The 262,244-nt window shown below is 42.0% G+C and overlaps 1 protein-coding gene across 1 annotated transcript; it reads left to right on the plus strand.

The window, feature by feature from the left end:
• Positions 1 to 31,862: 31,862 nt before the first annotated feature.
• ATP10A (ATPase phospholipid transporting 10A (putative)) lies at positions 31,863 to 148,623 on the plus strand. Its single transcript, XM_074815015.1, has 21 exons — positions 31,863 to 32,441; positions 76,631 to 76,835; positions 96,496 to 96,581; positions 103,172 to 103,278; positions 103,384 to 103,515; positions 106,446 to 106,579; positions 108,148 to 108,400; positions 119,468 to 119,685; positions 121,191 to 121,385; positions 122,794 to 123,355; positions 128,860 to 128,963; positions 129,135 to 129,261; positions 131,420 to 131,604; positions 132,963 to 133,284; positions 135,197 to 135,273; positions 139,070 to 139,195; positions 143,437 to 143,637; positions 145,824 to 145,904; positions 145,995 to 146,099; positions 146,433 to 146,620; positions 147,318 to 148,623. The coding sequence occupies exons 1-21, from the start codon at positions 31,999 to 32,001 to the stop codon at positions 148,021 to 148,023; spliced, it is 4,557 nt and encodes a 1,518-aa protein (XP_074671116.1). The 5' UTR covers positions 31,863 to 31,998; the 3' UTR covers positions 148,024 to 148,623.
• Positions 148,624 to 262,244: the final 113,621 nt, after the last annotated feature.

Here is a 262,244-nt window from a genome sequence, read left to right on the forward strand (position 1 = left end):
GGAGAACACTTACCTTAGCTGATCTTTATGAATCAAGGAATGGCATCACCCACACACTCACACAGAGTTCAATGTGTAGAAGTTTTTCTGCCACAAATACTGGTGAAACAATCAGTTTAATGTATTTCTTAAGCACATGAGAACTGACAGGGTGTGGGGAATTGAGTTGTCCTGGGAGACCTAAGCATTTTACATAACATGTTCGGAGATGGATACTTAATCTGGGCTATGCTAAACCATTAAATTAGAGTTTAAGAATTAATTTCAGGTTTTTTCCACTTCTACCTGAGATAAGGCATTAAAATATCACTTTTCTATTACATTTCTGGATGCATTAAAAGTCTGAAAAGTAAAAATTTGCACTACTTGGCCTGTAAGTGCCTGATCAATAGAACAGACAGATATCACAGGAGCAGCCATCTAAATGCAGCTGCTGGCAGAGAAGGAAAAAGAGGCTGTATCAGAAACTCCCTCTGTCATCCTCCTACTGGAAGGATGTTTCAAAGCAGTTTTTCTTCTTTCACCTCAGACAAAAATGAAGGTCCAGATGCTTTATCCTTTACCACAGGCAGAACACTGTGTTTCTCCCAGTCCCAGAACTCTATGCTTGCTTGTCCATCCCCGGATGTTCAGGTCACACTACCACCCAGCCAACAGGTTTCCTGGTAAATCTATCCCTTACAATAACTTGCTGAAATACACAAACACAGAGATCAGCCTGGAAGAAATCCTGAATATTCTGCCCTGTAATAGCCACAGGGAACAGAAATTTTATTACATTGGCATGGAAATAACATAACTGCTTTTAGGAACTCTAAACTTGCTGTAAAAGTATTACAAGATAAAGATGCGCATTACTGCATCCTTACTAACCTTACTAACCTTACTCGTTACTGTAAGAATTTAGCACTCCGATTAAATTATCCACTAATTTAATCCAACCACCTGGAGCAAATGCTAAAACCCGTTCTGAACATCTGTGGTGGACCCAGCTATGGGACCTGACTTGCATCCAGACTTGAATGGCCTGGGTTAGCACCCTGGGAGTGCCTAGCTCTGCCCACAGCAACAAAATGCATGGCTTCCAGTTGTCTGCAACAGGAGGTGAATGAAAGAGTCCTTTTGAAAAGTAAATAAAAAAATCCAGCCACAAAGTGAGCATCAAGAGGTGTGAACAACTAGAGAGCACCAACAAGGTCCCTCCCTGCGGCACGCCTCTGCCCCTCCAGGAAGTCAAGCCAGGAGCAAGATTCCCTGCAGTCCCTGTCCCCAGGCTGGGCTGGGTCCCATCTAACACGCTGCTTTGGTGGATGCCTATGGCCAGGCGGGACCCATCCCAGCTCCAGGGCTGGGAACAGGGTCTGAGTAGTGCCCCTTGTGCCCAGTCACCACAGGCTCATTTTACAGGCAATGGACACTTGATGTTATGGATTATCAGGCTCTACAGGCTGCTGAATCATGCTTCAAAGGCATTTTCTATCACTATGAGCCTTATAGGGCACCTGCAATGTCTATGTTTGTTCACATAAAAACCACAGTGGAACCCAGCCCTGCCCTGGTTGTGGACTTCTTGTTTTGTACTTCACACTAGTCTCACCAATAAAATCTTGCCAATGCACTGAGTACTTCTCTCCCCATCCCCATTACCCCTGTTTTGCTGTGGACACCTCCTAAGTCTGCCACCAAGCTGTGCTTATGTGTCCACAGACCTCCCAGAAAGGCAAGCGAATTTGTGCTGCAGGGACAGCTGAGGACAGCAGGGATGGAGAGTTTCAGCAAGAGTGAGAGACAGGCTTCAGTCCAGAGGGTGTCCGGCAGGGAATGAAGGGCACAGCTGCCTGTCCGGAAAGAGGGGAGAGCTCTCCAGCTTTCCCCTGCCACAGAGGGCCGGTACCTGTGCCATGCAAGGTCTGCAGGCTCATTTTAACCCACACATGGAATATGATGAAGAGTAACTTTACCCCTTGGCCTCTGTCACGATCCCCCATAGTACATTAGCACATGAAAGTAGAGTGAAGAAGAGCTGTGGGAAAGCCAGCAGAGATTGCTTGAGTGGCTATGTAGCCTCTTCTGAGAGAACAGGGAGAAACTAATGCAAGAAGATTTCCCATCAGGTAGCAAAGGCAATCTGTCTATAAAAAGGTCCAGTTCCTACACATTAAAGGCATTTTACAATTGTAGGTGATTTCACCAGCATTCCACAGATGCAAGTTGCTCACATACATGAACATGTGCAGAATCAGAGCCCTCCTCCTTTTCACAAACTGAACCATATGCAGGTTGGCATATGCTTATTTTGTCAGGGTTTGCAAGAACTTGGCCAGTACCAAGAAATGTTTGGCAGCAGATTTGCTTATCTTCTGTACTCTGCATTGGGTCCCAGTTCCTCTATGAGATTCCTTTTTTCTTGCTTTTTTCCTGCAGCACTGTCCTTAATTTAGGCAAAGAGGTTTTATAAGGAAAGAGAGGCTTTATCTGGAAATCTCAATAAAATCACTGCCCTTTGAGCAGGGCATATGAAGAGAGGAAAGCAGTGGGGCAGGAAGGCAGGGAACCACCCTGCAGAGGCACAGCAGTGAGGGGCAGGGAGGATTGTGGGGGTGCTACTTAAAAGCCCTGTTGCTTCATCCATGTGGGAAACTGCTCAGCCACCACATTCACTCCATAGAACTTTCTGCTTCCTGCTCATGATAAATGGAGATCTCAGGCTGTTTCCCTGAACTTATGTGCACCACAGCAAAGCACTGGGCACAGGCAAGCTGGGGTCTGCCAAAAAAACTGAAGGCACCAGTCAGTGCTGGGACTGCACCAGACCACTGTAAAAAAGAACAAGAGCATCCCTGAGCAATGCTCCTAGATCCAGATTCCCCAAAACACAATCCCCTGCTTGGCCAAGCCCTCCCTTAGGCAGGCACCTTCTAGCTTCAATTCAAATTCTATTTTAATACATGGAGGCTTTTAACACATGCTTTTAAATAAAACATCCATTGCTGTATATAACAGTCCACATCACGTGCCTGGTAGACAGGAAAACTCCTTTGCTGCTTTTTAAAAAAATATTAAAAGCAGCAGCTCTAATGGAGCTGATTATCATAAATGATCAAGCTCTAAACTCCTAACTAAAACACTTGGCAATTAAGCAGCTCACACTGTGTCACTCCATGGTCTGATTATTTTATTGGGGTTTTGTTTCATTTCTAGAGAAACTGTTCTTTGAACTGTAGATAATTTTATCCAATCTGTTATTTACTTCAAGTGCAGTCTCTAGACCCAGATAAAGTCCATCTGATACTTATTACTGGTTTCATTTGCATTTGTATACTAATACCTTGGGGACTCACTTGAAATTTTTCTTAGTATGATATTTGCATTGATATTGTTCAGCTTAAAATTTAAAAAGTATTTGTGATTAAACTGACTGCCTTTTGAACCGGTTCCCCTGGAATAAAGTTCAAAGATCCTTAACGAGACTGTAACACAGTAAAAGGTCGTAAAATACTCCATTTGAGGGTTATGGAGACTGCTACCAAATCAGTGTCTCCATAATTAAATGCAACAGCTGTGCCTTGTGTTTGCATACCTATTTAGGATAAATAAATATTTCTGTGGAGAATGACTCTTGTTCTGCTTTCCTGTGTCACTCTCCTGGGGTCCAGCTCCTTCCCTCTCCTTTCAGCCAGCCTTGCACCTCCCTTTCTTGCCCTCAGCTAGATGATTTTTCAAGCAGCTGCCCAGCGTGAGGAAAATCTTTGAGCAACCACTGAGAAAGAGTAGGTGAGCTACGTGCTCTTTAGACAGAGAAGGGAGAAGGACATTACTAAAGCATAAGGACCAGACAACAGCTATGCGAGCTTATGCTCTCAGGAGGGGATTGGCTTCATCAAAATTTATCCTCCTAGAAGTTGCTGCCTTCTCTAAAGCAGTCGTCTGGCGTCCCTCTGCAGCCCGCAGGGAGAGAAAACACACAGCCAGAGAAGGATTTCTCTGCAATTGATGTCTAAGATGGTTGGGAAGATTCCCCACTCCCAAAGGTGTTTATGTCTCCCCACTGACTTAGAAGAAGCCTTGTTTTAGGTGGCCCAGGGTATGACTGTGGACACAAAGCTGGGAGCATCCCTGTCATCACACTGGGTAAGGTTCCCTTCCAATGCCTTTGATGTATGAAGCTGTGGGACAGGTCCAACCATCCTCCTAAGAGGGTAGTAAAAGAATGGAGGGAGCAGGAAGGGTGGACATTAAAACAGCATGCAGGAGCACTATGCTTTGTACCCATGCACATCACAAAAGTCCCTTTGCCTGTAGAGCTAAGGAAGCCAATGGGCATGTGACCATACTGCTGTAGTCTTCTCATGCACCCATGAGTTCAGCCCAGGCTGTGAATTACCTTACAGTCGCTGCTGTAAAGGCCAAAGAGAAAGCAAATTGCCCATTGTTTCTGCACCAGTTTGCATTTCCCTTGCGTTCCCGCAGCCAAAAGAAAGGAAACAGAGCAAGTGTCCAGACAGCAGTGCTTGCTTTGCTCTTGCAAAGCACTGCCCACTCTTCCCCTAGCTGCCAGAGCAATTTATTACCTCTCTTGTGCTGTGGCCATCAGACTGCATAATTCAGGGTGAACTTTAGCAGCCCCCTGCGAAACAGGTGGAAACCACCTGTCAGAGGTGGCCATCTCCACCCCGCTCACCAGAGCACAGGCCTAGCAATGGTCTGTCAACTCTACATTTTCTGACCGTGATTTGAAGAACTGCCCAGCCACAGCTGAGGCCCAAAACGTTCATTTAGCAAGGAACAAGCTTCCTCTGCCAGCTGAGCAACAAGATGCAGTGCGCCCGCCAAATCCACCCCTACCAAACCCCACCAGTTAGACACCTGACAACCTAAGGAGTGGACTAGCATGCTCAGCGAGGTCTCCCCTGTCTCTGTCAGCCTAGCAGGGGTCCAAAGTTCAGCCCAAACCAGGTTTAAACAAACAGGGGCTGGGCCAAGCTTGTGGGGGGAAGGCTGAGGCTGCTGACAGAATTTCAGCAAAAGTTGAAGCACCTTGAACATGCCAGCAACCCTGGCAGCACCCCATGGCTGCACATGTCCAGGGAGTATCTCAGGAGCTTCCCTGGTGGAGTGGGAAGCCCTTGTCTTAGTGTACTGCTAAGAGCCAGCAACGTGCACAGACATGACCCAGGGTGCAGGCCATTTAAAGCCACCCTGGGTCATCCTATCCATACTGCCCATTTGCTTTTGCAGGTCCTTCTCCAGAAGGATACTGCTTGTTGTGCAACCCTTTACATTCAGTATGGGCAGAATGAAAATTTCTGAAATTTCTCTTCCAAACCGCTGAAAGGCTGAGAAGGAGTCACACTTGCCATCTAACCATCTGGGAGCTGGAGGACTGGTGGGCAGAGCTATCTCCTCCTACCCAGTTGCTGTCATGGGACTGCAGAGGAAGAGTGTTGTGTGACATCCTGACCTATTGTCCCATAAAAGCAAAGTTCTCCTCAGATTAACTCACTGTCCCTCCATGAAAAGTCAGTGCCATCAGCGTAAACAAAAAAGAAATACAGTCTGATTTTCTCAGCATCAAGTTTTCTCAGAGAACAACTTGAGAAAACATTGAGGTTTTTATTCAGTAGTCCTGATAGGCATGTGCTGATGAAAATAAGAGCGTAAACCATGCTTCTCCATTGAAACTCTTCTGTGAAGGAGCTATTTATTCTTAAGGGGTTTCAGCTAATAATTTGAAGGAAAAAAGTATTTGGTGCTTTACAATCAAACTGTTGTAATCATTAGGGGAACTCAGAGCCCCAGGGACACCAACGATTTGAAAGTGAGGGTGAGTGCAGAAATAATCCAAGTTTACTGAGCAACCTACAGCCTTCCTGCACCATTTACGGCAACGTCACTGGTCCTTCCTTTGCCCAGGGAATTACTAAGACTCAAGGAGTTGCATTCCTCTTTTCTGCATCAGCTGAGATGCTTTTTCCCAGTGAATTGCAGGGTGAATTTCCTCTTCTCCTGGAAAAGACTAGACGTGCTCCAAGGGCTGCCTTTGTCCTCACTACAGAGCAAACCACCCAAGCATAAGCAGTGCTTGGACTTATGCCTGCACTCCCAGAACAAGCCATATAGTTTGGCTATGATGAATGATGATACTTAGGTATACGCAGGTAAGCGTGTGTGTGTGTGTACGGGCACTCCAGGTGTACCAGGGGCAGCTGGTATCTCTGCACACACTTATGTTACACAGTGAAGTTCAGCACAGAGATCCTTAGGCACAACACAGCCAGCATGAAGTGAGTAAGTTTTTCGCATGGTGCTGTGCTATGTCAGAGAGACATCATTTGGGGTAATCTTGGCTGCTCTTCTCCGTGTGGCACTATACAGTGTACACTTACTGTCAGGCATGCCTTCACATTTCTGCCTAGCCCAGATGCTCTCACCACAGGCTTGAACAGATATTTTTATACAGTTCTGGGATGTGTAAAGTTCCTTCTCTCAGCTCCTTCACCACCCAGAATCCAAAGAGGAGGCTGAAGAAACACAGAGGGTCATGGAGTCAAAATGCATGTAGTATCAGCATTATCCTACAGAGCTTATCCTACAGAGATGTTTTAGGAGGCCACTGTGGATCCTGTGTGCTGTTACTTTTTTCAAGGAGCAGAAATGTCCGAAAAATGCAGATATTTTCCAGTATAACTAGCTCTTCAGTGCCCAGAGCGGACCATAACTTCATGAAGAGAGTGGGGTCTTCAGTGGGTGAAGCACAGGTTTGGATCTTGAAGGGAGGGGCTTGGGTTCTGTCCTTGGCTTTATCAGTGTGCCAAGTAGGTCAAGTCAAGTCCTAGCTTCTGTCTGACTCAGTACCTTCTGTCAGTGAAGCATGGGTGATGACGATTTTTAACAAAACTCTTTCAAACATACTTGTGAAAAGCCTTGTACAAGACCATGTTAATGTGCTAGCTCTGTTCTGGGAGAGAGATCATTCCAGTGATCCCTTTAGAAAGTATCTTACTGGTTTAGGGCAAAGACTGCTCAGTTTAGATTTTGTGTGGCCTATCCGAGGCAGTACACAGCGAAGAGCAAGGCAAGGGCCCCAGTGCTTGTTCTGAGATAGCTCACCCAGCAGTACCACTTCCTCTTAGGGGCATCAGTTCCTTTTTTTTCCCTCCTTTCCCCTCATTCTGCCATTAGTCTGTGTCTGGACACCGAGGTTCTCGATCTGCTGGGATTTTTTTTTTTTTTTAAAGAAATCTGGGGTTTGGATTCCTGCCCCTTTGTTGGCAGGTGAAGGTGGATGCAGAAGTATGGGATTCTTTGTGGCACGTCAGACAGTGCTGCAAGCCTTTGCTTGGACAGCTGTCACTTGAGGTTGACAATCTGGCAAGGACAGACTTGCACAAACTTCCATATTGTGGTTAGGGCTGTGATGTATTAGAAAAGCTAGATGTTCTCATCTAGCTGGCTTCAGCTTTGCTTACATCTCTGAGATTACACAGATGGCACTGACTTGCAATCTGCTCCAGGCTATATCTGTGAATGAGCTCCCAAAGTGGTATCTGTAGAGCTCCCTGATGACTTTGTCATCTTTGTTCACCAGGTGCCATCACCTGTCTGCCTTCCCCTGAGCAGGGATGCCTTGCAAGGACAGTTGGGTTTGTTCCTTGGAGATCCCAAAAGGCCATCAGGGATACATTCACATTTAAAATTTTCAAAGCTGACTAAGATGCTCAGCCAAGCAAACACCATTCATTTCAGCTGGGAGCTGCTATTAAATCCCCAATTCACAGTGAACAGTCAGGGCTGCTTAAGTGACAAATTAATCAGAAATATACTTTAACCTACTAGGCTCCTAAAATGTTATGTGGCTGCTTTTTTACTATAACAGGTCTCTGCATCTTCAGATAATTGTGTTGGAAGAAATACACTGAATCCACACTTGCAGTGCTCAGTTTATATTTCCACTCTTGGGAACTGACAACTCTTTTAAATACACACATGCATGCACACACACACATATAAATAATATATTTTTAATATATATATATACCTTGTCTAAAATGGGTTCATCCTGAATTGTAACAGAACTGTCTCTAAAATGCTGCACCATAAAAAAGCAATCTCTAAGCAGACAGCTATAGAAATAAACCATAACAGACACTTTGGAAATCAGGTGGCACCAATGTGCACAAGTTAAAAATTTATGTAATAAGCAGCATTAGGAGAAGAGTGGGAATAAAAACATGAGTGACATCTGTAGTTTAAAGATAATGGTGTGTGATTCTCTGATTTTTAACAAAGTATAACAAACTTTAACAAACCCATGCCCACACAGGCAGGATGGAAAATTGATGCACCAACTTTTGGGTTCAGAAATAATTGTTTTCTCAAACAGTGCTGCAGACTTATATAGTTAAGTACTGGGAATACATGTATATATGTATATGCATTGGGAAGAATTAGTGGGCATTGTTTTTACCATATGCACAATTAAAATCTATATGGCGAGTCTAGCCAAAACTAAAAAAAATTAAAACATTAATTTGGAGTGGGCTTGCTGTTTTGGTAATTTTTAAGGTAAGGAAAAGATTGTGAACTGAAAGCTGGGGCTCAACACAATTTAAAATGCTCTGACCCTTTTCTCCAGAGCCATGTTGGGCAGATCCAATCTCCCTCAAGGCCCCAGTCAAATGGCATTGGCTATTTTACCCAGCAGCTGACACGTGAATCCTTGTGGGGATTGGAGAGAACTGCCAAATCCCCAGTGAAGGTGCCCCTTTTTGTCTGGCTTTAAGAGACACCTCTTTTCGTGTGGTAGTTGTTTCGATCCCAAGATTCATCCTGCACACTTCTTCAGGGACCACAGCTACCCAACACAGGGAAACAGACCACATCGCTTTGTCACTTTTCTGGATTTCCCCTTTTCCCATGCAGTCATGGTAAACAATTATCAGAGAGCCATACGTACCCAGTTTGCAGGAGCAGTGATGCTATATGCCATAAGTAACATTCATCCTTTCCACTATGTGTTCAAAGATGCTTCTGTCTGCCACTGGAAGGATCTCACCTGGATCCCAGACACTATGCTGTTGCCTTCAGTTACATGTTTTCTTATTCAACTCTGCATGTGGGACACATCTCAGTGCTGTGATGATGTTCCTGAACTTCCCCACTAGCAGAGAACTCAGAATTATTTATCGATCATTAAAAAAATATGACAGAAACAGTAACAAAGTATTTTCTACAGTTTGACTTCCCACTGTGGACCCACTCAGCAGCAACATTTGTTTCTCACTAAGTTTCTGTGGTTTATTTTATGTTTTTTAGCTTAATGCATAACCAGGCAGAGGAGGGTACAGAACAGAGCTATGATCTCTGAATGAATCACAGTCTCAGATACCAAATTGTTATCCCGTACTAAGTTTCCCTTCTACCCAGACCTCTGCTGCAACAAACCGAAGCCATCACTTTCAATCTGCGATCCTCCACACTCACTCCTGTGAAGGTGTAATCCCATTTAGAAAATTCCCAGATGGACTTCTGTAGAGCTGATCTATTAATTTATTTTTCTTTGTAACCAGACCCCTCAAAAAGGTAAAATAAGTAAATCCACAGACAACAAGGACTGTGGTTTCCAAGCCATGAACCAGAGCCAGGTGGCAGCCAGAGTAAGAGGGGAGTCAGTAATCTTATCACCGAAGAAGGTGACAAGGCAGGAACCGTTTTTAGTGTTCATAAAAGACAGCTCCTGAACTTGATAAGCACACAGGGCAAGCAGGCTGAATGCCAGAAAATTTTCTCTTAGATGGTGTTTATTTTCAGCACAATTATTCCTTCACTACAGTAGCCATGGAAAGCATCTTATACCAATGGGTATTTCCACTCACCCTATTTCCGGAGTTTTTCTACATACAATCTCCATACACTTACCTGGACATTAAAAGTTACCTTTTTTTTATCACCCAGTATGGCCAACTGCATAGATCTGCAGATCTTGTCATTGACAGTTCATTGCCAAATGTATCTGAGCGTGTTTGACCCCAGATAGTTTGACCTAGAGTTTACTTCCAATCTACTTCAGTGCTAGCTTGGTTATCAATATCAGAAACTGCTCTAAGTCATGGATACATGTCTTAAAGGAAGGCAGAAACACAGTATTATATCACCCAGCTGAAACGCTATTGAACTTGGTTAAGCTCAGAGAGCTGAAGATCAGAGTTGAAAATTATATTCTTTATTTCAGGCCCTGTTCTCGCTAAAATGACATTGTATTAAAGCACTTAACATTCCCTTCCATGCTGAAGGGAACCACCCTGTTCACTGCCTCCCTGTGTGGCTTCACTTCAAGCTACACAAATTTACTCTTCCTTGTTTGCTTTGGAAACTTGTTGGCAGGAAGCCATCTCCAACTGTACATGGCATCTGGAGCTTGGGCTTTGATTCAGTGCGCTTGTCTCACACTACTCCGGATGAAAAGGGCAGCTCAGTCAGGCAGGTATTTTCTTCTTTAGTTCCTAGTACCATGATGGCAGCCTCCTTCTCCTTTTGTTCAAAACATATCTTTAAAAGATGCATCTTCAGACTTCTGTGAGGATCCCAAAGGGAGAGGCAATTAAACCCAGCTTCTTTACCAAACTCCAGAACAAACAACTTAATGCAAAACGCTCAAATTTGATGACACGCAGCAGCTGCACTTTTTTTAGGCGGTACTCTTAATGTTTCATTCAACCTCTAGTAACTGAACTAAAATGAAAGAGAAAAATGCCAAGAATCTAGCAATAATGTTCTTTCAGAGCTTGTTCCTATCTATCTTTTTTTCACTCTGGTTTTTAAAGGACACAGGACTTCTGCAATGTTGTTGTATCTAAGTGTTTGGTCCTGTGTATCTGTGAGAGTTCATTACCACCACCTCCCCACTAATTCTTGAACCACTTAGCTAATTTCAATCAAATTTGATATGAAGATCAAAGATGCAGTGATACTAGGACCCAACCAGTTTTACAGGAATAGGCTACCAAGTAAAGGGGGAGATCATTAAAAACACACCCATCAAGAGGAGGGCCTTGGCATTAGATCAACCCATCAATCATCAGAAATTGCATGTGATAAAGAGACATTATGAATAACAGAGTAAAAAACTCAGATCACCACTTCTACTCTATTAGACAACTGAGAATCCAGCCATGAGACACAAGTCCCTAGGCAAAGCACGCTTCGCTGCCTGTTCTGCTGCTGAAGCTGCTCATTTGAAAACAAGAGTTAAGAAAATTTCTCATTCCTTTCATCTGTGTGACTCCTTTGACCTCACTGGATTCCAGCATCTGCATCTATCCTTCACTCTTTCAGGCTCATTTCTTTACCTGATGCCAGCTGATAATGGTTAGGCGGGTAGCAAATCAGATAAGGCTCATTTTTTTCCCCAGTGCCTACCACTTAATGAGGGGCAAAACAGATGAAAAATGTACAACATAATCTATGTTCACAAATTCTGCATTCAGATATCCTATGTAAAGAAAAGGTGCTATATGTTTATTAAGGGTAGGTGGAGCCTTTCCCATTTAATTTCTTTGTGGAGGATTTTTCCAACACAGTATCTTTTTTGGAGGAAAAAAATATTAAATGTTCAGGAAAATATTTCCTTTGCATTTAGCTTTCCCTCCCACATTTTTAATTATTTCTGAATAACTTACCCCTTTTCAGCTAAGACTTGTTTTGTTATCGTCTTCTGTTCTCTTGCACATTCTTTGGCTGCTTTTCGTGCCTGTTACTTACATCTTGACTTCAAACCAATGCATCTGTCCTGTTCTTAATTCCTGGGAAAGTCCAGTGCCATAGCTAGTCTTCCCATGTAAAGATTTAACTTCTGGGCAACACCTTGTGCACTGGGCCTCAGAGGTACACCTACGTTAGCACTTCAGATCCAAAGTGTGCTTTTGGAGCTAATCTCCTGGCCATCCCCACCAACCATGTCTTTCTTGTCATACTGTTATGGCCTCTAATGGGGATTCAGACTGTGGGACAAAGCTAGAACTAGTCCAAAGTAAAAATTACCTACAATGTGCCCTGTGTGGGTGTCATTTCCTCAGGACCAACTGTTTTGCTCTACAAATGCATTTTAACACCACCTTTTCCAGTGATCACTGAACACAAGAGGAGAAATTGCCCCAGAATCTCTGAGGAGCATTTCCATAATTTCAATGCATCAGTGTTTATAACTAACCCAAGTGTACCCTCAGCATTTTTTCTCTGCTCATTTGACTTGTTTGCTGTACATGAGGGTGAGTTTGCTGCTGTCTGAACCCATTTTGTGACTAAACTGCTTTCCAAGTTCAAGTTCATTAATAACAGTCAGATTTGAGATTAATCCAGCTGAATGGGATCCAGTCTGTCTGGGAGGGTTAAAGTTGCATTGCCTCCAGGGGAATAAAATACAGAAAGCAAAATACCAGAGAAAATTTTCAAAACTGAGGTTAGCTCTGCAGTTCGGGAATGTAAAAATGGCACCCTTGTTGCATATATCAAATTGACTCACTGCATAAATAGTTGGGCTGGATTCTGTTGTCTGCTTGATCTTGTGGCAACTTGGATGATCACACATGCGGCGAGTTACAAAAAATAATTTAAAATGGACTCTCAGAAGGCCAAGCTATGATACCGGTACACTATTTTTCTGTTACACTTGTGATACATTGAGACCGAAAGTCTCCTGACTTCACTGTTACTGATTCTGACACTCTTTGGACTACAGTGATACCTAAGTGAACAAAACCAATCTCAGTAACCTCTCTGGGTATTCTTGGTTTTGTTTTGTTTTTCATTTGTCAGCGCTGTGATATTTCTGTGTAATGATGTTAATGAAGTTACAAGGCTGAAGACAAGATACGAAGAGACGTCAGTATTCTTCAGTGCTGCTGCACCAAAAAACAACTCCTAAAAGCAGTGCTGTGGTTCCTTCTCTGAGGTTTATTCTTTTTTACATGGAATTAGAGTCTGTAAATAACAATTCAGCAAATCAAATTAATGACATTGAAAGGAATTTCAGAGGCATCTGGGTTGCACATTCATCTAACCATATGTGAGTTCCCCTTAAATGGCACTTTATGTTTTTGCAAATTGAGTTAGACACAATCTCATAGTGTACATTAGTAGGAATTAAATACTGAACTAGTTCCAGAGAATCTACATCCCCAACATGCCCCCAAAACCATTTTATTGATGAGTATGAAGCAGTTTATGTAGGCTCAACAATAGCCCATGCATCTTTATCAAGGTGAGTGAATTTTACATGGGAAATAAATCATAATTATAGCAAACATGAATGCTCATCATTCTCTGGCCTTGTCAGCCTGACCTCCCCAGGGGCCCATGAGGTTAGTTCTGGGTTGCCACTGAGATTCACATAATGCAAAAAACAGACAGGAAAGAGATTTTTTTTCCTGGCTTCAATCACAACAGCATACAGTTATGGACTGTAAGCCAGGGAAATAGCTGTGAGACAGAAACACTCACCACAGGTCCTTCTCCCCGCAGCCATGCCTGCTCACTGTGGAGCTTATGACAGTTTGGCACAGACTTGCTATAATTAGCTCGCACTGACTTGGAGAAGTTATTTTCTGTTGTGGCTTTTTTTTTGTTTGGCTGTTTTGGGGGTGGTGTTCTGGGTTTTTTTCAGAAACCATCCATGTAGTCTATGTTTACAACCCTTAATATCCACAAGCCAAGGAGCATGAAAGGGCAAGAACACAGCAGCTGGCCTCCCCTCCTGCTTTCCAGCAGGTGTTATTCTCGCTATCACCGCACTCTAAAGTTTAAAAAAATACAACTCAGTTTGATAAAACTGTGAACAAACTGAAGCAAGCGCCTGCCTCCCAGCAGATGATGGCCACCAAGAGAAGGGAAGTGACCTTTTCTGTTTGGAAAGCCCCCTGTATTTAACTAAGATCCCCTTATGTTGAAGCCCACTGTGCTTCCATTCTGGTTTATTCATTTTGCATTGGTCTGGATAACAGACGACCACTGCAAGGAAATACTTAAGTTGGGAAAAAGGTGCTTCAGTCAAGATGTGCTAGTCAAGGCATTAACTGAAGTGAACTGGAACTGGAAGGTAACAAGAAGCATCTGGCATTTAATGTAGCCATAGTGATTTTGTAATTAAAGGAAAATAGCTACAGTGCTGAGGCTGTAAATATCAAGGCACTCTGGCCTACTTATCGTTTTAAATCGCAGACTATTGCCAAGCTGGCAAAGCTATATGGACTTCAGTGATAACAAAATAGCTTGTGTCAGCATCCACTGACTTTGGTAGAGGTATCTGACGGAAGCAGAGGTTTGTTGCAGCACAAGTCTCCGTACCTTGGGCAGGAGGAATTACAGGCACAGTAGAAGAAACGACAAACACTGATTTGTTTGCCCTAGCCATGCCCTGCAAAAATATGAGAGCTTGAGGGCTCCCTAAGTGCAATGGTTTGTTCCTTGAATGGTACTTCTTCCTTCTGGTGGTTCAGGTGCAGACGTAAAATATTTGAATGAAGGGGGAATTCTAATAATGTCCTGTCAGACCTATTTTAAAACCAATGTGGTTAACATTCTGCTGTTTATACCAATCTACAGGAATTCAAATCAACACAAGGTTATAAGTAGTTATTAGCTGACAGCTTTTCCTCCTAAACCTCATTATGGGAATCTGCTCCAAATGAGGCCATTCATGCTACACTGCCTGTTACATTGACAGCCTTGAATTGTAAATGTTTCATTCTCCTTTGTATGCCTCCACATCGCAGCCAACATCTTGCACAAAACCAGCTATATTCCTGCATTATCAAAGCAGATCCTGGGTGATGTATCAGAGGAATTGTTAGCTCTGTCCACTCTTGTCAGTGGATTAGATTCATACGTACATGTCTCCTGGTGGCATTCCTCTACAAAAGTAGCTTTCTGAATGTTTTTTTCCCTATCTCTGTTTGGACCACCACTGCTGTACATTTCTCTGTTCTCACTGTTGTTCGCTAAATCGCCATGTCCATTACATTATTACTAGTACTACTTTGAAGCCAGTGGTCCTTGTGCACGCAAGAGGTGCAAAAGGGGAAAAAAAGCAGAACCTTTTTTCCTGAAGTATTTGTGGAGGTTTCTCTGGACCACTGTGTGTGTTGTGATTCTCTCTGGACTTCTGCTGGGTGCTCAGCTGGCTTCTGTGCTCTCCTGTCTGTTTTCTCCTTACATTTACAGGTGACAAACCACTAGTTTGCATGCACCAGAAACTGATTTGCTGTTGTACCTGCCTGAAGCTCTGAAGCTCTGCTGATCCACATGCTGCCTCCAGACTAGATGTGGTACAAACACAGCTGAAAACTATTTCACAGGGCTTAGGTACCAGCTGATGTAGCAGCCAGACATAGCTACCCGGGGTGTTCCCACCCCACCTTGTCCCCAATGCTTGTCACCACTCCTCTGCTGAGTCTTGTTAGCAGAATAAAGCATCAAGGGTTCCTCTAACATGTCAAGACAAAGGCAGGTGCTGAGTGGGGGGATGGTACACATGACCAGGCTTCACACTGAAGCTCACGCACACTGCTCAGCCATCTCTGCTTTGGGGCAGGTGACCTACAGCAAAGGAACGGGGACAAGAGGCTGGGGAGGAAGGAGCAACACAAATGTCACAGATGAGTGCCATGTATGAGCATGAGTGCCTATGTTCTCTAGCAGTAAACTGTTTTTATATTAATCTCTCAGGTTGGTGTAATGTGGTACTGAAATACAAACTAGAGGTACTAAAGACGATTAAGGGCCCTTTGTGCAACATGCTGTTACACTCACGCACAGCGAGAGGTGGTCCCCGTGCCAAACAATACCTAAGGAGCTAATCAGGAAACCAAATGAAGTGGAGAACTGGATGGAGCCAGGAGATGACCCAGCCCTGGGTAGACCCTGTCACTAGCGACAGAGCAAGGACATACATCCTCGGAGTGATCCATGGTGAAAACAAGGAACAAAACTCTAATAGATTGTTCTACAAAACCTCATCCACTGCAGTGTGTGGATGAGGTTAGGCTCAGAGCCTGAAAGGCAGAGTCCCTGTCTGACCTACAGAGAAGGCACAGGTTAGAAGCAGACTTATTGGAAACTTCCTTGACCAGAATTATTCAACCATGACCCAGAAGACTTCCTTTCTTGGTGAAGGCCATGCTATATCCTGCCATCCTTGAGACTGGCAGGTAGCTTGCAAAGTTTGTTCTTGAAAATGAGGCAGCCTATAAACTGAGCAAGGATTTCATTTTTTTAATTCTGCCTGTATATAACTCACCTGGTCACTAAATTGATTTTTAAAAATCACCTGCACTTTTTCAACAGAAGGAAATGTGGGAAAAGAAGTCTCAGAAAATGGGCCATTTTTTGTTATGAGATCTGTCACACTGGATGCTAGAAAGATAAGGAAACTGCATTTTTACTTCTTAGTCTAATGTCATTTGCTAATTCTATTCCAAATGCCATTTATGTTTACTTTTAGCCTTTGAAAGAAAACAAGAATGGAACATTAAATATTCACTATAAATTATTATTCGCTACATTATTGGCTTTCAAAATAATGTGTATTTGTAGGGGTTTATTTCTAACAGAAAATTCAAGTATAACAACATATATGTGTAAGCAGTCTCTCTTGTACTAAAATAAGCATGCAGTATGCAAGAGCTAATCCTCAAAAACCTATCAAAAGCATGCTGAATTGTCCAAACTTGCAAACAACGGTGTATTAGTAGAAATGGAAACATTTTTTACTATTGAGATTTTTAAAAAGAACAGCCTGCCACAACAGACACAGGCAATGAGGATGAACGAACTGTGTGGCAGGACAGAATGCACATCTTCTATTCTGGTTAGTTATTTTAAATGGAAATCAGACAATTTAGACTAATTTTGTCCCTGGTATAAATCTATTAGCATTAATGGTGTTGTGACTATTTGTACCAAACTCAAATTTGCCCATGTCTCCTAAAGACAGAACCATTTAACTGTGTTTTCTAAGGCTGTTAGCTGAACTAGCTGCTTTAGGAAGAAGAGGTGTATAGGTAGAAGCTCTTGGGGGCTTTTTCTTCAGGAGAGGGAGGACAAAGTGAACTCTGTGAGTTCAAGAGAAACAAGGATCATGAGAAAAAAAGAGGCCAGATCCTTGCAGCCTTCAGGGAGAAGCAAGCTGCCTCATAGCTTGGGTTGTATTGCTGAGGATGAGCAAAGTGATTGTGGTAAATGGTAAAACAAGGGAGCTGGAAGAAAAGGAAGAGAAAAAAAGACTGTTTGGAGAAGGCTGAATACATTTAGAGCTAGTGGCCATGCCTGCAGCCCTTGGGGGCCAGAACACTAGTGCAGTGGAGCTGGATATCTAGGGAACAAGGAAAGGCCCTTCCATTTTGGATCAAGGCCAAGCAGTTCTTTGACCAGGCTGTGCTGGCTGAAATACAAAAATGGGTCAGCGCCTGGGCATACCCAAGGAAAGTTCTCTATTGAAAACAGTAAGGAGGAAAAAGAAATTTAATACAAGCTCTTCCTTCTCCAAGAAGAGAAAAAAAATCAACCCAAAGCCTGATAACCAGTTTCTGAATCTGAAACTTGCTAGGGCTGCAGAATTTGTGCTGGTTTTGGGGTCTGCGTCCAGTTCCCTAAGAGCATAGGAGAGTGAGGAGGGAGGACTCTCAGAAAGAGGAATGACAGTTTTGAACAAGTACCTTTCAGCTTGACTACAGGTCCTTCAAATTGTCATATTGTGGCTGGCTGGTTTGGATATTAATGATTCAGACATTTCTAGGACTTTCTCCTAAGGTCTCAGGAGCTTTGTCCAGCCTGTCACAAAATCAAGAATTTGGGTATGTAGCAAAAGTATATGTTAGTGTGGATGAATGTTTCATTTTTATTAATGGTAACGGAAGACCCTCGGTTAATGAACCCTTCTGAAATAGCTCTGTAACAGTCCCCTCAGCCACACGGTTGTTAGTGGGCAGTATTTGCTCCTTAGCAAAAGACTACAGGCTCTGCAGCAGTTCACTGGAGGTAGCTATAAACTCCAAAGTTTCTCATCAATATTATGTGCCAATAATTCTGACAGATTTTCGCAATTAACCAAAACCATTTCAGGGAACCGAGTGTTAAACTCCCATTTAGATAGCAGCAATACCAGATGCAATTCTTGCATCTGCACATTTTTCCAGTCTTCTGAGGAAATGATGTCTGGAATATGATAAGTACATTATGCATCATGCTGCTTACACATTTTTCATATGCCTTTTCCTATGTATGGTTTCTGTCATAGGTAGCATGACCAGCGATAAAAGACATCTATAGAACAGTGCTTTTCCAAGGTAGCTTTTAGCTGCAGTTTTGCTTCCAACCATACCATCTGCATTTGGACACCTTGCACTGTGTTGAAGCAGACGAAGTGGTTTGAGATTATGGGACTAGCAAATGGCAGTAGACAGGTCTAAAGTGTATTGTTTTTAAGCAGCTCACTGCTCAGAATGAAAAATGACACTGGGTATTCAAGTGTGAGCCAAAATAAATTCATTTTTAAGTGCTGATGTCTCTCACTGAATAAAAATTGAAGGACCATACTCTGACAACGGAGTACAGCCACCTACTTATGGCATGTCAGGATACCAATCAGTGACTCATCCGCCCACCTACACTCCAAGGACACCAGGGCCTGATGTCTCTATCACGAAGTTGTCACAACACTGAATTTAGAAAAACAGTTTTTCCTACTGCCCACAGTCTGTACAGTACTCACTGCTTGTTCACTTTTCCAGGTCATCAACCCCTAAAATATCTCAAGGTGAAAGGAGTGGGAGTGATATTACACAAACACTTGCCTTTATTAGTAAGCTTGTACTAATATTTGCTTTTAAATCTGTTTGTTGATAAATTCTAATTAAATACCAACTCAAAGCTTTATTTTGACCCTCTCTTGGGGTCTTTTGGACTCCTTAATTTGCAGGGCAATCAACAAATCCCACCTAATGTTTTCTGTAAAGTGATTAAAACCACCACTAGGGGAAAAAAGAAGAGTTTCTATAGTGGGAAGAAAGTGGAGAGAAACATCTGGAGCAGAGAGATTATGAGAGTTCCCAGCTGTGCCATCAGTTTGTTGATGATGTGAAAATGAAGCACAGCAGTGGGTTTTTCATGTGATGGGCAATGAGCTGCAGAGAATATTCCATCTGCAAAGAGATTCAAGAACTGGTTTGTCCAACGAGACATCAGCCAGTGCTTCCTGAGCTTTCTTTAGCCTTGGAGGAGCAGGTATCTTCCAGGGGCTAGCACACCACCTAATTTTGCTGTGTGTTGCACAAACATGGGAATTAGGGTGAATGTTGTCTGCAGGTAAGAAAAATTACTTTTTTGGTTCACTGTGGTGACAAAGCAAGCTAGTCAGGTAGAGAAGAGAATATAAAAGGAGGAGATAAAAATCATGGATTAAATGGAAGTGTGAAAGGACAAAATTTCAGTCTCAGGAGGCTGCTTGCATAAAAATAAATCAAATGGGCCAGGGCCCAATCTCTGCAGGCTGTCCTATGCTCCAGACCACTGGCCAGACATTGCCTGAAAGACTGGTAGGTGGCACAGGCCAAAACAATATTTGGGACCAAAAATTGAAATAAAAATTAGGCATTCCACATGATTATATGGTGGTGTTTGTGCCCAAGATTTGTTTCTGCTGTGCTTTTAAGCATGGAGGAATCAAAGAAGACAAGAGTTCTGCCCCAAAGATTGCATCTGGGGCCGTTACCCACAGAGAAGCTTGAGGTGGGGGGAAACAATTTGAGTGAACTCTGTACTATATCCGCACAGTTGAACCATTTGTTTTATTAACCAAACTGAGTCACTTGATATTTAAATAACACATTCTCATGTAAATTCCCAGTGTTCCAGAAGAACTTCAAGGATTCAAGCACACTTGCTAAAAGTAGGATCTCAGCCCCTGCAATCAGCGACCACTACGTCATGGCAATAGCTGAACCCCCTTCATGAAGCATCCTTTACTTTCTGGGTTCTTTGATATTTACTCAGGAGTGATGTTAATTCCTCAGTACACCAGCACAAGTGTAACCCCCCAGGGTCACTCTGCATGCACAGCAGAACCAGAAGCTCCTCCGTTCCTTTGACAGGGCGAGAGAAATTAACTGCCCTGTGGTGAATAGAGTCTTAGCACTGAAGCTGAAGGGTGGCTCTTCAGGTCTGATGGCATTGGCCTAAGTTGTTGATAATTTCAGTATAAACAGCCACCGTGGTGGAACTGCAGCTCAGGTCTGGGTGCTTCCTCTTGCCACCCTCTTCTCTCATATAGAGAGGAAGTTCATATAAAGTTCATAGCCTGAACTTTGGGACCTGAAGATGGGTTAGGGGTTTTCACTGATTTTAGGCAGAGAACAAAGGAGTATTGTAGGATCTGAACTAGTTTGTTCAGCAAAAGGCAGGTGATAAAAAATAATAATCCTTAAACCCCCAGCTACTCAGACTATGTTACTATTTGAGAATCTCAGTTTTCATATAAAAACTAAAGCAGGAATTTAGTCCCGATTGCCTGAAAATGAGTCACAATGCTCCAAATACCAGATGGCAAATAAAAAAGACCCAAATGTACTATTTTTCTTCTGTACATTTGAGGGGCTTAGGGAACAAAAAGATTCATTTTTATATGCCTTACATTAGCAGTCTAATACAAAAATGCTCATATCTAGGTAATAGGAGGATAATTTTCTGAGGGCAGCCATGAGGTAGTAAAAAGTATGTGGGGAATGTTACAGTAAAGATCCGACTACACAGAATAAACAGTGGTGAGGTGAAATACATCATCTTGGATATGTTTGAGAGGAATGATACAGGACAAAGCAAGACAATGAGTGAAGTGAGTGAAATGAGGAAGTGAGCAGAGAAAGAGCCAAGGCCACGGTGTGAGTTTAGGAGATATTCTCGTTAACATTGAGGTCTGGAGTGCAGAAAGCCAAATTTATGCTATGAGTGCTGTAGGAGGTAGCTTGGTGTTGATAGGCTACACTCTGGCAAAGTGTTCATACTCCAGTTGTATGTTAGACTGGTAAAACTCCACTTCTGCTGATAGAGCGTGTTGCAGCTCTCTTGAGGAAAAAAAAAAAAAAAAAAAAGAGTCATCCTGTAAAAGAGCACTTTTGCTGATATGTCTTAATCCATACTAGGGGCTTCTGCTGGCACAGCTATGCTGGTTGCAGATCACACTTCAGCACTCCCCTGATTGATGTATATACCTTGCAACAGTTTGTCATGCTGATCTGGCCAAGGTCTGTGCTAGGAGAGAGGGAGTCAGAGGACCAGGCAAGGAGACTCAGAGAGCAGAAAAGAAGAGATTTTTACGTTGCAACCAAGCAGAGAGTGAGTAATAATGGAAAGAAAATCAACATATTAAGAATAAACAGTACTCACCACGGTTTACTGGCTGGGCTTCTAATTCCAGCCATATAAACTTGGAGATTTTTTTGTTTAAAGAAGAAGTCTCTGTTTTTCATTGCTGTGTTAGCTGTCTGGTGTTTTGTTGACAGAGAATTATAAGATATATCCTTTCTTAATATGAAGATATATTAGCTTGTAAACTTGAAAGGCTGCCTGTGGTTATTGAATGCATGGGTCTTTAAAAATCATGGGCTAGTGCTTCATTACATGTAAAAATTGCTTTATTTTGATCAAAACATTGTGTTGCCATTGCAGTTCTCCACCCTTTAAATTTATTATGCTGGCTGCTCTTCAGATTTCTTCTAACTACTGTTGATACACCACCCTTTCACTGGCATTCCTTCCATTTTCCCATGTAGTATTTATTTAAAACATTAGTTATCTCAGGTCCAGTGCTTTTCTTGCAAGGCGTACACGAGTTTGAGTTGCAGTGTGAAATTAATGCTGTGGCTTAATGAATGTAATTGATTTAATAGAGGCAAGCAATGCCCTACTGAAATCTCTCAGATTACAATATCATTACTACACACTGTACTATATATACTACACAGAGATAGATTCAGTGTGTGTATGCACACACTATGTGTATACATACAATGGGTGCATGTATGTGTGTTTATATTGTGTACATATGGTGGGTGCTGTGTAGTATATATAGCCTATTTATGGTAACTTTCAGTCATGCAGGGATTAGTAGTGTTATCTGATAATTTAAAAACACTGACAATAAAAACCTGTTAAAATTAAGGCCAGCAGGGAAGACTGGAGTAAGGAAAGAAACATGGATCACTGACACTGCTGATGAAACAGAACCAGCAATTTCCCAAGCCAATAAACCAGCACAGCACCATGGAAGTACTGTTCACGGGGAACTGGTTGGAAGTTTCAGCTTCTGGACAACAGGGGGGGAAGAAATACCCATTTTTTCCACCACTGAGAGTTACTTCCAGATCAGAAGAATGCCAGCACTCATTTTCTGTTTTTTCAAACACAGGAAAAGCTACTCAATTATAAAAAGCCTCCCCTCTCATTTTAATAACAGTCTTTGATGTACAAGCTTCTATTTATTATATTAGTGAATGCTGAATTAGAAACCATCTTTCAGTTGTTTCTGTGACATACATTCCCCACTGGCACATAGCCCTATCTGATGCTTATATATACTCCACTGCCATACAACCTTCCCTAGCTATTGCTTGCTACATAATAGACAGGTCTACAGAACAGTAAGATGAATTAATATACCTAGAGAATACTAATTTCATTATTACACCAGAAAAAAAAAAAAAAAAAAAAAAAAAAACAAACCAACAAATAATGAGTGTCTCTGAATCTTTATAGGTTTTTAAACTGTTGGAAAATTCTAGGGATCTCTTGAACCAACTTCAGTAGAAGCCAGATTAGGTCTATTTAGCATTGCAGAAACACATGATGAGATACTGCTATTAAAAGCAGGTCTCCACTGAAGTTCATTAGCTTTAGCAGGCCAAAAGTATGACTTATTTCTTATGGTCAGTGGCATATAATATAAACACAGACAATAAGTTTGACATATATCACAGTGGTCTTAAAGTATGTGGTCTTTTAGCGATCTGTGCTTGGAATTTTTAAGGGAGTAGCAAACAACTGTATGGTTGATTCTTGACATTCAGCACTGAATTTGGGCATAGTTATTAAAAGCAGAAGCAGTCAGGAGCTTGTGTTGCTCTATTAAAACGAATTTGCTACTTCTTGTTATATTATTTTGTAGATAGTCTGAATTGGTCCCAAACCACTCCTTTACTTGAAGTATTTTTCAGGATGCAAGTTACTAAGATACTGAATTTGGCAGTTTCTCTGCTAATATGACCAGACACTTTAAGAAGCTTGCAAGCTGCCTGGGCAGCTATCAGAGATGAGAGCTGTGGAGTCAGGGAACCCAGACCTTAGGGCATCCCTTGCCACCGGGGCAAGTGGAAGAACAGTTTTGGCAAACCTCCCCGTAAGCAGTATCACGAGTCTCCTGACAAACCCAGCAGGTACCACTGAGAATGCTGCCTTAATTTCAGCAAAAGCTCTTCAGGCTATTAGGTTTCAGACAAAGCAGTCAGGCTCAATGAACCAGAATTTTTTCTGATCAGTTCTACTTACAGATGAGTTCCCCAAAGGCAGGAAAGTCACCCTTTCACTCTCCTGCTGTTGAGGTTTTTTCTTTCTTTTCTTTTCAAATCTTGTTGTTTACAGCCCATTTACACCATTTTGTACTAAGCTTGGCCATTCTGAGTCAGCACTAGACAGGAGACAATCAATCAGCAGTGCCCTAGACCTGCAGCAGACTGAAAGCGGCACACCCCCTCCCAGAAGGAGAAAGAATCTGCAACTACCTCTTTTCTCTGTGGATCTGTCATCGGAGCTGAACGGGAGTCTTGTTTTCAGCCTTCAGAGTCACAAAATCCAAAGGCAAATCTGACCATAGGGACTAGCCAGCAAACAAACCATGTGGTAATATTGGTTTGCACGATTTTCTCTTCAAGGAATCCCGACTAACAACTAAATAGCAGAAGAGCCCCAACTTGCCTTTGTTAATTCTCCAGTGAAGGCATAGGTCGCCTCAGACAAATCCTTATAAGAAGTCATTCAAGCAGCTCTAATTAGCCTTTCCAGGATAAGTTTTAAGAAACCTAGATATAGCAAAATGTAAGCATAATGGGTTATTAAATATCTCTTAATTTAAAAAGACACCCAATTTGGCATTCAGGAACAATATCCTGAGACAGTATTTTCTTTTCAGAGAGAGGTGAAACTGAGGTTTTGACTCCATGTGTACAGGAAATCCTACAGCAGCTTCTATATGAGTAGAATCACTGCCATACGCTTGGTGTTAAAAATTACCAGGATTAAAAAAACTCACAGAATTGCTTTAAGAATCACAGTGTTTTCAAAAGCATAAACTTATGTCTTTTTATATTCTCCTATTTATTTTCTGCTTCTGAGTGCTTCCCACTTTCAAGCTTTTTCCAACCATGGTTTCTTGCCTTAGTGAGCTAAGACTGTTGCAAGATCCCATTATACAAGGATATGCAGTTTTAAGAACAGCAACAAATATTGTGAGACTCGCCATAAAATAGCAAGACTTGGCAGTGCCGCAGTAAGGATATTAACTTTCTTGTCCTCCCAAACTGCAGTTTCTATAAATAGCATCTGTCTGCTTTTACTCCTGCAGTTAATTACATAGATTTTCCTGCATTTCCTCTTCTGCAATGTCCCTGTGAATTGGTATGTTAGCTGATGCGCTGAAGCAATGTTTATGGATGTTCCCCAGTAAATACCTTCAACATTAAGCATTAACATAAAAAAATGTATTTCTGCAAGTGGGGAGACTAAGTGGGTAAGGAGCTGTCTCTGCTTTCCCACTGCAGAAGGGGGCAACTTGTCCCTGTGTATTATATTTTTTGGCAGGTGTGCCAGGCACAGCTCAGTGGCCACAGGATCATGACATGGCTGGGGTTTCTCCTGCATGCATATCCTACTGCGCATGCCCCATCCAGTTTAACATTATCTTTCACAGTGGAGAGCTGGTTGTTCTCTGCTCTGAACTGGCTTGGGCAAGACATTAAGGAGGAAATTTATCTCACCCAGCTTTGGATACCACCAGGGACACACCTTCCTCTGCACTAGTCACTTAATAACTTCTTCTACAGTCAGTGGAAAGTGGTGAGTGCTTTTGAGCACGGGATTCACCTGACCTACTGACATGCCTTAGGATGTTCTTCGTGCCCTAGAAGTGCTGGTCTCTCTCCACCAACAGTGATGGTCCTTTTTCTGTTATTTGAGATCATTAGAGCAAAGTTCCAGATTTGAAAGCTCTAAATGCTGATCAGTGGCTCTATATGGTTAGTCCTTACAACTCAAATATTACTGATCATTAATTATCTGCAGAGTGGTATTTTCCACAAGTGGCATGCCTATAAACTAACTACAGCTACCTGAATGCTTTATTTCTTTACTTTCCAGCCTGTCCTATGCCTTCACTAGTTTCCTACCTAGTTTATTATACAGTAGTACAGATTTTCAAATCCTTTGTCACCACTCCCTGTGGCTCCAGAGGGGTGAGCCAGCACATTTGTCAGGGGTCTGCATGCAGACAGGGCCATAGAGCGGACATGGCTATTCAGGTGGTGGAGGAAAGGACGTGGCACCTCTCTGCTTTCTGGGCAGGCTTCCTTCCACACAAGACACTGATCAAAGGTACATATTCCACAGTGCTGTGGCCTCCTTCCCACTCCAGTATCCCACATGCCAGACACAGCCTCTTTGTGAAATCGCAGATCACGCTGAACAGCTGGGTCGGGCTCATGGTGTGGTGCAGCAGGAGATCCTCCAACACGTAGCTGGCAGGATGAGATGCAGGTATCCTCGGGACACACTAGATGGGAAAAACATTTCAGTGAAATGCATGCAGAATGTGAGAGACTTGCTAGATCCCTGTAACATTGCTCTCACTTCCAAAGGGCAGAAGCCATTCCTCAATAATGTCTTAAGATTGCACTGAAAAGGTCTAGCAGGGCTGTTCAGGCCCTGCACAAGATCCACTTCCCTTAATGCTGCAGCATGGAACATCCCTCTCTGTCTTTCACACATGGCTGTGTGTTGAGAAACTAAGGAAGGGGATTTGGAGGCTGCTTGTGGTACATATGTATATATGCCTCTGTGCGTGCATGCCCATGCCTGTGTGTATCTACGTATCTCCTGCAGAATGGAAGGAAATAAGGAATGATGCCATTTTGGCTGTTGTCTCTCCTCATCCAATTCTGGCATTTTTAGCAGGCTGTTCACACTGAGAGCCTCTTGCCTTCTTTCTGCTAGTTCGAAACATGTATGGCTGTCCCTGTTACAGAGAGCCAGATGGGATATGTCTCATCTGCAAAGGGCAGAACAGATTTTGTCTGATGTGTGGTACCATGTCTTTACAGCTATTTTTATAATTCTTAAAGTCTCAGATTCTGACTGAGGCCTCTGGGTGGTTCCATAATATTAAGCATATTAATACTAAAATAAATCCTTTGGAACAAAGGGGATTCTTTATGAGAATCAGGGGCAATTTGATAGATGCTTCTGGCAATATTCAACATGAGAAATCTTTATTTTAGGATCACATAAACATTACAAAAGTGGCCTAGTAAAATAGACAAAATTAAAATCAAATTTGCTTCACCTTCTGATGATAGGAAGAAGTTAATTGTTAAAATTGAATAATGATAATTCCAAGCATTCAAATATCATGACAAGTCAAATTATGAGTTATTATATCAGTAATATATTTGCGTTCCTTTCTCCTTGCCTATGGGGTTTTTATCCTTAGGGTTCATGTGGATGCCATTTTCAAACTGTTCCACATGACCATCAGGCCAAAAGCATTTTTTGGTCAATATTATGATTCTTACATACCCAGAAAACCCCAAACTATAGAAAATACTTCAAATATAATCAGAGTTGGTGACTCTGAGAAGAGGAAAAAAAATTGATATCTCATCTCTAAGCAACCAGCCTGCTCACATAAGAATTCAATAATGATTTCAAGCTGTAGGGTGTGTGGCATCTAAAAGGCCAAGTTAATACAGTATCTTGGGATGGACAATCCCATAGTTCCCTCTAGTCTTAAGAGTCATACGTAAAGACTCAGCTTTTAATGGCCTAGGCTATCAAAGATTAGCTCATTAGGCATCTTATCAGCATAACTGATGCTTAGAACCTCTCTCTTTTTCAACATTAGTCCTTGATCTGAAGAAAATCTGTACAGTTGAAGAAAAGGCTCTGGGGAGAGCTTGAAATTCAAGAGGTATTGGGCATCAGAGGCTGGATTCAGGTTAATGGCAGGAGAAATCAGAGAGAGCAGATACCCAGCAAAATGCAGAGTGGTTTGGCCAGTGAGATGGAGGATGGTCAGAAGCAGCCATGTGACAATGAAGGAAGAGGTCTGCACAGGACAGAGACACCAATGGATGGCAGAGATTGTTCAATCAGAGCACAGAGTAATCCTCAGACATTCCCCAGTTTTAGTGCTTTGCTCCAATGACCCTGAAAAATAGTAAAGGGCCCACATTTTAGTTCAGGTTATTCAGTAAATCTAGTCCTTGGCTCTTGGCTCCTCAGGCTTTTCCAGTTAGCTCTCATGTCTAGAAGGTGATATCTTGTAGGGACCATGCATCACCTGGACTGATTTAAATCTCCATCTACCTCCTTTCCTCCAGAAGACCCCATAAAAAGGAGATGCAGGTGTACTGCAGTTAACAACAAAAGAAACGTACTTGTCATTTCGCAATCCCAAAGCTAGGGCCAGACTTGTGCATGTGTATTTTGTACTGGTTGAAAGTTGAATTTGCTGACTGCCTCTTATTTGCAGCCTCACATACTTGGACTGTGTGGGCAGGGAGAGCTCAGGTACGAGTTCAGATACAAACATTTATGCTTTCTCAAACCTTATGCGCACAGTTTACTTAGAAAGGAAAAGGAAAGACTAAATTCTTGGGAGTGTCTACATTGCCAAAATCCTTGGCTAGCAAAGCCTGGCAAACACTAGATTTTATAGGCTTTTTAAGATAAGGCTAAGACTTGTTTTTATTTATCATGGATTGCATGTCCTCAGGTTTTAATATAAATATCCAAGACTTTGGATTCCTCATGTGACTGAGAGGTTGTTATAGTCAATGGAAAAATTTTCACTGCCTTATGATACTCTAGCTTGCCTAAATTAACAAAAAAGCAGTTTACTAGCAACAGAGAAAGTCCCAGTCGATACGAGAACAAGAGTTTTTCAGCTCTTGATCAGTGGGGTGTTGCATACTTTCTAATCTTTTTTTATAGTGAAGACGTTGCAAGGGTGGCCCTTGACTCTGGCATGCTCAAATACAAAGGCTTTAAACTGTTTTGAAATTAAGGATTTACCAAACACAGGAGTCTTCAGAGACTCCCACCCAACTGTTTGTTATCTTTCTGCTGCTGTATCTATTTGTGAAACTCAGCTATGTGAGTTGGGGATTACATGAGAACTTTCAGTTTTTGTTTAGTATCTTTAAACTAAAGTTTCTCTCCTGTTACTCCTTTGTGGAAGAAAGCTTGTTCATGTGAACCCTGAGAACTCCAAAAGAGAATGCAAGTAAAACAGGTTTTAAAATATAGCCCACTGACTTACAGACCATTTCTCACAGTTGTGGGGTTGTAACTGACAATTTTGGGATATCTGGTGTCACAGGTTCAGCCAATATCACTAAGTGTATGCACAATTCATCCCAGGTTAGGCTCTCCAAACTTGTCAATACACAGGTGTTTTCCTTAAACAAGTAGCTTAAGGGTTATGTGATCATTTGTCTTTTACCTTGCCTTCAACACTGTGACTGAAAGTTTAACGTTACTATAGATTCCATCCTTAATTCACTTTCAGTTACTGTCTGCTGAATATGCAGTGCAAAACCTGATCTACACACCATTTCTTACACAGCATCAAAGTGTGGTGGATTCACCTGTTTCTCAGTGGCTCAGCAAGTGGCTCACTTTCCCTCCCTGCACAGGCTCACACTACCCCACAGTACTGCTGTCTGCACCACCTTGCTGCTCAGACATGCCACACTGGAGCTGCTCCTGAGTCACCTGGCACTGATAAAGACGTGAACAGTTTGCTCTCAGAGGTGATGTGCTCAGAAAAGAGCAAAGACTACTGTTCCTTCTCTTCTAACCACCAGTCATTGCATAAACAAGCTAGAGGCCCACCCAGAGAAAAGATGAAGCCTGAATAGCTCTTGAGCTCCTGGGGACCAGGGGTGAGCCACAGAATCACAGAATCATCTAGGTTGGAAAAGACCTTGAAGATCATCCAGTCCAACCATCAACCTAACATTAACAGTTCCCAACTACACCATATCCCTCAGCGCTAAGTCGACCCGACTCTTAAACACCTCCAGGGATGGGGACTCCACCACCTCCCTGGGCAGCCCATTCCAACGCTTAACAACCCGTTCTGTAAAGAAATGCTTCCTAATATCCAGTCTAAACCTTCCCTGGTGCAACTTAAGGCCATTCCCTCTTGTCCTATCGCCTGTTACTTCATTAAAGAGACTCATCCCCAGCTCTCTGCAACCTCCTTTCAGGTAGTTGTAGAGGGCAATGAGGTCTCCCCTCAGCCTCCTCTTCTCCAGATTAAACACCCCCAGTTCCCTCAGCCGCTCCTCCTACGACATGTGCTCCAGACCCTTCACCAGCTTCGTTGCCCTTCTCTGGACGCGCTCGAATAATTCAACATGCTTTTTGTAGTGAGGGGCCCAAAACTGATCCAGAGCCCCACAAAACAATGGGTTGCAGAGGCCAGCAGGCAAGTAGCAAAAAGTCCAGCAACCTGCTTTTTAGAGCATCCACAGCTGCCTGCAAGGAGCCCTTGGGTGGGTGAAGCTTGGTTTCTGGAAACATTGCAGTGATACTGTGTCTTCCTTATCCCATTTCAGCATTTCTGAAGCACAGGAAAAGGATTTTTGGTCATTCCAACTTACCCTTGAAGTTAACCCCAAGGGTAAGCAAGTGAAGAACTGGTTAACCAAGGCAAAAAACGAACAGAGAAAATTAAAATTTGGAGGGTTTTTTCCATTGTTCTCCTTTTTCTGTATGGGATAACTTTTTTGTACTTTTTCCCTTATCAACAAAGGAGCAGACTTAGCAAAGAAACCCAGGCAAATTCTCCCTTTTCCCCTTGCACAAAGTAAAACCTTGTTGTTTCTATATTCCAAGAGCTGGGAAACACAGGAAATCCCTGCTAAGTTTGCAGTAGCATCAGAAGAGTTGACAGTAGGATCGGTAAAGTGTTTGTGGCTTCACACAGTACCAGTATCAGGCCATGTGCTGATCTCTCACTCACCTAATGCCTCAGGGCCTGAAAGGTGTTCATAATTATCCACACACTTTTAAAAGCAACTACAAACATATTGCAAATGGGGGAAGGAAGGATGAAGACACATCACTGTGTTATAACTACAGGCTGTTAGGATCAGAGGTAATGGCTTTCACGTCTTGGTTTTCAGGGATTTTGTCAGGGCAGTATCTGAACTGTGGGACCCAGGTCTCCCCAGAAGATGCCCCAGTCCTGTCCTGACCTCATATCAAAACTAGATGTGTATATGTCTATTTTCCATGACAACACGAAACCCGCTGACAAGTATCAGGGGCTTCCTAATGTACTCAATATGGGCAACCTTGGGATATCACAGGATAAGGACCAAGGGTCACACCACAAAATGCATCTGTGCTACAGTTTAGGCACAGCCTGGAGTGACCTGTGACAGGCTTTTATGCTGCCTGAGGAATCCCATATTCAAAGGGTCTGCTCTTAAACCCCAACCTAAAGTGATGCTGCAAAGTCTCATGTCATGTCCGGTACCAATAATCTTCATTATTCTCCTATAATACTTGTTCTTTGAGCATCTGAATACATTTACTTGCTTGTGACTTTACACTAAACCTATCGATCTGGATTATTCTCTCTTCTGTATTTCAAGTCTACCAATCTATCATGTTTTCTGTCTTCACCCACAACTGCATCTCTCTCCACAAAGTGCGGCACACAAACCTCAGAGTGAGAGGCAGGCATTTTCCATCCCTTGCTGGAAAGACCTACCACAAGGGAATAGAAAAATCCACATACAACCGAACACGTTACAGCACACCGCTGCCTGGACGTGCGCAGAGCTGGCGGCATCCATCACTTTCCATCAGAAGCCTCATTTTTGGTTGCCACCTTTGTGGTTGTCCCAAGCACCACATCCGCCACTGACTGAACTGGGGCACCAAAGAGAAGCTGGGAGTTTGGAAACGTCGTGCTCTATCACCGGCGCTAAGTGAAGAGGCGGCTACAATCGTGGCACACGGTTTCAGTCAGAAAGTGGAGTTATTTTGACATGAGCCTGCTGCTAAAAATTCCCGCCGGCCACTGCTTGGGGACCCTGGATACAGGCCGGTGCGGAGCTTTGAACACTTCGGTGGAAATTTTTTCTTTCTGCACCTAAATCTCCCCCCCACGTGTAACGGAAAGTCAAAAGCAGCTGATAAAACGTCCCTCGCGGGTCCGTAGCCCGGGGGGGGGCCGCGGGGGGAGCGGGGCGGCGGCGCGGCCCTTGGGGCAGGCAGCGCGCGGAAGCGCCGCTCCCCGTTTCCCGCCCGCCGCCCCCTCCCGCCCCGGCCCGCGCCCCCGCCATGGCGTACGGGCCGGCGGCCGCCGCAGCCCCGGGCCCTGGGCCGGCCACGGGCCCGGCCCGCCAGCGGGACGGGGCGAGGCCCGCGGGAGGAGGGCTCGGCTCGCCGCCTGCCCACGTCCCCTCCCCGGCCGAGGAGGAGGAGAAAGCGAGCGAGGTCCCGGCAGAGCGGTTAGGAGAGGGTTTGAGAGAGCCCTCCTCCCCCCCCGGAGGGGAAGAGGAAAGGAGAGCCGTGGCGGGCGGCGGAGGATGATAACTTAGGGCCGTGCCTGGCGGTGGGAGCTGCCCGCGCTGCCCGGGCGAGGGCGGCTTTGGGAGGGCGGCAGCGATGTCCCAGGGCACGGCAGGGGGAGAGGGAGCACCCCAGGTGCTGCCGGAGGGGAAGGAGAGGCAGAGGAAGAGGAGGCGGAGGAAGAAGAAGGAGAGTAAGACGAGGGTGGTGCGCTCCAACTTGCTGTTACCTGAGGCCGAGGTGGAGAAGTCCAGGAGGACGGTCCTGGCCAGCAACCGCCTCAAGACCACCAAGTACACAGCGCTCTCCTTCCTGCCCAAGAACCTCTTCGAGCAGTTCCACCGCCTGGCCAACGTCTACTTTGTGTTCATTGCGCTCCTCAACTTCGTGCCAGCCGTCAACGCCTTCCAGCCGGAGCTGGCCTTGGCGCCCGTGCTCTTCATCTTGGCGGTCACTGCCATCAAGGACCTGTGGGAGGATTACAGCCGCTACCGCTCCGACAAGGAGATCAACCACATGGAGTGCCTGGTGTACAGCAGGTGAGGCAGGGCGGGTGAGGGACAGGGAGCACTGTGGTGGCAGCCGGTGGTGGGGCCCCGCCGGGTGCGAGGACTTGGGTGAGCGGTGGCGTGGAAGCAGGTCGGTTGTGGAGGGCTTTCGTTTCTACTCCAAGCACAAAGAAACTTCCAGTTGCCTCTGGAGCTGGTGTCTCCCATCTCTTTACTCAGAACTACGGGAGTTCCTACAGTCCTGAACATTCAGGTGAAAGTGAATCTGCTCTGATCAGTGGGGTCCCACAGTAAATCACTGATTGATAAGTAAGCAACATTTTTCATAGGTCTGTGCATATGCTCCGGGCTTGTTAGATGTCCAAGTGAGTGTAAGCATCACAAGCAGAGTTTGATTTGCAAGCCTTTATGCAAACACTTCCCAGTGTGAGTGGTGAATTTCACCAGTGTATAGTTTCAGCATTAATTTGGTTATAGCAATATGAGACCTCACTCAAGTAATCTGCTATTAAGTCTTCACTGAGTGAAGGAAAGACAGGGGCTGGAGGCTACTGCATTTGAGTTAGGTCTGTGAGGTTTCAAGACATGCAAATTAGTGAGCCTAAATTATGTTTGCTTTTCTAAAGAATGAGACACTCTTTCCATTGAACATTTTCTTTTAAGTGAATGCTTTTTATTTGATGTTTCAAGTGTCATCATTCCCTGTGACTTTGCTACTTCCCAGTACTCTTGGATGGAGTGTTAGGTCATTTATCTCCTTCAGAATTTAACTTTTTTTTAAAATGATCTGGGCTATACATTTAGAGCACAGCTTTGGTATCCATAAATCAGACTGAAATGACTTCTGCATCAACATTTATGTACTCAGAATCCAGCTGTACAGAATTTTTATTTTGCTTTTCTCTCAGTGACAAATAGTCATCTCATAATAGCTAAGGCTAAGGTCGTCTGGAGACCGAGAGAAGAATATATTTTCCGAGAGAGCAGGTTTCTGTTTCTGATGCTTCTAAAGTCTAACAGAAATGAAACACGTGCCAAGAAGCTTACACTCTGATTCCACAGGCTGTCTGGGAGGGGTCCTCTGGGCTGACGTAAGCACCACGGCAGAGAGCAACTCTCCTATTGCAAGAAAGGCATGTGGAAAAAAAATAAAAAAAATGCTAAAAAGAACTCAGAATAGGCTGCGTTTTCAACATCAGCAGACTCAGCTTGGTATTTCACAAACTCATATCGCACAAGAAATCTCACCCTGGGATATTCCCCCACCAGTAGATATGCATGCATGGGAACACAAGTAAAATGGCCTTATTTCTGTAAACTAAACCAAAAATAACCTAGCCAAATCACACACGTAGGCATCGCTAACCTAAGGCTGTGCCTAGCACCTTGCTTGCCTATAGCTGTCCTTAATTCTGAACACATATGGCATTGAGGGAGATGTCAGGAGGGCTAATAAGGGACTATTTTTGCAGTAAAGTAAAATAGTGATAATGAGGATGGTTTAATCTAGCCTTTACCGAACAAAATCAGTTTAGAAATAAGTTCTCGTGTCTCCTAGGTTGAAAAGAAAGAAGTAAGCTGTTCAAAATATTAACAAATACTGGTACTGGGATATTAATTCTGGAATGTTTCTCCCCCCTGCAATTTTCCATATGCTTCTCTGCTGCCAAAAATTATACATGACTATGAGAAAAGGTGTACCTTTGTGCTCTTTTGGGAGTCCCAGCTAAGTGCATTGTCCTTTGTAATGCTTGTGCCGTTCCAGAGTAAAAGTCAGAATTGTTCCTTTTACTGCAGAGTTTAGGTTACTGTTGAGTGACACACACGCAGATTAATTTGGGAGTACTTTGCATTTGCATCAAAGGCACGTGTCAGCCTAATCCCTGCAGGGCAGTGACTGTGGAAGTTTAGGACCTCTGTCACCTATTCAGGCAGAGCTTTCTGGCTGGGAGCAGAGCTGAACGATGCCTAGTCCCTGGTAGCAGCTCACCTATTTCCACCTTCCAGCAGTCCCTAGGAAAAGCTTCCCTCCCACAATTAAAAAAATAAAAACAAAACAGGAGGTTAAAATAATTTGCTTATGTTTTTAATGTGCCTACTTCTTCTTTTTTAGCCTTTTTTAAACTTCACCAAGTCACCTTTTTGAACATCCTCCAGCCCCAGTGAGCGAGATGGGACTAGAAACTTGCTATTTTTGGAGATTAAAACTAAGATTCTCACTAACTCGAGTGACGGAACCAAGATTGAGAGATTTGTATCAAGGTCATGAAAGTTGCTGGGTGTGAGTTTAGAAAAGCTGTTTTCTCAGAAAGGTGTCATGGAGGGAGAAACGCAAGCGATTGGACATAACTTTTACTTTGTTTCCTTAGTCTCTTTGGTTCTGGAAAATTTGTTGAAGTATATAAATGTCACTTTAGGAAGTGATAAACAACAGCTTTTCTCCCCACATCCGGTTTATGCTGATCACTTTATCAGTTTTACCACCTCTGGACCAAGCCAGACTCTCTCTCTCTCTCTCTCTCTCTCCCTCCCTCCCCTGCTCTGCCACTTCCTTGTGGTGCGGTGGAGGCAGACTTTGATGCAAATGCTGTCCTTGATAAGAGATGCTTCTGTAGGTAGGGCAGGTTAATGAACATTGCTGCAGTTGTGTGCTCCCCTACAGCTGCCAGAGAGCAGCAACTCTTCTCTGGCTGGTCAGTACTTTGCAGCTCTGAAAGAGGCCTTCTGCGAGATGTGTATCCAAGCGCCAGGGTGGTCCTCTGCGCCATGATGGGCTCCCTCCCTTTCCTGACAGCCTCCCACAGAGCTTCAAGAGAGCCACCTCAAACATCGACCACAGTGTTAAAACACAGACTACAACAAATGACAGTGAATTATAATAGTCAGCAACTTGAGATGGGGACTTTGCTTCACAGTAGCAGAGAAAAGCCCTCTATCTCATGTTATGTACTGTTTAGTGTCCAAGTAAACATTCAAATGGGATCCTGTGTGTTCTGTCATATATCCCCCATGTGCTGCTTTCCTGGCTGCTGAAGTACCCATCCCCTGTTAGACATGAGCAGCAATTAATGATACAAGATCTACATGACAGAGAGAAAGCAGGGGTAGGCACAGCCTACTGCTGCTCAGGCCAGCTCATCAGGAGGAGGTTCAACAGCATGCAAGCAGTGTCTACTGTGAGGTCCTCTGGAACAGCCTACACAGGCTGATCATGTCAGTAATTTGATCTGGGGGAAAATACTGTTCTCCTGCTACACTGACTGCCTGACAGCTGGTGTGCAGACTAGGCCTTCTTCCTCCCTCCTGCCCAGTGGTGTGGACTCAGATGACCCATTCTCATACAGCCACCGCTGAATCAATGACTCAGTGGCTCATAGTTGGCAACACCTTTCAGACGATAGAACAGCAAAGAATGATGCAACCTAAAGTAAAAAGCTGAAGAGAGATGCAGCTTGTTTTCGCAGAAAGACAGCTTTCATGTAGAAATTCTGAATGTTTTGGAGAGTCCCTCAAAAGATACTGCTTTCTAGAGTCAGATGGTGGAAAGAGAAGAGACCTGATTCTTTGAATAAATTGAAGGAAGCTGTTGAGTTTGAATTGGCAGCATGTGTTGAGGAATGAAACCCGCTGGCAAATTGCAGACTTGTGTTGCTCTGTGATGGAGTTTGCAGGTCAGCCTGTAAGAGCAGTCAGGGTCTTGACAGGCAAAGAGGGAAGGTTTCTTAGCCAAGAGAAGTTAATAGGGCCTGTCTCTGGAGGCCTGTAAGGGCACCTCTCCCGTTTGGCAATACAGAGGATGTTAGCCACTTACTTTAGGAGGACAGTTTTACAGGTCATCTAGAATTTAGATTCTGTGCAGGTGATTGAGTTAGGAATGCTGGATCACAGCCAAAACTCTTTCTTAGTTGGTTTAAATGTAGGGAAGTTACAAAGGCATTAGAGCCCAGCCTGCAGAAGATTGTTTTGTGTGCATAACCTTTGCAAACCTGTGATCATCTTCATTTCCTCTCTTTGTTCCTCTTCCTTGTTTCCATCAGCCAGGAATGGAGGTTGAAGACTGGAGATTACAAATTCACAATCTTAATGGTGAAATCTTGTTTGGCTGGTTACTTTTCTGCATTATTATCTTGGACTTGGAGGATGGGAAAGTGATTTTTTTCTTTGCAGTTACCGTCCTCGAGTGCTCACCAGATCTGGCTGGAGTTGTGGATCACACATGTAAATGTTTGCTCCAAATAATTCCAGGATGCACACATTGCTGCCACTGTTAAATGTTTGATAGAACTAAATTTGTCAGTGGAACAGAAGTGTTAAAACTCCTCTAAGCAGGGGCTTTGTTTTCTGTGTGCTGTTACCATGTAAATATATACCATACTTTGTATGTAAGTAGAAGATGAATAGTGATAACTACAATCACAACAAATAATGGCACTCATCCAACAGGGAATTACATTTTGTTACTGACTCAGTGCTGTGTTGGTGAAATAATCTCTTCTAACTTTTTCTAGGAGCCTTATGTTCAAAACCAAAGGTCTTTGCTTTTTAAATGTACTCTCCGATGTGTCTATTGAAGAGTATTGCTAAAGAGTGTAATGGTCTCTGCATACTGATAAGAGACTGATAACTTCTGCTTCTGTCAACCTGTGCCTTAAAAAATCCATGACAAATTGGAATTTACGGCTGGATATTTGTCTCCCCTGAAGTGTGGAAAATGTTTAATGGGGCACTTAGGCCGCTATCAAAGCAGGCTGTTTTACATTAAATGTTAATTTCTTTCTGCAAAACTCAAGAGGAGGAGAGAAGAGAGTTTGATGTGGGCAATGTGTTTCATAGAGTTTCCAAAATACGCTCCCTTCTTCCTCCCTTCTGTTAACCTGCCAGTGAAACCAATTTCAGCCCTGGAGAAAAAAGACACATCAGTGTTACCAAATCCTCACAAGGGCACAGCAGATCCTGCTCATGGCCTCTAAAATAGCCACATGATGACCCTCCGTGCAACCACTTCTTAGGTGCCTTATTTTGCTGGCAACACCAGTCTCTGGGGAGTTGGGTTGTGATTATCTCCCACTACTACCCAAATAGACCAGAGTAGCTTCTTGTCCCAAAATGTGCTGGCAGGTTGAGATATTTCTCACCAGATGAAATAAGCCTGTCTCAGTCCCTTCCAGAACACAAATGTCACTAAATGTGATTCAAAAGGAAACTACCTGGGATTACTCAGTTTCCTCTGTGAGTGAGCTTGGTGCACAGAAAGCTGAAAGCAGAAAGTAGTGGTCTGAATCTGTTGGTGAAGTCAGTGTTCCCTCCTTGAGTTTCAGAGGGGTGCGGCTCTGTTCATCTTGCTGTGTCTTTGTCCTTCACTTCAGTTTGGGCTTGGCTGGAAGTGAGTAAACTCACTGGGAGATGTAATAGAGGCTTTTCTGTTAGACTGATAGGGAGCAACTTCATTCTGCGGTAGGGTTTATCCTAGTAGCAAGGGCTGTCTGTGCTAATCTTCTGAGATTTAGCCAGCTGCATTGCGCAGGAGAACCTATCTGTCTGTCCAACTATATGTATGCAGGTTTATTTGCTATTCAGTGTAGGGCAAATTTTCTAAGTGCCTGAGCTTCACTACCAGAAAAGAAAAATGCTTGCCTCTTTTTACTAAGCTCTTTCATTTGTATAGGATGTCATGAAAGCAGTTGTAGGCTGTTTCACATGCCTCTGGCTAACTGCCAAAGAAGATGCTGTTAATCTCCACTGAAAGACCTAGTGATGTCCCCAGATTAATTTTTGCAGATATGTGCTGCACTCTGCAGAGACACCATAGCTTGTGCTAAGCAGACCACAACCCAGAAGTAGAGGTGGACACCTTGTGCACAGATCTGCTTGCTCTCGTGTGTCAGTATTATCTTGAGGTCATGATTATTGCTAGAGGTGGCCGAAAGAATAACAGATGTACTTGGTTCTGTCAGAGTATAGTTGCAAAGAAGCTATACAAGAGGAAAGAATTGCGTGTATTGTTCAACTCTGCCTGATACAGTGATTCCAGATTCTACCTTCCACGTGTCATCTAGTCAGCAGAACTGAAAACCAGAATTGAAAACCCTGACAGCCATGCTATAGATCAGCATTTTATGGAACTGCTTATTAGCTATCATGGCATAACTTAGCCAGGGCATTCCTCCCGCTAGCAGACCGGTGGTCCAAAAGTACTTATTAGAGTAGTGCTCTCTAGCTCTGCTTGGGAGGCCTTAATTTTACTATGGGAGTGTTGGAGGACTCCAGGGAATGAAGGAGACTTAAATGGATTCTTGTGGTTTTCCTTCCTCCTTCTGACTAATGTTGGCTGATAAGGAAGATGAAAATAGAGAAAGGAGGAGGGGTCGCTGCCACTGGGCAGGACTTACTCAGACGCCTCATCCAGGCTTACACAACCCTTACGGATGGACAGGCTGCCTACCTTGACACAGCAGCAGCAGAAGTCCGAGTGCCAGATCTCCCCTTGCTGTGTAATCCAGCATGCTCCCCATTTGCAGGGTAGTCATTCTGCCCAAGAGCAGTCTTAAGAGGTGCCTCTCCACTCCCCCTGCAACACCAAGCCTTTTGGGTATGTGGTGCTTTTGTGTATATACACAGTAAGGGCAATGCAGCTGGCAAGCCAAATGGATGGCTTCAGGGTTATGCCCAATTTGCAGGATTTACGCTGTGTGGGCTTGGTTTTAGCAACCACATGTATTGCGAGCAATTAAGTTCATGAAAAGCAGAACAATTTGTTTCACTTCACATAGCTGCGGATGCAAACCAGTTTCCACAGCTTACCTTCAGCCTCAGTGTTTTCATTTGGGAGTTGGCGCTAATGCAGCTGTGTTAGTGGCCAGTCATGTTTGTAGCCAGAAGAGATCCGCAGCAGAAACACGATCTGAACCCTGCTGCTACCCTGCGGCGATACACTCTGCCTCACCTTGTCTCACCAGGATGTGGAAGCAAAACAGTGGGAGTCACCATGGACTGGGCCAGGGAGAGTGCATTTCAGTGAATAGCATAATCGTAAAGTGAGGAGCTGACTTGATGCTAAAAGCCAGGACACTGACCTCGTACTGATAAGTTTGGGTAGGTATGGGCAGCAGCTTCCTCTGATGTATGTCAAGCACAAAAGTTGACCCACATCCAAAATGCAGCCACAACACTAATGTGTGAAAGATGCTAGCATATAGCTTTTCCTAGGTAGGTGCATGTGGTCGTGTGGAGGGGAGAGGAGGTGCAAAGGGCATGATGGTGACATCCTGTCCCAGGAGTTTGAGTGGCCCTAATACTGAGCTCAACTGAGGAAATGGACATATACAAATATATCTTTGCTTCTGAAAGATTTGATAAAGCAAGCCTCAGATTTAGTTTGAGAAAGATGATCTGCATTTCTGAATGAGCTGGTTTGATCTTTGCTGGGGGGGGGGGGGGGGGAGGGTTCAAACTAAATGCTTACAGTGCCTGCAAGACATGAGCTCAGAGCAACAACTTTCTCTCTTACTATTTCTAGGCTATAATGACACAGCCTGTTCATAGAGAGCTGCTAGCCACCCAGTTAATTGGGTGTTCTGTCCTGTGGACTGCTGAGGATATCTAACCCTTGTGAGCTGGCAAACTACCACCTAGTTCTTTGGTCCAACAGGAGCAATGTTTTATTCTCTTTCAAGACTGTTGCAGGTGAAGACCTCTGCCATGGTCAGCCTACATCCTTAAGGCCATGTTGGTCAAAGCACAGTCTTGAACTGGCATGGGTGGTATTTTCAGGGGCAAGGCTTGCAATTCAGGGGTGGGGAACATCTCTGCTATTTTACTACAATTTTATTCTTGTCTGATCACAGTTTCTCTAGAGTGACAAACAGGGCAGTCTCTCCAGTGCAAGTGGCCAACATTTGTATCATGCCCTGTCATTTCATAAACCCAGACTCTGCTGGAGATTTGTTATAATAGGCATGGAGGTCACTTGTTTTGTTTTTATGTTCTGGTTGCCTGGAAATACTGACCTACTTCAAGGAAGAGTTGAAATGTTTGACTGACAACTGTGCTCCAGTTCTTATATATCTGTGCTGCTATTGTATTAACACTGAGGGTGTGAACACTATTGCAGAATATTTGGTATTTCTGTAGTTTCGATGCAGGTTTTAGTTTTGACCTTTTGGAGAGAAAGTCTGTTATGAAGTGGCAGCATTTGTAACCATAGTTCTTTTACCTTTATATGTTTCTTATGCCTGCTAGGCTTTTTCTACGTTGCACAGCCATATACCTATATGCTTGTCCCTTGTCTGTTCACCTTCTTGCCTTCCAGTGACAACCTGAATATGCCTGTTTTGGCTATGTTAGCTGATTTTGTTTGTTCACTAACAAGTCATTGGGTCAAGTTGTTGTGAATCTCCCAAAATATTGAGGCCAACACACAAAGTGTTGAACAGCAGTTACCTAAATACAACCGTGAGCATGTTCAGGATCTCTTGAAATCCATATATGGAGTAAGATGCCTCAGAAGAGATGCCAGTGAACAAATTTTAGCAGGCAGATTTAGCTGCCAAACCCTTAAAGATGCAGGAAGTTCATTAAGTGCATTATTTTGGGCAAAAGTAGATTGTAAGAAATCAAATTAATCCACCTAAGTCTGATCTTGCAGTTGTAGTGCATTATTTTTATGTGGGTCTACACTTATATTTGAGGTTTCAGATGCTTTCTATATTTTCTTTTTCTCCCTTTTTAGAATTCCCATGTTCTCATTGTCAGCTTCCCCTTGCTATACTTCCCTCTGCTGCATACCTGCAAAGCTCTGAAGAAAAAGCTTGATCTTACACGGTTTACCAGAATAAAGACATATATTGGTTTTATCTAACCATTTGAGAGCATTTTAATCTTCCTTCACTATCATATGTTCATATTTTATCAGAGAAGCTTGGATAGCAGTGCCTGTCCTCTGATAGACTGATTAGCAACTTAGCTCTTCTGCATATGACATTACTTGTAGCTGGCTGGCAGGAAACCCTCTCAGGTGCTAATTAGGTTCTCTCTGACCTGACAAGGGTATTTCCTGAAGGAGTTTGTCAGGTTCTTTCTGGGACGTGAGGTGAGATTTATTTCCTCTTGCTTTTAGCTAAAAGGTATGTGTCCAGTCTGACCAAGTCATCTATACTTGTGCCACAGTCAGTGGAGAGCACTGAACAGTTTAGGGGGAGAGGGGGAAATCCTTCCAGTTGAGACACACTGGGTTAATTTGAATCAGGAGGTCCTTACCTATGTCCAGTGATAATACAGGTGAAGCTGAACTAGATGACTTGCTTATACAGCTAAGTTCAGGTAAGATGAATCCCATTAGTAAACTCAGGATAGATTTTAATTCCTGTTAATGCTCCATATGATTTTTGGACTGTAGAAGAGTAGCCCGTCCTGCTCATTATATTTAATGATTTATTTAAGAACTATGCTTTGAGCATCACAGATGCAAGTATGTTCATCTGTCAAGTGAAGGGGATAACCCAGTATCCACTGATTCATCTCCTGCCACATCCTGGCTTCAGGATTAGCCATTAACATTGTTCACACTTGCGAAATGTATTTATATAATTTATCTCAGTGCTGAGAAACAATGTAAGAGATGAGTTGTTATCAATAAATTATTTTCCTCTTTGAATAACTGATTACATTTGTACTTCTGTGGAGTTTTTCAGGCTGCCCACATAATGTGAAAGAATCTTGGTATTTTGGGATGTTACTTGCTCTTTAACCTCAGATGCAGCTTTTAGGGAGAGGTGTTGAAACATAAGGGAGGAGGTTCCTAATTCTGCTTTCTTCTGTTTGCCCAGTCAACTAAAACCACTTTACAAGCCATGTCTCTTAAAATGCAGAGGGCAGTTGTGTGTTTGACACAATCATGGCTGTTTTAAGAGTGAAAGTGGAGCTTCACTGTCAGGCATCTCACAGATATCACATATGGTTATTGGGTTTATGTTTTATGTCCAGTGGTATCAGATGTTAAAACCTGCAAGCGATACTGCTAGGTGATCAGGAATCGAATCAGAGGGATCAATGGTGAAATTATTCTGCTAAATTTGAGTATCACTGATTTATCCTTGACTGCCAGTTTCTGTGCTGGAATTTTAGTGCCTGTGCATATGGCAACACAGGCACATGCAGACATATCATGTAGCCATGTGAGGTGCAAGACCATAAAATGTCATGCCACTGTTTGCTATTTGAAAGTCCTAATTTCTGGTTCATCTGATTACAGCATTTGACACTCTGCTCTTCCTGATTTTTCAGGCTTAAATATACTGTCTCCTGTCAGGTTTTCCTTACATGTCGCTCATTTATTTTCAGTGCGGTTCCCCGTGTCCATCTGCTTTTTGTGATGGGGTCATGGCTGTGTGTGTGAGCTCCTATTTCTGTCAGATCCTGTGGGAGCTTTCCAAAATGCAAGTTCAACAGAAGAGCTGTACCACAGCTGAGCCAACTATCAGTCTAGTAGTGCTGATGTTTAATCTCACAGAATCATAGAATATCATGTTGGAAGGGACCTCAGGGATCATCTGGTCCAATCCTTCTTGGCAAAAGCACGATCTAGACAAGATGGTCCAGCACCCTGTCCAGCTGAATCTTGAAAGCATCCAACATTGAGGAAGAAGTGTCCAACGTTGGGGAATAATTGCCGCATCCATTTTCCAAGAGACCAGTTTAAAGTCCATAATAGCACTTGTCGTGGACTGAACAATCCATGATACCCCTTCAATTTGAGGAATACCACAGTGGACTCCATTTTTAAAGTCCTACGATGTTATATAATAAACTTGACTTATTAGCAGTGAAATAGCTTTTCTGCCTGGAGTGGGACATCTGCCAGCTCATGCCAGAAAAATGTGTGTAAGACCCATCTGCCAAAGAATATTGCAGCATAGGATCCTCAGCCTGACAGTGTATCGCTGTATGTAGAGCTAACAAAGCTAGCACTGAAACGTAGTCTAGGATGAGAAGTCCACAACCAGTGGCTTTTGTGTATTTGCCAAGTGTTTGGTTGTTGATGTGGTTTTTATTTTGTTTGGGGTTTTTCTGTGTTTGGTTTTTCTTTCAGTTAATAAGTCAGGTAGAAATTATCAGTTATTACCCTGGTTTCAAAACTGTTAAAAAATCAGTCTGATCTTTACGAATCTCACTAAAGATAAAACTCATGAGAAAACTTAAGTCCAAAACATTTATTCCTTTTTCAAACGGAAGTACTGAAGAAGAATCTAGCATGATAAAGACAGAAATAGTGTCTTTGAAGCACATACTCTCCCTTTGAAAGCCTTTATTCAGCATTTTAGTGTAAGATTTTTCTAAAATTCCCCATGGTTATTCTAAATTCAATCCTCCTTGGAATGCGGGGAGCAGAAGAGAAGGAGGAGAGTTCCCGAGTCTATTTGCAATGGCATTTGCTTTGGCTTGGAGGATTTTTATAATGCTAATTTGGCCCTTGCGTATTAATTCATGTTCTTCCTCTGCTGCTCCTAAATTGGAAACTTCCCATTTTACATCTGGCAACCTTGTCCTCAGTTGTTTAACCTTTATGCTTTATCACTAGAAATAGCTGTTTAGTGCAATGAATCCAGCCTCTTAGTTGTAATAACATTCCCTTCAGCTGTCCTGTCTGACAGCTTCTAGAAAGGTTTTCATGTTTGTTTTTTCTATTTCGTTTTTTAACCACTATCCCCATTTACAGAAAGCATGCCTGAGTTAATGGTGCTGCACCCTAACAAAAACTTTTAAGCAAGAAAAAAACAATACATGTTCTTTACCACTGGAAGAAAGTTTAGAAACACAACATCTACAGAAGTGGTTAAGACCATTGCCTCAGCTAGTTGAGCAGTATTCAAACTAGATGCAGACCCGATTGCTGATCGTTTGGGAGCAGAGTTCTTACTTTTCCAGTTATTGAATATACATCCAGATGTCCAACACTTCTGTGGGATGTTTCCTCAACCATGTCTCTTTTCTGGCCTGCTTTTGTAACTCAGTAGTTCCAGTTAGAGTCCACAGCAGCTTGTTCCACAGAGGTCATACACAATATGAAAATATCATCTGCAAAGGAAGGATCCCCAGTCAGTGTTCCATGTAACTTTTATTACTGTGCTACACATCTGTAGATAGCTAGTAGGAGCTCTAAGGTGGTAATGCAGTACACAGTGAGAAACTATGTGCCGTGTATATAGGAAGCTTAGTCTGTTCATCTTTTTGCTCAAGTATAACTCAAGTAAGAGGCAAAGCTCAGAAAAAGAGTTGTTTTGTTTTGGTTTTTTTTTTAAAGTGTGACTTCCTACACAGTTGGTTACATAAATGCCAGTCCTTAAAACTCTCAGCTGTAAAAAGTGTGTTTATATGACACATGTTCAGCATGAAGTAGGGCGCTCCCAGCTGGTGTTTCTAAACACCTTCAGAGTGCCATGCAGAGGTGCTTGCTGCTCTGGAAGCAATATGGCCCGTTGCTGCTGTGCTGTCTCTTAGCAGGGCTTGTCTGCTCAAACATGGCCAAGTCCACATCACTAACAGTTTTCTGTTTGTGGATGGGTCACAGCTGGTGGGAGTTAGGGACCCTATACCCTGCTCTAATTTATTGTCCTTAGACTGAAAAAAGCCAGTAAGAATGTTCAGTAAAAGCAGATGCAAATTGCACGAGTACGCTTAATTTGGGGGGGGTTATTTCAGTTTAACTGTGACCAAATGGATGGTAGACCATGATTCTCATTACTAGCAGTCAATGCAGCAGTGTTTCCTGAGCAACTCTGGATGAGGAAGTAAACTGGAAAAAACAGAACCCTGTCAAAACACTTTTTTTTTAAGAGACATGTATACAATAGGTGTGATTTACCACATCAGCACAGATCAATTTACCAGAAGACTTATGATTCAGGGTTGAAAAGCAAATTAAACAAGCTGGATATAGGCTTAAGATATTCAAGTGAAGCATATGTAAACAATGCTACTGCAAGTTGTTATCCTTCTACCGTATTTCTACCATCTGAATCCATTTTTACTGAGAACTTAAGTGAAAAAGCTGCTTTTGAATTCTTAGGAAGGGAGCCCATTCTTAGTTTTCTGAAGCTTCAAAAAAAGTAACCTGTCTGTGCCACAGCAGCATAGGCAACTCATATTCCAGAGGAATGTTTACCATGCTTGAAGTCAGAAGGAGAACTCTTTGAGCCATGAGTTTTCCCCTGGCTTTCTAAAATAAGACCCTTTTTGCAAGTCAGACCTTCCTTTGGTCAATCTGACGCCCTCTGTATGGTGTATGGGATCACCTCCCATGGCTTAAACTTCCCTGGCTTTCATACTTCACGTCTATCTGCATCTGTCCTTGTTGTAAGGACAATCCCTGGTGATTCGTGTAGGTAACTCAAAGGCTTATTTATGCTGCTCAGGAAGGAGGTCTGTGTTGGCACTGTGGCAGGCTGGTGCGTCGGCATGGGCAGAGCCCAATGCAGCATTACTCAGATTAACGTCTCAGAGCTGCTCAGCAAGGCTTGTTAGCTAGTCTGCGTGAGGTACTTAATGCTTCGTTACGGTCATACTGGTTCAAGAGGAAAGCTAGCTGTACAGCAGTTAGTTCAAACGTCTCCAACTTGAGTTTCAATATTATTTTGCACCTCAGAGGACTCTCTGAGGCTGGTTTACATACACATTCTAATCAAGAAGAAATACTGAGGTTAAAATGTTTACAGCTGTAGATAGCACCATCAAATGTTCAGTCCTGGGAAAGTTAAAAAGATGATTGTGACCTTAATAAATCTTAAAATGTGTACAAGTGGCGTCATGGCTGTTTCTCTGTAAGGAAACGGGGCATTTTGTAAACATCAGTCGGTTTGCTTTACAACAGCATGAGTACAGGAGAAAATGGCCAGGGTGACAGTTTTGCTGTGTTGTCAAGAGAAAGTGTGACTTCACACTTGGCAAGTTAGCAGTTCGTATGCTGGGACAGCTGTCTATTTTGCATAGCTGTACTATTTCTCAAGAAACCCCTGAATAATAGACAGCAAAAAGCCACTGAATGGGTAGCCATTACAAAAGCAGAGGTAGTTTTTTTCCGCAGGCCTCTGAAGAGTCCAGAAACTGATGGCCAAAATAACCACAGTGTTTTCATGGTACTGAAAGCAGGCAACGCACAATAGCCAAGAAAATGGAAAACCACTCGTTTCACCATGACCTGGGATTACGCTTTGGCCAGCTCAAACTTTTGGTCCTTGGTTTCATATTTTCAGGAGAGGTGCTTTACTTCTGAAGTTGGACTTTGAACTCTTCTGGCACAGAGAGGGCTGGTGGTTGACAAAGAGATCAGGCTGCAAAGGTGGTACAAGTAGTCCTTAGTTCAGCCTGCTAGGAGAGGGAAGAACAGAGCCAGACTTCATGCATCAGTAGCACTGGCTCTGTCTCCTGTTTCAAGTTATTAAAATAACACTTCACTGGTTTTTTAAAAGGTGTTTTCCTAAATGCTCTCGAATGCCCATAACACTTTTAGATGCTGGGAAGTAAATATTTTTCTTCTACTAGTGTGTTTTGGTTTTTTTTCCCACTCAGCAAGCACTGGTATTTGGGGGGGTTTGTGTTTTGTTTTGGTTATTCTCCTACAATGTTTAGGATGAAGTAGAAATTAACTTTGCTACCAACACCTTCCAGATATACACACAGAAAATACTTGAACTTGCCAAAACAAGTTATTTTTTGCATCAGCATTCTTGAGTTTGTTTTCTGCTTGCATGGTTTCAGAAAAAGAGTGCTTCTTACCAGCTGCTGTGGACAAAACATTGTGTCTGCAAGATCAACAAACTGATGGCTTTTTGGTTAGCACTGTAGAGGGCAGCTATGGGAGAGACAGTTGGAGAAAAATAGGCAAAAATTGACTATTAGAAGGCCGCTTAGGATAAGACCAATGTTAAGATAAATTAAAAAATAAGGCAAAAGACAAATGTGGTTCTGACCTCTAACGTCAGAAAAATGAACTGTTAGTGCTTATAACTGGGCCTTGAAAGGAGCCCTGGGAGTAGACTAGGGCTCTGTGATGGTTTTGATTTACATCCAGCCCTTGATTTCTTTTTTTGATGGACAGTTTTCTATATCATGACAGACTGATTTTGCTGCACAAGCACATGAACTCTCCCTGCAGCAAGATGGGAACATCACCTGTAAGAAAAGGTCCCAAGTCAAGCTATATCCTCCCCAAGTCAGGTCTTTAAGGGTGTCAGTGAATGAAGATGTGTTTACCGTATCCTTCTCATTCATCTGGATCACTGGAGGGAACTCTAGCATGTTCCCTCCTCCTCCCTTTTTACTTTTCTTGTTTGGGCCAGTGTCTTGTTGAATTGCTGAAAGGCCTTCAAGCATTTTGGGAGAGAGGATGGTGTTGAACTTTAAACACACTTATGGGGAGTTGACACATCTCTGCTAGGGTCTTCAACGGGATCTTGAGCAAGTTGCATAACCCCATCTATGCATCAGAGTTGTAGTCTACAAAATGGGAACAGCATGATTTATCTCACAGGGTTTTTGAGGTTTGAACTGGGACTTTTAAAAGAGATCTTTGTTGTAATTTAATTGCCTTTAAAACTAAATGGGAGTTCAGTGTCTTGATTTTCTCATTTCAAGGATTTTCAAAGCAGCTATCTTATGTGGAAAAGCTTGATTTTAATTTTTTTTTCCTTGGATTTTTGGGTTATTAGTGATCTGATTTCAAAATCTCTTTAAAGGGAGTACCAAGTAGGTTATGGGAAAACTACAGTCCCAGTTCTAAAGAAATCTGTATCTACCATCTGTAAGGACCTGTTTCGTCCCAACGCTCCTGTGGTAAATGGATTATAATTGCTCTACTTCTCCCACGATTCTCGAGGAAACTCTGAAATAAAAAAGATTTTAAAAGGGCATTGTTAAGCACCCCAGAAAAGAGGTGAGTGTTTAGTTAAGACAAATAAAACATTTGGAGGTGCCATGTGCAGAAATAACCACTTTCAGAAATGCCTCTTTATTGAAAAAATGTTACTACACAGTAACAGCTGCCAGCTGGTAAAGGTGGAAGAATGTAGAAGGAAAGGAATAATGCAGAATAAAAATGTATGTACAGTAACAAATTATGGCCAGAAAGAGAGAATATTTCAAGTTCTCAATCATGCTCCTTAGCTACAAATAATCCTGTGAAATATTTGTTCCAAAGGTCAAATAAAAAAAGACTTCAAAGCAAAAAAGGGTAATACTGAAACAGTCTCTAGCAGGTTTATGCTGAAAATATTTCAGAAGGTGAGAAACTTTTCTCGTGCAACAGTCTCACAGGTTTTTACTGTAGGTAATGAGGAGTTCTGAAAACACCTAGGCATGAGGATCACTTATGTCATCAGACTAAAAACAGGTGTGTGCTTTTGGAAAACTTGTTTGGAGGAAATGCTGATAAGCAAGGGAAACAGTAAGCCCAATTCTCTGTTCACTTACCTTCCCTAGGACTGGACTATGCAACGATTTTAAACTCAGAGATTTAGACTGCACATTAAGAAGAAATTTTTTACTATGACGGTGGTGAGACACTGTAACAGGTTGCCCAGAGAAGCTTTGGATGCCCCATCATTGGAAGTGTTCAAGATCAGGTCGGATGGGGCTTTGAGCAACCTGATCTAATGAAAGATGTGCTTGCCCATGGCAGGGGGGTTGGACTAGATGATCTTTGAAGGTCTCTTCCAGCCTAAACTGTTCTGTAATTCTATGCAGCAGAATAAATGACTTCCACATGAATTTCTGATCAGAGGGAAGCCTGGGATTCCCAGAAGGGGTGAGAGTAAGGCATTAATTATCCTCTGTATCCACCAGTCAAACTTCTTTTAAAATGCTGAAGTTGTTTGGTGTTCTCTGAAACCATCTAGAGCAGCAAGAGATTCATCTTGCTTGGCTTCAGATATTTGGATATTGGTCATTCAGTCCCACCAAACTCTTAGACCTCCTCACTAGTCTGGGCAGAAAGATGGGTGTCTCCAGAGAGCTGTTGGTCCCATCCATTTTCTGCTGGGAAGAATCACCCACCAGAAGTGCCCTTGTCCCACTTTCCATCTGCTGTGGAGACATCTAGGCAAGTAGAGCATATGACATCCCTCACATCTGGACAGCTGAAACAAGGTGAAATGAAAACCTTTGTCTCACCAGGAGGGTGAATGTGGATGTGTATAAAGGTGATCTTAACAGGAAAGTATTTTACTTTTGTACTGATGATAGGAAAACTGAATCATACTAACAGACCCATCACCTGCTTGTTTGACTTTGTTGTAAATATCAAACTTTGTTACAGATTTTGGCCTAAACGTTATCAAGTTTTAGACCTAATTACTGCTGTTCTGTTGCTTTATAGAAGCCAGGGATGTGCTGTCTCAGAAGCAGCTCTTCTCATCGTGCTGTATATATCAATAAGCTGCTCATCAGCACCAAATCCCATGCACCATTATAGGCCCAATTTTGTCAAAACTCCTGTAATTTTGTTAGTGCACCTGCTATTTTTCTAACAATTGTCATGCTTCATTTCTTACCGGAGGGACTTTGCTTTTCCTGTCAAGTGTGATTGAAGCTAGCAAACCCAGCAGCAAGGCACAAGTCCAGACCCAGGATGTCCCCAGCCCTGCACCAGCATGGTGCCAAGGGAGCCCTCTAATGTCAACCTCGTGTTGCCGGTGAATGGAGCCTTTCGGCATGTGTACAGCTGCCGCCACTCTCGCCCAAGAAACACAGGCTTTTAAAAGCTGTGGACATATCTGAGTACACCCAAATCTACTGCCAAAAGAATAATGTTAGGTTAACCCTTTATAGTATCCTTTTAAAAAAATTAAAAATTACGTGGGAGACCTTCTTACATTTCCTGAATAGTAATCATGTTTTCTTATATGTTCATCCATAATTAATTTATAAATTTATAAATAGTCAGTGCCAAACTCTTTCTGGTGAAGACTTTGGTGATGCTACAGGAAGCATTCCCCTGTCAGATATATACGCATTTTAAATGCTTTTCCATTTTCAGTACCATTGACATCTCTGCAGAATGGTATCCTCCATAAAATAGACAAATGTCTGAAAATGTTATGTGCTTCTAAGAGTGCCCATTGCTCCTGCTGTCTTCTGTACCTCTCTAGTAATTTTGTAAACATTAGGCTAATTCAAGCAATACAAATGTTCTGCTTTATGTAGAAGGGAAAGAGATTGCTAAAGAGCTGATAGAAATACATTGTTTTGTGAATAGCTATAGAAATAGAAAATTTACATTCAGTGTGACTTTCTCTAGATTTTTCTGGTCATAGTGGCACATCTTTTTGCCTCTTTCTAAGCCTTCAGTTTTGTCCTGTTTTGCTCTTCACGGGGCGGGGGGCGGAAAGGAGGGCATATTTATAAATAGGATGGGAAAAGAAGGAGCAGTTTTATTTTTCAGAACGGAATATGCATGTTATTTACTGACCCAGAAAAATGAGCCACATGTACAAGATTTAAACTTTAAAAGTGGAGGACATCTTTCCTACCGGGCCTATAAGAAGAGCTTTGGACTACAGCAGTTCAGGTATAGGAGTGAACGCTGGGACTCAGCAGCATTGGAGTCTGTTCCCTTCCCCAGCTCTGACAGTCTGCCAATATGCTCTTGGGCATTTTCTTCTGAAATGCACCCATCAGTAGTTTTCCACCTGCATCTACAAATCCCAGGAGATGCGGGAGGCATTACGCATAGGTTCTGTGAAAGGTAAAAACAAGCTTATTGTCAGTAGGCTTAAAATGCCGGATCTGTACATCACTAGAAAAATGCTTGCACGTAAAACATAAGATAAACCTCAAAAACCTCTGCTATCACTTACGCAAAGTGAAATGGTAAATTTTCTGATGTCTAGTGTTTGGGACTGAAGCCTGCTTCAAACTGCAAAGACTAAGATACAGTCTGCTTATTTGAACATACCCAGTTCAGCTATTTTGATCATCTCAGCTGAGCTGCTGCCCCAGCACCGTTTGCGCAATTTTGGAACATTACAAGTACAACAAGTGGATAAAACCTAGTTTAGTGCACTCTACTGAAAAAAAAAATTTACGCAATCATTCTGTTATCACACTTAACTGCTGTCACCCCATTGTTTATTTCCAGACCGTGCAATGATGAGCAAAAGAGGGTTTTTGTGTTTCTTCAGGGTGAGTAGCTGTAAGTTTATTCTATAAATACAACCTGAGCAGACTTGTAGGAAGGGCTGAGGAGCATGTTTTCTTTAAGGAGGGCTGTGCAGCATGCCTCAAATAAAGAGATCCTTACTTAACAGGTAAGGATGATGAGTAAAGCCCCTTTCCTCCAAAGAGTACTTGATTGCTTTCTCTTGAGGGAAGAAAAAAGACACCAAACAAACAAACAGAAAATGGAATTGTTCCAACTATCTGTAAAAGTTTTGTTTTCACACTGTGCTTCATTCTCATTACAGCTTTTGAGGAATAACAGTGATAGTCAGACATTCCTCAGATGGGAAGTGATTAGGGTGTGAATTGCTGTAGAAAAGCACTATTTCCAGTAATAACACGGCAGGTGTTTTGAAAGAAAGCTGCTCTAACCTTTCAGATTGCAGAGGCATCCTAGTAATTCTAAGAATCACAATCGACAAATGCCTAATTTCACTATTGCTTTCCTAATTAAGAGGGGAAAAAAGGTTTGAGGAAGCTGAATTTTGAAAGACATTCTCCTACAAGGTAGCAGCTTCCTGTTTCTGATCTGTCACTAGAAATAAAAGGTCATTCACATGTAGTTTCAGGACCTCCATGCCAGAGCATAGTGTTGGTAGCATTGATGGGCACTCCAGGTACAAATACTTATGCTTTGATCAAAGCCTAAAAAATTTAAAGGCATTGCACCATGGAAAATAGATTAGAGGTAGTGATACCAAAATAATTGTCTGATAATTATGTTGTATTCACAGCACAGGATGCAACATCTTTAAAAGATTTCTGCATCATTTTGCTGTTCGATGCACAAAATCTTGTCTTAAAGATTTCATCTGAATGCAAATCCTCCACATAACTTTCGAAATCATCTGATGGTACAATGAAAAACGTTCACACCATTTTCCATCTGAACTTTGTTTAGACTTAGTTCTTATCCAGTGAATCTTGTTCTTCCCTTGCCTGATCACCTCTCTCAGAAAGCCTTTCCCTGAGAGGCTTTTAACAAATTTTGATCAGGTCACTCTTCATCCTTCTCTTTCTTAATTAAATTGACCCATGATATAGAAACCTAGTATTATCCCTGTCATTCACAGTGTACCGCAAGTTCAAGATTTGGTGAGATTTTCCTCCTACATAGTTGCACATTATCTATAGAGTTTACAAAGCAAAATTCTTCATTTAAATGTTAATCTATTCTTGGCAACCCAAATTACTGATACTGTCTGAAGAATCTAGGATCTTCTACTTGGACTAAATAGCACAAGTGCCATTATTTCTAATTGATGCAAAATTAATTCCCTCTTTTTGCATGGTAAAATTGTAAGAATCAGAAGTAGCGTATACAGAGTAAATAAAATTAATCTATGTGTCATATTTTCAGACCATAGATTACATGTTGCTTTATTACTTTAGCACAGTATTCTTTTTTTCAGTACTCGCTAAGGACTATATTTTGCCTTTAGTTTTCATGCAAGTCAGCTATTAGTACAGGGGAAAATTTGCAGTGTCAAACGTCATGCAAAATATTCTAAGCACAGTGAGAATGAAACCCATTCCCACCCATTCTAGCACAGGAGCGTAGGGGTTGGTTCAGAGCCTTTTCCTTGGCAGAAATCTGAACGCACCAGAGACCTGTTCCAACGCATACGGAAATCACTGCAAAAAACCTCGGTGACTTAAGTGAGTTTGTGATAAAGCACTGAGACTTTCCTGAAAGGAAAAAAAATGGCAAATATTTCTAATTGTAAGTAGTGTTAAAGCAGACCTCTTTGTTCTCCAAAATCACTTTTAAGGAGCTGCTAGAGACCAAAAACATGGATAATTTGATTAGTTTGATGTCTAGGATATTTTTTTTCCTGCCTACTCTTTTTAGCTGATGGGGAAAAAAAAAAAAAAAGGTATTTTATTACAAGCCTATCCCAGATTGATCACAGATAAATTTGAAGAGCTTTGATGTGGCCAGCAAAGCATACTGACTGATCTAATAACAAATACAAGTGTTCTTGGAAAAAAACCTCTCGGGTGGATACTGAAATTTCATGTTTGTTTTTCTCCCCTTTTTTGAATAATAAAAAAATGAAACCCATTTATTTTTTTTAGGAATATTTCCTCAAGCTGATTGTTCTGTTTCAGCTAAGCACACACTCTATGGCAGAAAGGATAAACAAGTACAGCTTTGTACTTGGTCCAGAACAAGAGACCCTGCGTACAAAACTCTCATCATAAAAGCCACTGAGAACTTAACTTACGTTGCTTAGCTTTTGTTGCATGTAAGGCTTACTGATACCAGGCCGATTTGCTCTTACAGTTGCCAATATTAAGAAAGAATATATAGAGATTAGAAAATTCTCATTTGTCCTAAAATTAAAGGGTAAAAGATGAAATTTCCATTCCTCTGGTTGGTGGTAGCCTTTCTTCTTTAGAGGGGGGAGCTGTGAATTACAGCAATGCCTGATGATTAGCTCCTGTGTGCTCTTTACCTGACTATATGATGGTGCATTTTCAAATTGCTGATGCTCAGCATATTGAAAATAAGGACACTTGCTTAGACACTGGCAGGACGTAGGTGTCAATGCCTTACAGAGCTCAGCGGGTACAGAAACTTGCCCGACAGTAGAAGCACAGGGCTGCATAGGATTCACTGTAGTGTCAGGATCTTCATTTTCGGAAACCGTGTTGCTGTGTGGCTGAGATGGAACTGGCTCAGGATGCCCTGTCCCTGCTTACCTGTCAAATAGCCTCCTTCATGTGTGCATCACGGTCTGCCTGCGCTGCTTGTGCAGACTACTGCTATAAGAAGGGTGCCCTACTTTACCTTTCTCTGGTCCTTAGAAATCCCATTCTTTCCAGCCTTCATTTTTCATGGACAGTTTTATACCTGCTTGGTCTTGTCCTAGGATTTCCCTCGTGGTTAAATAGCCATTCTCTTCCTGTCATGTTTGCTCCCATGGAAGCAATTGAGCCACTCTCAACTTTGTTTTGTATGCCAAGAAAACCAAGCAAAGGTAGGTGAAAAGGAACGTTTCTTTGATTTACCTTTAGATCATAAAGCTGAAAATGAAACCAAAAGCTTTTTGATGGACACAAAACAATCTTTTTTTCCTACAGTTTGATCACTGAACACTGAAAACCTTGAAGCTGTTCTTCGTTCTGGATGAAACACTTCTAAATTCTAAAATCATTAGGGAACAACAGTTTGAAACAAAAATTGTTTTAAACCGGAAAAACATCAAACTTCTGAAAATGGCTATCTGTCTGCCATCAGGAATCTTTAAGATTCACTGCTTGCTGTGGAATATCCTTCCCTTTAATTTTTCCTTCTAAATTAATCCCTGTTGCTTTTCTCCAGTAGTTTTGACACCTGTTCTCTGGGTTCTGCCCTGAGCCCAGGTGACTGCCACAGCAGGGCCTTGTGCCCTGAAAACAATTCTTCTCTCCCTGCCTTTGATACACCAGCCTTTTGGAGCCCTGGGCTTTGGAAGGGTAAGGCCTCTCTAATATTCAATTTCTAATACATTTTCAGTTGGTTTTGAAAATGCAAACTCCTGCCTTCCAGTGGTTAAGTTCCTTTTGGAGATTCTTGGTTTTAGTTTGTTCCAGTGGTTATTTTTGTTGGGGAAATAACTTACCTGAAAATGTCTGCTGTGCTTAGCTGCTGGTTCTATTGGAAACTAGAAGCCCAAGGGTGCTTTTTTCTTCTTTTGGTGTTTCTTTTTTTTAATCCCCTGAAGCTATCTAGTAGATTTCTGTCGTGTCTGACTCCAGAACTCCTAATGAAAACCAGAACAGAACAAAGTTGTTGGGACACATAAACCTAATATTAGTTTGGAAGGAGTAAATATTTATCCAGGGAGAAGGAGATGACTTATTTAAAGACTTGACCTAATTTATTATTTAGGAAAACCACCTTTCGGTATCCACCCTGCAGCCAAGAATTGTCCTTCTTTTTCCTAGGGAATATTATAGTTTAAGAAATGAACCACACAACCAAGAATATACTGGCAGGGGCCGCCTCCCAGAATGGAACTACTCATTAAACTCATTTATCCTCCTAAGAGACCATTCTAAAGGTATTGCAGTGCATTAGGGACATAGCTGGATCGCTGAAAGGTCATGGCGCTTGGAGACAGTAGCTGTAGTGGGAGGCACTCTGGTCAGGTTTGGGTTTGTACTAGCAGTTTCACAGGATGCTTGTCCATTACAGACCTTTTCACTCAGCAGTTCTGTTTAATACTTCATTTTTAAGCTACGTGCCAAGTAAACCCCCAGAAAAATAAGTCTTGGATAATGTGAAGGGGTCAGTGATGTTGGTTTTGTTTTCCTCATTTCATACTCAGTTAAGGTAAAATACTGGATGAGGCAGGGAATCATAACAGGCTATAATTTCTTATTTGAGGTTGATTTATTTTTTTAATTTTTTTTTTTTTTAATCCTGTGCAGACTAGTAACAATATGGAACATTTCATATTTGCTGATAGTGATTGAAGTGTCAGATAGTTTGTAGTCCTAGCTTAGTGGGCAGTGGACAGGCCACCACAATTATTGGCAACTGTGATGCTTTTTGATGCTTTCTCAGCCGAGAGGACTTGAACTGACTTGGATTAAAAACTGCTTTTCTCCATCAGAAATATCCTCTTTGACATAAAGCAGGGGACAGCAGTGTGGTTGCACATCCTGTTCTAGCTGCAGCTGAGCCCTGCAGATGTGGTTACCCCCAGGACCCTCTTCCACCCCTTCAGCTGCTCAGCTTAACTGCTTTTAAGGTCTCTTTCTAGCTCAGTTCAGTCAAAATGATACAGATGAACTCCAGCATGTCTAATAGTGGGATTCTTTTTTTTTTTTTTAACTGACCTGATCTAAGAAGCAGCCACAGCAGCAGTTGTGCCAGGAATTGGAGTCATCAGTCACCTATTACAGGAAGGCAGTGGTGAGCAGTCTGCGGTGAACCATTCAACTTGGCCCAGCCTTACTCAGAACAGGTAAAGCCATTGCAGTATCTTCCTAGAGCAGTGCAGGGAAAACATGAAGTACCACTGCCTCTGCTGAGCTAGTGCTTGGCATGAGCAACTGGGCTATTAAGCCTTCCCCTTCTTCAAGTGTGAATAAAATACAAGTTTCTATCAACATGTGTGGATGTTGAGGTGCCTGCACAGAACAGTAGTCCCAGTCTAGTAGTCCCAGACTAGTAGCCTGTGTATTTGCTGCCCAGATGTAAAACACCTAATGGATTTTCATTCTTTTGCTCTGTCTGTGCCCCTTTGTACCATATTAATACGCTTTCCTTCTTTCACATAACAGCTCCCAGTATTTGTAAGGTTATCACATCTCTGCAGATGATTTGAATGCACTGTATAACATAGTTATTTTTATATTTCCTCATAAAGACCTTTCCATGTTTGTGTTCTCTGAACTCTGCCCAGATTCTCATCCCTTTCATTCCACTGTTGAGGTCCCTGGCAATATTTCAAACTGCAGAGCGGTAAGAGGAGTAGAAATCCCTGCTAGATGATGGGATCATCTCTGTGTTTAGCTACAAATTGTGCTGACCTTCAACTGTTGTGTTTCGAGATAGCATTGCCATCCACACCCTCATCTGGCGTGAGTGCGACTTAGGCTTCAGTGTGTTCTCATGTCCTAATCTGTATGTCATCTAGACCTGTGACTTGACCAGAGGATATTGGAGGCCTCTTCTGCCATGGTCTACAAGCCCAGGCTTCTGTGTTGTATTTAGTAGCTCACTTTGTTTCTTCTTCATACACATAATTTCCAGAGGGTTTTCGAAAGAGGGGCTCTTCAGTGGTGCTTACAGTGATAAGAAGTCTTATACTTAAACCCGAGTATCTTGTGTCTTTCCGCAAGCACTGAATTAGGAATCTCTCTGTGAAATGAGGAGCTGTCTTAAAAACTGACTGAATACAGCCTAGTGCTAATAAAACCATCAGTTTAGTTTAATATGGCTATGCCTGTGTAATAAAGCAGATAGGAGATAACTTAACCTGAGTAGGTCCTGTACTCTGTGTATTTCACGTATCTAGTTTACCGTGGTGCATAACACTGCCTACAGATCATTAGCTTTGATGGTGACTAACAATGGAGTTAATCAAGCACTCCTCTGTGACTCTCTCTTGTTACTCCATATGCTGTCGTTTATTATTAACCTATATCAACAGCCCTTCCAGTAATTTATAAGCCATATTACACTGCTCTTTACACCTGATACTATTAAAAGTAACATTTCCAGAAAGCTTTTGTGAAATATTTTATTGATGACGGCACTTACCGTCAGACTTTTATGTACTCTCTTTTCTTCTTGTACTTTTAAGCTTTTGGAAATATAATCACATTTAGAAGTATGTCCTTCTAGGTGTTTTTCTGCAGCTGTTTATTGCCAGAGAGGCCAGCCAAAAATCTGCAGTTGTCATTAGTGAGAATTTTGACATGTAACTCTTTGAGAGGCCTGTGATTCTTTTGTCATTGTTATTCATTCTGGCACTTAATGTATTTCTTCACATATTATACTGTCACCCTAAAAATATGATTGCAAGTTTTGAACTTATAGTTCCCAACTCATAGTACCCAATTCTTTTTTAAAGTTAAAAAAAAGAAGTGAAGATTTTGAGCATATCTGTATAACCTCCTGTGCCACTGGTGAAAAAATCCAGACTCATGTCTCTCATCATGTCACTTCAATTAAGAAACCACCATAATAGTCCACATCTTTCCATAAACTCCAGAGTTTCTTACAGACTGCAACAGAATATTTTTTTTAGTTAAAAATTGGCTAAATACTAATCAGTACAATACAATCAGTAGTTTTATTTACAGAGAGTTATTCCTCCATATAAAGACATATACAGTGACCTTGGTAAGTGATCTACTTTAGGCACAGAGACACATTAGCAGTTAAAATAGTCACGGTCCCCAGACAGTTATATCTTTTCCCATTTTCCCACTAAGCTATTTTAGAAAAATCTAAAAGCATATGATTCTGCTTGAATAAAAGAGTGCATGTCTTTGTATAAAAAGGAGCTACAGGTTTTTACCATAAAGGAATCGGAGAATTCCGCTCCATAGATTGTAAACATTATTATTGGACTTTAACTTTGGCTTATTTCTTAGATTTGTTCAAAATAATCGATTAACATTGGAGAAACACCTTTTTCTATTTTCTGATCTTTATGCAATAGGTTATGTTAGACCAGGAATAATAGGTTTAGTGATACTTAGAGATGGTATTCCATCTTCTGTTGAAATATGGATATTCTGTCTACCCTGAGGCCTTAAGACACATTTCCATGGCAAGCAAAATGACAGCAACATCATTAAAACATCTCAGCTTTTTTGAGATAGGGAGGTCTGACACTTGGGGAGAATATGCAAACTAACTACCTACTTTTGCAGATTTCCTGAAAGTGAGATTACATGATTTTAAAATACTTTATTTCAGTAGTTTATGATCTGGCAACTTTGATTGTTTTCTACTATTTCATATTTTTTTCCTTCTAGAAGACAAGGAGTTATCTTTGTTCGTTTTCTCTGGGTTTCAGATGATGGTGGCGTTGACTTCATGCCAAACACAACTTTCCTTAGTTTAGGCTGACCGGTCTGTTCTAACTAGCAGTCTGTCGCAGTTTGACACTTAGCATCTGTGTAAATTTGTAGCTGGTAGATGCTGGAATTTGTCTATGGCGCTCTCAGTTTCAGTGCCTTTCTGGACAGATTCACAGTCTGTGGTAAACCTAGGATTGCCTGACTTCCACACCCATATTTAAAACCTTTCAGTTTGAAGCTGTACAATACTTGCTAGCTCAAATAAATAATCACTTGATATAAACAGGTTCTTAAGTCCAGTCTGGGTTTCTGTGGCTTGAAATGTCTTGTAATGTTTTGCTGGGGAAATAGTCCAGGCTAAGCCCTGAGCACCTGAGTACAGCGAAACACTGGATAACTTTAGTGATAGCTCTCAGCAGATAAAGCTCTCTGTTGAACTTTAAAGTCGTTAAACTGAGTGCAGAATACTCAGTCCACTGCTAGATTAAATCATTTGAGGCTTTCTGACTTATAGATAACTATCAGTATATGCATGTGAAAAGATAAAATATTTTTGCTGAAAATTGGGATCCTGCTGGATTCCTGCTTTCCCATCTGCTGCAATGTTTCACTTCTGTGTTAAGGGCTGTATCTGGGTTGACTAGCTAGAATGATACAGTCTGCTCTTTAGTTTTCAGTTGCTACCTTTCTTTACATAAAATTCACTCTAATGAGAAATGGAAAGAGTCTACTGATAAACCATACTAATCATAAAATCCCAATCTATGGATTATATCATTTTACCTTTATCCTCCAGGAAGACTTTTCAGTCTCACTATCCTCAGTTTCTAGATTGATTTAGGAAAAAAAAAAAGTTCACATGAATTCTAAATCAAAGCAGAAAAAATGGATCTATACAGTTTCTGTAATGTTTCCCAAATGAACTTATGTGGAAGCAACGTGTGATTGATAACAAGATGTAGTAGGATATATTGTACATATCGTAAGCACAAAAATATTATTGGTTCCTTTAGTTTTATATGTTGTTAAATGTACAGAACTCAAGATGCTTTATCAAGGTAACTAAGACTGGCTGTGAAAGACACAAATAAGGAAATTTGTTTTCCCTCCCTAGGTTTCTCAGGAGAAACTGAACAAGTCTTGCTGCTCTGAGGTCAATCTTTGCAACACTGACAGTGAAGTACAACATTTTGCTGTAGCCTCTCTCTAAAAAACTAGTGTGCCCCATGTATGAAACTGAATGTGAATAGTCCATTGAGATTCTCTTTAATGTCTCCTGCCTGCTTTGTTGAAAGTCATTACAAGAGTGCAGCCCTCAACATGTATTCAGCATGTGAATTTATTTTGCAGTCTACATCTCCAAAGACACCTGTGGCCCACAAACTGGTAGGGTCTCAAAACTAATGTGTCAGATCCAGAAGACAGAGCTGCACAGTACTGCTCTGTTTTGCAGTCTTAGCAGTAAAGCTTAGAAGTCCCCAGCAAAAGTAGATTCACAGAAGCAATAACCTTTTATTACCAGCCAGCCTTAGTTTCTCCCCATTTTCAAATTGCGGACTGAATTTCTTCAAAACCAGAACTTCTGCTCTCTTGCTCAAGTTAAAGGAAGTTTTCCTTAACAGCCCTTGCTCAATGTTTTAAAATGCCAACTAGTTTGCTTTCTCCGCTTTTAATCTTCTTCACAGGCTTCCTTCCATGTATATGTCACACTTTACTCTTCTGTGTATAGGTATCTCATGTACTACTTCTCATCTCTCTGTCCCCTAACCAGCAGACTCTTCTGCTGTCTATCTCTTCATCAGTGTCTGAGACATATGTGTAAAATCAGGGTTATCCTAAAAGGATGTAAACCCAGCCTGGAAGGGATCTGCTTACTGATATAAGATGGTAAGAAAGGAGAGAAAATTTTCATATTCCATGACAAAAATTAATTTATAGGCTGGCAAATGCTTAGGGTTGGAAGTCCCCTTTTAGTCTGCATTGAAAATTAATTGCATTGTAACTAAGCTGGTTTGATTCCACAGGCACCTTTCCCAAATGTAGCTCCATTGCACAAAGTGCCAAATGGAGTTTCTTGCAGGAGTCTCATTTGGTGCTGCCTCAGACTAAGGCAGGTGAACGGTATGTTACAGTGGCCTGGCCTTCTCCAGTGGCTTGACAGCTGCGGTGGAGTAGCATATGGGCAGTAGCATAGGCAGTAGAAACCTGTTTGCTAGAGAATGCCACCCTTTCTCATGGTTCATTAGACAGTCTCCAGAGACTAAATATTCACATCTTTAATATTTCATAGTAAATTGTTTATTAGAAATTAATATGCATGTGACAGACACTTCTACGCTTGCAGAACACAGTGGTTTCCATTTAGTTTTAGAATTTATCAGGTTGGATTTTTTGAAGGCATGCTCACAGGAAGAATTTGGAGCTGCCTACAGCATTGCCTCTCAGATTAAGATCATGTCACTGTTTCTGCTGTGTCCTCTTGTTTGAAAAGATGAAGGAAAATGACACTCTGTACGTAGAGTTCTCAAACAAGGATTTGGGCCAATAGCAGTTTTTTTTTCTCATCTTAAAACAAAAAATGACTGAAGATGCCTTCCTGTCCTCCATAAAATTCTGCTTATTTTTATGCAGAATAAATGAATATAAGTCTAAAAATGTTAAGGAAATGTATTTGTTTGGATTACACTAGGAAAAAATAAATTACAATATTTAGTTTAATCCTGAAGAATTTATACATCCTTCTCACACCACTCTCTTGCTCTAATACCACAGTTCAACTAGCAGAGTAGGTCAGAGGTTTCTGAAAGTGCCAGTGGTGTATGGCTTTTGTCTCCATAGACAGACCAAGTGCTGCCTACAGCTTGCAGCCAGCAGCATGCTGATGGAGTGACCTGCTGTATGTTGGAAGGTGTCTAGACTGAATTTCTGTCCTGGTGACACAAGTAACTCTTGACATATGTTTACAGAAGAAATGGAATGGTTTTTCAGGGTAGTTGGGAAAGCATTTTCAGAATTTGTACTATGCATTTACAAAGCAGCTTGGTCTAAATTACTGCCTGCAGATAAAAGATTGTTTTCCTTTGATGAGCAAGACCCACATCACAGGGAGATTGCAACCATGACTTTCAGTTTTAGGAGTTTTACAAGTTGGGGTGTCTTCCTTGCAATGAATTCTCCTTGGTTAACCTCACAGTTGTGGAACTAAATGCAATCTATTTAATGTCTGGAAAAGTGTTTTATCCATTAGAGGAGTCCTAAAAAAAGATACACCTCAATCATGAGGTGCCAACAAAAAAGATCACCATCTCCAGAGGGGTAAATAAGGAGGAGGAAGGTGTTTTGGAGAGGATTTAGCTTTCAAGATGTAGCAAAGGGGAGCCATTGGGTTCAAAGTCATTAATTGTTAAGGATGGAGAAGGAAAGTGATTGTAGCAAAACCAGTGTGGAAGAAGAATGGAGGCAATACTGGAAATGAGTGTCTTGATGTCATAAGAGTTTGGCATTAGAAAGAGAAAGAGAGGCACACATTTTAAGATGTGGGGTTTTTTATGATGGGCAGAGAAGGAGTGAAAAATAACCCTCAGTTATGGGTTTGAGTAATAGAGATGGAAATGGCGATGTACAAGGGAAAGACAAAAGTCTGCAAAGGAAGTTTAAGAATTGGACTTGTGTTAAAATTCAGCTAATTTGAAGACCTCTGTGCTCTCTAAAAAGACGCGATTCAAATTTTTACATTTCTTTTTGAATTTCTTCCAGACCTGTGGGAGAAGGGTTCAGGATGAAAAGTTCTTTTGTTAGATCTGCAACTTTTATCTGCAGGACTAGATTGGTTTAACTTTGAATAGCACATTGAGAGATCAGATTGAAGTTCAGTTTTAAAACTTATGTTCCTGCCTAAGTTAGATTCTGCCTAGAGGTTGTGACACAAATGTTTTGGTCTCAGTATATGCCAGGCTGTTGAATGCTGCTTTTTCTGCCTACGCCCAGGGTGGCCTGCCACCTGCTGAGGTGTTTCAGATCTCACAAGCTCTTTTAGGTTGTTTGTTCCCTCTCCATGGTTCAAAACCTTTCAATAAATAGTCTCTTTGTAATTGCTTGCTCTGAGCTCAGTTTCTGAGCATTTCAGAAGCAGAGTTGTTTGCAGCCAGTCACGTTCTTCTTTCAGCTGCAGTAAAGACCCTTTTTTTTTCCCCCTAGGGTACTGAATTTCAGTGTTTTATCATTTCCCCCCCAAGGCAGGTATGAATGCGAACTACAGAGAAGTTTTCTTTCTGGAGCTTGGCCAGGAAGAATGCTTTTCCACCTGAGTATAGATATATATTTAAGTACCTTGCTGAATTTTGGCCAAGATTTGTAGCCTGGTTTTGGAGTTCAGTGAACAGTAAGTGAAAATCATGCACAAACATTTTTTTCTAGTTCTGAGAATATTATTTGCAAATAATTTATCTAGTAATTACCAAGAAAGAGTGAACTTGATGAGGTAACCCTCTCATGTGAAAAGAATCAAAGCACAATATCCATTCCTATTAGTTGGCCTGCTTAGATTTTAAATTGTTCAAAATGTATTAAATAAGAGTTTCCATGAAATAATGTTCACAAATGTCACTACTTCTTTATAATAGGGCAATAGTGAAAAAGAGTTTATATTTGTAAGTGTGCATGTTTTTGTTTAACTATGTACAAATGTGTACACCTCTGACAACCAATAAGTTCTTGAAAATATTCAGATTATAACTGCCTCAATGATTTTTAAAAAGTGTGGATAATTATATGGAAATTATTATGGAAATATCTATTTTGTTGTGAAAACGTCTGGGCTAGTAAACTGATGGAAACAGGCTATCAAAAATTATATAGATGGTGTGTCATTCTTTATAAATTGCCCTTTTTATTGATGATAGTTCAGGAGTTGTGGAGAAGTGGCAAAGATGACTTACGCCCTGCAGTGCTCTTTAATTACAAGGTCTTTGAATAACTATGTTAACAGGTAGAGATGTACTGTCTGTGTTAGCTGACTGTAGCTCATAATTCCATTGGGCTGGCTATTATTCATAGTCATTTTGCTTGTAAATCAGTGGGACAGGAAAGCAGTGCATTTATCTCTGTGAAAACAAAAGTATTATTCTAGCTTAGTATTTCATATTCAACTACACTCATTGACTGGCTCCAGTAAGTTTGGAATATTAATGAGATGAATACCAGCATCTTTAATTCAAGGAAAGCAACAGATAGTGTGAAAACAGGGGCTCTCAGTATAGTCAAATTGACACTGAAAACATTAAATTTATTCTTATCCTGATTTTTTTATAGGTAGGTATCAACAGTAGTCAAGTTGTTGAATCTGAACTACTCAAATGTTACTAAAGGCATCCTACATTTCCTTTAAATAGTATAATTTTGCATTTTGTGGTTCTCACTTCTTCTATATGGATCTCTATTATTTACTTTCACCAAGAATTTTGAATATAAAATTTGCATCTGTAGACGTACTTGTTTTGACTCAAACCTTCAAAAATTCATAGCACTGCATATGATTTGCATGGAGTTTGGTCTTCTAATTATTCTCTGATAGAAGTGAGGAACATTTTTATATTCTGTGAATTTCTGTAAAATAGCCTTATATAAGACTGAATTCAAACTGCACCAGGACCTAGAGCATAGCAAATCGAGGCTTATGCACACCCTGGTTTCAGTCTAAGGCAGAATCTAATGCAGCGTGTGTACTCAAGTCATGAAATTGGGAAGTGCTCCCAGGTCCCAGTTTAGGTGTGGCCTTATCAATCTTCATTAAGAAAGCATTATTGGGAAGCACCTTGTTATTATTTATACCAGAATTTTAGAGATTTTCACATTTTTATTTTCTTTTGAGAACAATGTGGTAATCTAAACATCTTTTAGTACTAAGATATAGCCTGAGGCTGTTTGCTTTTCCTCACATTAGTATTCTTGTCTTGTTGGGGCAAGCAGTGATCCAGAAACATAAAGACAGGCTACATAACCTGTGAGAGCAGCTAAATATAGAGAAATTGGTTACATATAGCCTAAGATAAGTCACTATGTTTAAAACTTCAACTGTGCTTTTCAGATCAACCCAAAGTACGAGTTAAGGCCTATTTTCCTGCCAGCTACATGGAAGAACTAGAATTCGTTTGAGTTGTAATGCCTTTTACTGCTCCTTCATTCTTGGTGATGTACTGATGTGAGCGATAGATGTTTATGCTTCAGATCAGGGTCTCCCCAGGGATTTATACTGATACTGCTTCTCACAAAGCGACTTTGTAGATTTAAATTAAAAATGTCAGGCAGTTCTTCCATTCTGGCTACAAGTACATGCACTAGTGAGAACACTGCAGCAACCTCCAGCTCTTCTATGTTTGGTTCAGTTACTGTGATAGAGATGTCTCTTCTGACAAGTCTCATAGCTGTTGTGTTTAAGAAACTGCATGGAAAAATAGCAGCAAAGAAGAGATAATCATAGTGAATACTAAAAGAAGGCTTTAAACAAAAAGATCTTTATGTTCATATTTCAGGTCCCTAGCTGACCCTTCTGTTCCTCCAGATCAGGAAGAAACTTCTGAGAACCCATTTACCCAAAAATTGCTGACCTCCTTTCTGCTGAGCCATAGCCAGTTAGGAAGGCTTAAGTGTGATGGGGTATGAGCACTGGCTCACAAGTGAAGTGTTACCTCACCCCACTGGGAATTTGTATCAGGGCATAGGACAGCCAGTCATACCAGTGGCAGGGCTCTGAAAGCAGCGTACGGCATCTGATTGACAAAAGTTTGCCAGATGCTACTATGCTACACATTTAGGCTGACTTCTGAATATTCTGGGGCCTCTTCTATTTGCAAGTTGGTATTCAAGGTAAGGTCGATGTTTCTATACAAAACCTGCCAAACCTTTCACCATCACAGAAGCACACAGATGTGTCCAGTTTGCTTTGCCTGCTAACCAGCAGGCATCCAGGACTGCCAGGTAAAACTGTCCTCTTCGCTGTACCTGCCTTGGCGTGTTTGGTGCAGACATCTTACTGAATAGATGTGGAGATAGACCACAGTTTTATCCAGGATAGCACCTTAAATCTCCCTTTCTACCTCTCAGTGTCAACAGAGGTGTGCCTGAGTGTGCCTGAGTTTGTGGTTTCCCTGTTTATGCAATCTCCATTGAATGCATGTCCACAGACAGAGAGAAAAGTAATTCCTTAATAACTCGTTAAATAAAATTCCTAAGAATTGACAAAAGAGTACAACCAAGCATGCTTCCAATATCCTTGCAAATCAGAAACCCACATATTACACAGTTTCACATCTTAGTTTCAGAGTAGGAAGAACTGTTAACATGTTCTGCAAATATATAGTAGCATCCAACTTTGTTTTCTTCTGGAAGGTTCTTCCAATAATATTACAGGCAAAAGGTTTTTTTTTTTGGTTTTTTTTTGTTTTTTTTTTATCATTACCAGTTCTTTAAACAGTTTAATTTTGTGTGGCACTGGAAGTAGCAAAGTCTGGTCTATGGGATAAAGCTAATTTCTGGAATTGCAGCCAGAAGAAATTTAGAGGCAAAAACATGCAAAGCATCATCTCAGTTGTTCTGAATGCAAGCATTGCACCCTGGGACCCACTGAAATCTCAGCTGGTATTTGGATAGGTAAATGTTTTTCCTCAGCCTGAACTTTAGAACAGATGAGAACATCCAGATGAGATAGATGTTCATGGATGGATGTTACCCAGACAAGAACAGAAATGGAAGGAAAATGTAAAACTTCATAATTTTCAGGAGGAGTTGGAGAAAATTGAACACTTATTCTTCAGTCTGGGATGTTGATTTTGCCTCTTAAATGTGAAAGTGGTGAATTATTAATGTTCCTTTCACTAATTATTTGTTGACATAAAATAGCTGAACTATGTTAACTTCTAGTGTGCTTTTGTGCAGTGATTAGATAACATGTGAGCTTTAGAGCTTTAAAGGAGATGTGTTTGTATGGCACAGTTATGTGGAGAAAAATAATCTCCCAAACTGAGCATCATTGAACAACTCCATCAGGGCTGTGCATGTAATTAACAATAAATACCTTTCCTGAAAAAATTCTTTCAACTGTTACCTATTTAACTAAAAGAACTGGAATGATTTTTCAATTAAAAACTGTTGCACTTAGGAAGCACCTTTCTTTAATAGTTCTTTACAAATGGCTTTTCTGGGTATACATAGTGAATATATTAATGCATTTTTAATGGCCTGTGTCAGGTAGTTCTGAGATCAAATGAGGCAGGTGTGTAGAACCAGAGGAATGAGAAGAAAAAAAATTTCCATTGAAGTGCCTGAATCTGTTAAAGAATGTGTTTTTCCTCATTAACTTTGCAGAGCTGTGCTAAATTTACATTTTAAGATGTACCATTGAGATATGAAGAGCTCCCTTGGAATGGTCACCTGATTGCACTGGCTTAAATGCAGTGGGAGAGCACCAAATGGGGGATTTAGTCCACTGGATTTATGCATCTAGCTTGCACCTGAATTTTAGACACTCAGTTTTCCCAAGTGTCTTCATGCCATTAACTATAGGCTTAGAGGACAAGGACCCTGGAAGACTTCTACACAGAGCTCATGTCTTACCAAAATTTGGCACTTAAGATCTCCCTTGGATGAGTTCCTGCTTTTTCTTTAATTGTTTAGGAAGCAGGCACAGATACAGGCGATTTGTGTCATTAGGTATCTGTTATTTGTGTGGGTTCCCTTCAGGCAGGAGATCGTTTCTCCTTCCATGTTTGCAGAGCACCAAGCTCAGGTGAATCTTTTTGCAGTGGCTTGGAGCAACACTGTAATGTAAATATTTGGTCTTAATATTTATGATGGCTCTGAAATTCAGGATGAGAAACTTAACTGGCTGTGAGCCCTCTGCTGAGGTAGGCATAGCCTTTGCATCTGCTTTTTTGCTCTAGGTACCGGTGAACAGTGTTGTCAATTGCAAGGGTTGTGTTTGGTGAGGCTCAGAAGACATCTGAAGACGAGCACTTGTTGCATTACTTTGTTCAGAAGAGAAGTTCTTATATCTCAAACTATCGAAAGCTTTGTGGCTTTAGTATGGAGGTGACTGACACTGGGTTTTAATGTCTGGAGGGCTCAATGCAAATTACATCCAGGCCGTTCTTCCACTTCTTCCACCTCCTTGTGTGATCTCCATTTAGGAAGCCTCAATACTAACTACTACCTATCCATCCTGCTAAGTATAAGCAACTAATAGTCTTCTCTCTCAGTATATCTGTTAACTGGAAAAGTGATAGGAGTTAGTATTTTTGGCAGTAAGCATAGGAGTGTTGAAAATCATACCACTTAAAAAAAAAAATTGGTAATAGATGTCTCTCTGAAACAGTCCTAGAGTTTTAAAATCAAGTTCTGGAAGACAGCCTTTTCTTTCTTCACTTTGTGTAAAGTTTCATTACACGTTCGGCTTTTGTGTTTCATGTTGTTATTGCAACAAGTTTCTTGGCTAAAAAATCATTTATTCCGAGTAGCAAATGTTTCATTATAGTGAACAATAGTGAGGTTTCTTTCAACATGAGGTATAATGGAGATAACACTGCCAAAAGAAGTTAAATTATTACTTCCACATTATAAACCTGAATTACTGAGGTTTCCTGGGTACATTTTTTTTATAGCAAGTTTGACTTGTAACAGAAAAATTAGCAGTTTTCAGAAAGTGTGAATTTAATAAAAGGCACCTTTATGCCTCGTCATTGCCATACATACACATTTGCTTCTAGCAACTGTAAAATACGTTTGCACTTTATAATCCCCCAAAAAAATTAAAAAGAATATTTGAAGTCCATGAAAACAAGAAAACTTTTAAGTGCTCTTAAAATAATGTGAAGTTTAAGGCTTCTATTTAGAAACTTCGGTCATGAGAGATTTTGTTCTCTTCAACATTTCTTAAGAACACATTGTTAATCTGTTTTGTCTGATTAATATCAGATTCAGAGCCTCCTCATGATTTATTTTCATAGAAACAGATGTTATCATTTGTGGTGGAATGGAGACATATTCTGGGCATTATGTAACCTTCTTTGGCATTAACTTATGCTACATGTTTTTCCTTCATTCTGCCACAACATTGTAATTGTACCCAAATGGTTCTCAACGTGTTTCCATAGATACTTAGCATGTTCAGACTTTGTGTAATATATGCCTTGGTATCATGGATAGCTCTTGTTTTTAAACTCAGAGAACTGCTACACCTGTAGTTTTCGAATCACAATTGGTACTGGTTATAACACAGCAGTTTTGTGCACATATTTCAGTGCCGTCCACCACATCTGCTGTTGTAGCCTGTGGTGAGTTATGCAAAGTCTCTGCTTGCCACCGAAGTGTTAATAGAGCGCTATGGGCTCAGTTAGTGTGAACCCTCTCCACATCTGCAGGAGTGTCAGGAGGAGAGGTGGAGGATCGAAGGTGAGGGCTCCAGCCCAGGCGAGGGAAAGAACAGACAGTTTGGGAAGCCTGTATGAGCATGAAAGACCTGTTGAGAAACAGCTGGATGCTGGAGCCTCCCTGAAGATAGTTTGGCCTGATGTGAACCTTCTGTGTTTGTGTTACATTTTGAGGTTCTCCCTCAGGAGTTGCTGCTCTGCTTGGGCCCTGCCAATTAGCCTCAAGTTTTTTTAGTTAGCTTGATCTTAACCAGGAGACTTGTCACAGCACTTGTAGCCAACTGATTTGAACACGTTTTAAGTCACTGGGAGCAGAGATGTACCTGATACGTTTTTTTGAGCTACCCCACTCTATTTCTGCCTCTGAGATGGAAAGGAAAGACCTGGCTGACATCAAGAACAGCTCCGAAGTATGCCGTGTACATACACAACAGCGCTGACCCGTGTTTTGTGGAGGGCTTTTCCTCTTCCACGGACTTAATTTCTCGCTGTATTTCTTTTAAAGTCTACTGGTTCAATGACCAACCTCAGCTGGCAGGGAAGGCAAAGGAGTCTGATTTCTTTTGAAGTGATAACGATTGTTACTTCAAAAGCAGGTCAGCGGATGGGCTTGGACTGGGAAACAACATTTCATTTGGATGTTTTGAGAGGCTTAAAAACCTCTGGGTTGCAGCCGCAACCTGTGTAGAAAGTGGTGTGCTGTGTAAGCCAAACTGAACAGACTGAACACCCCAAAAGGTACAAGAGAACAGCCTTTATCTTTTGCTAAATGTATTTTACAAGCCCTGCTGAGATGACTATAGGAACCTATGTTGGGACTCAGCTAGGGGAGTGTTACGTAGAAGCACAGGGGCCCCAGCCTCTCACTGGAATTGGTGGAGCAAATCTGCATTAGCCATTCCCATTCATTAACTGCAATTTTTGTCAGAAGTATAAGAAGTAAGAAATTATTACCTAGTAGGTTCATCTTCTCGATTTAACCTATTAAATTTCTAGTATGTGGGCCTTGCACAAGTGGAAGAGATTACAGCTGCATGGCTTTCCCATTTCCTTACCAAGTATTGCTTGTGATATTTTCCCCAGACTTTAAAAAAAAAAAAAAAAAGACAAGAGACAAGAGGGAAGATTCCTCTTAAAGTTTTTGTGTGTGTAGTTTTGTTATCTCCGTTTAAGTAATTTTGAATAATTTCTTACTATACCAGAACAGTTAAAAGACATTCAAAAGAAGAAGACATTTTTGTAATGTTTAAATAGAGACAGTTTGCAATCTTCAGCCTTTTGTAGATATAAACTGATGTCTACATGGCCAAAAAAGCAAAATTCTGGGCATGATCTTTAGCACCTCATGCTCCAAAGGAGACCAGAAGAGGGAAAAGAATGGTTAATAGGAAAAGAAAATGTAATTTCTGAGTTTCTTTGTTTCTAAATTTAAAAGTGACATTTAAAGAAAAAAGATCATCAGTATTCTTCATTGTGTTTAGTTTTTGCTGTTAACCAAAGCCAATCTCAAATTTGGCACAAACCTGCAGGCTATCCTGCTTCAAAACAGAACATAGGCCAAATATATGCAGTAGGTAGACTAATAGAAATTTTTAATAGCAATTATTTTCTCCATGCTTATACACTTGAAAGGATGTTGCAGACTTTCCCTTGTATGTTCGAAAGCGGATTTGCTGGGATAATCGCATTTCGTTGTTACAAAAGAACATTAACCTCTAGAGGAGTTCGACTCCTGCCAGGGCCACATACGCTGTTGGATAACAACGCTGTTGATGTCCATGCAGCTGTGCCAGCTGACTTTTCAGCCATCCATCTTTAGATTTCAGTCAATGTCCACCTGTAAAGATATGCTCAGAAAAGTGAAAGCACTGGCAAGTTCTGCTTCTGATTGTGGCAGAGAGGAACATGAAGATTTGCATGACTATGGGTTTAAACCACAGCTCACAGATACATTCTTTGCATGCAAATGTGTTGATAAAGATTAGGTTGTGTGAAGGAGAATGGATATTTTTAATATGCGAGCCCACCACAACATGTTACGGTAGCTGGGCATAGCTGTCTGAAATTAATAGTTCAACATGGTGATTTAGCTAGAGAGTAACAACAGTATCTGTCTGTTCCTTTTGCAAAATGGCAGTAGTTCATGACAGCATATTGATTTAGAAGACTTTTATCTAACTCTCCAGGCTCAAAAGATAAGAATTAGTATCTCTGACCTCTTCCTGTGGTTCATCATGGTTTGCAGCTTTGGGTTCTTGCAGCATCGACCTTAAGTTTATTATAGGTACTAAAATGTATCTTCAGTCTTGTGATAAGTGAGGACAGGTAGAACTAGAGTTGTGGGGTGTTAGCTTCAGGGCTAAATATCCATGTCAGGATTTCCTGTGTCCTGTGACCATGGGAGGGGGCTGGACCCACTGAGATGCTGCCTCCCAGTCCTGTATTCCTGCCAGAATTCTTCGAGTCCTTCAACAACATATTCCAGGAGGTCAGATGATGTTCACTTAAACTTGCTGAAAGCTTTTGTTGAGGAGTCCCTTACAAGCAGTGCCTGAAGCCTGTGGTAAGACTGCAGAGGACTGTCACTGAACACACAGTAGTGATGGAGTCAGGACAAAGCAAGAAACATTAATTTCTCAGCTGGGTAATTATGAAAGAAAATACAGCAAAATTTGCAGATGATTTTAGGACATTAAGGACCAGAGACAGGAAGGCCTTTCAGAAGCACCTGCAAGGTAACTGGACAGACAGGACCCTGCCAGGAAAAATTGTGCTGACTGTTGGATGAGTATCATAGAATCATAGAGACAGAATGGTTTGGGTTGGAAGGGACCTTTAAAGGTCATCTAGTCCAACCCCCCTGCAATGAGCAGGGACATCTTCAACTAGACCAGCTTGCTCAAAGCCCTGTCCAGCCTGACCTTGAACACTTCCAGGAAGGGGACATCTGCCACCTCCCTGGGTAACCTGTTCCAGTGTTTCACCACCCTCACAGTATAAGATGTTTTTCTTATATCTAGTCTGAATCTACCCTCCTTTGATTTAACTGTCCTATTGCTAGAGGCCCTGCTAAAAAGTCTGTCTCCATCTTTCTTATAAACCCCCTTAAGGTATTGAAAGGCTGTGATAAGGTCTCCCTGGAGCCTTCTCTTCTCCAGGCTGAACAACCCCAACTCTCTCAGCCTGTCCTCATAGGAGAGGTGTTCCAGCCCTCTGATCATTTTTGTGGCCCTCCTCTGGACCTGCTCCAGAAGGTCTGTGTCTTTTCTGTACTGGGGACCCCAGAGCTGAACACAGTACTCCAGGTGGGGTCTCACCAGAGCAGAGTAGAGGGGGAGAATCACCTCCCTTGACCAGCTGCCACACTTCTCTTTTGATGCAGCTGAGGGTATGATTGGCTTTCTGGCCTGTGAGCACACATTGCCGGGTCACATCCAGCTTTTCATCCACTATGTGAGTAACAAGTACCCACAGTGCTGCATTTTGTTGATGCTCTGTAAGAGTGCATGGGGCGTGGTCTCCATTACCTAAATGCCTGCAAGTGCAAGGCAGTGGTCCCTGGGATCTGGTGTTCATTCCAGTCCTGTGTGTCAAGCATCCTCCAAGCCTGGCCATTACTGTGAGGAGCTCAGCTGAAGTGTCAGCTTAAATGTTATGTTTGCTCTATAGTTGAAAAGGGTACTGAACAGTTTGAAAACAACACCAAACATGTAATGATGCACATATGCCTACCCATGGATGTACTGTGTTTAATTCAGGTTTTCTATCATAGCAGGCCAATGCAATGTACATCATCAGAGTCATGGAAGGGGCCCCTTCTGATGAGGGACTGGAAGAATAATGTCTGTGAGGATACACTGCAGCAAAACTGCTTAAATCCCTGAACTTCAAATAAAATTTAATTTAAGCATTCGTGTATGCCACGCCTTACAAACACAAAGGAGAGCTTAAATTTTAGACAGCCTTTCTCTTACAAGAAGTATGGCATACCTAGCTCTCTATATCATATAACTTCTGCAATTTTCTGGCACAATATAACAGCAAGAATAAACATTTAGTAGGTGATACAAAACTTGGATGACAAAGTCCTGTCTCTGCAGAAGTCAACAGCAAAATTGTGTCAACAGGGTCACTTGGTGTGTTTGTACTGGCTAGAGGTATGACAGTGGTCTCAAGGTGAGCTAACCTGTGGGTTCAGAAGTGTAGGCTGAGCATGTTAAAGGAATGCATCCACTATGTGAATCACCCCATCTGAAAACAGTATCATGCCATACTCTACAGAGGGTACTTGGCGGTGACCATTCACTGTCTGCAACGAGACAAGTGAGTTCAGAGCTGTGCTAGAGGACATAGAGCAACCCTGGCTGAAGAGGATTAGGAAGTAATTTTCCATGCAGGGAGTAATTTTCCATCCTCTATTGACCCTTGTTAGCAGAGAGCTGATCAAGTGAAATACTGGGCCAAATTGTTCTCTTGTGTGTCTGATGAAGGGGGCTCTGCCTCAGGCCCCTGGTGCATGTGCACCTGGTCTTTTCATTCATAGATTCACTGAATCACAGAATGCTTTGGGTTGGCAGGGACCTTTAAAGATGACCTAGTCCAATCCCCCTGCCATGGGCAGGGACATCCTTAGCTACATTGGGATGCTCAAAGTCCCATCCAGCCTGACCTTGAACACTTCCAGGGATGGAACATCCACAGCTTCTCTGGGCAACCTGTTCCAGTGTCTCACCACCCTCATCATAAAAAATGTCTTCCTTATGTCTTATGTAAACGTACCCTCTTTCAGTTTAAAACCGTTACCCCTTGTCCTTTCGCTACAGGCCCTGGTAAAAAGTCTCTCTCTGTCTTTCTTATAAGGACCCTTTATATATTGAAAGGCTGCAATAAGGTCTTCCTGCAGCTTTCTCTTCTCCGGGCTGAACAACTTCATTTATCCCAGCAGAGCCATTTGGCCTTGTGTTGCTTGACATCCACCCTTCCTGTCACAGTGTATACAGTTGTGGCAGTTGCTAAGCATGTGAGAGATGAGGAAATGCTAAAATAGCAATGCTTTTCAAACAATAGAAGTTAAATAAAAAAGTGTAGTGCTTATAGCATAGTATGGGGCTACTTACTATTTTTAGCCTGATCGTACTTCTATACTGCAACTCATTACACATGCATTTGAACATCACTCAGTTTCACAGTTAAATAAAAAAGGATGAAGAGCAATAGCCACATGTGAAGGGATTTGGAGTTACAGATTGCATGGCTAACAAACCCTTTAGATCTGCAGTGCGGTGATTTGTACTACATTATGGCACACTGGGCTTCAAAACAGTTCATAGGACATTAGCAGGAAAAGGTAAATGCTGGTTTCAGCCTGAGTGTGAAGTGTAATTTCAGCACCTAGTATGTATATTACCTGCCCTTGTTAAACTATCATGTTTTACACTTGGCTCTTATAAATTTTCAGCCTTTATCAAAACAGAAATCACAGCCCTAATTTTCATTCTTCCCTTTATAAACTGCATGTTAGGAAAGGACAATGAAGAAATTCTGGGAGGTAAAACCTGACCTGATACATCCTTGTTGTGCTACCTGATACATTATTGTACTGGATTTAGGTTAAATACATGAATAAAAGCCAATTAAGTTACTAATTCCTGTTAACACCAGTGAAGGCATGACAAGGATGAATTAGGCATGGCATGACTGTCAGTAACTCCAAAGTAACAACATTGGCAGGACTTGCATGTTTCCACTTGGTTACAAATTTATTCATGTTACTACTGAAAGTGATGTATTTTAAAATAATATACTTTAAAGAACATAAGATAGCTGCCACTCCCCCACCCCCCATTAGAATCCCATTCTGCCAGTTAAAGTGCTGTCACAGGAGACTGTCTCTGGTGACAGTGACTGTGACAGTGCTGACAGCCATCCAGTGCTCACACGGCCAAAGGCCTGCTGACAGTTTAGAAAAGTGTCAAAATAGCAGCTTCCCATTTTCAGGAGGTATTTTACCAAGTTAATATTGTGGCTGTTTGGAAATTAATTTCTTTCAAAAACACAAGAGAAGAAAGCAATTTACACTGATGCCGAGAAAGCACATGAGTCTGTGCGTATCATGAAACTAAACCCTTGAGTTTTAGCTAGAATTAAATAAGCAATCACCTGTTCCTTTTTCCTCTTGCTCTCAAGAAAAAGGAAAAAAGTAAAAAAACTAGCAAACTAGCATGACCTTTAAAACTAGAGAGGTTTAGTAGCTGTGTCTAATTCAGGTGGGTAAGTTTTTGAACAAAGAAACTACACTCCAAAATAAAAGGTTCAGTGTAACTAAGAAATTGCCTATGTAACAGGCGGCACTATGGCTAGAACAGTAATACTGCAGAAATACTTAGAAGAAATGACATTGTCCTTTCCCAGTAGAACAGTTGGGACTGCATTTTTCCACATGACATGTCCTTGTAATTCCATGTTTGTGATGAATATTGGAAATTCCTTTCAGTTGGGGATTTTTGACTTCTTCATCCAAGTATCATGTACAGCACTGTGCAAAGTTTGTCCCTGTTGGAAGGAGGGAACAAGGGGAAACTATTTGAGGGTGCATCAGGGGATGGTACATTGTGGAGGACATTCAGGAGCCGTGCCAAGAAGGTGTCCTGTGCCCAAGCCTGTTCTCAGTTCCCCCCTTGCCCTGAAAGTGACTCCTTTTCACCCAGTATGGACAGTGACCCCCTCCCCTTCATGGCATCAGACCGATGGCTCAGAGCATGGAGGAAGGAAAAAGAGAGTGCATGAAGCTCCTGCTTACCCTGCTTAGCCAGATCTAACATCAACATGTTGTCCTCTGGGCCTTAAAAGAGTGTCTTGGGAACTCAGACCTGGTTCTGAGTTCAGTGGGAAGTAGCCTCCTGGCACCCTGCATTGCCTCTTCGCAGCGTAACTTGAGAGTGCCTGGGGACCTTCCAAAGGCACTGTACTCCTGTTACAAATCAATCCAGATCTTACTGTAAGCACCCCAGTCTGTGTATTTTTTTGATATATGTTCTGTAACTTTTTTTTTTTTTTTTCCAGAAATGACAAGAAATACATAAGCAGATACTGGAAAGAAGTGAAAGTTGGAGACTTTGTGCAGCTTCGCTGTAATGAAATTATACCCGCTGACATATTGCTGCTCTCTTCAAGTGATCCCGACGGGCTGTGCCATATAGAAACAGCTAACCTGGATGGTGAAACTAACTTAAAACAAAGACAGGTGGTGAGGAGATTTTTAGAGCTGGTAAGTCACCATTCCTACCTCTCATTTAAGATAAGAATTTATTTCAGGTAAGTGAACTGTTCACCAGTCTACTCCACACCAGCTAAATCTGCTTGTCCTAGTAGTGCTAATGAATTACTGTTATGGTTGTCATTAAAATACTAACACTTGCCAACAGCTGACCTCATAGTATCAAAAGTTTTACCATAATTTTTCCCTGAATTTGAATAGGAATTATTTGGGGCAATTGTGTGCGGTTGGAAAATGTTGGGGTTTTTTAATGGTTTCTATTGTAGCTTGGTTTTTGAAAACACATTTTAACTGCCCAGTGAGAAGATATTTAAATACAAACAAGTACTTTTCCTGCCTGAAAACCAGATCAGTTTCAATTAGGAATTTTGCCTGAAACTCAGTGTTGCAGAATATCCCTCCAGCACTTGGAGCATTAAAGCTTGTAAGATTTAAAGGGACAGCACACATGCATTCTGGAGGTGTCTGTGCTGGAAAACTGTTTTACTACTCTCTCACTGTGCTTATCTCTCCCCAACAGCACTATTTTGAAACAAAACAAAATCCAGATCAGTTACTGTCAGCAGAATTAGAGGAAATTACCTGAAGTTTTACTTGCTTTAATAATCTTATTGAAATAGTATTTATTTGTATGCCCTCCTCTCCCATCACTCTTGCCAGCTAACCCCAGTTTCCTGTATTTCATCAGAAAAAAAAAAAAAAATTTTCTAGAACTCAGCTACATGTTTTTTTAATAGTAGCTCTTCTCACTTGAGAAATTTTGCAAACAATGGGAGCTGCTGCCCTTACCACTGTCATCAAAGGTGGTAAGCTATCAGAAGCCTATCAGAAGCCTATAATTGTATTGAGGTAGATCAGCATTAATGAAGTTACAATCCAACCTATAGGATAAAAGTCAGTGTGCCTTCCAAATAATTCTTTATGGTAGATAGAGCCTTCCTCTGAATAGCTTGTAAAAGCATGAGATAAAGACTTGTTTAATCATCAGTGATTTCCACATAGAATTTAGACATGACATGGCAGCTACTGCCACGGCAAGAAACTTAATAAGCTACAGGCCAAATGTTTCAAAAACTCTGATTGTTTCAAAGAAGCTAATTGAATTGCTTCTCAAACATCCCATCCTGTTCCCACTGAGACGAAATTTATCGCAGTGGGTAGAGCTTCAGGGAGGTACTCAGATGATGTATCCCACTTCTCTGCCAGCGTAGACTTCCCACATGACCTCAGGCACATTATGTAGGACAAAAACTGTAGATTTCATATTGGCTAGGGAACACAGGGATGCTTTTGTGTTTGTGGGTACAGTTATAAGCTAAGAGCACGTCCCAGCTCTATCTCAAAGGAAAACCTGGGAAGGCACCAGTTCCTCCACTCATCCACAGCAGATGGTTGGATTTCTGTCATCCAAGAACATTTGACACACAGCAGAAGGTGTTGGTAAACACAGTGAAAGGAATTGATGTGTCCAAGTACAGATCATCGCAGGAGTGGCTTTCAAGAGCCTTGCTGCCCGGAGGAGTTCCTTATACTTATACAGGATCCCCGGCTTCCTGTCAGCAGAGTCACAATTCAGAACTAGGAGTGTGATTCCTGGAAGCTGATGGGCTGAAAGGGGACCTGCCAATCCTACAGACTCCCCTGCTCCTGGATGCTGTGATGCCTAGATGTGTGCCTGAGCCATCAGTTGTGGAGTCACTCTTCTGTCTTTAACCAGCAAATGCATGCATTAATACAGCAGGAAAACTAGGAGGGAGTACCCCTGCAATCTCATGATTAGCATACTCACTGAAGTTTCAGTTCCTGATCCAAACCAGGCAGCTAAAGACTTCAGGTATGGGTTTTGTACAGTTTGGCAAGACCTGTAACCTTTAGACTGTTGTGCGGAAGTGAGTGGCAGTGCCATTTCCTCCTCAAACAGGTTAAAGGTTATCAGAGACTGAATGGACCCTGTTAGGGAAGAAGGCTGAGGAAACAGTGCCTACCTAGGAAAGAAAAGCTAGGTTTATGTGCCAGGCAGCTCAGCACATCAGGGTATACGTGCCATGGCTTGCTCAGCATACCCTGCTTTACTGAGGAAATGAGTTATATAGATACTTAAGTCAGCTCTGCAGACACGTAAACACACTTTGCATTTCCAGCCCATCCTCCTTCCATATCTTAATTCTCTGTATTTTAAGATGATTGTGGAACTTTTCTATCTCAGAGGTATGCTCCAAAATATGTGGATAAATAATTTTTAAAAATAAATTTCAGATCACAGATGCCTAGCTACAATAGCAGTGAGGTCCATAATAAATTGTCAGGGTTAAACTGGGGTCAGTGACAGAAAGCTCATTCATTCCAGTGAAAACAGCAATGGACCCCAAGAAGTCAAGTACTGAAAGAGAGCTTGTAAGAAAACCGCATGTGACTACCTCCCCTCTCTTAAAATAGCTGAGAAAGTAGGAAATACCCAAACCCAGGTTTCTGCGTCAACTGAGTTTGGAGGCAAACTGCACACCTGCAAGTACCAAGTCCTCTGCAGCTGTAGCATCACTGAGCCTCTCTGTAACAGCATCCCATAAGTTACCCAGCAGAATACTTGCCATCCTCATTAAAGTCCTGGCCAAAACCTCTCTGAGCACACTGTTAATTCATGCAGCAGCAGCAGCATTTGCTTCCTCACCCCATACTAGTAGGGGTGGGCTCTTACTGGTTCTTGAAGGTGTTGCCCTGCTGAGAGACGCTAAGCAGTGGGATAGAGGGAGCTGCCTGGGAGATGTTAGATGAATAGTAGGCCCACAGCCAAGTAGCATGGAACAGCAAGGTGATGCCTGGTTTTTGGAGTGAAGTTCGGTTCCTATCTGGATATGTCTTAATTTGCCACAACTGGAGAGAGTTTATTGTTAGATCTCATAAAATACTTTGGAAGACCAAAATTTTCATGCATCAAATGCTAATCATCCTTTTACCAAACCTCAGAGAAGTTCATTCCCAAATCTCTTATAGGACATGCATCCCAACCTGTTCATGCATTGGGAAAGAATGCTTTTACATTTTTATATTACCATTGTACTCAGCAGAACAACTCTCTGTTATGTTTATAGCTGTTTGGTTCCATGTCACTCTGCAGCACTGTTGTTCAAGCAGGAAAACAAACAAATAGATTATGTAGTCCTGACCCTCTCTTTCCCACACTGCTGAACTCTTCCCCCACCCCCCTTACAGAATGACATGCCTGGTCATGTGGCTTATCATAGGACAAGAAACACAGATTTTTTGGAAGTTTCTTAAAATATCAGCTGTCCATAATTGTCTTTGAATAATGTCTCTGTAACAGTATCTCAAGCTTTTAAAAGAAGCTGTGTTACAAATCTTGGCATTTCTGTGTTTCTTGTATGAACTAACTGATAGCTTCCAAGCACATGCCTGAGAAGCAGGTCGATGAAGGATAGCTATTTCTATACCCATCACTCTGCTGGGCATGGGAAAGGAGCGGAGGTGGAGGTAGGAACAGTTGTTTTAAGCCACTTTTATGCTTTCCTTATTCTGTCCCTGCCCTGTGCCCACCCATGCAATTTACAGTCCCACAGGTCTACACTGAGCTGCTTGTCACAGAGAGCCTGGTTGCCAATTTGGAATCGTTGAAGTGGGGTGTGCACTGGGCAGTCCTCTTGCAACAGCAGTACCCTCTCCAAAAGCCCTCTCCAGAGGCCAGCAAGCCCAACGCTGTTACGTTGGATACAGCTGTCCTCCGGAAGAGCAGCCGTTCTGCCAGCATGCTCTGAAGGATCTTTGTGTGTCTCTCTTCAGCATTAACAGTGTAGAGGGTCCATAGTCTCGGAGAGTAAAAGGTCTTACAGTTTCTCCCTTCCAAACCTTTGTTCTGATCTCTTTTTAGCCCGACTCTCGAAGCAGCAATAAGCAACTATAGAAGCTGTTCTGTATCCTTGTCTCCAGTGCTTTGCAGGCATTATTTTACTCTAAACATATGCTCAGAAGATCCAAGATCAGTGTTTGTGGGCTTGGATTGGACCTTTCTGCTTGTGAATTCCAAGGAACTGTTTTCCTTTATAGCACAAGTGACCAAAAATATTGCTTATTTTAGTGCTGCTTTGATTTGTCTGAGTAATTTATAGTAGACTGGGAACATACTGCTTGTTAGCTTTGCATGTTTGTTAACGAATGTGATCCGTCTGACATAAACCTGTACTTTCTGTACATTATTCTACACCCTGTCAGTACACAAGCTGTGAGAAGAGTCACTGATACATTCCTCTGTGGCTTGTATGTAAGAAGATACCAGTTTGAATGTATACCTCATTGTTGTACACTCAAAATAGTCAAGAAAAAAGAAAATCACTCAGTGAGTAGGTTAAAAAAGAAGAAAGGAAACAGGAGATTTTTCACAGGCGTTGACATTTTTTCCTCTGAGACTTTAAATACTGTGATCTTGTTATCCGACTATTACAGCAATGGGATGTGTTAGAGATGTTTAAAATAGTCAGAAATGTATTTCTGCATGCTCCATCTTTAAAGCCAAAAGGATAGTGGACTGTCTTCACATTGAAACATAGATCCATGTGTGCAGCATGACACGATGGCGAGTGCAGCTAGGAGTAAGCACTGTGCTAAATCCCACTGTGAGTGATGTAACAGTGTTAGCAGTGACCAGTAAGCATCTCTTGGAAAAAACGAGTGTTTCTTGGTATTCCACCAGTTTCCTTCTAATTTCTAACCCACCCTTGCTGCTGCCGAGTCACAGCAGCCATTTCTGGTGAACTGGATCTAATAAGAGACACAGTAGGTAGGAGGAATCAATGTGTTTTCTGTGCTACTCCGCAGGCTGCTTGTGCCACCACACCCTCCACAGTTGCTTATGGAATGTTTTCCGTCCATCTGAGACGTTGTGTCAGCCACTCTTCAGAGAGTGGATAAGCAGATACAGCTTGGGCAGCAAGAGCTCAAAACTCCCTTTCAGGTTTCATAAACTTGATTTAGGATATTTTGATAGTATGAATCTAGACTCATGAAAAACATTTACGTTTCCTTGCTCCACTGTTTTTACTCAGTATGCCTTTTAACAAAATCCACAAAGACTCACTGTGGATTCTGGAGCAGGTTATGGTTTATTAACCACTGGCCATGTCCTGGATGTTTATGTGGAAAGCTTCAGTTCATCTGAAAGCTAAGCTAAACCTAGCAGCTGCCATTCCCTGTGAGAAGGTGCATGTATCCCTCTGAGAGATGGTGGGGGTAGGTGATGCATATTTTTTTCCTCATTTTCTCCTAAGACTAGACCTTTGTTCAAAACAAGCTTGTACTAGCATGATTAAACAGGTTTAGATAAGCCTTGCAAATGACTTTGTGGCTGCTTATTTACTTTGTCTAAAAAGCACATCTGAATTTGGTGTCAGCCTGTTTGGGAGAGTTCATTTACATGCAGACTGGCACCAAAATAACTCATCAGTCTGATTTCCTCACAAGTCAGTATGTGAACCCTTCTGGAATATGTATAAATTCAGATCCAATGCTTACTGCAGGCACGTTTGCTCATCTGTCCCAGCCTGGAAGCTGGGCTGCATTGACAGATCCAGCTTTCATTCCAGCCCTACCTGTTGCTGCACGGTGCTGGAAGCATACTGACTACAGCTGGACTTAGAGGAACAGTCCCACAGCTCCCTGTTCCAAGCATTAAGCCATTTATAACATCTCTTTCTTTCCCTGTGAGTCCTAGGCAGAAACTAGTCCAGAAGAGAAGAGAAGACTGCTTTCTAGAAGGGCTGCACTGTAAGCCTGGCTGTTGGTGGCTGCAGACTGCTCTATATATGAGGTACTTTGGGAAGGGCAACTCATGCTAGTTGCATGAAAACAACTCACAGGACAGCCTTGGTATCTCAGTGGAGATGTTGCTTGTGCGTTCAGATTTTCTCCCTCAAAAAAAATTTTTAAAAAGAGGGAAAAAAGCAATTTCCAAATTTTGGTTTAGCCTAAACTGAGCTAAGATTTCATGTGCAGCCATCTGCATTGGTTAAACTAGCCCAGTTTGAGAGAACAGCTGAAGTTAAATCAGCACAACTCCCCAGCAGACTAGTAGTTTTCAACTCACCTGCTGATACGAGCTTCTTATCTCAAAGACTCTGAGTCTTCTAAAGCAACACAAGAATGGACTTAGCTATACTCTCCCTGTCACTCCTTGTCCCACTGATACCCTAAGGCTATAATCCACCTGAAATTAGTGGGAATAGTGCACTATTATAATCAAGTAGATGTGAATTAATCAACATACTCAGTGTTGTTTAGACTGTAAGTATTTTAACAGGGTAGAATCAGGCCACAAGAACCGTGAATGTCTCTCTAGCATCTTTTGGGGGTTATCCGTTGTGGGTTTTTTTTCAGTATTTTGAGAATGTTCACAAGGCTAGGAAAAGTGGCTTGAAAATTCCAGATATGCACATGTTAAAACAGCAGATTAGTGCTCCATCCCACACATGTTGCCAAAATTAGATTTCCCTGAGGGAAAAGAGAGTTAAAAAAAAAAAAACAAACAAGCAATAGAAAACTGTTTTTCCCTGTGCACTACCAGAATATTAAATTATAAACTATTTTTTTAGTTCTAAAGTTTAGCTGAAGATTTTAGAAAAACAACTCTTGTAAGAAGACCTGTGTTTGTCAGTGCAAAATGTGATTGTGTCACACCCTTTGTCTGAGGTCATGCCTTGAACGTTCAGTAGATTCCTCTGATGAGTGTTGAATCACTATGAAAAGCTCTACACCTTTATTGTATCTTTTTTCGGATAGTACCATATTCAGAGATGACTTGCGTGGAAACCGTGGACGTGTCTAGTTAAAGAGGAAGCAACTACTGTCTCTCTAACAGAGAAACAAACGTGTAGCAGCTGTGTGCAGAACAGCCCAGTGCAGAGCAGGACCCAAGTCAGTGCTGTGGCAAACTCTTGTGTGAGCTAAAAGTCCTAAAGGAAGGCTGAGAACAATTTTTCACTCTTCAGTTTTCTCATGGCATTTAGTCAGCTGTCTCACACTGGGAGATATGGGGAAATAAAAACACAAGAATGATGGTTCACTTCCTCCTTGGTGGTCAGCTTTGAGCAAGGTTATCAACTCTTTCTAGTTTCCATTGTACAGGTGTCCAGGCCGCAAATTTGAGTGTCAAGAGAGCTTCACTAGAGGGACAAAAAATTTGAAAAACTGTAAGAGAAAATTTTGGATATCTTAATCTAAGCATTTGGGGCAGAAGGCGGGGGGGGCGGGGGGGGTGGGGGGGTGGTGGAGGAACAGTCCAGTTCTGAAGGGTGCCAAGTACTTGACTTTTACAATTGGCATTGGCTATTTGTTTTGGTGTTTAAATATAGGTTAAAGGGGCTAAATTGATGAATCTAAGTTTGAATGTCTTGGCTGTGAAGGGCCTCCCATCCCTAACGTAATCCTTTCAGCACCGGTGGAACAGTGGTAAATCCATGTAAGGAAATGTATTATGCCAGTGCTTGTGCTGCATCTGACCTCTAGAGAGGCAGGACATTTCATTCTCTGTATTGATAGTCCAGCACCTCTCTGTTCTGCTGTTTCTCTGAAAAAGCATTAGAAAACAAGAGGTCATTTCAGGTCTGTAGAGAAAATAAAATGTTATACTGCTTTCCTGTTATAGAGTAGTAAACATTTACATTTAAAAGTTACAAGTTAAGAAGAGACTTTCCAATTAATTTTTTTTTTCTTGGTCGTGACTTTTCTGATCTCCTAGCCTAAGTTTTACTGAACAGACGTGTATTTCTGGAACTGTTTATTGTTTTGCCATACATTGACCTGTCAAATGGAAACAGGAAATACCTGGAATATCTGTTCTCAGAAATGAGATTTTGTAATATAATGCTGAGAACTCCTGATTTTAGAAACAGGATTTTTGAGCTGGAAACGCATCATGCTACACTTGTCTCTGATACCACAACCCCAGTTGGCAGTATCAGTGGTTAGGAAAGGATGGAAATGCCTTCTTTTCCAGAGCAGGAGGGTTCACAGTATTAAGCCACGCTTAACTCCAGATATGATGGTATGGTCTCACTTTTCTTTGGAAGCACTGAGTTGGAGAAGGGGTCTGTTTTTCTGTCAGAAAAGGCATAGCAACAGAATGAGGAACTCCTGTATTTATCTCAGCATCCGGGATGTGAACCCTCATCCCACTTCTCTTTTCTCCACCTGCTACCCTCCAAGTCTTTCATGCATTTTAGTACTGATAAGGCCATGGAGGCCAGTGGAAATTTGCATTAAAATGTTACGTACATAGGAAGTGGCTGGCCATATGTCTCAAAACTGTTACTTCAATAGATTCATGAAAATTTCCATTCACTGGTTATTCTCAGGTTCATACTTTCAAGCTCTGCTATGACTCTGTGATGGTCAGACACTTTACATATGCATATATTCTTGTGAGAGAGAAAGCTATGATCGTCCTGTAGGTATGTGACTGGAGAAGATACTGTTCTCCACACAGAAATATAGTGCTTATATTTCCATTTGGTTTTGAATTAAAAACATCAGTAGTGCATGGAGATTTATAGACAGCAGTGCTGATACACTAATTCAGTTTTCTTAATGACACAGTAATGGACTGGTTTACATGAAAGCAGGGAACACTTAGCCTTTTGACTTCTAAAAGAAAGAGAATTTGATGTTTAACATATGACATGGTTAGAAAGCATGTATAAGTTGTCATAAGCGTTTCCCATTCTCTACTTAACTTTTCCAAGCTTGTTTGCTTATTATATTTGTGGCCTGACTTGATTAAAGACCAGATTCAAAACCATGCCTCAGATGGCTAAGTATACTCATATACCTGTATAGCAGTGTGGCCTGCATGGCTGCGATCACAGGGATCTGACTTACAGGCTGCTGCAGTGTAACGGGAAGGAATAAAAATTACTTTATCCTGCTATTAACTACGTGGAGGTGAGTCATGTCAGCTATTAAGAAACAAAAACCAGTGGAGGATCTCCTGGTGATCCACAGGAAGCTGTTTCAGTGATCTTTGATTAAGGTAGATAACTGATAATGACATGGAAGAAAAACTACACAAACTATTTTATTCATTGATGTTCTCCCTGTTGGTCTTATTCCTGACATTTGTTCTCACTGGTTGCACTTCCACATCTCACACTTATTGAATTCTTACAATAATGAATATTTACATAAGAATCATATAATCATGGGATAGTTTGGGTTGTAAGGGAACCTTTAAAGACCATCTAATCCAACACCCCTGCCATAGGCAGGGACATCTTCCATAGATCAGGTTGTTCAAAGCCCTGTCCAACCTGGCCTTGAACACTTCAGTGATGGGGCATACACAGCTTCTCTGGGCAACCTGTTTCAGTGTCTCACAACCCTCATAGTAAAAAATTAATCCTTATATCCAATCTAAATCTACTCTCAGTTTGAAACTGTTGCCCCTTGTCCTGTCACTGCAGCCCTTAATAGAAGTCTCTCTCCATTTTCTTATAAGCTCCTTTTAAGTATTGAAAGGCTACAATAAGGTCTCTCTGGAGCCTTCTCTTCTCTAGGCTGAACAACCCCAACTCTCTCAGCCTGTCCTCACAGGAGGGGTGTTCCATTCCTCTGATCATTTTTGTGGCCCTCTTCTGGATCCATTCTAACCACATCCATGTCTTTCTTGTACCAGGGACCCCAGAGCTGGATGCAGTACTCCAGGTCAGGTCTCACTAGAGCAGAGGGGGAGAATCACCTCCCTTGATCTGCTGGCCACACTCCTCTTGATGCAGTCCAGGATATAGCTGACTTTCTGGGCTGCAAGCGCACATTGCGGAGTCATGTCCAATTTTTCATCCACCAGTATCTCCAGATCCTATTCCACAGGGCTGCTCTCAATCCATTCATCCCCCAGTCTGTATTGATATTGGGGATTGCCCCGATGCAGCTGCAAGACCTTGAACTTGGCCTAGTTTAACATGATGAAGTTCACATGGGTCCATTCCTCAAGCCTGTCAAGGTCACTCTGGACCGCATCCCTTCCGTCAAGCGTATCAACTGCACCACTCAGCTTGGTGTCATCTGCAAACTTACTGAGGGTGCACGCAATCCCACTGTCTACGTCACTGATGAATAGTACTGGTCCCAGTACAGACCCTTGAGGGACACTATTGGTTACTGATTTCCACTTGGACATCGAACCATTGACTGTAACTCTTTGGACACAGCCATCCAGCCAGTTCCTTATCCATCAAACAGTCCTTCCATCAAACCCATCTCTCTCCAATTTAGTGGCAAGAATGTTGAGGAGAAATGTATCAAAGGCCTTGCAGAAATCCAAGTAGATTAAATCTGCCCAGAGGATAAGATAGCTGGTGAGAGAAGTCTGCACAAGAGTAATAAACTCTGCTGTTCTACTGTGCCAGAGCAGACAGATTCAACAGGTCATATTCATGTATGTTTTAATTCCACACAACTGAACAAAGCATACAGATTACTAAAGACAAGACTGTGCAGGAACTTTGTAACCATTGCGTGTGTCTGAAGCATGAGGCTGATTAGAGTGCTGAACAGAGAGGCGAACCTCAGTCCCTATCCCAGCAATACCTGTTCCTCTCCCTCAGCTCGTTTCCCACCTCTGCTGTCCAGTTTCGGAACTGGCAAGGCCATCATGAATTTCTTTTCATAAATTCTATGTAACCAGTTGGTGTCTGAAAAAAATCACACTTGAATTCTTTGAGTTTTTGAAAAAGTGCTTTTCACTTTGCTACTGGAGTCTTTAACATGTTGATAGAAAAGGAACTTGCTCAGTAAAATAGTAGATGAGAATAGACAGACCAGAGTTCTGCAGCCATCCCAACTTCCCCCATGTACCATGCATGCCAACCACAGCCCTGCTGCCCTCAGATTGACTGTTAATCTTCACAGCTGCCCCTCTACCCTCTCCACAGGGCTATGAGTGAAGTACAGAAACAGCTGGGATTAAGCAGAGAAGGTGCCATCTGAATGCCGTGTTTGCCTTAGGAGCATTAGTAGGGCAGGCATTCAACATGGGATAGTGAATGTTGATACAAGGTACAATTCCAAGCGAAGACAGCATGCTAGTGTCCAGCTCGGGGAGTTTTTCTTGGTTATATAGCCTTCTCACACTGGAGATGCTTGTGGAAAGGCTGACAAACCTGTGATAGTGCTGATATGAATGCTGCCCTGTAGTATTTGGAATAAAAGGTGTCTTTTCATTAGGACTGCTTCTTTTCCTCTGTGCTCTCTTGCAGCTGGCAGGGGCTGGAGTCTCTCAGTTCCTTGGACGGTCACTATATGTTACAGGTTTCCCTCACATCCTAGAAATGTCTCTTAAACATAATGCCTTGCAAGGTAAAGCTCCTTTTATCTAGATTCCCTGTCATCAAGTTGAGATGGGCTCATCAAGCTTTGGTGTGTTTAGCTGCATCCTGACACTACAGCTGCTACTGTTAGGTTTTACCATTCATAAGGAAAATCCTTCATTACCAGACACACTCTCTCATGTCAGGACTCCAATGTTCTGGTTTTTATTTGTGGAATGATGTAAGAGAGGTGCTTGGCATTTCCCTCTTCTGGTTGAAGGGTCTTAGTCCTTCCCATTCCCATTTCTTCTGGCAGAAGTTCATCCCACAAGAAGTCAAACTGGCCAGCAGCCCAGACTAGAGCAGGAGCAGGCCAAAACTGACCTGAACTGTTGTGCTACTAAATTAAAATGACCGTGCAATGCTTCTGCCACTAATCAAGTGAAGTTTTCTTCCAGTGGTTACAAAATGCAGCAGAAAGACGACTAGAAATCTCTCCAGAAAGGGAAAATCACTGGAGAGTGGGAAAGGTTAAATCTTACCGAGTGTCTGCGAGCATGAAGTGAAAAGCCTCTGGAGGAGCAGTGCAGGTTGTCCGCGGAGTTTTGTGAGCCCTTGAGAAGCTTGGTTTGTGGTTTAGTTGAAGCACTGAGCTAACGCTGAGGTTGGTTCTTACAGACTAAGAACCCATTCATTTATTTCAGTGGCTGGCTTTTGGAACAGGCAGGTACCACTTTCTTAATTGTCCAGGTCTGGGTCTGTATTTCAGCCTTGACATACTCTGTTCCCTTACCACTCCAGTGCTAATATAGTCCATGAATGAGTTCATTCACACCACTGTAATTTTCAGTGCGTTGCTGAGGGTGGCCATCATCCCAAGGGACATTAGAACTTGCATGTGTGTATTTTCAGCATTGTTGACATTTTTTTTGATACTTTTGTCCCATGATTGACTAACAGCAATTTCCTCAGCTGTCTCATAGAATTATTGAGGTCTTCCTTGGCCTTGCAAGAAAATATTTCTTCTCCTGCAGGCAGGCTGGGTATTGCACTGTTCCCTCATATTATTTTCTGCAAAGGGGAAAACTTTTACTCAGGTCAGCCAGAGGAAGATCAGCCCCCTAACATCTATTTGGCTTGCTCAGCTGTTCCGGTATTTCTGAATACTGAACAACTCTGTTCCATTTAAACAAACAGTACTGAAAAAAATCCAATTATAGTAGTAGTTGTCAGTGTGGAAAACAAAGCTATTAAATTCTGATGTACGTCTGGATCTGTTTAGTTCCTAAATAGCATAGATCAAACTGTTTCTTCCTATTCTTGTGAGTTAGTGGCACAGATAAATTCTGCCAGAGAGACTAATGCAGTTTAGACATTAAAACATTTCACTCTTCCAGTATATAAACAATCTGCATGCTTTGGATACATAAAATCAATATGTAATTCCAGTTGCACATTAATAAAATGTCAGATTAATTTTATATGGTAAATGCAGGGTACTGTTACATAAAGTAATAATAGGATGGACCAATGCATTAGGAGGATGCCTTCTTATTGCACTTAAAAGCTTTTAAACTGGAAAGCTATTTTTCTGGCTGACGCAGATTTTTGTCTATTAAATATTTCCTTTGAGTTGTCCCCATGACTCCATTTCTCCCTTTTTGTTTCCTCCAGACATACACGCCAAAACAAATCTCAGAGCCCTCATCCAGCAATTGTACTGCAGGGAGAAGTCTGGATTAGATCCCCAGCATAGCTAGTAAACACAATGTGATAAGCAGGTAACTGTCACTGTCACCCAAGGGCATCCTGGGGTACTCATCCTGTCCTGTTGGAAGGAAGGACTCAACATCAAACACAGGTTTCTGCAGCACTAAAGTAGGGCAGAAGAATAAAGGAAAACATTTTAATAACTGTGCATTATTAATATCACTAGCAGGCCATTAAATCACCCATACAACATGCATTTAATGAAGGGGAGTATGTTTGAACACTGTGTAATTGTCAAACTAACTCATCTGGCAGAGCAGCATGCTTTGCTTAGGCTATGACAGTTTGGTGAGGTTGCCAGCAGAGTTGGAAAGGTTGGCATTTCACTGTAGAGATTCAGAGTGATCTTACAGCTGAAGTTCCAAGTCCTGTTGGAGAGAAATAAATTCAGTCTCCTTTTTTTTTGTGACAGATCTCTATAGTTCTTTCATCCATCTACCTGTTGTTTCCCACTCTGTAGAGGCATTGTGACATTTTCTTCCCCTCAACACTCTGCCTTTTTAAGATACAAGTTTTTCAGAGGGTGATACATCAATAGTCACCTGAGAAATAAAGGACAGTGGTTTATTTTAAGGAAAATTTTAAAGAAAACACCTTTCCATTATGTTTTATTCTCCTGTGTACAATTGTGCTTTCCCCAGAGACACATCCCAATTTTTGCAGACCTAAGTTACTGTTTTAAATGGAACTCTTTATCAGGTTTAGCAGGTAGAGCATTGTTAAAGCCTAGTCATAAAACCTTTTACATCTGCAATTTAACTTTAATTTGAAATTCAGCTTTGAAGGAATCAATATTTAGCAGGTTTTTGCAATCTAAGTCTGCTTACGTAAGGGAAATCAGGCTTTCCATTGCTGCATTTAGAGTGAGAATGAACTTCCCAAAGTTTTAAGAAATTGGAAGAAGTAGGATTTATGGATAGGATGTTAAACATTTTCCTAACAAGAAGATTTCTGAAGAAATGAAATATATGCTGTGGAATCCCTGAGTACATAAAATACCTAACATAAGTATCACTGTGTGTCCTTTTGATGAGTTTCAAACTTTCAGGAATACCTATGAGTTCCTAAAAAGTCAGCATTTTTTTCAGAGGAAGGCAGTGAACTAAGACTATTTTGTCAAAATCAAAATATGAAGTCAAGTATTTGAGGAAAGTCAGTTTCATATTACTGAAGTAAATTAATTCTTTTTTATTCCTCTTGGATTTTTTTAATTTTTTCATTTTGATATGACATAATATGACAGAAGAGTGAAGCAAGAAGTGGTCTTCACTCCTCTGATGTATCTTGTGCATCATTTCACACATGCAGAAACCTTCAAGACCTATTTTTAAAATTATATTGGTAAGAGAATTCTTACCAATAGAGTGAAGCGGATAACATTCAGTCACTGAAAGCTTCTGAATGCACGGTATGAACAGCCCCAATGTGGGCATATACCTGAATGTTTCTATTCATTCATGGTTGACAAAATGATGTATTTCTTTATTTCTATATTTCTGAAACTCTCAAACCATATGGGAAGAAATGACTGAAACCTCTGATTTGCATCTTTCAAGACCTTGTTATGACTTACCCACAGAAAAAGAATTGTGTTGTGCCCTGGTGGTCACAGCAACAGGTTCCTGGTGTCTTGCTAGGCCATGCAACGCTGGACAAGGCATGCCACCAGTTTTACCTTCTCATTCCCTGTGTGCAGCCCTGTGGTCATCCAGTTTTTCTGACAGTGTTCACCAACCATCCAACCATTCCCGACATTCTCCAGAGCAAAGGCACCCAGACATATTTTGTGGTTTTACTCTTTGAAGTAACTTGCATCCTATTGCCAGTGTGCAGACAGTACAGCTTGGGAGCCCTATTGTAGAGTGCCATTGCTGTGATACCATGATGGTGATGTGAAATTCAAACCTGACAGAAGGAACAGCATGTGTCTGAAAGACCAGCAGAGAACCAAATTGGTGCCTATATGGATGATGCTTATATCCATGCTTACTGTGTCAAAAAAGCAGGGGCAATACCTAACATTTGGTAAAGAAGAAAGTACTAATCTTTCAGAGCCTGCAAGCACTAAGGTAGTATGAATAGCATGGGCAGAGAGGTTTACACTAGTCCCGTTTGCTCAGGATAAAGGGAAACAAGGTTTCAATTCCTTTTCAGTTTCATGGAAACCAAATCTGTGTTTCTTCACTACTAAATACCATCCATCTCTCATGCTGTTGCTCTTTCATCATTTCAAAGAGAATTCAAGATTGATTGACCTGGAGGGAGAGAGGCACAAGTGGGAATATGATTGTGTGCAGCCATAGAGTGTTAATGCAGGAGTAAAAATTTTTGACTTCTGGTTGCTGTTTCTTTTTTTCTGTTAAAATAATACAATGTGCTTGACTTTGCTTAGACTTTAACATATGTGGTGCTCACATTGACTTATTTCAAGTCAGCACTCACTGAAATTAGTATAATAATTTCTGGCCCTTCTTTAGATTTCTTGTTTCTCCAAGTGACCTTCAAGAATCCTTTCAAGCACAGTTTTTCTGTACCATTTTAACAATGCTAGTCTGTGCTCAAAATTAAGCACTACCTAGTAGTTAAATGTAAGCAGGATATTTTGCCTTACTGTACTTTGCAGGGACTTACCCTTAGAATTAGTCATGGCAAGTAAAATGTACATTATAGCAAAAAGATAACAGGTTACTTAACAGAAATATATGACTGACATTAACAGAATTTAGCCCCGGCCTTTGCCAACCAACAGTTTCGTGAAATACTCTGGGGAACTTATTTGCAATCGGTGAATCTCTCCCAGGTTTGTATCAACCAGAAAGTCAGTTGTTCATGTCAGTCGTGCACGAGGCACAAGTCTGGGACACATGCAAAGGTACCATGTAATAAATATGATACATACCTTCGGAAAAGAAAAAAAAATGCCTCCAGTGGCTTTTTGTGAGTGACCTGGCCTTGTTGATGTGCAGTGGGAGACCATGAGAACACCAAATAAGTCAAGTTTTCAGGGAAATTAGGCACTGGAAAACCTCAATTCAGATTGCAGTCTGTCTAGGCATGGAGCTTTTCATCCCTCTTGAGGCTGGGACAGCTTTAATGCCCACCATTCTGCAAGTGGGAAGTAAAACACTGGAAATCAGGCACATGAGATAACTGCTGCACAAAGGTCTGGGGAAGTGCTATTTTTGACCATATTTTGATCTTGTTTGCTGTGTCTTAACAGTGATGCAGAAAACCTCTGTAAGAGAAAAACTAAAGGTAGTGGTGGATAATTTAATTTTTGCATGGACTTTTACCCAGAAAACAGCAGAAGTCATGATCTGTGCACTGTAAAAGCAACACTTTTGGCTTTAACCTCTGTCTAGCTGCAGCTTCTCTTAGCTGTTAATACATGAGAACATCATCAGAGTTTATGTTTCATTTGCTGCTGAAGTGTGGGTATCAGCATAAAAAGGAACAAAACTTTGATCATTGTGAAATCTTATGTTAACTTTGTGCTTTTTTATGACCACTGAAAGCAGTCACATGCACACAGTGTTTAATGTATTTGTTCATTCATTTACCAAAAGGCATTTTCACATCAAAACAGTGTCATCAGTTGTAATATACAGTGTGCAGCTACCCTTCCATTTCACAGGGAAGAAATGGAACTATTTGATTTATTAATAAACCAAAGAGCTTTTGCCATAAATCAGAATTCAGCAGCTTTGTTTCCTTACGTAAACTGCTATTCTAATTGGATTTTTTCTCCTCCCAGATATTATCTGGTCAAAGACCATAATCACATATTTCAAGTTAATTGTAACACAACACAAATACACAGATGGTTAGATTTAATGATAAAGGACGTTTAGTTCCAAAACTGAGTCATAAATTAAAAGAATCCATGAACAAAGGAGGGAGAAAGACTATGTTGCATGGTAGCGATGCGGCCGTCAGGTAGGTTTAGTTCTCTCTGATCTTGACAAGCTCTTTCTTTTTTGTGAAGACATAGCTGTAGATTTTAAGTCGATTTTTTCTTCTTATTTGTAAAGTCACTGGCTATGCTGGCAGGCTTTGTTAGCAGAAAGGGAATTCTGCAAAGGAAACTGCAAAATTCCAATTGCTCTGGAAGTTAATGTGTCTATGCTGCACTGAAACCATGCTCTCTCTGCTGAGTTCAGCAGCCATAGAAAACCTGCATTTGATTACATTGGGTTTTATTACTAGGTGTCTCTAGGATTCCCTCAGGGGCATTCATCAAAGATGTTAAGATTTCTTTCTTTTCTTTTTTTAAGACCACTGAATGAAAATTCATGCTAAATTAACTGCATTATATATAGTACGTTATAATAAAAAGACAAGAAATGTTTCCCTTTACAGTCTTTTCCCTCCAATTTACGAATGCAATTTAAGCTACAGCGGTGACTCTTTTTTAACACAGTCCTTAGGCAGACAGACAGCATATTATTGAAGCACCTTGAGCAATGTTTGTAGATTATTTTTCCTGTACTTTTTTGGTTTTTTCTGCCAAGGAACATACTGGGGCAAGGAAAGAAAAGATCATGTTCTGGGGGCAGCAGAGCAGGTGTTAACATAGACAACACAGGCCTTCCCAGCACAACAAGCTTTGGTGTGACTTGGGAAAGCTTCACCTTCTCAAACAATCTCAAGTAAAGCCAGCTGCCAGGTAGTACTGGCTGGTGGTATAGTGTCCCTGTAATGTGAACCTTTGCTGGAGGTAAGGACACAGGCAGAGTGTGTACAGTTTAGGAGCTGTAGTAACAGATTTCAGATGTCAAGGCCTGAAAGCTTCATGATATCTGTTCTAGCCAGTGATGGCTTCCTTGTGATTGCTGGTGTCTGTGCCTGTCTGAAGTGAGCAGCTGAGGAACAAGAGTCAAAGGAGGTGAATGTGTGGCTTTACAATATCTGCCCATTCTACAGCCTAATGATGTCTTAGATGCCTCTGTAGAACTAGGTACTTCCAAGCATTTCCAGCTTCAAACCTCAGTCACCTAGAGAAATTTAGGGCTGACCATGAGAAATATCTAATAAGCTTAAATACCAACAGTATTTGGTGCTGAGAAGATCATCTGGACTTCTTCCTAAGGCTCAGGTACTTGACTGCTAACTTTGACATAATTTAGGGAGTCTGATTCTCAGCATAGCAATCTTCTTTGCTCAGAGATGTCCTTTGTTTTTCTCCTTTTTGTCCCCCTTGTTTACAAGCTGAATTCTGCATATGAAAGCAATTCTTTCCTCCAGTGGGCTGTAGCCGCCTCTAAGTGACAGCCCATCTTCACAGTTTTCTTTATCATCTCTTGTTTCTTGAAAATAGAGGAAAAGTTTCCAAAAGTGTCAGGTGTGGGTGGTTTGAATTGCCTCCTATATACTGTAAGTCTGTCTTTCTTCCTGGTGTAAGTGGTAGAAAAATGAAGAAGGGCGTTGATGGTGATGCTGACATATCCTCTAGTTTCTTATATCTCTTATTTAAAATCTAGTTTCTTTCACCTCTTCTGAGTAGAGTCAATATAAAAAAAAACCAGAGACTCCTGTGTGTTTCAGAGAAGTGGACAGTAAGATTGTGTCTGTCCTTTGGTTACCAATTCTGTCATCTATTCCCATAGTGTGTTCTAAAAAGTAGTGGTTGGGGTCTACAGCTGCTCAGCAAAACCATTATAAAACAACACTTGCAGTGTTATCACAGTTGAAAGCTTAATAATATGATAATTCACAATTGGTTCTTTCATTCAAATGGTGTACAAAACAGTTTTCCAAAGGTAGTCCTCATCGATGGAGACAAACAGCCTTCTCAGCAGCACCAGGACCAGGTATCTCTGATTTTACTGCATAGTTTGTTTGGTCTGGCAAAGAAGGGAGAACCTTGATTTTTATTTAACAAAATCAAGTAATTATGCTGTGATAGGATGTTTTTCCTCAGACACAACAAGGTGCTAACTACAGGTAAACATATATAGTCAGCAAAAATACCAGCTTCAGACTAATGAGCTAGAGAATCAAGAAGGTTTTTAAGTATTAGGAAAAAGTTACTCTGCTATATGTGTGCAATTTGCTGTAGTAGATTAATTTATGTCTGTTAGCATAAAGCAATTAAGAAGTCATGCTAGTATTTCAAAAGCTCATATTAGCTTTTTCATAATTGGCAGTATATTGACTTATGTTGACCTGGACTTTCAGTAGATTCACTGAACATGAAGTATAGTGATACTACTGAATATTTTGAGCCTTCCCAGACAAATTTCATTTTTCCACTCCAGACCAAATTCATTTGACTTCTGGGCTTGGCATGTTTTATCTAATGCTTTCAGAAACTCACATTCTTCCACTTGTGGAACAAAAAAGTCATCCTTATAAGGGGGATTTTGGAAGGCATCTAAGGAATTTTGATGCCCAGGTTCCTTTGATTTTCAGTGCCAGTGGTCAGTGTCATTCATTTGATTGGTTTGGAAAAAAAAAAAAAACAAAAAAAAAAAACCAAACTGGACTGTAGTATATTATGAAAGCTGGAAAAGAAAGAATTTTGGCTATAATTTGCAAGTCTTTGCCCTTAGTAATTAACATTTTTATTATTCCAGGACTCAGAATTTGACCCCTTGAAGTTCACCAGTGTCATTGAATGTGAGAAGCCAAACAATGACTTAAGTAGGTTTCGAGGTTACATGTGAGTATTTCATATAATATCCTTCAGTATACACTCCTTTTCTCTAATATGGAATAAAATAAATGCTGGTTTGTTTTGACCTGTGTTCTGTAAGTTGCATCAACATGACATGTAAATAGGGCTGCATATTTAAGGCTTTTTTAGAGGATCCTCACGTCAGGGTGAGATAGGAGCCTCACTTTTCCATTCCTTAGGATGGATTTAGTTGTTTAGCTTTGATCAGTTTACACTCCAGAAATGAATGCATGAAGCAGCGCAGTTACAGACACTCTTCTCCCTTTCCTTCCTTCCATGGATCAAAAAAGCCCATCTGGAAATGGGAGGAAATAGAAAACCAGTCCAAGAGAGCCAACAAACAAACACAATCTGTTGTGCACTGCTTTTATGAAGATGGGTCTGTTTGATGTTTCTTTCAATATGAGTGTCATTGAGGAAAATCAGAAGGCGGAACTGGTATTTCTCCAGCTATGGCAGTATTCCTATCCTCTCACTCAGACGAAATAAAACAATTCGCTCCCACGAGGTGTGCTTGTACATTGCCACTCAAGAATCACCTATGGCCGCTTGACTTAATTCTAAACAAACAGAACTGCATTAACAGGGGTGCTCATCTCTGGCCAATCAGTCCTGCTCAGAAGCAAACGTTTTAGTATGTGCAAAGCACTTTGCTTCTAACATAGCCAGGACTGTAGTGTGTAGGCATGCTGATGGTGGTGACTTAGGAGATGCACTCTTGCATGACTTATTTTTCTACAGTCTGTCACCACATGGAGAGTGAGAGCCTGGGATATTTAATTTTTGTCTAAATTTTAATGAAGAGAGCTAAACAGACACTAATTCTCTTTAGAATACAATTATTTACTACCCATATTGATTAGGAGTGATAAGCAATATTGAAATGTATAAATGGGACAAGGTAAATTTCTGGAGTTCAGGAATTTTTTACAGTGACGCTATTCACCACCTCAGTTACTACTCTCAGATGTCACAGATTGTGTAGGATGTATTGTCAACTGGTGTAAATCAGGACAGTTTTTTTCAAAGTACATGAAGATGTAGTGTGGGAAAACATGTTCCTTTATTTAGCATCACAAAGCCCTACAGTTCTTTTAAAGATGTTAGTATTAGACATTACTGTATGAGGGTGTGTAATTGTCTACATTAATAGAGAGCCTTCTTTCCTGCAGAAATGACATTTCCAGATATGGAAATGAAAAGTTTGGCAGCTTTTCTAGCACACTTCATTTGTGTGAATCTTAGTTCCCAAAATATTGAGCAGAGGTTGAATACTGTAGAAGATATGCATAAATTTATCTTTTATTATATATTTACTTATGTACTCCATGTGAAAAATGTCTGTAGCATGCAAGTTACAGAATCATTTGAATTATGGAGCAGAAAACATGGTAGTACCTTTCAGAAGACTGTTGTTCACTATTGATTCTATTTAATCTTTTTTATATTTTAATGTTTCACAAAGGATGTGAATATATTTTGACACAGCAAAAAGCCAAGACATCAGTTTTCAATCTGGCAGAAAGCATCAGTTGATTTTCAGGTGTCATGAGCTATGCTGCAAGAGATTTAAACTAAAGGACCATGGGGTGTTTGAAGTAAAGAGTGGGGACAAACCCCTCAACAAATAAACTCTTAGTCTCCTAATTTATCATGGGAGAAGTCTTTTTTTCACATCATTGTAGATTTCCTTCATTAGTGTTATGAAATCATGGGTCTATTTCAAATCATACATTAGCAAGATGAATAGTAATTATCACATCTGAATTGAAACATGTCATTGCCATGTCAAACTCAGATCTTAACTCTTAAACTCTTGTTTAAAATCTTACCACTAGTCACTGCTTGAAAGAAAGGTTCAGATAGCTCCCAGCTGATAATAGCTCAACTGAAATGTTACTGAGATATTTAAATAGGAATGCTATGAGATAATAGACTTTCAAGAGATCCATATGTAAAAGCTGTGCTGAGACATTACTGTCAAAGTTTGCTTGAGGTTTTGACCACTTAGTAGGTTTCCAGTTTTGATTAAGACTATTTTTTTCTGTTTGAAATAGGAAGAGCTCCTTTGATTCTAATGTCTGTGCTGACAAATCTTTTGGGGAATGGAAATATTGGGGGGGGTTTTGTGTGTGTGTCTGTGTGCGTCTGTGTGTGTTGTAAACATGTAAAAATCCTGTTCCCCACAGTTATTCTGAAATGAGACCACTATAGGTAACCAATGTAACAGTCAGGTCAGGGTAAAATAATAAAAATCACAAAAATATTGTAAAACGCATTGAGACGGGCCTGGCCATATGCAAAACTGTAGCATGCACATTACTACATGTAAATTCTTTGGTTATATTGGTACAATCTGCATTGAACACACTCTGGGTGTGCAGATGGACAGGCAGGCTACCAGTTCTACTCAGGTGCTTGCTTTAATACTGTTTTGCAGTTTCTGGGCTCTCAGATATCTCAAGCATATTTTCTCTTTTTTATTTCCCCTATAACAAGTCTTCTGTGTACAAAGAATAGAATAAAACCTAACATGCCCCCTGCCTGTATGGGTCTAGCCAGATTATGTGCAGTATGCATGGCAAACATTCAAAAATCCCATGCCAGGTTCCAAACCCAACAAAATTGGATTTAAAATCTTGTTTCTAGCTTTTTGTATGTATATGGACAAGGGAAAAGGAAAAGTAGTAGTTGGCATTCTGGCTTTTCAGTTTTTCTCTGAAAGTAAAAATTTTATTATTAGACAAGAACAGAAAACTTCATCTGATCACACCAAAATAAGTATAGCAAAGAATTATAAGAATATGAATACATGTGTGTATTTCTATTTCAAAGCTTGATATAAGATAACAAAACCAAATTAATATAAAATCATGTTACAGTTTTTTTAAGAAAAAAAATCTATAAATCTATACAGTGAGGTCTCTTGTGTGCTATAGTGACCCCACCTCTCCTGGAAAAAAAACCCACAAAACCTAGACTTAAGTTTCATTAGAACTGAGAGTCAGGAAATTTCTGACTGATGATGTGCACTGAGACTGTGTTTAAGACTGCTGAATATTTTCTTTGGGAGTGTCAAGCCTTGGAAAGTAATGCCAGCTTTACCATTTGCTTTGTAAGATACTTGAGAAACCAGAAAGTGAAAAATACTTTCTTTTGAATACAGTTTTGATATGTCACCATGTTATTTAATGCTAGTAAACATGTAACAAGGAAATAATAGAAGGCTGAAGTGAGCTACCATCGGACTTATTTTTGCACTGCTGTGTTAAACCAGGAAGCTTATTTCTACACAAACACTTTCAGAGTGCTGTAGCAAAGTACTAGCTAGCTGCATATGGTCTGCCCATTTCTCCTAATTCGTGGTGCATGTGTATATTAGATGTTTAGATACTGCATATTTGCGGTGTCATCCATGTGAGAAATTGCAGAGCAGAAGAGCATTGCACCTGCACTTGCCAGTGAGTTTCCTCACAGGCTAGCCTTCGCGTTCCAGGCGTCTGAGCAGCTTCAGCTGGCCACTGTTTTAAATACTGACAGAGAAAAGTTTCCTTCTTTGCCTCCAAAGTTATACTGGCCTGAATCCAGAAAGGGGAAAAACAGACTGTTCAGCCTCTGTAACAAGCTTAAGGTTTATAACTCTGCAGGGCTAGAAATGGGATCTAAGCCATCTCTCCACCAGACGTAAAGTTATAGCCTTGACAGGTTTGTTATCAAAGTGAGGAGTTTTATCTAACTCTAGTTTTCATTATTTTTTAATCCAGACCTGTATGTCTGTAATTTTTTTTTACGTTTATCATTAGCACCCAATTGCTTTATATGTATGTTCTGTTAGTCACTGAGAGTGAGCGCAGACAAGAAGGAAACAGTGAGTTTCCTCCAGTCCCTGCCAGCTTCTTTCTCCTGTATTTTGATTTCATCTATGTTTTGTGAAGGTCTGGTGAGAAACAGGTGAGTTGATTGTCTTCATTTGGATACGGAAGAGTAAAAAGCAGTACCAAACACATGTAAGGATGAGTTATGGTAAGAAGGCTCAGCCTGTGGGTGAGAATGGTAGACTGGGATCTTGGCACCTACAGGTTAACTTCAGATGTTGCACCATTGCTTTGGAGCAGTTGTATAAGCTAAGATAGTAAGAACAAATATATAATTGTACAGAACAAATACAGAAGTAATTGTATATAAATGTTGCCATGTGCAATATAGCTGTCACAGTCCACCGTTACTGTGAGTGTAAACAATTGATGAAGGCCATAAAATCATAAGCCAGAACAATTACTTCTTAAGTAGGATTATCTTTAAAAAGTCCCATTTGTTAACAGGAATCATAATTATCATTTAGAGTCTTTATTGGAAATTCAAACTAACATCGTCATGATTTACGAGAAAGGCTAATATAAAATTCAGCCTCAAAAAGCAGAGGAACGGCAGAACCTTGGTAGTAGTGTAATTTCTACAGTACAGAATCATTAAGAAGTTATTTCCCACAGTTTAAGCCCAGCCAATTTTGGGTAATTCTCCAGCTGGCAATCAGTGCTTACACCTATTGGCATACTGCAAGAGGGCTGTTGGGCAGCCCCCAGGTTTTGAAGCTCCTTTGGCAAAAGGTGAGGCAGTGGGTAAGGGAGGTTTACTGAAGAGGACAGAAGCAAAACCTCTGTTCTTATATCTGAGACCAGCAAGGAGGATGGGCTGAGCAGGGGAAGTTCTCTCCTGATAAAAAAAAACCCTTCATTTTTGTATCAGAATCGCAAACTTGATGTTACCTACTCCTTTCCTTCTCCATTGGTTTCTGTCTCTAGTCAGATGTTATCACTGCTGCACCTACCTCAACTGTCAAACCCACCACTTTTTCTCCATCCCTACAGCGAAAAGCTAAGCATACCTGTTGAAACACCAAGGCTTTTAATTTATATTTTTGAGCAGGGAGTGGATATAATATATTATATTGAACTAAAAAGGACTGTGTATATGTGTCTGTATATATATATATACACACGTATGTATGAATGTGTATGTATATGTTATTTGTGAGTGTATTCTACTCACTAAGAGCATTGACTAGAGGCTACATAGTACAACCAGCATAACAGCATAATCTGCCAAGTAGTCCTACTAGACTGGGGAAGAGTACAAAGAATTGACCAATGTGCACATTTTCTTCTTGCAGATCTCAGGATATTTGATATAGTCCTTCAGACCTGAGGTCCTAGAAGCATGTGCTAAAGCTAGAATTTTGGTCCTCATTTAGAAAAAGAAAAGATCCTAACAGTCAGAGAAAAGCGTGAAGATATAACCCAGGTGTGAAGGCTTAGAAAACAGGAAACAAATAAAAAGAACTCCACCTTTTATAAAAGGCACAATTTTAAGACAGTTTGCAGATTTTGGGGGACATAGGATTTTAAATGCTCAAATCCAGGTAGCCACAAAATTCAATGTTGCAACAGCACAACGTTAATTTTAGCATAGCACATGTGCTTTTCCAAGATTTCTCTTGAACTCCCACCTTTTACTATTTTTTTATTGCAGTCCATTTTTTAGACTTTGAAAGGTTGATGGTTTTGATGCTCTGAAAGTGAAGGCAGAACATTTAAGCATTTCAGACTTTGCTTTAATCTTCTCTGAGGCATTGGGATACTGCAGTTGATTAAATTTTATTCATTTAGAAGAGGTTTTAAATTATTATTTGGTTTGTCTTTTTTACCTAATAAAACATTCTAATGCTATTTTTTAATTGTTATTATTGTTTAGCATTTCCCTGATGACTCTTAATTCTCCTAAGACTGTTTTCTCTATTTCTCTGTCAGCTGAAATTTGAGTCAGTCCATACACAGCAGACAACAAGTTGTAGAGGAAATGTTACTGTGTTCCATTTTTCTCATGTGTTTTGGTGCTAGTCAATAGGAATCATCAGGGTGCAGGCCATTTCATCTTTCTTAGAGAGTCAGTGAGACACTTCTGAAAGAAATTTCTCTTGTTCTCACTGATGAACACATGGAATTTTTTCTCCTCTCTTTTTCACTGAACTGATGCATATTATCCCTGGCATATCTTCCATAGTATCACTGCTTCTGAAGCACAGTCCTTTCCCAATTTCACCATATTTCTTTCTAGGATTTCTTTGGTAAGAACATGTGAATAGTGGGTTAATCATATGCACTACACAGCTGCTCTTCGGTGGACTGGATTAACCATGATTGCACAGTTAATTTGTACATGCACAGAAAGTCCGATGGCTTTTCAAAGCATTAGATAGGCTGCACACATGATGTAGATTTGGCCTGCATATCTCTAGTGAGCATTTGTCCGGTACATTTGTATATCCAACAGCAACTGGTACTGCTCCAGCTAGGCTGCTGCATGTCTGGGATTCTTGGGTAGGTATTCTCAGTTTTCAAAGTCTGCCAAAGAATCTTCCCAGGAGGAAGATCTGAGGAAATATTTCACCATCAGATTGACAAAACTTTTAAACTTTGAAGATGTTTCCTGGGCTTGTTATATTACAGAGTAGTATGTTTTAACAAGCTTAATGTTTTGACATGCTGTGCTTTGTTCTGTTTTTAAATTTTCTGCAGTGTACATAAAAGTGGAAAAAAGGATGGACTGTTCAAAGAAAATCTTCTGTTACGTGGATGTACCATTAGAAATACAGAAGAGGTTGCAGGAATAGTAATCTATGCAGGTAAAAGCTGTTTTTCTGTCTGATGAGGCATACCACCTTTTTACAGTTTCCTTGAAATAATAACAAATATCCATATGACATCATTTGATGTAATTGCTTCTACAGGGCATGAGACCAAAGCTTTGTTAAATAATAATGGACCCCGTTACAAACGCAGTAAGCTTGAAAGACAGATGAATGCCGATGTCCTTTGGTGTGTTCTCATACTTCTAATCATGTGTCTGTTTTCTGCCATCGGTAAGTGCTCTGTAAAAGTAGAAACTTAAGTATCAGAATCTCTTGGATTAGCTTTATCAAAAACCTATGTATCTGCCAAAACATGAAATCCAAAAGCTGCCTCCATACTGTCTAATTTTTGTTGTGTTTTCCTCTTTGAAATCAAGATGTCTTGCTACATAAACTCATCTAAACAGCTTCTTAGTGTCAATCAAATATACGCTGTTAGTACCAGAGATATGAAGGCTTATATTCTACTACCCTTGATAGCATCCAAAAATGTCAAGTCCAAAAGAAGCCACCTTATAGCTAGTCCCCTCAAAATTTCAGGTGGTAGAGTGTAACATGCCATTAATCAGTCAACAAAGTAATTTCTGAGCAGAGAATAAACATAATTAGCACAGTGCTGTTCCCCAGTACTAGTTATTAAATCAAGGGCACAGTGTACAACATTGACACACTGTCCCTAAGGCTGCAGCTTGAACACAGAAGAAATAAATAAAAGGCCAAATCTGCATAAATCCAAGCAGAAGATTCTCTAAGACTTCATGGAGTGTTTAAGGAAATTCTGAGGTTCAGGTTAATACTCTTCAGGCCTTTTTTCTATTTATTTGTGAGAAAGAATTGAGTTTTACATTTGGCACCCAAAATGATTCTTTATATATGGCATATGAATTCCATATCCTTAATGTTTGTGTGTTTTGTAATGTTTGTGTGTGAGTCATATGGCATAAACATCAGAATGTTTCCTAACAACCGTGGTGTAGTTTAATAACAATCTTATGCCATTTTAATACGTCTCTGTGTGCCTTTTTCCAGGTATTGTTAAATGCTGCTTAAAGATGAGTATTTCCAGCTGTGAATCAGACATCATATTTGTTTCCACTGAGTTCATGACACTCTTCTGTATTGTCTCAGTGTTGGAGAGCCCCATCCTCAGCGCTGAAGTGCAGTGGTAGGCTTAAATGCAGGGAGTCACAGCCTGCAGCTGTCCCCTCTGCCACTGCATCCCAGGTGTTGCTCCCAGAGCAGCAGCCGTGGGGTGTGCGCTGCCGTGGCTTCTGTTCAGCCAAAACTCCTGAGATACATAAAGGTGAATGGGAGTTGGTGGCACACCGTAGGTGACACATATGATTTCCCTTCTGTCACTTCTGCTACAAGGCTAGAAACCAGCAGCAGAGGGACAGAGCAAACTGCTGGAGGTCGTAACAACCAAAAACAGCTGGAAAGAAATTTGCTTGAGCCCTTGGAAAACAGAAGTGCCTGGCACTTCAAGACGTGCAAAGCTGTATTCTGTAAGAGTCAGGCAATTTTTGTACCTTCTGTCAAGAAGGTATAAGTGGTGGTACAACACTTAGCTAATTCTGTGGAAAAGCTGAGTCAGGATATTTATATACTGATGTAGGTCATTTTCAGTGTGGGGCTTCCAATTCTTGCTGTCAAGAATAACAATGTAGACATCAATAAAGACATCAGTATGGTGATATGCTCATATTGGTAGTATGGGGACAAAATAATTTGCTCACTTGGCTTAAGTACTCTATTTCTTTTTCAAGAGTTCAGTGCTGAGTTTATATACCAAGATGTAAAGGACCTTGTCAGATGTGGCTTACAAAATATTACTTTTAAAGTAGACCTTTGTCCTTTTTTTCTCATTTCTGACATATAGTGAAGATAGTTTGAATGCTTCTTATTGTGGGGGAATTCTTCCTTTTATTTAATCTTAAAAACATGAGGCATGTGTTCAGTTCTGGGGCCCCCAGCATAAGAAGGACATGGACCTGCTTGAGCAGGTCCAGAGGAGGGCCACAAAGGTGATCGGGGGCTGGAGCACCTCCCCTGTGACGACAGGCTGAGAGAGTTGGAGTTGTTCAGCCTGGAGAAGAGAGGCTTTGGGAAGACCTTATAGCGGCCTTCCAGTACTTAAAGGGGGCCGACAGGAAAGATAGGGAGGGACTCGTTATCAGGGAGTGTAGGGATAGGACGAGGGGTAATGGTTTTAAACTGAAGGAGGGCACATTTAGATTAGATACAAGGAAGAAACTCTTTACTGTGAGGGTGTTGAGACACTGGAACAGGTTGCCCAGAAAAGCTGTGGATGCCCCCTCCCTGGAAGTTCAAGGCCAGGTTGGACGGGGCTTTGAGCCACCTGGTCCAGTGGAATATGCCCCAGCCCATGGTAGTGGGGTTGGAACTAGATTATCTTTAAGGTCCTTTCTAACCCAAACCATTCTATGATTCTGTGATACCATTTTAGGTCTTTCAGGACTGCAAATCCTAGCACTATACTTAGAAAGGCAGCTTTCTGTCTCTTTAACCAGAAAGTCATTTTCCCAAAATAATAATAACCTTATCTTTATTTAGTTATCAGCACAATCAATTAAAAAAACATTTTGAGCGAGGCTTAGAATGTCTTCTGTTCTTAGTTCCTCAGCTTCCATGCTGTTGACTCTGCTGATACTGTTATTTCATTAGTTCTGTAGATGTAGTGGTTAAGATTCACACAGTAAGATTAAAGTCTCTGCTGACTTTATCCAGCTGAAACTAGTTTAGTGATAGTTGGCTAGTGATATACCTAGTACAGTCAGTTGAGTTCTTTCATTTTAACACATCAAATATCACTGAAATCATTCACTTTCTGAAGAAGTCTAGTTTCTCTGCTGATTACAGAAAGATCCTAAACTACTTCAGACTAGCCAGCTCACTTTAGTTGGATAAAGTTATGTGAAATGACTTGCATGCTGTCATTAAGGCCAGACAAACCCCCTTCTCAAACCCCAAATCCCAGGGCACAAAAAACCATGATTTTGGGGCCTTTTTCAGAAGTCATGCAGAATAGTTGAAAAGAAATATCACTTTCCTCCGTAACTCAACTCCAAGAACAAATTCATACTATAAGCATTTTTCCTTGGAGTTAATTTGCATTTTTCTCTCTTTCAACTTTTCTGCAGGTCATGGCCTATGGGTATGGCAATATGGTGAGAAGAAGAAACCAATTTTTGATGTTCCAGGGCCTGATGGCAAATATTTGTCTCCTGTTTTAGCTTCAGTATATTTATTTCTGACAGTGATCATAGTTTTCCAGGTAATCAAGTTGTACATGCTGTCACCTCTGTTCATAGTTTGGTGTAATAAACCTATAAATGTGCAGTATGTCTAGTACCCCTTCTACCACTCAGTCATGTCAGAAGCTAATCAAGCACTGAACAGAAGTAAATTTAGTCACTTTAAAATTAAATTTTAATTGTAGGGAATCTGATAATATATAACCAGAAAGTTAAGTTAAATGAAAGAAGTGGTCTACCCAGTGGCAAAAAGATGATAACTTCTCTGAAAAATAAACAAACTGATGCACAGTAAGCTGTCAGAGCTCCCTTGGCATTGGAGAAGATAATCATCTGAGAACCTTCCCCAAAAGAGTCAAGTATTTTATTTTATGTTAAACAAGTAGGAGGAGATGGGATGCAATGGGCTCTGCTGGGAGAAAACAAGCTTTATGCTTTGTATCCACCAGCTGTGGACCAACACCTCATAGACTGTGGATGTGTCTCTGGGTAGTGTTCTGGTATGAACATAAGTTGTATACATTTTTAACTGCTTTCCAAAGATACTGCTCTTAACAACTCCGTATCTATAACAAACTCTTGTTAAAAGTTTTTTGGTTCTGAAGAGAAATTTTTTGAATGGTGAAGGTGGCGGTAAGTTAAGAGAAGTAACAGACTCATGTCACTGGGACACATGGAAATATGCCAAGTGGGACACTAGAGGAGGTTGCATTGCTGGAGGCAGCAACTCCTTTGTAAAAAGGACTGAAAAAGTATGTTAAATTACTTTTTACTCTAAAGTATTGGGTTGTGATATTGGTTAAAAAAATTCACCAACCTTTAACTGTAGTTTTTGTTTAAATAACCACATTTGCCACTTATATACATGCTGTAATTTATCCCTTATATCTAACTCAGCAAGTTAAATAATGTATACAGTCTATACAGTCAGGGATTTCTGCCCTGAAAAACATCTACAGAGAAAAATTCAGGTACAAATTAGGTATTTTATGGAGTTTTGACAATCCTTGGAAAACAGTTGAAAATCTTTTCTGGAGAAACTTCTTCTCACATCTCTTTCTCCAGCAATTATAAAATGTGTTCTTCATTCAAATAATCTCCAGTGCAAAAGCCAAGGCCAAAAAAGATTGTTCCTGTGGAGAGGTTAACACTTCTCACTTTGTTTCTCACATTCCTGCAAAGTGAATTTGTAAGCAGTCCATTATTTATGCAGAATAAATTTATCCCATTATTTCACATTTACAGGACTCTGACTGTACTGTCTGTTTTGAGTTGGTTTTTTTTCTTTTCCTTTCCCAGCTATTTTCAAGTTCATCTTATTAGCCTAAAAAATATTTGCTTCTGTACAAGTTTTGATAATCACCCTTCTAGCCATAATAATGCATTTCAATCTGCAGTTCACCATAGGTTTTCCTCATCTAACACAGTAAATAAACTCTTTTCAAATGTGATAATAGCTTTACAGTAGATGCTTAAAGTACATAGCCTCTTTATGTTCTAGTCTAGTACCAAGTTATCTGGATTTTACTAATTCATTGTATCCTTGCATCTATTTTCTTCTAATTCTCTTTCTTTTTGTGTATTCTAGGTTATGATTCCAATTTCTTTGTATGTATCCATTGAAATAGTTAAAATCTGCCAAGTATACTTTATTCATCAAGATAAAGATTTATATGATGAAGAAACAGACTCTCAGCTGCAATGCCGAGCCTTAAATATCACAGAAGATTTAGGTCAGGTGCAGTTTATCTTTTCAGACAAGACTGGGACACTTACTGAAAACAAGATGGTTTTCCGAAGATGCACTGTTTCTGGAATAGAGTATTCCCATGATGCAAATGGTGAGCTCATGATCTTGCATTCTATCTAACAGTTGTACTTTGGGCAATCTGAAGTAGATTCAAAAATTACTGTAATCTTAAATCAAAAAGAAAAAACAAAAGAAATTGCATGTATCCACTCAGCAAACTCTGAAATAGCTGTTTTCAGACTAGTAGAATTTGATGGGTTTGTTCAGGTAGCAACGACAATCTTATCAAAGTGTTCTGTAACATCTACAGTATGTTGTCTAGACAATTAAAGCTTAAAGTACTGGCTTTAGCTCCTGATAACAGTAAAGCACTTGAGCACATGGCTAATTTAAGCAAATTGAATAGTGCTGCTGGTATCACAATTGTTTGGTGTGTTTGAAGTATACTACATAAAATACTAGTTTTAAGCATACAGCCAGATTAGTGTCTGATTGAATACCTGGAATAAGATTACCCTTTTGTGCTGAGAAATAAATGTAAACAAAGCTGCTTGTTTTCATATTAACAAGAAACATAATCTGATCTAATAGCATATTTTATGTTACCTTTGTCAGATTCTTTTCAGTGCTCCTGTCTGACAGGTGTCTGTGTTAAGGTATCTTTACTGCTGTATGAACACTGCAGTTAAGAGAATATCCCCAAGTATCAGGTTCTTGAAACACTAAAAAGTCACTCTTTGTCACAAGGGAAAGTGAGAGTTGTCATCCCTGTGTCATCTCATCAGCCTTTTAAAACTATGACGTGATTTCCTGGTTTGTGATTTGTTTGTCATTTGTGTTATTTTCCTCTAACATCTTGTTATCAGTTTTGACATAACAGATCTTAACTCTTCAAATCATACTCTGTATGCAGGGAAATATTGATAGCTACAGTACTGCATTCCTATTTGCAAAAAGTAAGTTTCTTAATCTACATAACATATAAAGATGACTGATTAGAAAGTTTTCTCAAAGACCATCACAGAAGTTCAGCTTACGAATAAAATACAGAATAAGAGAAATAATCAAAATAGACTGGAAAATGTAAAACATGCTTTAGAGAGTTCATAAAATTCCAAATTAGAGATATTTTGAAGTTTTGGATGAGGCAAGGATTGTTCTTTTTCTTTCCTACTTTAATACTGAGAACTTACATTTAAGGCACTCTTTTTCAAGAATCTAGGTGTTTGGGTAGTGTTACTATCCCAGTGTTACAGAAAGAACTTAAACAGGGGGAAGCTGTGACTTTCTACCTCTGTACTGTAGGTAAGAAAGAGAAGAATTAGGATTAAGAGTGTTTTTCTGGACTCCTAATTCTGCTTGTGACACTCTTATTCTTTTTTTCTTCTTCTTTGCCATTGATCGTTTGCTTGTTTATGCTAATTTCAGAGTGTACTCTGTTCCTTGCAGGAATGATGATGGTACTGCCAACTAAAACAGTGCAGAAAAAGTGTTCTTATGAGCTTGGTATCATCAGCTAATATGTAAACTGAACTGAATTCAGGAGCCTGAGGCTCTTGAATTTGAGTATTGAGTTTCAGATCTTTTTTCTTCAGATATAATGTATTTAACAGAAATCTAAGTTTGTGCATGCTTTCCTCTTATGATTTGAGATTACAATATATATGTTAATGAAAGCAGAGTGAGTTTCACAACAAACAGAAGTGTCAAATAAATACGGAAAATAAACTCATTCTTTTCACATATGGCTATATTTAGGCTTTCTTGTAGCTCCAGTCAGTATAAAATTTCTGACAAATACAATTTTTAAATTGACACAGAATTTATACACAATATTTTACACACAGTATTTTTTTTTCTTCTCCACAGAAAATAGGTCTTTCTCTGTCATTACATATATAAATGGTGATAATTTCTATTGATTTTGTTCCCTATAATCAGGATTAATAACACAATAAAAACTGTTATTCATTCAAGTCTTCTGTTAGCTCTATTCTCCAGTCTGATTGTCTAACCATCTCTTATCTTTACTGCTGCTGAAACCTTTTTGTTTAGATATGGTAAAATGTCTATCACAGCTCCTTCTGGCTTTAGGGAGTGCATCAAGAACATTTTATTGCAGTGTGCTTACTTACAAATGATATGTCAGCCACTTTTTTATGTCTTATATCAGAGTACCTGCATTCCCCTTTGAGGTTTTGGGGCATATGTTATAACGGATGCCATCCTCCTCTGCACCTCAGGTTTTGCTGAAGATTTTGTGAATAAGAAAATTCTAATATCTTTCACTTGGCAAGTTATCTGAGGCTGCCATATATGCAAGAACACCAAGTAAAATGCATCTGCCTTTTCTTACCTATTTCAAAGATGAACTGTGTCTTTCTTCACTTATCTGAGTAATTTTTCAGGCATAGTGGTTTGTTACTTGGAATCAAACTCGGAGTAGCACTGTAGATGAAGAAATGAATTTAAAATTGTTGTACGCAGGTCAAGATTCAAAAGCTGAAGGTAACAGGTCATCCTCTGCTGTGAAACCAGGTATCTCAGGATGGAAATATCCTTGTTCTGAGCTCTTTGACCTAAGTTTATTATTCTACTGTGGCTGGGTGGCAGTGCCTGTTATTCCAGTTGTTTGACCCTTCTCGTGATAAGATCCTGTTTTCAGTTATGGATAGTTTCACAAAACTTTAACTATTTGATTCAAGTTTTCCATGCCAGATGTTTGTCTCGGGCATGAATTCTGGGGGAGAAATTTCAGTCAGAACAACTCCACTCAGCCACATCCAAGAATTAGGCTAAGATGTAACACACTTTTTTCCCATGCTAATAAAGTTCTGGCAAATTTTCCTCTGAAGTCATCTAAAGGCCCTATATTCTGGGGCTCAGCCATGCGTACACAGAGAGGGAAAGTTATGCCTACAGTGGCAGACTGAGGTCTGAAATTTCCTCACTTTGGAATTTTAATTTTCTGTTGAAGCATTTTTTCTGCATAATCTAGGACTGCTGCATATCTGTCAATTACTCAGTCAACAGATTGTGCATAGCCTTCAAAAATTTTCTCTATGCTGCATTTTAAGCTTGTCTCCCTAAAATTTGTTCAGTTATCCCATTCTTTTCCAGTCTACAGGGATTGTTATACTGCCTTTGTCATCTCCATATCTGTGTTCCTTCCAGTAGTGCATTAAGCAATGTATGTGATTTACTTATGTGCAGCTTGGTCTTTCCCCTTCTTCCTCTCCCTATGCATGCAGTGCACAATTTGTTTTGGTTTGGGGGCTCCTTAAATGGCATACACTACACTGTGTTAAGTTTGGCATATTTGAGGCAGCATGTCTTTTTCTTGAGAGGTGGGAGCGCCCTTATTTTCTTTGGAAATTTGTTCCACAAAGCCGTGTAAATTCCCCATGTGAAAGGTGAGCTTTATGATTACAAAGGAGAGTTCTGTTTTGCATCAGATGTGAACATGTTAATCATGGGTTTTGTCACTGAGGCTTATGTGGACCTTAGGCAGGGTTGAAGCAATTAAATGCTCCTAAAATAAAAACTGAAACCCTGAACAAGACTTCATACTTTTTTTAGGTAGTATAGGGAACAAGGGGCAGTTTTCATGGATTTGCTGGAGAAAACATTTTCCTCCAGAATTCTCTATTAGCTCTGAGTTTCTTATGAGGCTGATGGCGGTATGCCCAAGGGTATTGCATTGTTTTAGTCTAGACAAGAGGTGACAAAAACATGAATAATAGAGGCTGATAAATTGCACCAGCGTGGGACAGAATCTCTTGTCCAACTGGAGGTAGTACAAAGTATTATTCACATGTACTCCTATGCGAGAGCTTAGCACCGAAGAGAAATCCAGGAACACTTGTGAAGGCTGTGAGGAAAAGTGTGAGTGTTAACTCAGCAACAGTTCCATCATGCAAGCTCTGTCAAATGTTTATCATTGAGGTCACCTGTAATATTTTGGTGATGGATTATGCACTGATCGGGATCAAACTATAGGAATTTGCACAGCCCATCTGGGCCCTGTAGAGACTGTGTTGATAAGTGTGGGATTCTTGTTACCTAATTGTAGATATTTGTATGGAAGAGAGTGATCTAGTGACTTTACATTTACTGGAAAAAATTAAGCATTTGAAGGATGTAATTCATCAGACTTGTTTTAGACATCTACGTTTGTTGTCAAATATGTGCCTATTTCTCCATGGTTTAGAATTCTAAATACAGGTGAAGAGAATTCCCACCTGGCATCTGTATGACCTGCACTCTTAAATCTGTTCTGTTGTTTTTTTCAAAGGCTCTTGATTTGCAGAGTGTTAATTCAGGAGAAGGGTATGTCATGGACCACTCCAAGTGGAAGATGATTGTCCCATTCATAAATGTCCTGGGCATTTATGGAATGCCCATTGACACTATACTCTGGTTTAATCCCAGAATTATTCTTTGAGTCAGTATCTCCTCCTAGCCCAAAAGAGAGTTAGCACACAAAAAAATGGAATTGTTTCCTATATGTAAAATTACATTGCCATACCATAGCTCTTCCCTTCAGGCTAGTAGACAGCTTCTAATGATTCTTGGAACTGGCCATGCCCTAAATCTGTCTGCTAATCCCAGAGATAATAATGCCCAAAAGCTGACTGTGCTTCTGAAAGTCATTATATGATTTAGCTACAACCAGATGCTCTTGGCCTGACATTTGTCCCAGTTGTTTTCCAAATGCTGAATTTATCTCACTCTTGCCTATGGGGTGTGATCTCTGTTTTTCTAGTTTTAGCCACCCATTGTATGGAACTTTTGACAAAACACGAGTTGAATCTCCATGAATGAAACCACACAAATCTGAAAAATCTGAATTTTTCATTCTTTGCATTCCACCCCCTTCCTTCCAATGACTGTGAAAAAACCTCTAGACAGCATAAGAATAAGAGAAGTTTAGGGGGGTGAAGGCAGATGATGAAAACCTCAGTGATTTTCTCTCACCCAGCAAAGTTTCTTAATCACTGAATCTGAGGAAGAAGGAGTTTCTTTCTGCTTTCTAATTTTTCTTGCTGAAGATTGGCCAGCAACTACTTTTCATAGGAAAGTGCATTATATTAGAAAAGTATCTTAGTTTGCTGGGCTGTCTGTAGTGGAACTTTCTTACTCTTTTTGTATGTAGTCAAGAGAACATAGACTGCACATTGCAGCCACATTGGAGAATCGGATTCGGTAAAAAAAAAAAAAAAAAAAGGGATAAAATTCAATGAAACCTTTTCCATAAATGTGGCTGTTGCTTCCAGAGGGACTTCTCATCTCCAGCCTTTACAATCTGACAAACTTCAGAAATCAGGATAGTTCTTTTAGGCCTTCCCCATGAGGATCAAAACCTTTAGCAGAACTGGGTGCTTCAGGCACTCTGTACAGCTTGTTTGTAGTTTCTCTTTACATTTGTTATTACTTTTTGAAAAAATTTAATTGGTAACTGAGGAGAGAACCAGTGCCAGCAGATGTAGAACTCAGTACATTGGGAGTGCCCCATTTTTAATCCTACAGAGACAGAATAACTCATATTTAGAGACAGGTAATACTTTTTTTATAGGCATATACCCACACTCACAATTGCTCTGGAAAATCTCCAGAGAAGTACAAATGATTTCCATTTCTAAGTGAAGTAAAGAGCTCTTAATGAAGAACTTAAGGTTATTCATTTTAAGCCCCTAGGGATGCCAGAAAGGGAGAGGAAGGAAAATCTTGGTGTTTTCTAATCTCAAGATTTGTTCTTATGGGGAAGTTCCTGCAAAGTAAATTAAGATTATGTTAGCACACGTACAAATTTATAGCATGCTAGCTGCTCTACAGACTCTTTATATAGACACTAGAGTGCACTTCAAAGTGAAATAAGCTTGCACTCATAAAATAATAAGGAAATATGGTGGTGTGGTGGTGTGAGTAAGTACTGCACATCTAGATTAACCTCATTATAGTTCAGTAACTGCCTTATTCAATGATTTGTGGAAAAATGGAATTATCCCATGATAAAATCAGGGCCCACACACTGACAGATGAATTATTCTGGTTTAGGGGGTCTGCAGTTTTATTCTGCTCGAAGGGAAGTTCTTTAGAGTTTCCTGATCCCACTTTTCTAGTTAGTGGAACATTAGCTCTGTGGCAACAGTATGTCTGTCAGCCTGCAAAATGGATGCCTCATCACAGAATATAGATAGCATGGAAGGTAAACCAAAACCAAACAAAACCAGAAAATAATTAAATAAAAGGGTTTTTAAAATGAAAGAATGTCTCTTAAAATACTTAGCAGCTACTACAGGGGTTTTATTGCTAGCTTACTGTTGTCTTTTGAAAGATGGAAGAGAGTTCATGGAATAAGTATTAAGTATTGTTTCTTCTTTGTGCTGTAAATATCAAATGAACTAGAAGATAGTGAAATTTTACTTTCATCAGTTGAATTGCTGTGTTTCTCAAAGTTGTTTGTGTGTTGGCCCTTAATAAAAACTCTCTATCAGACAAAAGATCAAGGCCATCAATTTTCAGTGCTGAAACTGAAAACCATCCCACAACAACGTCTTTCAGGTTATAATGTTCACAGGAAAAGGTTCTGCATGGTAGAGGGCTGAGAGGGTGGAGAGAACAGTGTGTTCCCAGAGAAGCAGGCTTTGCACAGCTGAAGTACTGTGAACCTTAGCTATAACGTAACACTTGAACTCCATTTCATTATTTCTTCGAAATTCTTAATTCTTGCTGCATAATATGTAAGACTGCACTTGAGAAAATGTTGAAAGGTGCTAAGGCCTTTGTTTATTATCAAGCTTACCTTGGTATAAACTGAAATAACACCATTTGTATCAAAAGAATTACATTTGACTTGGTTAAATGAGATTCTAGTCTTGTATCTACTTCTTTTTCTCCTGTTTTCTCAGTGGCAGGAACAATTAAATGAATGTGCTACAATGAAAACCTGTATAGAGAGCAAGAGATAGCTCATTGCATAACTAGAAAAGACTGCACTATTGGTATACTAATAAATAAGCTGAGTGCTGCATTAGGAAACAGCTTTTACTATGCTGAATAAACAAAATATTTTTAGATGTAATGTAAGAAAGAAGAAAGAGCAATGAAGAATACAGAGTTATGGTATGCAAACATAACTGCATGGTGCATGAAATGCATTCTCTGCTTAACCATAGAGTTTTTATATATGGAACAAAATGATAGTCAGTTCAGGGTCTTTGGAGTCATGTATTTCAAGATGTATTTTCAGAGCAGAAGCTTACATTAGGTATGATTATTTAAGAAAAAGTGTCCTTTTTTAAAAAACTGTGCTCAGAAGGGAGCTGGACCAACTGGGTAGCACATTTTCTGAAGCTGAAAAGAATAGTTGTAGCCAGTCTTTTCCCTGACAAGGAATATTACCTGTTACGGGAAGTGCAGCATTCTGTCTGTCTACCATTCAAATGCCCAAATCCACAGTGAGGAAGATTTTCCGTATGGCAAATCCAAGCTTTTCTTTTGCTTTTCCTGAGAGAGGCTGAGTGTCCACATGTCACACCAACTCTCCTTGACACTGGGTTTGCTGCTAAGAGCCTTAGTGAAGATAAGGCACAAAAATGTGCTTCTTATGATTGATTTAAGTCTTGAACGTTGCTAAAGTGCAGAACACCTTGCTGGTGTGACATCTTAAGCAGTGGTTTTTCAACCTGGGGTTTGCAGCCTATAACTAGGAGCCTGCAGAAGATAATTAACACACTGATGTTTTAGTTGTTGCTAAGTAGTGCTTGTCTTAGGTTAAGGACTTTTCAGTTTCCCATGCTCTGCCAGCAAGGAGGTGCACAAGAAGCTGGGAGGGAGCCTGGCCAGGACAGCTGACCTGAACTAGCCAAAGGGATATTCCATACCATAGGACTTCATGCTCAGTACATAAACTGGGGGGAGTTGGCTGGGGGCAGATTGCTGCTCAGACATCGGTCAGCAGGTGGTCAGCAGTTGCATTATGCATCACTTGTCTCTTCTTGGGTTTTATTTTCTCTCTCTTTTTAAAAATTATATTCCTTTTCATTACAATTATTATATTTTTTTTTATTGTTATTTTTATATTTTATTTTATTATTAAACCCTTCTTATCTCAACCCACAAGTTTTAATTTTTTTCCGATTCCCCTCCCCATCCCACTGGGAGGGGGGAGGCATGAGCAAGCAGCTGTGTGGTGCTCAGTTGCTGACTAAAGTTAAACCACAACAGATGTCCACACGGCTCCTTCCTTCCTCTCATGCCTGGGTTTCCTTTGGAAGGAAACTGGGATGCTGGGGGGGAACAGTGAGCAACCTGGCTCACATCTTGATCGAGGGCCTGGATCAGTACAAGGACATTGAATTACTCGAGCGTGTCCAGAGAAGGGCAACGAAGCTGGTGCAGGGTCTGGAGCACATGTCGTACGAGGAGCGGCTGAGGGAACTGGGGTTGTTTAGTCTGGAGAAGAGGAGGCTGAGGGGAGACCTCATCACCCTCTACAACTACCTGAAAGGAGGTTGCAGTGAGATGGGGATGAGTCTCTTTAATGAAGTAACAGGCGATAGGACAAGAGGGAATGGCCTCAAGTTGCGCCAGGGAAGGTTTAGACTGGATATTAGGAAGCATTTCTTTACAGAATGGGTTGTTAGGCGTTGGAATGGGCTGCCCAGGGAAGTGGTGGAGTCCCCCCCTCCATCCCTGGAGGTGTTTAAGAGCCGGGTTGACATAGCGCTGAGGGATATGGTGTAGTTGAGAACTGTCAGTGCTAGGTTAATGGTTGGACTGGATGATCTTCAAGGTCTTTCCCAACCTAGACGATTCTGTGATTCTGTGACATGTTACAGATCACTTTGGGTCCTCAGTGTAGACTCCTTCAGATATAGACAAACCTATGATCAGTTGAATTAAATTCACCATGTAGGGATCTGCACTTCCACTGGTAAAATGCTTAGAGGCTTACAGAGCAAAAAAAAGTAGAAATCAGTGAGCAAGAATGATGGGACAGGTTAGAACTGCACTGTCCCAAAACAAGTTACAGGAAGCAGCCTGTGCAGGTGAAGTGAACTTTATTTCCTTACAACTCATTACCATGCAACAGAAGGGCCAAGGAGACCAGTGACCTCCCTAAATTTTTGATCTGTCTTCTAGGTTCTGTCATATGAATGAAAGGACAAGGTAGGCACTGAAAAGAGAAGGCAGCGGTGCTGTGCTCTTCTGTTTGCAGCTGTGTGGCTCAAGGACCAGCTGCCCTCACAGTGCTGAACATGCCATTGCCCAACCTCTTTCCCACCACATAACATGGAGAAGCATGAATCACACAAAATAATGCTAATGAAGGAAATTCCTCAGTCATCCACAGTTAGTCTACATCAGGCTCATGGCCTGGGCTGTAGGGCTGTGTTCAAGCTACGGGGCAGAACTGATCTGCAGTGTGTCCTGCAGTCTCTTCTCTGTGTCTCCAAATGCACTGCTGCCCTTTCTACCTCCATGGCCTGAATTTTCTTCCAGCAGGAGCCAGAGTGCAGCACCAGATGTTGCACACCTGGGTGTGCAGTTAGAGCAACGACTGGGTGTGCATTCGCAGCCAGGACTGGGAAGCTCTCTCAGCTCCCACATTTCAAACAGAGCCTATACATGTTCCAAACAGAGTTGAAAAAACCTCTGATGTTAGATACTGTACTGATAGACCTATCACCATGTACTCTGTATGGTCTGATTTCAACTCCTCAAACTCTTTTCTGACAGCTAAAACATGTTTGAAAATTGCAGCGGATGGCGAGGATGGGTTTTTCTTTGATCGTAAAGCTAGCTACATTAAAAGTGATCCCATGCCAAACTCACGCTATGTAATGCAAGATTTTTCTCAGGAAGTATTTTGTAAGAAAAAAAATACATTTTTTTTGTTAAATGACTGAATAATTAACTTACATGCTAGTTCTTTATCATTTGACATTAGGAAAATCTAATTTATTACACCAGAGCACCAAAACAAAGCCGATCCACAAGTATGTAACTTGTAATGTATAACTGGACAGTGTGGATTATTTTGAGAGTATAATGAAAAGACTTTCAATGAATACCTAATGAGGGAATAAATAGATACCATTTAGAGTGGCATGTGCCTGCCTAATGAATAACCCAGATTATTAAATGCCCATGGTCTTTAGGAGTGGAAAAATATGTTCTACATCAGTTAGAGCTAACGGAGCCTGACATTAGAGGGGCTGAATTCCCTGGCTGTTTCACACCTCTTCTTTCTGTTTCCTTTTTAACTTCTATATATCAAACTGCCAGGATTGGTTTCTAACAACAATTGTAGTTGGAATCTTGACTGAGAAAGCTTTCATCTAAAATATATCATTTGGAAAAACTCTTTCATACTGTGTGAACTAGGTATTTCTCACTGCAGCAAACAGTGATAGAAACAAGTGTTGCAGCAGGTGAGGGTACCCTGGTTTTGATACTGCATGCTGCATTGTCCTGCCTATCATGCTGTCCAGAGAGGAGGGGACAGACTCCAGAGTGGTTTTAGCACTAGGCTAGGAGTCAAGAATCTGTGTTCACGTCTCCACTCTGCAGCAGATGGCCGTGACCTTGAGCGAGGCTTTTACGCTGTCTGTACCTCATCTCTGTATATAAAATAAGGGCAGTAGTGCTCTGGGTGTCTTGTTCTGAGGGCATTTCCGATGTCAGTTAACTGGTACTGGGTAGATGCGACATTTTTGCTGGAAAATACTTTATGTGAAATTTCCATATTCTGTTGGAAAGGACAAGAAAATTTTCTAGATTGTTTATTTCCTTCTCAGACTGCAAGTGAAGACCAAACTATTTGGTTGATTTCATCAGGCTGAGCTATGGAATATTCTTCAGGGATGCAGTGACTTACTGCAGAGTCTAACTGCCTTTCAGAGAGAGTGCAATGATGAGGGAGGCAGTGTGTTGCATTACATTCCTAATTATTTTATCTGCATCTTCTTGTCAGATACTACCATTCAATAGACTTTGTTATCTGATGATAATGGAATTACTCACTATTACTGTGAAAGCACAGTATAATATTAAAACCAGATCATTTGAACAAAGTCACCATGTCCCTCTCCCTCTTTCTCAGCAACATTTAACATATGCAACATTTCTCCCTCTGTATTTTTACTGATAGCCAAGCGCTTAGCAATGTACCAAGAACCTGATTCTGAGGAAGACGAGGCAGCCCCAAAAGGAGGAACTCTATCCCAGCGTGATAGCATCTGCAGCCATCAGAGCATCAAAGTAATCCACAGAAGCCAGAGCACCAAAACCCACCGGCGTACGGGTAGCAGAGCTGAAGCAAAAAGAGCAAGCATCCTCTCGAAGCACACTGCGTTCAGTAGCCCAATGGTAAGACAGGAGAACTAGATGTACAATGTCCTGTATCTTTTAATAGAAAAATGTCCTGAAAAGGGAAAGGTAAAGAAATCTGTAGCACATTGTCTACCTCTTATAGACTTCATCTTGGCATTTTTTCTTCTGTAGCTGTTTGTACAAAAACAAACAATTGTTGGCATAGATCTTATTTAGACCTTCTGTGTGAGAACAAGCTAAAGACAATCTGAAACCTTTGCTTTAGTTATACCTTGATTTTGAAAAGAAAATATATGCCTTCCCTTTATCTACAGAAGCTGAGAGTAGCATAAGCTTTGAGATCAAGGATTCTAATTGTTCTGTATACACCTCTTGTTTTCTCTTTTGTCAGAGAATTTTAAAACTAACAAGTGCTGGGCTGGACACCCTGTATTCCAATTCTTAGACACTGTTGACATACACTATAGCATAATTTTTAGCATGTTCAAGGTTATCAGTGGATTACATGTGCTGTATTTTAAAAAAAAACCCCAACCTTTAAATTTCAGAATGTTGGTGAATTTATGTTCTTACAATTTGCTTTGCTTAATTTATTTTATACTGTTGTAATTCCATGGAAGTTTTACATGAGCTGAATGGTAATAAGAGTGGAGAAGCCAAATCTTGTCTATCTAGGGATTCTGCATTATTGCACTGTTGACACAAATTCACCCTTAAAACAAATTTCAAATATAGACACAGAAAGATGCTGTTTGCACTGTTGGAACTTCTTGATTTCAGTCAAGAGTAAGCTCTTTTGGTACAATTCCAAGCTGCAGTGTTTACACATGGGGTTCTCTGCTTGCTCAGTTTCATCAGCTGCTGAGCATCAGCAGATAAAATTCTACTGAAGAGCGAGCCTTAGATTGGATTTAATCTTTTATATCCTTGGATCATCCTGTCTTAAGGAATACCAGAGTTTGCTCTGACAAGAAATAGATTAAATAAGTGGAAAGTACTGATGAAATAGTGTGGAAAGTGCTCTGTATTTCAACGTACAAAACCACATGAGTTACCTTCAAATATGTGGATGGTCATTGTTCTCTAACAAACAATCCAAGATGGTTTCATTTTATTGTGCTGATGTAAGGCCAAGCTTTGAACGTCACTGTTGTCTAATTTTTCCACTCTTTTGCTCTCTGCAGTGTACCACCCTTTAGTAATAGATAATAAATGTCCTGAACTAGACAGGAGAGAGGGAGGAATATTAGCATGTATCTCTTCTCCTATCCACTACCCCCAAAGTAGATGAATATTGCTGCTATAATTCTCTGTAGTGAAAAAGTTGATAACACAGTTACTCATGTTTCCATGTTTATTAGTAGGCTCATTGTTAACTGTTGTCTAGAATTGGTGACTTACAGTCCTCTCCACCTCCACTCTGTTGTGTAAGGCCACCGTAGAACTCTTGATATTGACATTGCTTTGGATGTTTTGATTGCTTGTTGCTGCTTTGGAAATTTGCAGAATCACAGATATTAATCACTGCTATTTATTACTAGGAGAAGGACATCACACCTGACCCAAGCTTGTTAGAAAAGGTGAATGAATGTGCAAAGCATCTGGAGGTCATGAGGAGCCATGAACAGCCATTATCCCATCTGAGTCCAGAACTATGTGACATTTTTGACTTCTTCATCGCTTTGACTATATGCAATACAGTTGTGGTTACCGCACCGAATCAGCCCCGACAGAAGGTGGGTTAAAGAAACAGCAAAAGAGAGTTTAAGCCTCTTTTGTATTGATACTAATTTGTCTTCTGAATTGGGGAAATGAAAACCTCCTATTCTAGTGAGAAACGACTAGAACTAGTTGTGAGACAACTCTTAAAACCGCAGTGTGCTTGAGCAGGTTTAGTTACACATTAGTTAAATAGAGTATGTTAGCTATTTCACTTACCTTCAAGGTAAGATACGCTTTCATCGACAATTCAAGATACTTCTGAAACTCTCCCGCTTTCTTGTACTGTAACTCACTCATTTAATAAATGTAAGTATGTGTGTAAGTATGTGTGGAAACTGATTTGTAAATGTGCAAGACTTCCCAGAGAAGAATATAAGCTGTCTGTGAATATTTTGTACATATGTATTAAATTAAAAGGCTGAGACACTTTTAAAAAGTTTAAAAAGACAATATACTTGAAAAACATCACTTAAAACTTTCAAATTATATAAAAGATGCATCTTAAGCTCATTATGAGGAATAATGATCTTTACTGCTTAAATTGGCCTAAACCAGTGTCATTGATGAATGAGAATTTCAAAAATGCTATCCCAAGATGATCTGTAAGACAAAAATATAACGGAATGTAGTATTAAAACTAGCCAGCAGCTGGAATTTCCATTCTGGAGAAAATTCTACGATTTCTTTCTGTTCCAAATTGGAATAAAAAGTGAACTAGTCTGCAAAATGACATGTTTTTGTGCCAGGGAAACATTTGGAGAACGCTCAATTCTGCTGTTTCAGGAATGCTACACTGTTATACAATAATTTAATATATATTACTATGAATATGCTATTACTATTATTAACATCATATCTGTAAAAAAGATTTATGTAAACTGAGATAAGTGATAAAACTGAAGCAAAACACTTTGATGCTGAAGGAGAAAACAGTGGAAATTATTTATTTCAACATGTTCCTATTGAGAATGTTGTCAACATTGACATATTCTCATAAAACTTTTCTGATACTACACTTCTTGATGGAAAACTCTTGCGTTAACTCTTCTTTTACTACCTTCACTGAATGTGCACAAAGAATGCCAAAGTTTCCTACTAAGAATAGTACACAATACTGTGGTCGTGCAACATTGATAGTCTATCCGTTAGTCACGTCTGAGGAGCTGAAAGAAGAAAAAATGTTTTTAATACACACATATGTGCTTTCACACACAGGTACAATTCTGAAGTTCTGGTAGGGTTTTTTTGCTGTTGAGTTAGTTTTGTCCATTTACTTTCCTTTCTGAAAATACAAATACCATTACTTTTTGCTCTCAAAGAAATTCTCTTTAGTTGGAGCTGCTTAGACTGAATAACAATATCAGAATTCTTGTACAGCTTTTCTTTGGGTTTTGTTTATTGGTTTGTTTTTTACTTCTCAAGGTTAGAGATCGATTTGAACTAAAATCTCCAGTAAAAACTATAGAAGACTTCATACGAAGATTCACTCCAAGTCGCTTGACCTCTGGATCTAACAGCAGCAGTTCATCTAGTCTAGCTACAAGCAAATCAATGCACAGATTTGGTTTAAGTGTGCTTTCATCTACATCTACGGATAGCACTTTATTAAAACTGGAAGAGAAGCTGGCATACTCTGCACAGATGAATAACAATGGCTACAGCTCCCAGCAAGACAGGACAGCTGTGAGGAGTGGACCTGGGGAAGGAGAACTCCGTTATGAAGCAGAGAGTCCAGATGAAGCTGCTCTCGTCTATGCAGCAAGGGCATATAACTGTTCTCTGGTTGGAAGGCTGTCTGACCAGGTATCAGTGGAGCTACCTCACCTGGGAACATTAAGCTTTGAAGTATTACATACATTGGGCTTTGATTCCGTCAGGAAGAGGATGTCAGTAGTGGTCAGACATCCTCTCACAGATGAAATAAATGTTTACACTAAAGGAGCAGATTCAGTTATTATGGATCTTCTTCTACCGTGCTCTTCAGGTACACCTCTTACTTACCTTTGCAGGAGTAGGGGGGTGGGGGGAGGTGGTTCTGCTTAACTGCTGAAAAACTCATCGTATCTTATTGCCTTCTCTAGCAAGTAGACCTGCCTGCTTTTGTTGTGAATATAGGAAATGGCAGAATAACAACAGTCTCTCTTCTTTTATAATACTTTGTTATTATACCAAATTTGCTGTTAGAAATTACTGGTTCCTTTACCTTACAAGAATGAGTGAAATTAATTTCTGTACATGATCTTCTACTAGGAAACTGTACTTTGAAGAAATTTCTTGAAACTCTGCCAAAGCAATTTACATCTCTTCAGGAACACCTGTCTATTGGTGCATGGCTATTTGAGCATTTTATATAAAACCCAAGCACTTCCTATTGTGGTTTCCCTATTTGTTTCATTTGTGAATCTTTACGTCCTTTTGCTGCAATATGTTTGTATAAATCAATGCATTTAAGCTGGTTTGACTGTGACGCTAAAGAGGACTGTGAATTAATCAGCCATCAAAACAGAAAGGTTGTGGCAAAGGGAGAGATGCTGTTCAAACGAGACATCTTGGCTTCAGATACGTAGTTGACTAGCAGGGAGTAGACATGTAGCTGTGAACATGGAGTACTTCCCTAAAGCATGGAGACTTCTCCATCACCCAGATATCGCATGAAACAGGAAAAACTTTAAATAGCTCTAATTGTGATCAGTTGGATCCAAGAATCCTGTAAGCTTTCAGAAGTTAGAGGAGACACATGGGTTTCAGTTTGCATGAATCAGTTTGCATCCAATTTACTGTATTTTCAACACTGAATTTAATCCAGTGTTTAAAGGTTACCCCAGTATGAATGGACAGAGACTGAAAGTGCTAGAGGGTACTTCCCATGTTTCACTAATGCATTGACTTTGTGGCTACTTTGACATTAGTTGGAGTAAACAATTGTGAAAGGCTTACACTGTGTAATTTTAGTTTCATGAAATACAGAAAAATGTTGGCATCAGTTTTCTGTTTACAGCCATATAAATCAAAGGTGAGCCAAAAAAATTAAGAACAACTTGTCCTTAACTAACAACAAAGTATTCATGAATAATTTTCTAGTAAAGATCTGATATCACAGAAGGTACATAGAACATATGTGGAAATTTTTTTCCCTCCAGAGTACTAACAAAATTTGTAGTACTGAGAATTTCTAAAAACATACCTAGAAAATAATCTTTGGAAATGAGTTCTCAGAATGAGAACTAAGCATTAAAAAGAAAAGAAAAGATTGATTTATGCTAAGTCTTAAATATTTTGTCACTGTATAACAGACTGTTTGAAGCTGCTGCATCTGTTTGTAGTAGACTCAATGGATCAAGGAATTTTCAGGCAAATTTCACGCAGACCTAGGACCCACTTAGGTAAAAACAAGGCCAATTAGAAAACTAAACAGCTGCAACATTACCAAAGGTGGTTTATGTCAGGGAAGGGGAAGCAGAGTTCCTGAAGATTGGTGTTGGCAGTGGGCAGATTCTGTAGCTGGGCGAATACAGTGATTCTACCACCTTTACAGACAAGCAGTGGCTTTGAAGGTGACTTTCAAACTGTGCCCTTTCTTTTTTTAGCTTTTTAGCCCAAATCAAACTGTGAATTTTAGTATATTGTGAGCAATGTAAAGTGCAGCCACTAGAACCTCATAAGCACTTTCCCTAGTTTTCTAGCCCTCTAAGCCACTGCTGGTCTCAGTATTTCTGTATGTTTCAGTGGATCTGTCTGAAAAATGTTTGAAATTTCTCTTGAGCAGCCTCACTCCTAGAACTGAATTCACAGTCTCTGCCCGCAGTATCCTAATGTCAGTGGCTATGTTGTCAATTCCTGAGGGAATGGCATCTTTTTCCTGTTACAGGACGTATTCCCCAGGTAGAGGGAGCCTCAGAATATTTATGCTGTGGCTGTTATCTATATTGCATGATCTGTCAGTGGTTTCATCCTGTTCTCTGGTGATGGTGGAACATGAGTGTGAGACGAGATGTAATGCTACCAGAATTCAAGCATTTATCGTTTCAAGGAATTGACCAATAAGTGAATCGACATGACAGCTAATCCCAGTGCTCACTTTTTGCTGTCTTCGTGTCTTAGGGACATGTAAAGTGTTTACCAGTCAAGCATGCATCTTGAGACTTTGTGGTAGTAGTGCTCTTAGATTGAAAGACCAAGGCAACATTGTGTCCTTAATCTCCCAACTCTTAACATCACGTTGCATGACTTGGTCCTATGAGACATAAAGATCCTGTTTGTTTGGGAGGAAGAGCATTTTAAAATCTGACATGAGGAACAGCCAGAAGCAAATGTGTTATGTTGTAGCTTCAGTTGTGTCTTATAGAAAATCAGAAATCACCATAAGCTTCAAAACTTAAAAAGTTCCTGAACTGACTCCATTTGTTCTGCCTGTATATCTAGTTGAGACTGTGAAACCTGATGTTTTCTGACAGCATACAGATATTTCCAAAAGCCTTGAAATGATGCCCAAGAGTGTATTGTTTTTACTTTATCTCACGAGTGACCATGTTCATAAATAAGGAAGTTACTGTTTGAGTCAATAACCAACTCACACAGAAACTGAGAACATAAGTCACTGAGAAAACAATGACTGGGCTGGCTTTCTGCAGCTTGAGATTATGGAAGGAAATGAAGCAAGCAGACCACTAGCTCTCTATCGTTCTTCTGGAGAAGACTTATTTGCCAGTTTTCACTTTCTGTGGTGCATGTGCTCAGCATAGACACTACATCCCAGCTGAAAAGAATCTCCACAACTGGGTTTTGTCTGCAAGAGATTCCTTCCCTCCTTGTAACTTCTGAGCACAAGATGAATCTCAGGGCAAGACTGATGAGACACATGAAGAGCTAGAAGGGGTTTAGCTCTCATGTATATGCTGGTGGAGGAGGGAGATGCAGTCTTCCATGCTGGAATTGAGAATTTGCATGGAAAATGGTGTGCACATCTCTACTTGTAGAGAATGACTGTGTTTGTACATTGAAGGTGGTATAAGCATTTAACATTGTGATCACTGAATTAGTGCCTGTGGTACTCAGGCAGATCTGAAGTGATTAACAACACTTAAAGTGATAGGAACAACTTTTGATGTGTTTAAGCACCTGTTCAAGTTTGTACCATTTGAAACCAATGAGTGACTGAAATAGCCACTCCCATAAGACAGTTTTCTGTGGGATATGTAAGAAATATGGCATTTCTCTCTAGAATAGTAAGGTAACACAATAAATTAGGAAGAGTGCTTGCCTACTTTATTCTTCTAAAGTTAAAAAAGCTGACTCACCAATACAAGAAGCCTGCAAGAAGGTTTGCTGCAGTACTTCTCCCAGAAAAAAATTTTCCTATATTACACAGCGAAGTCACATATGCCAAAAAGATTGTCATGCACAAATAGAAAAGAAGCTAAATGAAACTGTGTTAGGCTGCCAGTTTAGTATATGCATTTTTCCACTTTATGTTGCAGCTGAATCTAGTTGCAAGCTGGTTTAATGGCTTCTGAAGGAACCTTGTAGTGTGTGTGTTGGAGCCACAAGCTATAGTGTAAGAATGGGCTTTCCAATTGCAAATAATATTTGTAGGGATGTTCCTCCGGAATAATATATCTGTCTTGATGCTTTGAGAAAATCTGTAGTGATAGCATAGGTAGCATTAACAGATAGATGGACAGGCTCACCAGACTATCCCTGCCAATATTCACCACATTACCTTAATCAGGGATAGAAATAAAATGAAGGAATGCTTGAAATACCACAGTCTTTATGGATTCCTTCAGAACAGCTGGGTGTGTAACACTCCCAGCTTTACAGACCTAGAGAGGATGGACAGTCTTTGAAGGTGAGAAAACAGCTATACAGTGAGTGAAATGTGCTGATACATGGTTGAGATAACAGGAACAAAAACCAGAATATTGGGATTTTGAGCTCCCAGGTCCTTCCTTCCTACAACATCAATATTTGTACATGTTTGTGCTGGAACTTCTGAACACCCAGTTAAACACTGTGCTGCTGTATAAATATGAAAGTGCTGAATGCTGTGCAAGTTTATAGACAGACAGGCATAAATGTATATACATGGTCACACATAGCAAGATCAAATTGGGTATGAATGCACACTGGGAAGATGGACACTGGAAAGTATAAACAGTAAGATATTGTATCATCTAATTTAGATACCTGTATTAAGTGATTAATATAAGGTATAGTGCCCATAGTTTTTCAGTATGGTCGAGCACATCCAATGGTGAACTGAGATCATATGTAGTAGGTCTCTTCAGGTGCTCAGACTTCTGGTGATGAGTGGCATTCACCTGACTCTGTGACTGGTTACTGTGCAAGTACCAGTAAGACAAATATTGCATTAAGGAACAACTCCAATTACAAAATTATAATCCTGAAATGATTCTACACCCCAAAAAACCATGCAGACTTTAGAAAAAAGTATTATATGACATCAGGGAATAGAAAAACCTGCCATAAGGTACCGGTCATTCTCACTCAGTGGTTCCAATCTAAAAACTTAGCAGCTTGTACATTTACTTTAGTACTAACCCTGCAATTCATATTACTTAAGATTGCTTCTACAGTACATTGTACATGAACCTGTCTTGATCCTAGATGATAAAAAAGATGCATATCACCTGTTTATAACTTTTGAAGACATCATTTCAGGTAATGAAATGGAACAAAATTTGTTACCATCATATCCATTACTCTTTTTGATCACAGTGTGAACACATTGAACCAATCACACCTAAAGAGAGAAAAGGAACAGATGTTCAGTCCTGATTTTGAATTCTTACACATGGCTTTAAGTGAAGAGTAAAGCTAAGTGGAAGTTGTGCTGCTGCATTCAAGGTAGAAGTTACCTGTGAGGTCTGCGCAAGTGCAAATTCTCTTCTAAATGAAATCACAGTCATACCCAGAACTTCTTGCACTGACTCAGGCCAATAGGTAGTATCAGTACAGCAGTAACAGAAGTACCTTCATACACATAGGTATACAAAACAGAGCACAGTTTCTGGTTCTTTTGAGATATTAACCTTGGTTGAAAACGAAGTGCTATTTTTAAGAAAGTGTCATTTTACTGCATATGATGAGATGTGGAGAAGCATTTGCTAGTGGTGTATTTGAAATCATACTCCTTCTGCATTATTGTTTGCTGTGAAGAATATCATGATTTCTTAAAGTATTCAGGCCAAACAAACACTCCAGGTGTAAGAAAAAGAATGTCTTTACAACATACATTCACAATGACTTTTGAAGAGAGAGGACAGAAAAGATAGAACAAAAAGACAAGAATTTTTTTTTCTAAATGGAATGTTTTACTTGAGTTTCCCAGGAGACATCAGCAGCTCTTTAAAACTATCAGTTACAAAGTGCCAGTACAGTGAGTACTGTAGACAAGTTTTTATTCTTTGGGGCCATTCAGCTGCTGTTATTTTTCAATCACTGATTTCTTCTTTTATTCTTATCTAGATGACCCTTGGGGCAAACATCAAAAAAAAATACAAAGCAAAACCCAGAATTACCTTAATCTGTATGCTGTAGATGGGCTGCGGACCCTCTGTATTGCAAAAAGAGTAAGTAAATTCAGGCTCTTAGTTTGCTTTTAAGGAGTGTCTTGACAAAGATTACTGAAGGCATTTATTAATTTATTGTTCTTGATTCATAACTTCTTTTTCATTTCATTCTGTAAAGTATGAATGCCTCTGCATCACACTGACTGTGCCCTCACATACTCTTTTTAATAGGTTCTCAGCAAGGAAGAGTATGCCTGTTGGTTAAAAAGTCATTTAGAAGCAGAGTCCTCTATTGAAAATCGTGAAGAACAACTGTTTCAGTCAGCACTGCGGATAGAGAAGAATCTGCATCTGCTAGGTAATGAAATGAGAGCTGGACATGAAATTAAAATGTGTTAAAAATCTGAAAGCTTGGCTATGAAATCTGTTCTTTCCCTTAAATGGTTTCTGACAGTACAGAAATTGGCTTCTTTTGGACTTTGTCATGGCTGTCATGTGCAGCACCACAAAGGAATGGGCTGTAATTAACGTAACAGACATACCCTGTTTTCCTGGCTCCTGCCATCATTTTATCACTAGTGAAATGAGTGGAGTAATATCAGGGATGAATTTGACACAATATCATAAATGGGAACTGCTGCTCTAAGCGGGAGGAGGACTTGGCCCAAACTGTCTACAGAATTTCGTTAGTTTAGTGCCACTTCAACACGTCAGAGACTTCCATGACTCCAGGGGCACCAGAGACACTCATAAAGCAGAGCTTATAAACTGCATTTGTGAGAGGCTTCAACTCTCATATACATCAGGTTCAGCACATGCACTCAGGGCCTGTGTATTCTGTGGAAGGGGACTGCGGTACTTCATAATGATTCAGTTAAAATCAGTATATGTAAAATGTATTCCAAGAACTAAGTCATAATCTTCCTCTACTGAGTTGAAATGTTGAAAGCACTGAGATTCTAAAATGTATATATATTCACTATTACTCCAAGCATCCAACTGCTTTCTCTGGCAAAGAAACTGGGACACCCATAACACTGTTAGAGATAACAACCTTCACTAATTGCCAACATGCCAGTCTCTGGAAGACAAGATCCACCTCACTCAACTTCTGATGTATCTACTACATATCTCTAAGACTCCCCATATAACCAATGGAGACACAAAAAAAGGAAGCACAGTTCATTTGGTCTGTCTTAGATACCTGCTTTAGGATTAGATGAATCACGCCCTTGAAGTGTCTTTCTCTCCTCTGACTTAAAGGGGAGCATGAGATGTCTAATTCAGACCACATTAGTCAGGAAGATCCCACCATGCCTGTTGACTCTAGCAGCACTCGGGGCGGGAAGTAAAATTGAACTGCCAGAGAAACAAGTGAGCTCTAGCCACTTATTTCTATTAACGACCCATTCAGTCATTCCCCAAGAACCTCATACTGTGGTTTGTATCTTACAATGATCACTTATGATGAGGTTGTGGGATAAAAAAGTGAGTCTGGAAAAGGAATATCTTTTCCTTTGTACACTGTTTGGTAGGTGTTTCCACCTATGTGACTGGTGCTCAGAATTCAGGTGGACTTTATTGCTTAAACGTTTTTTTCAAGGAACAACCATAGGAATAATAAATAGCTGAGAAAAGTTTACTTTGCTTTTCCTGTTGTTCCAGGTAACCTGCATGTCTGTCACTTCATTCTCTAGTAGTGAGGGCCTACATTTCCTCACACTGAAGCCTCTCTGAAACTCAGTGGAGCACTCATGTATCAGTGGTGACACTGAACTTGGTCCTGAGTGGCTTTGGCTACAGTGCTTGAAAATCTTGTCTCTGTCAATTGATTTATGAAAGCATAGGAAAGATACTCAGTCTCCAGGTAGAAAGATACATTGAAAGCATGAAAAAGCCACATTTTACTTTCACATCATGGCCAACAGGTTTATGATTTATTCTCTGCTATATATCACTTGGCAACCAGTGTCTTTCTGCAAGAGCAAAAAGCAGCAACAAGGCAGGAAAAGGTTTATGTCTGCAGCCTAATGTGCTGTTGCCAAGCTGCAGTCCTGCTGTCATTCCCCTTCAAAAGACAAAAATCTCTAGTGACCTAGCCTCTTCTAGTTGAGGAAAGGCAGTTAAGACCCTTAAGGACAGAAACAATCTCCTAGAAGCAACAGTATCTTCTCTAGCAACATTCACAAGAAGTGGTGAAGATACAGAGCAGAGAGACAATAAGCAAAGATATATCAGTCTTGTGAGCCTCTGAGACTAGAAGTGCATCAGATTGGTTTTGGAGTTTTGAATTCTGGATTTGTTGTTGACTGTTGATGCAGATGTTTACCCCAGCTACTTTCTGCTCTTCTTTCTCGATACTCCAAAAAAGCTTCCCGAATCTTGCAACCATGGGTAGTTTGGCTGTTTCCCAATAAAAGTGTCTGCTGGGTTTTATAAAAATCCAAGCTTACAATTTCAGGTGAACCCTAAGTGTTCATTTAATGTGGAATATTTTGCTTTTTCTATGTGCTTAGGTGCAACTGGCATTGAAGACCGTTTACAGGATGGTGTTCCAGAAACCATTGCAAACTTGCGCAAAGCTGGGTTGCAGATTTGGGTTCTTACTGGAGACAAGCAAGAAACAGCTGTTAATATTGCATATGCCTGCAAGCTACTAGATCATGATGAAGAAATCATCACTTTGAATGCTGAATCACCAGTAAGCAGACCCAATACACAAGCTTACTTGTGAAATAGCTTTGCTCTATTTTCAACTTGTACAATTAAAAGTTTGATGGCTTTTTTTTCCTTTCCCTCTTTTTTTTTTTTTTTTTCTTCTTTTCCTGCTTCATCTGTTAATTTTCAGGTAGGACATGTCTTTGAATACTTGTCAGTGATTCATGCTTCTAAGTCACAGTGTCACGTATCATAAACTTACTGAAGACATGTAACTGTGTGTCATGGGCTCCACCATGAATGAAAATATGCCATAGCAGCATAAATGCCTTTCTTTGGTATGCATTCTCAAAACATCCCTAGTTTTGCTTATTGGCACTAATGGGTCTCCAAAAGCAACCTGTTATTAAACATGTGTTGAGGAAGAAAACAATTGATTACCTATTGAGAATTTGTGCTTTATTTTACACCACTGAAATGTAGTACTTAGATAACTCAGTCATTCATGTTTTCTCAGGTGACTTTTTCTCTGGAGATAGAAGCAATACTTAAATTTCGATGCTATCACTGAGAGTCAGAAAACCACATCTGCAGTAATGCCTTGCTTCCTAACTGACCTTCTCTAATTCTTCTGAATTACTGATCTTTCCTGTGCTCAACTTGTTGCAAGCAGACAGTCACAAAGAGTTTACTGATATGGTCTAACATACAAGGAACCAGACTGGTAGTGCTGTAGTCCTTTAATGGGGTGATAAAATTGGACCTCAGATCAGCAGAGGAGAGGTAGGCCAGCAGTATCCAGCTCCAATTTCTTTCGAAAAGGAAGAAAAGATAACAGCATTTTCCATTCTTGAGTGTATCAACTGAACTGGTAAATGGATTTTCCGTGATCTTTCTTTTTTGTTATACTTTGCTGTAAGACCAAAAGCATTCCATTTTAAATGTTCATATATTCTCAATAACATCTTTTAGTTGAGTATGGCTAGGAGAGAGAATTCAGATTAAATAACCTTTAATTGGCCTTTAACAATGCATATCTATTTGATCTGAGTTGTAGGCGTATACATAGTGTTCATCACCATACTTAACTTGGTACTGATACTGATTATATAATTTCCCAGTACTGTTATTCTGAGAAGGAGCTCAAAGAAATTAGTTTAGCATACAATACTGCATGTTAAAGAGGAATTAGATTTTAAGCATTTCGAGTCCTCATTGCTGTCATATCTTCTACAAGAATTGTCTTTAGAGCGAATAGAAGATTATTAAAAATTAAAACTTTAACAGTGCAGCAAATACAACACATTCCCCATATTCCTTATGCCTAAGTTTACAGCAAACACAAACATTTGAATACATGTTCTTTTCTCTCAAGCATATTTATTTTGATTTTTTTTTCAGGAGACATGTGCTGTCTTGCTGGAACAGTGTCTGCAATGCGTAGAGTCTAAATTTTCAAACAACTCAACAGACGAAGCTACTGGAAACATGACTGTTGGGTTCACCCCTCTCTATCCACCCTCTTCCCCTGTGCTTTCCAGCTTGGGCCTAGTGATTGATGGAAGGACTCTAGCTTATGCCCTGGAACCTACACTAGAAGATAAATTTCTTGCACTAGCCAAGCAATGCCGCTCAGTACTGTGTTGTCGCTCTACCCCACTCCAAAAGAGCATGGTAGTGAAACTAGTCAGAGACAAACTCAAAGCAATGACCTTGGCAATAGGTAAATATCTCAGTTTAAACTAGCCTGCCTTGATGTATACTGTGCCTTGAGAATTTGGGGGGTTTGACTTGCAATCGGACCCTTCCAACTGCCTCACAACTCAAATAGCCTTCCAGTTTTGTCTGAAAATGTGTTGGACATATTCATTCAAAACTAAGATAGAACTCTGGAGTAATATTTGGGATATATTCCTACAGAAGTTAGGTAATCGGGACCCAGGTATCCTATGAGGTTTTGCATGTCCAAGCACAGCTGTGAAGAATTGGGTTAGCTGATGCTGTGCAGAACACCATTTTGCAGTCACTGTATTACACAGAACAACATTGGGCTTAGTGTTATTTCATCCAATCAAGTTTAAACTCAAGGTTCTCCATTTTTCATCAAAAGTTGGCCATACAGCTTAGGATATGAGTTGGCCTTGTCAGTACAGAGAAGGAATTTATGACTGGCATTGTGCCAGCGCTTACACTCCTTCCCAGCTAATCGCTCAGCTGGTGAAGGAGAGATTTTGTCAGTCACCCTGTTTTAAATCTTGCAGCATCTTCCATGTTTGCATGATTTTTACGTAAGAAAAAAACAGCTCTTCTTTTCCTATCTCAAGTTTAGGCTCATGTTGCATTAGAAGATATGATTGTAGCACAAACACACTAGCTTTCATCTACCTGTCCTGGCTAACCATAGTAGCAACACGTGTGGGTTGGACCTGCCCATGAGAAACCTTAAGTACAGATAATAATTGCCAGACTGCTGTGACATCCACATCACCAAATGTGTGATGGTTATAATAATCCTCATGATCACTATATTATGTCTAGCTCAAATATGCCTTCCTCATACTGAATTTATATCTTTGGCTGACTGACTGTGGACATAATCATTTGCATATGTTGTCAAAAACTTCTGGCTGGTTAATTTGAATTACGCTTAAAAACACTAGTGGAGACTGGACAGCTTGTGTTTTCATTCTTTCCAAGCATCTTGAGCCTGTAAGTTGAACTCAAGCTCCTGCTCTGGCTTAAAAGCCTAACTGTATACGTCCTCCTATTTAGCCAACATGAGCTAACTTGGGGTCGTGTCACACAGTCACAAAGACATCAGCTTTGTCAGGTGAGCAGATACCACTCTTATATGTGCCAACAGCAGGGAAACTGGAGTGAGATGTGGCCACTGAAGTTTAAAACCAAGTGTCTCATCATCAGCTAATACAGTTTAATTTTCCACTAGCACACTGGTTGTAAATTTAAGAGTAGATACTTATCCCATTCTGGTATCCTTTCTATGGCACCTATCACTTGTGGCATCATGATTGGAAGCAGAGCAAGGTATGGTGACTGTGCATCCATTATAGTTAAGTCTACCTGTGGTGGGTGTATTAAAGATCTCAGACTGGTCAACCCAAGTCAAGAATTCATCTACTTTTTAATTTTATTGTATTTTTTGCTGTGTAGACATTCTCTTTGGCTTTACGCCTCCTTGCACATTTCATTCTTAGTCATACCTGATTGCAGGCAGACAGTTAATCAGGAAGTGGAAGTATGAGGAAGCTCATTCTCAGCCTTCCAGTGTTTTAGTATTTGTGAGTTCAGGCCAGATACTTGAACTTTAGGTCTTACTAAAAAGAGAGGTGTTTGTTTTATTTTTACTTTTCCATGATTTAAAAAAAAAAAAAAAAAAAAAGAAGTCTACAAAGATCAGAATGTTGTTGCAGTTTTGCCAGGCTTTGAACCTTACATTCCAAAGATGGATTCTTTCCTACGCCACATCTGCCTTACTATACTCACCCAGCACTCAGTACACATCTCCCTTACTATACTCAGCCAACACGCAGTAACAACTGGTTTTCCTTTGCTTTGCTGCTGCTAACTGTTCCTGGTCTACTAGTGACAACAAAGCTTTATCTTGTCATCTTTAGGTGATGGTGCTAATGATGTCAGCATGATCCAAGTGGCAGATGTTGGCGTGGGGATCTCTGGTCAAGAAGGCATGCAGGTAATGTTGCTCGTTCCGTGAAAAGCACTCCCATGAAAGGCTGAAATAGGCACTTCCCATGTATCAGCTTGACCAAGCTGCCTTTGGATAGACAGCGCAGGTAAGGGAGAAGTGGCAAGCTGTGCTCAGGAGTGCCAGCTGCACATCTTGAGTTTGAGCTTGTTCTCAGATCTGTGGTGAGTTTAAACTTGCTACCTTCTCAGAACATTCAACTTACCAGGTCCCTCTAAGCAATATGGTTTAAGAAATCATTTATTCAATACTGGTTTAAAGGGGAAAAAAAAAGCTCAGCTATGTACAGTTTAGGAAATAAAGGTTCACCTTATTCTGGCTTTTATTCTCCTCTCTCCTGTATTGCTTGGGTGTACTTCTCCTGTGGAGTAGCTGCACAAGCCCATCCAGTTGATGCAGCTTATAAGCATGGTGTGGTGGTGACCCTTAGCCCAGCCACCCACACATCTTGCTCACTCAGCCTATTCAGAGAGCAGAACAGTGAAGAAAGAGAAAATTGCAGCCCTTAGCAGAACCACAGCTCTCTACACACTATTCCAAGTCTTGGTGTTCTCCCCATTTCCTGCCACAGGGAACAGCAAGATAAGGAGACTTGCCCTGTAGTCTTTTGGATGTGTTCAGCCTGTGATTATTGTATTTAGCACTGTATAAGAGGCATTTCTCCCATCCCCAGAAGAGAGGATGTATATGTATGAGATGTATTACCTACTGTATTACCTATTACCTCTGCCTCCTCTACCGCTAGTGCAATTCGGTTGCAGCGTTAGCACCAGACATGGCAATAAGACACAGAGAATGAGGAAGATGCCTCATTTCCACAGCCTGCCTTGTATTTGGGCTGGGTGCAGACTGATTGCATGAGGAAATAGAGTAGCTGTGCATATGTCAAAGAGCTCTTCAGAGAAGATAGGAAGTGTTTCCATCCTGAGGACCAGAGCAGATGAGTATTCTTAACTTAGTTACGGGTGAGTGGTTCTCTGACCCACACTGCATTTTTTGCAACACTGGCTGGATGTTTTGCTTGAAAGGGAAGAAGGGCCTCCTTCTCACAGTGCACAAGTTGGCTGTAGAATTTTGTTCCATGGGATTTCATGAATGCTGTAATTTATTTGGGTCAACACACAAATATATGAAACAAAAATTTAACTGAGCTATGAACTTGGATGTCAACTTCATGCATTTCCTGACATGCAGATCACCAGAAGCTAAGATAGTAGTCTGAAGAAAAGACAGTAGGTGTTTTTCTTATTTATTCATACACTCTTCTGCAGGCATGCTCTCTTGACTGCTGTTGGAGGCTGGATACTAGGGAAGATGGGCTGCAGCCTTGCCCAGCAGAGATATTACAGTTGTTCTCCTTCTTGTAACCATCCAGTGGGTTCAGTCAGAGTAATCTCCAGGGAAAATGTATGTTCATCAGCGCTCTTCAAACAGACAGATTTCAGGCCTGCAATCTATTACAAATGCTTCTTCAAGCCTGACAGCAGCTGTAAATTAGACTGGAAAGAAGCTACCACAAAAATATTCAGATATTTGTTGTGCATATGGCATCTCAGCCATAGACTCTATGAGTCTGATGGCTGAAGAAGGCAGGAGAAAAGAAAGTCTTGGATTAAGCTGATACCAACTGTAGTTGTTGTTCCACAGCCTTCACCAGGCCCTGAGAGCTTTGCATAACTTCTGCAGTATCACTCTGCAGTCAGTCCAGGCTCCAGAGAGCCCAGAGGAGACTGTTTTTGTGAGGTCCCCTCCAAGCCTATCAATTCAAAGAAGTCTGCTCCAAACTCCTTGGGTCTTATCATCATCTGTATGAACTTATCAGCTCCTATCATCTATGTATTAATTCAGATCACTTCTTTTCCTAATGCAGACATATAGTGCTCATAGCATTTTTTTTTTACTCCTCTCCCTGTTACGCCACTTTCAGTTGAGCTCGTATGCTTACAATAACCACGCCTCAAATGCCCCTGGCTTTTGCAGCGTATTCAGATCTGAAAACTGTTTGCTCATTAACCCATTAAACTACCTGTTTTTTTCTAAATGAAAGTTCAACAGAGTGGAAAATGTTTATAGACCCCTTCCTTTACTGCAAGGTCCTAAGGAACCATGCAGGCCTCTTTACTATAAACAACTGTCAGAATCTTACACATGCAGGTACTCAGAAGGCATTGAGCATTTAGATGTCTAAAACAGCAATACTCTCTATTTTCTTTCCACATTCTGTGGAAACATGTGGAGCATGAATCACTTTTTCCTGTGAAAAAGCTAGAAGAAAAAATTAAAATGTGAAAATCAAGGGGATATTTTGAGACAAAATAAACATGCAAATGTAATTGGATAACACTATCTTCCTCACTATGTTCCTCGCTGTAATCAAAATGGAATAAAAAAGAAAAATCCCTGACACTTCTCACAGTGTGTTGTGAGGTACTGTTAGAAGCCCAAATTAAAAAAAAAAAAAAACCAATGGGTTTGTTTTAACATTGGAATAGGCTGAGAGGGGTGGAGGACAAGGAAGCAGACATAGCACAGCTCTATTCTCCGCAAACTACAAGACAGCTGTATGTCTGTAAGACAAATCAGACTGTTCTGTGCCGGGAGGTTGTAACAAGTGTATCTCAGTACCTGAGAAATCCCAGAATGTGTCAACATATTAAAAAATGTCCCAGTGCTTATATACATCTACTGCTTAAATTATAATGCATTGTTACACTTTCTCTTGCATACTGTTTTAGAGTTTATTTTAATAGCTTCTACAAGCACTTACTTGGGAAAACTGAGCCCTTTTGATGATTTACTGACAAAAGGAATTAAGAAAAATTAAAAGAAAATATGTTTCTCATGTAAAAATACAGCTGAAATATACCCTGCAGAGTGTGAAGAAGACATTGGTCCTTTGGAGGTTTTCACCTTTCCTCTTGTTTTTGGTGAACTGTGAGAAGAAAGTTGATACCAAAATAGAAAATTAAATGTAAAATAATATTAAATGAAATCTTAGTGTGATCCTGGGGATAAGGACAATCATGAAAACACTGTGATAACACCATAATTTACAAGAAGGTCTCCTCTAGATGGACAGTACCCTGAATTTTAGTCAGAAGTAGAGAGAAACGGAGTGATTCATTTTGTCAGTGTGATTTGGCAGTCTGCACAGTCCCAGAGGAGTCTCATCTAGTGTGATTTTTTCACAGACAGTTTTAGAAAACGTGCAATTTTACAAATCCCTCAAAACACTGATGACCCAGGACAGCCAAGTAAACTGTATAAGCCAGGATTGCAAATGTAATTAAAACTAATATTTTTATTATTTTGTCTTTTAAAGTCCTGTAATTATGATGCAACCATTTAATTATGCTTTTCTTATTGTATTCTCTGGAAATTTATTTTGCCCTGTAAGTACCCTGTAGTTTTTACGGAGAAAGATGTTACAGCCACCAAGATGTTCACACGCGGGCCCTGAGCTTTCATGCTTGTGCAACTGCAGTTGCCAGCCCATTGTCCCACCTCTTGCTTTTTGCTGCTGCTTGTCACCGTCTAGAATGTAGACTGTAACTCATTTGGGTGAGGAGCGGATCGCCTTGCATGTTCTACCACGCTGTCGGGTCTGCTCACGAGTATTCCAAACCAATTCAGCAATAGCTGCATTTCAGATGCACTGTAATGGATTTCATTCTTCATCAGTACAATTTCCATTGACTGTATGAGTTGAGAAAATAACTAGATTCACTGTTGGTGTTGAAAGTGATGCTTTACAATAATGATTCCAACTTTTCTTTCACTAAAGGCGGTGATGGCAAGTGACTTTGCAATCCCAAGGTTCCGGCATTTGGAGAAGCTCTTGCTTGTTCATGGCCACTGGTGTTATTCCCGACTCGCCAACATGGTGCTGTATTTCTTCTACAAAAATGCAGTAAGTCTTTGACTTGGCAGCTTTATGCCACCACATGTTTCCAGGGTGCTAAGTGAGCATTAGGTCAGCCTTCCAATGGTTTATAAATAAGCTGCAAAGAAATTTGCAGAGTTGAAAGACAGCTGGCTGCCATTTGCAGAAATATAGGACCGACTCCATAACAGCTACAGTGTGCCGCTGAATGTGCAAATTAGGTAACAGAAATAACAAGCACTGCTTAAGAAAAGTTTCTTTATAGAGCAGTTTTGCAGAGTTTAGCTGGCTAGGCACAAGTGTCTTTAATGCCAAAGCCATCCAGCATCAGTCCAAGTAGCAGTTGAGTGTGTTTTCTCTTTCTGACCCTATCTCGTCATTGCTTATGAATCACTGTACATATTCCCTAGTGACTTGGGATAATTTGAGTCCTCTTTGTGTCTCAGATGCAGAGATTGGGAAGGTTTTTTTCTTGATTTATCTTACTCCCAACTAACCAAAAGAGTTCATTAAAAAGGAAGCATACGGTGGTAAAGACTACGGTGGTAAAGACTACGGGTCTGCATTTCCTCCCTGGTGCATGAAACGGGAGTTAGTCCAGTACTGGGCACTGAGCCAGTAGCAGCTCGACTCCTTGGCCCTAACAAAGGCCCTTTGCATTGATCTTGAAGTACAAAGATGATTGATTGAAAACTGCCTAACAAGCAGGCACACAGATCTGCTCACTTGTGACACCTACAAATCACCTTGGGAGCAAGGGATATGAAGAAGCAGGAAAAACAGAGATCCAGAGCTTTCAGACCTCTGCTCCAGAGGGCTACGTGTGAACTGTGAGCAGGACACTGGATTTTATCCTCAATATCAGAAAAAAAGTAGCTCTCAATTTTGTAAAAATTGTTTGCCAAATTTAATCTAATCCTCGATTTTTTTAATCAGGGGCAACTTTTTAATGCAAATTCCTCTTGGCCTGACTAATCCCCATCTGATCTCAATCTGAAGGCAGGTATTTTATCAGGAAGACCATCATTTGCTCAAAATTTTGAACATCATAGGAATACCTAAGGGAGCTAAGGAATTTAATAAAGCATCTTTATGTTAACACAAGTGTGTTAAAATACCTTCTGTGGTCTGACCAGAAACTGCATGCAAGCACCCTTCCAGACACAAAAGAAAGAAGGGACTTGGACAGTCTGAATTTTTGTCTGAGTCTGAAATAGTAAGCAGATTTAAATAATGCTGCACTGAGTGGAGAGCCACCTGCTGAAGCACAACAGTGAAATATGTGCTGGTGTTCAAATGCCTGAGTTTTAAGGCTTGATCCTGAGTGATGCTGAACATCTGTACTCCCACCCCCAGTGCTGTATGTTTCCAGGATACTCTTTGGCTTGACAATATCGAATCTGAACTTCCAAGAAGTATATGCGGAGCCATCTTGCATTAAAATAAATAAAAGAAAATAAGTAATACACATAAGACATTCCAGCAATCAGCAGCCAGAGATGTTGTTTATATATCTACATTTTTGTTCAGTTCATATAAAATCTTCCATTTCCTCTGGTACAACTCCCCTTGATTATGAGTATTATTTCTCATGCCATTTTTAGTAAGACGTTTTCAGAAGCTGCTGCCTCAAGGCTAGAATATAACTGAAGAAATCTCTTTGTGTTGGCTCTGCTTTGGCAGCCTTGAGAGCTTTCTGAGCAATACTTGTTGCTACTGACTCTAAAACTGTAGTGGGGTATCCAGCTTATAGACATGAATATGTCTGACACAGTGCCTGCCCTCAAGGAAAGGATATTCAAAAATGTAAGATGTGAGCACCTGATCCTTTTGCAAGGAGACTATTCTGGATGATTCTCTGCAGAGAGTCAAGATAGCTACACTGCAAATGTTCTGTAAGTTTTCTGTTTCCTCAAGTGCTTTTTCCCCCATTTGCTCATATTATGAATTTTCCATTCTCCGCTAGAACCTATCTAACTCAAAGTTTAAACTCCAAATTGCTGCAAAAGCCATTTGGAAACTCAGATGACTTATCCAAGAAGATGTTTGGCTTGGTGAAGGTAATAAAAATATAAGTAAAATATAAACTAAACCATAGCATGACTGGAAATATTTGAGCTTGATGAAAAGGGATTTCATGTAAACAAAATTCTACCTGCACAAGCATGCACTGCTTCTTCCCTTTATACGTTATCCCTGCAAGACAGCACTGGACATTTTTTGGCATACACTTCATCCACTGAGAAATTCTGTCTGGGGCCATATTAATAAAACAGTCTCATCTGGGGTAAAAATAAACAAACCTTTTTTTGTTTAAAATCTAATTCAATTTTATGTAAATTTGTTTTGACCTTTTCAGAGGGGTGATGCACAGAAGCAAGAGGGAACATTATATTTAAAATTAAACACTTGTTTAATGCAAAATAAAATTTCAGGGAGAAAAAATCTTAATTAAGGCTGGTTACTGAAATTTCACTTATTTGTACAGCTTTCTTTGACAGCACTGGTGAGACCCATACTAAGGGTGGTAGGAAAGTTTTCAGCTGACTGTATTTTCATCAAACTAGCCATTTTTGTCAGAGCCAAACTGTTTCCAAGGCAGGTTAATTTTAGCAAGGCTCTAGAGAGAAAGATTTCTTAGGTCCAGGATTAGCTGGATTTTGTTTATTTCAAATGAGTGAGAGAAACATATCTAAATTCACATATTTATTGCAATTCTATTCTGAGAAAAGGCTTGGGTGTGGAAAGGGAATAAATTTCAAAATCTGTTCAGTTTTTAAATGAAATTGCCATCTCACAGCCAACTGTACTGAAGCAGGTAAGTTCTGGTAACTCAGTCTTGTTTTGGCCAGAGGAAGATATTCTTCCTGAAATGTATTTACAGAAACATTTCTAGAGGTGACCCTTAAAAAATACTACCATTTCACTTTTAATAGGTTAGTTTATAGTATGGACTCACAAACAGTGAGAGGTATGTTGCTGCTGATACACAAGCCACTTCAATGTAGTATACAAATGTTGCCTGAACAGATGTATACTATATATATATATATATTTTCATGCAGCAGGACTGACCCTCTTATGCTGTGACAACTCCCCTTCACAAGATAGGCTTACTCTCCTTATAGCAGTTTTCATTGACTAAGCAGACCATAGCTTTTTTTCCCCTCCTGTGTTTAAATTTCAACCACATTTTGGCATACAGATAGAACAGATCTATATTTCCCTCTGTATGTCTAAAAATGATGAAGGGTTCTCGTACTCCAGCTGACTGAAAGCTTTTGAGAACAGAATACAAAAAGACGAGGAAGTGAAAGGAGAAGTCTTGTCATTTCCCTTCTTCATGGTTAAAATGGGGAAAACCCTTGAGGGACAGTTGCCAAGGTTTTTCTGGTTGCCTTCCATTTAGTGTTAATCACTTTACAAAGAATAATAAAAATTGCAGTTTTAGGAGGACCAAGACTGGCAGTTTATTTCTTTCCCTAGGAAACTGCATGTCTTTTTCTAGACCTCAAATCCTCCCTCACCAGGTGAGATCAGCTCCTCTTCTGAGCCCTAAAAACCTCTGGATTCTCCATGTTGCAGAGATTGTAGAAGAAACGAGTTCTCTGGTTTGTCCCTTTTTGGGTGATTCCAACCCAACTACATGAACAATCCCACTGCAGCTGTGTATGCAGCTGATTTCTTTATACAGCTGAAGAATAAGGGAGACTGAGTAACCTTTACAGCACTGCTAATTTGCTAAATTTCAAAGCACAGAGAATAGTTAAGACAACTTTGCTAGACTTTACAGTTTCACCTCCCTTGTTGCTGCTAGTCTCAGCAGAACCTCCCAAAACATCTCAAGCCAACAGAGAATACTATTATGGAAATGCTTGTTCTTACAATAGTAATAGGTATATAGATCAGTACTCATATACCTAGAGGTCAGTGATGGTTGGGAGAGCTTTTTACAGTTAGTTAAATTGCACCTCGTAGTTTCACTTGAACTGAAAGTTACTTTTGTGTGAAGTCATCCCTGACACCTGAGATCTAAGGTTCCAGCAGCACAAAGACTTGCAGGTGTGCCAAATGTTTGCAGCTTAGCTAAGCGGTCCGAGCATCAGGAGTAGCAAGTTAAAGACTAGGTATCCTTAGGAGGAGTGCTCACGTGTTTAGTGTTCATAGATAAGTCTTTGCAGAACTGGAATCAGAATTATTTTAGAACACAGTGGGATGGTGATCCTGCTTATCTTGTCATATTCACAGCATTGCTTGTTCTGTTTCAGATGTTTGTGGCCCTTCTCTTCTGGTACCAGTTCTACTGTGGGTTCTCCGGCTCATCGATGGTTGATCAGTGGTATCTCATCTTCTTTAATTTACTCTTCTCTTCTCTTCCACAACTGATTACTGGTGTGCTGGACAAGGATGTGCCAGCTGACATGTTAATTGCTGTACCTCAGCTTTATAAAAGCGGACAGAATATGGAGGTAAAAATTTATTTCTTTCTGTAATTTTTTTCCTAAATGTCTTTACTTTTAACTGAAAACCTACCCTGCTCCCAAAGGGTGTATGACTGATAAAAACAGTCTGAGAAGTCACTATTATTATTTCATGATATTTCTCATCTGAGTCAAAGTATCTAAATGCCAAAAGTGAATTTAAAACAAACAAAACAAAAAAACCCAACAGCTATATTTTGAAATATGTAACAGGAGAGAGGGCTGGATGCTTTAAGTCAGCCTAAGCTGAACACCTTCCTCATGGTCCAGGCTCACAAATAACCCCAGAAGTAAAGCAGATTATACCTTGTAGACTAGCGCGGACGTTCACAGAATAACCTCACAGTACTTACTCAAAACTTCAGGCTCCAGCCCTTTACAAACAGTCAGAAGAGAAAGATGTCTTTAGGAGTAATCACGGAGGTTGATAGACTTAGACTCTGAGGGAGGTAGTCACCAGCAGATGACAGATTCGGCTGAAATGTCTGCTGAAAACACCTTGTCCCCATCTGCATGAATTGTACAATGAAAACAGAACGAATTGCAGGAGGGATTTGAGCCAAACCATTTCTGGTAATTACAGCTACAGTGTACTGTGGGAAAATCTTTCTGCTTGGCAAAGCTATCCATATTGAGACATTGCTTCCAAGGCAGAAGTCTTATCTGACATTGTGCCCCCTGAGAGGAGACAGTGAGTGGTTTTTGTCTCTAACTGTACACCTGCATTTGGTACCCCACACATCTGGTGACATTGCTATACACTGTCCTGGAAAGATGAAAGGAGAGTTTTAGTGTCATTTATTTTTATTTTTTTAATCCAAATTTGCTCTTTTTCACCCAGCTGTTGTTTTCCATTTTCTACGTTTCTTCTGTTCCAGTGCATTGCACTTTAAAGATCTGTAACTTTACCTTCCTTTCTTGCACCTTTTTAAGGTGATAGAAATCTTGTAATGGCTTAAGCTTCTTGGGAAGTGTCTGCCTGTCGTCAGCTGGCAAACTGAGGAGACAAGTCTCTCAGGTTCACAGTACAATTATTTCTCATAGGCAAGCCCAGGGGCCATTCTAAGTTTGTTTGAAACCTAGTGAGCATATTCTCTAAATAGTTACCTAAAAAGGCATTGTAAAAACTTGCCAAAAATCCCGCTTCAGGTAGGATCTCTTTCGAAAAGATATCACCAATTCAAAGCCTATAGAATTTTAGAATAATTTAGATGACTCTGGAGGCCATCGGATCCAGACCCTTGGTCAAAAGAGCTTCAAAGCTAGATGAGGTTGCTTGGATCTTTATCTAGTCCAGTTTTGAATGTCTCCAACAATGGAGATTCCACAGTCTCTCTGAGCAACCTGTCTAGTGCTTAACCACATGTTATTTCAGTAGGCCAAAGAACACCATAATTCGTTCTAAGCATCTTTCAATTCCCATTTTTAGACTGTAGTGATATTCTCAGTAGAGAGAAGGAACCCTGATGAACCCAGTGCTTTGAGATGAGGCCTATATCCCAAAATTAAATACCATAAATACTTTGCCATTTGCAAACTATTTTTCCTTATATCTGGGTCTTTTATATGACCATCCATACCCCTGCAATTGTATATTTCTTTAAGCCAAAATGTTAGTTTAATATTGTTTCTTAGTGAGCAATTTTGTGCATACATACACAAATACATGTATATGTTTTATATAAGTATTTATAACATAGCATACATTGCTGCATGAATTACTGCTAAAGATCATTGTTGTGGATCTTCTTTTCTAAGTATGTGTGCATTTTCTGTTTTCTCTCTTGTGAATAAATACAATGTGCTCGTATGTACATGATGTGAAACCCATTTACTCATGTGCTTACACCTCAGAGAGCTCCTCCTGAAATCAGTGGTCTAACTGGAGTGCACAGAGTTGGGCACCTTCATAAATGTTTGCTGACCTAAGTGTCAGATTCAAGTTACACCCTCTGCCGGGGGAAAAAAAAAGAAACAGGAGAGTCTCCTTCCCTAACAGTGGCTTGCAGGTAGACTCTTTATCCCAGAGGGTATCTAACTGATTGGCAAAGTTGTGAAGCTATTTGCACAAGCCCTCAAAAGTGCCCATCGGAATATCCCCCTCAAAATACCTATCTCAGCAAATAGCATTTTCGTTAGACTCTGATTTTCTTACCTTTTTTTTTATGCCACAGGAGTACCAACCACACATGTTTTGGATGAACATGATTGATGCTATGTATCAAAGCGTGGTTTGCTTCTTCATCCCCTATTTTGTAAGTGTTTGATTTAAGCCATTTTATTTCAAGCATTTTAAGGAGAGCTGGCAACACAGCTTGGGCTAAATTCTATCTCCTTCTTTACAGACTTACTACGATTCAGAGGTTGATATCTTCTCCTGGGGAACTCCCATCACCACAATAGCTCTTTTCACCATCATACTGCATTTGGCTATTGAAACCAAAACTTGGGTAAGATACCCACAGCCTACATAGAAACTCGCTGGCATGTACATCGTTCTTTTCTTAGTGCCATTCTTGAAAAACAGAAGATGGTAGTTTCATTCCCTCAGCACATTCTATTTTTAGCAAACATTTTAAGCAAACATGAAAAAGGTTTTAAACTGTGATCAGCAAACACCTTTGTAGTGTTGTATCTATAATAAGAATTTTTAAAAATACAAGGCTCTAAACTCTTCCTGTGCATGGATTTGACTCCAGATATTAAGAAGTTTTAGTTCAGAATCACAGCAAATTTCTCAGAATATAAAGAATTATTATTCTTTTGTTGTTTTTTTGTTCTAGACTTTTCTCCACTGGTCATCTTGCATCTTCAGTATCCTTTTATTTTTCTTTGTGGCTCTGGTTTACAATGCTTCCTGCCCAGTATGCCATCCTCCATCCAATCCCTACTGGACTATGGAAAGGCTGATGGGAGACCCTATGTTCTATTTCACTTGCATTGTATCACCAGTCGTTGCATTGCTGCCCAGGTATTGTATCTTCTCTCATATCTTTTCACATATATGAAAGCACTTTATGCATATGGTTGGGAGGACAAGATACATTTCTTTTTCCACTCTCCCTCTTTCTTTTTGCCTTACCAGCCAAGTCAGGTTTTTTCAGCAGATGATTGTATGAAGTCAGGTTGTCTAAACTCTTCTGTGCTTCTGACCACAGGAACAGACCACAGCTCCTGGCCATAGACCACAGGAGTGGGATAATTGTAGACTGTTGATAGAACCTTCTGGCCATGCAGAGATTTGCTACCCTGTGAGGTTTTCCATGGTGCTTCCAGATTCAACCCATCCTCCCATAATATGCACAGTACAGAAATTCTGATAGTATGTGGTGGACTTACTTGCCTACTTATGGATGTAGGAGGCCTGCTCTGCAAACTGATCCCCATTGCCTTTGATTCCTCATCAAGAAAGATGAAAGACCATGTGTAGTCACAAGGTGGATCACTGGCTAAAGGCACAGATCTATTACACTGCCTGTTATTAATCAAAATATCAGCACAGCATTCAGAGCTTTTCATCTGCAAGCTTTCTTGTGTCAAACATAAGAAAGGCACACTAGACTCTCTCATTTTTCGGTGTTGTACTTTTGTTTTGGATATTTTCTCTAATAATATCTCGAGTACTTCCTTCTTTCAGTTCTTTTCACATGCACATTCTCCTATTGCAGATTTCTGTACAGAACCCTTCAGGGAACACTGTTCCCAACCCAACTTCAGCTTGGACGCCAGTTGAGTAAACTACCCCCAGAGATTCGCACCCAGCTTCTGACCAAGTTGAATGTAAAGGAAACAATGCGTCAGACACAACCCTTTGCAGACAGCTTCTCACCAAGCCTTGGCTCAAATGCTAGTGATTGTTGCAAGGCTTATAACCAAAGCACACCTTTGCCAACATCTCCTCAAACAAGTGAGTCACTTTTCCAAGGGCACACAAAGGCAGAACATACAACAGATCAGACTGTGACTGCCTCTCCCCAGGGTGTTGTGTTGTATGGGGAAAACAAACGCCCCTCATCAGCAAGTAGCCTGGAAAGGTCCGTGGGATTTCATGAAGTTAGACATGGCACTTCAGAGATGGAGTCGTTGCCTGTGGGAGCAACATTCCCATGGAGCTCAGCAGTCGACCAAGCAGACTTTAGTTTGTTGAAGTGGATCACATCAACTCCACTGTTCAGTCGCATTGGGACTGTTTTACACGTGTCATCCAGCAGTTTACAAAATGAAACACAGGACAGTATGTGTGTGCTTGGCTCTTCTTTGCATGTGGACTTCAAAGGCTTGAAAGAACAGAGCTCAAATAACTTGCAGGACAAAATTAAAGGGACCCCAGCTGATCATTGTAAAAGTGACAATTCTGAGACCACCTTTTTATGACATGGGCCTTAAATATATTTATATATTTTCTATTTGCACACATTTATAGTGAGATTACTCTATTTGTTTCCAAAGATGAAACAGAAAATCAAAGGTACAGAATGATTATTTAAGAATGTTAAAATACAGTATATTGAAACAAGAGCTTTAAATATAAAAAGAAACACTTGAAAGTTCCATTTATATTGTTTTATTTTTTCATCTCATTTTGTAAGGAAATGCCGTCTCTTTATTTCTCGGATGCTTCTCTTTTATTCTGACACATACTTTAAAAGCAAAGGACCTATCTACCATATTCAAAAGGACTAGATTCAGCAACGATTATTGATATCATTATAGGCCATTCAGTAATCAAGGAGGAAAAAACATGATAATAAATAGGCACATCCATCATCTGCTTGCCAAGGTGTTTTGTCACTGGAGCAAACCATTAGGCAAGACTATTGAATTATTATACACCTCTCTGTAAATGTTAACGGTATCTTACCACCGCATTAATAATACTGGTATTTTATACATAACACCATATTTTGATATTGCAGCCATAGCATTTTATGTGTCATAATAAAACAATAAATAAATGACCATCCATATTGCAAAGTGACTTCCCGGTCTGTAACTCAGCCCTTCGCTTAGAGCAGCTAGCATTTGGCCAGTCATGGCCTTGTATCAGGCTGTTCAACTTCTGAAGAAAAGCTGCTGCTTGTTTGTGAGGAGTGATTTGGTGGCAAAGAGCTGCTGCGTTGTGTCCGCTGTAGAGTTTGAGCTGGGAGGGTCTGTGATCTTCTCTGCTGGAGCCCTACCACGAGGAGGCTGGTCTTGCTGAAGGAGGCAGTCCTGCTTGCCAGGGGGTGGGTGGAGGACAGTCAGGGTGGAGGTTTGTTAGACACCTTCACTTTTGTTTCAGCCAGGATAAATTAAGTCCTTGGTGATGAGGAAAGGGCATGACCAGCTGCAAGGGTGCAGTGCTATGTGCAGGTACTTGAGCCTGGTCTAAGACAGGCTAGCTCCAGCCCCCAGATTAGAGAGCTGCACTGTTTCTGAAGTTATGCCTGAGCCAACCTTTCATGGATGTACATCAAACTGCCACTGGTGGGTACATGGGGCTGCGGCTGCACTGTGCCGGTCTGACGGGTCCCAGTGGGGGTTTAGCCTTGGAAGGCTGCTTGGTTCTTTCGTATCTAGTCACCATGACCATGTACGAACTACCTGCTGCAGTTCTTCATTTCCTCATCGCAGGTTTTCAGATGCCCTTTGCCTTGCTTGCCGTCAGTTGTGTAAGGCCCAGACTTGTTCATGCCACTCTCTGTCCTAGGTGACCTGCCTCCTGCATGGATTGCCTCAGCCCATTAAGCCACAGTGCCTACCATGTGTCACTTGCTAATCCACTCAGGATCTTCTTTTTCAGATTTATACACTGACCTCTTTCCCAAAGACAGAATTGGTAACATGAAACTATAAAATGCCAATGAAAGGAAGAGATGAAAGCAACCTAAATAAGAGCTGTCAGCCTGTAAATAATGGTACCCGCATGAAACATGTCACATCCACATGTAGCTAAACTGCATTTTGGGATTAGGATTGACTAGGGACAAGGCAAAGACGCCAAGGGACTCAGGATTTCCAGTCTCCTGTGAACGGTTTTAAGCATGCAGTTGATTGAAAAAAGAAAATGTACCTGAAGCACAACTCCTTTTTAGCCTCTGGTTAACAGGGAACATGGGTTTATGTGTATAGATCTGAGCAGAGGACAGCACACCTATTGGCTTATTTGTTACTGACTGAAAATTTTACAATGTTTCTCTGCTTTATATCAATTATGATAGGAATGGGACAGTAAGAGTGGGCACTTGGTTTCTGTGAAGGTAGGTGAGCATCTGCCCTGCCGGTGCCAGTGCAAGCCAGGAGCCACGGGAGCATGCGTCCCGACACACGCCTCTAAAGCAGAGCAGAGTCCCACGTCTCAGAGCACTTGTTTCTCTCCGCTCTCTGGAAAGGGAGCCTGTGGGACCCTGCTCAGGTGGAGAAACCTCCTCTGCAAGTGTCTGTAGTTGGGTGAGACAGCTCTGAGTTCAGACATCTCTACTTGCTTTACCAGCCTCCTCAGTCTTGACAGTAACTCCATTGGGATGACTTTGCAGGTAATTTTTTGCAAGGTTAGGTGGTTGTCTTTAACACAAACTATGCAGAGATTGCCATTGTAAATAACTCACGTGTGCGGAGCTGCAGTGCCTTTTAATGTCAGAGAGGGAATCAAATGACACTTTGAAATGTGTAAATACTGCCATCTGGTTAGACACATTCCTCTGCTTGTAAAACAGGATCTCACAGAAGGGTACAGTATCGGATACCAGGTGGGCAGAGCTGGTAGGTTTGCAAGACATTAAATTCAGTCTGAGTGTTGTGGGGTTGTAGCAGGAGCTTCCCATGGATGCATGTGAGCCTTCTCTATTACTGCAGCAGCCCCAGGAGGCAGGTGAGGATCTCTTGAGCTTATTGACTCCTCCACATCTTTCCACAGCACGCTTGGTGTCCTGCAGGCCTTCATGGGACATGCCCAGCACTGGCAGCAGACAGGGCTGGAACATCACTGGGCTTTGGCTCAGAGCAGTATTTGATGATATTCTCGTCAAAAGGAACCTAAATTTCTCAGTAGCCATGCCTTTGTGATGCAAGATTTGGTTTAGTTGTGCTTTCAGTGTTTCAAAGACTATTTTTGTAGGTAAGGGATAAAAAAGTTCCTTTGGGACTGAGAAATACTTATGCACTGCCAGACAGTTGTGTTAAGTTGCCACTGTGAATGTGAGAGTAGGACATCTGTGACATGTATTTAGGGAAACTGTAGATCTAGATCCTCAGCTGCTACAACCATCGTAGCTCCTCCAGTGTCTGCAAGCTGACTTACCCCAGCTGGGAATCAGGCTTCAAAAACTGCTGTATTTTCCTGGAAAAAAAAAAAAAAATCCTTAGAGATGTATTTTGAAATGCCTAGAGTGTAAATGCTCCATTCGTACTAAAAGATGAAATATCTTTACTATAGCGGCAGTCCTGCAAATGTGTATGAGTTTAATCTTAAATAAATCAAATAATCCACCTGACCTTAATGGAGCAGTGGCCTCAGCAGGATTGCTTGTGTGTTTACAGGAAGATGTACCACACTGAGGCCTCCATGTGCCAAAACTACACAGTGAGATCCCTAGGGGCACAGAACCAGCATGTCAGTAAGCAGGATGTCTCCATTTTCTTTTAGGAGATAAATTGTAAGATAATATAAATAAAATGTAACTTAAACCACAATTTGGAGAAAAAAAAATACTGAACAGATTTCACATTTGGAAAGAAAATATTAAGCAAACTAACTCTTTTCATTCCAAATCAGAAGGTCTCTCTTCAGCTGCCAGAAGACAAACACATCAAAGCATGTTACTTGCTGACTTTAGGGCTTGTCAACATTTTGAAGCTGCTATTAATATTTGAAACATCTTTAACTAAACAAATACTAATGGCTTTTTGAAGCTGTATACATTGATTTCACTAAAATAGAAATAAACTTCTAAAGTTACTCCTGTTGGTGCAGTTGAGCAGTTGTCATATCAGGCAAAACAAAGCTTTAAATTCATGAGGCAAATCCTCAAAAAGCATGCAACTGTTATTAAAAGACTCCACAAGGCAATTAAAACAATACCCAGGTTCGGTCTATTAGCCACAACAGCCCCCTGTACACTATTTCAAATATTTGCACTGAACTCTGCAAGCACTTCTACATCTGCTTGTCATTGCTGGCTGAAGTAGTCTGGCTGAAATTAATGACTGAGAAGAAAGGAGTTGTGAATTAAGCATCACAGCATTCCATATTCCTTACTCTTATTTATGTGAAATAACTTCTCAGTGATTTATCCATTTTATAAATTTCTCTTGGATATGTAATGGTCTTTGAGAAACAGCCAGAACTCTTCTATCAGGTTAGCACTCTAATCTCAGAAATTTTATCTCCAACATATGCCAGTGCATTGGAACTGGGCATATAAATGTCAAAACAGGAACAAAACAAGACTCTGGTATTTTTTCCAAGATTTTCCAGCTATACATCACTGCTCTCTGCACACAGACAGTCGTGCACCTGTTTGCCACCCTCCTGCGTCGGCTGTGGAACCACAGCCCTATCCCCTGATGGCTATTAAATGTTTTTCACAAACTGGAAAGCTGACAACTGGCCAAATCCAGTGCAGTGGCACCTTGCACTGATTTAAGTGCTTCATTGATGAGGAGAGCTCATCCTTTACCTAGTAAAATTTCCTCAGACCCTTTCAAATTATTCAACCAGAGACTGCTTTTGCTTCCATTATATGACTTCCTCAACTACCAGCTAACTTTGACTTGTCATTGATTCACATTCGATACTGCCTAGGGCTGCAGTCTGTGATTGCTCCCAGTACATCTCCTGCAGGCCCTACCTACTTAATCAACAAGTGCCTCTTCGTTTCATCAGGCCAGCTTCCTAGTGTCATGCTCATATTTGGCTCCACTCCAGGCTTATACATCCCACACACTGTAGGCTGATCACCTGATCCACATACAGCAGCTATGGAGGATCTGGGGTGGTTTATCCATTAAAGCATTTTGCACGAATACTGGTTGCAGTATGTGGAGCTGTTCAGCTTAAAATAAACTTCATCAGAACTGCATGTGGTTGAATCAGAGGAGTGACAATTCCTGCCCTAATCATAAAATCTGAATCAAAACGTGAACTAAAAAAAAAAAAAATAGCCTCATGTTTTTGCAGCAGCTAGTTCTTCATGTAGACTGATCAGCACCTCGGGCATTATTCTGTCCAGCGTTAAATTCATCAGTATGCTATTGTAACTGAGTGCACGTGGCAGTTCAGAAAAATGATGCTGATACGAGAGGCCACATGCTGTGATGGAGCAGTAGCAGATATGTGTCAAAGACATTGTGGAAGCCACTAGAGATGGGGTTATGCAGATGTAGCAAAGCACTACAGGAAGAAAAGGCACTGCTAGATGCTATTTGTAAGTCCCAAGGTAGGTAGAAAGAGGAGGGGACCTTCAGAGCTTTCCAAACACTTTGGTTTTGCAAAGTGGTTCTGCACATCTCCCTCTCTGCCTGCTGGCAGACTTACTTGTACCAACCTTAAACGTCACTAGAGCTACACCATCACTGAATTTGGCTTGTCCACAGCTGAGCACAGATAATGGGGACGGGTGCCCTGCTGGTGTCATGAAACGCAGCTGTACTGACTCACATGGAGGCAGGTTGGTGCCTGCTTTGCAAACACGACCATGCTGGCAATGCGCTGGTCAGGAGCACTCCCTAGCCAGTACCTGTGACAAGTACCAGTCTCAGGGATCCTCCCTGTGTTGAAAACCAAGGCAGGAGCCAGAACAAGGGGGACCCTGGTGTCCTCCCAGGCACACAGCATGCGAGCAGCCCTCCACTGCTCACTAGACTGAAACCACACATTTGTTTGCAGTGTCCAGGACAACTTTGGGCTGTTTGTTAGTGACCTGGAAGAGAAGCAACAGATAACATGGCAGGGAAATCTTTCCTGCTCCATCAGGACTCTTCTGCGCCATTGCATAAATGCCTCAATTTATTCTCCCACACTTTTCAATATAAATCCTGGTCATCAGAAAGCCCCTGGAATAGCTGCGCTTCCTGCAGTTGAAGACGCTATGAGGAGTCCACTGCTGCCATCAGAAGCTGCCCCTTGACGCACCCACAGCCGGGGCCGCTGCACCAGGGGTGACGGGCACCTTTGGCATTAGCAATAACTCCATCAGTCACCATGTGTGCTGTTTACTGAGGCTCCTTCATGCTGAAGGAGACAATGCATCGTCACAGCCCATATAGCTTCAGTTAAAAAAAAACAAAGTTCTTTTGTCCTGACTTGAGAGGTTCATAATAAGGAAAGATTTACAAACACCTCTAGTTCTGGACACCCTGGTCAAGATGAGTGTTTTCCATCTGTCCTGGGCTGTGAAACCCTGTAGTGCATCACACATACAGAGAGATCTCTGGTGCTTTATGTGCTCCAAAATTTCCTGGGGGTTCCTGGGGGGCTGGCCACCCCAAAATCCCAGAATCTAGAATTAGAAGCCACTGTTGAACATGGTAACTGTGCCACAAGGACTGTGTTTTATTTACATGGAAAAAGAGCAGTTAAAGAAAGGACTAACTTTTAAGAAAGGTTTTTCTATATAGCTGCATGAGGAATTATATCTATTTTGAGCAGCGGGTTCCACATGGTTTTAAGTATGGCTGTTTGCTTTGTGCAATAACATCTCTCTTGATACATGAAGTGCAGCACTACATAAATCCTTCCAAGAGGAGGCTTAGCATATCCTAGCCTGGGCAAAGACAGCCAGGTCCTGCAGCCAGGTCTGCTGCTGGAAGGACTTTGGCTGGGTCAGTTCTCAAGGCCCTGTTTCATCAGCTTGTCTTGCATAACGCCTGCCTGCGATGTAGCCTTGTGAGCGGTATAAACAAGAGCCTTGTTAAAAGCGGATTAAAGACTTCAACGTTTAGCGTGGTCATTGGTGTTGCTGCAGCGAGCATAGTGTGTGCATGGAAGTAGTCTCTTAGTGAACACAAAATGCTTGAAAGAGCTGGAAAAGTGTCAATGGAGGAAGAGCTGGCACCAGGCAAATAAAAGCTGCTCAAACCGGGTGGAGTGTCTGGTTCTGTCTGCAAGGAGATGTCTGGGGACTTTAACTCCTGTTTATTATCTCAGCAGTTACCTCAAGCCGAGGCAGGGTGCAGGTTTCCAGAGGCGGTGTTGACTCAGAGCTGTAGCAAGGGGCCTCTCACTCCCGTCCCACAGCCCTTCGGGTGCTAAAACCCAACACTGCACTGCTGTAGCTAAGGTTAGTAGTTCCTGGCCCAAAATTCCCAGTGGTATATTCCTTGTGCATGTTCATCATGTTTTCAAAAAGCTGTAGGTTTTAAAGTCTTCAGTTTATTCCTGGACAGCTCGATTTATGTGCATGAAGGCACTGGACTGTCCCTGGGGCCAGGCTTGCGTGGATGCAGTTCCAGCCTTTCCGCCTGCCCCCGCTTTCCTCCCCAAAATACGGAGGCCACGAAGAGCCACTTGGACCTTCAGAAACCCAAACCACCACAGATATATTGCTCACCATTTACATGCCCAGAAACAAAAGATGAGTTGGCCTCCAGGGCCCTTTTCTTAATGAAAACAGCAGAGATGCCTATGGTTTAAGCAGTGTCTTTGTGGATACATCCTTCGCACCCTCCACAACTGCCAGCTGAAAGAGGTTCAGCGGCAGCTGCCGCTGCTCTAGTCCTAGTCTTTACATGCAAATGCTCCAAAACTTGGGAGCAAGAAGGGAGATATTGAGCTTTTCACTGTAAAAACCTGAAAATTCAAAGCTTTTTTTTCTTTTTAATCAAATTCTGATGAAAATGGGGAGGTTATATTTACTAAAAAACAAAATTTCCAACAAAGTCTTTCAATCAGCTGTGTGTACTGTTAGAGATGCATGAACCAATTTTATCTCGAGTGGGCTGGGTGTTTGCAGTTTGTAAGATCCCTGTCATTTTGCAGACACAATTAACTTCATAGCCGGTTTGTTTTGCTAGAACTCATAAAACCACTATAGCTGAAAGAGATTCAATCTTCAGCTCCACGTAAGATGACGGAAATAGAAAGTTTGGGTTGGCATCATCTGGAAACCGAGGGCAAATGATAACACTATGGGAGGCATTGCAGGCAAAGACTCCTCTCCCTTGGGTGCTGGGTGCCTATGGAAATGATCAAGATCAGCGAAGGTAACAAGAGCTGCAGTTTATCTGACGTTGTCCGAGTTTTGAAGCTTAAAAGTGAATTAATTCATTTATGTCCAAGCATACTAGTGGTGTATGCAACCATCAAATCCAGTCAGCAGCATTTTCTGCCCATTGAGTGTTGCTTTAAGCAGCAGCCCAAGGCCCACGGTGCAAGAAAGCCAGGCTCTTGGATTATTTGGTGCTAAAGAGAGAGAGATGCAGGATTTTCTAAAGCACCTGTGTTTTTTATTGCATTTAGTTAACTGCTGCCTGGCAGCCCTATGATGGGGAACAGCTATTCAGCTCAGCATCCTCGTCCATCCTCAAGGACAGGTCTGCAGTCAACACCTCCAGCACAGCCCAGAGGTCACTGGCTGGGCAAGGCCAGGGGCAGCTCTGCTCTTGGGAGCCCACCAGCTGGGTTTTGAAAAGGAGAAAACTTTTAATTTTCAAAGCAAGCAGAAGGAAGCATGCAGACTTCTTCAGGTTTAAATAATAGACTCTTGAACTGTTCTTAGAGGTAGTTCAGTGTTGTCTGAAGAGAGAAGCATGTACATTTTCTGTTGCTCATTGGGAGCGTTAAAAAAAAATGGAGAAATATGAGTGGCTGTATTACCATAGTGTGTGGACTTTATTTTTTTTTAATCAACTGCTTGAAGTCCAAAAAAGGCCTTGTATCCCTCTATTGCCAGCACTGGCCTTTATTTTCATCTGCTTGTTACCTACAAACAGAAAGTTCTTCTGTACAGGGGTAGAAGAAAAATGTTAATTAAAAGCAAAAACTATATCATTTATTTGAAAGCAATGTGGAGATTTTTAAACCTGTAAGATGGTGCCTTGAGAAGAAAGCTCAGCTTCAAGGGTCTCAAGTAGAAAAAGCACATTTTGCTCCTTACAAAGCTAAACAAGAAAGTGTGAACTAAAATCTGGAACATTTTCAATTATATTTGCTTCAGATTTATGTGAGGTTTATCCTTAAGAAACCCATTTGAGACAGGTTTATGAAGACATTTTAAAAGGTCAGGATATTTTAAAATTATCGTTCATCTGGAAAAACACCCCTACTGTATTGAAAATTGTTTTTCATACCTCCCCAACAAGCATGCACACTGTTAGCTAACCCTATACCTAATTACTACTTTTTCCCTCAGCTTTCAAGGGGGTGGGTTTCTGAGAAAGCTGTCCCCTCCCTGAAGGCACCGAGGGTCCCCACAGGGAGCAGGAGTGCAATGGGGACCGGGTGGTGCCTGGGGACAGCTGGTGCTTGTGTGTGTCCAGCTGTGACAAACCTCTGAAACAAACCCATGCAAACTTGTCTGCTCTCTCCCTCCTGTGATTAAGATTTTCCCATGCAGGTCTGGTCTTTTCTAGAGCTTTTTCAGGGTCAGCAGCCGGGCTTTAGTGCGAACAAAGAAACAACACACAAGCCAGCAGAGAAAGAATAATAGTGGTGGGTATCAATTTTGTTTCTAGTGTTATAAAATAAAAAGATGCATCTGTGTGTGTTTGTGTGTGTGTGCCTACTGTGTGATTTAAATAAAACTGATCAGAAGTTAAACTATTCCATACTTCAGAGGTGTTCACCCTGGGAACTCCAGGACGGGAGCAGATGGACGAAGCCACAGACTCAAGGGCTGTCCACAGACTGGGGCCAGGTTAATTACCTAATAAAAAATGAACCACCCAGTCTAACACAGAGCTGCAAGCCATGGCAGGAAAAGCAGTCCAGCTGATGAAGTGGTTTTGCATGAGCAGAGTGAGGAAATGTAGCACCCACTTGCCTGTGCCACAGTGTGGGGCGCAGCCAGAGGAGGGGGTGTCTGTCAGCACAGGGCAGGAGCCCTGCCAGGCTGCAGGCATTGCTGCACGGGTGGTGGGAGCTGCAGCTTGCTCTGCCTGCCACGGTGCTGCTTAGTTTTAATAAGGCGTTTTCTTTCTTTTCCTTTCCTTGAGAACATGTGTGCCTTCATAAATGTTTGCATTCAGCGTCCCTCTCTCCAGTCCTTTGCAAACAAATGGAGATGCGTTTATAAACTGGCTGGGGACCAAGCCCCCTCCCTGGCCTAAATTACTTCAGTGGCATATATTCAGTCAAAGGGCATAAATTGAATAAATCACACCGCTTACATTTAGGTGCCATCTATATAAGCCAGGGAAGGTTGGTCAGGAAGGCAATGTCTTTCCGCTGGACCAGAACAGCTGGAAAGAGTAAATGAGCTCTCCTTCGGCAACAGGGCAGTGGGATGCAGTGGGATGTGGCAGGATAGAGTGGGATGCAGCAGGATGCACCAGGACCTACCAGGGCACGGGATGTGCTTGTGCCACAGACAGGGCCGTGGGCTTGCTGGGCTGCTGGCAGGGATGGAAGGTCACCCATGAGGAGGCAGCTGCTGGCTTCCTTGTGCAAATTCCCAGCGCACAGATAAGAGCCCAGCGTAGGTACAGAGGAGCTGGGCATGCCCATGTTTGAGAGTCTGCTCAATGCACAGACATCAGGTTTGTTCCCTCGTGGAAAAACCCAGGGGATTTGCCTGCAGGCCTTCAAGATGAATGTGATAATGTCCAAGGTGCATTTCTCATCTCACTCGAAAGGACAGAGCAACTTGACGTCTCATTTTGGCACAAGTGTGGCTGTATCTTGTATTTGCAGGCCAGAGCAAATTGCCTCAAGGGCTGTGTAAGAATTACAGACTGAACTGATCATCTATCAGACTACCAGGTCAGAGGGTCCCTGCTTGTTTCAGCTGTTGGCCCAGGAGAATCAACTGCCAGCTCCTGTTCAAACTGTGAAATGAAACCCAGCAGGCACAGAGCAGCTGTCCCCACTCTCATGCCGCCTCCCACCCCACTGCCAAAAAGTCCCAAGCTCTGCAGCCGGACATTCCTCTCCAGGAAGCACCCACCACCGGACCCTTCTTGTTTCTTCCATAGGTGATTGCTCCAAGAAGGTGACATGGTTGGTATCAAAGCAGATCCTGACTGTTACCTTGGGTTCTGGCACAAATAAAAAAAAGAAAGGCTAGACTACACATGCAGATTGAGACTAGCATAAAATTTCACCCTGCTTCCACAACCACCCGTCTCTTTCCACCAACCTGAGAAGGGACGTTGCTTAAACGATGATGCTAAGGCTAACGGTAGCTGGGAAAAGCTCAACCCATCATTTTCCTCTTAGTCCACAGGCTGCCTTCACCTGGGGGAACTCCACAAGTTTCTTCCACAACTCATAAAAAGTTGTATGACTTTTGTTATTAAACTACCAGCACTTTAATTTGCTTCTCCTCAAGTGCATTGATTAATTCAGGAACACAGCCTGTTTGCCTAGGAACAAGACAGGTTTCTTTTTATTTATTAATCTACTCAGTAAAAGACCATCAAGTTTTTAAAGTGCTCGTTTCCCTAAAAAATATCAAAAAGCAATTAAGGCAAAATCAAGTACTTTCTCTTTCCCATACCTTGATTGCTGTCAGCTGTATTGGTTTAGGAAAGTACTAGCTGATTTCCATTCATTTTTTTTAATTATCATTATTAATATTTTCTAGCTGAGGTAATTCCGGAGTTACTGGCCATAAAACACCCAGGATGTAGATCGAGAACCCAGAATATGGCTATGCATGACTGCAACACAGCCTACACCCAATATTGCCTTTAAGTCTGGCTGCTCCCTTCTTTTTCTCTTTTTGGTTTTGTTTTGGGTCTGTTCTCAGACTCAGTTATTGAAGGAAAACCTCTGCCTGAGGAGTGGGTCCTTCATCATGCTCTCAAAAAATCAGGGTCCTGTTTTATTCTGTCCTCTCACGGTAGGAAGCTGTAGTCCAAGCCTTGTTCCACAGCGAAATGCCCATCCCTCTGGGCAGCACTCTGCATCTCCAGGGAAATATTTACTAAACTTTGAGATCTTTTTTGCATTCCCTTACCAGAGCTGCCATTACTGTTATGCAGTCCATATCCTCCTGGACACTGTCACTATTTGGGGATGCCCTAGCAGCATGATGAAGGCCAGTGTTGTGGTTTGAACTCAGCCAGTAGCAAATCACCACATGGCCAGTTGTTTACTCCCCCCCTCGCTCCCCGGTGAAATAGGGGAGGGACAAAAAACCAAGAAATTTGTAGGTTAAATAAAAAAAATTTACTAGCAAAACCAATAGTAATAATAGTAGTCCAAAATGGGTAAAATGCAGTAGTGGCTCACTGAGCAGCGACCGGTACAGAGCCCGTCCCCAGCAGCGACCCCACCGCACCGGAGAACTCCGCCCAGCCAATCCGGAAATGGAAAACAAAACAACAGTGGGTGAGAGGGCACGCGCCCGCCTATAAGATGAGCTTTGATGTCACATGAGATGGAATGCTCCAATGATCGATCAGGACCCAGCCCTCCAGCTGTGCTCCCTCTCAGCCCAAGGAAAGTTAACTCTATCCTGGCCAAAACCAGGACAGTCTCCGCCCCTTATTCCATACCATTGACGTCATGCTCAGGTTCCAAATACATTCTAAGGAATCACCACCCCTTTCCCGGGTCTCACAGATATCATTCCCTCAGTCTATGGGCCATCCTTCCAAAATGTCTACTGAGTTCATTTAGTCCATAACTTCGGGTTCCATCTGTCATGGCAGTCTTTAAGGCTGGAGGAATGAGGCGGAGTTGGCTCAGTCGGTGAAGCAGAAGGCTTTGGATGTGGCAGGAGGATGTTGTGAGGCACCAATTGCAATAAGAGCATTATCTGACACTTTGATTCATTGGCTATTTTCACCCAAAATCAAATCTCCTTGAGGTACACATCGGACTTCTCCGTCCTCCTGCATTACCCACCAAGTGCACCCAGGTCCTTGGGCAAAAGTGATCCCACGCATGATGCAGGAGTAACCCAGACGGCTTTCCCCAGCATATTCCTAATGCACACTACAGGGGCTTTATCCCCATCCACGGTACATAGAAGGTTTGATTGAGCAGGGCCAGCTTGCTTGGCAGATCCTCTGGTATTGACTAACCAGGTGGCTTTTGCTAAATGCTCGTCCCAGTGTTTGAAAGTTCCACAACCCATTGCTCTCAGTGTAATTTTCAGCAACCCATTGTATCGCTCAATTTTCCCAGAGGCTGGTGCATGGTAGAGAATGTGATATATCCACTCTATACCATGTTCTTTGGCCCAGGCGTCTGTGAGGTTGTTTCGGAAATGTGTCCCATTATCTGACTCAATTCCTTCTGGCATGCCATGCCACCATAAGACTTTCTTCTCAAGGCCTAAAATGGTGTTCTGGGCAGTGGCATGGGGCATAAGTTTCCAACCAGCCAGTGGCTGCTTCCACCATTGTAAGCACATAGTGTTTGCCATGCTGAGTTTGTGGGAGTGTGATATAATCAATCTGCCAGGCCTCCCCATATTTATATTTTCACCATCGTCCTCCATACCAAATGGGCTTTAACTGTTTGGCTTGCTTGATCATAGCACACGTCTCACATTCATGAATTACCTGCGCAATAGCATTCATGGTTAAGTCCACCCCTTGGTCATGAGCCCATCTATATGTTGCATCTCTTCCCTGATGGCCTGAGGACTCATGGGCCCAGCGAGCCATAAATTGTTCACCCTTATGTTGCCAGTCCAGATCTACTTGAGCGACCTTAATCTTAGCAGCCTGATCTGCCTGTTGGTTGTTCTGATGTTCTTCAGTGGCCCAGCTCTTAGGTATGTGAGCGTCTACATGGTTGACTTACTGCTAGGAGCTAGTGTGTTTGCCTGATAGAAAGTAGATTAAAAAGGTGTTTTGTTATCAGTAATTTTGACAAGAAGGGTTTTTTGGAGTATGGTCACTTGTGGCAGGTGGGTCATCTGAGTAACTGATAAAGGATTTAGGAGGCTCGAGCTGAAGCACTGCAGCTCCTGATGTCTGGGTTTGTCATATTTCCTTCAGCCACCACCAGAGAAGGGTCCTTTGTGCCAAGAAAAATCCTTTAATTAGCTCATGCACTTACTTGAAGCTCTGAAAATGCTGCCTCAAGTATTTTGATCACAACTACATCATGCAGCCAGGGAAATCTGTGGGAAACACTGGTTTTTGCTTTTTTTTTTTTCTTTACAGTATGCCAGTAGCACAATACAGCCAGGAATTCCCCTTGCCAGAAGGATGAGGTGCCAGGATGAAATGAGAAGTGCTTCTGTCCTGCGGGGAGCCAGAGGTGGCTCTGAAATGTGGGAGGGAAGTAAAGCCCCTTGTCTTTGCCCCCTTCAAAGCCACCATGACCCATAAGAGCTGAGGATCTGCACAGCCTTGGAGAAACCTCACCAAAAAGATCTCCTTCCTGGGGAAAGTGCAGGATCTGCACCTGCACCAGGCAGCTACAGGTTGAGGGGTGCTGGAAATCCCCTGTCCAGACTGAGAATTCTCTTTTCTCCCCTTCTCTTGAGTGTGAAGTGCCTAAAAAAAACATCTATACCAGCTCAGTATGTTCGAGAGCCTGGACCCGTGCCTGCTTGCACCACCACAGACTTGCCACAAAGAGCTGGGAGTCTGCATAAGTTTGGGATCTCATTTTTCTGTGCTTTATAAGATGGAGAACGACTTGGCCTGGATGAAGTTAAGGGTGGGGAACCTGGTGGCTATCTGGGCTTCACCCAGGTTAGTCCTGCTCTGGAGCTTTGATCACGCCTTGCCAAAGAGCCAGCTGCTGGGAAGACCAACAGTGGCATGGGAAATTTTTCCGTATAATACTTGTCCAGAAACTGCATACAGCCTCTTGTCTCTTAACCTTTCTTCACTCCTGCACCCTCTCAATGTCGCCCTGGGAAAACACCTCCACTGACAGAGCTTTAATGTATTTTCTTTCCTGAATCATAGAATCATAGAATCACAGAATGGAAGGGACCTTTAAAGGTCATCCACTCCAAACCCCCTGCATCTTCAACTAGATCAGGTTGCTCAGACCCCCGTCCAACCTGACCTTGAATGTTTCCAGGAATGGAGCATCTACCACCTCTCTGGGCAACCTGTTCCAGTGTCTCACCACCCTTATCATCAAAAGTTTCTTCCTTATATCTAGTCTGAATCTACCCTCTTCCCGTTTAAAACCATTACCCCTTGTACTACCAGTACAGTCCCTACTAAAAAGTCTGTCCCTATCTTTCTTATAAGCCACCTTTAAGTATTGAAAAGCAGCTATAAGGTCTCCCCAAAGCCTTCTCTTCTCTGGGTTAAACAACCCCAACTGTCTCAGACTTTCTTTAATGTATTTTCTTCTTTTGCATTCAGACTTAATTTGTCTTCATCTATATATAGATATTACTGGAGGCATTAGGTGCATCTAGAGACAGCAATCAGACACATCCTTGGTATCAATATGGACTGAGAAATTTTATGCTCTGCCTTTGGAAAAAGTCTAGTGGAAAGCACAGTGAGGAGAAAGAGGAAAATTAACCCTGTCTGTTGCTTACAGTACTTCTGAAGCTTTCCAAGGGACTTGGCTTCTCTGCAGCATCCACCCAGCTGCCTGCTCCAGTGAGAGCAGGGACCCACTGCCCCCAGACAGGACTGCCTCAGCACCAGGAATCACTCAGGGACCCATCAGAGCCGTTCTAGGAATCGCTTCTTTTTGCTAGCAAAAGGTGGGGAAATGAAGCTGCCCTTCCTGAGAGCAAGGGTTTTTAAACCCCACAACATCACCCTGAATGTCTGAATGCAGGGCTGAGTGTGCTCCCCAAGGCCTGTGCAAATGTGAGTATTTCAGTTCAGCCTATGGGAGAAGTGCAGGATGAGGCCAGAAGTCATACACCAGGCAGAAAGCGTGCAGCTGAACCAAGAAAGGAAGCTGTGCTTTCTGTAGTTCAGCACCTCACTCCCCCAAAATAAGCCTCTCTTTCTGTCAGAAATCACCCTGGATTTCTTTTCATGAAGTGGTACAGAAAGGGCTTATTGAGCCATTTATTCTGCAGGTAGGTTAGGAATAGAAACAATCCTGTGCTTTAGTTCGGGCTAAAAAGCAGATTTTTTCCAGGTTTCACAGCTTTCTGGTTGAGTCTTTGGACTGAGCCCATCACTCAGGTGTGAGGAGACCCAGGTCTATCCGTGCTGCTGCTGTCAGTGGTACCAGATAGCAGTTTACCTGTAAAGTTATTACCATATCCTGAAATGGCTGGAATGCTTGTGAAACACCAAAAAGCACAACCCCTTTGTTGTTCATGTTAACTGGCAGCACAATTTCCCCTTCCGCACACAGAGCCGGGCACAGCTCATCTCCTCACCTTCGCATTTCATCCCTGTCCGTCCAAAGTGCATCCCCTTGTTGCCATTTCTACCACGTCCCTTGCTTTCACATCTCAACCCCCCTCACAAAGCTGCTAAGGATTAGAGAGTAGAAAATCTCTGCATCCCCTTTTTTCCCCCTTTGCATTAAATTGTACACAAACAAGAAAACAGATTAAATAACATGCCTTTCAGGGCATATGTTTCATAATACTATAGAGAGTATAAGCTTTTAAAGCAATTCTCTCCACTAGAATTAAAACAAACTGCTCTGAATAGCATTTGCTAGGCTCAGCGGGGGCAGGGGGATGCTGATTTCCATGCTACTCCTCTACAGCTTGTTAGCAGGCGTTGCAAAACATATGCACTTCCCTTAAAAATGCAGTTAGGAAGTTATTATCCATCCTTCAAATTATTTGACAACACATGCACTAGCTTCACCATGGCAAGGAAATTTTCCAACCACTTGCACACAGGTGTATAGAAAACAAATGAATTAGAATCCCTTGGGGAATTGTCCCATCTCCCAGCACCTGGCCCTTGGCCCAAGGTACAGATGGGGAGGTTGGTCCAGAAGCTACACTTTTGTGGTACATACAGTTATTTATCAGTAGAGCTTGCTTTCAACCCTGCAGGGGCAATAATATAAAAAGCCACATCAAGACTGAGATGAGATAAAAAACTGCAGAGGGTCTGCAGTCTTAGGGAGGCAGATGGGACATTACAATTGGAAATGGCATGGGTTTTTTTCCAATATCCACATGTTCCTACTAGATTTTTGCAAACCATGCACATCTGTCAGAAAAACCCTTCCCCTCTAAAAATAAAAGATCTTAAAAGTTTACAGTGTTAAAGCACTGTTAAACACTTCCTTCCACTTTTTTTCTTTCTGAAAAGTTGATATCACGGTACCACGAATCCAAGTGCAAGTATCCCAAGGAGAGAAGAAAAAAATAAATAATAAATGTTATTTTCAAAAACAACCTGCTTTTAGGGCTCAGTAACATCTTGACTTTATAATCATGTGTCTTGTGACTTAGCAGGACCTGAAACAAATGCTATGCCTGACTTCCATTTTCTTATATCCCTGGGCCAGCAAACACCAAAGAAAAGCTGAAGGACTTCCAGAGGTAGCCCAGTACCATCCACATCAGCATTTCTCTAACCCCTCCCCCAGTTAGAGAGCCAACAAAGCCCAATGTGAAATCCTAGACAGAGTAATTTTCATTACAGCCATCTTTCAGCAGAGACCCCGTGTGATTTCAGAAAGCAATATTGATCTAGATATATTTTGATAACAAAAGTATGCATTATGTTTGCCCAACTAAAGCACTTTTGAAACCCAGCTGCTTTAAATTGTGTTTTGACTGCATGGAGAGACCCACATTTTCTGCATTTAACTACTGTATTTTCACCCAGGGCGCACTGTGTTCTATAGTAATCCTTTAACACTGTTAGTAACATTTAACTCAGCATGGAGCATAATCATAACAGCCATCTATTTATTTGATGGAGCTGGTAAACTGGAAGAAACACATACACAAAAGAAAGGACAAGAAAGGGGCTGAGCCCAAAGAAGTACAGGGGCTACCAGCTGTGGTCTGAAATCACAGACTTTTGCTGGTAAAAGGTAAAAAGCAGGATACTGGATTTCAGTAATGAATTCTTTCAGGGAAAAAAATATGACTAAGAATTTTTTTTGAGCTTTGAGGTTACAAGTGTTGCAAAGATGGAGAGATGATTGCCTTTAGCAATGAGCAACAGAAAGCTTTCATGTAAAAGCCCAGCAGGAATTTCTTTTGATACCTATTCAGTTTGTACACGTAATTCAGAGGCTTTTTACATGGATAAACTAGAGACACTTGCTCTTGAAGATTAAAAATAATTAAAACTGGACCTGAATATCATGTGATGCTCTGGGGACCAGCCAGACCTCCCCAGCCTGCCCTGTTTGCAGACCAAGCTCTGTTAGATAGATTTTAATTCACTGCAGCTTTTGCTGTGCCATAATCTTTAAGACAGACAGGAAGAGACATGAGAAAGAAGCCCACTGTTGAGGGGCGAGCGTGGGTGGTCAGCACATTGGTTCTCAACCCTGGCAGTTTCCTGAAGGGCTGCAAATGTTCAGCTTCCAGCACTCTGCTGACTGGACCTCCTGGCTGAGCAACCAAGAGCAGATCAAAGACACTCACTTAATAGGACCAGGGTTTCTTATTACAGGTGCACCCACCCCAGTCGCATACAGAGCTCTCCATCTGTTGTAAGCAAGGTCTACATGATGACTATTACTCCCTACAGTGAGACCAGAGGTTTTCCTGGAGAGGCTTTCCTCATTAGGGAAACAAAATTGTCATAGGCTTCGCCCTGAGGCTGGAGGATGTCCCTTGTGCTGGCTGTGAAGTGCTTTCAGGTTCTGCCCCAGAGGACTATCAAGAGTCCTTGAAGGGCTCTCGAGAAAAATGCTGCACCCCCAAGGACACCACCAGAGCAGTGGTTTGGCTCCTGCCCATTCTTGGATGTGCGAATTGCTCCACACAACTATTTCCAACAGAGGTGTCTTTGGCTGTTGTCAGGCAGTATAGATACTGGAAGAAGTAGACACCTCTCACAACACTGGTGTTGTAGAGGATGAAGTGAAGCTTTGAGGAAAACTCTGTATTATCTAAAGATTTTTCCCCTCATTTGTAAGGTTGATAACACGAGGCCCAACAGCCCAGAGCAATTTGGCTGCACTAGGGGATTGCAAAGGTCAGCATGTCTATTCTGGAGCCCCTGAACTCTTGTGTATGTCACACACCTGCAGCAGACTTGGAAAAAAGACAGTCAGAGATGCCTATTGGTTTTGAGGTAGCTGCGTGTGCCCTGGCATAATGGCTGCCGTACCTTACTCTGGTCCCAGCTGGTTGTAGTTAATACCAGCAAGAACACAGCTCTCCGGCCAGAAGCGACAACATGGGCTTTGACCCCTCAGCTTACCCTCTTGGGAAGTGCTTCACTGCCTCATCAAACCCAACAGTGAGAGCCTTACTCCTGCAGCAAACATGCTGTGGCGCGACGCATGCTTGCTGTCACTGCACAAGTGACATGAGCAGTTCCTCCCTCTCACAGGGCATGCACTTAGCCACAACGCCCTTGGAGTGAAGATCTTTACCTGCAGCCTTGGACATTTTGGTGGTTTTTTTTCGTTCAGGGTGCAGAACTGTTTGAGAGAGTAAAGGATGGATTTTAGGTTTGTTCATTTTGCTTATTGTTTTTACCTTACTTTTTTCTTTTTCTTTTTGGTTGCTGTTTAACATGAAGAGGGGAACGAATAATGAGAGGAGAACTGAAGTGCCCCCTTCTTCTTCATGGGACTCATTTTGAAATGTAATCAGCTTTGCAACTACTCTCCCAGGAGTATGTACACAAGAGGCTCTAAAGCGAGAGTGCGATGACTGCAGCTGCAACAGGTAGCAGGTGGCAGAGTTCATGCAGCCATGAGCAGTGGCAGCAGCTCTTTCCTCGTAGCTTTGCTTGGCCCCAGCCCAGGCAATACGAGCACATGGCAGTCACGCAAGAAGTCTGACAGCCCTGCAATTAGGGGCCTTCACAGTTTCTTCCCAGTGCCTGGCACATGAAAGCTTCACCAGTGCAGCTAATGGTTGAACAGCACGTGTGATGTATTTTTACTGTGGCTGACACTGTTAAACCAGAGCAGCAATATAGCAGCATTTCTGCTGTACATCCCTCCAACAGTAGCTTAGGGGTTTTTTAACCAAAAACAAAAAAACCCCACCCACCAACCTCCAGAACAAGGACTTTTTTTCTACTGGCACCACTACATCACCACAGGAGGAGCTCTCTTGCTTTACCTGTGCAGAGTTCAGTAGCAAAATACATAGGTATCAATATGGTCTCTGTCATTTACACAGGACGTTTGGAGGCAGAGGCAGCCCCAGCGCAGTCGTAAGGGAGCAGCTGCCCTGGGCGAGCCGGTGAGTGGCAGCTCAGGAGGGGGTGATTGCTCCTACAACTCAGTTACATGGCCTGTGGCTACAGATGTAAGGACTTGAGCTGTGACAACCACCTCCAGGGACGTGTTTTTTAAGCTTCTTGAACTCATTCATGTTTTCAGCCTCCCACAGCCTTTGCCAAGAGATGATACCCTGCCACTGTTGTTGATGTTACTGCTGTCACTGGACCCAGGCTGTCCATCCATCCATACTGCCACGTGAGTCCCTGTTTTCTGGCTCTAATATAGATTTTCAAAGTACTGAAGAGGGTTATTACTATATAATGCACACAGACTAATCATAGGAACATGGTAGAGCTGAAGAGGGGTTAACAGACCTTCCCCAGGGGAAAGTCACCTACTTGAATCCAGCCCTATAAACAAGGAGTGATATTCATTCACTCTATTACAAGCTAAGAATAAACTGTCTGAAGCAGATCCAAGATGACGTGCTACACTACTGAAGAAAATGCATCAAGTCAAACTGGTGCTCATGCCTCTGCTCTCAGTCATTAGCAGGAATTAGTATTTCTCATGCAACCTCGCATTTCATCTTCACACACCAGCACTGGCTGGTGAGCAGATCCTGATAGCTGAACTGGAGATTGCATCTCCTGGCTTGGTCGGGGAGTGCTCTGCTGCAAATGTGGGAAGCTAAGGCCACTTCCTAATGGCAGAGTGAACTAGCCAAAGCAGGCAGATAGAAAATGCACAGCAACACTTGCTCATTGACTTAACATTACTTTTTCATAACCATTGTTGCAACACTTTCCCTCCACAAAAGTCCAGTGTTGCAGCCAGGTGAGCAGCCCCAGAGCCAAGTCCCACATACTGGAGGAAAGCACGCTTTGTAACTTACACCTCTTGATTTTGTTACTGGAGAGAAAAGTGCTTTCATTGCCCTACTCTCGGTAGTCTGGCGCCTGGATTTCTTATGCATTGTTTTCACCAAACACATTTTTTCAGTGTGCTGGGTCTCACACATATCAAAGCATAAAGACTTTTAGTGTGTTTCACAAAATATGCTTTCCCTACTACTCACAAAAAATGGGAAGGGGTTAGTGTTGTCCTGGCACATAATAAAAATGTCAATTTTTTTCCCCAAAAAATGCAAACCAAACTTGTTTCACAATCAGCCCTCCTTTCTGAATATCAAAAGTTTTCCTCTTCCCAAAAGAAATTCAAGGCCACTAAACCCTAGTCTATTTTAAGCTGGAAATAATGTTTCCCATAAGGACTGGAAAGCCAGTCACAAGGCATACATCCCTTCTTCCTTCCAGGGTACTTGTAGACCTATGTACAACATACATTTTAGGTGCAGGTAGCCAGAAAGTTACACTGTGTAATACACCTTCATGAACATGTCTGTGACAACGGGGGTAGTCTGGGCATGCAGTCTCCCTCTGAGCATTTCTAAGTTGAAGAAGGCTTGAGTCCACATAAGAGTGCCTGAGGTAAGGATCCCACCAATGCATTGCATGCGTGAAGCAGAGCCCTTGATACGTGATTTAATTTCAAATACAGGATTAAATATTGTCTTTCTGTCCCTTTCACACAAGCATATTTCTATTTTACTGTGTGTGTGGAGATATATATATAAAAACCCACAAGGTTGCCTTTTTTTATAATAAGATATGCTATTCAACTTACAGCATATATAAATGTCTCCAGGGATGCCTGACTCTACCAACCTCCAGAGAAATATATATGTATTCACACATAAACACATACACTCACACATGTCAGCTATGTGTAATGTTATAGGAAGCGTAGTTTCCGTCTTCCTCTGGTTGTTTCATAAGTGCCTCGGTGGAATTGCATAAACAAGCACAATACAAGGATATAAAGGGTGGGGGAGACATTTTTTATAACATATGGTAGTACAAGTAGCTGATAACAGCAAAAATAAGTGATTGCCTCAGAAACTGGAAATCTCTATAGCTGAATGGTGCATTTTATCCCTTTTGACCTCAAGAGCATTCAGGAGTAAAAGGTGATTGTCCTACTTTGCTGTCTCATTCAAATCTGGTGCTGCAGCTGAATTTGAGCACCGAACGTGACGTGTGCTCAAGGACACATTTTTCTCCCACTTTGCTCTTGTTGCAGACATTCACAGAGTATCAAATAATAATAAAAAAGAGGATGCCAAAATTAAATTCTCAGAGGAAGGCATTTTTCAAAGATTTCTCATCACTGACAATAATTTTGTCTAGTAATATTCAGGAAAAAAAAGTCTGAAGCCTTTCAGCTAGTACCTGATTGCCATGAATGCTCAAATTAAGGAAGCTTGGAACTGAAGGGTACATTAGCAATAGTAATCATGTTAACAGATATGATTGCTGAGGGATATGGCTGATAGTCTTGCAAATATTGAGTACAATCCCCCTTTTTTTTTTTTTAATGTATTGATTGGCATGGCTATCGCTCTCATTTTTCTGAACAGATTTCAGAGCAGAGTGGTCTCTGTAATATTGCCGTGGGGTAATAAGGCCAATGTAGCTTCAACAGATCAAGCTGCCTCTCAGTAAAGCACCTCCCACAGCACATCTTGCTATCCTGCACTTAATAACCCTTAGTAATACCTGATCCACCCCAAGAGAGCTGCCCACCAGATGATATCTCTTATAAATGTTGCTTACAGCCCATGCTAAGCCAGGTATAGGATTTGGGTCTGTCCTCCCACTTCAGATTGTCACAAGATTGTCACATGTAGGTGATGAATGTGGAGGGGACAGGAAAGTGCCCCTTGGCCTGTGTGAAGAGGGAATGCAAACAGCCGCACTCAGATAAGTAGGAACGAAAAACAAGGTCAGCTTCACATTTTGGTAGATATGCAATGAGCTGAGTCTGTTTGTTAGCCTCTAAAGGGACTCTATGACTGTGCAAGATCTGAACTTAATGAGATAAATCCCACCCTTGGGAAGTCCAAAGCTTTTTCTGGATTACCATCACTTAGGCTTATGACTTGGGGGTTTTGTGCTGCAAGGGTAATGTACACTTCTCACCTGCGTTCTGCCCTGGCTGCTCCACCTGCAAACGGTATATCTCCCCCAAATTTGTCTTGTTCAAATATTTTGTTTTATAGTGCATCAAAGTGCCATTTACAAGCAACCTGTGAGTTCTGCTATTGACAGGTTCTTATTCCTAAGAGTCCTTTTAAGATACAAGTAAACATATCTTTTCACTTTCCCAAACAACATACACTTAAGAAAATAATCATTTCTCCCCAGCTCTGAAGTGTGATAACACAAATTGTAATGATGCAAACTGAACTCATTTCATTAGGAAGATGAGCCATATCCATCTGTCTTTTTTTCAGCACTCTGAATGACTTGAGCACAGCAAAGAGGTACTTTTCTCCCTCCTTCCTCCACTCCAGTCACCAAGTACTCAACAGACTTGCAGCTAGATGAAAGGCAGCCAGACAATTCAAAGATTTATAGTATTACATAGTAAGGGCAAGTGCAAAAGTCAAATGGTAACTTCCCAAGAGAGACTGATTACTCTGAACTGCAGCTAAAACAATTCACTGACGAAGAGTTATGAAGACATTCGTTCACACCAGGGCAAGGGAAAACTGCCATGTGGACTTTGGTGTTCCTACCAAACCCATTCAGCACACTGCTAACAAGTTACTGTTCAGAAATATCGCTGTTACAGGCACCCATGAACCCCAGTAAAGTCCCCCTGAAGTTTCTAGGAAACTGTGTTTTGCACTGTATTTTGTTCAATGGCATTGTGTTTTCACATCTTGAGTGGCAGAGATCAAGTGGAGAGCTCTGCTTGGCACCACATGGCCATCTTACCCCCTCCAAAGCCCTCATGTTGTTTCATTGCTCACCCCTTCATCTAATTGCCATGGAGGCAATCTCACTCCGTGTTTCTGCGAAGCCAAGATATCTCCATGGCATTTCTCTTCAGTGCACCACAGCTGTAGCTGAGTGCATCTACAGTCAGTAAATGGCCAACTCGAGCCTTCCCTCAAACTACTGAATGCTGCCTGCACACAGGCTTGCACTCAGAGGTGGCCTGGGGCTGTGCTCCACAGAGGATACACATGCCTGGTTCCCCATTGTCCACCAACTATCCCTGAGGCTCAGCATCCCCACACCCACTCCCAAGACTGCTTCTCCCTTCTTCATCAGCCCAGATTGAAGGATGGATGGTCCCACTGCTTGTATCAGGTCTCAGTTTGGCCTTTCTCTTTAGTTAACAAAACAGAAACTCCTACCTTTTTCTATTTCAGTTTTATGATTGTTTTTTTTAACAGGCCAACTGGGGAGGGAAATAACAGGGAAGTGTTGAACATTTGTTTTCATTTAATGAGTTTTGCACTTGCCCTGAGAGGCTGCTTGGAAGAAAAATCCTTGCAAGTTTTAATTTATAGAGCAGTAATGAAAGAAGTTATGGGGGGCAGGGGGGGGTGGGGGGTGTGTATGAATAATTCTGTTGGAGCCTTTCTTCCACTTACAGAAACAAAGTGTATTGAGGCTGTGGGAATGGCCGTTGTCTTCTGGGAGCTTTAATTCTCTGCAGTACCACTCAGTCCCAGGAAGACTAATAGCTGAAGGAGTCCTCCACAGATCACCTCATTACCCTCCAAAGACCATCAAGGGAATAAGAACCTCTGGAGGAGTGTGAGACACCATTTCAGGGGAAACTTGGGGAGTTTCACTTCCCCGCCATGCAGGTTTTCTATTTTATTACAATAAAAAATAAAAAAGCTCACACGTTGTCTGCTGTTCATCAAAAATGACATCTAACTGCAACAAAACAGAGATGTGGCAAGTGTAAGATGTCATCATTAATATTACTGTAGATGTGAGTCATAAGAAGAGACCTCAAGGAATTCCCACCTGTGTAGATGATGCTCTGTACCATCCCTTGGGGAGGTGAGCACCCAAAGAAAGAAAAACAAAAGGCCAAGGACTGATCAGACAGTGGCTTCTGTGAGAAAACAGGTAACAGAAGAGGCACGGCCTGCCCTTTGCAGAGTCTCACAGGGAGAGCAACAGAGACCCTTACATTCCGGTCATGGTCAGGGAAACCTGCTTCCAGTAGCTGCTCTGAGTGCACAGGCCGACCGCTCCTGTCTTGCTCCCAAAGGGAATAGAGACCAAAAAATATGTTGAGTGTAGCCCCAGACCTGCTATCGTGATGTAAGGGAGCAGACCCAGGTGTGTTTAATTCAGGTGTAACATCTATGTCCTACCCTGATAGCAGATTATGAAAATCAATAGCGTACAAACGTTCAGTCCAGGTGACTTGGGAATTTATCCTAACCTGCCTCTGCTGAATGAGAAGGCCTTTAGAAAAATAAACTACAGGCCAAGCTGCAAAATCTTTGTGTGCTTTCACTGTACCTTTAATAGGATATTTTAAAACATCAAGACTGATGGTTTATCTGCCCCAAATCTGGTTTTGCATTTCTTAATCAGCAGATAGAATCCTGCATCTCTCTGGTGAACCCAGCACACAGGCAAATGGTAATGCTGTCAGGTAGTGTTGTGGTGTGGATAAAGTCTGTTATTGGACCTGCAATTAGGCCTCAAGTGAAAAAGTTTCCCCAGTGCTCCCCCAATATAAATTACAAAGCTACATTTTATTCAGGACAGAAGAAAACAAAGAGGATTATCTTGGTAAACTCATCTGGCTTTATCAGCAGTAAATTTGTTGTTCAAGCCACTTAGGTCTAGTTACTGTAAATTCCTGCTTAATTATATTCCAGATGTTCTCAAGGCCCTCTTACCCTCCAGCATGCCTTGACAAGCACTGGGTAGAGGAAATGCAGTTTTCAGGGTTAAGATGTTCTTTGGAGAACACACCAGGAGAGCTGCTCTGCACAGAGGGGCGGTGGGACCGGATCCTAGGTGATCCATGAGGGTCATTTTAATCAAGGCAAGCTGTAATACTGAGTCAAGAGATAATTGCCAGAGCATGGAGAATAGGCATTTCCCAGCCCCTCGCTGGGGTTTGCCCACATGAGCTGCTGCTGCCTGATGAAATGCTTCTCCAGCATGGCACCTGTCGAGATACGGGAAGATCCCTGGTTCATTGCAATGCAAGTGGCAGTTCCCATCCCTCCAGAAATGTTGACATGGCTTTTGTTTTTGTTTGCACTCATACTGCCCTGCTTACTTTCTCTTTTACTTTTTCTGGAATAGCCTATATATTTTGTTGCTGAGAAAGTGACTCAAAAGCACGTTTCAGTTCCTATAGGTCTAAATGCTATTTTGGCTCTTTTAAGCTAAAATCCCTTCAACAAAAACGTGTAGCTTAGACATTCATAAATGACCTGGAAAGAAGGGGGTAAAAATAACATGAACAAAGACTTCTAAAGACATACTCTGTACAAAGTATATAATGAAGTCATTGAACTCATTGCCACAGGATGCTGCAGAAAGTGGATGTTTCATGCACTGAAACAACTTAGTTTATGTCACACCTTGGTTTTTGTCCTTTCTGATCTATCCACAAATTTTTTGTTTTCTACATAAAGGCAAACCATTTGGGGAAAGTTTTTCATTCGAACATTTAAAAAATGTTCTCTTAAAATAATGATTGCCAAGTGTTATGAGATTTGCTTCATTTTGAATGTTACTCAAACCTCTGTGAAAATCTTCACATGGATACACAATCCCATGGAAGTAGGTCTTAGAAAAGAATCACACTTTTAGATTCTTAACAATATGCAGAATTATTTAATAGTGTCTGCTAAAAGAAACTAAGAGTTTCTGCTTGATAGAAACTAATACCAAACTCTCTGAGTTTAAGGACAAAGTTTGCCTTCTCACTTGTCGGTGGTAGAGTCTTAGCTCATTTCCTTATTCTCCTTTTGCACAGGCACAGTCCAATGAAGCTGCTCAGTGTACATTGTAAGTAAAAGAAGAAATAGTGGATTTAGACATTTATTTTTCCCTATGTAAAAGTAACTTCTAAAAAGTACCAACAATTATTTAAAAATACCACATCCTCTCAATAGAAATTTTATATATATTTTTCCTTTTAAAATATTGCCATTGCTGGTCCAATCACTAAATTGCTTGAGCTTTAGCACCTGTACCTACTATTATGTTTGTATTTTTAAGAGGTTATAACATTGCCAACTACAGCATCTTTCTAAACACATCTCCCATGTGTGTGGTGATTTCTGTAATTCAGACATTTAGTCATAACAAAATATGGGATTCAAGAGAAAAAATACTCAGTGTAGACATAAGCATCACATTGACAAGGTGGGCAACGTTGGGTGACACTGACAAATCTGCAGAACAAGTGCCCTGTAATTCATGTGAACGGGACAGATATTAAAAGGTCAGATGTTATAGTCAGAAAGGAGTTTCGAAAAAACATAACTTTTGCCTCTGCAATTACATTTCCAGTAGATCCTTCCACTTTGATCAGACACCGGATTGATTATGACAGTTCCAATTTCACTTTAATTTTAGCAAATTGTTCTGCTGTTATATTGTTAGACCAGAGGAATATTCTGCCATCCAGTGGTGAAAAATTACTCTTTTACTTTAAGGCCACAGTTTATACTAAAACCATGTTATACCTTTAATCAAATGGGCATGTTTGGATGACTGTAAGAACTTCTCTTTCTTTTGTTCCTGGAACAACAAAGACAACAATTTTACAGGGGAGTACATGTAAACTAGTAAAACTCATAGGGATGCAGTGTGTGTGCAGACTGTTCCTGTTGTTGATACTTGGATTTGTCCTCTGATTAGTACATTTGGTCTTGTTACTCAGTACAGCTTAAGACACTTGTGTGCATGCACACAGTTTATCATGCACCAGCAGTGCATGTTCGGACAAGTTCTGGACTGGCATAGTCCTGCCGCCACCCAGTGCCACAGGCCCCAGGACGGAGAGGAGATCATGTGTGGAAATATCTTCTCCCCAGGCAGGGGACAACAGGGCAGCATGCTGGGCCTGGCTCAGCTCTGCCTGAGGCCGTTAGCTGCCCGACCACATTCATCATCTTCCTACTGCAGCAGGCAACGTCAGGAGTCAGTCTTAGACCATTTATAAAAAAGACACTTAACAACATACAAATGCATATCCCCAATATCCCCCCCATACAGATTCCCAATAATTTACGGCTGCATCCCCATTTAGTAATGTCCATAACCAAAGGCACAGTTGGACCTTCACCAGTTTAAGCACTGGAGAGGGTGGACGTGTGGTCACTCCCCTCCTCTCAGCTTACTCACACCCTTCACCCTCTTCTGTGCAACTTCTCAGAGCTGTACGGCACCACACCAGGAATGTGGATCCCTGTTGTACCCCGTGCTGAAAAGACGTGGTGGCTTTGCTATTCAGACTACAATATTTAAGGAAATCACAGTTTTTAGAAAGTAGTGAGCAGGATTTCTGGAGATGAGCACTGACCACCTGTAGTGCCTCTGGTGGGGTGAACCACCCATGAGCCGCATGGGGTGAGTGCCCAGCAGTGTGGTAAAGTAGCCCTGACGAGTCCTAGCATGAAACACATGGCAAAACCCCACCACAGATCAGGTGTAAGATGTGTCACTCTGTGGAGCAGACCATGGCTGGGTAGGTCATGTTTTTTGTGTGAGAGAGATGTCAGTTTTCTTGCTGAGCAGCTGTCTTCTGAAGTAGGCCAAGCAGGAGAAGGGGATGAGGAGAGCTGAAATAATCAATGCAGGAGGTGACAACTGCATTAATCAGAGCTGCCACGGTGCCCAGTGCCAGAAGAAGGCCCAGATCCCAACTTGATCCTCTCAGCAGAAGCAAACTGGGAGAAGGGCACCATCCCACTCAGCTGGATGCACAGCCTCCAGGAGCACAGCACAGCCCTTCCGGGGGGCTGCCATGCACAACACTTCCCTGGGCAGCAAACATGAATAATTATTCCTCCAATTAGTCCCCACAAGTCTGCCACCCTGAGAGGAACTGGCAGAGCAGTTGGAGTTTTCATTGAGCCCCAGAGCAGAAGGGGATTGCCGGCATCTTCTTAGGACACGGCATAGCAGCAAGGGACACAGAGAAGACTAGTGAGACCATGTTATGGCAGTGCTGGTGGCAAGCAAGGAACTTGAATTTCTGCCCTGTACCAGTACTGTCATGGTCCTAAATGCACTTACCGTGCCTGGAAAAGTGGTTTGTTTTACCAGATTTGGCCTAGTAGGTTCACTCATTTTGGATATCCCCAAGAGCTAGGTGAGCTAGCCCTGGGCCTAATCTTCTTCAACAAAGGACTGGCAGAAAAATATGTTTAATACCCTTAAATGTATGAACCCCTAGTATTTTCAATATTGCACTTGCTATCATTCGCTTCTTATCCTAAGAGCAACGACAAGGCATCTGCATCGTTCTGCCTGCCTACTTATAAGAAATAGCTCTGAGTATCCTCTTGATGTCCAAAATTATGTAGGAAAAGTACTCAGAGGCATTTTAGGGTGGAAGATGCCAACAGCACAGGAGTGCTCAAATATCTCCTTCCCTCTGAGGAGTCACAGACCTGCACCAGCTCTTGTGGGAAGGGACAGACCTGGTGTCCCTGCACTGGGAGAAAGAGGAGCAATAGCAGCAGCCTGCCCTCTACCAGTGCCACCACAGCTAGGACATACCTCACAGATTAACACACCTAAATTTAGGTGTTTTCATATAGGTCTGAAGAGCAGTTGCACTGACCAGATGTAGACATCTATTTTAGGGTACGCTGGACAATCCCCAGACTGCCTTGAGGAGATCTCTGTTGCCAACAAGAGGACCTGAGCTGCCACCCTTGCAGGAGGCACCCGCGTGTAGGCACATAAATTTACATGTCCAAGTCTGGATCCCAACAGGGATCTCAACAGCCAACAGGGTTGGAGTGCATAAATGCATCAGGCAGACCTCCACCTGCAGGGGTCCAGAGGGGGGAACCCCTCAAGTGAATGAGACAGGAACCCATCAAGTGAGTGAGACATAGGCGATACAGGGCTATTCAGCCTTTTCAAGGCAAGGCTGAGAGGCAGTCCCCATCGGGACTGTGTCTATGGACTTGTTAAGCCTCCATGTTAACACCCCGTGCTCCACTTTGCATGAGCTTTCTGAAGCTTTCTCTTCACATGCAACCTCTTGAAATATTGATTGAGGGAGTGCTGAATTTGCTCACCTGTCAGTAGGAGAGCTGTAGGTGGGTGGACTGAAGATTGTTTGGTGCTCTCAAGCAATCCCTGTCAAATAAACTATTTTTCAAGCCAAAATCATACATCTATGTTGACTTTTACATGTGTGTGTGTAAAAGAAAAATATTCCTTGGACTGAATTTGGCTTTAGAGATGGTGAACTGCCCTGGCAGAAAATTGATAGCACTTACCTTAAAAAAATGAGATTATGAAACTTCAGTGTGGCATAGGTTTTTCCCTTCTAATGCATTGTATCCAAGTGTTTGACTTGGTTTTATTTTGTATTCAGAGTTTAGCTGATATTTTCACTGCAGGGAGAAAAAATTATTATAGGCAAAGATGTAACTAGTCAAAGAGAAAACACAATTGACCCATCTTTCCCATCTCATATGCAGATACATAAACAATAAATGTATGAGGAAGATCATTTCTAGACAGATGAAATCCCTTCCTCTACCATGCTTACTTGGGAGCCGGTTTCATTTACAGAAAGATAGGCAAGCACAAGCTCTTTCTCTGCACAGAAGCAAATCTTCCTGCAGCAGACACGTTTTAAAAGAGAACTGACATTTTTGGCTGTGGGATTCATATTTTCCACAAGGTGCTGTTCTTACTGAGCCTTATTCCTGCAACTTTATGCTCACAAGACAGGTTCTTTTGACTAAAGTTATACACGTGCTTAATCAAGTACAGAATAAGACAGCATTTATTCACTATTTTTATAAAGCAATTATGAATGACTCACTTGCATGTGATTTGTTGAGTAAGAATTATGAGCCTTCTACCTCTCTTCTGGTAACGTGAGAGCTTTGCTTTTTGATTTATAGTTGTTTTCTTGGGAGTACTGGTTCCATAGGAAAATGATCAAATACTTGTCTTTTTCCATACCCAATATTTTTGAGGACTGCCCTCTCCCTCCTCTGTGAGTGATGATTTCACTAACTGGAGTAGTTCAACCTCTGTCAGACCAGCATCAGATCTGCCTGAATGCTGGGCACAGCCTGAGAAAAGCACAGCAAAAGACACTCATGGCTGGGTTTGGACCTACTTCATGCAGCTTTCCTTATCAAGCAAAGGGCAATGTAGCTCACAGAAGGAATTACAGAAGCAGAGTCTCTGATGGCAGATGCTGTCGATGTCAGCAGAATTACACCCCCAAGGAACTCAAACTTTTCAAAAGTGGCAGATATTTTAAAGACTATTTTAAGAAGTTTCAAAGGGAAACATTACTCAGAACACTTGATACTCCCTGTTTCCAAGAAGTCAGGAAAATCTGAATTCCAGAAATGGGTTATTTCCTCTTTGAGGAAAAACGAGCTGGCAAAGATGCTGGATACCAGGGAGGGAAAGCAGACAAATATTGGTATTATTTTGTCTGAATAGCATTCATGCCCCAAGGAATTGCTTTATTTCTGGACTACTAGGAGTGGAGTTAGATCAAATGGAATTTTTAAAGGAACCAAGTAGGAAATGTGAAACAATGGCCTGATTAACACTCCAACAAAAGCTCAAACCCTCATCCTGCTAGCTTTGGTGACATTGCTGTTTTACCAAGGGTGAGATGCTGGAGATCAAAGGGTCCTCATTCACTCTAAAAACTGACTTACTGGGAGCAAGGAGGAGGCTGAGCTGTCAGTGAGGCCACTCTGACCAGATGGTCCAAATGAAGTCATTGAGATTTCTAGTGAATAGTCTGCTCATCCCCAATAAGGAAATAACAATCTAGTATAAAAACATGACATTCTGTAAAACTGCTGTACAGCTAAATGACATTTAGTTGTCACTCATTAACAGTATAAAATGATACATTCAATCATAAGAAAAAGTATCACCAAGGTCTAAAAAGAAAAGCAGGAGGAAGCCTGTTCCTTCAGAAGGGTGAAGTACGCTCAGAGACAATGCAGATTAATCTGCCAATGACTGGGGTCTACCCTTTCCCCACACACCAGTAACTAGTTTCAAAGACTAGCAAGGAGATGAAGGAAGGGCGAGAGCAGAAAAGTTAAAGCAATAATGTGAAGAATGCCTCTTGATCAACCACTGAAAGGAAAACTCTGGACTGCTCAGAGTTTCTGCTGGTTTACACAAAGTGCTGACAGGACTGTGCTTTCTGCTCCTCTCCACTTCAAGCTCATCGGCACCGGACTGTCTTCCCTAATTCCCTTTTCTGGTGTAACCACCTGGAAACATGGTACAGGTACAAGTGCTTGCACCTTGCTGAATTTTTCCTTTCAGGATACGTTTCAATAGATGGACACAAACAAATGTTGTTGCTGCTTTCTCTTTAGAAAGGGTCAGTTACAGACTATACAGAAATCCACTCTCAGCACCATTGCAACAGGCATCCTCTGAAACACAACATTTATTCTCATGACTGTAACAGGTAAGCCTGTGCTGAGGATCAAATACTTCCTGCAGCCTTCATTATCATCAGTGAAAGGACTCAACTGCAAATTCCATATTTGATCTAAATATCCACAAAATCTGAAACTGCTTAAATCTCCTGTTTTGTTCAAATCAATTTTATATAGCAACTTTCAGATCAGCTAGTTGATAGGAATTTTTCCTAGCTGGAGAATGGTGTTTTCATTTGGGCCCATGCATCCTGTGGCAAGTAGCTCTACAACTCTGTCATTTGCTAAAAGTAATGCACATCCATAAAGCAAGCAGTACATGTCTTCTGTTGATTTCAGGTTGGTCAGAGGCAGATAATGCAGAGTCCCTTAGAGTTCTTCCACCTAAATTTGGCTTACAAGTTCCAAAATATAGTGAAACAATTAATGAATTCTTCCCTCCAAATCCAATGACAACTTTTACTTGCTTGTGAGACCAGGACATGAAGATGTCTAAAAAAAAATTGCACCATGCAAACCCAAATAACTCATGTGGGTTACATATAGCTCCAGTGACCATAAAGGAAAGGCCCTCCCTTGCATGTGGCCCTCCATGTCTTTGCTTTATTATTTACCCACCCCAAATTTTCACTGATTGAAGGTTTTACTCCTGTGCGGGCAAAAATAGAAAAGGCCTTGGTGAAAAGAAGCAGATCTGCTAGCCGACACCAATAATCTCAAGGCTGGATGGGCCCACAAAACATGCTCTACATACTTTTCAACCATTGAACCAAAAGAGGAAAGAACACTTTATCTGCAAGTGAACAAGATGCTGACACACAAGCTAACAAAAAAACCACTACACAGCAACAAGAATGTTTCAAGGTCTGTAAAACCTAGCTCTCCCATCAAACCTGAGGGAACTCATTCTGGTTAGTCTGCAGGATAAGAGGAGGAAATCATTTGTTTATGGGTATGAGCTGATCGGTCCTGAGAAGAGCCTGGATGTGAGAAGACTCTTTCCAGAGCAGACAGATGTGTATTACAGTTATGACAAACTCATGACAGAAGTGGGAAAAATATTGTAACAGCGAAAGTAACTACCCATTGGAAACAAAAAACAAATACCAGAGTATGTCTTTAAATCTTGAATTGCTGAAGTGATACCAGCTATCTTTTCAAAATGATTGGGTTTAGTTAAGGTGGGTGAGAATTTTTAAGTGAAGGTCTATGCATTATGTTATACAAGAGGTCATATTACACATTCACAATGTCCTTTCTGAATTTAAAATCTATAAATTTCTATTCAGAGCTTTGGCTTTCACAGGCTGCTGACTTTATGATAAACTCTCTGCTGGGTCTCAAATTCCTCATGCTAGGTCTCAGGGGACAATATTGTCCATATATTAATTTTGAAAGAAAACTTTCATCTGACTAGAAATTGAAGGAATAAAATATGCTTTCAGCTTTAAAAAGAAGAAACACCACACACACACAAAACAATAATTCAGTTTCCTCTGTTGTGAGTCTTTGCTCAGACGTAAAGACACTGAACAAAAAATGGCTAATTCATGTAGCAGAGACTGTGTCACCACAGAGAGTCAGATTATTAATTTCCATAAGAGAAGATACTTCAAACGTGGAAGTTAGTCGGGAACAGCTAAGCAGGCACCCAGGGCATAACCAGTGTACCCTGGTGCAGCTACACAGGCTACTGGGACCCCAGCTCTCTACCCCACATCCTGATTTTCACACACTTGCACCGGCTGCAGCCTTTGACTACAAATGCAAAGTCACTGTGACATCCACCAGCATCTCTTAGCATACAGAGAGAACAGGAAAGGCCAAGCCAGAGACCAGAACCCTGAGCTGGCTGCCTCCCAGTCTCAGGACAGTTACTGGGATTGACCGGCTGGTCCCAGCAGGGACAGACCCCCAAGGAAGGGGGATGCTGAAGCCACAGAGAAAACCTGGCAGTACTGCACCTCTGCAGAAGATCTGAAATGCTGGAGTATGACCAGGTTTGTGACCAGACTGCACCCAAGTCAGGTGGGTCCTTTGTGGTGAACAATCAACACCATCCACCCTTCCCTTTAGAGGCTTTGCAGCAGTTGAAACATAAAAAAATATTAGTTTGTAAAACCACCTACTTTGCTAAAACAGTAATGCCAAACACAATGCAGCAGAGCCTGCTTTAACCTTCTCTTCTCAAATGTTCTTCATTTATTAGGTCTTTGCTTTTTCATCTTCATGAGAAATATCCCCATCTGTTTGGTGACAATAATTCTAGGTTTCAGCATTTCGTTCCAAGGTGAAGCAAAAAGCAAACTATTATTCTGTTCACTGAAGACTAGAAAAATGGCAAATCTTGTAACAAACTCTAAGATTGAGATGGGACAGAATCAGTTTCCCTCTACATAAAAGATCGATTGGAAAAATAATCTTCTTAAAAGACCATGTCTGACACTTGCTTTTTTCATTTTCTGGAGTTCTCTTCAGAGACTTATTGGGACTGTGGTTGCTTAAGGTACAAGGACAGTGTCATTTGCCACAGGCTAGCAACCCCTTATATTCTGTAGAGCAAATTCAGTCTGTGTAAATAGATTCATCTCCCTTTTTCTTACTTTTTTTCCTGCTCCCAACGTGCCTGCTTACTGCAGGATTGCACTTGGTCCTTTGTCTTTATGAGGCTGCACGTTTGATGGATTGCCAAGGAATTTATGTACACATTAAAAAAGCTGTTTAACTTTATATGGGTTAGCTGGGAATGTCCATATGGGAATTGAACTCCTCCTTAACCATCACCTACTGGCATCTTCTTTTCTTTATTCTCTCCTAAATGTGCTGCCCACTACATTTGACATCAAAAAGAACCACCCATTTCACCAGGCACTGTACATAGACAGTCCTTATGTCCATAATTCCCACAGGATTTATAAGGCTAAGCAGATGCACGGGGAGGTGAAAAGGCTTCTCCAGCGCAACGTGGCTGGAAAATGCATGCAGCAATCCATCTCCCCGGCCATGCTGCTTCCTCTTTCTTATTCCATGGACACAGTGAACCTTGGAGAGCTTCAGTCTCCTGGTTAGGTGCTTCAAGACCTGACTGCAGTGGGAGATTGACTGTTTTTTGTGATTTGGGGAAGATTTATTTAGGATTGCTGGGGATTTGTCTCCCAGATGTTCAGGATTAGAGATGTTTCATTACCCCAAATATCTGGAATCATTTATGTATTTGTTGGAATCGTTTAATGGAAGTTTGGAGCTGGTGTTCCAGGAGTAGGCTGCTCCTGATAGACATGGACTGAGAAATTGCATTGTAGCAATTGCCTTGTTGTCCATCATGTTGGGTTTCCGTTACCTGTAATTTGTAGAGGTAAATATAAGGAAGATACAGATGGTTTATAAATAATGACAGCACTTTTCCTGAAGCCAGACAGGTGCAGATAATTCTTCATGACCCAGGAAAAAGAAAATGAGAGGTGATCAGTATGAATACTGAAATAGAAGGGCAGGAGCACATGTGCTGTATTTCACAACAATATACATTTAAGCACTAAATATAATTTGGGGGCAAGTTTGGGGTCTTTTTTACATAGAAGACTGTCTTTTCCAAAATCTAAGAAAGAAGAACCGCTTGAAATTAAAGTTACCGATGTGGTTTCTCAAAACTTTTCTGAAAAAAGAAAAAAAGATTTACTGGTGTAGGGGATCATTCTTCTTTCTATATTTCTTCTGATGAATGCAGTGTTAGCTGTTACATACTTTCAGTGTATAAAAAGTCAAAAAACCTGTTTCTGTATACTGTTCCTTTTGTTCTAGTTCAGTCAGCAATCATCTTTTTTTCCTTTAATTTCTTTACATAGATTTTCTCAAAGTAGCATCTGTTTTGCCTTTTAAAAATTAACTGTGTAAGCACAACAAAATCAAAAAGATGTCAAAGCTGTGGAATTTTCCTTTGCAACCACACAAAGCCAAGTTTTGGATCAGACTGTTGCGAGACGATGAATCATCTGAAGTTATGGAATTTGAGTTCAGGTTCACTAAGGTAGTTATTATGAAGCTCAGCAAATCTATATCCACCTCTGATCTGTTGTTTTGCTTTTCGGGTTTTGGAGGGGGAGAGGTGTGTGGGAACTTCTAATATCATTATCCAAACTTAAACTTTGCCAGTTACATATTTTAAAGCTTCCTTAAATGAACCAGAAGTCCTGTCCTAAACCTTTGACAACTCTGATTGACAAATCCAAACAGAGCAAACCCAAAACTTTAGGAAAAAATGTTCTTAAAGACAAGTGTTTGCAGTCAGCAAAAGATCTCTTAAATACAGTTCGCTGGGTAAATCCTGGCAGATGAACTTAATTAAGAGACGAAAACAATTAAATAGCAATGTGTGACAAAAATTGGCTAAACTAAAATTCTCTGTAAAATCTCCTTATTAGGAAACAAGAGAATTATCGTTCTGCTGTTTTCCACAGAAGGATGGATGGCCTCTTTCTGTCTGTGCTCATGGGGCAATATCAGCCTCTATTCACAGTGGTCCAACTGGCAGCCCGCAGACCATGGGATATTTCCATATGCCCCCTGCCTTCCCCCAAAGAGCCTGACAATGTTCAGGAGGAAAATGATGCTTTGGCAGCCAATGCATCCTCTTGCACATGCAGCGCCAGGCATGGAGCTGGCCAGGAGCTATTGCCCTGGTTCTCAGGGGAAAAGAGGTGTGGGGCACTCGTGTGCATTCTCACAGCTCAGCACAGAGACGATCATCAGCAGCTTTTGTCGATCCTGAGCATGGGAAAAGGGTGTCTCAAAAGCAGCTCCAGCCATCACATCCTCTCAGCTTTTGGCAATCTCATGACTCATTGGCTGACAGGCAGATGTGTAGCAAGAAGCAAAACCCCAGTTTAATCCTGTCCATTTTTCTCCAGTGTGACTGCCTCAGAGAAACCAAGAAATGTGCATTTGTTTCTGATCCACATCATACAATGACTCCTGGCTTTCATTTTGGAAAGAATACTACCTTTCAAAAATAAATTAGATGGAAGAGTCCTCCAGAAAACTCTGGTACAAGTTTTTTGGAGGATTGCTAGGTTTAGGTCAGTCCTGAGCCATATTCTCCTCAGCGGGCTGGTGGCCAAGAAACCATGCTGGGAAGCATCCCTCTGGGAAGCCCCTCAGCTATGAGTGTCTGGAGATCAGATAAAATGTCCAACATGTCCTGGGCCTCCTCCCAAGGCATCCAGGGTTAGCCACTCTTGGGAAGTAATTTCTGTCCATGAAGGTCTGACCCAAAATGGTTGTTTTTTAATGTTCATAAAGCAATAAGTAGTCAATGCTCACTGAAAGCAGCTCACTTAAATTAACAATGAGATTGAAAAATTCAGATAGACTTCTGTGGATATGGGGTAGTCTTACAATTCTTTGCAGTTATAATTCCAGTTTTACTGAGATAGGAATTAATTAAAAAATCAGAGAATTTAAAAGTTCCAGAAATAGACGGTGAGAAGTATCATTGAAAAAATAATACTGGATTTCAAATATCATTGTTGTTGCTGTCATAATTTTCAAATCTGGCAGGGAATTCAAGACATAGTGTCTAATACAATGAAATCAGAAAGAAAAATTCCATAATGTTCAAGAATATGAAAACTTCCGTGTGTTAAAATTTAAAAGAAGATAAGGAATATCCTGACTCCCCCCTGTCCCCCATCCCATCCCCCCCCCCCCCCAAAAAAAAAAAAGATAATTTACTGCAAGTGTCAAGCAATCTTTTTGGCTCCCAAACCTTCCATGTAGCATGTATAATAGGATTAACTTTAATTGCTTCCAGCCTATATCTAAAGATGAAGAACAGGATACCAGCTGGTTGAACAGAGCTACCTCACCAGTCATTAGCTATTAAAAAACTGTCTGGCTCACACACCAATTGCACATAAATTGGGTACTTCTCCAAGTCAACTTTTTTACCTCACCAGCTGTCTTAACATTTCCTCTGTCATGCCCAGAATCTGTGCGCAGGTTATTTCTTCTTTTCACCTGGGCTTGTATCCTGCAGGATCGGGAGTGTTTTGCTCTTGCACTTTGCCCAAGTAAGTGCTTGACAGTACAGACACAGTTAGGTCCTCAGTTTTCAAACTGGGGCCATGGTGGATCAGTGCCGGGCTGCTAAGCGTCTCTCAGGACTGAGCCTTTTATTAGAGCTCTGCCACTTTTTCACTGAATTATCTCTTCCTCCACAAAGGAGACTATTTGTTTCAGCTGGGCTGCTTTTGTCGTTAAATACTGCTCAGATTTAGCAGATAGCAAAACTACACCTTTGCCTATACATAGTGTGCAAACCAAAGAGAAAAGTAATTCTAGTGAATGAGTTCTCTTAGCCTGAAACCATTCTCTACACCAGAAAATATTTAAAAGAAGAAAAAATTGTGGAATGTAAATGGGTAACATTTTCTATTGCTGAAAATGGTTCATATGACCTTATAAAAGGTCCTTTCTTCTCCTGGATGAACACCAATCTCATATATGCAATAGAATATTCATCCCTCTTAGAGTAATTTCTTTCTCAAAGAAATTTATCTTCTAATATTGCATTACAGATTTCTTTTCAGTAATAGAACTGGTGTTTTTTTCTGAAACTAGCAATAGATTACAGTCCATCCCCCTGCTTTTATTTCTTTCCTTTTCTCCGTAAGTGTTTTAGACCGTAGCTGCTTCCATCTTTAAAAAAAAAAAAAAAAAAAAAGACCACAAAACAAGTAGTAAGAAACATGGGAGGTGTCTGGAGGATTACAAAAGGATGCCAGATGTCAAAAGCTCCTACATGATATTAAATTGAAAAATTCCAGCCAGGTAAATGAACCTTGTGATCCGAAATCCCTTGGACTCATCTCGGAAGGGGCATTCCACCCCATATTTTCCTACATCTTCTAATTTTGCCATTTGGGGAATAGAGGGTGTCTGTCAGCACAGCATTTCTTTGGCCCAGCCTGTGTGATTGTCCCTCTTCCATCCAGACTGAGTCAATCTAATGCTCAGAACAGACTCCTCTGCATTCCAGTTTGTGGGATTGGTGTGCAGTCCAGGAAGCTACCACAGGCACCCTTGCACAGTGGATATAAAAGCAGAGTCCTTCTAGGTGTGAGGGATGATATCTTTGCTCAGCAGTTGGCACAGCAGCAGTGGAAGGAACTGCCTTCTGCTCTCTGCAGCTCTGAAAGATGGAAATTGTTGCCTCACATTAGAGTGATGGTTCAACAGCCCTCTGCACTGCTCAGGTAGGCATCTTGTAGAGGGTGAAACAACCCAGCTTTGCAGCTGCAGCTGAAGCCCTCATGCAGAGAGGCTGATGGGGAAAGAAATGCTTTAGGACTTGCAGGGATCCTCAGGGATCTCCAAGAGCAGAGGGTATCACATATTTGCACAGCATGATGCATGCTATGGTTGCCTCTTTATCCCACCTGCAAAGCAGCTCTTCAGGAGCAAGCAAATTCACACACCACGATGGGGTCATAGTCTGGCTCTGGAATTCCTGCAGGAGGGAACAAATTCCTATGGATCTGTATCATGAGCTTGCCCCAGGCAGCTATCACCCCAATGCCATATCAATGCAAAAACAAGTGATTACTGCTATCTGGAACTCATTTAGCTTCCAGTACCTGGATAAATGATGTAGTGATGCAAGCTACCAGCTGAGGCCCTGATAGGGGAATTTGGAAATGCTTTTATGGAACTAATGTAACTATGGGTAATCAGCATTGCAGATATACTTGGAATTCTAGCGAGGTTCAAGAAAATGGGATTCTCATCTTGTGCTGGGAACAGTAATGGCATACACAGGCCTCTCTCACGCTCTCTTGCAGGTGCCAATAAATGAGCTCTCCACAAGAATGCTCCTCCTGCATTTTTCAAGGCTCACTTGGGATCAGTCTCATGCAGAACATGACTTCTAAATATGTCTCCTTCTCCTGAAACTAGTGTTTGCTGTATTCTTCCTGTTTAACTTGAGGATGGGACTGTGGTTCACTGTCACCTAACTAGGTGTCAGCTGGACACCATGAAAACATGGAGGTAGAAGCAAAGAAGGAGTAGAAGGCAGCCCTAAGCAAATGCAAATATTTCTCGCAGACTGCAGATATTCGCAAGGCACAGGAGATATTATGATGTCCTGCTCAGCTCCCTGGCAGTACAGGGAGAAAACATCTGCAAAATTATGGGGAGATGTAGGAAGAAAGTGTTGTGGGATCACCCCTGAGGACTTTACCAGTGAACATACTGCAAGTCATGGCAAAGAAGTGACCAGATTGCAAATCAGGTATATGAAAAAGCTGAAGAAAAGCTTATGCATTCAAGAGGCTAAGAGGAGCTCTTGTGATCTGGATGTATTCGAGGGCAAAAGGGGAGGGAGCTGTGTAGATAACTCTTCCCAATTTAGTATTCCTAGCTGCCTTGAGAAAAAAAAAAAAAAGAAAAAAGAAAAAAAGAAAAAGAACAGCTCTAGAGCATGATTCACTTCATCCTAAAGTAGATGTTTAGATATGTCAGATGAGTAACAGCCTAAAATTGCCTATTTCACTTCATTGATTATAAAAGGGAGCCCAGAGTGATTAGTTCAGATGAAGACACCTACAATTATGAATATGTTAGATGAGCTGAATCTCCCCCAAAAACCTCTCAGTAAGGGTGCAGGTATGGACGCAGGCTTTGGTATGCACCAGTTCAGCAGTCCAGAGATACCCTCTGAAGACTTTACCCTGAGAGCCATCCAGTAAAAGCCTTGCAGCTGGCTCAGCTATGAAAAGCAAAATTTGTACTTGTCCATATCATCTCCACATTTAAACACTGAGTCTTAAATCTACCTTACCAGTCATTCAAAGTGTTCTTATCTCTGAGAGAAAACATGTGATTTCTGAGTAAAAAATACACCTGACATTAGTCATGTAGGTTTATGGATCAAAGTTTCCACATAAAGGCTTTGTGGGGTCTGCTATTTGAACATCTAAGTCTGTACTTGGATACACAAACTGGATTTCTACAGTGAACTGAGCTAATACAGAAGTAGGAGTTATATGTCTTTCTATTACACAGATATTTGAAATTCGGCCTAATGCTACTAATACAACAGAGTCTGTGAGAATGGGAATGATCCAACTGTTATTCTCTAGTGGAACAGGCTTAGTGGAAGACTGTAGCTGGAAAAGCTACAGCCTGGCAGAGGATCAGAGGGAAGACAGGACATGGGGGCAAGCAGTAGGTCCATCGCTCCAGGGGAAAAGTTGGCTCTGAGTCTGCACCAGGACCTCCTCTGATGTGAGCTGCCCTTTCAGACCTCTGCAGATAGGGTGTGTTGGGAGAAACTGCATCCCTAGCCTTTCCTCCAGTCCAGCTCTGGAAGAAGGAAGAAATGGCAAGAAAACAGGCACCCTGTCAGTAGGACCAAATCACTGCAAGCAAAATTTTCAATTTAATTTAATTGTTTAATTATAAAGCATTATTTGTACAACTAGGCTTCCCTTATCCACAGGTAGATTATCTGGCTTACAGAGAAGCGATACCAAGGGGCAGAAATACCCATTCTGCTTTCCTCAACAGTCCACCCCATGTCCAGCAACACATACTCATTTTTATGCTGCACCTGTGCAAAGATACTTTCAGAAACTTACATAGGCCTACAACAACAAAAAAGTTTCTTGAAACTGGGAGTTTGTGTAGAAACCCCCAACCAGCACTGAGGGAATCAACTCAGGGCCAGTAGTATCATCTTGGAAGTAAACTGCTATTTCCTGACCCATCACCCCACATGGTGATGAGTTGACTGCATTGACAGAAATCTGTCTGTAGTCACTGACAAGATGCAAGTCTATGGCAGATTTATTTGCATTCTCCAAAGGAGTGCTTTGTGCAGAGATAGTCCAGCCCTTGGGTCCTTGCAAAGCTAAGGTTACAGATCTGTTTTCAGGACTTTGTGCTGTTTCAGAACTTTCCCATTCAGATGGAAAGAGCTGGAGCTAACAGAGACAAGTGATTAAAAGTCAGAAAGTTCTTTATAAAGAGATACTTCTTACATTTCCAGCTAATTGGAGATAATCATGTAAGCTTCCCCCCACCCTCAGTTTAACAGACTGGTGACATTTGCACGTCTAGCTCATGGTAGCCTTACAGGGCTTGACATCTGCACGTGACAAAATAATTTAGCTTCAGAGCTACATTCCCAAAGACTGCTATCAGTCTGGAACAAATTCTGCTCACTTAATAAATGTGCTGTATAGTCTTGGGGGCTCTGTAATATTTGAAAAACAGGGAGAGCAAGGACACTCTTAGAAGCATCAGAAGAGCAGTCAAAATGGGACTTAGCACAGATGGCTCCTATGACTGTGAACCACACATTGGTTAATATGAAATGGCTGTGCAGGTGCTTCTTCACCAGCTGTGCAGGTGAAATAAAAACATTAGGCCAATAAGCCACCAGCCTAAGACACCCTGCAGCCTGAGGAGGTAGGCAGTATGCCTCCCTGAAGGAAAGCAGCAGCTTGACAGAAGATGTTAATGTGAACTTCTCCGCACCATGCTGCAAGTGCCAGGCTTATTCCCCCACGGGCATGCCGCTCCTTCCGCACCATGCCCTTCAGCAGGGGAATGTGTGTCTCAAGTGCGTTAGCTGGCTTGATTCAGGATGTGACCCTTCACCCTGGTAGGATTTCAACTGCCTCATGATCCAGAGCAAGACACTGCCTTTTTTGGGGGGTGGCCTTAACTGAGTATTTTGGTTTTCTCGGTGAAAATGTAGCTCAGAAGTAGAATCCAATAGCAAAAGAATACCTTCCTTTGGTCTTTCGTGTTTCCTCTGTGGCTTACTTGTAAAAAGTAGGTGTAACAGAGAAAGAGATCGGGAAGTGTTTAATAACCTCCTGGTTATTTAATCTGTAAATACTAAGCTTTGGGGGGACTTTGATGTGAAAGTACATCAAAAGACAGGGTTAGAATTCAAAATTATCTCAACAAACAGGAGATGGAGGCTGAAAAAATAGCACAAAACTCAGTGAAATAAATGCAAGTGAGTTCAGGTATACAAAAATAACCAACTAGAGGCCTACTGGGTGGGGACAAACTCAGTAGGAGTTGCGCAGGAAAGGATATAGGGGTTGCGATGCATCCATCATAGGCTGAACATGAGGCAGAACTGTTATGTGAAGATAATACGGAGGTGTATGAACAGGATTATAAAACATCCAAAATAACTTTTGTTCAAAGTGCATCTGTAATTCAATGTCTGAGTATGTACACTGTGATTCAGGAAAGATGGAAACTGTCTGGGGAGAATCTCTGGCAGAGAAAGATGGATTAACTGGGAAATTTAGCTTGAAGGGGACTTCTAGAGGTCATCTACACCAAACAAGGTTAACTTCAAAACATTGTTCAAGGTCTTGTCCAGACCAGTTTTGAAAATTTTCAGTTCTACAGTCTCTCTGGGGTATGAGAAAGACTCAGATTGGATTTTATCTCTGAAGGACTCAAGTTCAGTGGGATTCATTTGTGATTTGTAGGATTTAGATTAACTCTTAGGAGAAGCTTGAGTCTTCAGTGAAGGCAGGCTAGCCTCCCCATAACCTTCAGATATTCCCATTTTCTGCACCCCATGGAAAATGCCCAGGATGGAAGTCTTCCCTTCCATCTCCACCTTATGAGGGGTTAAGTTAGTCTTGTAGCCAGTCCATGCCATTGGAAAGGTCTGAAGCAGCCCGGTCCTGACTTGTTCAAGAAATTAGTTCTAAACATCTATTTGCTAGAATGTATAAACAAAAAAGGTTTATGAATGTATTTTTACTTATCAAATTATCTAAGCATATTTAAATGACAGGATAACCAGAAATCATAAGAATCACTTATGAGGGCAGAATGATTATTTTAGAACCCATTTCCACCTTTGCCCTGACCATATGTCTTCACTGCAGATTCAGCCTGGATGACCAGAACTAACCTTGCCAGAGTGTGGGCTTTTCCATTGCAAATACCATGTCTTCACTCTAGTGATGCATCTAGCTATGTGTATTTGGGTCCTTTCTGCAGGGACCTTTACCCTTTCCTGACCCATGCGATCAGAGCTCACCTGCCCAGGACCAGTTCCAAAAGACCACTAACTTTTGACTGGGCTTTAAGTGCCTCCTCAGATATTTGTAGAACAGAGAGTCTCCACTTCAATTTGGAAAAGAGTCAAAGTCAGCAGTAGACTGAAGATATACTCTTTTTTGATGGCTGGTACCCATTATGTGTGGCTGCACACACACATAAACACACCCACATCTCTTTTTGTTTTGAAGTGATGAATTCACCACCATATAGCAATTATCCAATTCAGAAATGAGTCATATTAACTACCAGAAGAGTGAAATCTGTCCATGCAGTAACTTTCAGCATCGTAAATCTCTTTGAAGAATACCCTATTGGACTATTTGTTCCTGTCTTTTAGGGGAAAATGGAAGGACTGGTTTAGTTTGACAGCATGGAAGTTAACCATGCAAGGACAGGCAAGAGGCAGGCAACCCAGACAACCAAAATCAAGTGAGGTCTGAAAACCTGTTAATGCAAATTTCAGCTCAGTGCTGGAATCCAGTGAAACCTTCAAACTCATTGTTATTCATTAAGCAGATTGAAGGAGTGAGATGAAATTCAGCAAATTGTCCGCCTCTGCAGAGTACAATATGTTCATTTTGAAGGGAAACCAGTGTATGGATGGAAGGTGAAGCATAAGCCACACTTACATCGGGGGGAGGAGCGGGGGGGTCAAATGTTTTTAAAAATCCGTGTCCCACTCTCAATGCACTTGCACATACCTCACTGGCCTCTCTGCCCCCTTCAATATGGACTGGTGATAAAGTCCACCTGTCTGTCCTCACCTGCTGCATGTGCTGATGCCAGGGCACCAAAGGTTCACAAGTGGCAGTCCCACTGAGGTCCCTTAGGAGCCAGACTCTTGACTGATCCTTTATTAAGACTAACCTCTGGTTCAACCCTGCTCCCGTGGCATTTTGTGGGAGATAATCCAAATTTTCTGTGTGGCCTGCTAGATTGAAATACAAAGCTAAAGGTGAGTAGGGAAGACTTTTTCTTCAGTCATTGTGCATGTTACCCTCTTCCTGCCATTTGAGGGATTCTTTGTTATAATTACCCAGACAGACCAATTTATTATTTACTCTGTGACAGTCTACATCAGAGACTAGAAGAATTCTTTTGTGAAGACCCACAGAAAGAGACAGTGTGTAAAGAAGGACTGTGTTACTAGATAGGACCAAGACAGCAGAAAAAGAACCAAAGGAAGATTTTCTTCCATGTTATGGGGGAGCTGGAGTAGCTCACTCAGGTAGTCAGACCTCAGCACCCTCTGCCACCCCTTATTCCTCTTGTTTATCTCATACTATGTTACCACAAGCATTCAAGCCCAACCTCCTTTCAGGGAAACACAGTGATGGTGGCTGGATTTCAGCCTTGCCTGACTGTCTGCCACACGGCTTCTCTGCTGACCTGTACAGTGGGTGAGATCTGTCACATGTAAGCTTAGAAATGCCCAGTTCAGACCGTCCCCATCCCCATTCATGGCACCAGCTCCACCTGGGAAACAAGGCGGGGAACAGTCAGTCACTTGTCAGATTTGTCAGATCAAGGTTAGATGTCTGCCTCGAGATAAGAGGAATGACTATGTCTCTCCACTAACTAAAAGGGAACCAGGAAAAAGTAGCTGAAATGAACATGCTAAATGAGATGTAGACACTGACATTAAATGGGATGACTCTTACCCACTAACCTAACAGAGTTAGGGGTAAGTAGTTTAAAGCAGAAGACTTCTTCCATCATTTATTTTTTATTTCCTGAAGTAGAAATGGTAAGAAAACCAGTTCTTCAAGGTCCTAGAGGATAAAGATTGTAGCATGCTGCTTCAGAGCTTGCTTGATTAGTATTTAATTTCAGTCAGTCATCCTCTCCTAATGAAATGTCCCATCTATAACACTTCTCTGAGTTTTGGGGGTTTATTTTCCATAGAAAAGTATCCGTTAATGGGAATAACACTTTGTACAACTAAAGCTCCTTTCTTCCAGTGAGTGCACAGCACTCTGCAGTTGTTAGCTCCACCTCTCACCACATTATAGCACTTGCTTGTTGCCAGAAATACACTGATAAACAGGGATTTCTCTCCAGGGCAAGTCTCTCCTTCTTGATGTATGCAGTGCCTGGCAAGATCAGGCAGCAATCAATGATTAAGGTCAATCTGTCATAGCCTCCTATGCAATGCTCTCGTAACAAGTAGTAGCTGAGCCAGGAAGGAGATCTGGGTGCTCATTACACCACGCACACACTCCCTAGTTTGTTAATTGTGTTTGAACAATGAAAAGTCATTCTGGAATTAAATCTGGCATGGAAGTCCTCAGTCAAAATATGTATTTGCTTGGGACATGTGGGAAGGGAGGTAGTGGGGGTAGGTTGCTTGCATCTTACTGCACTGACGGTCATATGGCCCCTGGACACTTTGGGGTGGACTCAGACCATCTACAAGGGTACCTTGGGAAGATTTAGGCACCAGCAAAGGAATTCAGGGAAATGGTGAGCGCTTTAAAAAGCCTACACCTGCCTAATCGTGATTCATACACCTGGCCACGAGAGGGGACAGGCTGCAAACAGGGGCAGCCCTGCTGCAGCACACGGTGAAAGGGCAGCCTGGGCTGGCAGGGCCCCAAAGGCACACTCAGCCCCCACACACACAAGGACCCAGAAGCATGGGCAAGCAGTCTGAACACAACCCACTGGCAAGAAGTTTCCCAACCAGCATCATTTGCTCAATTGAAGTTCATTCCAAAATTGTTTAAAAAGTTAAATTACCCATCTTTCAGATGGGGAAACAGTGAGGCGAAATCCCGAGCCTCCTGACAGCCCCCAGCAGAGCCCCCTCACTGCTGTGTTTGCTCTGTACATACTCCCGGGGCTCTGCTGTCTCCAATATAAGTGTGAAGTTCAATTGCCATAGCAACAGCATCAGGCAGGTGCAAAACACTGTATTTTCTCTGCTAGATGTAAAGGAAAACCTTTCTGCTCCAGGGAAGGAGCCTGTCAGTCGTAATGAAGATTGTCCTCTCTTCTCTTACCTAGAAACATAGCAAGGAAAGCTCTTTATTGATTTTTCGTGAGGGAACTGGGACTCCAGGATTAATTATCTTCCGCTGTTTATTTTTGCTACACAATAGGTATCCACATAGGTAAAAGCAATAAGCGTTTGGGCTATATATAACACCATCTTCAAAGCAACTGAAGGAATTTCTCTCTGCAGCAGACAGGAGCGATGAGAAGGAGGTACAAGTCATACAGCGAATGATTCTGCTTTTCCCAGCAGACCCATGACCATCCCGTCCAGAGCACAGGTCAGTTCGGACAAGATAGAGGTGGCCGAGGTGATCCAGGGAGATTCCATCCTCCCTTTCAAGGCTGCTGAGTGGCTAGTACTTAGGCCAGACATGTAGGACATGCCTCCCTGTTCAAGACAGACCCAATTTCCCCACACTGTGCCGCAGGAGCCCCTTTTTCCAGCAGGGATGGGATTGGGATTCTGCCAGAGCTCAGAGATAGGCCAGCACAAGGTGGCACTGCATCCACTGAGACATCCTCCATTGCCTTGCCTTTAAACCTTGCACACCTTGGGAAGGCTGGAGGAGAGGGGTGTCCAACAGCACAGCCCAAAACCACGTGTGTTTTCATTACATTACCCACCTGAAACCTCGATGATGGTGTCACCCAGTTCAAGGGAACTGTTCCCTGAGGAGGAAGAGAGGGAGGTGTTTGGCCACATGCGTCCGCATAGCCATCAGCCAGCATGCTTTGCAATCTGTCATTTCATTTAATTATTTGAGGGCTGTTCCTCATTATTTTGAAGTGGCCCCTATTCCACACAAACACTCTATTTTACTGTTGAAAATACCAGAATTAAATAATCCTGGGACAAAAGTCAGAGAAAAGTTAATTATAATGAAGGGCCAGATCCCAGAGCACCCTAAGTTTCTAAATCATGGATACCGATTTTTGTGTCCTTCTCTTTGGATTTTGTCACAATTTTTGTCCTGTCGTTGTTCCTGGCAGTTTAAAACAAATTACTCCTTGTTCCCATTAACTTTGCAGCCACAATTACATTCCCAGAGGGGAGCCTGGCGTGCAGACATCATTCCTTTCAAAGTGGCAGCCTTGGCTGCGGAGAGCTCTCCTCCACCCAAAACATATCCTAACCTACAGCTGACAGATACAGCCACCTGGTGGCATTTGTGTGGGAAAGTAAGGGCACACTTTCACAGTCAGCAATGCCAGCAGAAAAGGGGAGAGTATGGTGTACAGATAGCTATCAGCAGTCCGTCCCACCGTGTTGCAGAAGAGTATTAAACAAACAAGCCCTCTATAATAGGGTGGTTTTTTTCCCTATACATACGTATCTCAAAACTAATTTTGATTTGAAGAATGAGGTCCAGGAACAAGCTGGTATCACAGCTTTCCTGGCACTTTTTGAATTGTAACATTATGACTCGAGTAAGTATCACCATGAGACAGGTGAGCAGTGTCAGTGTTTCTTCCAAGAAGGAATGGCTCTGTGATGCTGCACAATAAATACTAATTATTAGACATGTATTTCCATGTTACACAGTCTTTCCTTCTGTTTCTTAGGTAGTCAAATGCAGGGCAACCATTCTGTTTATTTAGCAGTGTTATTAACAACATCGAATATGTTACAGATCAAAAGTGGCCAAACCCGAGACTATTTCATTGACAGAGATAACTTTGACCCATCAAGGGAGTCATAAAAGAGCAACAGAAGAGCAGCAAGGCCATCCCCTTCAAAGATGCTGAAAGCTGCAGTTAACTGTATTCACTGAATCATAAAAAACACAAATTCAAAGTAACACATGCTAACAGCCCTCTCCAATGCAACCTTCTAGCTAGAAACAATACATCTAAAAATACATCTGCTGATGAGGTCAGTAGGTTTATCCTCAGTGAGAGTCGGAAGGGCAGGAACTAAATAATAATGCAGAATCAGAAAAAAGAAAGGCTACAGCAGTGGGAAAATATCAAGTTCTTTGTTCGTAGTTTCAGCTTTCCTGACCAGCTCCAGTATGTGATCTCTTTCCTGCTGCTGAAACTTCAAGTTCAAATGATCACCGCCCACAGTGCAGCAAAATTATTATAATAAAAATGTGTTGAAAAACAACACAAACAGCTGCTAAATAAAAACCATGTTGTGGTAGAAGGTTCCCCCACCACACATCCCTGAGTAAAGGCACAGATTTTGTGTCATTATGGCTGACAGTAACTAATTTACCCATCACTAGACAACAGTGTCCACTAGAGTGTGTGTGTAGGTGAAGACGGGCTGGTCAAACTAGAATCCTCTTCCCCTGCAGTTATGGGTTTATCTGAGAGCCCCTTTCATGCCTGGCACATAAGATATTTCCCTGCTCCCACAGAACCCTTGTGTGAAGAAGAAAATGTGGTGGCTTTTAGTCCTGTGAGCACTTTTTATGCCATCACCACAACCAAGCTGCCAGAAACTTCCAGAAATAGCAAGATGTGGCAGAGCTTTAGGGTAGTCAAGGGTTTTTCCAATAAGTGAATAAAAGACAAAAGTTAAAATCTGCAATTGGTTTGAAGAGAAGCAAAAGAGTTTCATGAAGAGCCTGACACGGGGCTGCTAGTGTCACTGCAGAACAACAAGCAGAGGTGGAAAAAAGCATCGGCCAGCTCAGTAGCTGCAGACATTCACAGTGCAATTCCTTCCAGTGAAGGAATCCAAAACAAATTCCTGCTTAAATGCAGTAGCCTATTTCAAAAGACTCATAGGAAGAAGAGAAAAAAAAAAAAAAAAGAAATAAAAAACTGAAAAAAAATAACCTTGACTTTATACTTCTGCCACACTGTCTGCTTGCTGCTAAGGCACAACCTGCAGATGTGTGCTGGGCTTGCAAATCATGCTAAAGCATCTGTGTCTGGGGACCAGTCCTGCTCCTAAGTCAGCGTTTTCTCCCCTGACATCCCAGAACAACAAAAGTTGACCTTACTGACTGCTGCTCTAGAAGAAATGGAAGGGACCATTTGCATCACTAAAGCAACTCCATCGAGGTGAAAGCACCACAGCACCCAAGGCAAGCCCCACTGAACCACAAGGTCCCCAAACAAAACTGTCCATGAGTCTGCATCTGCTCCCATTGCAATGAGTGTCAAAAATCCCCTTGACTTCAGCTAGAGCAGGATCAGGTGTTCTCTCATGGGAAAAAGCAGAGCCATCCTAGCAGAGAAAATTAGATCCTATCAAATAGGATAAAATATAGCAATTGTGAAGGAATCCTTCGGGAGGATTCTGGAGGGAAAGCACCCTTGTATTTCCATTATTGCTACTGGAGTTCCCTGATGAGACAGAGGTAGCTGTGAAACTCCAGGTCTACCCCTGTAGGGACAGGGCTGGCAGGTTAAGATGCAGTTATTTTATAGCCAGAGTGGTTGTTCTGATTTTTAAGCTCCCTGAATTTCTTGGATAGCTGAGCAAACCTGACAAGGTTAATAAAATCCAGCCAGCTAAGAGGCAGCTGTGACATTGCTATTTGTGGGGCATCAAACCAAGAGGTTAAGCACGCTGACTTCAGCCATGTTATATTTGGGATAAATGGGACCCATGAGATTTTTGCTCTGTTCACAACGGCACGGTGTTTAAAATTTCAGGGTGTCTTAGCCCTGGTACACTCCCCAGCTGAGCACACTCCTGCCACTGCTTTTGGTCTGGCACCTGTGCTTTGAGGTGCAGCAGCACCCAGGCACTGCTTCAGGCTCATCTCTCCAGGCTCATCTAGGGGTGCACTGAGTTGTGCATACCTCAACGAAGGGCTGGCACTCCAGCAGTGCTGACCGGGTCCCAGGCACCTCCTTGCCAGCCTCCACCACATCTCACAGCCACCTTGTCCTGTAACACAGCCCTTGTTGGTCTGGCTGAGTGGTTCATGGCTTATCCCTCCAGGGACCTTGTACTTGCAGCCCATATAGCCCATAACACACAACTCCTGTCAGAGTGAGATTTTTGGTCTTCTTTTTTTAAGTCATTTGTTTTAGACCACACAAGAAATGCACAGATCCAGCCCAAAGAAGAAATCATCTATATGCTGTGCCATCCTCGCTTTGCCTCACCACTCTAAATTGTTTTTTGAAATTGGGGGAAATTCATCTCAGGAGAGGAGCGTCTGTTTACTCTCCAGACGTCAGGAGCACAGCTGACCTTTGGAGGATGGAGGCTCTCTGATTTTGCTGTCTGTGTCTTTCAAACGAGCCCATGAGACAGTTATTCTCTTATCTTCTACCAGGAGGTAACCCCAAGTCTGCTTTTGTCAGGTGGTCAAGGTCCCTCAGAGCATAAGTCAGCTCTTAGGGAATAACATGTCTTTTCCAAATAATCACATATGACATCAACAAAATAAAGCTTATTTAAAGCATACACTAGAATATTGTTATTTACCCTTGGAACTGTTTTTGCAGACAGTAAATTTTATTTGAAGCAATCATTATTGTAGATGAGGGGTACAAGGCTGTATTTGTTCAAGGAAAAAATCCCACTATTGGAGTTAAAAATGCTAAATGCAAGACAGAGGAAATTTCTTGACTGATAAAAATTAAATAAGCAGTTTTAAAAATTCTTGAAGTATGTCTTAGTCTAATCTAAAGATTTTAACATGTCTAATATATGTGGAATTCCAGTTTAAGCCTAACTTTTATCAGCTGTTTAAAAGAAACTACAAAGTTCTCCTCTCAAAGATAGACCACCCTTTGTAGAGCAAAGAGCAGCCATGTACCAGGTTCTGCAAATTCCTTGTCCTCTGCTTATCATTAGACTCAAAAACACTAGTCAAATGCATAGCATTAATCATATACATAAGTATTTGCAGAACAGACCCACCATTTGATCCCACTGCACTGCTGAAGATGGGCAGTATTAGAGCCATGAAACAAACTGCAAAGTCAGGGCATCCTCCTTCAGCTGTATCTGCTCAATAAAACACTCTTTTCATGGAAATGAATGAAGTACTGCCTAATTAGGCAAACTGGACCAGTCCTGACATCCAATGAGTCTTTCCAGGGAAACTGGATCTGGGCTGGAGTTGTGATTACATGTTTCTGACATTGGCTGCTGCTGGAGGGAGAACACCAGATGAGAAGTACTGCTCCAGCAAGTGCTAAATTCTTAATTTAGGCACTTTATGGAAATTGTTGAAAAACATTCTAATTGGAAGCAACTTCTGCTTCTCCAGCATATAATTTTCCTCATTTTTTATCACTGAGGCATTTGCATGAAAACAAGCTCTTTGTTTTTAAAATTCCACTGCTCTTGTTGTTTATTCCCCACTGGAATCCATAATCCTGTGTTTGCACAAAGCACTATAATTGGTTGCTGTGGAAGTGTTTCTATCAAAAGGAAATGATTATTAATAATCAAGAACGAACAGTTGCATAATAGAGATTAGTAAAATAAGCACCATTCTAATAATAATGTTAATCTCCATGAAACCAATCTGTTCAAACGCTTTGAAACATAAACATATCCCAGTGATATAAATAACCTTTAAACATGAAGAGCTGTAAGAACCATAGGAGCAAGTACAGGTGGAGGTTGGCTGTATCAAGGGGAGTGGTGCATTTTGCAGCTGGCAATAAATTCAAAATTCCACCATGAGCTGAAAATGTCCCAGACTAATATAAGACTCAGCTGGCAATTAATGACTTCATATATGCAATTCCTGTGGCCCAAAATACATGTAATAATGAACTAATACAAAGGGTGAGTCTCTCCATGTCATCTATTTCTAAAATTCTTGAGAGAAGGAGAGGTTTGCTGGTAGTTTATGCTATTTCTGATACGCTTACAGCAGATGTGGAAAGCTTCATTTTCTGGTTCCTGAGACTCGGAGGCCTGGCACAGGGGGTTCTGTTTCTAAATATCTTGGGGAATCAGCAAAGAGAGTCCTCTGAAGGGATTTTGACCAGATCACAATCTTGAGACAGTTTTTGAAGACCATGAGAGTCTGTTGGTACATTACTAACTCCCTGCAGACTTTCAGGACTAAAACATCTTCCTCCTTACCAAAGAACCTCCTAATTTTCCCTTGTAACACACATTTCTTCTTCTCCAGCCAGGATTCCCAGTCCTTGGATTTACCTATGCCAGACTTCTAGAGGAGTGCCCTCCTGCCTGCCAAGTCACTCTGAGTCAGGTTCAGCGCAGGTAAGGATTTAATAATAAAATGTTTACATTAAAACATTGACATGCAATCGTGGAAAAATGTTATAAAAAGATAAAATAAATTGTCTTAACAAGGGCATATTTAACGATTAAGATCCTACTCCATAGCAGCTAGTGTCTACCTTTTTTTTGCTCCAAGTTAAATAATAGTATCTTCCAAATAATCCATTTCTTTTTTCTTTTGAGATTGTTTCTGCCTCCCTCAATCCTCCCACCTGCACTCTCCCTGGGAGGCAGTGAACAGAGTGGCACAGGGGAGTACTCAGATCATTCCTCCACGCCACCTCCAGCCAGGATGTTCAAAGTTTGCTTACGTCTCACCTGCTAAACCTCCCTCCTTGTTACCTGTGCCTGGGCATTAGACAACACTTGGTGCTCCACGTCCAGTAAGGAGATGAAAAAGTCCCCTTTTTCCTTCCCTTTTCTCCCTCATAGGTAGTTCTACAAACTATTCACCAGACAAAGTTAAGTATCATGTTCCTGGCTTCAGGCTGCTTGTCTGTTACAACGTCCTGAGGAAATATTGATAAATCTTATGCATGATATTATGATAAGTATTAACATTCAGTCTTCTTCCTATATTCACAACTAGCTTTATTATCATAGCATCATAGAATCATAGAAAGATTTGGGTTGGAAGGGACGTTAAAGATCATCTAGTTCCAACCCTCCTGCCATGGGCAGGGACACCTTCCACTAGACCAGGTTGCTCAAAGCCCCGTCCAACCTGGCCTGGAACACTTCCAGGGTGGGGGCAGCCACAACTTCTCTGGGCAACCTGTTCCAGTGCCTCACCACCTTCACAGTAAAGAATTTCTTCCTTACAGCTAATCTAAATCTACCTGCTTTCAGTTTCAAGCCATCACCCCTCATCCTGTCACTACATGCCTTTGGAAGAAGTCCCTCACCATCTTTCCTGTAGGCCCCCTTTAGGTACTGGAAGGCCACTATAAGGTCTCCCTGGAGCCTTCTCTTCTCCAGGCTGAACAACCCCAACTCTCTCAGCCTGTCCTCATACGGGAGGTGCTCCAGCTCCCTGATCATCTTTGTGGCCCTCCTCTGGACCTGCTTGAGCAGGTCCATGTCCTTCTTATGTTGGGGGCCACAGAGCTGAGCACAGCACTCCAGGTGGGGTTTCATGAGAGCAGAGTAGAGGGGGAGAATCACCTTCTTCGACCTACTGGTCACGCTTCTCTTGATGCAGCCCAGGATATGGTTGGCTTTCTGAGCTGCAAACGCAGATTGCTGTGTCATGTTGAGCTTCTCATCAACCAGTACCCCCAAGTCCTTCTCCTCAGGGCTGCTCTCAATCTATTCTCTGCCCAGCCTGTATTTGTGCTTGGGATTTCCCTGACCCATATCGGGGACCTTGCTCTTGGCATTGTTGAATTTGATGAGGTTTGTATGGGCCCACCTCTCAAGCCTGTCAGGGTCCTTCTGGATGGCATCCCTTCCCTCCAGCGTGTCAACTGCACCACACAGCTTGGTGTCATCAGCAAACTTGCTGAGGGTGCACTCAATCCCAGTGTCTGTGTCGCCCACAAAGACATTAAACAACACTGGTCCCAATACCGACCCCTGAGGAGCACCACTCATCACTGGTCTTCACTTGGACATCAAGTCATTGACTGCACCTCTTTGAGTGGGGCCATCCAGACAATTCCTTACCCACCAAGTGTCCATTGATCAAATCCATGTCTCTTCAATTTAGAGACAAAGGTGTTGTGCAGGATGGTGTCAAAATTATATGAGTATCATGTAAGTTTAAACATGTTACTTCAGAGACCACAACTGGGAATGGTGGCTTTATCATCTGCAGCTCCCTAAAAAACAGTCTCAGTTAACAGAGCCTTTGGGGGGCATATTAAGAAAGCAAATTGATAGCCCAAACATCTGGTCCACTATTGCAATGGACAATGGCGTACAGAGTAACGAGGGAACGTCACCTCCTCACTGGAGCAGGCTGTGGTGGTGCCTCTGCCTCTCTCCTTACCACCCCATCACTTTCATGGAGAGAGCAGCCTGGAGCTGAGGCCAACAGTACCAGGCACAGATTTTTTTTCAGGTCTGGCTATCACCTGCCTTATAGCACTAAGCAAAACAGCCATACAATTAAAGATTGTCCTGCACTGTCTACCTAACAGTTCAATTCAGTTAAGTGACCAATAAAAGACAAAACTGGAGATATCATACAAAACCAGCCCTATCCTGAGTGGCCATGTTTCGAATTAAGTTAGGGTTTCTGTTTTTAAAGAAGGACAAACTCTGCTGCTTCAGATGAATATGCATCCCAATAATTGCTTTGATTTAGGAATTACTTCAACACAGATCCATCTAAGACTTGTGCATATCGTCCTTAAATAAAATTATTGATTTTACTTCTTAGTGAATGATATTTTTGTGTAACAGGAAAAACAGTGAAACAATGAACAAGTGAGAAGTCTTTGTAATAGCAGTCATCTTCAATTGCCTTCTTGTCTGGCTCTTGGCAGATTGAGGGACATTTGAGTTTTAAAGGTGTGGCACAGACGTATTTCCAAAGCAGGCATCATTCTGACACATAAACATGAAAACGTAGTCCCTAATATGTACTCTAAATTACTTCATGCATGCATTCATGACAAAGATGAAACTGAAATATTTATATAACTGCCTTTTGTTGCAAGGTTTACGAAACCCTGCAATCTGCCCTTTCATTAAGTGAAAGGACTGTGTTTTGTCTGCTTGTAATGACATCTTTGGCATGGGCTGGAGGTTTTGACAGGTAGAGAATTCAAGGTCCAAATAACATTTCTTTGGGTGCAGCTTTTGTCACTAAGTGAATTGTTCAGTGGCAATACAATACAGGAGGGCTTGGAAATATCCTTTGCCTTGCTCTCTTCACCAAGAGCTACATCTCTGATAAAAACACGTTACCATACAGTGAAGGGGAAGTGGAATCTCTCTCTTTCCTTGGCCAAATAAACTGCATTGATGTAATTAACTAAATTCAAAGCCAACTGATGTGGGTTAACTTAAATTTGTTTAGTAAATAGATATTAGCTGTAGTTACTCTTTACCAATGATCTTCTTTGGCATTTTTACATGAGTAACAGCCCTCAAACTCTACACAGGCATGCAGGAATCCTTCTAGAGCTCACATATGATGAGAAATATTCAGTTCAAACCAAAGAAATGAGACATTAGTATGCAAGCCAAGGGATAGTATCTTGGAATTGTACATGTTTGGATTTTTCAAAAGGCTTCGAACAAGCGCCTCACCAAAGTCTGTTAAGCATCTGAGTTGTCAGGATATATGTGGGAATACACTCTTCTGAATTAGTAAATAGTAAGAAGATACAACACAAAGGACACAGATATAGCCCAAGTTCACAGTGAAGTGAATTTCCCAGCAGGATCCAGAGAAGATTTGAGAGACCTGCATTAAATAGCATATTTGCGTATGACCCGGAAAGGGGAAGGGGGGTAATTGAAGCAACAAAGTTCACAGGGGGTGCAGAGTGATTCAGAGCAGCCAGACCCGACTGTGAGGAAAAGCTGAAGTCAAGCTGATGGTACAAAGCTGCAGAGGGATTACACAACACGGAGATAATGGCAGGCAAATTTCAATGTCAGTGACTCCAAAGAAACGCACATGGGGAAAAAACATAACCTTAAATTATATCTGACTATAATCGGCCAGGAAAGAAATCTTGAAACCATTTGTTACCTCTCTGGAAGTAACTCAGTGTTCAACAGTGGTTAAAAAGGTGTTTTGGGAATTACTAGCAAAAGAATAGAGAAGAAAAAAACAAAACAAAACAAAACAAAAAAAAAAAAACAGAAAATACTATTATGCCCTTGTATAAATCCCCAGAGCATATATTCATTGAATATTGAGTACCACTTTGGTCATGTCATCTCAAAAGAAATATAATACAATTGGAATCAGCGTGGGTGGGACAGCAGGATGGTATGACTTCCATATGAGGAAATGACTAAACAGACTAGAAGTTCACTTTAGAAATGGTATGGCTGAAGGAGTATATAACACAGAGCTCCATAATCAACATGCTGTTGCTAAAGTGAATAGGGCAAGTCTGTTCCCTACTTGCTATTTATCTGGGAAGAGTGACATGGTCTGGTAGCAGGCCTAAAAAAAGAATAGGAAGAATTTTCTCACCCAGCACATAATTGTATCACTGAACTCAATAACACAGGATAATGTGAAGTGCAGAAATAGCAATCATTTCAAAAGGGGATTAGATCAGTTCATGAAACGCCACCAAAGGCTATTAAACATGATTGTCTGTCTGCAGCTACTTACTGAGGAAATTCCCTCAACTACCGAGAGTGAAGCTGGAAAAGTGTGACAGGTAATACCACATATATCCTCCATATCTTCCCTTGGCATTGGCTGCTGACCACTGGCAAGAACATGCACAGGGCACTGGGTCTAACCTATTATAGTAACTCTCACCCTAATGCATTTACAAAGACTACAGTTTCCATACTGGTAATTTGGGGTCCAGTTCACAGCTCATTGGAATTAGAGATTCAGTTTCCTGATGTTTAGCTACATGAAATTCAGTGAATATCAGCCTATCACATCATTATGAATCAGTTCGCTTCACCAGTGTCAGAGAAGGAGGCAAATGCACAAAATATTATTTTGCTCCCGGGGTTTCCTTTGGAGTCAATTGATTATTTTCTCCTGAAACAAAGCCATGGTAACCTCTTAAGAATACTGCACACCAGATTCTGCTGAAAAAAAAGACAGAAAGGAAAAGGCAAGTCCAAATTTGGCTCTCTCCAACCCACACAGCCCCCTTGCACTACCCCAGCTGCCTTTGTGCCCGCAAACTCTTGTGCTCTTCCCCAGAGCCTGGGACACAGACACCAGTTTCATGCTCTAAAAGCATCACTCTGGTGGGCTTCAGCATGGTTTCTGCTTCCCCAGACACTGTAAGGGGCGTGGGGGGAACACCCAAACAAGCACAGTCACAGAAGTACCCCGTGTGGCCCAAGGAAAATCAAGGAAATAGCATATAATGTGAACAGAAGCAGCTTGTTCTACTGGGGGGGGACCAGCACTGAGTTGGGTTGACACATTGGCTTTGCCCCACCAGCAAAATGTTCCTGAGGTTTCTGAGCTGAAAGCTGGGAAAATCTGAGGGGATAAAAAGAGTGTGATGAGAAGGGGATGCTGAGAAACAGAGAGCACGTCCACATAAGGTGAGGAATTCTACATGAAGGCTTAAGGCTAACCATATCCTGGGCTGCATCAAGAGAAGTGTGACCAGCAGGTCAAGGAAAGTGATTCTCCCCCTCTCCTCCGCTCTCATGAAACCCCACCTGGAGTACTGTGCTCAGCTCTGGGGCCCCCAACATAAGAAGGACATAGACCTGCTTAAGCGAGTCCAGAGGAGGGCCACAAAGATGATCAGGGGGCTGGAGCACCTCCCGTATGAGGACAGGCTGAGAGAGTTGGGGTTGTTCAGCCCAGAGAAGAGAAGGCTCCAGGGAGACCTTATAGTGGCCTTCCAGTACCTAAAGGGGGCCTACAGGAAAGATGGTGAGGGACTTCTTCCAAAGGCATGTAGTGACAGGATGAGGGGTGATGGCTTGAAACTGAAAGCAGGTAGATTTAGATTAGCTGTAAGGAAGAAATTCTTTACTGTGAAGGTGGTGAGACACTGGAACAGGTTGCCCAGAGAAGCTGTGGCTGCCCCCTCCCTGGAAGTGTTCCAGGCCAGGTTGGACGGGGCTTTGAGCAACCTGGTCTAGTGGAAGGTGTCCCTGCCCATGGCAGGAGGGTTGGAACTAGATGATCTTTAACGTCCCTTCCAACCCAAACCATTCTGTGATTCTATGGTCCTGTGGGATCCTCTGCCTATGGGAAGCCCAGTGAAAGACTGTGAAACTTCAGAAAAGCATCAGGGAGCTCTGGGGCCAGAGAAATCACAACTACTCCAAGCAGAATTTTCCCTGCAAACACTTCCACATCTCTGATTGCCAAATGAAGATTTCTGCTTTGCTGCTTCAGCTTATCTGGGAGTCCTTGTCCCAGGCAATGCATTTACATTATTTTTAGCATGCACAGTAAAATTCCATTTTGTTTCTGAAACATCCAGTTCTCACAGACCTTCACTACTGCACTTTTGCTGAGACCACATTGTTTTACAGGATTATAACCTCAGCAGTTTAGCAGAGTCAGATTTATCAGGTACCACAATGGGTAAAACTGCAGAGTCCAAAGGAAATTATGAAAATCTCAGTTGAAATAAGAAATTGTAGTTAACATAGGAGTTTTTTTTCTCAGCTTAGACAAGCAAGGTATGCACCTGAGCATTTAGTCTTTAGAGGCTGTAGAAGCCACATTTACCAACATGTCTGACACTACATCATTATGACCATGGACGTAACTGAGTTACTGTAAATTACACCTTCTACTTATGTGATACTTCATGTATCACCTGATACATTGGAAGTTTTCTGTAGAAATCACAGGGCTGTGTTGTTAATAAATGCCAGGAACAAAACACAGATATTTTAAAAGCCTGAAAAATCACAGAACTTTGTGCATGTTAAATTAATGAAGCATTGAAGTATCAGAACAGTTACCAGGGCAATATATTTATGTACAATTATAAGAAATTTAAAAGCATGGATATTCAGCAAAACACACAAAGAACATAAAGGAAAGTGCTGACAGTGCAAACTTCTGTCAGTAGAATGGCAGAAGAAAAATATAAAACCCACAGAAAATTAGTACTTTTATGGAGAAAAAATACTCCCCCAAGGGTAGTACTTCTGAGATAGTAGTTAGAATGTACCATCTGAGGTCAGCTTAATGAAGGTGAGAGTATATGAATCGCTAATCAGACTTATAAATTCTGTAGCTTTATATTTTTATATGACTTTTTCTCACTGGCTGAATTTTGTTTAAATTAAAATTGTACTTCATAAGTCTGAGAATTTGTTTTGGTTTTCTTTCTTCTTTTTATGTCCGTAGTTTTACACTTGAAGCAGTTTTTGTAGCTAACCAAGTGAATGCAAAACTTAGATAGTTTCAAAAGGTGTACAAATATTGCTAATTTGTTGTAGTTACATTAGTAGGCCCCTAAGGAATAGGGTCCCAGATTATTTTCCCTCCTTTGGAAAACCAGCCCACCTCTCATCTCCTAATCCCACTGGGAGGGTTCCTCTGGGGCAGTGGTGCTGAAGAAGGATCTTGTCGCCACACCCTCTGCTTTGTCTAGCAAAAATTCATCAGGAAGAGATGACAGGAGAGAGTTTGACTTCGTGTTGTAGCAGCTAGATGCTTATCTTTGGACATGAAAGTCATAAGCCTGCTCCAGAACTAGATAGATAGACAGATAGTCAGATAGTCAGATAGATAGATAGATAGATAGATAGATCCCTGCTCCAGGACTATGTGTACTTTTTATACAGTCATTTCTTAAAAGCTTAAAATGCATAAAATTCATTAAAATAAAGGGAGAAGAAGTCCCTTGCCTTACACCGAATCCCTTGCCCTAGCCCACGGACCCAGACTAGGTTTATGGTGTGTGTTTGAGGCAGGCAGGACCCCCAACCTTGTGGTACTCAGATAAGGGCATCACGAAGCACAGGTACCCGCTGTGAGGACACAGCCACCAGCCAGCACTGCCCTCAGCTGAGCCAAGCACCTGGACGTGTGTCTTTTGCCTGTAGTGTTGAACGGCCCCAACTCCAGCCCAGGAACTGCTCTCAGCTGAGCAGCGACGGCTGCCAGCACTGCGGGCTCCCCTGGACCTCCCCAGACCTCCTGCAGGACCAGATCCTGCAGTGTGGCCCCTTGCAGCAGTGGTCTGAGTGCAGGGTACCTATGATCTCACCCTGTTCAGGAATTTTGATAAATCCCAAAAGGCACCTGGTGACATCTTTAGATGCCTAAATAGCCTTATTAATCTGGTCAATGAATAAGGGTGGGTTGCTGTCTGTACAATTAACGTAAAAGAATGGCATCTATTAGCACATTAAACATTATTGAGTGTTCCTTGTCCTAACATCTCAAATGCCCAACAAGAAAACCTGACAGGCATAGGTTCACCCACCCAATTCCAGCTACCTCTGGCGTTGTCCTGGAAAGGGACAAGGAAAAGACCAGCTTTCTGATGTCAAACATGAGTGCTGTTGGAGGAGGAAAATTTCCAGGTGAGTCACTGAGGTTCTGTGAAATCTAAGAAAGGAAAAAAACGTAACAGCAAATCCCTACAAGAATAGGCTTAATGATCTTGTTTCTCAAGCTATTCATAGATCGTGCTATTAAAAACCCCAGCTTGAGGCTCTGTTCCCCCAGCCCTCTCCTGGAGCCTCTCCTCTGCTTTCTGGTTCCTGTGTAAGGAGTATATATTTTGATTGAGGATAGTGCTGACACAGTAGCAACTACCAGCTGTCCAAATGCTGGCGTGGGCATCTGGGCAAGCCAACAGCCCTCGAGCTGTGCAGCTTCAGTTGGGGGCCTGGCATGTGTGAAGATGCAGAATAACTAACATTGGTTTAAAGGAGAAAAAGTTCTGAATTGATTCCCTGTTGTTTTTAATCACAGCAGCATTTGTCTTTGGTTTTGCTTTCTCTTCCCTATCCCTTTTAAAGCCCATCTCACACTCTCACTGTCATCATGGCCCCGACTGAGGCCCAGCTTAGTTTACAGTAAAACTTAACCTTTCAATTCATCACTGACAATACAGTGGTTAAAATCTTGAACAACCAATCAGAAAGTCACGCAAAGGCTAGAAGCTTTTGAAGTCGTTGGCAGAATGCTGTGCTGATAAGACGTGGTGGGTTCATCTCGGCTGGCTGCCAGATGCCCACCTAGATGGTCTCTCACCCCCCCTCTTCAGCAGGACAGGGGGACAAAGTAAGATGGAAAAACTCATGGGTTGACATAAAGACAGTTTAGTAAGAAAAGTGAAAGCTATGTGTAGAAACAAGAAAAAGAGGAATTTATTCGCTACTTCTCATTAGCAGGCAGGTGTCCAGCCACTCCCTATAAGCAGGGCCTCTGTATGTGTAGCAATAACTTGGGAAGACAAACGTCATAACCATGATGTCTCCTCATTCTTCCCCTTTGCCTCAGCTTTTATTGCTGAGTACAATGTCATATGATACGGAATATCCCTTTGGTCCGCTGTCTCTCCCAGCCTCTTTCCCACTGCCAGCCTACTGGCCTTTTTTGGGTGAGAGGGCTGGAGAGACAGGCTTGATGTTGTACAGTCACTGCTCAGCAGTAGCCAAAACAGTGGTATCTTACCAGTACTCTTTTAGACACCAGTATAAAGACCAGCACCATACAGGCTGGTGTGAAGAAAGCTAACTTCATCACAGCCAGACCCAGTAAGTGAGAGTGGCTATATTACAAAAGAAAAGGAAACAAACAAACAAACAAACAAACAAAAAAACCCTCTGCCTGTTCTATAAGCAAGCCTACTACGGACAACCATAGCCCTAATCCAACCTCATAGGTGGCTACTCTTCCAGCACCAATTAATTCACCTGCAATTTGGCAATAAGGAAGAACAAGCTCCATAGCTGAAATTTACACATCTTCTGTCATGGACACATGGAAGTTGAAAAAGATCTTTTATTGGTCTGTGGGATAATGGTTCTTCTTGGGTCACGTAGTAAACACAAAAATATAGGTGGATTGTTTTCCTGTCATTTCTTTATGCCACAACAATTACGAGCTGATGATATTTTCATTTTGGAAAGGCTGTCCAGTTGGAGAAATGATACAGGAAGGCTTAAACCCTACAGACTGTCACCAATTCCTTTTTCACTCTGGAAGCATGAGTACCTGCAGAGCTGGATGAGCTGTAAAGGCAATCACATGCTATGCGTTGGCTGTAGCCAGCTTGCCAGGCAAGACCTCAGGAGCACTACCTCTGCTCTACATGCTCGGAAATGATTTTGCACTGGGAAGCCGCAGATGGGACAAAATCCAGCACTGTTCCCTGGAAAGAGGGAAAGAAATATCTCCTCTCAGATGCAGTAAGCACTGAGGACTTCAGTCTTAGTATAAACTTATCAAAGACTGGCACTATTTTCTAAATAGAAAAGCCTAGCTGAAGCCAGCTGGAATACCAACAACAAGGAAAAAAGGCTGAACAGGAAACAAGCCTGAAAACCGTGGTGAGCAAGCCATGGTTTCACCTTACTTAGCACAGTCATGCTGGAAACACAGCATGCCCAGGTCCCCCTGGAGCCACCAGAGAGGCACTTCTGAAAGCCACTGACATTGGCTGATTTCCCTTTTGGGCTTGTCTATCCCTCTCCATTGATGATGGAAATGGTTTAGCAGGGCAGCAGCACTGCCCATGGAGTCTATCTCTCTCCGGTACTTAATTTTAAGGCGTGTCAAGTTGGAGCCAGTCCTTTGAGACATTTTTTTCTGGTGCTTAATTTCATCTTGATGAGTAACAAATGAAAGCATAAGAGTCTTAAATTATAGCTACTCTCCTTTGAGCTTGGCTAATACTGGGCTCTGCAATGAGCAAAGAAATTACATGTGGATGGACAGAGAAAAAACAGCAGCTCAAATTGAGGGCATTGTATCGAGGGCACACTACATTGCTACGACATTCACACACTGGAAGCTAATCTTTAGAAGTCTTCTTAATAATTTATCTTCTGTGGCCCTCTCAAAGCTGAATAAATGTTTATTCACTGCCTGGTAATAGTTGACGAAGTTCTGTATACTGAAACAAAGCATTCAGTCCTATTTAGTCATATTCTGGAAAGTTATTTATATATTTTTTTCTTTTTTTATTATTATTATTAACACTGCCCCATTAAGAAGCATGATCATCATTTACAAACTAAAGAAGTGGTAAATACGTCTGAGTGCAAAATTTATTAGTGAGAGGCTATGGCCTGATGTGACAGAGATTGGTGTAATTCCTAATTTTTCAAACAAAACATTGTTTTCAACAGGGAATTGTCAAAAATGTTGATAAATCTTTGCTATGATATATTTAAAGGCTGCTGGTGAGCACTGCAAGACATAAATCACAGAAGGTGGCATTTTTAACTAGTAAATAAAAAGCAAATGAAAATATCATCACAGAGATTTAAAGGGTGTTTGACAACAAGGACCTGTGAGTGATTTTTTTACTGGTAAGAGCGCTAAATGGGAAACAAGAAATACTGGAAGTCCATATTGCAACTCTGCATTTCTAAGGCAATACCCTGTCGCCAAAACTTGAATTATGACTACCTCCAACTGAGAAAAATGACAGAATCTGGCCTACAACATGTATCAACATCCACTCTGCTCAACTGTAAAAGAATCTGGAGGACAAAGCACAAAGTGATTTGGAGGGATGGAATCAGACAGACTCATTCAGAAAGCTTAGAGTCTGTCCTAAGCAAAGGAGAAATCTTACACTTACGTGAATAGAAGAAAACAGAGCAAATGAAACCAAAGCTGGACATGCTGGCTGGAAAGTGCCAAGGTCAAGCTGTAAACAGAAATAGTAAGAAGCTGCAATTTGCCACTACTGGCAAGTAGTGCCCGTATTATTTTTGGATGTGCAGGGTGAGAATTATCTAATCTATAATTTCCTCTTCTACCGCTAAAATGCAGATTTGACTCAACATGCATAATCATCAGAATGAGCAGTGAGATTTTTGCCCATGTCACAAATTGGGATGTAACAGCACAGGGTCAAGGTGCCCAAAGGTGAGCATCTCAAACCTCCTTTTCTTTTCTGTTACTGATGTTAAATGCTGGAGTGACACTGCTCTGCAGCCCCTCTCTGACGCAGCTCCTCCCAGGGCACAGGACTATTGGGAGAGGAAGGCACAGGACAACATCCTGCTACCATTGCTCAATCTGCACGCGTGGTGCAGTTACAGTCAGTGTGCAGTCAAAACTTATCAAGCAGGACAGTCATTTTTACTCTTTAAAGAGATGCAGTGCAGCTTTCTCTGGTTTGGGCCACATACAAATGAATTTCCAGGTTCTTAAAGTTCACTGAGTTCTGCTGGAGTGTATCCAAGCTACGGAAGTAACTTCATGAACACCTTTGCCATATGGGCTATTTAAGAAGTTTAGAAACTAATTTGAAATATTAAGCTTTTCTATCTTAAAGTTTGTTCTCCAGTCTGGTACTTCTTACATTAGGGAAGGTGTTCCTCACTAGCAGGAACATCAGAAAGCATTTTCTGGAAGAAGAGTTACCTAGAGCAGCTTAGCCTTTTGGTTCAAAGTTCCCACAGTCATTAGACCAAGCCTAGGTTTTCTGCTGGAAAAATTCTTGTCTGAGACATATGTGTGTCCTGATACATATATTGCATTCCAGAGCCTACAGTGTAAAGTAAAGTTTGTCCTTGTCTGTGGTAGAAGGTGGATTCCAGGAAAATTCCATGTTATTGCAGTTATGAAAGGGTCAAATCTGCACTTTTTTCTACTGCCATGCGTTGAATTAACCCACTTCTGTAGTTCGAAATCAAATTCTTCACGTGGAGTGGTGAAGGACTGTGTGAGTGTGGACTCCCCTGGACAGAAAAAAACTAATAAGTTCCACATTTTTAGTAATCAGCCCAGAGTTTTACTGCACAGTCCTTTAATAGCACCAGGGAAGGCTGTAAGGTCATTAAGTCAGTGGAGCTGTATCTTCAGTTCTATTTTCTTCATTTGGTTTAAATGGTGTTGCCAACATTTCTCCTTTTTAAAATAAACACAGATAGGCTTTTTTATTAGCACAGAGTTTCTAGCTGGGGGAGAGGATGGGGGGAAGTTAAATTGAGTTTGCTTTCTTAAAATGTTGTTTGCGTAATTACTGAAATTATGCAGCTGTTACTATCTGCAGGTGTTAAATGCTGGGCAAGACTTTTGTGTCACTACTATGAAAATTTTAAAAAGCAAATTTTTAGTAGCAACACTGTGCACTTTTACATATGTAAGCTTCCATTTCTGATTATTTTGGTCTACTTACAGGTTCATCTCTTTGTAAAACTGAGTCTCACACAACCAAAATATTTGTTGTACTGTGACACAGCGGTTACAGCAGGGAGCAAGGGACATTAATTCCCTCAATCTGCCCCTGAACAATACATGACCTTTCTCTGCATCTCCACACCCTTTGTAAAAAAGACTTTTAAACTATCACCTCAAGAGACTGTGACTGGTTTGACTTCTTAGCATCCACAAGGCATGGCATAGTCCAGTGGAAGGCTTAGCAGGTATGTTACAGATTTCTAATTAGCCTGTGCGCTGAAGGAAACAAGCCTAAAGTGATCAGACGGTTGCCTGTATGTCCATTTTTTCCTAGCAACTTCTGAATACATTGGGCAATTTCCACTGGACTGAGGCAGTAGTGTTCTCAGCTGTACTTCATAGATATTTCATCCAGACAGGTGGTAAAGAAAAAGAGAGAAATCCTATTCATGATCCCACAGAGAAATGGCAGGAAGAGTTCAGCCATTTTTTGTTTCATTTGGTAGCTTTGCCTTGATTTTTTGTCTCTTTCACATCTATAGGTTTAAAAAACATTGTGCATATTCTCACTGAATGTTGCTTTGTGAACCCTGTCGTTCAGTTTTCCAAGCCTCTCAAAGGCCATTTCTCCCCCCATTAGTTCATTTTAGCTCAGCTTAGAGCCACCTATTAAAAGACACTGTCTTGCCTCTCCTGCAAGGCCAGTCTTTGGGTGTGAGAGATGACTTTTAACTCCCCAAAACAGGGCCTGAGAAGAACAGGGCTGTGAGAAAATACAGCCTGAGAGAGATAAGGGATGGGGGGAAGCAGAGGCCCTCTGAGAAAAGGAATGTCTCAAACATTCACAAGTAATGAAACTATAGTCATGGGGTGGATAGTGTGGAGTTTGGAGCTGATAAGGTTGCCTGGATAGCACAGGATGCAGCTGGAGGAGGGAGCCCTGTGAAGGCAGGATGGTTCTGCTCTGGGGCATCTTGTAAAGCTTCAAGGGCCATCTGTCCAGTGAATGACCTTTGCTTCATTATCCGTGAAATGCATATTAAAGTGGACACCCCTGAATATGCTAATAAAGAGTAACAAGATCATGCTAATTACATCACCCCATAAAGCACCTTACCCCTCCCCATACATGGGATATGTAGGTATGTGGGTCCACCTAGGGGACAGACCCAAGGAAAGTGTGTATAAATTGCAGGGGGGGCAAGGAGTGAAATGTAGAAAGAAAAAAGAACACATGAAGAAGTGAAGAAGACGGATGCATCCCTGGCAAACTGGGACAGGACCAATGCAGGAACCTGGACTGGTGATCTCTATTTCTCTATTCTCTCTCTCTCTATCCCTCCTTTTCTTTTTCCCCTTTTCACTCGCTGCCATTAAGTAACTCAAGGCATACTATATCTCTTGCCATCACTCACTATATACTTAGCCAATTATCATGTATCCAGTTAGTACATTGTGGGAAATTAATAAATGCCTGTGTCTGGAATTTGAGATTTGCCTCAGCATTGTCCACTCTGTTGGGGATTTATGAATCTAAGTCACTTGTCTCCCTCATCTGAGTGGGACGTGACACTGGGCTTCCCCCTCTGTCTGGTGTTTGTAACTAAGGTTGGATGCTGATGACCGCTGACCACTGCCACCTGAAACACACCATCGCTCCTGCCTTCTGTCCTTTGCTGAACACCCCTGAGCTGGAGTCCTTGCCTCTCCCAGGATGGTCCTCCCTAAGGCTTGCCAGAAAACAAACTCTTTTCTCAATCAAAATGTAAAGAAATTAAAAGGTTTTGTGGGTATTTCCATGGAAATGTTTGATTTACAGACAAAACTGAGATTTTCTCTGAAAGTTTATGGTTGTGAGTATTGCTGTTTCATGACAGCACTAATCCAGGAGTGTCTTGTTTCTGCTTCTGCTATGGTGTGAGCAGCCAGCTAAGACAAGACACAAGACAACCCACTGCCCCATGTGAAGAAGTCCTTGTACCCTGGCTGTGTTGTCATTTTCTAGAATGTGCCTTTTGACAAATAAAATCTGCATTTTGCTGTGAGGAGGTGGCATTTTTCATGAAGTAGTATAATTTAGCAAAGCACAAACTTTCCATCAATAACAGCTTAGATGATAGATACATTTTTTTACACCAGTTCCCTAGTCCAAAAACCTTTCCCTTTGGTCACTTTGAGGGAAAGGCATGAAGATGCACAGGAGTCCCAGGCATGCGCTGACAGACTGCTTCCAACCTAACCCACTAACAGAGCCCACAGCACTTCAGAACATTTCGACCTACCACCGCTTGCTTTAATCAAATATGTATCTGGAAAGGGTATTTTTAAAGATGCAGCAGTGACCTCATTTCACTGTATTTTGATTACACTGTGGATAAGATTCCTCCAGCCAGGTGCCTAAATGTGAGTTAGGGTGGGGTTATTGTCACTGCCAGCCAGGGTCACTTCAGATGCCTTCAGCTGTTGCTCCAGAAGAACCTGGGTCTCCCACTGGTCCTGCACTATATCTGTCAGTGAAGGTATCATCTCAGGTCCCTGTACTGAGGGACCTGAATGAAACCCTTGATCTCCACTGAGTAGAAGAGGTCTTGGACACCTGGCTCACAGCTGGGTGTCCACATGTACACATCTAAGTACAGATTGCTAAACTTTGGAGCTGAAACCCATACTATGCCTTTAGCCTGATGCTATTTAGACCCAATCTGACAACATTGCTAATGCCCATGTTTGCGATGCTCTATTTTGGGTGATGCTGGGGCTGCAGCACCGGATAGCAAATCACAGTCCGGCCTCTTTGGGGAGCCAAACTCTTCCTGGTGCTGCTGGAGGAGCATACACTGCACCAGCATGATGTGCAGACACTGAGCTTCCCCTCTCCTCTTACTCCAGATCTGCACTGCACCTAATTTACACCCCTGACACTGATAAATTCCTCTCCCAAACAAGGTGCTCTCCAGGGGCCAAATCTATTCACTGCAGTGTATTTTTGTCACAACAAAACCTAAGGATAGAAAATGTCTTCTCTAACTCTGCCAGACAAGCATTTTGCATTTGATGCGGGGCAATTTATAATGGCTCTAGGCTGAGCTGAGAGCTGGCAAGTGTGGCAATCTGATTTCAGTCAGGGAAAGACTCAGGTGATGAGGGAGTGCCTTATTGCTCAAGAGCCTTAGGAAAATACCCAGCCACTTTCCGAGAAGATTTTTGAAGTGGCTCGCCCGGGGTACCCTGACTTGGCCTCTTCGCTCCCACATGTGTCTGGCGTTGGCAGTGGTCCCACTAACCAGAGAGACACTTGTGGGAGGGGAGTCACCCTGGACCCTGAGCCCACCTGGGGCATCACCTTGTTCCTCCTTCCACCACCTTGCAGGGACCCAGCCCCAGCCTCCTGCCCCAGTTTGAGTCCTTCCCCTTTGGCAGTATCTCACAGACATCTCCTTCCCAGCCCCAAAATGATCTGGCTTAAATATTTTCTCTAACAAACTCTTCCCATTCCCACTGAAGTTAGTGGAAACACCATATGAGTTCAGGGGAAGGTCAGAGCAGGAACCCAGCCCCACAGGTGAACACAGGCTCTACAGGTTTTGGGTACCCAGCAACTCTTTTACTTAAACCAATTGTTTTTATATTGAGGCTTTATGAACAATGGAAAAATAGAAAAGGGTTCATCCCACCCACGGTATGTTTTGTGCATCTCGTTTTCCACACAGTCACCCTCATTACTGTTTCGTAATGTCGGAAATCAAGTTTACTGTCAGGACATGCAGAGTAGATGAAGCACGATTTGGAGAAGAGACTGAAGTGGCTCCATAATGAGAGCTCTTGGGCTAAGAGGAAATCACCAGTGAGGTTCGTCAGGGAAATCAGGTTTGGGGTAATCTCGGGGAGTATCTTAGCAATGGCCTTCAGCCTGAATACGGACGCTTGCTTTTGGAGAGCAGTGACAGCTCTAACTTTCCCATCATGAGATCCTTAGAGAAATAAAAAAGCCTGGTAAAACTAATGTACAGGGTGCCGGTGAGCCTTATCCAGCACAGCACCCCACTTCTGCTCACCCCCATTCACAAGGAGGAACATGAAACATCCAGATCCCATGTAGGGCTGCCAGGAGGGCCAGCGATGGGGAGCCAGCCCAACAAGCGGAGAGCCATAGAGCCTAGGTTGTTTATCCAAAGGAGGAGAGGAAGAGGGGGATGTGATTGATTTCCTAGAAATGACTGCCGGAGGGCAGAGGAGCTCCTCACCCCAAAAGACAATGCTGGCACAAGGCTAAATGCCTATGAATAATTCAGTCTGGAACTCATTGGATGGAGAGGGGGGATTCAGCATCAGATTTCCCATAAGACAACAGGGGAAACAGTCTAAACTTGTTGGCTGGAGCCTGCTGTGGTTATGAAAGCACAAGTGTGTCAGTGGGGTGAGCAAACAAGCAAGGTTAGGCTGGCAGGAAAAGCCAGGATTTTGGAATGGAAAAAAATGAACATGTTTTCAGGTGGAGAAGCCCTTTTTCAAGGCATTTTGTAATGTCAGGAGTGCTCTCCATGCTGGGGAGCTGAGATAAGCAGGGTAGCATGCAGCTTTGCCCTTTCCCAGTCTGCACTGCGTGGCCTTACCAGTGTCAGCATGTTACTGGCTAATGATACCCCAGCAGTAAGATGATTACTTTTCTCTTCATGCACACTTTCTCACAACTGTGGACATTTCTGATGTCCCACATTGAATATGCCCATTATCGCATTTACATCCCCATCACTAGGCCAGCAAGATGCCTGGCTACCCATTGTCTCGTGTATGCAGTGCAGCATTTCTGCTCACCTGTCACTCTGGTGTCTGAGCTTCTTTATCGTAGTATCTGCATATCTCTGCAGTGATACTTCGGTTGTGTGCCAGGCAGAGCTCTGCCATACTGCATGGAAAACAAAGCCCTTCTATAGCCTTTCTCCAGACTGAAGAGTATCGCCAAAAATCTCTACAAGAGAATAAGGATGTAACTTGCCTCTAGTAGAAATTGCCTAGTTTCAAATTGCTCACGGCTAATTTATGTACTTAGGAAAAAACTGTTCAGCGCCTCCGATATTTAATATGAATTTTGTATCTATATAACATCATAAGGACCTATATATTGAATAAATAAAGTGTGGGCAGGGCTAGTCATGATTTAATCCCACAAAATTATGTCATGATTAAATCACTAAATTATTAGTCATGATTAAATCCTACTAAACGCCACAGTGCAGGAACATTAATGAAACCAGCTAAAGCTTGCCTCCTCCACCCTCAGAGGTGCCCATCCACCCCTGTCGCCCACCCTAAAGCTGTGTGCCAGGAATGGCCGTGTGGGGCCAGGGGGGGGATGCAGGCACAGCTCCTGCAGTAACACTCTCCTCCAGGTTTACAGCAAATTTCCATCCCCTGCCACCTTTATAAAAATAAACTGCTCTCACTCTTATTCCCAAGTGGAAATGTTCTTCTGAGGCGGTGTATTTCATTTTTAAGTAATAGCCTGCGGTGGCTTTTTCCAAGGCTCTTTACTGCCTAGGAGTGGTTTTATTTGATGGGTGAACAGTGACATCTGCTGGGAAAGTCCCCGGGAGGAGGATTGGGCTCCCAGGGTGCCCAGTACCCCTGCAACCCTGCACCCCCTGAACCCCTGCATCCTTCCCTTCCCTCCTCTCCCCTGCCAGCAGGGGCAGGCAGGGTTCTTCCACCCTCCCCAGAGCTCATTAACTACATGCCATCCATTCCAGATAAGCATAATTAAGCCTATACAATAATTACCTGTCTGAGTGTATCAATGAGCAATTGATAAAATTCACTAGGTTTGTATCTATTTTTCTATTGCTTTTTCAAGTGCTAAAGGTTGCATGCGCATGTGGGGCATGGGATAGAGGCACACAGTGCCTGAGCCATCAGAGCTTCTTATCCATGTGTCTCACTGCGCATTTTGGTCCCTCATCTGTCTCCCACCCAGCACTCCTCTGGTTTTCCTGCTGACTCCCCTTTTATTATATTTACAATAGGGCTTATTTGAAAGTGAAATGCCCCGGCAGAATTGCCAGCAGTAACTGGTGGCATTACTCCAGGCACCGAGGTGCCTCTTCAGCTGGAGTGCAGCACATGTCTGATGTCCCACATAAACGGCACAGTATTACACTCTCTTTAAAATCTTCCCCCCTCAGAAAAAAAAAGAGCTTTACATTAGGAAAAATACAATCTGCTACTTTGAGTGAAGCACTGGGCCTGCAATGTGGCAAGCTGTGCACTTTCTTGGCTTCTTTGAGGCATTAGCGATACACCTCTCTAAAATATTATTATGAAGTTAAAATGCAGAAATGCAAGGTCCGGACACCATACACGACCTTCATTATGTTCAGCAGACCTCTGACTGTATGGCAGTGGTAGATGACTTTGCAAGACCTCTGTCTCCCAGTTTCCCCTTTTATTTCTGAAGTGCCCAAGGAGAGAGGTATGTGGGTGCAAGCCCAGCACTAGGCACCAGAGATATGCCTTGTACATATAGTTTAACTATTCTGACCATTTTCCTATGTTATTGATAACTCAAGAGCTGTTGTAATTTAAGAGTATCAGCTCATGCTGATCATTATGTAACTCTAAAAAAGAAAATCGCTTATGTCTTGAGCCTAAGCACATCCTGCTGCAAGGAAACTGGGCTGCTCACCAAACTGGGCTGCTCCTTCTGGCATAGAAATACAGCGGTGCAAGAAGCACTCACCTTCAGCTGGAGGAAGAGGAAAATGCAGTGCACCTGAACTTGCTTCGCTGCAGGAACACATGTGGTACCAGCAGCTAAGCCCAAATTTGCCCTCAGCTCAAGCTGTCTTGCTCCCACCACAGAGCCCCCATCGTTCAGCCCTTCCTCTCCAGAGGTCCCCACACTCCCTGTCCTCCCACCCCAAGACTCAGCTTCCCGCATCACAAGCCCAGCAGAGATTCCTGATCTGGAGCTCCTATGCCTCAGCCTCTCCTCCCTGAAAGCCCTGCTAACGTCACCCCACTGAAATATTTCCAGGAATTATGTTTCTTTCCCTCTTCTGCATGTGCCTTCTGCCCAAGGAAACGTGGTCCAAAATAAATACACTGTTCAAAGAGAAGAGAAGGCCTTACAAAGTGCATAACTCAGCAAGTAATTTATATACTTCCCTCTGCAAAATCAAATAATGCCTTATAAAACTCAGGGCATGAAGCTGGAGCCATTTGCCGGGCCATAAATCACAGGAGCAGAAGAGGAAGCGATGGTAGATTGCGTGCATGTGCCACCTGGGCAGTTGCCACCCTGCAGCTCCCTCCCACACCTGAGCACACTCATGCTCGGCACCCCTGGCTGAAGATGGATGGCATCCCCTGGCCCCTGGGGGCTGAAGAGTGTGGCAGATGCTCCCTGACGCCAAGAAGGAGGAAGCAGGCAATCCCCCATGGGCTCCCCAGCAGAGGACTCGGGCAGCATGCCACTGCCAGCCCCAGAGGAATACAGCCGTTCCCAGCACACGTATGCTTCATCCAGATATGTATATAGGTAACGTATCCAGAATGATGCTCTATCCCTGTGCTGCTGTTCACCTCCTTCCCATGCTGGTTGGGTTCATTCCGTAGGGTGTTACTCATGAGGCTCTGGTCTAGTGGACGATACAGGCAAAGCACAAATTTTAAATAAGAGTTTTCTGGGGAAGGTAGCTCTGAATGACCCTGCCCACTGTAGCCACCAAGCCTTGTGACTTGAAGATATGATTACATAAGAAAACCTACTTCTTTGCTCTGTTTATCAAAACCCAAGCTAAAGAAAGACCCTGAGATGTCTTGGGAAAGCTGAGAAACATCCTCAGAGAAGCTGCTGAAAAAGGTCTGTAATGAAGCAAACACCACAAGGTGGGGTGAAATGTTCAAAGCTGGGAAGAAGCAGATAGGAAGCAAGTGAGGAACTTTGGGAGAGACAGAGATGGAGGAGAGAGGAAGACCTTGAAGACTCTGGGGAAGAGAGAGTGTGAAGGAAAAAAATACTGAAATAGGTGCCGGTCTAAAAGTTCATTTTTAATTTTCTTAACTTGGCAGCAGGCTTTTCACCTGAAATTACACATGAAACTATAATTTTTAGCTGGAAAAATAAATAAAATAAACCCACCTGGCTTTCTGTTTGTGATTTGGAGAAAGCAAAGATTTCCAGAGAAATTAAAGTAAAACCTTGCAAAAGATTCTCTGGAAAAAAACTTCATTTTCATTTTACTTCTCTGTGACTCTTCCCACATAGCTGAGCACATTCATATGAATCACCAGTTTACTCAGAAGAGTAAACACCCAGCTCACAGCACTGAGAGGGAAAGCTGAGAGAGCCAGAGCCACAGCCCTGCTTGCTTTAGACCACAGAACTGGAGATGCCACAGGGGTGTCAGGAAGCCCTTTCACACTCATGCAGTGATACAGGGAAAATTTGATGGGGCCTCACAAGGAAAAGACAACTGAACGAAGCGGTTAAGAAAGCAGCAGTAAATACATGTTTTTGCACAGAAAGGACTAACTTCTCTTGTTGCAAAGCAATCATCATGCATCTGCTAGTCAAAAGCTGGAGTTTAAAGCAAGCAAAATGATTGCTAAACAGCCCTACACCAAGAAGCAGGCTGAATAACTCAGCCCCTAAGAACTGTGTATGTGTGCATGTGTTTGGGTGTGCATTCAAATTTAGCATACTGGCAATAGCACTACTGCCAAGCAGTCAAAATCTTGAAGTTAACACCACAAAAATGAGGTTTAAAAAACACCCTGGGCAGTCTTTCTGCTCTTTGTGCCATTACCATATATAGCTTTTTAATGTTTTCAAGCTTTTCCCACCAGCTAGGCAGGGTCAAGTCTCTTTCTTACACTGAAACAAGAGATATTCTGATGTTTTCTTTGATTCTAACAGCTTTATAAAGACTGGGCACTGTAAGCTGGTGACCAAAGAGTAAGAAATGGCAGGCTTTACACCTTCTTAGAGCAGGAGTAACTTCACGAAAGGACCAGAGAGAAACAGATGCAATAAACAGGCTCCTCTGATCGCAGACAAGAAAAAATCCTAAGGAACATCATGAGGAAAGTGAAGTAGAAGGGTAAAATGCTGCACTTCTGAAACATGGTGTGAAGTAGGGACTAAATGTTTCCCCACTCCTCTGTCATAATTAGCAGCTCCTGAAAAGAAACCCCTGCCCAGCCTCTCCAGGCTATGTTATGAAAGGAGCAACCTCTAAGGATTTATGTGAGGCAGATGTGCTATCTACAGAATCCCAATTACATCTAACTTTCAATACAGCTTGGTCATGTTATATTTTACGTTCTGCTTCGGCACGTTTGAAGTCCAGAAACTAGGAATAGAAGTATATATGCTGGAATTGTAACAGACTCACTCTCTACTCTAAATTTCAGAGCTACTCTACTGCTTATAAGCACTCAGTAGACTGCCTGGTTGAAGTGAAAGCTCAAAGCATTTTTTGAATTCATGAGCACTATCTGTACTCACATCGAGTCTCCTTATTCACAGTTCACCATACTAAGAATACACTGTCCCTTGAGTGTTGTCCCTAATAGTAACTTGATGTGAGTCCTGCCCATGACACCTTCATTGCTCCCAAGGGGCTGCATTCTCCCAGATCACCATGATAAATAATGCAAAACAAGCCCTGAAAGTACTGAAAGAAAAGCTTCCCAGCACGCCCAGCTAGTGTAGACACAGCACAGGCGTGGTGCTTCTGCAGTCTTCATGGCTATGAGCACCTCAGCATTGCTTCTTGGTGTACTACGCTTGGTACTATGGACTTCTGAAATGCAGAGATTTTATCCTTCCCACAAGGAGAGGTTAGATAATGAGCTGCAGTCTTACAGGGACTTACTCCCACTGCAACAACTGCTGTTAGAAATGTTAACCCTGTCTGAGTGGACTGAATAAAGGGAAACGAGGTAAGTAATGGCAAGGCACGGAGCCAAGCCTCGCTTTTGCACTAACCAGCTCAGTTTCTCCCTGCCCTGTCTTCTGCAGCCTCCTTTCATAAGGAAATCACCTGGCTGGCCTGGATTTCTTGTCTTCTTCTTCGAAGTGAAGTTCTTTTGTTGACATCCAAGCTGCTTTTTTTCCCCTTAAACTGTGGGGTCAATGCACACAGAAAGTACTAAAGGAATAGCAAACACTCCATTTTCTTCTTGACCTAACTTCAAAAGAAACAGCAGTACCAAGGAGCTGCATTGGTATCAGCATCTAAGACCTGATAACTGTTGGGAAGGGAAGGGAAGGGAAGGGAAGGGAAGGGAAGGGAAGGGAAGGGAAGGGAAGGGAAGGGAAGGGAAGGGAAGGGAAGGGAAGGGAAGGGAAGGGAAGGGAAGGGAAGGGAAGGGAAGGGAAGGGAAGGGAAGGGGGAAGGGGGAAGGGGGAAGGGGGAAGGGGGAAGGGGGAAGGGGGAAGGGGGAAGGGGGAAGGGGGAAGGGGGAAGACCTCATAAAGGGTCATTCTGTTTGAATTTGACAGGTACAGGAAAGTTTCATTGATCTCTCTGCCACTATCAAACACCCACGTTATGTCTTCAAACTCCCCAGTAAACAGGCAGGGTAGACTCTTTCTTAAAGATGACATAACAGATATTAAGGCATTTGGTTTGATTCTAGCAACTTCTAAGACCAAACATTTGTTTTTAAAAATAACCAAGAGTAGGCAGGCTCCTGCTTTCCTTAGGCCAGGACGATGGCATGGTTTCACCACAGGACCAGAAAGAAGCAGAAGCATCAAGCAGTCCCCTATGACCATGTTTCTGTATCTTGTTTCTGCTGCCTCCAAGCAGTTCAACTGGTGGATTCAACTTCCAGTGCTCATGAGCAGATGGTACTTAGGTGGGGAAATGTTCCTGCTGTAATAGCCTATATGCTTTTCAACAGCTTTTATATGTGACACGGAGCTGCATGGGGGAAAAGACTACCAAGCTAAAGGCAAAAGTATATGTATAAGTGCGAGTTGTGGCTATCTGTACATAATGAAACAACATGGGGATGTTAGTCTTTCTCTTCCACCACTCCCACTCAGGTGTCCAAGCACAGCCATATATGATACATTTGGATGTTCTCATGGCTTTCCAACTCTAGAGGTATCTTCAGAATCATACCTAGGTCAAAAGGATCATATCCTTACTGCAGTTGGGACAGGAGTGAGAAACAAATGGCAGATATTCTTAAAAAATAAGAATATCTTTTAAAAGTGCTTTCACGCTCAAATAATGAAATATAAACTCACAATAACTAGAAATATACACGGTAAGAGCTTGCCTCTTATTAGTAGTGAGTGATCACTTCTATAATGAAATAGAAAAAATCAAAATGCACAAAGATTATATTTCAAATTCACTATCAATATGATAGAGATGAAAAATTCAGTCTATTAATTATATCATGCTTCTGGTGGACAGTAAAGTAATTCCTGTGTCTTTGACTATAGCTATTTCTGGGATAAGTCCTTTTTAAAACTGTTAACCATTCACTAACAGTAGAAAGATGGTTTGCATTTCAATAACAATCTCCCATCAGCAAAACAATGAGAAGGAATTTAATTATATTTGCTCAGTGCAATGTCATAAAATAAAACATTTTTTAAAAACGGAACAGCTTGGAACAAATTAGAGTAAATTTTCCTTCAGGAAATCCCATGAAGTTCAAAGTGAGTGTGAGATGGCACACTTGTGTAATATCATCTATTGATCCAAGACTGGAAAGAAAGTCCTATATATCTTACCTTCTGTGATGGGAATAAAGGTCAGCTTTGAGTAGCATATAACCAAAATATGTCATCTCTCTTTCCCTTTTTCACCCTGGAATCCAGTAACAAGAATTAGCTTGATATGTTTATTCCTATTTGGATATATAATTCACTGCAGGCTCCGTGACTTCTTATCAGTTTTGCAACTATTGCAACTAGTATGTCTCTTTTAATGACTGGATGGGTGGTTTTACTGTATCTTTCAATAAATATTACTTTTATGAATCACAAAAGAAGATATTGTCTCTTTAAAAATCTAAAAAATCTTTTAAGATCTTTTAAAAATATATTGGCATTGCAATACTTAGAGCCTGGTCTTTCCTTGAACATGTATTTTTAACACCAGACTCCATGTCAACCAACTAATGACACAAGGTTCAGCTATCCCTGCTTGGTCTAAATACTAAAACTTCTTAGCTAACGTATTCAACATGTTTTTTAAAATGCATTTTTATCCTTATTTAGACAATTCTGGAGAAAAAACATATCACTAAAGCAACAAACAGTACTAGGAAATTCAGCAATATTATAATTCATAATTGGTTCTGGACTCGCGCTCCCATGAGCTCCAGTTCTTCAAATGTGGGAATGAAGCTAACCATGAAATAGTTCATGGGTTTAGCTCCAATAAAACCATGAGGCTGAGGAGCGTGACTAATAAACGTACAAATTGCTAGGTCCTTCCATGCTAAGATGATGTGTTAGAACAGGTATAAAACATAGAATATATAGGGGATCACAACGGCAAGGAAACAGCAACCATTCTATTCATGCTTTGTTATTCTAAATGATAATAATGTCAGCATGACAACAATATCTCAGGAAGCAGTGCAGCCTTTTTAGGTCTGAATTCCTTTCTCCACTGTAAGGTCTAGTCATTCATCATTACACCAGCTGGATAGTGCTGGTGTGTACAACACAAAAATTGTCTTTGCCATCAATTAAAAGAAGATGAACAAAGATATCGCACTTAGGATTCACAATGGAAAGGTCTACCCCCTCTCTTGACTTCCTGTAGCAGTGAATCACCTATTTATGCTTAATTAAGGATAACTATTTCAGATTTAGTTTTGCAACCTCCTTAGAATAGTTCTTGTTCAAGATGTATGTAACAAGTTCTGAAAATTGTTTGATTTTAATTAAAAGCAGAAATTCCACCAGGACTGTAAAACTAGTCACCCTGAACGAAGATGACTCTTATATTCCCAAACTTTGTTTCCTCATCCCTCAAAGTAAAAGAAATCATTTCTTTAAATTGTCAAATTATATGAAAACATTTATGTTCTTTTAGGAAAAAGGAATTTTCACATATTTCTTGCACATGTAATTGAGCTAATTGTAATGATAAAATGGCTGCATTCAAGCAGGAAAGACCCACTGTAAGCTCTCACAAATGCTGCTGGTAACTGGAGCTTCAAACTAGGGGTGCAGTCATGCCATTTTGAACATCCCACAAGAAGAGACAATACTCAGATATGCAATGCCTGTCAGTCTTGGGGAGGAAACTGAGAAATACCTGCTTGCTGCTGTCCCTGTTCACTGATATTCACAGTCCCAAGACTCCAGAGGAGCCACTGAAATGCAGGTCAGGGCAGTTGTCAGTCTTTGAGGAAGTCCTCAGCACATCTGGGACAAATCATGGGGACAGGTGGCATAGTGCTGCACCCCTGTCAGTCCCGAAGGCCCTGAGGACAAAAGAATTTGAAAGGCTGAGACTTTGTGACTGTTAGTTTAAACCCTGTGGGTACCTCTGCTCTCAAGTAACTCAGTTCTCCAGTTCAGCCCTGGCCTCTGATGATCTTCCACACTGGGTAAATGTTTGTTCACTTCTGGCTTCAGGCAACAGTAGGCTCCAGAAGGAGCTCCCGCCAGGCAGTTTGGAAGTAGTCACACCAGCTTTGCATCTTTCCACCCACTGCCACCCTCCAGCAGGACTCCAGCCGGCTCTTGACCTTCACAAGGACCAGAAGGCTTTGAAGCCACAGCCCCAGGCACAAAGCTTGCATCCTCAATTTCCTTCCATTAAAGCATTGCTGCATAGTTTAGAGCAGAGCCTTCAGACGGTTTTGGAGGTTGGAAGCTCAAGAAGTCACACATCATCATCATCATCATCATCACAATATCAATAATAGTAAGAACAGCAAAAACAACAACAGTCACAGAGCCAGAGGGCAGCACATGATGCCCAGCTGTGCCACGGGGCAGCCTCCAGCCTGCCCTAGAGGCACTCAGCCCAGAGCCATCTGAACATGACTGCTTTGCACAGCTCGACCTGCTATGGGAGCATCCTGCCCTGGAGCAGCCAGGGCACGTTTAATCACCTAGCAGTCACCTACTAATTTGTCTGCACTAGTAAAATAGGCCAGGCCAGGAGCTGTGCTCTGACACTGAGGACAAACAGCAGAGCCCAGCTCTCCCCTGCGTGGCAAACTCCTCTCCTCCCAAAAGCAGGGTGGTCATATCCAGACTGCCTGGCTGGAAGGGTACTTGGCATGTGTCACTCTCCTTATGGCGCCCAGTGTCTGCAGCTGGTAGTCGGTACTGGCCAAAACCATGCCGGCAGCTAGGCTATCCCAGACAAGCAGTGTGGGAAAACACAGGGCACTGCCCAAACCTATGCCTCAACCCTTATGAGCACAGACATAGCTTAGATGCCCAGCTAACGGGCACCTCCTGCAGTGTCCCCTTGTCTGGTTTGTGCCAGCGAGCCTCGAACCCGTTGTCTCACTTTGTAAGAGTATAAAACTCAAAAGCTGTCAGAAAGGCATGGTTGCCTCAAGACCACTGACCAGAAGCCTGAGCTTGTGAGCCGGTGGGAAACTAGGCAGATTTCCACCAGAGATAGGCTTTCCAACAGCTTAATGGTCCAGGCATTGCAAGCACTTGGCATTGCTGAAACATACATCCAAAATAGCCAGACATTGCCTATACCTCTCCATAGAGGTGTATGTTGCACTGGAGGGAGTGCTCCAGAGGGGATTGCAATAGGAAACGAAATAACCTGACAGCTTTGTGGGAAGAAAAATAGATTGACCTTGAAGGTCCGGAGAGTTAAGGGAAGCAGTGAAGAAAGTTCTCCAGATATCTTGAATCAACAACCGTAAATTGTTAGAATGAAGTGCTGCAGCACTGCTCTTGATGTAAAATCTGGCAGCCTGTTGCCATATCAACACAATGCAGGAGGCTCACAGGGAACAGCTTGAGCCATCAACACAGAAGAAAGGCTGAATGTGCTGCTTGTGAAAAGTACCACGAACTACAGCTCCAGAAGCTGAAGGGCTTCACGTCTCTCTTCCAGTACCTGGCATTAACAACAGTGGGTGGGACACATGTCAGCCAACCCACCCCATGCTGGTGAACAAAGAGACCCCTGAACTGGAGCCCATATACTATGGTAAGTCTTAAATCTAATAACAGTGAGGTTAATAAATGTCAGAGAAAAAGGTCTGAGAGGAAAGGTGATCCCTGAGGGTCTTTCCAGCTGCTCACCCCAACATGTGGGACTAACAGAGCCAAACTCAAATTTTCCAAGAGCTGATACATTCATCCCAAGCCTCTCAAAGGGCAAACTGCTCTTACAGTGTTATTCACATTGTCCTGAAGGAATGCCCAAAAAGCTGAGGCAGGAATTAGGTCTCCATGCCTACACAGGTCTTAGTCATTTTTTTACTCAGCAGGATTTTCTGATGTCTTAGATATGAGCCAACAATAACTGACTTTTTGGGACGTAGACTACAGTCCCCCCTGTAATCACGTACTTGGAATGAAAAAGAAGTAAAGAAGGGTTTTTAAAGAAAAACAGAAAAATGGAAAAACTTTAAATATAAATAATCTGACAGCCATGAGGTAGGAGGGATCTTAGTCCATCTTCCCTACTACTATCAACCCCAGGTGTTCAGGTATTTCCCATATCCCTCCTCCATGGCAAAACTGTCATAACCTGGGACACCAGCAGCAGTTGTGTGCTGTAAAAAATATTCTCTTAACATTGGTCATTTCACCTCTACTAGTCAGTGCTGTATAGTCATCAAACCAGCTAGTATTGTGGGGTTTTTTTCCCTTTAGCCACAGCCGGAAAGCCTTGCAGGGGGCCTGCTTCCAAGTCTTGCTATGTCTGGGAGACCCCTGCCTGTGAATACTAAACAATAATCAAGCCTGAGATGTATCCATGAAATAATCCAGGTTCAAATAACAATTTTTTATCAGAAGCATGTTTCACTGGAAAATGCCTGACCAGTTGAAGGGAAGCACATGGACCACTGCCATCCTTTGTCCAGTCACTCCAGGCTCCTCCGTTACTACTTCTATCTTAAAAGCCCAAATGTGCTATGCTTTTATTTTCCCACTCTTCAATCCTGTGTATGACATCAGTCAACAATACACAGAGAAATTATTTTTCAAATAATGTGGTGTATACTCATGCCATTATAATTCCATTATAACTGACACTGAATCATTGTTCCACAAACAGGGAATCACAGGAAGGAGCAGGGGCTCAAATAGTCCCAGCATCCCATGAGTTGAGTTTTAAAGTTCCTGAAGTCTGAGTCACATTACCCCATGGCTTACCAGAGAAGCAAAACTGGAACATCCATGAGATGTCTGGACCACCAGACTCACCCAGCTCCTGGATAAGATGGAGCAGAGCATTTGCAATTTCTAATATGGGCTCAGGGGCAAATGAGTGCTGAAAGTTTTGTAGTGGGGGAAAGCAGTTTTACAATGTAGAAAATAGAGCTGCTCCAACAAAAGGTGGTTACTTAATTATAGCACTTTAATAGAGCCACTTTATCTTTAATAAACAAAGTATGTGCACATAATTACATCATGTAGAATATCAACTACCTGTGCAGCACAGAAATACTGCTCTCAATCGCTTAATTAAAATACAGCTCAGCTCACATGTATGTAGTTTGTCTGCTCTCCAGTGCATGGACCTACTCTCTGAAAACTCAGATAAATATGCACAGGAGATAGGACCAAATTTCCCCAGGTCTTTCACAGAGCAAAATTGCCAAATAAACTGTATTTTCATCAGCTGATATATGCACATAAATATATTGGCATCACTCCAATGCTAAGTGAAGTCTTCAAGAGCTTTCTTTCAATTTGGTGAGCTCCACATTGAGTCAATTACCCAATCCTCTGTCAGTAACCACATCTTTAAAACAGGGATAGCAAGAAAGCATTGCTTTCCTGTATAAAGCAGAACATCATTAAGCTACGACAAAACATATCATTATGTTTATCTATTACTGATGTTTCCATTTACCAATGCAGGGAGGCTGAGGCACAGAGGTTCAGTGAGTTACCAGGGCTTACTTAGAGCTCTAACTTCTAACCAGTGATGTGGGCTTCAGAGGTGAGGAACAAGCATATTACACCTGAACCATAGCCCAGTGCCCAAGCTAGCAGACCCACCAGTCCAGCTTGGGCTCCACAGTGACTTGTTGGGCTCAGGGACATGGCTATGAAAAGTGGAAGCCACTGCTCCAGTGGAGTGTATGGACCTGTAGGTCCATGTGTCAGAAGACCTTAAGTCTAAGAGGGTTATTTTGGTTTAAAAAATCATAATTTATGTATCTCATTAAAAAAAACTACAGGTATTTCAAGACGTTTTTATTGGAAGTCAATTTTTCAGCAGATAGAATTTTTTTTCTCTTAATTCAAATCCTTCTCTTTTTTTGACACCACACCAAGGGACAATCTGTGTTACACTGTTTTGGATCTACACATGGCCAAAAGGCACATGTATTTTGACCAGCCACCTGCCATCCTACAAGCACGGATAATAGTCCATTTTTCTCCCATACTATTTTTGGATTTCCTTCCCTACCTAACCACCAAATGACAGACTGATTGACAAACAGGCTTTTCACTGGGGAGTCAAGTTAAAAAATATTTCACCAAGCTCTCTGTAGTCTAAAACCCCAAAGAGAGCTTGAGGTTGCCATGCTAAATTTTCAGGCTGTCAGCCGGGGCCAATTATAGCCCAGTTAGGGAGAAGAACAGCAAAGAATTGCCTCTGACACCCAAAAGAAAATACCAACTAGACACATCCTTATCCCCAAAAGTATTTGAACCCCCCACCCTGGTCAGTATTCCCAGCCAAGATATTTTTGCTGGAGTTATGCATATAACCCAGGTCACCCTTTTCCAATGAAAAAAACAGGGAAGAAAAAGGACTTTTCTCAATCCTGTTTAGCAAATAGACAAGTGGCTTTTCTTCTAATCTATGTAGTTTTGAGTCTCTCTCTTATTGACATACCACTTAACATGAAGAATGAAATCTTTATTGAAAGAAAGGCTCAAAACTGGTTTGCACAGACTCGAGGTTTATACTGCAAGCCAAGGGCAGAGGCAGCCTCACCTCTTTTCGCTCAACTCCCTCTCTCTCTTCCTCATCTGGGAGCGCAACTGAGGAAGAATTTATCCCGCGATAATCTGCTGGTTCTCATCAAAAGAATCAGTAAACACAAGGATTTTGAATGAAGTAAATGAAGCAGAAAACAGATTTTAAAACAGAGAAATGTCCCAACTGCTCACAGGTGCAAGAGGGTACTTGAGTAAGTTTGTCCTTGCCCTTTCCCGCCTCTTTTTTTGCATGAGAACTGCTGTGGCAGATGTGTTGTGGGAAGATCCAGAGGCTGGAGTGACTTGGTTTGCAGGAACTATGGCCTATTCTGAGAATCCCCTGGGGCTTGGATAGGGGTGGGAGCCTGATTAGCTCAGCAGGCTCCCTGTGCTTGTACCTAATCCCAAAGTAGCTGCAGGCAACCCCGGGTTGTTTCGGGCAGGTACAGACAAACCTGGACCCGTTCCACCCACTGGGGTGCTGTGACTGGAAGGATGAGAGCATGGTGTGGACGGGAGCTGGCTCAGAGACACCCATCACCGCATTAACCTGGAGTTGAACCCGAGGTCTGCTCCTAAAATACTTGGCTTTGCTCTGTACTAATACAGGTTTATGGCTTCCAGAGCTAAGCAGATAAATCCATATGGGGCGGGACACTTTGTGGATTGACAAACTCAGGTCTCCAGCAGTTTGGGAATCTGCTGTTTTCTCTCTCACACTGTAGGTGCCTAGAAACTGAGACAAGGTTTTGAGTAATACCTAAATTATGAAGGTAACCCCAGAAAATTACCTGCTGAGTAAGAGTCGTGCAGCCTGATCGGCATTTTACAGGGGTGCAGGGAAGGGACATTTTAAGGCAAGTCCAAGAGGGCAGCTGTTTTCATCCTGTTACTGCTCAACTGTGGGACTGCTGAGCATTTTCTATAACATCTGAGCAGAGGCCAGAATACACCAAGATTAATATAGCTTGTTTCTTGGCTTTTCTGAACCATGGCTTAATGAAATAAATTGAAATAGATTAGACAGAGTTGGCTAGGTGCCCAACTCAAGCCTGTCATCACTGGGGAAAGAGTAGCATGCATCAGTATGAAAGGCTACAGCCTTTTACTGCCAAGGGTTTTATTATATCACTCCTGATTTACGGGGGTCAGACTTGGTAGGTGTCTGACTCTGCAGCTCCACCTCTTGGCAAACATCAGGTAACAAACATACTGCAAAGGCTCTTCCAACTTCATGCAGAGATGCATGATAAACACTTTTCAGTGCAAAATACTCCTCATTTCCTTAGCAATAAGGGAGGGACATAACTCTCACCTAAAATAGAAGAGGGAATTCTCTCGTGTCCTTCCTTCAGTGTTTGTTATGTTATCAACTGTTGCCCTGGAAACAGAGTCCCCAAGTCAGAAACCAGCCATTCAGAGAGAAGAAACTGGGGTTTGTGGGTTTTTTTCCAAATGTTTTAAAAATACATAATTACATTTTAATCTGTTACTATTTTTTGGTCATGAAAATTGTTTAAGCAATTCCTGGATAAGCATTTTTATTTAAAAAAATAAAAAAGTTTAGAATCTTTTCTGATCTGCCAATTTGCCCCTGTGGAAACTGATGTAATCACGAAATACACAGCTACACTGTTCTCCTTGTTTGTAGATCAGCATGTCTAATGAACAAGAAAAGCCCACAAATTATCAATCAATTATTATTATTTGTTGCACTGTGGCTTTCTGCAGCCTGTATGATTGATGAGCTGATTTGTGCCTGTGCTTCCGAGTAAACCTTAGTGATTTATCCTAGTGGATGAAGTGGTTTTGCCATAAGTATAGACTAGTCAAGCCAAAGATTTTCAGACCCACTAATAAATCATGGTAATGCCTTGATCTGAGCTGGATTTAAAGTATTTTAAAAATGAACAATACTAAAATGTACAAGATAACTCAAGTTATCTTGTAACAAATACAGATAAACTCGAGGCTCTGGGAATGGAGAGAAATAAAATACAGATACAAAACAGTCTTGGGTAGTCAAGTGGCAGAAGATTTTTTGCTGAGAAAGTTTGAAAATGAATAAAGAAACAGGACAGTGAAAATGGTGTAAACCAAGAGAGGATCTTGGATGAGATATCAGCAAAACAAGATGCCATCACAGATGAATGCAGCGTTTTCAAACAGAAGATGGTGCCTTCTGAGAGGAAGAATATGAACTACATCTTCTGGCTTCTAAATTTAACTGTCAAGAGTCAGAAAAACACTTGGGTGTTACTGTAGGCATTTTGTCGGAGATGTCTTGCAGTGCTAAAAAAAGGAATAGTTAGGAAGGGAAAAGAATGGAACAGAGAAGCAACACTGAAAATATATTATCCCAACTTAGCGCATTGTGATCAGTTCTGGACACCTTGAGAAGGACAAAGCAGAAATGAAATGAGTTCAGAAATGACAATGAAAATAATTAGAGGCATGAAAAGCTTCCAGATGAATAGTAAAATCATACCTGTTCGCTTCAGAGAAGGGAAAAGATAAAGGTGTTCAAAATAATGAATGGCACCAAAGAAAGTGAGTCCTGTTCATCATTTCCCATCATACACGAGCAGGAGGGCATCTGCTGAAAATGAAAGGCAAAGGGTGAAAAGCAATCCTTTCCTAAGCATAACGCTGCCCGGTGCAGTTTCTTCCCACCGGAGGCAACAAAGGCCACAAGTTTCAAGAATTAAAAGGGAATGGAAATGTACACGGAAAAAAGAGAATACGTTAAGTGCTAAAAATAAAATTGTGATTTGATTTTAATGGAGCTTATCTTCCAGCATAGGCTGCAGGAGATAAAGCAGTCTTTGAGGGTGGGCAAGAGCAAATGTTTTCCCCTCAGAGGAAATTCTTTTTAACTATCTTGCTCCAACATTTCTCAGACTTTTCACTGTCAGACACAGCACTTCCCTCAGTCCCAGAGAGGATGCTGGAGCAGATGCAGGAGTGGCTGTTAGCAGGTCCTTTTCTACTGCACCAGCAAACAGGAAAAACCTGAGAGAAGCTAAATGTGGCCACAAGACAAAAAGGGACAGAGTTTGCAAGAGTGCAAAACTGACAACCAGCCCCACAGTTCAGCTCAGTTCCTAAACAGCCAAAATTTCAGAGAGTGATGCTCCCACTCAGAAACTAGCAGGGGAAACCAGAGAGAAGCTCTCAGCATAGTGCTTTTCAGGAAAGATTGTTAAACTGACACAAGCCACTGAGAGAAAATTTCATCACCTGTGCAAAGCAGAAGACCCACAAGTAACCCAGGAAGCATCAAGGGCAGCAGGAGAAAGTTGTCGAAGTGAAAACTGAAGACGGTGTCTTTGCTCCTGGAGAGGAGCAAAGATATCCCATATTTCCCTAACAGGTCTCACTTTCACCCCTGTAATGATCACACCTGGTAACTCATACTCACTCAATTTATTGCTTTTATTGACAGTTTTCCTGTGTTGTTGCTGTAACTGAAGCACACTGTAAGAACAGATACATTAATTTCACCTTTTCTTAGTAGTTTGGCTAAAACTGAATCTTCTTTGGCTTGTTTTTAAGACATGAATTAGAAAAATAGGACCACTTTTGGCATATGAGCCATATCCCACTTCTTTCAGCATACTCTGTTAAAAGTTTCAGTAAGGCCCACCGTGTTGCTCTCAGGGGGTCTTATGAACAAGCAGGGATGGACCACTTTTGAAGATACCAAGCAGGAGTCTCTCTCTCTCTGCTACCTATTGAGGGACTCGAGGCAGGCCAAAAGGCTAACCTAGGAACAAAGATTTGGGACCAAAAAGACATAGTGTAAAACAGGCACAAGTTTTCAGTGTTTCAGAAATGTTCTGCCTTCTTCCGTGTTTCGGCATGTTTTTAGAGATGTTCTCTCTCTTCCAAAGTAGCAAAGGTTCTGAAGTCTGCTATGATGTAAATTTAGAAAGCAACAGATATACCTTTGTGTGTGTGGATGGCAGTTTCTAGCATTAGTTCTGCCCCACGGTTCTTATTTTTGTGCGATTTTAACTCTGCTTCTCTCACCTGATCTTCTAATGTGGCATCCTGCCCAGCTAGCGCGGTTAATTACACAGTCACTCTGTTTGCAGAGTTAAGTGTGAGATAGGTCTTTACGCAATTAATTTTTTCTTGGATAGTATTTTCCAAAAGCCCAGGTGAAAAGATTCACTTGATGCCTCTATCCATGCATTATGTGTGTTTCTTTTTGCTTAGTAATTTGAAAATCCATTGCATATAAAATCATTCATTTGCAACTAGTTTCCCTTTCCTTTAAAGATATGTACATCATTACTTGCCAGAAGTTCTTTCTTCTATAAAGAACAAGCTACTGTTTCGAGGGCCAGGCCCTCTCTCTGAAATTTTCCCCCATTTCTGTGCAAGAGTTCATTCTCCAAGCACAACCAAAGGGGAGAGCCAGGCAGAGCAGCAGGGAAAAACAACCAAGTATGGCCTGGGAAGAATTTCACACACCTCTTTCCTTCAGTCCCTCGACACATACTGACAGAAACAAATATGGCTGAGAACACCATCAACATGATCTGCTCTTTGATTTTTATTTTTTGTATAGAGGGACTGTTCTGGAACTCAGATAATTATCAGAAAGTTGATGAGGTTTTGCAACAAGCAATATAAGCTTTGAAGCAGGGCTTGGAATGATTAGTAGTTAAATACAAAGATATTTTCCTGTTCAGCAATGGGCTGAGAATATTAACCAGCTGAAATATTTATTCACAGACCTTTCACAATCTGATTCTGTGTCGGCATAAGACTCCTCAAGCCAATCAGAGATATGTACAAGGATTTCAGTGAAAAAACCTATAAAGTCAAAAGTCTTTAAGCAGCTCAGAACGTATAAAACTTTTTGAATAGATGAGGAAAGTCAATGAAACAAGCTTGTCTATGTGGTCATATCCAGCTCAAGCTTCTCAGCTGATGCCAGCAGGATACAGTGTAAATATAAAACAAAAAAATGAAACAAGATGAGTTCGATATCTTCAGCCTCTACAATGGCATCAGCTGGAATTGCACAGGTGCTCTCATATCACTTGGTTCTGCATCCCTGCTCCCTGCAACCACATGATGAGCTTTCCTGAGTTTTTTGAAGTTCAGCTGAGACAGGCAGTTTGACTTAAAAACTTAATCCAGGGAAGACCAAAGGGATTGTGGCAGAGTGTGAGCATGTGTGTGAAACCTGAAAGAAAAAGCAGAGGTAAGATTCCTTCCATCACTGCTCACCCTTAGGCTTGCCCTGCAGGCACCCCACCCAAAGACTTGGAGTTGGCTTTGGATATACAGGTAACACAGGGGGGAAAAAGTCTTTCTTCCCTACTCATGCATTTACAAGTAGTAACTCCTCCAGCTGGATAGCTTTGCATCTGTGTCAATAAACGTAGCTCAGCAGTTAGGGGACTCTGTATCTTGTGTACTAAGATTTCAGTGAAATCCCTCTCATCTGAAGGAAATAAATTTGCTTTGCCAAGCCAACTTGGCTTGACTTTTCTAAAACAGAAAAATAGACCAGCTAAGCCAGAATGTAAATTTACAAAGTGATCTGGAGAAACTTAAAAGTACTTTTGAAAACCAAATGGAAAAAAAAGAAGAGGGAAAATTATAATGTACCAATTAGAATGGAATGTGAGTTGTCCATGCTAGTGTAGGATTCTTTTTATTTTGTTTTTTAGGAGGGTCTTCAAAAATATTGAAATTTAGGGTCAACACCTCAAACTGGCATCAAGAATCACAACAATAATAATAAACCACCATATTTCAAATAGGCAAGAGAAAAGCTAGGTCTTTTAGACTTTAATCACTGTCTTAATAGCTTGTATCCATTAAAAAATACATAGAAATTTCAATGGGATCATAACTTCATTGCATTTTTGAGAATCAACAACCAGTAGAGACCTGTGACAGTGCTTTAGGCTCATGAAAAAGCCTGACGTGAGTAAAAATTATGCTTTCATTTTGTCAATGTTAGTTGCCATCACTTCCATTTCTGAATAAAAACTAGTGTGTGTGCACACATGCACACATGGATATATATATCCTTACATCTTTTTCATAATTACTTCCTTCCTCACACATACACACACACAAAAAATGTGGTTTTGTATTGTTTTACCAATGCAGAATATTAGTAAACACTGAATTGATTCACCCCTCAGTCTTGGTAAGGTCCATTAAGATCCAGTGGAAGAAAAATGCTTTAACGTGACAGTTTGTAAGAGAATCATGTGCAACCCATTCACAGATCCTAAAACAGACTTTTGGGATCTCAAGGTTATGCACATATTTGACAAAGAATTCAGCTCTGAAAAAGAAAGTCCATTTCTTTAAAAATTAAAGAAAATCTTACAGCTCCATTCCTACAAAACTGTTTAAAGTGGTTAAATAAATAAAAATAAAGAGAAAGGCTTGAGCTTCCCAGTGCAACTGCAGCCAGCCCAGCTGTGGGGCCAGACCTGGCAGGACATACTGTCGGCTCAAAACAAGGTGAGCCTGGCATCGTTCACCTGGGAGCTTTCAGCTGGCCCCTTGGCCCCTCGCCTGCTCCTTCACCTCACTGCGTCCTTCAGATATGCCTCAACAAGTCAGCCCCCAGCAAAAGTTCAAAGCCTTGTCATCTCCCTGCACCAGGCAGAAACTGCAGGTCCGGGGCTTTGAGAAAGCGGTGGCAGCCAGGGGAAATGAAGGAAGGGGGGGAAAGCTGCTGCGTCACTGTATAACACTTGGCACCCCGTTGCAGGGAGTGAGAGAGCAAAATCAGCTGTGGTCGAGCCTAATCCTCACCAGCAAGAGGGAGAGCAGCAAAGAGAAAGCTGAGGAAGAAACAGAGGGAATTTCCCCTCAGCAAAAGTGATATTTGAAAGCATAAAGATATAAATTATTTTTGGGCTGTATGGGCATTTAGCAGGAGCCGGGGTTTTTTCACGCAGAGGAGTTCGGAAGAGGCTGTAAGTGCTTTGGGAGGATCCTAAACTGAGTGTAAACTGAGTAAATCTCTGGTCAGCTGTGAGAGGGAAGCTGCAGTGATTTATTTTAGCTGAAAAGGGTTTTTATAAGCTTATGGGCTTCCTGGGACCTTTGCTTACTGCAACGACCATCATTGCAGCAGTGTTCAAGTCACCTGCTGTCTCCACCTCCTGTTTCTCTCCGCAGAGGGTATGACAGAGGCACTTTTATTTTCAGTGCTCATGATTATTTAGCCTTGAAAACTCAGTGCAAAGGGACTTAAATCCTCTTTTGGAAGCCTCTCAGCCCAAAAGAAATACAAATAATAGCAAAATACACCAACTGAAGCTATCAGAAAGGCCTCTACCATTTCTACCTGTACGTTCTGGGAGTTCAAGGCACCATGGGCTCAAATGTGCATGCCCATTTGATGGGACAGCCCAGCCCCAAAGTCAGGGCCCAGCTGGTGACCATCAGCAAACAAGGGAAACAGAAATGTTAGGCTCTAAGAGAGGAATCTAGAGCAGGGGCCCCAAAACACCCACATATCGTCTATTACACTGCAAAGACATCCAGCAGACACCACCACCAGGAACCCTGCCCAGATGTGTTAAGCAATTCCCTACTGATATGAATTGCATCAGCTTTCAGATACAGCTAAATCAAGCCAATGATTTTTGCTGTCCTTGAAACTCTTTAAAACGCACAGTGAATGCTTTTTTTTTTCAAGCATTGTTAAAATTCACATTGCCCCATATGTTTTGTATTTTCAGTTCATTTGCTGAGACAAATACCTTTGGGCAAAGTCTTTGTTTCCTTAAACCTAATTTAGCTGTACTACCCATACAGATGAACAGTTGTTAGAAATACAGTACAGATAAATACTGCAATAAATACAGACTATAGTTTCTTTGCTGTGCGGGTGGTGTCTTTCCTCGTTACGGTGCAGTCTTTCCAGTTTCAGTGTGCTTTGTCCTTAGTTTATGCACCGGTTCCCCATTTCTTCAGCCTTCCTCAATCTCAAAATTAGGGTTAGGCAGCAGCTAAACCGGCAGACTGCTCTGACCACCCCTGCTTGCACACATTGCTTCAAATAATCTCCTATGAAGAAAAATCTCTCCCTGTCAGAGGGCATCTTTCCTCCAGCAGCAGCTCATGCAAAGGGATTTTGTGAAGGGCCAGAGCATCTTTTCTCCTCCACATGAAATCCTAGCCAGATCACACCACCATGCATCAAGAAAAGAGAGCAGGGCTGAAATGGCACCTGCCTTGTGCCACCTTTCTGCCCGAGAGAGGAGGCAGCCCCCTGTGTCAGGGAGAGTGAAGGAGAGTCAGGGAGAGTGAAAGAGGCAGGTGCCAGCAGCTGGGCCATGGCAGGCATGCCAAGGCCTTTGGCCACGTCCAGCTGCCACTCTCTGTTCTGACTCTTGCTCCCTCAGAGGGAAGGGAAAAAGCAAACCCTGGAGAGGAGCCCGTAATAACAGGGGTGTTTAAAAGGCCACCTTGGAGGAACAGGGCAGTCTCCCACCTCGACCCCTGTCTGCCACACATGGTCCCTCCCCACTATCCCCCACATCCTTCCCAGACCTGTCGAAGGATTCTGTTTTACACATCTTGCTCGTCCGTGAGCAGTCTTACTGATGTCCACAGCCCCTCCAGTCCCAGAAAGGTCTCCTCGAATTGACTGACAGTGCTGTCACATGCTGGATCTGCCCCCTTTTTCCCACAGCCACACTTCCAGGACTCTGGGATGCTTCAGGCTGAGCAGTGCCTAAACTGAAGAGCAATACGCCATCCAAGCACTGTGTAAGAAGACACCCGATTCAGATGTGGAGTGTATGGGGATCAGCACAGTCTGCAGGGTTTGGGGGAGGCAGAGAACAGATGAAGACCAGCAGCTGGAGTGGGAAAAGGCAAAGATCAAGACAGCAAAATGGGGGACACACAGGTTTGTAGTGTGGCAAGACCATGAGGAAAACAGGCTGGCTGAGCAGTGAGAGTACGGAAGAGCAAAGCAGGGGCTGCTGTTCAGCAAGGTAGTAGGAAGAGTGGTGTATAAATAAAACAATGGTGCAAGAAGCACAGAAGCCTGGGAAGAGCTGGGAATGCAGAGAAAGGCAAGCATGTGGCATTAGGAGAGAGCAAGAGGTGCAAAGCAGTGCACAAAGAAAAAGTAGAAGGATTAAAGCAAAAGCTTCTGTGCTGGGGAGCTGAGAGGCATTGAGGCTGTCTTTTTTTCCTCTTATGTCCAGAAATGCCTATGAAAGTTTATGACAAAGCATCCCAGCTCTCCCAAAAGCCTCAGCCACCCCACGCAGGGCAGCTGGCAGCTGCTCTCTGCCATCTTCATTGCATACCTGGCATGGGTCCTGCAGGAAAACTTGCATTTTTGTCCTGGCTGTTGGCATGTCTGCAGGTATCAACACTATGATAAACCCATGTGTTTTCTGTGCTTTTTAGAAGCTCAGGCTCCCAATCTTGATTCCATCTGCCATGGCATGTAGCTTCATGTAACCACTGTACAGAGAACATGCATTAGGAGACACAACCTACCAAAGACTCTGCTCCACTGACCAAGTTTACTTCTTTTTAAGAGAAGAGATTTCAAATGAGATATTTGGACTCAGTGCACAAAATCCAAATGTTTTCCTCTTAAATTTAAGGAAATTAAAGGAAAACACTTTCATTTTATTTTTCTGGAGGAAAAAAAAAAGCATCACATTTCCAGAGTGACACAATCACACTTCCCAGAGGGTTTTCCAGCTAAAAGCAAAACCCATCAATGGGCAATTTAATTTTCCTGAAATGGCATTTTCCCTCAATAAATGAATAAACTTACTTCGTTTTTTACCTCAAACTTTCTACTGTTAATCTGTAAGGTGCAGTAATGCTACCTATTCATCTCTTTGAGATGTTATGAAAATAAAGCCATGTGAAGCACTCAGTTGCTATAGTAATTAGCATCATAGGAAAAGGCCAATGAGGAAACAAAGGCCATTATCTCCAGAACAGGGTTTAAATCATGCATGAACTGTATGTTGACCTTAGGACCCACATAAAATGATGATGAGGAAAAAAACATACTGAGGCAAAAATCCTGCAAGAATAAATATTCTGTGTGCTGATATAATTAAATGCTCCATGGCTCACAGAGGCACCTTCTTTCTGACATTTCCTAGGAGATTTTTAGGCAATTTGGCAACCAGAAGAATGTTTTTGTTAGTTAATGTTTTTTGGGTCAAACTCTATTTGATTTTTCTTGTATGCGTAATTCAGTCTCTCACCTAGATATCTGAGGAAATTATGGATTTGCAAGTTCTTTTTCCATTAGATTAGGTACCTCATAAATATATCTAAACCATACTATACATATATTTAAATATACTTAAGATAAAACCCTTTCAATTTCTGTTCTAACTTTTGTCAACAGTCTATTTTTTTTGTTCTGGAAGACATTCTTTTTATCAGCTTTTTGTTCCACTCTATCTTCAATTAAAAAAAAATGCTTCCTAATCGCAAGACATGACAGAGCTTGCTATATTTTGAAACAGCAGTATGCTTGGGTGCTTAAGAGCATTTGTCTTTGTGCTTTGCATCTAACCAACAACGCACCCAGGTGAGCTGCTATTGGACAGGGACTTAATCCCTGTCATGTTTAATCACTACATTAAAAGATTTAAAGACTAACGTTAAAGGCCATTCAGTTTGGGCACCATAGACTTAAATGATGGAGTTGGGAAAAGCAACTTGGTTTATCCAGGCAAAACCTGTTTTAAATCTTTGAGAACAAAAGCCAGGAGAGCTGAGGAGAAAACTCCTTCTCTGTGACCCACCCCCTCCCCATGGCTCAGACATCCACCCCGATGCCCTCAGACTTCCTGCAAATTTACATACAAGGTGTTATTGCACCATTTACTTAAATAGCTGCAATAAATGGTTAGCTCTGGCCCACTTCTCTTCTGCATGACACCGGTAAGAAAGTTATCAGGTCAGTACTGAATGCACTGAAAAATCCCATCCCTGCTCAGTGCTAACTCTCTGAAGCAAGGATGACTCATCTGTTCCCCAGTGCAGAAGACATGAGGGGGCTGTTTTACATTCCTTCAAGAATTTTACCCCCAAATGTAAAGTCTCCTACTTGAATCCCACGTTGTTTCTGGATGTGATTGCTAGCAACAGTAGCCAGGGCTGTTTCTGCCTGTCCAATTGACTAAGGAGTTAGAAGCCTCTCTTGGAGGTGTGGACTTTGCTGCCCCAAGTGCTGTTACTCTGTGCTTAACTCAGATCTCAGGCAGCTGCACATCCAGGTTTGTCCCCTGGGGCCACAAAACTCCCACGCTGTATAAACTTTGTTGGCTTACAAATTCAGTTCTCTGATCCAAATCCAGTATAGGCATTTTCAGCCTTGTAATTCCTCAGCTGGAGGACTCTGATGCTACACATGAACTATGAGGCAAACGCAATGCCTTCTGCACTGTGTCCCAAATTCTCAGTCCCTCAATGTCCAAATGAGGGGACTGATGGAAGCCACCATGGATTCTTCCTTGAGTTTCTTACAGGTTTTCTTCCAGTGGAAACCAAGGTAGGCAGTCAGGGAGGAGTGATGCATGCTGTCTCTCTCTCCAGTGTGCTGTCAGAGTGCAGGTACCACAGCTCAGAGGCATCGTCATCATTGCCCAGATAGATGCCTTGTGTCACAGAGGTTATACCATTCAAAGTCCCTTTCCCTGGCAAAGACCAAGTTTAATCAACTTCAGAGGATGCTTTGAGGATAGTTAGCTGTTTAACTAGACCATTTCCAGAGTGTTATTGAGAAAACCAGAGAGCTTGAAAGTCCTTTAATTTGTACTTGCTTACATGCTGTGCTAGTTAACTTTGCTACTCAGGTTATATCTGTGTTAAGTGTAAGTGTATCTGGAAATGGTATATAGATGTATCAAATAAAAGAACAAAGTAATACAATTAATTATCATATTGATTTTAACCATATTCCTGCAATATAAATGGAAGCTGAAATTCCGGCTGAGATGGACACCTGAGATGACTTCCACTGAGTAGGGAGAAGATACAACATTGTAAGACCATCATAAGGAACTCTACTGAAGATACAAGATCTTTTTAATTGTATTAATGGATTCATATATGAAAAATCAGGTTTCAGAACTCAAATCACAAGACAGTTGAAAGAGAATTTGGGTCTACAGCAAGGTCTCCCCACATTATAATCCCTCTTCTTGCAAAGAACAGTACAAAGGACTGAACCTGCAAAACCTGCCTCATATGACTCTCCTATGAACAACTGGGGCTGTCCAAAGCCTCTCACATTACTTTCCCAAGTGGCTAAGAAATAGTATTGTGGTAACAGTGCATATGGTACCTTTATAATTGCTTTATTTATAGATAAAATCTAGTTTTTCACAGACAACTCTACAGTAATCATCACTCTTTCCAGCTACTAGAATATGGCACAAACTTCCAGGGAGCAACCCTTTTTTAATACAGCATCCATGGAGCAAAGACATCCCTCCCTGATGCTTTCCCCGCAGCCCCTTTATCTATGCTGCCTTGACTGAAAACATTTTGACAGCCACAAAGCTAACAATATCATACATCTTTTCAAACATCAAGTCTTCCTCATACGGTAAAAAAAAAAAAAATTGTTAAACAGCAGACTACACAGTGATAACCACCGATGTGGAATCTACATCATATAAGGTCTTATCAGTAAGGTCATGCCGTATGAATGTTCATTTAGATTTACAATGCCTCTATGTAAACAATTAGCAATTCATTGGATTTATCCCCATTTTATGTTAACAATATGTGGAGTCATTCAAACCATGCAACTTCTTTTTCAATTAAAAATAAATCACTATTGTTTTCCTACCAATTCCTTATCAGGGTAATAAAGATTGTCTTTGTCATAGGTGTATGATATCCCAATACAGGTAGGCTTTAATACTCCAAAACAGCCTTTTCAAATGTTAGCCTTTATCATGCGTTTGCCTTGTCTTTTCATGCATCAATGTGCACACGCACGCGCACACACACACAGATAAATACAAACAGAAAAGCTAAGGAAAACAAAACACTTTCTAGCCCAACCACTGCTAGCAACAGACACTTGAAAATGAGACAAATCATGATCTCTGTATACAAGAGAATTATTTGCTCAAGTAGGTCAGGGAAGAATTGGCCTGGGATGTTGTTTCATGTAAATGTAATGTAAAAGACTTTGCAGTTTGAATATGCCATCATTCTCATGACTCGCATATAGTCTGTCTCATAAACAGCATGGAAAGTGAACTTCTGCTAAGTATACATATATATATTTTTTTTTTTTTTTTAATTTAAGAGAGTGGAAACTGAAATATGAGCACACAGAAGTCGTCAATGGGTGTCATTCTGTGGGGTGGCCTCTCCAGTTCTCCCTCACCATAAACACGTGTGTCTGTGGAAGGAAGATAAAGGTTGCATGCCCTCTGTGTCTCTGACAGGACAGCATAAGAGGTGTTTTCTTCTTCTAAGGAAAGTCCAACATGAAGTATAGAGCTGTTGTCCCTTACGTATTCCTTACCCGAATATTTGCATATTGCCACACGAAGACCAAGGGTTAGAACTTCACTTGTTGTTAAACTTCAGAGCTCATACCTAGTCCTGAGTCTTTTGACACTAAATTTGATACTATTTTCAACTATTTTCAGTTCATGATTTTACAGATTTGGCATCACTTTATTGTAGGGAAAAAAGAAAAATTTCGGCACGATAGCTATTGTTTCGGCTAGTTATGTCTTAGTAATTAAGCGTATGACGCACTTATGGCACACTGTATGAAAGTACTATTTCCAGCATTACAAGCACTATAGCATTAGAAATCACTCTACAACTCTAATTCCAGTTCATAAATTATTACAAGCACTTCCTATGCTATATAACTCTTAGCTGAGGATCCTACATGCTTATAACTAAGCTTTTGAGAATCCTGGAGTCTTGGTGGAGAAATCAAACCACAGTGTTTGCTCTCAGGACAAAGATTTTCTTTTGTAAATCTTGCTTTCAGGTTCAGTAGAAGTGTTTTTATCAAAAGGAGGGGAAAAAAAAGCAGGGGGGGCTACTTGCTACATTTGGGAGCTCATTTCTTTAATTGAAGAGTGGAGAGCATAATGGTGTCTGTAAGCATGGAATTAACCAAAATTATAAGGTGAAAACAGAAGGATGTTCCTTCTGGAGTGTAACATGCCATCTTAGAAACAACAGTCTGGATACTTCAATGAAAGATAAACCCCCAACCTACACAATGCATCTCACCACATTTCCCCTCATTCTGAGGGACAGACTCTTCAGCAATTTCCAGCTCTTCACTCCAAGCTGGAAAAGGTAGTTTGTGCCTTGAAGGAAAACTTCCCACTTCAACACAGTAGTTCGCACTGGTGATTGAGTCTCAAAAATGCAATTCTTATGACTTTGGCTCCAACAGCACACCAGTTTAAAATTTACTGTACCTTTTCACCTCCTTTATGGTCATTATAGATAAGAAGTCCTAAATAACAGGCAAGCATCCAGTCTTGCTCATACAGTAAGAAAAAGAAACCAAAAACCTGCAGACTACACCATGATGTCCTCTGTTACAGAATCTACATCATACGAGTCTTACCCTTGAAGTTATGGCTTGTGAGTGTTCATCCAGCTTTACAATGCCTCTATGTCTGTAAATACACCAATTTTGAATAATTTAGAAGCGTGAGATTGTATTAATTTTCAATATCCTCTCTAGAACAGTGAGGATAACTGGTGAGGTACTTCTTAAGTCAGATATCACTTGTGAAAAAGCATATAGGCACTCACCCATTGCTTTCTTTTGCAAAAGTGGTGTCAGTTCAACCTTTCAGGGTTACAGAATAATCCCTGGGCACAGAATCACATCTGCTCTGTGCGGTTTTTTTAATATTTCTTTCCGTAATTGCAAGGTTGTCAGGGAACTTGTAGGCTTACAAAGGAAAACCTGACAAGAAGTCACAATTAATGTTTATTGTACCTCTTTGAATCTGATTCTCATGTGCATGAAGAGCACTATATTTCTCCTTCAATGTCTCTATAAACAGTGGAAAGTAGATGGGTTTTATTTTAAAATGCCTGCAATTTAAAGGTTAGTAAAGAAACTAGTTCAAAGGAGCTTTTTCGATCTTTAGCAACACAGTAATTTGCTCAAAAGTTTGGCCTTTCCCATATAAGTAAAGTAAAATCAGTATTTCACAGTTCACACAGATTAAACATCAGCCTAGAAAATCAGCACGAAAAGCAATACACAGTTTCATACCTGAGCAGACTTTGTGAGAGACCAGAGAATGAAGATCCTGTTTTAAAAGATACTTATTTTTAGCTCAAATGACTTCTGCATCCAGACAGCTCCAGTCATCATATTTGAAAAAGAAAAGCAATAGGAACAAGGAGCTCTGAAGCACCTTGGTAAAACTCCAAGGTCTATTCCCATCCCAAGGACCAAACCTTTCAGTACTTATTCAGGCAAAACTCCCACATATTTCAAACGGATTTTCCTCTGACATGTAGTATTTCACTTTCTTAGTGAAAATATCTGTATTTCTTCAGCATGCCAGACAGAAAGTATTATTTTCTAATATTACAAAATGTAAAATTAAAAAAGAAAAACTGTGAAAGCAAAAGCACAAATGCAAAGACCCTTTACCATAGATCTATGTTTGAGCAGTGGTGGATTCACGTGTATGGGATAGATGTTCAATGTTTTTCCAGACAAAACACTTATTGAATGAATTTGCTGCATACATAATGGCCTGGATGATCTTTTCTGCAACACGGGTATTACCAGTCCAGAGTATATTTCATCTCTGGGGTCAAGAGGTATGACATGGCCACATGCCAATGTCACATGGGGCTGAGACGAGGATTACGCACTAGTTTCCATAGAAAGGCAATGCAGGCACATGGGTCAGATACAGCCTGCAACACACTCTAGCAGAACCCCAAGCATAAAACTACATCCTCCAACAGATATCTATATGGCTTCTCCCAATCCTATGCTTTGTGGTGAGCTCAGCACTGGGGAAAGTGGTTGTTTCAGGAGACAAACAAGCTATAGTACTTTTAACCTCTGGATTCAAACGCAGTTTATCCCCACTTTGGTAACCACCGTTTTCATCCCCTTCTCCCCAGCTACATGCTTCAATGGTCAATACCTCCCATGTCCCTGTCCTTCTGGCCCCTCCTCTGATGATCCTTGAAAGTAAGGCAGGGAGCTAGAGCCAAAACACAGAAATTAAATTTCTACCTAGTACTAAAACCAGGCAATTCACTGGCACAAGGCATGTGAGGCAGCTTAAACTCCCCTTCTTCTCCCCATCCCCTCTTACTTCTGTGTTTTCCTGCAAGGGGCAGCCAGCCAAGCATCTGGTGTTTATATACTGATGAATAAATGTTGTGACTTGTATATTCTACCTTTTGGGTAAGGACATACTGCAGAGTAGGTCCCAATAGCTACAGGAGGTTGAACCTGCTACAGCTGTCTTTGCAGCAGTGAGAGCTACAGTAAAATGAGTACTGAGGAAACAGCAGTTTCTAACATCTTCTAGCACCTGAGCCAAGAGAGGTTGGAGCTATGGCTGAGGCTTTTTCTTCTCAAGCTAAACAAGGTTTCGTCTTCAAGCAGACACCTCTCGGGACTGCCCTCCTTTTCAAATTAAAACCTCCCCAGACAACAGAATTACTAATGCAGTTGTATACAAATACTAGGTGTGGAAAGCTGCATATTGTATGCTAATTACTTGATCCTTCAACTTTTCATTTATGTCATGATAACCTTTTAAAAATCATTTATTGACTGGAAAAAATATGGATAGCTGGTTGGACCTTATTTCACCAAGGTGCTGCTGCAGTGCTAATAACCAAACCATACTTTGTATTCAAGGAACAAGCTGTTTAAATGGGAAAGTAATTATGACATTAAAATGGCAAAGAAAAAAAATGTGTAAATTGGATTTGTCACTCTGTAGTACAACCCAAGGGTAAAGTGAGTTTCTGGCATGACACAAGTTTCTCTTGGAAAATAGAGTGTCTCGTCTCAAAAGCAGTAATACCAACTGGGCATCGTGTGGTCCCTTGTTTTAGAAAAACATGTGCTGTGTTTGTGATGGGATTGCTTGTCAGATTTTTTTTTTTTAGCCATGGCAGGTTGATAAATGCAGATGCCTGCACCCTTCCAAGCATTATTAAGCATGTCACATTAATTGCATAAAGTCATTTTGCTCTGCTCAGCAAGTCAGACTTCTATATTTATCTTGGAAAAATAATGTAGGCGTGTGGTCAGAAAAACAGTTGTCAGTCAGGCTCCTCTTTTACAACCAAAACAACAGTTAACCCAAACCTGCATAGCTATGTGATGTAAGGCAGTTTCAGCTGTGCTGCGTGCTGCAGAACATACCAAGATGTCCCCATGAAATCTCTGAGTAAACAAAAGCATTGCTCCTAAGCATCTTTCACAACTCAACTGCTCGAGACTTCTTTCTGAAACCAGACACCACATCAGGAACCAGGGCCAGGCTGTGAATGTAGAAAAGTGTGTGATACAGCACAGCAGAGAGCTAAAGGGCAGAAAAAAATGGGTTGAAAATCCCTGCAGTGCTGGCATCCTCACGGCACAGAACCAGAAAGAATGCAGAATGGCCAAAAAAAAAAGAGCATTCCCTGTTCATCTGCAGAGGTGACCAAAGAAAATATCATGGAGACCTGCAGCAAGCACAAACACCTCACCCAATGGGGAAGAACAGAAATGTCTATATTCGGCTCCTTCAAGAAGACTGGAGGAGGTAAGTGCAAGGCTGGCAGCAAGACAGTACACTAGACTTGGAGACGAAGGGGTGTGCATGAGCTGCTTCTCCTTTCACCCTGTTTCTTTCAGAGGCCACTGTGCTGGGCAAAGCATTCAGGAGAATCTTGTTTCCCTGAAAAGCAAAATGCAGCAGGAAACCTCCCTGAGCTCACAGGGGTGGAACCGAAACAACCTCACTCGATCAAGATCAGTCTTCAGGCCAAAAATGGGAACTGCTTCAAGATAACATGAACCTCCACATCACACCTTAACCAAGAGACCAGTTCATCTCTTCATGTGCAGAAAGGGGAGAACAAGTCTACTTTTCAGGACTCAGGAGTATGCACAGCCCTTCAGAAATGCCAACAGAAAAGTTCAATCCTTCGGGTTAAAATGAAGAACCTGAGGGAAAGTAGCTCAGATCCTAGAAAGAAATATTGAAAACCATGCTCGATAGTATGTTTGCTCATCACTCATCACCTTTTCTTTCTCCAGTTGGGGAGATATAAGTTAACTGGAGGCATACCTGACAAAAGGCAATGTTGAGTTTAGTCAAGGAATGAAATAAACTTTTCTGAGTACTGTTTGCATTTTGCTTCCTTATTTTTCAAACTAATGTTTCTGTCTTTTGAATAAAAAGAGCAGTAATTTGGTAGAGTTTAAACATTCGCCTTGCTATTCCTACACACCAAACCAATTATCAAAAGCTAAGACAGGTTCAGACACTAAAGATCAACGCTGGCAGAAAACCACACCTGTATAAAAACATATGGGAGGTGGAGGGAATCATATCTGGGCCATCTCCAGAGGACTTTGAAAAGTGAAGTAGCTGTTTCCCTATTTCCACTTGCCTTACTCATATCTGATTCCACTAAGAGTTTTACCACAGCTCTCAGTACAAGGAGGTCACGTTTACCGTAAGTGGCAAAGGGTGCAGTGGCTGGACAGCTTTTAAGATTTTGGAGGCACATTACTAACCACTATAAATTAGTTAACTCCTCACCATCATGACAGGAATGAAATGAGAAAAGGTTAGAAGCAACACATGCTTCAATTTTGACCTGTCTTCTACATCCAGGGCTCAAGCTCAGAGCATCTCACTTGCCTGCCAAGGCCTGGCCATGCAGCCTCCACCACACTGTCTTAGCTTCACTGCCTGCTGAAAATAAGGATTACACTGTATTCACTTATTAAGCCAACCAACTCTCCCCTATAGAGAGCCTTAAGAGCTCGAGTCCCCATGTCTGCATCAAAAATTAGGAGATCTGAGCCAAGAGTGTTATCCCCATCTCCAAATCTCTACCAGGGAAAAAGAGGAACAGATGAGAGGACAGACCACCACAGTCCATCATCATCACCCAGTTACTACAGGGATTTTTTATCTCCCAGTTGCCCAGACTAAGCTCTAACTCAGAACTTCAGTATTTCATTATATTGCTGATGATCTTTTCCCCTTCCTTATGTTTTTATCTGCAAAGGGAGACATAAAGGATTCAGCTATCAGCAAGTCAAAGCACTTGGCTTGGCTCCCAAAGGCTCATAACACTTCATGTATTCCTTCTGTCTAAAGAGGATTAACTAAGGTAGATTGTTCACAAAAACATGCTATCATCTAAGGGGTTACACTTACAGAGCTTCACAGTCTAATTTTCACTCACATAATTATTTGAAATCAACACCAAAAAAAAAGTATTATCAGGTCATTTGTATTGGGGTTTTCACATTAAATGAGAACAGGACACACGCAGTGCTATGTGTGTGTTTACAGAGATATCTCCAAAGAAAATTATTTTCTACAAAGCTCTGAAGTGAGACATCAACATCTACTGAAATAATATGCAGCAGACTTGGTTCACGATGGCATTTGTCCAGCATCACAAGCAAATGGTGAACGAGGCTTGGGATTCTATTTTTAATGTCCTTTTCCTCCCGCTGGAAACCGCTGCCTATTCCATACAACTTGTGCATGAGGCAAGCTGTATTTGTTCCCCTTCAGCAGTTAAAAAAAGACACTTGTTTCCAAATGTTCAGATACTAAGATTAGATTTTCTTCAGAGCTTCTACTTAGAGACCAGGTTATTAGCTAACAATGTTGATTTTTACTTTTTTACCGAGCATTACTTCAGTTACGCAACTGAAGCATCTCACTGGATGGAGCCTGCTCTGTGGAGGGCATAGCTGCAAAATACAGTCTAACCACTTGTTCTGCTCAACTGCAGTCCACACCCAGGCCCTAGAGCTGCAGCAGGGATTAGCGAGGAAGCAGGGAGGGAGTGGTGGCTTTTCCACTGGGAATTCCAATCAGATTTCTCCAGATTCAGAGTCTGCTCAGCTGGGCAGATCTAGTTGCTTTCCAGCAGCTGGCTACACCAGTGTAAAGTAGCTGAAAGCACTCAAGGCAGCAAAGGCATTTCTGTACCCAAATATCTGAGCACTTCAGAATATGTAACGTACTTAAATGAGGCAGGAAAGTACAAGTATCCTCTTTGTAACAGAAACAACTTGGACACACCAATGGCCACAGTTAATCTATGTCTAGTCAAGCTATTTCGGTGTAAACAAAAGTTGCAAGCACCTGATCTAAAACCTAAAAGTGAATTAGTACTTCCCCCAAAATAGCAATTTATCCCTAGCAGTATCAAAATGAAATCCGTCACACAGCTTGGTCATCTGTGCGTCACTGCTATAGAGCAATTTGCTCTGGGTACACTCCTTAGCGTATCATTCTTTCTATGTCCACAGCCAATGCAATTTGTCCCACACCTCCTCAAAACGGAAGGCTGAGTCTTTTCATACTTACGAAATACATAAAGCCCAGCATCCATATCAGATGGATCCATCCTGCACATTTCCTCTGTCTGCTATCATCTGCCTCTTCCTTACAATTGCATTGTTTTCTTCAGAGGAAAACCTGTGACATGTCTTAGCAACATTACCTCAGAGCAGTGACGGGCCATTACTAAGCAGGGATAAGATCTCAGGATTGCAATTGATAGATCCTTGGAAAAAAATGTACTTGATGCTCTGCAAGAGCCAAAAAACCAAACTCTGAACCAAGTGTCAGCTACTATTTGGAAAGAAAGAGGGGAAAAAAAGACCACCGTCATATAAAGCCATGGTGTCCCTATCTTGGATATTTTGAGCAGTTCTGGTTCTTCCTGCTATAAGGATGCAAGAAGATGACCAAATATCCTTATAGAAGTTAGGGAGACAGCTTCCATACAATGATTGACTGGGATATATTCCAGGAAGGACTTCAGGAGCACCATCTAAGAATGCAGGGATAAAACTGTGAAGGCCAAAGCTAGGCCGGAGTTGAAACTGGTGAGGAATATGAAGGACAGTAAGAGCATCTGTAGGTAAATCAACAGCAAAAGGAGGACTAAGGAAATTGTAGTGTTGCTGCTTAATGGGGCAGAGCACCAAGTGGCACAGGACAAGGAAAAGACTATGTCAGTGCCATCGTTACTGGCAAGGTGTGGTCTTGGGGATCGCAGATGCCTATTGTCCTGGTTTAGCCAGGATAGGGTTAAGTTTCCCCAGCAGTGGGGGGGAAGCTCTAGCTGGGTTATTCATATGCCATGCTGACGTCACATCCTGGCGCAACCGCGGGAAGAATCGGTGATTGAGTGATCGCATGGGTTGGCGCAGCCAGTTCTCCCTTTGCTGTATTGATATATACTTTGCTCTGTTCATTGGTATCACTGTTATTCTTATTGTTATTGTTTGTTGTGTTGCTGTTGCTCTGTTGTATTAAACCTTTCCTTATCTCAGTCTCGGGGCTTTGTATTTCACTCCCTTTGTGGGGGAGGGGCAGTGGCCACGTGGTCTCAGACCCCGGCAGGGGCTAAACTATCACAACTTTGGCGCTCCAATGTGGGGCTGGAGAAGACTGAAATAAGGACAAAAGGAGAAGGTGTGTTAGAGCAATCTGTTAGGTGTAATTTTTTTTTTTCTGTTTTTATTTGTATTGTTTGATAAGGAACATTTGCAATGCTGGCCAATTTGCTTGCATGGTGGGGCTGGATTAATCCTTATATCCCCTGTGTGTTCCCAGTGCTGGTGTTTGTTCTCGGTGGAAAATGTATCAAGGGTCTTGTTCTGCTCTACTGGTTACTGTCTGCTTATAATGGGCTCGTTTCGCTGCTTGTGGGGGTGAACCGGTACCTGTTTGCTGCCTGGGCTTTTGTTTGGGGTCTCACCCCCTCTATGGGTGAGCCAGGGGAAGAGATTCTCTCGGTTTTTGAGAGTTTCAGCTATCCCTGGAGCACCCAGGCCACTGTGCTTGCGGCTCTGTGCTTTCTGAATGTCTGCCAGATCTTGTTTTGGGCCATGCAGTACTTCTCCAACAATAGCACCACCCGGAAACCTGCCCTGAGGGCAGATAGTCATAAATGGCAAGGTGTGTGGGAAAAGATGGGCAAGTACCTGAGTCAGTGGTCACCCCCAACGTTCTGGGATTTCACTCCCGAACAAGTGCAGTGTCCTGATAAACTGGTGGAGTGTTTGGAAAAGGTGTGCTGCCAATCTGACAAACCCCGGGAGACACAACTCGCTGCGATGTGCTGGGGGCTTGCCCATGCTTACGGCATCGCCCTTAACACTGATCACTGCCCTCAAGGGGGAGAAAGGGCTGCAGGGTCTGAAAGTGAGCCTGCTGGTACAGCAGCTGGGCCAGGGGGACAGACAGTGCCAGTATCAGTCGCCTCCACCAGCACAGCAGCTGAGCCAGAGGGACAAGCAGTACCAATATCAGTCGCCCCGATACGGAAAACCAAATATACCAAAAAATCCCCTCGCAATGTACAGGGTGACAATGAACCAGGCCCATCACGAGAGCAGGAGGAAGAGCCGGAGGTAATCATCCGATCTCTATCCCTCAGTGAGTTGCGAGATATGCGGAAGGATTTCGGCCGCAGTCCAGGCGAGCAAATTTGCACCTGGCTGCTCCGGTGCTGGGATACTGGAGCTGCTGGTTTGGAATTGGAGGGGATAGAGGCCAAGCAGCTGGGACCTTTAGCCAAGCAGGCTGGTATTGACAAGGCAACAGGGAAACAGGCTCAAACCCTCAGCCTTTGGAGGTGACTCCTGCTCGCTGTGAGGGAGAGGTACCCCTACAAGGATGTTGTTCTATGTTGGTTAGGCAAGCGGACCGACATGGAGAAAGGCATCCAAAACCTCAGGGAAATGGCTGTGTTTGACATGATCTATGGTGATCTGAATGATGAGCAGTCACCAATGGATCCACATCAGGCCCCTTACACACAGTTGATGTGGCGGAAGTTCCTGCAAAGTGGACCAGAGGGACATTCCAAAGCACTAGCAGTAGCGTCCTGGTGGCGAGACACCCAGACTCAGACAGTGGACGAAGTGATTATCCAGCTCTGGCAATATGAGAGAAGTCTCCCTTCCTCCCAACATGCTTTGGTTTCAGCTGTAGAGGAACTGTCTCAGAGGCTCCAGAAAGTGGAACAGGACATGTCCTATGTTCCACCTGCACGGGCCAATGTCTCAGCTATTAGAAGCAGGCTCTTCCCCACCCAAGAGAAGGGCAGTGGAAGACACACACCACGGGGCACCCTGTGGTTCTTCCTCCGCGACCATGGGGAAAACATGAGAAGGTGGCATGGACAGCCCACTTCCGCCCTAGCTGCACGAGTACAGCAACTGAAAGGGAAGACCACCATGAAAGGGGAGTCTTCCAAGAGAAACGTAGCTCCTGTGTCTAGTCGGAAATCCCCCAGACAGAATAGAATGGCCAACAGTATGCTTGACCCTCTTGAGGGGACCAGGAAGTCATTCTTGCAGGAGTCACTCTTAGATCAAGTGAGTGATGGTGAGCAGGATTAGAGGGGCCCTGCCTCCAGCCAGGTGGAGGAAAGGGATAATCGGATTTACTGGAAGGTGTGGATCCGATGGCATGGCACATCAGAACCACAAGAATATAAGGCCTTGCTAGACACTGGCGCACAGTGCACCTTGATGCCATCAAGCCACAGTGGGGTTGAATCCATCTGCATCTCCGGAGTAACAGGGGAGTCCCAACAGCTGACCCTATTAGAAGCTGAAGTAAGCTTAACTGGGAAGGACTGGCATAAGCACCCCATTGTGACTGGCCCAGATGCCCTGTGCATCCTAGGTATAGACTACCTCAGGAGAGGGTACTTTAAAGACCCAAAAGGGTACCAGTGGGCCTTTGGTATAGCTGCCTTGGAGGAGATTGAGCAATTGTCCACCTTACCCGGCCTCTCAGAGGACCCCTCGATGGTGGGGTTGCTTAAGGTTGAAGAGCAGCGAGTGCCAATTGCCACCAAGACGGTGCACTGGCGGCAGTACCGTACTAACCAAGATTTCCTGGTCCCCATCCATCAGCTGATCCGTCGACTAGAAAGCCAGAAGGTGATCAGCAAGACTCACTCACCTTTCAACAGCCCTATATGGCCAGTGAGAAAACCTAATGGCGAATGGAGACTAACTGTGGACTACCGTGGCCTGAATGAAGTTACGCCAGCGATGAGTGCTGCAGTGCCGGACATGCTAGAGCTCCAGTATGAGCTGGAGTCAAAGGCAGCCAAGTGGTACGCCACGATTGACATCGCTAACGCGTTTTTCTCCATTCCAATAGCACCAGAGTGCAGGCCACAGTTTGCGTTCACTTGGAGGGGTATCCAGTACACCTGGAATCGATTGCCCCAGGGGTGGAAACACAGCTCCACCATTTGCCATAGACTGGTCCATACTGCACTGGAGAAAGGTGGGGCTCCAGAACACCTGCAGTTCATTGATGATATCATTGTATGGGGGGACACAGCTGAGGAAGTCTTTGAGAAAGGAAAGAAGATAATTGAAATCCTCCTGAAGGCTGGTTTTGCCATCAAGCGACAGAAAGTTAAGGGGCCTGGAAGGGACATTCAGTTCCTAGGAATAAAATGGCAAGATGGGCGTCGCCACATCCCAATGGAGGTGATAAACAAGATAACAGCCATGGCCCCACCAACCACTAAAAAGGAGATTCAATCCTTCCTGGGCGCTGTGGGGTTCTGGAGGATGCACATCCCAAACTACAACCTGATTGTGAGCCCTCTCTACCACGTAACCCGCAAGAAGAATGATTTTAAATGGGGCCCAGAGCAACAACGAGCCTTTGAACAAATTAAGCAGGAGATTACCCAGGCAGTGGCCCTCGGGCCAGTCCGGACAGGGCAGGAGATTAAGAACGTGCTTCACACCGCAGCCAGGGAGAATGGCCCTTCCTGGAGCCTTTGGCAGAGAGCAGATGGGGAATCCCGAGGCCGACCTCTAGGCTTTTGGAGCCGGGGATATAAAAGCTCTGAAGCTAACTATACCCTGACTGAGAAGGAGATACTGGCAGCGTACGAAGGAATTCGAGCTGCCTCAGAAGTGGTCAGCACTGAGACACAGCTCCTCCTGGCACCCTGACTGCCGGTGCTGGGATGGATGTTCAAAGGAAAGGCTCCCTCCATGCATCATGCAACAGATGCCACGTGGAGTTAATGGGTTGCGTTGATAACACAACGGGCTCGAATAGGGAACCTCGACCCCCCAGGATTAGTAGAAATGATCATAGACTGGCCAGAGAGCAAAGATGCTGGGATGTCACCAGAACAAGAGGTGAAACGTGCTGAGGAGGCCCCACCATATAACGAGCTGCCAGAGGAAGAGAAACGATATGCCCTGTTCACTGATGGGTCTTGCCGCATTGTGGGAAAACATCGACGATGGAAGGCTGCAGTGTGGCATCCCACACGAGAAACCACTGAAGCTGTTGAGGGACAAGGCGAATCGAGCCAGTGTTGAGGGACAAGGCGAATCGAGCCAGTTCGCAGAGGTGAAAGCCACCCAATTGGCTTTGGAGATTGCTGAGAGAGAAAAGTGGCCAAGGCTCTATATCTACACTGACTCGTGGGTAATGGCAAATGCCCTGTGGATGTGGTTGCAGTAATGGAAACAGAACAACTGGCAACGCAAGGACAGACCCATCTGGGCCGCTGAAGTATGGCAGGACATTGCAGCCCGGGTGGAGAACCTCGTTGTGAAGGTGTGCCATGTGGACGCCCATATACCCAAGAGTCGAGCCACTGATGAACATCAACATAACCAGCAGGCGGACCAGGCTGCTAAGATCGAAGTGGCTCAGGTGGACTTGGACTGGCAGCGTAAAGGTGAACTGTTCATAACCCAGTGGGCCCATGAGACCTCGGGCCACCAAGGCAGAGATGCAACATACCAGTGGGCTCGAGATCGAGGGGTGGACCTCACCATTGACACCATCGCAGAGATTATCCATGGATGTGAGACGTGTGCTGCGATCAAACAAGCCAAATGGGTGAAGCCCCAGCGGAATGAAGATCGATGGATGAAATATAAATATGGAGAGGCCTGGCAGATCGACTACATCACACTGCCACAGACCCGCCGAGGCAAGCGCCACGTGCTCACAATGGTGGAAGCAACCACTGGGTGGCTCGAAACTTATCCAGTGTCCCACACCACCGCCCAGAATACCATCCTGGGCCTTGAAGACCGAGTCCTGTGGCAACACGGCACCCCAGAGAGGATTGAGTCAGACAATGGGACTCACTTCCGAAATAACCTCATAGATGCCTGGGCAGAAGAACACGGCATCGAGTGGGTCTACCACATCCCCTACCACGCACCAGCCTCTGGGAAGATTGAGCGCTACAATGGACTGTTAAAAACTACATTGAGAGCAATGGGGGGTGGAACCTTCAAACACTGGGACACACATCTGACAAAGGCCACTTGGTTAGTCAACACAAGAGGATCTGCCAATCGAGCTGGCCCGGCTCAGTCAAAACTTCCACGTGTTGTGGACGGGGATAGAGTCCCTGTGGTGCGCATGAGGGACCTGCTGGGAAAAATGGTCTGGGTTAGTCCTGCGCCGGGCAAAGGCAAACCCATCCACGGGATTGTTTTTGCTCAAGGACCTGGGTGCACCTGGTGGGTGATGCAGAAGGATGGAGAGGTCCGATGCGTACCACAAGGGGACTTGGTTGTGGGTGAAAACACACCGTGAGTTATACTGTGCTTTTGTTAATTTTTCTTTGTCAATGCTAATTGCTAAATGGCAGCTGGATGTGATGCACATGGTATAGAATAAAGGGGTGGATTATGTCCTGGTTTAGCCAGGATAGGGTTAAGTTTCCCCAGCAGTGGGGGGGAAGCTCTAGCCGGGTTATTCATATGCCATGCTGACGTCACATCCTGGCACGACCGCGGGAAGAATCGGTGATCACGTGGGTTGGCACAGCCGGTTCTCTCTTTGCTGTATCGGTATATACTTTGCTCTGTTCATTGGTACCACTGTTATTCTTATTGTTATTGTTTGTTGTGTTCCTGTTGCTCTGTTGTATTAAACCTTTCCTTATCTCAGTCTCGGGGCTTTGTATTTCACTCTCTTTGTGGGGGAGGGGCAGTGGCCACGTGGTCTCAGACCCCAGCAGGGGCTAAACCACTACACCTATGGGTAGCAGCAAAGCTTGGGGGAGAAAGATGCTGTCCACAGAAGAGGAAGATGAAGTCACAGACTACTTAGATAAACTGGACATACGTAAGCTCATGGGATCGGATGGGAAGCAACCAAGCACACTGAGAGCTGTCCAATGTCATTGTGAGTCCACCTTCTGTCATCTCTGAATGATCGTGTTGGTGTTCATGGGAGGTCCCCAAGGGCCAGAGGCAAGGAGGATCTGAGGAACTTTTGGCTGATCAGCTTCACCTGAAAGTCTGGGAGGTTATTTCCAGACTCAGTAAGAGCAAGAAGGTGACTGGGAACAGTCAACATGGATTTACCAAAAGCAAATTATGCCTTACTGGCCTGAGCACCTCTGTGATGAGAAGACTGGCTCTGTAAGCAAAGGGACAGCAGAAGGTGTTGCTTACTTGGACTTTAGCCTGTGACATGCTTCCCCATAGCATCCTTATAGTGAAGCAGGAGATAAGGACTGGACATGTGGGCTCTGCGACAGAGCAAGGGAAAAGCAGCAAGACAGTGCATCCTCCAGAACCAGTTTTCCCCGTATTATTATTTCTGAGGTAACAGGAAAGCTCATGGCACAATAAACTTTGTCCTGAATCTGAAATTTTAATATATCAAAGTTGGCAGGTTTTGCTACTGTGTGGGAGAGAGCCTCCAGATGCAGAAGTCTGTGTTTGTTTCAGTGATTATTTTTAATGAATACCGATGTCCATCTGAGCACAGCAATGTACCCTGCTTTCAGACCACACTGAAATACAAGAGTACTTTATTTAGTCTTAATATTCCAATTATATATCTGCCCACCATCTTCTTTGTGAGTACCAGGACTCTGTGCGCTATTTGTAACAAGGCAGTTCAAGCCCACTGGTTTTACCAGGTATTACCCTGTAACATACACATTAGGTCTTCCAAAATTGTGCTAAAAACTGTAATGTATCCATGTCTTCTTAAAGATCTTAAACACAGATTTCCTGGCTCAGAACAAATACTTGGCTTCAGTATCATGCTTTGAGAATTTATGTTTATGGTTTTAAGCTTATTCTAACATTTAAGAACTTCTCATGCTTCTAGATTACAATGTTTAAAAAATAAGTGTACTCTTTGCCAGAGTAGAACCACCTCTATTTAATTTCCTTTATTAAGGGATAATGTAAAAAAGATTCAGGTATGTTTTCCATTTTTATTTCTACTTACTCCTTCCCCTGCTTCTCTGATTGCAGCTCCACATATTTAGTACCTAAAAAAAAGTCAAAACCCCCAAAACTCAGATATTGTATGTTGCCCAATTTTGAAATTATTCGATCGATCTGCTTTTAACATTGACCTGCCAAGTAAAATTTTATTTGGGCTTTTAAAATCCCTCAGAAATTATACTTGCAACACATAGGGCTGGGTGTAGGTAGGGGCGGGAAAGAAATGACCCAAGAAGCAAAGAAAAATTATTTGTAGGGGCAGTTGAGCAAGCCAGGCTTCAGGCAGGGCTGCTCAGGACCTGCCAGGTTCTTGCCCACCCTTAGGGCCGCATGCCCAGGCCTCGCCACTCTGTCACCCTACTAGCCCTGCCAGCCCCATCTGCCCTCTGTGCCCCACAAGGGGTTTGGGTGTGAGTAACATCAGGCTTTTGGTGGCTGAAGCTTACAGCATGGTGGCCCTCTGCCCGCCGCTCCAGGCTCCGAGGGCAAGGCCCTCCCTGCGCGGGGCCGCGAGCCAGCCACCCAGCCCTTACTCTCCCCATCCTCTCCTCCCTCGCCTGCCGAGGGGCCCCAACACGGCCGGGGTGGCCAGGCCGGGCGCTGCCTGTCCTCGCGTGCCTCGGCCGGCGGCAGCGGCGGCAGCAGCAGACGGATCCAGGGCGGGCTCCCCTCCAGAGGTCACCGGCCGTTCCCCTTCCTGCGCTCCCTCCCGCCAGCCGGCCCTGGCACCCTGCCCGGGCTGGACTTGATAAGCGCCGGGCGGGCTGCCATGGGGCCCGCCGGACGGGCCCGACACCGCGGCGGGG

This window comes from Strix aluco, chromosome 2 (genome assembly GCF_031877795.1).
Source record: "Strix aluco isolate bStrAlu1 chromosome 2, bStrAlu1.hap1, whole genome shotgun sequence".
NCBI lineage: Eukaryota > Metazoa > Chordata > Aves > Strigiformes > Strigidae > Strix > Strix aluco.

What these genes read in the sequence shown, in the direction of transcription:
- ATP10A (XM_074815015.1), top strand. Translation starts at nt 31,999, where the DNA reads ATGTCCCAGGGCACGGCAGGGGGAGAGGGAGCACCCCAGGTGCTGCCG. An exon ending in GAGTGCCTGGTGTACAGCAG is followed by an intron (nt 32,442 to 76,630) that starts GTGAGGCAGGGC and finishes TTTTTTTTCCAG; the next exon opens with AAATGACAAGAAATACATAA. An exon ending in CAGTGATCATAGTTTTCCAG is followed by an intron (nt 106,580 to 108,147) that starts GTAATCAAGTTG and finishes TGTGTATTCTAG; the next exon opens with GTTATGATTCCAATTTCTTT.